The 288,358-nt window shown below is 43.4% G+C and overlaps 3 protein-coding genes across 14 annotated transcripts in view; 1 reads left to right on the forward strand and 2 right to left on the reverse strand.

Annotated features, from left to right (window-relative positions):
• Positions 1–39,862: 39,862 nt before the first annotated feature.
• Positions 39,863–74,373, forward strand: LOC110502570 (reticulon-4). Of its 6 annotated transcripts, none has more exons than XM_021580706.2 (9): positions 39,863–40,609; positions 47,746–47,796; positions 48,567–50,354; positions 63,296–63,503; positions 66,334–66,472; positions 67,973–68,042; positions 70,264–70,310; positions 70,484–70,542; positions 73,456–74,373. In XM_021580706.2, exons 1-9 carry the CDS (start codon positions 40,141–40,143, stop codon positions 73,499–73,501), a joined length of 2,877 nt encoding a protein of 958 aa, XP_021436381.2. In that variant the 5' UTR covers positions 39,863–40,140; the 3' UTR covers positions 73,502–74,373. The 6 variants fall into 6 exon arrangements, with proteins under 6 accessions (XP_021436381.2, XP_021436382.2, XP_021436383.2 ...); XM_021580707.2 differs by having other exon boundaries at positions 49,017–50,354; XM_021580708.2 differs by lacking the exon at positions 48,567–50,354.
• LOC110502569 (echinoderm microtubule-associated protein-like 6) lies at positions 73,871–175,586 on the reverse strand. 5 transcript variants are annotated; one of them, XM_021580700.2, is made up of 44 exons: positions 174,275–175,586; positions 135,857–136,016; positions 133,829–133,927; positions 133,593–133,661; positions 132,375–132,560; positions 131,858–131,993; positions 122,538–122,739; positions 121,451–121,588; positions 117,133–117,389; positions 115,371–115,583; positions 115,020–115,190; positions 114,628–114,734; positions 113,226–113,344; positions 109,531–109,717; positions 109,266–109,371; positions 108,969–109,062; positions 108,442–108,542; positions 107,951–108,153; positions 103,932–104,043; positions 103,472–103,599; positions 99,940–100,081; positions 99,606–99,758; positions 99,263–99,394; positions 99,068–99,156; positions 98,746–98,922; positions 98,396–98,600; positions 98,121–98,247; positions 95,478–95,492; positions 94,302–94,310; positions 91,542–91,620; positions 91,249–91,378; positions 91,026–91,124; positions 90,651–90,671; positions 90,199–90,372; positions 89,806–90,014; positions 89,487–89,644; positions 87,792–87,906; positions 86,931–87,119; positions 86,583–86,755; positions 84,156–84,318; positions 82,072–82,175; positions 80,799–80,952; positions 78,950–79,050; positions 73,871–77,203 (listed from the first exon to the last, which is right to left on the reverse strand). In XM_021580700.2, exons 1-44 carry the CDS (start codon positions 174,469–174,471, stop codon positions 77,179–77,181), a joined length of 5,928 nt encoding a protein of 1,975 aa, XP_021436375.2. In that variant the 5' UTR covers positions 174,472–175,586; the 3' UTR covers positions 73,871–77,178. The 5 variants fall into 5 exon arrangements, with proteins under 5 accessions (XP_021436375.2, XP_021436376.2, XP_021436377.2 ...); XM_021580701.2 differs by lacking the exon at positions 94,302–94,310; XM_021580702.2 differs by lacking the exon at positions 90,651–90,671.
• A 5,006-nt stretch (positions 175,587–180,592) lies between these two features.
• Positions 180,593–288,358, reverse strand: part of LOC110502571 (spectrin beta chain, non-erythrocytic 1) — a 124,993-nt gene continuing 17,227 nt past the window's right edge. The window contains exons 2-36 of one of the 3 annotated variants that reach the window (XM_036960165.1): positions 271,136–271,393; positions 259,983–260,065; positions 240,073–240,224; positions 232,907–233,080; positions 218,706–218,797; positions 212,321–212,517; positions 211,360–211,472; positions 210,978–211,165; positions 210,456–210,573; positions 209,892–210,050; positions 209,255–209,557; positions 208,892–209,045; positions 207,773–208,643; positions 206,779–206,916; positions 205,875–206,631; positions 203,090–203,292; positions 202,673–202,763; positions 202,253–202,399; positions 201,585–201,848; positions 195,368–195,592; positions 194,560–194,649; positions 194,087–194,371; positions 192,706–192,836; positions 191,871–192,075; positions 191,399–191,773; positions 190,981–191,225; positions 189,699–189,837; positions 189,419–189,503; positions 189,064–189,260; positions 188,314–188,414; positions 187,954–188,008; positions 183,614–183,816; positions 182,351–182,524; positions 182,190–182,232; positions 181,544–182,002 (exon numbers count right to left, since the gene is read on the reverse strand). In XM_036960165.1, the coding sequence (XP_036816060.1) occupies positions 181,799–182,002; positions 182,190–182,232; positions 182,351–182,524; positions 183,614–183,816; positions 187,954–188,008; positions 188,314–188,414; positions 189,064–189,260; positions 189,419–189,503; positions 189,699–189,837; positions 190,981–191,225; positions 191,399–191,773; positions 191,871–192,075; positions 192,706–192,836; positions 194,087–194,371; positions 194,560–194,649; positions 195,368–195,592; positions 201,585–201,848; positions 202,253–202,399; positions 202,673–202,763; positions 203,090–203,292; positions 205,875–206,631; positions 206,779–206,916; positions 207,773–208,643; positions 208,892–209,045; positions 209,255–209,557; positions 209,892–210,050; positions 210,456–210,573; positions 210,978–211,165; positions 211,360–211,472; positions 212,321–212,517; positions 218,706–218,797; positions 232,907–233,080; positions 240,073–240,224; positions 259,983–260,065; positions 271,136–271,341 (7,167 nt within the window). In that variant the 5' untranslated portion in view covers positions 271,342–271,393 and the 3' untranslated portion in view covers positions 181,544–181,798. Of the gene's footprint in view, positions 182,003–182,189; positions 182,233–182,350; positions 182,525–183,613; positions 183,817–187,953; positions 188,009–188,313; positions 188,415–189,063; positions 189,261–189,418; positions 189,504–189,698; positions 189,838–190,980; positions 191,226–191,398; positions 191,774–191,870; positions 192,076–192,705; positions 192,837–194,086; positions 194,372–194,559; positions 194,650–195,367; positions 195,593–201,584; positions 201,849–202,252; positions 202,400–202,672; positions 202,764–203,089; positions 203,293–205,874; positions 206,632–206,778; positions 206,917–207,772; positions 208,644–208,891; positions 209,046–209,254; positions 209,558–209,891; positions 210,051–210,455; positions 210,574–210,977; positions 211,166–211,359; positions 211,473–212,320; positions 212,518–218,705; positions 218,798–232,906; positions 233,081–240,072; positions 240,225–259,982; positions 260,559–271,135; positions 271,394–288,358 lie in introns of those variants that run through there. The other 2 variants (XM_036960164.1, XM_036960162.1) reach the window with 2 other exon arrangements.

Raw genomic sequence — 288,358 nt, forward strand, 5'->3', positions numbered from 1 at the left:
CACAAAATACCCTTATGTCCATAGCAATCTTCCGGTTTACCGTTTGGACACATTGGACAGACATCTCAGCAACATGTCTGGTGTTGGATTATTGAAACCATTTCCAAGAGAGGAGTGAAAAACAAGAAAATTATGTTTGGAGCTGGAAACTTCGATCACTCAACAAAATAATATGGAAGAAGAACCTTGCCAAATTTGCCAGTGACAATAACTTCCTTGAATCTCTTGGTGAATACAGATGAGGGACTGATGAGCAACGTTACATAATTTACAGTTCTGCATTTGGTATCAAAATAAAGAACCATACCCTTTCGCCTTGTTTTCAGCATCAACACTCAAGCATTTTTGTAGGCCTATGCACCTTAGAATGCCTGGGCTTGTTGTATAACTAGCTGTGCCTTTCTCTTGCTTGTTTGATTTTCACCAGGTAATTGAATATGCAACTGCAACAAAAAAAAACAGTTCTCACCGTCTTCAAGAAAGAGTATGATGAGCTCATCTGTGCCATAAAGAAGAGTGACTGTGATGGCAAGCTGTCGCATGGGAAACTGAAGGTCATGGTGGCCCAGCTCACCTCCCTTATGACTGTCAAAGAAGAGCTGTCCAGCTTCAGGAAAGGCAAGTGAGTCACTTCAGTGTTCCGGGTAGCCTCTGAGAGGAACATTGACGAATACACTGATACGGTGACTAAGTTTATCAGGAAGTGTATAGGAGATGTTGTACCCACTGTGACTATTAAAACCTACCCACATCAGAAACCGTGGATAGATGGCAGCATTCGCGCAAAACTGAAAGCGCAAACCATCACATTTAACCATGGCAAGGTGACTAAGAATATGGCCGAATACAAACAGTGTAGTTATTCCCTTCATAAGGTAATCAAACAGGTAAAACGTCAGTATTGAGACAAAGTAAAGTTGCAATTCAACGGCTCAGACACAAGACGTATGTTTTTTTAAATGTTTTTATTTTACCTTTAACTAGGCAAGGCAGTTAAGAACAAATTATTTTTTTCAATGACGGCCTAGGAACAGTGGGTTAACTGCCTTGTTTAGGGGCAGAAAGACAGATTTTTACCTTGTCAGCTCGGGGATTCAATTTTGCAACCTTTCGGTTACTAGTCCAACGCTCTATCCACTAAGCTACCTGCCGTATGTGGCAGGATATACAGACAATCACGGACTTGAAAGGGAAAACCAGCCACGTCATGGACACTAACGTCTTGCTTCCGGACAAGCTAAACACCTTCTTCACCCGCTTTGAGGATAACAGTGCAACCGACGCGGCCCGCTACCAAGGAGTGTGGGCCCTCCTTCTCCGTGGCCGACGTGAGTAAGACATTTAAGTGTGTTAACCCTCACAAGGCTGCCGGCCCAGACAGCATCCCTAGCCGTGTCCTCAGAGCATGCGCAGACCAGCTGCCTGGAGTGTTTACGGACATATTCAATCTCTCCCTATTCCAGTCTGCTGCCCCACATGCTTCAAGATGTCCACCATTGATTTCTTGGGTAAAGGAACAAAGGTAACTGAACTAAATGACTATCATCCAGTAGCACTCACGTCTGTCATCATGAAGTGCTTTGAAAGACTAGTCAAGAATCATATCACCTCTACCCTACTGTTACCCTAGACGCACTCCAATTTGCTCACCACCCCAATAGATCCACAGACGATACAATCGCCATCGCACTGCCCTATCCCATCTGGACAAGAGGAATACCAATGTAAGAAAGCTCAGCATTCAACACCATAGTACCCTCCAAGCTCATCATTAAGCTCAGGGCCCTGGGTCTGAACCCCACCCTGTGTAACTGGGTTCTGGACTTCATGACTCTACGCCCCCAGGTGGTGAAGGTAGGAAACAGCACCTCCACTTTGCTGATCCTCAACACAGGGGCCCCACAAGGGTGCGTGCTCAGCCCCCTCCTGTACTCCCTGTTCACCCATGACTGCGTGGACACGCACGCCTCCAACTCAATCATCAAGTTTGCAGATGACACAACAGTAGTAGGCCCGATTACCAACAATGACAAGACAGCCTACAGGGAGGAGGTCAGGGCCCTGGGAGAGTGGTGCCAGGAAAATAACCTCTGACTCAACATCAACAAAACAAAGGAGCTGATCGTGGACTTCAGGAAACAGCAGAGGGAGCATCCCCATATCCACATCGAACTTCTCCACTGCGGTCTCGTTGTCTTGAGACAATGGAAAGGTTAAAAGGTGGATCTCTTTGTTGTCTTAAACAGAGGTCATATAGTGTTGTGGTCCCTATACACACATAATGTTGGTTATTGTGAAGTCTCAACCATGAAGTAACTCTGCATCTTGTACAGGCACACGCCTGTATGAACTGTTTTCAGCCTATGCCATCTCTGTTTCCCCTACAGAGGTCACAGTGTGCCAGGGGGAGCTGCCCCCTCTGCTCCTTTTCTTCCAGGTCTTCATGATATCAGTGCATGCTGGGAAACATCTGGCTGGGGAGACCCTAGGGGGTCCGGTGTGCCATACAGCACAACTTTGTAGAGCTGGTCACGCACTGGGTCACCCAGAAGATGTTAGCATATAATTGTGTATAATATGAGTGTTAGGGGTTATCAGTCTTTTTGGTGTAGGGTTTGAATGTTATAGCTGGGCATGGTTGTAGCAAATATAGAATAATAGTAATAACTACAGTATTAGTAAACTCCTAGAAAAAATATGCTATCTAGAACCTAAAAGGGTTCTCCGACTGTACCCATAGGACAGAGATCATCAACTACATTCAGCCACGGGTTGATTTTTTTTCTTGAGCGGCTGGTCGGGGAGCCAGAACATAATTACAAATCATTTGTAGACTGCAAACTAACCGCAAGAAGCCCAAACAGATATGTTTGACTAAAAAATAATCATTTAAAACCTTGCTTATATTTGTATACCATCTCTATTATGCATGGGAATACTTGGGAACAGCTTTCTTAAATAAAAATCACTTCCTGGTGTTTTTATAGTCTTGTGTCCACCAAGGAAAATTCAGCAACACATAATCAACAATACACAGTACCAGTCAGAAGTTTGGACTCACCTACTCATGTCATCACGCATGGCTCTGGCCGACATCGTCTACAAAGCCTGCATTGTGCTCAGGAAGGCCACACTGAGCATGTGCAAGAGAGGCATGACCATCGATGCTATGGAGTTAATCTATTGAAGCAAAGGCTTTACTGCAGGTGGGGAACACACTCTCACTCATTTACTGATACTATTCACACACATCCTATGTAGTGTATGTGTGAGTGACTCAGTGTGTGTATTTAAGTAAATGTGTATAGTTCTCTGTATGTTTGTGTGCAGATGACTGTCTGTTTGGCTGTCCCAGTTTGTCTCTGCTCCAGGCATTGACTAAGGAGTATCAGGGTCAGCATTCAGTGATTTCTCTGGGCTTTGCTTGCCATGCTCTGCTCAACTCTGATCTGGAGGACCTGGCACTGCAGATGGTGGAGAAAATGCATTCAAGTGGGCAAGATAGGTGATTGGCTGAGAGAAATTGATGATCAAAAGGTTGTGGGTGCTGTTTTCTTAGACTTCAGTGTGGCTTTTGACATTATTGATCATTGTCTGTTCCTGGAAAAACTTTTATTATGGCTTTACACCCTCTGTGTCACGTTCTGACCTTTAGTTCCTTAGTTTTGTCTTTGTTTTAGTATGGTCAGGGCGTGAGTTGGGGTGGGCAGTCTGTTTGTTTTTCTATGTTGGTTTCTGTGTTCGGCCTAGTATGGTTCTCAATCAGAGGCAGGTGTCATTAGTTGTCTCTGATTGAGAATCATAGCCTTTTTCCACCTGTGTTTCGTGGGTGTTTATGTTCTGTCTTTGTGTATGTCGCCAGACAGGACTGTTTCGGTTTTCGTTCGTTTGTTCGTTCACTTTATTGTTTTTTGTATTTCAGTGTTCAGTTTGATTCATTAAATATTACATCATGAACACTTACCACGCTGCAAATTGGTTCTCCGATTCTTCTCGCTACTCCTCCTCAGAAGAGGAGGACGAGATCCGTTACACCCTGCTATTTTGTGGATAAAGAGTTACCCGTCTAACAGAACACAGAGGGTGTTCTTTAATGGAAGCCTCTCCAACAAAATCCAGGTAGAATCAGGTATTCCCCAGGACAGCTGTCTAGGCTCTTACTTTTTTCAGTCTTTACTAACGACATGCCACTGGCTTTGAGTAAAGTCAGTGTGTCTATGTATGCGGATGACTGTTTTTAAAATGTATTACTGCCTTAATTTTGCTGGATCCCAGGAAGAGTAGCTGCTGTCTTGGCCAGTGTATCTATGTATGCGGATGACTCAACACTATACATGTCAGCTACCTCAGCAACTGAAATGACAGCAACACAAAGAGCTGCAGTTTCAGAGTAGGTGGCAAGGAAGTTATTCCTAAATATTTCAAAAACTAAAAGCACTGTATTTGGGACAAATTCACTAAACCCTAAACCTCAACTAATTCTTGTAATGAATAATGTGGAAATTGAGCAAGTTGAGGAGACTAAATTGCTTGGAGTAACCCTGGATTGTAAACTGTCATGGTTGAAACATAAAACAATAGCTAGGATGGGGAGTCTGTCTATTATAAAGCTCTGCATTCTTATTATTTTTTTATCCCTTTTTCTCCCCAATTTTGTGGTATCCAATTGTTTTAGTAGCTACTATCTTGTTTCATTGCTACAACTCCCGTACGGGCTCGGGAGAGACGAAGGTTGAAAGTCATGCGTCCTCCGATACACAACCCAACCAAGCCGCACTGCTTCTTAACACAGCGCGCATCCAACCCAGAAGCCAGCCGCACCAATGTGTCGGAGGAAACACTGTGCACCTGGCAACCTTGGTTAGCGTGCACTGCGCCCGACCCGCCACAGGGGTCGCTGGTGCGCGATGAGACAAGGATATCCCTACCGGCCAAGCCCTTCCTAACTCGGACGACGCTAGGCCAATTGTGCGTCGTCCCACGGACCTCCCGGTCGCGGCAGGTTGCGACAGAGCCTGGGCGCGAATCCAGGGTCTCTGGTGGCACAGCTGGCGCTGCAGTACAGCACCCTTGACCACTGCGCCACCCGGGAGACCCAAGCTCTGCATTCTTAAAAGCACTATCAACAAGGCAGGTCCTACAGGCCCTAGTTTTATCGCACCTGGACTACTGTTGAGTTGTGTGGCCAGGTCCCACAATGAGGGACTTAGGAAAATTGCAATTGGCTCAATCAGGGCAGCACGGCTGGCACTAGGATGTACAGAGAGCTAACATTAATAATATGCATGTCAATCTCTCCTGGCTCAAAGAGGAGGAGAGATTGACTTCCTCACTACTTTATTTGTGAGAGATATTGACATCTTGAATGCACCGGACACCCATGCATACCCCACAAGACATGCCACCAGAGGTCTCTTCCCAGTCCCAAAGTCCAGAACAGACTATGGGAGGCACACTACTATATAGAGCCGTGACTACATGGAACTCTATTCCACATCAAGTAACTCATGCCAGCAGTAAAATTAGATTAAAAAAACAGATAAAAACACACCTTATGGAACAGCGGGGACTGTGAAGCAACACATGCATACAAACAAACGATAACATACGCACTATACACACATGTACACATGGATTTTGTGTTATCGATATGTGGTAATAGAGTAGAGGCCCAAGGGCACACACTTAATGTTGTGAAATGTGTTATGAATGTATTGTAATGTTTTTCAAATGTATAACTGCCTTAATTTTGCTGGACCCCAGGAAGGGTACCTGCTGCCAATGGGGAGCCATAGTATATACAAATAGGTATGCTATAAGCACCAATCATCAGGGCAAGCAGACATGGTCGCACACACGCGCACTAGTTGAGCTGACCTGTGCTGCTGTGATTTCCAGGTACTATGGAGAAGGTTATTCTGAATGATACTGGGTGTTCTGCAGTGAACTGAGGTGCGATAGCAGGTTGCTGTTGCCAGAACAAAGGGACCCTGCTGGCCCATGAGATCCTCTTCATCCTGCTGTCTCAGTCAGGGGCCATGTACCTTTCCCCTGGCATAGAGAGCTCCAGGATGATGGAGCACATGTTCATGTTGGGAGAGAGCCACCAGAGGGTGCCCATGTGACTGATCTGTACCAATCAAAGAGGCCTCACAGCAAAGCAACTCCATTATTAACTCACTGTGTCATCTTGCTCAGTGCAAACAGAGAGTTGCACAGTCATCCACACAGGTCCTCAAGTCATTTGAATATAATTTCACTTGGATTATGATCATAAGCAATCATTTAGCATGTAAATTTTTGGGGGGCAAACACTTTTTTTTCAAATATATGCCAGCAAAGCCACCACACACATTTTTAAAGAAGCCACTACACAATACAACACATCACTTAACAATACATGAATTGCACTATAACGGTGTCAAACGGTGCCCACAAACTGTTAGGGCCTACATAAAGCTGTCCCAACAGCAGTCCCAACACCTTACCACTGATACACCTGGCTATCAGCAGAGCCTCGTCTGGCAGCGAAACAGTTAATTCAGCCTCATTTACTGCCTTTAAAAAAAACACAGCTGATATGGCTGACTTGCTTAAACAAATGTGGTTCCCACCACCACAGAAAGCACTGAGCTAGGCTGAAACACCTGCATTTTGGAGCTGCCTTAATCAAGAAAGTAAAAAAGAGACCAAGTTTGTATGTGGCTTGATTAACTCTATTTTATTTCATTTTTTACATTGTTTGTAAACTGATGTGACACGTATTAATGCCAAAATCAGGCAACCCCCCCCCAAATGTATATATTTAAATATATTGTACCAGTCCAAAGTCTGGACACACCTACTCAATCAAAGGTTTTTCCTTATTTGTACTATTTTCTACATTGTAGAATACTAGTGAAGATGTCAAAAGTATGAAATAACATGTAGTAACCAAAAAAGTGTTAAATCTAAATATTTTATATATGTGATTCTTCAAAGTAGCCACCCTTTGCCTCGATGACAGCTTTGCACACTTTTGGCATTCTCTCAACCAGCTTTTTATTTTCTTATTTTATTTAACCTTTAATTTAACGAGGCAAGTCAGTTAAGAACAAATTCTTATTTACAATAACGGCCTACCCCGGCCAAACTTGGACGATGCTGGGCCAATTGGGCGCAGCTCTATGGGACTCCCAATCACGGCAGCCTGGATGAGCTTCATGAGGTAGTCACCAGGAATGCATTTCAATTAACAGGTGTGCCTTGTTTAAAGTTAATTTGTGGAATTTCTTTCCTTAATGCATTTGAGTCAATCAGTTGTGTTGTGACAAAGTAGGGGTGGTATACAGAAGATAGCCCTATTTGGTGAAGTCCATATTATGGCAAGAACAACACAAATAAGCAAAGAGAAACGAGAGTCCATCATTACTTTAATCCAGAAAATGAAAAGAACTTTGAAAGTTTCTTCAAGTGCAGTCGCAAAAACCATCATGCACTATGATGAAATTGGCTCTCATGAGGACTGCCACAGGAAAGGAAGATCCAGAGTTACCTCTGCTGCAGAGGATAAGTTCATTAGAGTTACCAGCCTCAGAAATTGCAGCCCAAATAAAGTATTCACATAGTTTAAGTAACAGACACATCAATTTCAACTGTTCAGAGGAGACTGCGTGAATCCGGCCTTCGTGGTCGAATTGCTGCAAAGAAACCACTGCTAAAGGACACCAATAAGAAGAAGAGACTTGCTTGGGCCAAGAAACACAAGCAATGGACATTACACCAGTGGAAATGTGTCCTTTGGTCTGATGAGTCCAAATGTGAGAGTTTTGGTTCGAGCCGCCGTGTCTTTGTGAGATGCAGAGTATGTAATCGGATGATCTCCGCATGTGTGGTTCCCACCACGAAGCATGGACGTGGTGGTGTGATGGTGAGGGGGTGCTTTGCTGGTGACACTGTTGGAATTTATTTAGAATTCAAGGCACGCTTAACTAGCATGGCTGCCGCAGCATTCTGCAGCGATACGCCACCTCATCTGGTTTGCGCTTAGTGGGACCGTTATTTGTTTTTGAACAGGACAATGACCCAACACACCTCCAGGCTGTGTAAGGACTATTTGACCAAGGAGAGTGATGGAGTGCTGCATCAGATGACCTGGCTTCCACAATTACCCGACCTCAACCCAATTGCCTTCACTATTATTCTACAATGTAGAAAACAGTCAAAATTAAGAAAAACTCTTGAATGAGTAGGTGTGTCCAAAACTTTTGACTGGTACTGTATATATAGTGTCTTCAGAAAGTATTCAGACCCCTTGACTTTTTCCAAATTTTGTTAGGTTACCAGCCTTATTCTAAAATGTATTAAATTGTTTTTTTCCCCTCATCAATCCACACACAATACTGTCACGCGGAATGATGCTGTTGAGACGAAGCAGGTATGGGGAGTAAAACATTGAATTATAATGGACAGAGACGAGACAGGAACAGCGTCAGAAACAAATTCAAAAGACAAAAACAATACAATGCAGCAGCGGGGAACAGAGCAAGCGAACAGACAAATATAGGGGAGGAAAAGAATATGTGATAAGTGAGTCCAGGTGAGTCCAATAATGCTGATGCGAGTGACGAGGGAGGGCAGGTGTGAGTGATGGATGGCAGGAGCGTGTGATGCAGGGTAATCTGGTGCCCTCAAGCGGCAGGGGAAGGGAAGAGTGGGAGCAGACGTGACAAATACCTCATAATGAAAAAGCAAAAACATGTTTTTAGTCATTTTTTCTAAAAAAAAACACAAAAAAACAGAAGTATACATTTACATAAGTATTCAGACCCTTTACTCAGTACTTTGTTAAAGCACCTTTGGCAGCGATTACAGCCTTGAGTCTTCTTGGATATGACGCTATAAGCTTGGCACACCTGTATTTGGGAAATTTCTCCCATTCTTCTCTGCAGATTCTCTCAAGCTCTGTCAGGTTGGATGGGGAGCTCCGCTGCACAGCTATTTTCAGGTCTCTCTAGCGATGTTCGATCGGGTTCAAGTCCGGGTTCTGGCTGTGCCACTCAAGGACAATCAGAGACTTGTCCCAAAGCCTGTTGGAGGATGAACCACGGCCCCAGTCTGAGATCCTGAACATTCTGGAGCATGTTTTCATCAAGGATCTCTCTGTACTTTGCTCCGTTCATCTTTGCCTCGATCCTGACTTGTCTCCCAGTCCCTGCCACTGAAAAAAATCCCCACAGCATGATGTTGCCACCACTATGCTTCATCCATATGGATGGTGCCAGGTTTTCACCAGACTTGTCATTCAGGCCAAAGAGTTTAATCTTGGTTTCATCAGACCAGAGAATGTTGTTTCTCATGGTCTGAGAGTCTTTCGTTTCCTTTTGGCAAACTCTAAGCAGGCTATCATGTGCCTTTTCCAAAGAGTGGCTTCCGTCTGGCCACTCTACCATAAAGGCTTGATTGGTGGAGTGCCGCTGAGATGTTTGTCCTTCTGCAAGGTTCTCCCATCTCCACAGATGAACTCAGGAGCTTCGTCAGAGTGACCATCGGGATCTTGGTCACCTCCCATAACAAGGCCCTTCTCCCCTGATTGCTCAATTTGGCCAGGCAGCCAGCCCTGGAAAGAATATTTTTGGTTCCAAAACTATTCCATTTAAGAATGATGGAGGCCACTGTGTTCTTGGGGACCCTCAATACTGCAGATCTGTGCTTCGACACAATCCTGTCTCGGAGCTCTACAGACAATTCCTTCGACCTCATGGCTTGGTTTTTGCTCTGACATGCACTGTTAACTGTTGGGCCTTATATAGACAGGTGTGTGCCTTTCCAAAGCATACCCAATCAATTGAATTTACCACAGGTGGACTCCAGTCGAGTTGTAGAAACATCAAGGATGATCAATGGAAACAGGATGCACCTGAGCTCAATTTCAAGTCCCATAGCAAAGGGTCTGAATACTTATGTAAATAAGGTCTGTTTTTTTTGTTTTGATAAATAAAATAAAAAATCTAAAACCTGTTTTCGCTTTGTCATTACGGGGTATTGTGTGTAGATGGCTGAGGAATGTTTTGATGTAATCCATTTTAGATTATTAAGGCTGTAACATAACAAAATGTGGAAAAAGTCAAGGGGTCTGAATAATTTCCTGAAGGCACTGCATATTAGAGGTCGACCGATTATGATTTTTCAACGCCGATACCGATTAAATACTGAATTAACACTTTTATTTTAACTTAATATAATACATAAATTCTATTTTGTATCAAATAAATAATGAAACTGTCACGATCTTCAAAATGAGCGGACCAAGGTGCAGTGTGTATTGAGTTCCACATCTTTTTAATACAAATTGAAACTAGAAACAAAACAACAACACTTATAAAGAACGTGAAGTCGTAGTGCCCAAACATACTAACAAAAACAATATCCCACAAAGCAGGCTTCCTAAATATGATACCCAATTAGAGGCAATGATTACCAGCTGCCTCTAATTGGGAACCATTCAAAACCACCAACATAGAAATACACATTCTAGAACACCACCTCAGTCACACCCTGACCAAAACCACTATAGAGAATCCAAGGGCTCTCTATGGTCAGGGCGTGACAGAAACATGCTCAATTTGGTTTAAATAATGCAAAAACACAGTGTTGGAGAAGAAAGTAAAAGTGCAATATGTGCCAGGTAAAAAAGCTAGCGTTTAAGTTCCTTGCTCAGAACATATGAAAGCTGGTGGTTCAATATTCCCAGTTCATCAATATTCCCAGTTAAGAAGTTTTAGAATGTAGTTATTATAGGAATTATGACGCGTCGACTATTTCTCTCTATACCATTTGTATTTCATATACCTTTGACTATTGGATGTTCTAATAGGCACTTTAGTATTGCCAGCCTAATCTCAGGAGTCGATAGGCTTGAAGTCATAAACAACGCTGTGCTTCAAGCATTGCTAAGAGCTGCTGGCAAACACAGTAAAGTTTGAATAGCTTGGAACATTTGAAAATGGATTTTAAAGAACTGATTTGAGCAATTAAAGACTCCAAAAAACGGCCAATAATTTCAGGTCCAGTACCATCGTTGGGCCGCAGGTGTGAACGATTCAGCAGACTGCTGGCATTACACATCTGGCTAAAAGACTACTGTAGCTCTGCTGGAGACACTTTTATTGCTAAGTTTGACACCTTCTGGAAACAGAAGATACTCTACAGGAATGACAGAGTCCATCCAAATCATCTTGGCTCCTGGACTTTGTCCACGCATTTCAAGGCTGCGTTGAAACAATGAATGGTAAGTGATCCAAGACCAGCTCAGTACATCCCTACCATTGTGACAATGAGTAGTCATAATGCTGCATCAAAAGTACATGATCTTAGAGTTATTTAATGTATGTACCCCTAATTGCACCGAATACATCTGTTTATCCTACAGCTATTCTAAACAGTAATCATGAGCCTAAAAACCAGAGTTACACTGTTAGCACTAAGGTGGTGTGCAATAGTAGGAAGAACACATTATGCACCTCACCCTGCATAAAGTGCAGCTCACATCTGCTCCAATGTAAATAACATGAGTAAGTCTATCTCTGATAAGCTTCCCAGTATAAAGCATTAAAAACAATCAAGCAACAAAGAAAAGTGCTAAAAATAGCACATATTAACATATGTAGCCTAAGAAACAAGGTCCATGAAGTCAATAACTTGCTTGTAACAGATGACATTCATATTCTGACTATTTCTGAAACTCACTTAGATTATACATTTGATGATACAGTGGTAGCAATACATGGTTATAACATCTACCGAAAAGACAATGCCAATGGAGACGGAGTTGCGGTCTATATTCAGAACCACATTCCTGTAAAGCTTAGAGACGATCTAATGCTAAATACTGTTGAAATAATATGATTACAGGTTCATCTGCCTCACCTAAAGCCCATTCTTGTGGGAAGCTGCTATAGACCACCAAGTGCTAACAGTCAGTATCTGGATAATGTGTGTGAAATGCTTGATAATGTATGTGATATCAACAGAGAGTATATTTTCTGCGTGATTTAAATATTGACTGGCTATCATCAACTTCAAACTGTAACCAGTGCCTGCAACCTGGTTCAGGTTGTCAGTCAACCTACCAGGGTAGTTACAAACAGCACAGGGATTAAATCATCATGTATTGATCACATCTTTACTAATGCTGCAGATATTTGCTTTAAAGCAGTATCCAAATCCATAGGATATAGTGATCACAATATAATAGCCATATGTAGGAAAACCAAAGTTCTAAAGGCTGGGCCTAATATAGTGTAGAAGAGTTCATACAATAAGTTTTGTAGTGATTCATATGTTGATGATGTAAAGAATATTTGCTGGTCTGTGGTGTGTAATGAGGAGCAACCAGACGATGCACTTGACACATTTATACTTATTACTTATTACTTATTCCAGTTACTAATAAGCACGAACCCATTAAGAAAATTACTGTAAAAACTGTTAAATCCCCTTGGATTAAATTAGGAATTTAAAAATTGTATGGCTGAGACGGATGAGGCAAAAGGTATGGCAATTAAGTCTGGCAGCTCAACTGATTGGCAAACGTACTGCAAATTAAGAAATCATGTGACTAAACTAAATAAAAATAGACTACACTATGAAACAAAAATACATTTTGGGGAAAAAAGCCAACTCGGCTCCTTCATTCATTGAATCAGATGGCTCATTCATCACAAAGCCCACTGATATTGCAAACTACTTTAATGACTTTTTCATTGGCAAGAAAAGCAAACTTAGGGATGACATGCCAGCAACAAACGCTGACACTACACATCCAAGTATATCGGACCAAATTATGAAAAGACAAGAATTGTACTTTTGAATTCCGTGAAGTCAGTGTGAAAGAGGTGAAAAAATTGTTGTTGTCTATCAACAATGACAAGCCACTGGGGTCTGACAATCTGGATGGAAAATTACTGATAATAGCAGATGATATTGCCACTCCTATTTGCCACAACTTCAATTTAAGCCTACTGGAGAGCGTGAGCCCCCAGGCCTGGATGGAAGCTAAAGTCATTCCGTTACCCAAGAATAGTATAGCCCCCTTTACTGGCTCAAATAGCCAACCAATCAGCCTGTTACCAACTAACTTTCCAGAAGTTAGCAAACTTCTGGAAAAAATAGTGTTTGACCAGATACAATGCTATTTCACAGTAAACAAATTGATAACAGAATTTCAGCATGCTTATAGGGAAGGACACTCAACAAGCACAGCACTTGCACAAATGACTGATGATTGCCTGAGAGAAATTGATGCAGCTTTTGACATTATCGATCATAGTCTGCTGCTGGAAAAACTTGTGTTATGGCTTAACACCCCCTGCTATAATGTGGATAAAGAGTTACTTGTCTAACAGAACACAGAGGGTGTTCTTTAATGGAAGCCTCTCAAATATAATCAAGTTAGAATCAGGAATTCCCCAGGGTAGCTGTTTAGGCCCCTTGCTTTTTATTTATTTTTACTAACGACATGCCACTGACTTTGAGTGAAGCCAGAGTGTCTATGTATGCGGATGACTCAACACTATACACGTCAGCTACCTCAGCGACTGAAATGACTGTAACACTCAACAAAGAGATGCAGTTTGTTTCAGAGTGGGTGGCAAGGAATAAGTTAGCCCTAAATATTTCTAAAACTAAAAGCATTGTATTTGGAGCAAAACACTCACTAAACCCTAAACCTCAACTAAATCTTGGAATAAATCATGTGGAAATTGAGCAAGTTGTGATGACTAAACTGCTTGGAGTAACCCTAGATTGTAAACTGTCATGGTCAAAACATATTGATGCAGTAATAGCTAAAATGGGGAGAAGTCTGTCTATAATAAAGTGATGCGCTACCTCCTTAACAACACTATCAACAAGGCAGGTCCTACAGGCCCTAGTTTTGTCGCACCTTGACTACTGTTCAGTCTTTTGGTCAGGTGCCACAAAAAAGGACTTAGGAAAATTGCAATTGGCACAGAACAAGGCAGCATGGCTGGCCCTTGGATGTACACAGAGAGCTAATATTAATAATATGCATGTCAATCTCTTCTGGCTGAAAGTGGAGGAGAGATTGACTTCATCACTACTTTTATTTTTGAGAGGTATTGACATGTTGAATGCATCGAGCTGTCTGTTTAAACTACTGGCACACAGCTCGGACACCCAATCACCAAGTACAGAACAGACTATGGGAGGCACACAGTACAACTTAGAGCCATGACTACATGGAACTATATTCCACAACAAGTAACTGACCCAAGCAGTAAAATAAAAAATAAATAAAAAACATTTTAAAAAACACCTTATTATGGAACAGGAGGGACTGTGAAGAAACACAAACATTGGCACAGACACGTGCATACACAAGCACACGCACAATATATATACATGGTTTTAGTACTGTAGACTAGTGGTTGAGTTGGGGCCTGAAGGCGCACAGTGTGCTGCTGCTTTGGCAGCAATGGGGATCCATAATAAATACAAATACAAACAGACTGTTCTCTCTGCTACCGCACGGCAAGCAGTACCAGAGTGCCAAGTCTAGGTCCAAGAGGCTTCTAAACAGCTTCTACCCCCAAGCCATAAGACTCCTGAACATCTAATCAAATGGCTACCCAAACTATTTGCATTGCCCCTCCACTCCCCACCCCTCTTTTACGCTGCAGCTTCTCTCTAATTATCTATGCATAGTCACTTCAATAACTCTACCTACATGTACATATTACCTCAACTAACCGCTGACCCCGCACATTGACTCTGTACCAGTACCCCTGTATATAGCCTTGCTATTGTTATTTTACTGCTGCTCTTTAATTATTTGCTGCTTTTATTTCTTATTCCTATTTTTTGTAAGTATTTTTTATGTAAATTGTTGTTTAAGGGCTTGTAAGTAAGCATTTCACTGTAAGGTCTGTATTCGGCACGTGTGACAAATTCTATTTGATTTGATTAGTCATTATCCCCACAGAGATGAGAAATAATGGCCACTCCCTGAGTGGCGCACAATTATGTCAACAGAAATATGAAGAGGACACAATGGCAGATAGCAGCCATCTCAGTGGCCTCCCCCTCACACAGTGGACCTATTGTCCTAGTGCAGAGCCAGTCTCAGTCACCCAGCCATATTAGAGTGAGTGAACCTTCCACACAGCACAAACAACGCCCACCATCAATAAACACAGTGTCCAGTTTTCTTTGCCGCCGCCTTAGAGTCATGAAGCTACACTGAGCTGTGTGTCTATGATCCCCACAGTCAATCAATTCTGCTCATGTCTTTTGGCGCATTGCTGTGTATATCTGTTTGATCCGTTAATGGGTTAGTAAACGGACGTGTGTAGTTGATGGGCTTGTAGGTCATACCAATTTAAACCCAGAGCGGATCAACTATGATATGGAAAACAGGGCTCTTATAGAGACTTTTATTCGTATTTGGCACAAATATCACCCATGAAACATTTCCTGTTGTGATTATTAATTGATGCTGGTTGCTCTTCAGGCACCAATGCAGTTTAGCCCCCACAATCTGTAGTGTTAGAACAATGACACTAGCACACTGTGTTGTCAGACTGCAGATTGTGGGGGCAGCTGGTATCCAAGGGAGACATTTTGCTGGCGAGATGGAGAGAGGAGAAAAGAGTGGGTTGATAATATGTGAGGCAAAGATGGAGAGAGAGTAAGATTAAGATGCTGATATAGCATTTATATTACAGAGAGTAAGGAGCAAAGAGACAGTGTGCAATGAAAAAGAGAAACAAAGAGCGAGCGAAGGAGACTGTGAAAGGCAGAAATGGTAGCAGGGCAGTGAGAGACTATGCTGAATCAGAGCATCATGGCTCCACCCCTCCTGCAGTTATTGATCTCCTGCAGTAAGAGGAGCTGGAGCTGGCCGGCTGATGGCCCCAACGCAGCTCCCCAGAGGCTCTACCTCCCTGCCCCCTTACTCCACAGCTCACAGAGCAGCCCAGTGTCCTGCCCTGAGGACTACCTCAGCCCTGGGTGTCAAAGGGTGCTGTATAACCTTGTGTCTTTGTGTTCATAAAGGGTAAAGGGTGAAAATGGTGTTGAGTTCTGTCTTCTCTCACATCTTTCGTTTCCTATGCTAAAACTATTATCAACAAGAAAAAGCATTGCAATCCATCTTCCCAGAGCGATGCAATCAATAGTTGTGTTTTGCAAACTGCCTATTAGTCAGGATGCCATTTATAACAGGATGCATGTAGTGTCCTTGGATAGCACTTTTAGAATGTTAAAATATTGATGGTAGTTTTACAAGTACAGAAAAAAACACCAGTGTAGTATCATACTGTATTTAATGGCCCTTTAAAGGAGGTATTTCCCTGCTCCAGCCTGTCTGTCAGAACCTGTTTAACAGCTCAGGGTTTTCCCACTGTATTCCAGCTCCAGTGTGTTTCTCGTCTCCCAGAGTGTGACACAGATATTGGCCCTCTTCTCAGTCCGGCAGTGTTATGTAAACTGACAGCCGTGTCTAGCACACACAGCCTCTGGTCTAGATAGAGCTAAGTGCAGCAGACCAACATAGAAAGAGAGCGAGAGGGGTGTTGGCCCTAACGTCTCACATGCTTTCGTCCAGGCAATGTCCACAGAGTTTTGACTCACTTCCAGGCTTTTGTTTGATAGAGCGTTTGACCCTGCTTTAATGCTATCACATGTGGGATGTGGCTACGGTTTTGGAAGGAATGTGGTCCGTAATAAATACCTTTGTCAAGCCTTCTATTTCTGAGCTGTGACAGGAGATTTATTCACATTTGTACTGGAGTGGGAAGGGGAATCTCTGGATTACACAGCACATCTCATTGCACTTTGTATTGATGTCTCCTGGTTTGATAGTATATTTATTCACTGTGGTTGTGTCCTGTCCATTTTGTTGAGATTTCCATGGATTAAAGCAGTGCCACATTAGATTTGCAATGGGAATGGAAAATAGTTAATTGATTTCCAGCATGGCAGATGGGTAGTGGGAGTGCTTTGTTGTGCAGCTGTCATTATTATATTGGCAGCAAATACAGTTTAAGTCGGAAGTTACACACACCTTAGCCAAATACATTTCAACTCAGTTTTTCACAATTCCTGACATTTAATCCTAGTGAAAATTACCTGTCTTAGGTCAGTTACGATCACCACTTTATTTTAAGAATGTGAAGTGTCAGAATAATAGTAGAAAAAATGATTTATTTCAGCTTTTATTTCTTTCATCACATTCCCAGTGGGTCAGATGTTTACATACACTCAATTAGTATTTTGGTAACATTGCCTTTAAATTGTTTAACTTTGGTCAAACGTTTCGGGTAGCCTTCCACAAGCTTCCCACAATAAGTTGGGTGAATTTTGGCCTATTCCTCCTGACAGAGCTGGTGTAACTGAGTCAGGTCTGTAGGCCTCCTTTCTCACACATGCTTTTTCAGTTCTGCCCACAAACGTTCTATAGGATTGAGGTCAAGGCTTTGTGATGGCCACTCCAATACCTTGACTTTGTGGTCCTTCAGTCATTTTGCCACAACTTTGGAAGTATGCTTGGGGTCATTGTCCATTTGGAAGACCCATTTGTGACAAAGCATTAACTTCCTGACTGATGTCTTGTGATGTTGCTTCAATATATCCACATCATTTTCCTTCCTATTCTATTTTGTGAAGTGCACCAGTCCCTCCTGCAGCAAAGAACTCCCACAACATGATGCTTCCAATCCGGTTCTTCACGGTTGGGATGGGGTTCTTCGACTTGCAAGCTTCCCCATTTGTCCTCCAAACATAACGATGGTCATCATGGCCAAACAGTTCTATTTTTGTTTCATCAGACCAGAGGACATTTCTCCAAAAAGTACGATCTTTGTCCCCATGTGCAGTTGCAAATTGTAGTCTGGCTTTTTATGGTGGTTTTGGAGCAGTGGCTTCTTCATTGCTGAGTGGCCTTTCAGGTTATGTCGATATAGGACTCGTTTTACTGTGGATATAGATATTTTTGTACTAGTTTCCTCCAGCATCTTCACAAGGTCCTTTGCTGTTGTTCTGGGAATGATTTGCTCTTTTCGCACCAAAGTACGTTAATCTCTAGCAGACAGAATGCATCTTCTTCCTGAGCGGTATGACGGCTGCTTGGTCCCATGGTGTTTATACTTGCGTACTATTGTTTGTACAGATGAACGTGGTACCTTCAGGCGTTTGGAAAGTGCTCCCAATAATGAACCAGACACATTTTTTTCTGAGGTCTTGGCTGAAACTCAGAGGCACTGAGTTTGAAGGTAGGCCTTGAAATACATCCACAGGTACACCTCCAATTGACTAAAATTATGTCAATTAGCTTATCAGAAGCTTCTAAAGCCATGATGTAATTTTCTGGAATTTTCCAAGCTGTTTAAAGGCACAGCCAACTTAGTGTATGTAACCTCTGACCCAATGGTATTGTGATACAGTGAATTATAAGTGAAATATTCTGTCTGTAAACAATTGTTGGAAAAATTACTTGTGTCATGCACAAAGTAGATGTCCTAACCGACTTGCCAAAACCATAGTTTGTTAACAAGAAATTTGTGCAGTGGTTGAAAAACGAGTTTTACTTACTCCAACCTAAGTGTATGAGGCGGCAGGGTAGCCTAGTGGTTCGAGCTTTGGACTAGTAAACGGAAGGTTGCAAGATCAAACCCCAGAGCTGACAAGGTACAAATCTCTCATTCTGCCTCTGAACAGGACGTTAACCCACTGTTCCTAGGCCATCATTGAAAATAAGAATTTGTTCTTAACTGACTTGCCTGGTAAAATAAATAAATGTAAACTTCTGACTTGAACTGTATCTCCTCTCCAGGGTTAGCTTATGTGACACACAGTAAACAGACTGGTATCGGAGAGTGGTCATTCACATAAAATAAAAACACTGTTTGGTATAGGATCAGGAGGGAACATCTCATTTTGCCATATCACTGATGAGACTCTCTTGGATTGTTAAAATGTTGTCCGCTGCCAGCTCTGGAACATTCTGTTCTCTGATCCTCCTCTTAACGTCAGCTCCTTCTCCCAGTCTGTTTAGCAGCTGAAACATCTATTTTCTCCAACATCAGAGTGAGGCTGGGTTTCTGTGTTTAGAGAGAACAGAGAGCTATCTGCCTTGTAATTACATTCTGGGTTTAATCTCAGGGGAATGACAGCCAACTATTCTGTGCTAGAGAATTAAAATGGCCCCAAGGCTTCAAATACAATATTCAATTAATCCTCACTTTTTGTGTGGAGAGGGCTTTGTCAGGTATAGCACACCAAAAATGTTTTATAACAAAGATGTGAGGATTTGGCATCTCCCAATTAAACACGCAGTGGCCTCTGTAGCCTTTGTTTATGTCCCAGAAGAGGCAGTTTCTTTTTTGGGGGAACATATAAGTGTTTCCTCTTTTAATTAACGTTGCTGGAAGCTCCAGTGGTCTACTCCAGTCAAAACAAGAACAGGATGCTTTTAGGACAGTATATCGATGCAGATCCTCCTGTAAACAGCCATTTGGGGTTCCACCCTGGGAGGGGACTGCTGGTTTTCATTGGGGCTGATTAGTCATGCTATACTATAAACATATTTAGGGTGTTGTATGCGAGTTCCGTTTGCCTTGGTTGGTCAGTATAATGATGCTCGTCAACACAATCTTTGCGTTTTTAAGAATGTATTACCCAGCAAGCACATATGGTTCCTTGGAAGTTGTGGGAACGTATGTTTTTGATTTTACATTGGTTGTAGAAACAAAGCTTCCTGACAGGTAATACTTAATGTGTTTTAATGTTTTGAGAACAGCTGTTCTGCAAATGTTTATTTTTAGGTTGCAGGGACCTTCTGAGAACGTTTACTCTGGTTCCTTGATAGTTTTCCTGGGAGCTTTTATGAAAGCTCTGAAAACTGAAATTATGGGTTATTTGGAGGTTTTGAATAACTTCCTTAGACCTTTAACTGAATGTTTCAATAACACACTGCTAGTTTAATTTGGGGAAACTTTATTGAACTCTAAGCACAAATAGGACACATGGGAATTCATTTCCTTAGCAATTACTCATGCAAACACATTTATTTATTATGACACACCATCAGTGAGATTCAAACCCTTAATCTTCTGTTCCCTATCCATGGAATAAGTCCACTACGCCACCAGGATGAAGCTAGAACACAAAGCTGTTCATTTGACTCTATTCACACACACCCCATTTCTAAGGAAACAAGCACTCCTTATGAACAGGTGTGGTTAAAGTAGAAGAAAGAGAGAATTTTGAGGTTGAGTTGTTTTTAAATAACATTCTTAAAATATTACAAAGGTTTAATTGTTTTTTATGGAAAGTTTTCTTAACGTTCTCTGAACAATTTGAGAACATGATTAAATTGAACCATGAGGAAACCTGTTGGAAATGTTATGCTGAAGTACTGAAATTCCCACAGAAGAACATTGTTTCTTAACGTTCTCTGAACAATTTGAGAACATGATTAAATTGAACCATGAGGAAACCTGTTGGAAATGTTATGCTGAAGTACTGAAATTCCCACAGAAGAACATTGTTTCTTAACGTTCTCTGAACTATTTGAGAACATTCCCAATGTCAAACCAGTTGGAGAACGTTCCTAGAACACTTTTAGGAAACGTTATGTTAAAGTAATGAAATACCAAGCAAGTTCCTTAAATGTTCTGAGACAGTTCCAAAGCCAAGCAACTATCCTGCACCATTCCCAGAAAGTTGTGGGTAGGTTATTGGCAAAATAACCATAGGACAACCACGCTCTCACTAAACTCTAAGAAACATATGATTCTCAAAAAATGGTGCTCTCTGGGTATTCTCTATAGGGATTTAAGATAATCAATTAATAATGTAGAAAATAGGTTCTACCACCTGGTCATACAGGTGGTTATACTGGTCATTTTGATGTATAATCACCGGTCTGTACGGGGTCTGCCTGTTGGTGCCACAGATGGATGGAAGACTATTTATTGCATCCATCGCAGGTTTCACTTGGCCAGCAGCCTACTCAATGCAGCAGCCAGAGTTCATGGAATTAGGGGTATTCTGCATTTTACTTGGAGAGACAAGGTGTAGGCCAAGAAACATCTGAATTATTGATGAGGCAATTCAAGGCATTCACCACTGACCTTCAGTCTCTTGTTCACACAATCGTCAGCCACTTCCTCTGTCATGAACATAGTGTTCTGTCATATTTGCTGTCTGATGCGATCAGCCGTTATTTCACACTTCTAGAGGATTAATACCACAAACCTGCATGATGAGGCTGTAGAGTCGGTCTCATTGCTGAGAACAGAAATGGAAAACTGTCTAACATGAACTGCAACAGAAAACAGGGTCAATTTCATCAAAGAAAATATTCTTGAGTGAAACGTTATTCAAGCAAAGCGTTTGCTTTGAATCATATAATCATACCACATATTGACAAACGCAAAATAAAATCCCTTTGACTTTTCAAAAAGACAACACAGACTATTCGAATGTATCAGATGCCATTGAAGCAGCTATAATATAATGTTCCTGGCATTTCTGATGCCATACCAGTGTATTGTAACTGTGTCAGAGTTATTGTGAGAGTAGAACAGTTGGAGTTATTCCTGGTTCTGAACCAAGGAGCCTGACAATGTGGCGAATCCTGTTCTCCCTCCTGTAGTGAAGCCATGTGATAAGACATTGAGCTATTCTAAATCAGGCCTGTTATGTGAGCCACTTCAGCCGACTCATCAATAAAACAACATGGTGGTGTTACTATAGCGCTCCAGCTGGAGAAGAGACCGACAACAACACCGTCTGTGCCATGATCCTGTACCAGTCCAAAACAACAGTGAAAGTGCTGCACAGTGCCATTCATTAATCTACTCTATAACACTACTTTCATGAGTATACATTATGTATTATATTGAGCTGGTGTCTAATCCCTTACAAAAAGATTGCATAGTTATACTGCACTCTGACTACAATCATTTTTTTTTTGTAAATCTCCTCTCTTTCCAGTCTAACACATCCGATTGTGTTACTAATATACTTGTATTTATTCACCTTGAGCTGTTTAAATGCCATATTATTTCCTTTCTCTGTGCTTTATTTCTGTGATCTTCATGGTCAGGCTCCAAGATGGCTAGGAGGGAGGTATGACTAAGCTGTCTGAGTCTGCTGATGACTTCACCTCTAAAGCCGCTCCAGGCCATTGTTTATAACAATGGGGTAAAATACTGTAACAAAGACATTCACAAGAGATGGAGTCCCACCAGATAAAGGTATTTTGAAACCACAAACACATGTCCAACAAGCTAAGGGGTTACCAGGCAACACCACGAAGCAGAGCAACTGCCATCCCCCCTGGCAAGTCCAATGAGAATAACAACCAACCTTTCAGTGCCAGGGACTAACAACAACTGTGATACTGTGTTACCTTTTCTATTTACATTACTTGAATACAGCTATGGATTAAACAAACCTTTTAGTTGTAAATTCTCTCATTTTGAATGAAAGTTTGCCACCTTTGTCCTGCATATTCCCAGAGTTTGTTGGATGGAATAAGTTGCCACATGCCTGTCCCATTTAATAACAAGACTCAAGTCTAGCCATGCCAATGATGCTGGCACCCTTCTCTCTCACACCTGTTCTATTGAGGATCCATCCTCATGCTGCTATGCCAGGGCAATGTCCCTCTTCACCCACCATGCCTGTATACTTGTCCTGCTATGACTCTACACATTACTACTCTGGCAAATGGCCATATCACAGGGCAGGGTCCTATTCAAGAGTAAATTATTTACGTTTGCCCTGCCTTGAGGCATAGTTACATACTGTATTCCACATGCAGTGCCTCCAGAAAGTATTCACACCCCTTGACTGTTTCCACAGATTGAATTTTAAATGGATTACATTTAGATTTTGTGTCACTGGCCAACACACAATACCCCACAATGTCAAAGTGGAATTATGTTTGTAGATTTGTTTTATAAATTAATTAAACATGTTCAATATTCAAACCCTTTGTTATGGCAAGTTCAGGAGTTAAAATGTGCTTAACATGTCACATAATAAGTTGCATGCTCTCATTCTGTGTGCAATAATATTGTTTAACACATTTCAAACACAGATTCAACCACAAAGACCAGGGAGGTTTTCCAATGTCTCGCAAAGAATTAGTATTAGTAAATGGGTAAAACATATAAAACAAGCAGACATTGAATATCCCTTTGAGCATGGTGAAGTTATTAATTAGACTTTGGATGGTGCATTAATACACCCAGTCACTACAAAGATACAGACGTCCTTCCTAACTCAGTTGCCGGAGAGGAAGGAAACCACTCAGGGATTTCGCAATGAGACCAATGGTGACTAAAACAGTTGCAGAGTTTAATGGCTGCGATAGGAGAAAACTGAGTATGGATAAACAACATTTTAGTTACTCTGCAATAGTAACCTAAATGAAAAGAGTAAAAAGAAGGAAGCCTGTACAGAATAATAATATTCTAAAATATGTATCATGTTTGCAATAAAGCACTCAAGAACAATTGCTCAAAATGTAGCAAATAAATTAAATCTATATCCTGAATACAAAGAGTTATGTTTGGGGCAAATCCAACACATCACCAAGTACCACTCTTCATATTTTCAAGCAAGGTGGTGGGTGCATCATGTTCTGTGTGTTCTTGTCATCTGCAAGGACAAGGGAGTTTTTTTTATGACAAAAAGAAACGAGATAGAGCTAAGCACAGTCCTAGAGGAAAACCTGGTTCAGTCTGTTTTTCAATGACACTGGGAGACAAATGTACCTTTCAGCAGGACAATAACCTAAAACACAAGGCCAAATAGATACTGGAGTTGCTTACCATGATGACATTGAATTTTCCTGAGTGGGTTAGTTACAGTTTTGACTTAAATCGGCAAAGTCTTGAATTTTTTTGGCAAGATGTGATAATGGCTGTCTAACAACGATCAACAACCAAGTTGACTGAGCTCGAAGAATTGTAAAAAGAATAATGTGCAAATATTGTACAATCCACATGTGCAAAGCTCTTTGAGACTTACCCAGAAATACTCACAGCTACCAAAGGTGATTCTAACATGTATTGACTCAGGGATGTGAATACTTATGTAAATTAGATATTTCTGTATTTCATTCAAAACATTTTCAAAAATGTCTAAAAACATGTTTTCACTTTGTCATTATGGGGTATTGTGTGTAGATTGATGAGGAAAAACATAAATGTAATACATTTTAGAATAAGGCTGTAACATAACAAAATGTGTGAAAAGGAAAGGGGTCTGAATACTTTCTTAATGCACTGTATTTAATCCACTTTGAATTCGGGCTGTAACAGGACAACATGTGGAATAAGTTGAAGAGTATGAATACTTTCTGAAGGAACTGTACATGCCTGAGCCCTGGCATGGACCTCCACCTATTCACTCTCACCGCCATACAGGATCTGCCACCTATTCACTCTCGCCGCCATACAGGATCTGCCACCTATTCACTCTCACCGCCATACAGGATCTGCCACCTATTCACTCTCACCGCCATACAGGATCTGCCACCTATTCACTCTCACCGCCATACAGGATCTGCCACCTATTCAATCTCACCGCCATACAGGATCTGCCACCTATTCACTCTCACCGCCATACAGGATCTGCCACCTATTCACTCTCACCGCCATACAGGATCTGCCACCTATTCACTCTCACCGCCATACAGGATCTGCCACCTATTCACTCTCACCGCCATACAGGATCTGCCACCTATTCACTCTCACCGCCATACAGGATCTGCCACCTATTCACTCTCACCGCCATACAGGATCTGCCACCTATTCACTCTCACCGCCATACAGGATCTGCCACCTATTCAATCTCACCGCCATACAGGATCTGCCACCTATTCACTCTCACCACCATACAGGATCTGCCACCTATTCACTCTCACCGCCATACAGGATCTGCCACCTATTCACTCTCACCGCCATACAGGATCTGCCACCTATTCACTCTCACCGCCATACAGGATCTGCCACCTATTCAATCTCACTGCCATACAGGATCTGCCACCTATTCACTCTCACCGCCATACAGGATCTGCCACCTATTCCCTCTCACCGCCATACAGGATCTGCCACCTATTCACTCTCGCCGCCATACAGGATCTGCCACCTATTCACTCTCACCGCCATACAGGATCTGCCACCTATTCACTCTCGCCGCCATACAGGATCTGCCACCTATTCACTCTCACCGCCATACAGGATCTGCCACCTATTCACTCTCGCCGCCATACAGGATCTGCCACCTATTCACTCTCACCGCCATACAGGATCTGCCACCTATTCACTCTCGCCGCCAGACTGGAAAGAGAGAGGATTTATTCAGCCATTGTGTACCAAATGACCAATGTGACAGGCCATTACCACATTATTATTGCAGTTTGCTTCACAAGATTGTGGTTTATGTCTGTATTTTAGCACCTCTTGTTGTTTGATGCATTGTCTAATGAAGAAGCTACTTCATCACACATTATGACTGTGCACAATCTTGCTGGGAAGGTTTGTCGTTTTTGGGATCTGTCACACAATTAAAGAAAGGTCAAACTTTTTGAAGCCCAGGACTGTTGTAAATTAATAGGAAGTAGTGGGCAGGGTGGTTTAAAATATTGTAGCATGGGCTGTGTTACATGGAAGGTTTTTTATTTATTAATTTATTTTTACAAGTGGGAGTCACTAGCAACGGTCATTGAAATTGTTAAAAGGTTTTAAAATAAATTATAATAAATGCAAAGTTGGACAATGGATGAAGACACTCCAAACTTCTACAATTGTTATACTACATCAGATGTTGACTGAAGTATAGCATATAAAACATTTTACTGGCACGGACAAATAATGGAATTCAGGGGTTTTGGTGGGAATTCAGGCATTCAATGTCAAATTTCACTTTTTTTCTTAGAATGCACTCATATATAAATTTTCTTATCAGCGATTTGTTTATATTTTTTGTTTAAAATAAAGATAATTATATGTTTCTAATATGTAATACACATGGTATATTTATGTGATGCGTATTTATGCAAATTAGGCACATATACTTGTGTATTTGCAAATATGAATAAATTAACATAAAGGATTGGAATAGGGCTGCGCGATATGGCCAAAATGTCATATCACAAAATTTAAAAAAATTAATTGACGGTACGACGGTACTTTGTTTTTGAGTAATATAAATATTTTAAAAATGTGCTTTATGAGTAGTGTCACGACTGTCCTGTGAGGATCCAGATGGGTCAGATCAACTTTGGGATGAATTACTTCAGACAGACCCCCTCTCACCCGCAGAGGGGGAGAAGGGAGCTGATGGGGGGGTTGACAGCTCACACCCTGTTGTAAATCAAGGATTAGAACTTTCAGCTATCTCCCTCTCAAATTCATGCAGGAATGTGCTTTTTTTTCACAGACATTTTTCTGCCGAAACTCTAACACATTATAAAACGAATACTTGAACACTATTTATAACATAGAATGTGGGGAATGGTCAGAGGCGATCTAAAGAACAATGTAATTTCGGTTGTTATTTTGCGATGTCATTAAAAATGTTATAAAGGAAATAATGTATCTTGAAAAGTATATACACTACAGGTACGAAGTCTCCATCCTCTACGTTGTGTATGAAATGATGAAAGTGTTTTTGTTAAGAGAGGGATGTGATCTTAGAAACTATAAGAGGAAATTGTTTCTAGGACTTTGTACAAGTGAGTAGTCACCACCCCTTGAGTGAGATCAGAGAGCATGTCAGCCTCACGAACGGCCCCTTTTGAATGAACTGTATCAAACGGTGGGTTAAGAATTAACATATCGGACCAGAGAGAGGCGTGCCACTGCAGCTCACGTCCAAAGTGGTTTGAATTCTGAAATCTCAACACGAGGTAGCGACGATAACGTCACCTCCTGGACAGTCACTGGCACGGCTGATTACATGTCCTAAGTAAAGTATCTAGAAGAGCAAATTTAAGTGGGACCACTCAACTACTCTCCTCAAATCACTGTCTCATTACCCAATGGGAACCATCGACACGGCTGGCTACAAATAAGAGTGAGTGGAAGCAGAGTGAGTTCTGTAGTTCTGTTCAGGACTACATGACGGATCGCTGGATGCCGGGCGACGGCAGAGGAGAGCAACAGTAGAAGAGATGGGTGGGGACCACTTTTGACAATATGAGCCTTACAAGCATGCCGCGGAAAGGCCCAATACCCTTTCTAAGAAGGTTCCGACATATGCACGGCGAACAAAGGCATTTACACGTAAATACATTCATGATTTCTTACTCCAAACGGGCGGCAGTTCGTGTGCAAAGTATATGATTACTGTGAGAGTAGTTTCTAAATGTACCAAAGTATTATGTCTCTGTCCCCCTCTCTCTCGCCCTCTCCATCTCCTTTGTAACAAGCCACCATAGTGTCCTGTGACCTGTTTTAATGTATTAAGTGTGTATGTTTATCCTGTGTTACCATTTAGTTAGTTCATTTATTTACTAACTAACTAAGACCTTTAGAGTTTAATTCGGGAGATGGTAACTCTTTAAACAACCGCTCTTGTGGTGCCCAATTCCTAATGAGTTAAACTAATAATGTAATAATTAACCAGGTAACAATGAAACATTGTTATTTATCTAATCAACTAACTATCAGATTATTGCAAGTAAAGTCATGACATATTGGAGCCCCGTGCGAGGAATCTAAGACAGAATTAGACCTTATTGTTGGATTCAGTCTGCATTTATTTCGTAGCAAATTGCGCTATACACCAATTGAGCTGAAGGCAGGATTATCGTTGAGAATGTGTGTGTGTTTCATTTTGACCCAGATAGCAGGGAAAGATTGCCTCCAGTGTTGTATACCTGATAAAGGTTGAGTAGACTCGCCAATTATTACGTTTCCAGAGCTAGGACATAAGGGCCAACCGATTAAGGAAGTTTGGCCGAAGTGAAGTCTTATCCCTCTCTTTCCCGCTTCTAAAGCATGAGTAGTCACGGCGAGTATTTCTTTATGTTATCGCGTGTTCCGGTAACATTGCTAGCAAGAAACGTTGATTGGGTTAAACATGAGACGTCGTTCGTAAACCCTATTCCAGAATTGAAGGAAACCTTTTTGAGCTTGGAAGTTAACATTTTTGTATAAGAACGTCTAGTTTTGCATTAGATGCTAAGCTAACAAAATAGAGAAAAGCCTTTGTTTACAGCGAAATCCCATGCTTGGGCGACGGATGTCCAGCCTTTGCTGGAATCCTGTCTGATTTCAGCTTTCAGGGGTAAGTGACCCCTTGTGGTGAAGAATCTGCAGTATTCTTTTTTGAGGCGGGGGGGGGGGGGGGATTTCAATGTGAGGGCCAACGTCTTCTCACATTTGTAACAACTGGTTAAACACTTTAATAATATCCAGACAATCTCAAATGATTGGATATCGTTGTCTAAATTCGAAGTCAAATTGGCCAAAAAAGCTTTTTACTAGGTTGATCACTCGGATAAGGACAAAATTAATTTGTTCCAACCAATGAAACATTTTAAACTTGTCAATCTTAATACAGAGACGCTTTCAAGTTAATTAAAGTTTATATCCCCAGATTGTCACACCCTGATCTGTTTCACCTGTCTTGTGCTCGTCTACACTCCCCCACCAGCTGTCTCCCATTTTTTCCCGTTATTCCCTGTGTATTTATACCGGTGTCCTCTGTCTGTCTGTGGCCAGCTCGTCTTGTCAACAAGCATGTTTTTTTGTGTTCCTGTTTTTCCGAGTCTCCGTTTTTCTGACCCTTTGCCTGTCCTGACACTGTACCCGCCTGCCTGACCATCCAGCCTGCGCTGACCTCGAGCCTGCCTGCTGCCGTATACCTTCTGATCTCTGACCTGGTTTATGAACTTCTGCCTATCCTCGACCTACCTCTTGCCCGCCCCTTGTTTTTCAATAAATATCAGAGACTCAAATCATCTGCCTCCCTTGTCTGCACCTGGGTCTCCCCTTGTGTCGTTATAGTACGAACTGGCCATGACTGACCCAGCAGACTCGGACCAGCTCCGTCACGCTGTCTCACTGCAGGGAGCCACCATTAAAAAACATAAGGAGCTACTTCAGAACCTAATGGAAGGTCTCCATTCACTGGCGGAATGCCATGACCAGGGTTTCAAGACGTTACTGGAGCAATTCCGTGGACTATCTCACAGGCATCATGCTACAACCGAGACTTCCCAGACGCTCAGTAATCCCCCAACCAGTGGTGGGTTTGTACAGCCTACCCCGGCTTCCTGAGAACCCCGCTTACCTCTTCTGGAGTGTTATGCTGGGGATCCTGGAACCTGCTGGGCGTTTCTATACCAGCCCTCCCTCATTTTTGAGCTGCAGCCATCTTTGTTCCCTTCGGATCTGTAAAAGTTAGCATATCTGATTACGCTAATGTCTGGAAGGGCGCTCTCCTGGGCTACGGCAGTTTGGGAGCAACAATTCTCCATTTGCCTTCGTCTGGAAAATGTCATGGCGGAGGTGAGGAAGGTGTTAGATTTTCCGGTGAGAGAGAGGCAGCCCAAAAACTACGTCCTCCTATGGGTTTAGGTAAAGCCTCGGATTTCTCTGCCTTTCCCGCAGAGTACCAGGACCTTCTGGAGGTTTTCAGCAAGGCTCGTGCTGTCTCCTTTCCTCCGACACCGTCCCTACGACTGCGCTATTGACAACCTCCAAGGCACCACCCCGCCTAGAGGCCGGCTATATTCCCTGTCTGGCCCTGAGACCAAGGCGCAGGGTTCTTCTTTGTGGAAAAGAAGGACACGTATTGACTACCGGGGCCTCAATGACATCACTGTTAAGAATTGTTAACCCCTACCACTCCTCTCCTCGGCTTTCGAACCTCTCCAGGGGGCAACAATCTTTTCCAAGTTGGACCTTCGGAATGCCTACCACCTTGTTCGGATACGCGAAGGAGACGAGTGGAAGACGGCCTTCAACACTGCCAATGGACACTGAGTACATGGTCATGCCGTTTGGACTCACCAACGCTCCCGCTGTTTTCCAGGACATGGTCAACGATGTGCTCTGTGACATGTTGAATCGTTTTGTGTTTGTCTACCTCGATGACATCCTTGTTTTCTCCTGTTCTGCCCAAGAACACATCCTTCATGTCCGACAAGTCCTTCAGCACCTACTGGAGAACCAGTTGTTTGTGAAAGCAGAGAAGTATGAGTTTCACCGCTCTACTATCTCCTTTCTGGGATACGTCATCGCTGAGGGGAATGTTCAGATTGATCCCGAAAAGATGAGCGGTGGTGGATTGGCCCCAAACCCCGCCCAGGGTGCAGCTGCAACTTTTCCTGGGGTTTGCTCATTTCTACAGCCATTTCATTCGGAGCGACAGCTCAGTGGCGGCTCCTTTCTCTGCACACAATTTGCAATATCTCCGCACAGCCAAGTGCCTTAATTCTAGGCAGGCCTGTTGGGCTTCACCATCTCCTACCGCCCAGGGTCCATGAATGTGAAGCTGGACGCCTCACAAGTCCTCAACTGGCAGCTTCATTATATAGTACCCGCAAAACACCAGTCTCAACATCAACTGTTTAGAGGCGACTCTGGGATGCTGGCCTTCTGTATAAAAGCAACAGATACCATTAATAAGAAGGGGTTAAATAAAGGGCAAAGTTATTGATTATTATTATTATTATATCATTGTTTGTGCCCTGGTCCTATAAGAGCTTGTTGTCACTTCCCACAAGCCGGGTTGTGACAAAAACTCACACTCATTCTGATGTTTAATAAATGTATTGTATATGTAACCGAAATGGCTAGCCAGTTAGCGGTGGTGCGCGCTAATAGCGTTTCAATCAGTGACGTCACTTGCTCTGAGACCTTGAAATAGTTTTTCATTTGCTCTGCAAGGGCTGCAGCTTTTGTGGAGCACTGGGTAACGATGCTTTGAGGGTGGCTGTTGTCGATGAGTGCAGAGGGTCCCTGGTTTGAACCCAGGTAGGGACGAAGAGAGGGATGGAAGCTAAACTGTTACATTGATGCTGTTAACCCGGATCACTAGTTGCTGCGGAAAAGGAGGAGGTCAAAAGGGGGATGAGTGTAACCAATGTGATATGGCTAGCTAGTTAGTGATGGTTCGAGCTAATAGCGTTTCAATCGGTGACGTCACTTGCTCTGAGACCTTGAAGTAGTTGTTCCTGGTTGGGGCGAGGAGAGGGACGGAAGCTATACTGTTACATTTAGTGTGTGCGTGGAAGGCTTACAATGATGACAAAAAACAACATTTGAGAGAGTTCGCTGACCCTGGTGCTAGAGGGGGTACACAGCTGGAGATTAACTGGACTATAAAAAGTTTGGGAACAAATGTTCTACAGGAACAAAATTGTCTTCTATACAGGAACAACTTGATTTAGCCAAAAACAAATACGACAAAGTCCACTCCAAACTAGATAAATTCGATGAGTTATCTACAAACACGGTCGTGTAACTGGATAACATGCATTCAGTTTTGATGAACAACACTCAAAGCAATAATGTTCTAGTCAAAATGCTGCAGACCAAAGACGATCAGTTAATGAACACAATGACCAAGTTGGATGACAAAACAGCTCAGAACTCATTGAAGTCGCTGACTAAATTAATGATGAGAGAACCTAGGTGATGAATATGGACAAAATTATCTCTAAGCAAGCGGAGGAAATCTCATAACTGAATCTCTTGCTTTGCACTCAAGACCTTTACCTGCAAACCATGTAAGATAAGTATAAGTACTCTAAGCGCCCAAGTGGACTCTGCAGCAGAATACCACCCTTAGGTACCATCTGGAGGAACTCCAGAACAGTCACGAGCTACAGCGTGACTATGTAACCAAGCACGCAACCAGAGCTCGGTACACAAAGGAGTGAAGACAGAAGGTTTCAGACTTTACCTCTCTCAGGTGTCCCTCAGTCTTTTCCTCAAAATCTCATTCAGCCCAAAAACAGGATGAAGCCAACCCTCTCCGCACACTTGGCACGGAACACCTTGACAAAAATCGTCAAAAACTTCGGCACCTTTGACCCCGTTCCAGGGAAACCAAACGACACCGAGACATTCTTAGCAGACAGAGGACGCCTATGATAGCTACCAGAACGCTACGGGTACTGATAGGCTTTACCTGTTGAAGTGAACGTCGAATAGACACCTGACAAGATTCATCCGTCTACAACAGCAACACGTGCAAAACGATTACACGAAACTTGCCACGGCTTTCTAAATAGAATTCAGTGGTTCTTCGACTCACAAACATCTCGCTGGCTAACACTGTCAAACAAGCTCGGAATGAACAGCCACAAGAATACTATCATAGTCGTCGTTCAGCTGACTTTGGCCTACTCACTGAAACAGGAATAGAAGAGCTACTAACCATTCAAACAAATGTTTCCGTCAAACATGTATCCCCACTTCATTAACTACTTGGGCCCTTCAGCCCACGTTGGTTTGCCAATCTCAGAACTCCGAGAGCTTGCGAGCACAGCTTTTGAGGAATCAAAAGTGAGCCGCGCTAAGAGCCCTGACATCTCGGTTTTCAATAGCGAACAGGAACACTCACTCCAGTTAGAGGGTGCGTTATCAGGGATAGGAGCATTGGGAGATGACGAACAAAAATGGTATCTACGAAACCACGATACCAATAACCACTGCGGTCAAAATAACTACAAAGAACGTGGCCAACCACACAGGTATCGCTACAATCAACTTGATTGCTACGTTCCTAAACCCAACCCACACAAAGTGTAAAGGCACAAGGGTAACAAAGGCTTCAATTACAATCAAATTGTTGACCGATGTTCTCTAAAAGTTCAGCTAAGAGAAGTATAAAAGCTATAAAAAAAAATAGAGAAAGAGGAAAAAGATAAGTCATCTAGTCGTGGAATTGCCGGAGAACAGGTACGCCGAAATGAACTCCATTAGTGAGGACGTAAACAATCCAATTACTCCCGCTCTCACTCAAAACCCAATCCAGGGCCCACTTAATCAAGAAACAAGCCCCCAGGCTTTGACTATAGAGTCCAATACAAATGTTGCGACTGACAAGGTAAATAACATCGCAATAGCCGATTCCACTCAAACACCGATAAGTCAATCTGTTCCCACCATGAACAGAAATAACAAATCACTTTGTTACAAACAATCACTCTTCTCTGTGGGGAATAAGACCACAAAACGCACCTCTGAAAGTCGCTACCTGGAAACAGTGCTGGAGGACTGCTTAACCCGTGATGGCCTAATTGATTCAGGCTCAACAATATCGCTCATCTCTCAAATGTTTTTCAATAATCTCAAAAGGGCTGTGAACCCTGCTAAACACTGGTTAAAAACAGAACGATGCGACACTACACTGAGGTTTCACTCAGATTACCTCACCTCTCACTATGTGACGCATGCTGAAACCACACTTCCAAGACATTTCGCTTGTTCACCTTGTGTATGTGACCAGCCTCGAAACTGAACACCTGCTACTCGGAGCAGACTTGATGGATCGTTTGATCCCACTAATGGATTAGAAAAAAGTATGGTCACAAGTAACCGTGCCGTCTCCACTGACCACACTGCCAACCTAGTGTGTGACCCTAGGATGTCAACACGTACATTCTAAGTGATTTCAATGGGTCTTTCGCCATTCTGATTGTTAAAAATATATATATCATTTGAGATCATTTCCACACTGTCATATAGGGCTGCATGATGAGGGCTAACAATCTAGGCCTTATTGTTAATGTTGCAATTGCGGTTTGACTTGCAATTTAGAGCAACACACTTGGGTAAGCTGTTGGAATCATTGAAATAGAATGATTATTCAAATTCTACAGTTAGAATATAATAGTGGGCACTCGGAATACAGTGTTGTTTGACATGACAATGAATGAACCACCAAAAACAAACTCTGGGTGCGTTTGAGAGGTAGGCCGAAAGTAGCCAACTGTAGATGGCAGTCGAGGAGTAAAGTCCAAAAACGTATGTTTTTTTCATTGTATTATCTAAACCAGATCTATTGTGTTATATTCTCCTACATTCAATTCACATTTACACAAACTTCAGAGTGTTTTCTTTCAAATGAAATCAAGAATATGCATATCCTTGGTTCTGAGCCTGAGCTCCAGGCAGTTAGATTTGGGTATGTCTTCAGGCGGAAATTGAAAAAAGTAGGGGGGTAGCTCTAAGAGGTTATTAAACATAAATATCTTATCAACACACTATAACCATGTTTCCATCCAGTTTTTATATGAGTAAAGTATTTGTAAAAAATCTCGACAGCTATGACGGAAATAGGAAGTGTCGGTACAATTTTTTAAAATGTTGACAGATAATTGTTCGTTCGACATGGTGGGATATTTTTTGTGTCTGTAAAATTATTAATGCCTTGAAACGGTGGTGGAAATGCTTGATGTGCAAATATTGGTATAATAACCATAATATGAAATTAAACTTGGAGTCAGGTGATGATATGGGGTGTCCTCCCACTACAATTAATTAATTTATGATAAACTTAACAAGGTGGTGAAAGCTTGATGCTACTTTCCAATAAATATTGAGGGTCTTATTCTGCTGACATGATAATCGATGATTGACTGCTGTTTGACAAGTTAAAATATGAATCGTTCTTATCCATAATAATCTCATGTAGACTAGCCTACCTGCACTGTATCTTTTGTTGGCAAGAGCACATGTGCCGAGACCAGAGTAGGCACATTTACTATTAAACGCAACAGTTTTTGTGACAAAACTATCGGTAGAGTGGAAACACATTGAACTTTAGATCTTTATTCGGTACATAAAAAACTTAAACGAAATATTACTTTGTGTGCGCACTATGTCATCATGCATTGATTTTTATCCGCACCAAGTCCATTTGGTAGAAACATACCACTAGTGGGAAAATGTGCATTGTTTATTGATGCAGATTTAAGAATATTCACATGAAAATCTGCCGCCAATTGGATGGAAACCTAGCTATTGAGGGCACATTTTCAATCACTGCTGTGAGCAGCATAAGATGCTGAATTATGTTAAAGCTGCAATATGTACATATTTGGGCAACCAGACCATATTAACATAGAAAGGTGTTTTATAGATCTATAATTTTCATTGAAATCAAGTCTAAGAAGCGGTAGATCTATTTTATGTGCATATTTCTATGCTTCCTCTTACATTTAGTTTTTTTGTGTCTTTTACTTTGGGTTTTGTACACCAGCTTCAAACAGCAGAACATATAATATTTGTGGTTATGTAAAATATATTTCACAGCAGTTTAGATGGTACAATGGTTATCTACACTATAATTGCTTGTTTTGTCACAAACTCGGTTTCTATCCAATTTTCCACAGATTTCCATGCAAATATTTTAAAATCTGCATAAAACAATATGTGCATTGTAGCACCAGAGATGTTTCCATCAAACATACTTTTTTTGTGGATTAAAAGCTGTGCGTGATGACATAGTGCACATAAAAAAAGTTTTACTGTTCAATTCCCATGTACTGTCACGTTCTGACCTTTATTTTGTCTTTATTTAGTGTGGTCAGGGCGTGAGTTGTGGTGGGCAGTCTATGTTTTGTGTTTCTATGTTTAGGTTTCTGATTCGGCCTAGTATGGTTCTCAATCAGAGGCAGGTATCGTCAGTTGTTGACAATCATACTTAGGTAGCCTGGGTTTCACTGTTGGTTGGTGGGTGTTCGTTTCCATGTCTGTCACCACACGGGACTGTTTCGGTTTGGTTTTCGTTCATGTTCACATTTGTTGTTTTGTAGTTCTTAGTGTTCAGTTTATGTTTTATAATAAACTATATGGATACTTACCACGCTGCGCTTTGGTCCGATCCCTGCTACACCTCCTCTTCAGACGAAGAGGAGGAAATCTGCCGTTACAGACACACCCACCAACAGAGGACCAAGCGGCGTGGTAATGGGCAGCAGCAACAGTGGCCGAAGACACAGGACTCATGGACTTGGGAGGAAATCCTAGACTGGAAAGGACCCTGGGCACAACCAGGGGAATAACGCTGCCCCAAAGCAGAGCTGGAGGCAGCGAAGGCAGAGAGGCGCTGGTATGAGGAGGCAGCACGGCAGCGCGGTTGGAAGCCCGAGAGTCAGACCCAAAAATGTATTGGGGGGGGGCACACAGGGAGTGTGGCGAAGCAAGGTAGGAGACCTGCGCCAACTTCCTGTTCTTACCAGAGAGCGAGAGAGACCGGGCAGGCACCGTGCTATGCTGTGGAGCGCACGGTGTCCCCGGTGCGGGTGCATAGCCCGGTGTGGTACATTCCAGCTCCTGGTATTGGCCGGGCTAGAGTGGGCATCGAGCCAGGTACCATGAAGCTGGCTCTACGCATCTGGTCTCCAGTGCGTCTCCTTGGGCCGGTGTACATGGCACCAGCCTTACGCATGGTGTCCCCGGTTCGCCAGCACAACCCTACTAAAGGGCCCCACTGGACTGAGAGGCAGCTCTGGACTGAGGGGCAGCTCTGGACTGAGGGGCAGCTCTGGACTGAGGGGCAGCTCCTGGCTGGCTGGCGGCTCTGGCAGCTCCTGGCTGGCTGGCGGCTCTGGCTGGCTGGCGGCTCTGGCAGCTCCTGGCTGGCTGGCGGCTCTGGCTGGCTGGCGGCTCTGGCAGCTCCTGGCTGGCTGGCAGCACTGGCAGCTCCTGGCTGGCTGGCAGCTCTGGCCAGACGGGAGAATCTAGCAGCTCTGGCCAGACGGGAGACTCTAGCAGCTCTGGTTATTATAGCAATATTTCAACATAAAGGTGTTAGCGCGCCATTTTTTGCATAATTAATTTTAACCCAAAAATATCACACATGTCGAATTAACAAATTGTCTGTTGGCATTTATAAAATTGTACAAGCATTCCATGTAATCCATCAGGCCGATCGTGACTTTTTTCATACTTCAGGTAATTCATCCACAAACAGTTGGATGGAAACATGGTTAGTACATGAAATAAAGCAAACTATTAGAATTTCTGCAACCAGGAAAGGGCGAACCAATTTCTGCATAGTGCATTTTAAAACCACCATAACCTGCTAAACCATGGTTTACACTTTGAGAACACCGACAGCATCATTGCATTTTGGTACACCAGGATTACATTCAATACCAATGGAGGCAATTGCAGTGCGTTCGGTGTGGTGCATACGTTGGATGTATCTAAAGTATGCATCAAACTGTATGCTAAACAGAAATGGTAGCAGAAAGTGGCTGGACGGAAATGGTAGCAGAAAGTGGCTGGACGGAAATGGTAGCAGAAAGTGAATGTTGAGCTTTTGTTGCATACATATCCAGATGATGCTGCATACTATTTTGGGCAAAGACACTGTCGGTGTGTTCAAAGCGTTATTCTGTTCTTAATTATTCGAACACACTGAAGGCGTCGTTGCGCAAAATAGTATGCAGAATCATCTGGATATGTATGCATCAAAAGTTCAACATTCACCTTCTGCTACCATTTCTGGCAAGCCTTCTACGCATACAGTTTGACGACCCACACTGAACACACTGCAACTGCTTCTGCAACGTAATGCTGCAAGGCAAAAGCAGCATTTCATTGGAAATGAATGTAATTCTGGTGTACCAAAATGCAATGACGCTGTAAATAGTACACAGCATCATCTGGATATGTATGCAACAAAAGTTTAACATGCACTTTCTACTACCATTTCTCTTGATAACCTTTGCTATAAATGTTAAAAATCCAATCTACTGAAATTTATATCACTTTTGGCCTATCCCTCTGTACAGGTATGTCTCTACTACGCTCACCACTCCTCCCCCTTAATCCATCTTCCTCTACATTCTTCACTACCTCAGCATGTGACAACTTCTGAACTACTCTAACCCTGGAGAACCTCAACCTGCCGCTCTCACACGGGACATTTCTGCTCCCCAGCTCCATGGGCACCCCTACAATTAATACATTCCACTACTTTCCCCAATACTAGACATTCCTTTGTCTCATGCTGTTCTGCACATTTCTCACATCTTGGACCCTCCCTACTACACACTGTGTGGGAGCAAACGGAGCAATCCTCCTGATTCCTGCTTACAAGCAAAAATTAAAGCAGGAAGCACCAGTGACTCGGTCTGTAAAAAAGTGGACAGATGAAGCAGATACTAAACTACAGGACTGTTTTGCTATCACAGACTGGAACATGTTCCGGGATTTTTCCGATGGCATTGAGGAGTACACCACATCAGTCACTGGCTTTATCAATAAGTGCATTGAGGATGTCGTACCCACGGTGACTGTACGTACATACCCCAACCAGAAGCCATGGATTACAGGCAACATTCACACTGAGCTAAAGGGTAGGGCTGCCGCTCTCAAGGTGCGGGACTCTAACCCGGAAGCTTACAAGAAATCCTGCTATGCCCTGCAACGAACCATCAAACAGGCATAGCGTCAATACATGGCTAAGATTGAATCATTCTACACCGGCTCGGACGTTCGTCTTATGTGGCAGGGCTTGCAAACTATTACAGACTACAAAGGGAAGCACAGCCGTGAGCTGCCCAGTGACACGAGCCTACCAGACGAGCTAAATCACTTCAACGCTCGCTTCGAGGCAAGCAACACTGAGGCATGCATGAGAGGATCAGCTGTTCCAGACGACTGTAGCTGAAAAATTAGAAAAATTAATGTAATATCATGTGAGATGGAAATGGACAAACTAAAGGGTGTGCAATGTGTAGGCCCACTCAGTAGACATTCTGAACCTTGTTTGAAGTCCCTAGGTCACATGACCAAGGAGCTTTTGAAATTATACATTTTGAAAAATTCATGTAAAATCTTGTGAGATGAAAATGTACAAACTAAAGGGTGTGCAATATAGAAGGGTAATCAGTTGACATTCGGAACCTTGTTTGAAGTCCCTAGGTCACTTGACCAAGGAGCTATTGAAATGTTACATTTTGAAAAAATAATGTAAAATCTTGTGAAATGAAAATGGACAAACTAAAGGGTGTGCGACATAGAAGGGTTAAACATGGTCTTAACTTGCAATGCTCAACCCTCCTGCCAACCCCCACGTCACTCCGCCAACCACCAGGATGCCCGGCATCAGAACATTCCAGGCATTCCCGTGACTGGCCGATAGCAGGTTGATTGGCATGTCGGACCCCGCGAACACTAGGTATTGGTAAGTACAACACAACCACCTAATAGTATTACACACAGCTGTCTGTGCAGGTCGCTACAATACGTTCGATAAATCAACGTATGCACCACACAGAACGCACTGCAACTGGCTCTGCTACGCAATGCTGCAAGGCACACGCAGGGTTTCATTGGAAATTAATGTAATTCTGGTGTACCAAAATGCAATGACGCTGTCGGTGTGTTCAAAGCGTAAGAAGGGTGCTGCAGCGCCCCCTGAAAAATCAGGGAAAATATATACATGAATAATTTTTAAGTAGTTCGTAGTTAGTTCTAATTGTCATGAATTACTGTGGTTAGCCTACACAGGTGTTGTAAGATCTGTCATGTGTAAGCAATAAGCATAGGAAAGGGCCCCCGGGCTCATTGCAGAAAATAAACGTTGCCTTGCAAAATAGTAGGCAAGGCAACAATCTCTTAAGTGCTTCACCTCTTTTTGTTTTCGCTGTGGGCTTTAAATGGGGTCCTGGCTCACGCCTGGGAGGCGGCCCAGTTCCAGAACGAATGCGAACACTTTTCACCCAGTATAAACTCCTCACACACATAACCCGGGCCAGATAATCGAATCCCCTCACTGTGCCAGGTTTGTGAAAGGGGTGTTAACATCTGCAGCGATTCCCCAACACCTTATTGGTCACAGGTGGCATCGCTCAGAGTTATTCGGTAGTTATTGGTCACTCAACTCTTGCTTATCTATTTCAACATTCTGGTGAAGGGGCTAGCTGTAAATAGGCGACTCACACGAGCTATTCGGTTGTTCCGTGGCAGTGGTCGAATCGTTCTTCTGTAACAGTAGTTTATTCGGACCCAAACGGCTTGAGGGAATTCAACGAGCGTATTTTGTTTGTTGGCGGTTTTTTTTTGAGTGTTCGTAGTTATTCATTGAACGTGCCCTGCAAAGTACAAACTTTATCCGCAGACAACCGGTAGTTAACGTTAGATGGACGACGGTGAGCAAGTCGTATCATCCACAACCGAAGACGAAATGAGTAGATACAGTCAATACGGTAATCATTATGGCAACAACGAGGCCACAGCTACATTTGGCGATGATGATGATATTGTAGACTTAGTTGGCGGAGCACATGATGCTATTGAGAGACACAAGGCTTCGTACCCCGAGGATATAATCAAATTTACGAAGGACGAGGAAGCGCTACTGACCACCACCACAGAGCGTGCCACGGGACAACAGACACACGACGAGGTGATTCCAGATTCCACCCCATCAGAGGAAGAGTTGGCAGAAATAATTCCAGCACCAGTGATTCGCAATTGTTTGGATGCAGACGCTTTGCCAGAACTCATCAGACCATATCCCCCGGCAAAAGCAGCTCCAGAAGAAGCACGTCCACTACTAGAAGCAGCTCCAGAGAAGGAAGCGATTGCTGCTCCTCCAGCACCATCCCGTGAGTCGTCAATATTTTAAGTATCATCTGGTTTTTAAATATGTCTCTTGTTAAAGCGTCATTAAAATAGACGTTTCAGTACTTGCTTGCTAACTTAATTGGCAATAATGTTACAGTTGACTGGCTGGCTAACTCATGTTTGGTAACGTTAGCTAGCTTATGTGATTGTGGAATTAATGCGGCAACATTCATAAACCATTTATTTTTTAAAATATGAAATTGTTGCGCACGGTTCGAGACTGCATTGGTAGCTTGATATAGTCAGATACTCCACACAGGCAGGTAGTGGCAGGCTAGCTAACTAACCATTCCGATGTCTCCCCCCTAAAAAAAAGGATGGTTAACTAGATAGCTGGCTTTGTAAAGATGATGCAGACCACCTACTTGACACATCAGCAAGAAGCTAGTTAATATAGTGAACTGGAAGAATTGTACCACCTATTTCGACTATTTATTTAAACGGGTGCATCGGTGCTGATTATTACATACCATGTAATGCCATGGTATTTTTTTTAAATCCAAGAAACTAACTAATTGGCTCATACTACAATAATCCTGACAGTAATTTTCCGACCTGGTTTGTGGTTGCGCAAACCAAGCTAGCAAACTCTGTTCTGACTCAGTCAAGATGGCTTGGATTCGTCACAACAAAGGAATCTCATTTAAATTCGTCTACTCCCCTATTTTAGTTGTTTATCCCAAAATACCTTAAGTGAACGGTAGCTATCTACTGGAAGCAAGCCATTTTTTAATGATAGCTAACATTTTTCATCGTACGAGAAATTGAGTTTTCACCCCTCCAATCTCCCGATCTGTCAACCATTCACGCTTTTTGATAATGGGGTGTTTTTATCTCATTCGGGGGAAGTCAGACATTGTTCGGGGGCATTGTTATTGTGTAAATTGGTTAGCGAATTTAATAAAATATGTTCTCTTTCCTGTTAGAATAGCTAAACACTTTCCCAGACATACGAGGCCAGACGGGCAGGGCGGGGTTGGGAGACAATTACAAAGACCTGGTTGAGTGTCATTCCATTTAATCGCTTTAGGCCCGACTATTACCTAAGAACTAATATAAGCATACTTGTCATTTGGAAGGGCAGACATGCTTTATATTCTACTTCGGTTTTCTGCAATAATTTGGAATGCCTTCTTACTGCAGGATAAATGCTAAAAACGTAAAGGAAATGGTCCTACTGGCTCTGACGGGCCTTGTGGGTTTGCTCCCTCTGTTTTTGCTGTGATGTGTATTCTCGCTATCCTAGGAAGGGCTAGATGAGCATGCTTAAGCATGTATCAATACCATCACAGCTGGATTTAGCTGCTACTAGTGCACTGAATCACTTCTGACTTTGTGTTGATCTACTTTTTAAATTGGAATGTTAATAACACAGTGCTGTAATTGCTTCTTTAATGTTACACCTACAATACTGTACACCGCTCTAGTTAATAACTGCACAACTATAATGTCCTAGAATGACCCCTTCTCATATTTCATATTGACTTGTGACTAGAGTTAACATGGCGTTCATTGCAGTCTGTGCCATTCGCTTTCTTTGCCTCCTCTCAGACATATTACATTTCATGATGCAGCTCTTTCATGGGCAGGTGTTGGCCTACATTTTAGGTTCCACAAAAGTGTTCAAGCGAAGTCATTGACTACTAGCCTATGCAGAACAGGTGGACAGAATTCAAGCAACATGGATTTCATTATAGCTAATGTTAATTGTCTATGGTTCAATTTTAGATATACTTCAACTCAGGAACCTAGACTAGAGAAGTTACTGGTCTTTAAACTGGTCTAATCTGAATAATCATTACGGTAATAAAAGCAAAACAAAATATATTTGTAACGTGATATTTCCTGGCTTTTGATGGGTGGATGCTTGATCTTTTTTTTTTTTTGTATGATTGGACTATGGTATTCAGAACCATTGTACGTTGATGGCAACTTGTTTAAGAAAACATGCTTTGCTTCTGTCCTATTGAAATATTCCCTGACATCTTAATGTGGGGGGGGGGGGGGGGGGGGGGGGACTACTGTCTTCCACCTGATGGTGAAACTCGAGTCACACTGCATCTCCCTCATGCACAAATTCATGTTGGTCCCATGACCAGAGAAAGTGAAAAAATTATTTGATAGTAAAATAGATGCGACAAGCTACTAATAATAAAAACGCAGGGCTATCGATACACGTTGCTACTCATTCATTGCGGTGTGAGTGGAAAGTAGGGAGAAGCGCCTTTTGTAATAGTGTTGAATATAAACAGTGGCGGTGCTGAATAAAAACTTAGACATGAACGCCCTCCTAAAAACAGCATCTCTTTTCTGTATTCTTTGACAGTCTCACTCTGGTCAGGGTTTTAAAACTTTGCTGTGATAGTGGAAGCTGTAAGCACAACGATTTGAGCTATCCGATTGGCCAGCGCAGTAGGCACTTGATTAAGCCCCAAATATCAAATCAAAGTTTATTTGTCACGTGCGCCGAATACAACACCTTACAGTGAAATGCTTACTTACAGGCTCTAACCAATGGTGCGAAGGGAAAAAAAAGTGTGTAAGTAAAGAAATAAAACAGTAAAAAGACATTTGAAAAAAGATTAGCAAGGCTATATACAGACACCTGTTAGTCAGGCTTATTGAGGTAGTCTGTACATGTAGGTATCGTTAAAGTGACTATGCATATATGATGAACAGAGAGTAGCAGAAACGTAAAAAGAGGGGTTGGTGGGTGGTGGGACACAATGCAGATAGACCGGTTAGCCAATGTGCAGGAGCTCTGGTTGGTCTGGCCAATTTAGGTAATATGTACATGAATGTATAGTTAAAGTGACTATGCATATATGATAAACAGAGTAGCAGCAGCGTAAAAATATGGGTTGGGGAGGGGACACACAATGCAAATAGTCCGGGTAGCCATTTGATTACCTGTTCAGGAGTCTAATGGTTTGGGGTTAATAACTGTTGAGAAGCCTTTTAGTCCTAGACTTGGCACTCCGGTACCGCTTGCCATGCGGTAGTAGAGAGAACAGTCTATGACTGGGGTGGCTGGGATCTTTGACAATTTTTAGGGCCTTCCTCTGACACTGCCTGGTATAGAGGTCCTGGATGGCAGGCAGCTTTGCCCCAGTGATGTACTGGGCCGTACGCACTACCCTCTGTAGTGCCTTGCCGAGCAATTGCCGTACCAGGCAGTGATGTAACCAGTCAGGATGCTCTCGATGTTGCAGCTGTAGAACCTTTTGAGGATCTCAGGATCCATGCCAAATCTTTTTAGTTTCCTGAGGGGGAATAGGCTTTGTCGTGCCCTCTTCACGACTGTCTTGGTGTGTTTGTAGTTTGTTGTTGATGTGGACACCAAGGAATTTTAAGCTCTCAACCTGCTCCACTACAGCCCCGTCGATGAGAATGGGGGCGTGCTCGGTGCTCCTTTTCCTGAAGTCCACAATCATCTCCTTAGTCTTGGCTACGTTGAGGGATAGGTTGTTATTCTGGCCCCACCTGGCCAGGTCTCTGACCTCCTTCTTATAGGCTGTCTCGTCGTTGTCGGTTGTGTCGTCAGCAAACTTAATGATGGTTTTGGAGTCGTGCCTGGCCGTGCAGTCGTGGGTGAACAGGGAGTACAGGAGGGGACTGAGCATGCACCCCTGGGGAGCTCCAGTGTTGAGGATCAGCGTGGCAGATGTGTTGCTACCTACCCTCACCTCACCACCTGGGGAGGCCTGTCAGGAAGTCCAGGATCCAGTTGCAGAGGGAGGTGTTTAGTCCCAGGATCCTTAGCTTGGTGATGAGCTTTGAGGGTACTATGGTGTTGAACTCTTAGCCTTAGTCAATGAACAGCATTCTCACATAGGTGTTCCTTTTGTCCAGGTGGGAAAGGGCAGTGTGGAGTGCAATAGAGATTGTATCATCTGTGGATCTGTTTGGGTGGTATGCAAATTGGAGTGGGTCTAGGGTTTCTGGGATAATGGTGTTGATATGAGCCATTACGCAGCCTTTCAAAGCACTTCATGGCTACGAATGTGAGTGCTACGGGTCTGTAGTCATTTAGGCAGGTTGCCTTTGTGTTCTTGGGCACAGGGACTATGGTGGTCTGCTTGAAACATGTTGGTATTACAGACTCAACCAGGGACATGTTGAAAATGTCACTGAAGACACCTGCTAGTTGGTCAGCACATGCCCGGTGCACACGTCCTAGTAATTATTCTGGCCCTGCAGCCTTGTGTATGTTGACCTGTTTAAAGATCTTACTCATGTCTGCTACGGAGCGCGTGATCACAGTCGTCCGGAACAGCTGATGTTCTCATGCATGCCTCAGTGTTGCTTGCCTCGAAGCGAGCATAGAAGTGATTTAGCTCATCTGGTAGGCTCGTGTCACTGGGCAGCTCGCAGCTGTGCTTCCCTTTGTAGTCTGTAATAGTTTGCAAGCCCTGCCACATCCGACGAGCATTGGAGTCGGTGTAGTATGATTCAACCTTAGCCCTGTATTGACGCTTTGCCTGTTTGATGGTTCATCGCAGGGCATAGCAGGATTTCTTGTAAGCTTCCGGGTTAGTCCCGCACCTTGAGAGCGGCAGCTCTACCCTTTAACTCAGTGTGAATGTTGCCTGTAATCCATGGCTTCTGGTTGAGGTATGTACAGTCACTGTGGGGACGACGTCCTCGATGCACTTATTGATAAAGTCAGATGTGGTGTATTCCTCAATGTCATCGGAAGAATCCCAGAACATGTTCCAGTCTGTGATAGCAAAGCAGTCCTGTAGTTTAGCATCTGCTTCATCTGAACATTTTTTTACAGACCGAGTCACTGGTGCTTCCTGCTTTAATTTTTGCGTGTAAGCAGGAATCAGGAGGATAGAGTTGTGGTTGGATTTACCAAATGGAGGGTGAGGGAGAGCTTTGTAACGAGTCTCTGTGTGTGGAGTACAAGTGCTCTAGCATTTTTTTCCCCCTGGTTGTACATTTAACATGTTGATAGAGATTTGGTAGAACTGATTTAAGTTTCTCTGCATTAAAGTCTCCGGCCACTAGGAGCGCCACCTCTGGGTGAGTGGTTCCCTGTTTGCTTATTTCCGTATACAGCTGTCTTAGTGCCACCATCTCTGTCTGTGGTGGTAAATAAACAGTCACAAAGTATAGCTGAGAACTCTCTAGGCAAGTAGTGTGGCCTGCAGTTTATCACAATATACTCTTCAGGCAAACAAAATCTAGATACTTCTTTAGATTTCGTGTACCAGTTGTTGACGACTTTGGATCACTACTGGCTGTAAGCGAACTAGTGATTCGCATTTGGAGCAATACTGGCTGTATCCAAGGCTCAGCCAATCGTTCACATAACAGAAGCAGCACACGACTGAAGAGAGAAGAGACAGATAATTTACTAGTTACGACGTCAGCGCACGCTCTGGGAAGACGGCGGGAGAGTGGAGAGGCAGTTTGCGCTTCCCCTGAACGATAACGAAGAGGTAGGTGAGAAGCCTGACCACGGAGACGGGTGTGAGAAGGTGATGAAGTGTACTTCATGAGCTGTAACTGAAAAACAACTGGCTTTTGGAAAGTTTGAGATGAGGGTGGTGGAACAAGTATTCTTAAGGATCTTGCTGGCTGGCTCGAATTCTCCGTTAGCTAGCCAGAGAAATGTTGAGTCACATTAGCCAACTTATCTGATCAAATAATTTTGTTTACGGTGTGAAAAACAGATGTGCTAACATTAGTAACCTAACCAATTCGCTATTGTATTAACTGGTAATGTTAGATGACTATTTGCCGTTCCTCAAGTTATAACACGTCAGTTGCTTATTGGACCCTGGCAATCTGTGTGTGTAATGTTAACTCTAAGGAACTAACTACTATCTGTGAGCTAATGTTTTCCCTCTACAGTGTGTGGTTCATTTTCAGAATGAGAGAACTAGGTGAAAATAAGGCGTTGCTTGTTAAACAGTTAGGTGTTGCTGGGCCTGGCTTAAGCTGGATGCCACTATAGAGGTGAAAGGAACACCACACACTTTCCCTCTTTCTCACTTTTTCAATTCAGTTGATAAAAAGGGTTATGCTAGGTATTCTCTGCCTGAAAGAGATCAATTATGCCAACAAAGGGTATCATGCTATGCTGGTACATTGTATAACAGATGTCCACAGGCAGAAAGTGTATAATGTGCAGTGTAGCCCAAAGATATTGCTTTTGTTGTGTTGAACTTGACAGTAACACGTGAGTGAGGGGGGGGATTATTACATTTTTAGTCAGTGAATGTTAATTTTGCACATGTAGCCTTGTGCACATGTAGCCTTGTGCATAGTGGCCACGATAATAGGGTAAAAAATAGAATGCCTGTTTGTTTCATTCTATTTCTACAAAAGGGTCAATGCAGATAGGCTGGGTAGTGTAGTATTCCAGTATAGAGCTACTGTAGTGTTTTTCTACTGTAGAAATTGTTCAGGCTCCTGTTGGTTCAAGACTTGGTCCATCGGTACCGCTTGCCGTGCGGTAGCAGAGAGCAGTCTGACTTGGGGGGGCTGGAGTCAATTGACAGGTTTTGGGGCTTTCCTCAAATTGAAGAGGGCAGTCTAAGCGTAGACTAAGGGTTCTGTAGGGAGGAATGGTGTAAGATCATTCCCAATGTGTTCTCCAACTCATGAAGCATTTTAGAAAAAGGCTGCGATTGTCCCTGGAAGGTGAGGTATTGACAACAGGGTTGTGAATAATTTTACCCCTAATTTTTATTTTTTTATTTTATTTTTTAGGAAAAAAATGATTTGTTAAACACAACCTCTTTCTTTGTGTTAGTATACCAATATACTTTCCATTTTTAGCATACAATATAGCTCCGTATTTGAATTATTTATTGTAGTCATTTTTGTTCATCTTTGTCAAAGGTATCAATAGTTTCGGACCCCACTATGTGGTGTAGATCTTCCCCACACTATCTCCAGAGGTCGTGTGGCAGATCTCTTCAAGATATTTTGAATCTAGATCCATCTGTTTACACTACAGAAGTATCTCTCCTGGACATAGTTTGTTGTCAAAGTAGTGTAGAGGCCCCATGTTAGGGTCTGTTTCACACTGGTGTTAATTGTTTTCTGTTTTCTCAGCTGCTGGCATTGTCCACTTCACACTGTGCTACTGTCTCTTTTTCAGATGACAATTTTCTTCCTGCTGCGCTTCAACCTCTGATGCAATTCCCAAAAGGCAAGTTCTTTTTCCTGGCTGCCTTTCCTCCTGCATCTTCTCTTTTTAATTTCATGCCTTTTTATACCTTAATTACATTTTGACTGATATGCATGCAAAGTTTGTTAAAGGCCCAAATGCAGCTGTTTTTTTTAATAGTAATGTCACATTTCTTGGTAGCAGTTATGTACCTTACAGTAATAGTTTCCAATTGTAAAAAAATAAACCAATTGCCTTTTAGCTACAGTTACCACCTGGGGATGTCACCAGGCAAGCTGAAATTCCACCCATGATTAGAAGGTCCTGAGTTGCTGGTTGAAAATACAATTTTACAATCAGGAAATAACACTGATGAAATTTGTTCAAACTTTTAGTGTTGATTTTTATCAGCTATTGTACAATATGATATAAAACACAGGGTAACTGCACTTGGCCTTTAATAATATTTTACATTGTATTTGCATTTAAGTAATTTAAAAGAAAGACTAACATTGTTTGTATGATCCTATAATGTGAATCCCTGTGATAAGTCCACTTACAGTAGAGAAGATAGACACTAACTTTAAACGTTTAGGTGATGATTCCCCTCATTGATTGTTCCTATGTTAAAAACAAAATCTCCCATAACTGGTTTTGTATCTTTTGGCATGCCAGTTTATAACTCTGAGATCACTGATGGGAAACAACACCTCAACTCTGCAGACTGCTGGCAGGGCATGCCAGGCATGGCTTGCTAGCGCTGAAGGAATGGAGTGTGTCTTGATGTATTGCATTTTCCCTCTTTACTCAAGAACTTGGGCAGAAGGGTGATTCCCCTGCTCCCATCTCCCCTCTCTCTCGCCTTCACTCTCCTGACTCTCTGGAAGACCTCTCTTTGTCAGAGAGTCCAAATCCAACATCTGCTCCATTGGGCTTCTCTTCTTGGCCTTCTACTGAGCCCCCCAAAATACTGACCAAGGATATGCCTTGGAATGAAGAGGGTAACACCAGATTAGGATTTAGTAAGAGTGATGAGGATATTGTGACAGGGTTAGAAACTGCTACCTACATTCAAAGTAAACATAAAAAAAATTGCCCCGAGAGCGATGTAGGGTCCAAGTCTCTGTGTGGAGACAGTGGCGTGGTCTCTCCTGAAGAGCAGCTTTGTAGCCCAGTCAGGTCTACTACTCCTTCCCAGTCCCCCAATAATCCCCTGATGACTCCTGACTCTGACATTGCACCTGCCTCCTCTAACCCAACAGAGCACTGGGATTCTCCACTCTTAGCTTCTCAAGACAACCCCAGGGCCTCCATGGATACGTTTCCCAAAGACTCAGCATCCAGAGGCTCCTCTGGGTATGAGCCAGATATGCTTGGCCAATCAGATGATGACTTAATGTTTGAGGTGAAGAAGAATCCTTTCCAGGGCTTCTCCCCTGTAGCAGATGCTGGGTTCTCCCATCTTGGGGATATGACCTCTGACAGCCAGGCAGCTAAAATGTCTGAGAGTCCCACCCCAGACCTGGTCCAGTATGGCCGGGCTGAAGACTCACAAGATGGCAGCCCTCCATCATATTACGATGAAACAAAAACATATGAGTCTGTCAAGATGGCTGCGGACTCTCTCATGGAGCCACTCAATCAGTTCTCAACCACCCCAAAAGAGAGCGAGGACTCTACACTTACATCTCTTCCAGATATCTTAAAGCCCTTCCCTCTGAACCCTGACAAAGTGGACTCAGGCTCTTCTGAAGGAAGCACTGAGCCGAGCCCTGCTCCTATCCGGAAGATAGTTGAGTCACCCACTGTCCCTGTCCCTCTGTCAGCCACAAATCCCTTTGCTTTCGATTCCAAAGCTTTACTGCTGAAGGAGCTGACTGAGGAGACTGAAGCAAGACTAGCTGTGAAGACTGAAGATGAAGGCTTTAGTGCCTTTGACCTCGTAAAGGAGGCGGAGCCTACACCCCATAGCAAAGCACCTGTCCAGATAGAACAAAAAGATTGGATGTTGTCCAGTCAAGATTCACCTCAAATTGTGAACAAATTAGAGCCTCTTAATTTCCAGACAAAGACCCCTGAAGATTCTGATTCTGAGAGTCCGTCAGCAGACTCCCTGTCCCCTGTTCTGGAGGCAATGGCCAAGAATCCTGCAAGTTTCCAGGTGGAGTCTGAGAAGAATGACATGAAAGTGGAAGAGGCAGAGGCAGCAGAGGATATGTCTGAGCCGGAAGTGTCCTCTGAAGAGTTTGAGTTCATCGAGAGGCCCCTCAGGGGTGTAATCGATGAGTTTCTAGAAGCATTAGATAGCTCCAAGTTTGCTAAGGCAACAGAGTTTAGCATGGATGAAGATGACATGCGCTTTGGGCTGATGGATGTGGAGTCTGCAAATATAGTCCCAGAAGTTCAGGAAGAATCTCCTAGTCAGCGCTCTTACCTCCTAGTCACCCAGAAGGTCAAGTCAGACCTGGAGAAGGATGATACCAAAGGTCCCGCCTCAAAGGCCCCTCTCATCCACTCGCCTGTTCGCAAACCGGAGTTGCTCTCTAAGGACACAGAGGGCCCCGGAATGGATCAGATGCCCAACCTGAGTGCTGAAGCAGGTAATTTCCACATGGACGTTAACCACCAGTTATTTTTTTATTTTTTTTATTGGTGCATCATTTTACTCGGTTGTCATTTCCCTTTTTTCCCCCCATAAGTTTTCACCTTTTCATCACCTTTCACCTCTGCGTTGTCCCTTTTTTAGCATTTAAAAATAAATAAATTATCATTTACAATTGGGTGCATGTGTTGGCATGATTTTGTTTTCGTGATCTTGGTTTTCATGTTTTCTTTCATATTTGTTGTGTTTTTGAATCCATCCTCTTGATCTAGTAAGTAATGCATTTCTCGTGTGCAATGGGGGGGGGTGTGTTACAAAGAGATTGTTAAAATTACATTGACACCACACAATCCATTTTACAGGAAGTGACCTAGCAGTGTATACCTCATACCTCATTAAGATATACAGTGCCTTCAAAGTATTCACACGCCTTGACTTTTTCCACATTTTGTTACAGCCTGAATAAACAATTTATGAAATAGTTTTTTTTATCACTGACCTACACACAATGACCCATAATGTCAAAGTGGAATTATGCTTTTTAAAATGTATACTTATTAATAGAAAATTAGTCTGAAATATCTTGTGTTAGTAAGTATTCAACCTCTTTGTCAAGTCTAAAGTTCAGGACTATTATTTTGCTTAAATTTCGTGTTTAAGATTTTTTTTTTTTATGATTTCCTTCTATCTGTAGCCCATACATACAATTATCTGTAAGGCCCCTCTGCCGAGCAGGGAATTTCACACCGATTCAACCATAAAGACCAGGGAGGTTTTCACATACCTCGCAAAGAAGTTTACCTATTGGTAGATAGGTAAAAATAAAAAAGCAGACATTGAATGTCCCCTTGAGCATGGTGAAGTTATTAATTACACTTTGGATGGTGTCGCAATACACCCAGTCACTACAAAGATACAGGTATCCTTCTTAACTCCGGAGATGAACAAAAACACTCAGGGATTTCACCATGAGAACAGTGATGATGGATCAACAACCGTGTGTTTACTCCACAATACTAACCTAATTGACAGCGAAAAGAAGGAAGCCTGTGAAGAATATAAATATTAAAAAACATGCATCCTGTTTGCAACATGGTACTTAAGTAATGTTGCAAATAATGTGGCTCAACTATTCACTTTTTGTCGTGAATACAAAGTTATGTTTAGGGCAAATACAACTCATTACTGAGTACAACTCCATATTTTCAAGCATAGTGGAGGCTGCCTCATGTTATGGGTATGCTTGAAATCTTTAAGGACTGGAGTTTTTCAGGATAAAAAAGAGAATGAAGTTAATCAAAGTCTTAGAGTTAAACCTAGTTTTCCACCAGACACTTTCAGCAGGACAATAACCTAAAACACAAGGCCAAATCTACTCTGGAGTTGCTTACCAAGAAGACGGTGAATGTTGCCGAGTTAACGTTTTGACTTAAATCTACTTGAAATCTATTGCAAGACCTTAAAATGGTTCCCGCAATGATCAACAACCAATTTGACAGAGCTTGAAGAATTTAGAAAATAATAATGGACAAATGTTGCACAATCCAGGTGTGGAAAGCTCTTAGACTTACCCAGAAAGACACTCTGCTGTAATTTCTGCCAAAGGTGCTTCTATGAAGTATTGACACAGGGTTGTGTATGTAAATGAGATTTAGTTTTCAATACATCTGCTAAAATGTCTAAACATGTTTTCACTTTCTCATTATGGTATTGTGTGTAGATGGGTGAGGATCTATTTCATCCATTTTGAATTCCGGCTGTAATGCAACTAAATGTGGAGTAAGTCTTGGGGGTTTTGTGCTTACATTTCAGCCATCTAGTAATATTTAAATGCCTATCATTACATGCAGTATCTCTTATGAACACCCTTTTTTTCCATAATACTCCTGGTTAGAAAATGAGCTCATCTACAATTAAAATGTTTGAATGGTACCACAGGGCCTGGTAAAAACTGCCTCTCATGGGGACACTGTGGCAGTTAGCGGGCCTGACTGTCTTGCTTACACCCACAGTGATTTTAGTTTGCCCAGAGTTTTTCTCTATAGAATTAGATTCTCTGTAAACTGTGGATTGCTGATGCTGTGTGTTGGCCAATGAGAGGCTTTGAAGCCACCGGTCGGCCATATTGGCACTCCCCAGAAGAAACATTCCTCCATAGGAATTAATATAATTCTACAGTGTTTCAATTCAATGTCTCAAGGACAAAATTACATGTATTTAAGTGGGGACAGTAAATCAAATCGAATTTGTCACGTGCTAAATACAACAGGTGTAGAACTTGAGGGGGGGGGGGGGCATTTTATTAGATGTTCAAGAGTCATGTGGCTTGGGGGTAGAAGCTGTTTAGAAGCCTCTTGGAACCAGACTTGGTGCTCCGGTACTGCTTGCTGTGTGGTTGCAGAGAGAACAGTCTATGACTAGGGTGGCTGGAGTCTTTGACAATTGTTAGGGCCTTCCTCTGACACTGCCTGGTATAGAGGTCCTGGATAGCAGGAAGCTTGGCCCAGTGATGTACTGGGCCGTACGCTCTACCCTCTAGTGCCTTGCGGTCGGAGGCCGAGCAGTTGCCATACCAGGCAGTGATGCAACCAGTCAGCGTGCACCTGAATAACCTTTTGAGGATCTCGGGACCCATGCCAAACATTTAGATCTTTCAAAATTATACTTTAAGGAAAATGTTTTAATATACTATTAAAGTGTCTAATGGAGTGAATGTGGCAAAAACTGTGTGTGTGATATATAGCATATATATATATATATATATATATATATATATATATATATATATATATATATATATACATACATACATACATACATACATACATACATACATACATACATACATACATACATACATACATACATACATACATACATACATACATACATACATACATACATACATACATACATACATACATACATACATACATACATACAGTGCCATGCGAAAGTATTTGGGCCCCCTTGAACTTTGCGACCTTTTGCCACATTTCAGGCTTCAAACATAAAGATATAAAACTGCATTTTTTTGTGAAGAATCAACAACAAGTGGGACACAATCATGAAGTGGAACGACATTTATTGGATATTTCAAACTTTTTTAACAAATCAAAAACTGAAAAATTGGGCGTGCAAAATTATTCAGCCCCCTTAAGTTAATACTTTGTAGCGCCACCTTTTGCTGCGATTACAGCTGTAAGTCGCTTGGGGTATGTGTGTATCAGTTTTGCACATCGAGAGACTGAATTTTTTTCCCATTCCTCCTTGCAAAACAGCTCGAGCTCAGTGAGGTTGGATGGAGAGCATTTGTGAACAGCAGTTTTCAGTTCTTTCCACAGATTCTCGATTGGATTCAGGTCTGGACTTTGACTTGGCCATTCTAACACCTGGATATGTTCATTTTTGAACCATTCCATTGTAGATTTTGCTTTATGTTTTGGATCATTGTCTTGTTGGAAGACAAATCTCCGTCCCAGTCTCAGGTCTTTTGCAGACTCCATCAGGGTTTCTTCCAGAATGGTCCTGTATTTGGCTCCATCCATCTTCCCATCAATTTTAATTAATTTTATCTTCCCTGTCCCTGCTGAAGAAAAGCAGGCCCAAACCATGATGCTGCCACCACCATGTTTGACAGTGGGGATGGTGTGTTCAGGGTGATGAGCTGTGTTGCTTTTACGCCAAACATAAAGTCTTGCATTGTTGCCAAAAAGTTCAATTTTGGTTTCATCTGACCAGAGCACCTTCTTCCACATGTTTGGTGTGTCTCCCAGGTGGCTTGTGGCAAACTTTAAACAACACTTTTTATGGATATCTTTAAGAAATGGCTTTCTTCTTGCCACTCTTCCATAAAGGCCAGATTTGTGCAATATACGACTGATTGTTGTCCTATGGACAGAGTCTCCCACCTCAGCTGTTGATCTCTGCAGTTCATCCAGAGTGATCATGGGCCTCTTGGCTGCATCTCTGATCAGTCTTCTCTTTGTATGAGCTGAAAGTTTTTAGAGGGACGGCCAGGTCTTGGTAGATTTGCAGTGGTCTGATACTCCTTCCATTTCAATATTATCGCTTGCACAGTGCTCCTTGGGATGTTTAAAGCTTGGGAAATCTTTTTGTATCCAAATCCGGCTTTAAACTTCTTCACAACAGTATCTCGGACCTGCCTGGTGTGTTCCTTGTTCTTCATGATGCTCTCTGCGCTTTTAACGGACCTCTGAGACTATCACAGTGCAGGTGCATTTATACGGAGACTTGATTACACACAGGTGGATTGTATTTATCATCATTAGTCATTTAGGTCAACATTGGATCAGTCAGAGATCCTCACTGAACTTCTGGAGAGAGTTTGCTGCACTGAAAGTAAAGGGGCTGAATAATTTTGCATGCACAATTTTTCAGTTTTTGATTTGTTAAAAAAGTTTGAAATATCCAATAAATGTCATTCCACTTCATGATTGTGTCCCACTTGTTGTTGATTCTTCACAAAAAAATACAGTTTTATATCTTTGTTTGAAGCCTGAAATGTGGCAAAAGGTCGCAAAGTTCAAGGGGGCCAAATACTTTTGCAAGGTACTGTGTATATACTGCTCAAAAAAATAAAGGGAACACTAAATTAACATATCCTAGATCTGAATGAATGAAATATTTTTATTAAATACTTTTTTCTTTACATAGTTGAATGTGCTGGAGAAAAACAACAACAAAATCACACAAATTATCAATGGAAATCAAATTTATCAACCCATGGAGGTCTGGATTTGGAGTCACACTCAAAATTATTGGAAAACCACACTACAGGCTGATCGAACTTTGATGTAATGCCCTTAAAACAAGTCAAAATGAGGCTCAGTAGTGTGTGTGGCCTCCACGTGCCTGTATGACCTCCCTACAATGCCTGGGCATGCTCCTGATGAGGTGGCGGATGGTCTCCTGAGGGATCTCCTCCCAGACCTGGACTAAAGCATCCGCCAACTCCTGGACAGTCTGTGGTGCAACGTGGCATATGGTGGATGGAGCGAGACATGATGTCCCAGATGTGCTCAATTGTATTCAGGTCTGGGGAACGGGCGGGCCAGTCCATAGCATCAATGCCTTCCTCTTGCAGGTACTGCTGACACACTCCAGCCACATGAGGTCTAGCATTGTCTTGCATTAGGAGGAACCCAGTACCAACTGCACCAGAATGTGGTCTCACAAGGGGTCTGAGGATCTCATCTCGGTACCTAATGGGCCGTGCGGCTCCCCAAAGAAATGCCACCCCACACCATGACTGACCCACCGCCAAACCGGTCATGCTGGAGGATGTTGCAGGCAGCAGAACGTTCTCCACGGCGTCTCCAGACTGTCACGTCTGTCACGTGCTCAGTGTGAACCTGCTTTCATCTGTGAAGAGCACAGGGCGCCAGTGGCGAATTTGCAATCTTGGTGTTCTCTGGCAAATGCCAAACGTCCTGCACAGTGTTGGGCTGTAAGCACAACCCCCACCTGTGGACGTCGGGCCCTCATACCACCCTCATGGAGTCTGTTTCTGACCGTTTGAGCAGACACATGCACATTTGTGGCCTGCTGGGGGTCATTTTGCAAGCCTTTAGCAGTGCTCCTCCTGCTCCTCCTTGCACAAAGGCGGAGGTAGCGGTCCTGCTGCTGGGTTGTTGCCCTCCTACGGCCTCCTCCACGTCTCCTGATGTACTGGCCTGTCTCCTGGTAGCGCCTCCATGCTCTGGACACTACGCTGACAGACACAGCAAACCTTCTTGCCACAGCTCGCATTGATGTGCCATCCTGGATGAGCTGCACTACCTGAGCCGCTTGTGTGGGTTGTAGACTCCGTCTCATGCTACCACTAGAGTGAAAGCACCGCCAGCCAGCATTCAAAAGTGACCAAAACATCAGCCAGAAAGCATAGGAACTGAGAAGTAGTCTGTGGTCGCCACCTGCAGAACCACTCCTTTATTGGGGGTGTCTTGCTAATTGCCTATAATTTCCACCTGTTGTCTATTCCATTTGCACAACAGCATGTGAAATTTATTGTCAATCAGTGTTGCTTCCTAAGTGGACAGTTTGATTTCACAGAAGTGTGATTGACTTGGAGTTACATTGTGTTGTTTGTGTTCCCTTTATTTTTTTGAGCAGTGTATCAGAAAATCACATTGTAGGATTTTTAATGAATGTATTTGCAAATTATGGTGGAAAATAAGTATTTTGTCACCTACAAACAAGCAAAATTTCTGGCTCTCACAGACCTGTAACTTCTTCTTTAAGAGGCTCCTCTGTCCTCCACTCGTTACCTGTATTAATGGCACCTGTTTGAACTTGTTATCAGTATAAAAGACACCTGTCCACAACCTCAAACAGTCACACTCCAAACTCCACTATGGCCAAGACCAAAGAGCTGTCAAAGGACACCAGAAACAAAATTGTAGACCTGCACCAGGCTGGGGAACCTGAATCTGCAATAGGTAAGCAGCTTGGTTTGAAGAAATCAACTGTGGGAGCAATTATTAGGAAATGGAAGACATACCACTGATAATCTCCCTCGGTCTGGGGCTCCACGCAAGATCTCACCCCGTGGGGTCAAAATGATCACAAGAACGGTGAGCAAAAATCCCAGAACCACACGGGGGGACCTAGTGAATGACCTGCAGAGAGCTGGGACCAAAGTAACGAAGCCTACCATCGTTAACACACTACGCCGCCAGGGACTCAAATCCTGCAGTGCCAGACGTGTCCCCCTGCTTAAGCCAGTACATGTCCAGGCTCGTCTGAAGTTTGCTAGCGAGCATTTGGATGATCCAGAAGAAGATTGGGAGAATGTCATATGGTCAGATGAAACCAAAATATAACTTTTTGGTAAACTCAACTCGTCCTGTTTGGAGGACAAAGAATGTTGAGTTGCATCCAAAGAACACCATACCAACTGTGAATCATGGGGGTGGAAACATCATGCTTTAGGGCTGTTTTTCTGCAAAGGGAACAGGATGACTGATCCGTGTAAAGGAAAGAATGAATGGGGCCATGTATCGTGAGATTTTGAGTGAAAACCTCCTTCCATCAGCAAGGGCATTGAAGATGAAACGTGGCTGGGTCTTTCAGCATGACAATGATCCCAAACACACCGCCCGGGCAACGAAGGAGTGGCTTCGTAAGAAGCATTTCAAGGTCCTGGAGTGGCCTAGCCAGTCTCCAGATCTCAACCCCATAGAAAATCTTTGGAGGGAGTTGAAAGTCCGTGTTGCCGAGCAACAGCCCCAAAACATCACTGCTCTAGAGGAGATCTGCATGGAGGAATGGGCCAAAATACCAGCAACGGTGTGTGAAGACTTACAGAAAATGTTTGACCTCTGTCATTGCCAACAAAGGGTATATAACAAAGTATTAAGAAACTTTTGTTATTGACCAAATACTTATTTTCCACCATAATTTGCAAATAAATTCATAAAAAATCCTACAATGTGATTTTCTGGATTTTTTTTCTCTCATTTTGTCTGTCATAGTTGAAGTGTACCTATGATGAAAATTGCAGGCCTCATCTTTTTAAGTGGGAGAACTTGCACAATTGGTGGCTGACTAAATACTTTTTTGCCCCTGTATGTATGTAAGTAATAGTCTCACACACATCTTCCCCTCCCTGGGTCCATTTTGTTTTTGTTAAACAATAATAATAATCCTAGCACCACACAGCTGACTCAATTAACCAGCTCATCAAGCTTTTGATGATTTGAATCTCCTGTGTAGTGCTAGGGCAAAACAAAAACATGCACCCAGGAAGTTTGGGAAACCCTGATCGTGTGTCGTTGATATCACCGAACTCTGTCTGCAGTCTGGTTTTAGCCCTGGTTGAAAATAACAACCAGATATATGAAACTATACACCACCTTGTAGGCCCCATTTTGCCTTTTGAGCTCCCATGTCCAGATAAACCTTACCCAGCTCAGTGAAAAGGGCAGTGTTGTAGAAAAAAATGCCATATGTTTGGAAGGCTTACTGCTCTGGGGCAGTGGCCTTCTGATTTAGTGTTTTTTATTTTTGCATGACTGCTGTTAGGTTAAAGGCTATGCTTTCATCTTAAGTCGTTTTACAATGAATGGCTTAGTTTTACCTTGCTGGTTATTCACACCAGTGCAGATTTATTTATCTGATTGGGACATTGCTTTGAGCAAGGCTGGCGGATGCCCAGACTGTGTGAGGAATCGCCCAATAAAAAGGCTCTGCCTGCATTGCGACACCAGCCGACGAAGAATAGAGCTTGTCATCAAGTGTTCCCTTATTTGTTCGACTCGAAATGAAATACTATCAAACATCACCCCTGACCTATCTCATTCGCAAAACCCCCTTAGTGAGATTGCAGGTTGTTTTGAATCCACAGAACTGTAGTAACCGACCACTGTATAATGAATTAGTCACCCATAATCTTCAGTAGGACTACAACCATATGCTACAAAATGTACCTTGCACGGAACCTCCCATTTATCTAAATGACTCCAGCTGTAGTTCTGAGTGAATATACTTTTGTCAACTCTCTAAATAACTTGCTGAAAATACTAACGCAATATAAATTGACATAAGAATGAGGAAACCTAGGCAGACTACAGTGAAATTAGTGAGGTGCCCTCTAGTGGACTAATACAACAATCACCATTTTCTTATGTGATTTAAGACTGACTACTGATGTGTGTTGGTTTGGTGATGACCAAATCATAATTGTTTGGCTGATTTCGATATGGCACACCGTTTGTGAAGATGGACTTTTACTCTGATCAACAGAATAATATTACATTCATAATTTAAGCGCAGTAATGGTCCGATTGGATGTCTGATGCTTTCCAGAGCATGAGGTTAGATTTTAGGTTTTTGTTACTTACCAACGTTGAGGCAATTCAGAGGGCATTTAACATTTAAGTCACAGTACACACTAGTGTCATTTTAAAGGTAGTGGGATAGCCTGTACTTGTAGTCCCTACAGAGACCTTTGGGTGGAGTCACCTACTTGCTGCTTTGTCATCCATGTGGGGATGAGAGGGAGGGGAAAAGCACGTACATTTGCGCAAGGGGAGGGAGAGTATCAGACGGAGGTAGGGGGAGTGAGTTAGATGGGGAAGTTGCTGCGTCAGTGCGTTAGGCGTTCTAGGTGCCAGCAGACAGTCAGCTGACCTCAGTCCTACAGCCTGAGAGGAAGAGAAAAGTGGGAGGGAGGTAGAGAGAGCAGTAGTGCTGCAGTCATCTCACAGGAGGAAGGTTTGGTTGTCCCCCATCTTCCACCTCGGTCCCCGCACCCCACCCGCCTCCAGCCCAACACACCGCATGCTGTCTGGAATGCCCTGCTGATACCTTCACAGCGGCTCTATCATGGAAAACGGGAAAACAGAAAATGGAGACACCCAGCCTCCACCACAGTGGAAAGACAAGGGTATCCCTCTTTTATTTTACTGTTGCGGTAACCTTTCCTGAATACTATTATATATATATTTTTTTGTAGTTATTGCTGGGTTCTCTAGATGTATGTGAAATTAAAAGTAGTCCATTTGTTTTTAGAGGGTGGTTATTAAACCATGCACAGGTATTGTGGACATTTTGTAGTATGTAATTGGTAATCACTTTGGTAGTTGAGTGGGTTGTTTTTATATTGCTTGTCCCATCCAGCCATGCATGCCATTTGCTCTGAATGTGTAGCCATCTGTAAATAAATAAGATTGTTGGTAACCAGTGGAACTGTTATTGCCACACACAAAAATCTAAAAGTTTCTCTGGATTTCTAATGTGTAATACACTATCCTAGCAGAACCTTTTGGTAAGGGTAGCACTGACAGGAAGTCTGTCCAAAGGTGCATGGTGGGAGGAGGGGTGTTGGGCTGAAGTGACAAGTGTAATAGATGTCTAATGATTCCATGCTGCCTGGAGTTGACTCACGACTGCCTGGTCCGGTGCACCAGGGGTCTCTAACCCCTTTGACAAATGCTGCTGAATACAGGACCAGCCTTCAGCCCCACAGTCTGCTGACTAGGCTTTATAAAGGTGTTGAAGTCCATTGTTCAGCATGTGCAACAAACAAAAAGGTGTGTGCATAGTGGTTAAGAGCATTGGGCAAGTAACCGACAGGTCGCTGGTTTGTATCCCTGAGTTGACTAGGTGAAAAATCTCTGTGCCCTTTACTAAGGCACTTAACCCTAATTGCTCCTATAAGTCGCTCTGGATAAGCATGTCTGCGAAATTACAAATGTGTGTATTCACACTTAGCCTATATGGCAAGCACCAGAGGAGCCATGTGGCTTATGACAGAAGAGGTCTTCTGGTGTTTCCCAGGCCCAGTTGTAGCCATCTGCTTTCAGCTCAGAGGTGAGGCTCAGGCAACCAATGGCACTGTGCTCACGTCCTGCTGATTTTTGTTGTGTGCTACTGTGTTGCATCATTCTGGAATGCAGCATGGCAATTGGCACACATTGCAACAGAAAGGGCATTGTGCTCAAAGGGACCCTGTCAACTGTATTTGACTAAATGGTATGTCATCCATTTTAGCAACTACCATCTGGCTGAGTGCTCAGTTGAGCATGACCCGCACTTGGATAGGGTATGGGTGTAGTAGACTACCAGCCTGAGTCACTCCAGTGACTAAGCAGTATTGGGGCTGAGAGACTGTCTACATTAGTCTGTAACATTATGTATTAAAAAAGTACAGGATTAAAGCATGAGGGGCAGATGGCAGTGACAACACTAAAGGGGCCAAAGAAATTGTATAGCTGGGCATAAAGTAGGCTGTTTTCTGGTGTGCCCCATAATTAGTTTTAACGGGTAAGCAGATTATTTTAACTGGACATGATATGGGTGCGTGAATTTCCATCTGACATGTGTTCTGATGTAAGAGTTTGTAGAGGACTCTTTCTGGCTATCGCATTAAGGCTATGAACTCACTACCAGACAATTGTATTGGTTAAATATTGACCAACAGCTTCACATGGCTGTATGAAAGGCTTACAAAACATTGTAAATTGCCTGCGGTTGTCAGTTTTACATTTGTTGGAATTGGTATTTATAAAAATGTCTTTGTAATAAACTCCTGATTTTAGATTTGACCAGTTGTCGGTCATAATGATGCACTGTTATATTGATAAAGCTGGTCAACATTTGCAGTTATGACTAACATTTTCCCCACCCCTACTCCCCCATTTCCAATATTTTCATTCAGTAGTTTTGAAACCAAATGACTTACTACAAAGCTCTACCAGTGTTCCCACGAATAGTAGAAAAGCATATTTGCATTGGGCACGTATTGAAACTTCAACATAATTAGAAAGAGCTGAGGCGCTGCAGAGCTGCGCATAATGAGTGGATCTCAAATGTACCTAGCAGGAAGTGAACACCCTTTCGCGCAGCTGAGCTAGTTAAGTGCTGGATGCTAGGAGGCTCAAGATGGATGCCGAACGGGGTAAGTGCTGTCATTCTCGTGTGTACGATGCTGTCTTTACATATCACATTTATATTCGATTGTATCGCCGTTGAATTGACCAATTTGCCTTACCGACGCTACGGTGTGAGGCGAATGGGTAGGAATTGAGCTGTGCATGGCGCTTTGCAGAGGCCCAGCTAGGTCAAACTGGACATTTTATCGTGATGGGGGCTACGCTAAGAACTACATGGCGTCAGACTCATGTACGATTCAGTCATTTTCCTGTTTATCCATCTCCCCCCGTGGATATTAAAGTAGTGTTTACATGGAGATGTATACGGAAGGACATTATTAAATCATGGCATGTTATTAGCTAGCTATATGATGAGATTAGCGCAGTTGATATGCCTGGGCTATTTTTAGTTCCCCCAAATGCTAGTTCATGCTTACCATATGTACCGTAGATAGACAAAGGACTATCTATCCCCCCCCCCCCCCCCCCCCCCCCCTTCACGGTTGCACGTTAGCTATTATTGCTAGAAACATTCTAAACAAAGGGTCCTGGTGACGCAAATGCTTGAGCTAGCTACTAGTAACTGGCCAATGTTAGCGATCTAGCTATATTTAAACGAGCTGTAGCCGAGCTATCCAGTTAAGCTAGCAGCTAACATTGGCGTTTGGGAGAAATTAAAAGCTTAGCGTCACCGCCTAAAAAGACCCCACGAGCGTGGTCCATAAAGGGTCTGACATTATTCCTCACGAGAAGCATTCTTGTGATTTGACAGTGAAGTGTGTCCCTAGGCTGGCTAAAACTGCTGACGCTTCTTTTGATTCTGCTTCGGAGGTGCCTTTAGGTATTTGACTTGTTCGCTATGTGATCAATTCAATCACAATAATGCATCAGTCGTTGCTTTGGTATGAATCGCTTGATACGATTATCTATTTGGCAGAAACCTGTAAAATGTGGGTTTTCAACTATAAGCCCATTCATTACTTGTTAAGCAATTTGAAATCTGATAGCCTGCCAAGTCATTGCACATTGAAGATTCGAGCAATGCCCGCTTGCTGGCTGGCCTACGTTTTAAAATGCGTCTGCCAGTAGGAAATGGATGTCATTCATATCTAATACTGTACACTGACGTGCTAGGAATTGCTGGTGAAACACAAGCATGGGTCTGTCCTGCCCCTAGCTGACTGGGTGGGGGTTGGCTAACAATCTTAAAAATGAACAGGTTTTAGGCCTGTGCCATGGCTATGAATGAACCTGGACCTAGGTGCATTACCTGCAGTGGTATACTGGCGTTCCAACAGTAAACGAAACATGGCAGCTGTAGGGAACACCAGGGATTCCCGTTTAGTAAAGTAGTGTGGCTAGTAGCTAATTATCTGCAGACAAATAATTAAGCAAATTAAATCGGGTGTTAATTTTTTCATAGATTTACCCCTTCTCATTCCACCTCCAACATCACCACCATAATCTCTTATTTTAATGTGTTGAAAAGAAGCACACTTAGTTTGTGTCCTGCAGCTATCTGACCCTGTTCTCTCTCCTGCAGTGGTAGAGCTCCTGTACTGGCGTGATGTCAAGACTTCTGGCGTGGTGTTTGGCGCTGGCCTCTCTCTGCTGCTCTCCCTGACACTTTGCAGCATCGTCAGCGTCTCATCCTACATCACTCTGGTGCTCCTCTCCGTCACCATTTGCTTCAGGATATACAAGGGGATCCTGCAGGCCATCCAGAAGTCTGATGAAGGGCACCCATTCAAGTTAGTAACCCACTTTTTTTTTTTACATAAGTGGTGGGAAGAAGTACCCAATTGTCATACTTGAGTAAAAGTAAATATACAGTGGGGCAAAAAGTATTTAGTCAACCACCAATTGTGCAAGTTCTCCCACTTAAAAAGATGAGAGGCCTGTAATTTTCATCATAGGTACACTTCAACTATGACAGACAAAATGAGAGAAAAAAAATCCAGAAAATCACATTGTAGGATTTTTAATTTATTTGCAAATGATGGTGGAAAATAAGTATAAGTACTTTACTCCACTGCTCAACATACACCATGATGTAATGCAGAAAACATCCATATATTCTATTATATACATCATGCATGCATTAGCCTCAGCTGCTCTCTGGACTATCTCTTGTTCCAAAACCGCAGATTAAGATTCCTATACAGCAGAGTAACCTTGGCATCTCACATACATTTCAGTGATCACTGTTCCAAGGCAGTGTTCCTGAAGAGTGCATCTTTTTGTGGATTATTCCATTTAGTCACTTCAGGAATTGAATTGAAGTTAAATGACTGAATTGAAACTACACGTTTTATGAATCATGCAATTTGAACATGATTATCCAGCTACTGGCTTATTTATAGTTGGAGTAAAATATTGGTCTGATTAGATGATTGGGTTGCAGAAGTAGATGTATTCCCAGCCAAGGAGGGAGAAAGGGACATGTCTCTTATTTGAGAGTAAACATTCTGACTCTGTCGCACAGAGCTGCTAATCTGGTTATCCCCATTCCTGGCAGTGGCTTAAAGCCTTATGAATTCTCACCAACCACTCATTAACATTGAATTATCTTGGTTTAAGATTACAGGGATTGTGACTGGTGCTCAGAAAATCATAACTAAGCCGGTCAAGCGTGGTTCTTGGCTTTGCGTTCTAAGAAATCAATCTGATGTGTAAAAATGCCAACCACTCCTCGACAACCTGTAGGCTTCAGAGGGTTTTCTAGACCCCTCGCCCATGTTTTGTGAATAACCTCAACACTAAGAAACAATTTAATTGTATTTGTTGCGTACACATTTTGCAGATGTTGCAGGTTTGGCGTAACACTTATGTTCCTAGCTCTAACAGTGCAGTAATAAAAATACATGCAAATAAAAAGTATAAATATTAGAACAAGCAATGTCAGTCTGGAATGTATATGATGATGTGTAGAGATTATGGGACACTATATATGAATAGAAAAAAGGTGTACAGAGGGTTTAGTTTAGGATGAGCCTTGACTAGAATAGTGTCGTGACTTTACTTTCATTAATCTAATGACTTATCTAATCAACTGTTAAAGTGTTACCCAGTTAAATTAATCATGTAACAAACTCACTAGGATTTGGGGCCCCACGGGGGCTGTTCTTTAAAGAGTTACAATCTCCCGAATTAAACTCTAAAGGTCTTTACCTATCACATCCATAAACAGTTAACTTATTAATCATAACCTCGTATCATATCATCATTCTGAACAGTCGTAACCTTGCATCTGCAAAAACCCCAGCCTTACTTATGATTCAGTACTACACAAATGTATTTATTTTATTTGCTAACTAAATGGTAACACAGTATAAACATACACACTTAATACATTAGAAACAGGTCCCTAGCAGACTGACAACAGAATGGCTGCTTGTTACAAAAGACATGGAGGTCGAGAGAGGGACAGACCTTTTAACGTTGTTACGTTTAGAAACTACTCTCACTTATACTTTGCACACCGCCACCCGCTTGGAGTAGGAAATCATGAATGTATTTGTGAAAATCCTTGGTTTCTCTCAATAGACAAGGCCTTCTTGGAAAGGATGTTGGACCTCTTCGCTTGTGAGGCTCTGATTGTCCGAAAGGGGTCCCCACCAGTCTTCTACTGTTCTCCTCTGCAGTTGTCCGACATCCGGTGACTTGTCGTGTAGTCCTGAACAGAACTACAGATTTTATTCTACTTCCATTCGCTCTGGAAGATGTTTCTTTGAAGATGGCTCCAGTGGGGTGATGGGAGTAGTGTAATACGATGATTTGAACACAGTAATGGAATGGTCCCACTTAAATTTGCTTTTCTAGATACTTTACTGAGGACAGCTAATCAGCCGTACCAGTGATTGTCCGGGACGTGACTTTATCGTCTCTACCTTGTGTTGAGATTGAGTTCCAACCACTTTAAATGTGAGCTGCAGCGCCACTTCTCTCTGGTCTGATGTGTAAATTCTTAACCCATTTTATACAGTTCATTCAAAAGGCTTGGTCTGTCAGGCTGACACGTTCTCTGACCTCACTCGTGGGCGTGGCTAGTCACTGCAAAGTTGATGTAGAACTCTATGGCTCCTAAAAACACACACTTTTCATATTTCATGCACAACACAGGATGGACATATATACTTTTCAAGTTACAGTATTTCCTTTAACATTTTTAATGGCATCACAAAATAACCGAAACTTCACCAGTGTTCTCCAGATCACCCCTGACCATTCCCCACATTCTATGTTAGAAATATTGTTCCAGTATTTGCTTTAGAATGTGTTAGTTTCCTCGGGAAAAGGTCTGAAACGGGCTCATTCCTGTGGTGAAAATTGTAGAGGGAGATGCTGAAAGTTCTCCTTGATTTACAACAGGGTGTGAGGTGTTACCCCCCCCCCCCCCCCCCCCCCCCCTTATGTGGCTGAGAGGGGTCTGGTTGGACCTATTTGAATCCTCACAGGACAGTCATGACAGTTTATACATATGTGGGTTAACTCCATTGTTGAATGATAACACACCTTGTTTAGATTCAGGATTTGTCTTGCAATATACATAGGCCCAGCTCATGTTTTGTGGTGTTGCAGGCTGTACCTGGATCAGGATGTGGGTCTGTCAGAGGAAACCGTCCATAAGTACAGCGACTGTGCTCTGGCACGGTTCAACACAACAGTCATAGAGCTGCGTCGCCTCTTTCTTGTTGAAGACCTGGTGGATTCCCTCAAGGTAAGAATGCAAATGAAGATTTAAGCATGTAGGCTAACCTCCTGCACGGAAATATGGTGCTTGTTTAGGAATAGGCTACATATTTTGGTATTAATGATATATTTTTATTTTTACTCAGTCTAGGGGGAATTTGGCTGTTAACATGTGGGGAATGTTCAGGTTCAACCCCCTAATAGCTACGGAAAACATTTGCCCTTAATTCTATGGTTGCATTCACATGTAAAAATGAGCTTTTCCTTTCATTTTGTCCATGTACAGTCAGGTAGAAGTAGGGGACCCTCATTGTTTTAAGGGGGAAACAGCCTTGTAGAGAAGAGCACCTGTTGAGAGCTATGAAGTTTCTACATGTCTGTCAACACCTTCCAGTTCAACCCCTGCCCTGTCTACCACGAAGGCCACTCCAGACCCCTCCTCCCTGCATGCCCTGGCCCCTTTCTCTCCCCTCTGTGGTTCTAGCCTGGCCTCTTTTGTTAGAGGGTACAGTAAATTAGACTTCTGCCCATTCAAGAGCCATCAGCTACGTTGATTTAGGATTAGTAATATTCATCAAGAGTGTCATCTATTTAGTCTGTGCCCTGTGGGCAAAGTGAAATGGTGACCTGGTGAACTTCTGCCAAATGTCGTAAATATACCAAATGAGGCACCACCATTGCCTTATGTATACATTTAGGACAAGGCTATAAATGGTGGTTGATATTTTGATTCCAGGTCAGATTCTGTTTCTTTACTAATTGATAATTGTCTGTCCACCTTGGATATCACTGTATAAGGATGCATGTGATCCTGGATTACAACAGCGGAGTGCCTCACATGTTAACATACCTAAGCTCTGTAGGAAGGAATAAGCAACATTTTGAGTGAAATTGTCATAGAACGGCTTTGCTAATCAATATATGGAAAGATAGCCTCTTACATGCTCATGGTTGCACCTCTGTCACTTGGTCGCGTCATTGCCATAGTTCTCAATGTTCTACAGATGCCTCAGCATATTGATTTCTGACAGATGGTTAATGCCAAGTCTTTCAGAACAGTGGCTAATGACTTCGTCAAATCTACGCGAATGGCCTGTAAATACGTCGACATTGCTTAAGTAGACTATTTAGTAGAAAACAACTTTGCCATCATGATGTCGTTAAGTTTAAGATAGAGATGGCAATGTTGCCATGAGCTAGCAGAGTTCATCAGAAATGGCTAACAATGCCAACATTAGCTAGGTAGAATGTCGGCGCTCTCCCCTCAATCTTAGCTGAAGTTGTACTGCATCTAAAGTCTCTGGAGACATCACAATGATTACAAAAACTTACTTACTAATTTGCCTACATTTTGAAATGTCATCGTGTTTCCAAGCCACAGTAATGCACTTCAGATAATCTTAATCGGCACCAATTGAGACTGGAGTAGTATGGTCAGCTGGTCTTAAAACGAATGTTCAAAACAATATTGTGACAACATGCAGTGTTCTGAACAGACTGAAATAAAACCTATCCTTCTCCCATCCAGTTTGCTGTGCTGATGTGGATTCTCACCTATGTTGGTGCCTTGTTCAACGGACTCACACTCCTTATTCTAGGTAAGATACCTTTTGAAAAAGTTGATAATTGGAGACTTAAGCATAAAGGCTTTTTGTGACATTTTTGACACACTTCACTTCCACTCCTGCATGGCTGGGTGTTTTTTTGTTTTTGTAATGGGTACGCTTAGGTTTAGGCAATAACCCAATCAAAACGAAAAGCTCCTTGAATGTGGGAATATATGCCAGGCAGGCATATTGGGCTTAATCAATTATGGCCTATTGTATAGATAGTAGAACAAAAATGAACGTTTAAGATCAGACTTTTAGTTTATAAATACACTGCTCAAAAAAATAAAGGGAACACTAAAATAACACCTCCTAGATCTGAATGAATGAAATATTCTTATTAAATACTTTTTTCTTTACATAGCTGAATGTGCTGACAACAAAATCACACAAAAATGATCAATGGAAATCAAATTTATCAACCCATGGAGGTCTGGATTTGGAGTCACACTCAAAATTAGTGGAAAACCACACTACGGGCTGATCCAACTTTGATGTAATGTCCTTAAAACAAGTCAAAATGAGGCTCAGTAGTGTGTGTGGCCTCCACGTGCCTGTATGACCTCCCTACAATGCCTAGGCATGCTCCTGATGAGGTGGCAGAGGTCTCCTGAGGGATCTCCTCCCAGACCTGGACTAACGGGCCAGTCCATAGCATCAATGCCTTCCTCTTGCAGGAACTGCTGACACACTCCAGCCACATGTGGTCTTGCATTAGGATGAACCCAGGGCCAACCGCACCAGCATATAGTCTCACAAGGGGTCTGAGGATCTCATCTTGGTACCTAATGGCAGTCAGGCTACCTCTGGCGAGCACATGGAGGGCTGTGCAGCCCCCCAAAGAAATGCCACCCCACACCATGACTGACCCACTGCCAAACCTGTCATGCTGGAGGATGTTGCAGGCAGCAGAACGTTCTCCACGGTGTCTCCAGACTGTGTCACGTCTGTCATGTCCTCAGTGTGAACCTGCTTTCATCTGTGAAGCGCACAGGGCGCCAGTGGCGAATTTGCCAATCTTGGTGTTCTCTGGCAAATGCCAAACGTCCTGCACGGTGTTGGGCTGTATAAGCACAACCCCCACCTGTGGACGTCGGGACCTCATACCACCCTCATGGAGTCTGTTTCTGACCGTTTGAGCAAACACATGCACATTTGTGGCCTGCTGGAGGTCATTTTGCAGGGCTTTGGCAGTGCTTCTCCTACACCTCCTTGCACAAAGGCTGAGGTAGCGGTTCTGCTGCTGGGGTTGTTGCCCTCCTACGGCCTCCTCCACGTCTCCTGATGTACTGGCCTGTCTCCTGGTAGCGCCTCCATGCTCTGGACACTACGCTGACAGACACAGCAAACCTTCTTGCCACAGCTCGCATTGATGTGCCATCCTGGATGAGCTGCACTACCTGAGCCACTTGTGTGGGTTGTAGACTCCGTCTCATGCTACCACTAGAGTGAAAGCACCGCCAGCCAGCATTCAAAAGTGACCAAAACATCAGCCAGGAAGCATAGGAACTGAGAAGTGTTCTGTGGTCAACACCTGCAGAACCACTCCTTTATTGGGGGTGTCTTGCTAATTGCCTATAATTTCCACCTGTTGTCTATACCATTTGCACAATAGCATGTGAAATGTATTGTCAATCAGTGTTGCTTCCTAAGTGGACAGTTTGATTTCACAGAAGTGTGATTGACTTGGAGTTACATTGTGTTTAAGTGTTCCCTTTATTTTTTTGAGCAGTGTACTTTGCTACCGTGACACACACCGACCCACTTTGTTCCCTTTTAGCATGTGCACATAGTAAGTACACAATCATGTTTTTGGGATACGTGTCTTTCCATATTTCACAATTATTCTTTAGTTGAGGACACGACATCAGTGTCCTTATCATCTTGGTCTGTATCTTTGTAAGTCACCTTGATTTAGCACGTGTTCTATCAGTTTCTTTATTCAAATATTTAGCGTACTCCGACAGCAGGTAAAGCAAGGGGCTATAGCAGCACACAAGTAGACTACAAATGCATGCTGGGCCGGGTTACCCTGACCTCGTGATGTGAGCACTACTGGAGAGAAATTAGAGCGTGCGAGAAGGCAGACGCTCCAGCCTTTGGGAATTTAGCTCCAGTCAAATTGGGCGCTCTGCTCGCATACAATATTACATCTGTATACAGACATAGTGGCTTACTGACAGAGGTGTCAACCTTCTCCCCCTCTCTCCAGGTCTGGTTGGAATGTTCAGCTTCCCCATCATCTATGAGAAGTACAAGGTATAAGCTGTTATTTGCTGTTAAATGTATGAAAAATATGTTGATCTGACGAGGGAAGCATAGAACATTCGCACCTAAACTGAAATGTTGATTAATTGACTTCAAAGTCAAGTGGAAGTTTAATATTGTACCTAAGCTTTTCACTAGAATGATTTTTGTTTTGTGTATTTTAGGTACAGATTGACCATTATGTGGGGATGGCCAACAAGCAGGTCAAAGACATTATTGCAACGTAAGTAAATATTGGTTGACAAAATGTGAATATCTTGGCAGTGTTGTAATGCGAAGGAAAAATGTATAGGAAGTAGGTATCCAAAAAACTCTTTGAACAACCAGGTCAATTGAAGTCCTAAAAAGCTGTTGAAAAATAAATAGTGGTGGATCAAATAGGATTATCTTGGCAGTGATGTAATGAGAGATGCATCTTCCAAATATTCATGGGTGGCATGTAGCCTAGTGGTTAGAGCGTTGGACTAGTAACCAAAAGGTTGTGAGATCGAATCCCGAGCTGACAAGGTAAAAATCTGTTCTGCCCCTGAACAAGGCAAATTAAAAATAAATATTCAGACCCTTTGCTATGAGACTTGAAATTTAGCTCAGGCGCATCCTGTTTCCATTAGTCATCCTTGATGTTTTGACAACTTGATTGGAGTCCACCTTTGGTAGATTCAATTGATTGGGCATGATTTGGTAATGTGTGCACACACCTGTCTATATATGGTCCCACCGGTGACATTGCATGTCAGAGCAAAAACTAAGTCATGAGGTCGTCCGTAAGAGCTTCGAGACAGCATTGTGTTGAGGCAGAAATCTGGGGAAGGGTACCAAAAAGCGAGGTATGGACCTCGGGAGCCCGAACCATGAAAAACAGCCCCAGACCATTATCCCTCCTCCTGACAGCCAAATCCACTAATCTGAAGGGTTGTCCACAACTTTTGTATACATGGTGCATGTGTTTGGCATGAACTGTAAAGTTCCAATGTCTCTCAGGCCATCAGAAAAATACAGAAATGAAAATGCTTATTTTACATATCCACCTAGTTTTCAAATTTGACAGTATTTTATGTTTTGGAATAATCGGTTATGAATTTGCTTTGAATAGTTCATGACCCTAGGGTGGCAACGCATACATTCTAAGTGATTTCAACGGGTCTTTCACCATTCAGATTTTGTATACGTTTCAATTCAACGTCACCCCGATACTATGTCAAAAAAAGGCATATTGGCCAAAGTCACAATGGTACTTGATCCAGACAGGCCTTTTTAAAGTTCAATAGCTTTTTTACCAAAGCCAAATTGAGTGTATAATGGATTAATTAATGCATACATTAAAATCAATCTATATAACACTAATTTATTTGAATGGTAAATCTCTGATAATCTGGGTAAATTAATGTAGCCTAGGCATATTCACAATACAGGTGAATGTATATTCAATAGGATGTGCATGCATTGAGGTATTTAGCTTGTTTTGGCTGATTTTCATGGGGTGACATGTTTCCCTTCCGTTTGACTCATTTTATTATACTCAACATTTGCGTAGAATAGCATTAGTCTTTTTATAAATGTGTACGCTGCCTCTTTTTCTAAGGCCCATGACATTTACACACACCGCTCAATAAAATATCTTGACTGGGAGAGATGAGGCGGGGTAGACTAAGTTAATTCATTTTTGGTGACGATCCGCTTGGAAATTGACAATATTTTGCATTATCATTTCAAGCAAGCTACTACCGGTATCTTATTGTATTGTAAGGTGGTCTAAGGCACTGCATTGCAGTGCTAGCTGTGCTGCCAGAGATTCTGGGTTCGAGCCCAGGCTCTGTCGCAGCCGGCCGCGACCGGGAGGCCCATGGGGCGACGCACAATTGGCCCAGCGTCGTCCGGGTTAGGCCGGTAGGGATATCCTTGTCTCATAGCGCACTCGCAACTCCTGTGGCGGGCCGGGTGCAGTGCACGCTGACCAGGTCGCCAGGTGTACAGTGTTTCCTCCCACACATTGGTGTGCCTGGCTTCCGGGTTGGATGTACATTGCGTCAAGAAGCAGTGCGGTCGGGTTGTGTTTCGGAGAACGCATGGCTCTTGACCTTCGCCTCGCCCGAGTCTGTACGGGAGTTGCAGTCATGAGACATGACTGTAACTACTACCACTTGGATACCACGAAATTGGGGGGAGGATAAAAAGGGGTGTTAACACACACATATATATATATTTTTTTTTTTAACTTCTGTGCAGCATAAGTGGTGACGCAGCCCAGACTCCCAGTGAGTGCAGTGGTTTCTCAGGACAGGCTAGAGCTAGCAATGAGTAAGTGGTGCAGGCACAGGGAACGTTCGGGGCATGGCTAGAATGGAAACAGGATGCACTTAAGCTCAATTTCAAGTCTCATGGCAAAGGGTCTGAATACTTATGTAAAGGTGTTACATTTTTTAAAGTAAAGCTACATTAGCTACATTTCAAACTGTTTTTGCTTTGTCATTATGGGGTGTATTGTGTAGATTAAGGAAACATTAATGTAATCAATTTTAGACTGTAACGATGTGGGGAAGGGGTCTCAATACTGCCGAATGCACTGTATAGCAGTCTAATCCGAATTGATTGTTTAAAATCCTGTACCAACAAAGCAAGGAAATGATCTAATAGTTTTGAAAAAATGTGAATCTCCAATTGATAACAAATTTAATGAAATCCTTCTTATACCACTGATTTTAACAATTTATTCACATTTATCAGACACATATTGCATCATTTTACCATTTAAAAGGTTCTGCAAGAATTCAATTGTATTATAAATAATTTACACAACATGCAAACAGCAAGAACCCACCCCTTGTATTCAGAATGAATTTTCATTCAGAACCAGAATTGGATTACCCAAAAACGTAGCCACTTTATATTTATGTACTTTGTAATATCTGCTAGGAACCTTTGGCTGGATTTATATTACGTTTTTTAAACTATTGGTGTTGTGTGTTATTTTTTACATGTCTGCACTCCTGCCTATATAATTGACCCTTGTATGATAAAGTAGGCCCTATGTTGAATTTAGGTATTTGTAGAAGGGTGTTTTACTCAGAATGAGCGCTTTCATTTTAAGCATATCAACATCTTTTAACTAAAGCTTTTTGCTTCTTTCCACTTTCAGGGTCCAGGCCAAAGTCCCTGGACTGAAGCGTGTGAAGGCTGACTGAAGAAAGAAATGCCGGTCAGTCCCTGAAGTCCTTTGAGAGGGTGGGTGGCACTGGGTGAGGGTGGTGTGTAAGGTGGTATGCAGCACTGTTATTTTCACAATCTCTTCATTTCAGAATTCCTTGTGTTCCCTGAAACACCCTGGATTATCAGTATTCTATAGCTCAAGTATTGCCACCTTTTGATTAACTAATTTGACCATACCATGCTATCTGGCTCAAAAAGCTAGTTGGAATATGTAAAATATATATATTTTAATCTTGCACTTGGACATGACCAGTGATGGATGTTGAAAGGAAATTGTGTTCCATGGGCTGGTTCATTTGTTCTTTGACGCAGTGTTCAGACAATTGGAATTGCTTTGTCTCTTCTTTTTTTTTTTGTAAGAGGGAGAACTTTGGAAACCTGAGTTTTTTTGGTATGATTAAGTTGGTGGTGGTTGTGATTTTACTGTTTTATTGATTGACTGTAGTTTCAAAGCTTCTAGCTCTCTTCAGTGACTCTTGAGTGTGCTTGACATGTGTGTCATTGTGCTTGGCGATGGTCTAATACCAGCAGGGCGCTATTCCATAGCACTTCATGCTTCTGAGTATTTCTAGTTAGAAACATTTAGAACTTTAAAAAAGTTAAAGCATTTAATGATCATTTCACCTCATGCAGCTGCCTAGTTAAACTCTAACACGTTTACCTACAACTTAAGACGAAAAAAATGAAACACTGTCTGTGGACCCTATCTAAAGCTGCAAAATTATGTTACTTGGTAACTTCAAGCATTGTTTATGCAAGTAATTGTGAATGTTACTTCATACAATTGTAATGAACTCTTCTGTTTGTGGAATGCATTGTGAAATATAAACAATTACAATAAAGCTTCTAGATGAATTACTGTGTTTATTTCTCAGTAGGTAATGGAGGGTATAGAAAAGTTAAAAAGCAAACACTTGCAGAAACTATAGCTCTGCCAGAACAACCCCTTGCTTCTATCCAGGGCATGTTTTAAATGCTTGGATGTCACTTCACCTTTTTTGTTGAATAGGAATTTACAGTATACTCAATGCTTTTCTAACTAGCATGTAGGAATGCTAGTACATTGTAAATACTAACAGTACAAGAATTGCCATTGTCTCAACCTAGTCTGAAGTTACATTTTGTACATTTGAGTGATTTTAGCGGATGGTCTAATTCAGTGACTTAGTCCGTGCATTCATCTTAAGGTAAAAGCGAAATGACGAAGTCTGAACCACCACCGAAAGTTCAACTGGGGGCAGAGAAGCTCAATATGCCTTTTGAGTGATACCACTGTCTAACAATTCAACTTTCATTGGACAAATGATTACGATTTTTGTATACATTTTCATTTAATCTTTCCATATACGTAACATTTGTACACCTATGTTGGCACACACTTACAATAAATTGGTATAAAACAACCATGATTGTCATTCATACAATAATTTTGCCTCACTCTACAAAGATGTAATTTTGATTAAAAAATAAATTCATGCATTTGAGCATATTTGAGTAATTTACAATATGATACAAATAATATGAAACAATATCTAGACAATCAGTCTTGTACAAAAACGAAATGACTTAACTGGGAACATGAATTCATACTTATAAAGAATGCACATAGTAACAATATTGAGATATTGCTGCCACAATAGCTAAACGTTACAGTGAGATTGACTGACTAAATACAGCAAGGTGAGGCAAAGAGTTCAACAGCAGACGAACACAGAAGAATGGAAAGATGACCAGGGCTTGAGTAAGACTGCATAGTCGGCTTTGGTGTGACAGGTCACTCATAGACTGTCTAATTTCACTTCACCTTAAAGCCACCCCTTGAAGTACCACTGAAATCCCTTACTGGAAGTGAATCTTGATTAAAACAGTATTCTTCAGTGTATTAGATCTGAACATTCTTTTCACTATGGTTACATGGAAAAACATTTCACCAAGATATTCCACAAAGTGTAAGTAACATTGACAAAACAAGAATGCTCACTGCCATTTCTGTGACGTTCACAAGCTGAACATTGAACATCAGATCACTGAGTAACGTTTAAATATTTTCATTAGCTATTAACATACTATATTACATGTCATCATACTTTGGATGTTTATGCATTAACTTAAAACAGCAGCAAAGCAATGCCCTTTTCTGCATATTGAATGAGTAAAAGTTTACAATCTAATAGCACCAGACATGTACAAAATTATTTCAACTGAAATTGCAAAAAAATATAAGACCTGTAGAAATATTCATAAAGGCACTTAAGTTTGATAATGTTCAACAATGGAAAAGGCTCTTTCAAATAAGTTATGGGAAAACAACTTTTTTTGCTCTACATTGGCTGGGATTCAATTCTTGAAGCGCTGTTGACAATGCAAAATGTAACCCTTAGCCTACAATTTCTGCGCCCTGTGGAAATCTTACTAACATAAAAAAATCCCCATCAAAATCCGTCTGTTTAAACTAGATGTTTTTTTTTGCATTCGTTGCGTCTCAATCCACTGCACCCGCCCTTCCCTATCTGCGGTGAAAGGTCGCAGAGCTAGAGCGGGGTTTTGTCAGACCATGAGACATCCCGAAAATCATTCTTCTCACAAAACGAAAATGTCTAGCGTCCGAACGGTTTGGCCTACAAACTATTATGACCACTATTGAAGGATGAGACTCACAGGATGGTATTCTCCGTTTTGCTTTAGGATGCTCACAAGACTCGTCTGAAGGACCCCGGTACCAGTTACAAAGATGAATAGAAGTACATATGAAGATATTTTAGGCACTAAACTAAGGGGGATAAATACATGTACATTTAAAAAAATAATATCGTTTCCTGATCTTTCTTATCTCTCAGAATTTGGGCAGACATTTCAAAGCAATCTTCCTTTAGATTTTTTTGGGACTATTTGTTGTTCCATGTAGTGAATCTGTTATTAAATGTGTTTCTATTGGCAAATAGCAGTAATGCCAAAGTCAATGTTTCATCCAATTTTTATATATATTGTTTTGATACCTTAATGGGTCTTAAAATTACAAATCTAATAGCTAAATAATCATTGGTATTACCATATTAAAAAATGCCATATGTTATCTCTCCCCCCGGCTTAGACAGGGTTTAGACTTGAGGTTTTAAAGGTAATTTCAGATTGAGCTGACATTTGCAGCGTTTACTGTGAATGAAATCTCCGCAAAAGCGCGGGAACATTGCCTTTAAGAGCCCCCTTGTCGACAATACACAATCGGATTGAATCCCAGCCATTATCAATGGTTTAAATATAAATCAATAGCTGGCGTGGCAACCTATTTTCATGTGTCCTTCATTACAAGCAGATGAGAATGTAAACACAAATGGTCATTTCTTGTTTAGACAGAAAATCCACCATTTTCTAGTGGCAAAAAATCTGCTTCAAAGTAATTTCCTGTTAGAAAAAGAGCTACCTGCTCTGCCTAATGCTTAGACTTGAATTAATACTACAGTGATTAGCGTATTGCACCCCATTCTCCCCCACAGGTGGATGGGGAGACATAGTTGCAGCATGTCAGGCAAAATTTTGACCGTAGCCAGACACTTGAGGCGTTGGGATCCTGGCTGCATTCTTGTCAGAATCCAAGACTTACTGTGTTAGGCTAAGGAGTTTGAATGCATGGTTGTGGAGAAAAGACTCGGGTTTATAGGCATTTCCACACAAAGACACTGAAAAAGAGGAAGACAATACAGCAATCAGTAACAAAAAAAAAATCATAACTCTGAATCAGACCTGTCTGAAATCACTTTTTAATGCTACTACTCATTGTAGAATATCTACATTTGATGTCGGAAGTTTACATACACCTTAGCCAAATACATTTAAACTCAGTTTTTCACAATTCCTGACATTTAATCCTAGTAAAAATTCCCTGTTTTAGGTCAGTTAGGATCACCACTTTATTTTAAGAATGTGAAATGTCAGAATAATAGTAGAGAGAATGATTTATTTATTTCATCACATTCCCAGTGGGTCAGAAGTTTACATACACTCAATTAGTATTTGGTAGCATTGCCTTTAAATTGTTTTTACTTGGGTCAAACGTTTTGGGTAGCCTTCCACAAGCTTCCCACAATAAGTTGGGTGAATTTTGGCCCATTCCTCCTGACAGAGCTGGTGTAACCGAGTCAGGTTTGTAGGCCTTGTTGCTCGCACACGCTTTTTCAGTTCTGCCCACAAATGTTCTATAAGATTGAGGTCAGGGCTTTGTGATGGCCACTCCAATACATTGACTTTGTTGTCCTTAAGTAATTTTGCCACAACTTTGGAAGTATGCTTGGGGTCATTGTCCATTTGGAAGACCCATTTGCGACCAAGCTTTAACTTCCTGACTGATGTCTTGAGATGTTGCTTCAATATATCCACATACTTTTACCTCCCTCATGATGCCATCTATTTTGTGAAGTGCACCAGTCCCTCCTGCAGCAAAGCACCCCCACAACATGATGCTGCCACCCCGTGCTTCACGGTTTGGATGGTGTTGTTTGGCTTGCAAGCCTCCCCCTTTTTCCTCCAAAAATAACAATGGTCATTATGGCCAAGCAGTTCTATTTTTGTTTCATCCGAAAAGTACGATCTTTGTCCCAATGTGCAGTTGCAAACCGTAGTCTGCCTTTTTCATGGCAGTTTTGGAATGGTGGCTTCTTCCTTGCTGAGTGGCCTTTCAGCTTACGTCGATATAGGACTAGTTTTACTGTGGATATAGATACGTTTGTACCTGTTGCTTCTTCCAGCATATTCACAAGGTCCTTTGCTGTTGTTCTGGGATTGATTTGCACTTTTCACACCAAAGTACATTCATCTCTAGGAGACAGAACGCATCTTCTTCCTGAGTGGTATGATGGCTGCGTGGTCCCATGGTGTTTATACTTGTGTTGTTTGTACAGATGAACGTGGTACCTTCAGGCATTTGGAAATTGCTCCCAAGGATGAACCAGACTTGTGGAGGTCTACAATTGTTTTTCTGAGGTCTTGGCTGATGTCTTTTGATTTTCCCATGATGTCAAGCAAAGAGGCACTGAGTTTGAAGGTAGGCCTTGAAAGACATCCACAGGTACACCTCCAATTGACTCAAATGATGTAAATTAGCCTATCAGAAGTTTCTAAAGCCATGACATTTTCTGGAATTTTCCAAGCTGTTTAAAGGCATAGTCAACTTAGTGTATGTAAACTTCTGATCCACTGGAATTGTGATACAGTGAATTAATTATAAGTGAAATAATCTGTCTGTAAACAATTGTTGAAAAAATTACTTGTGTCATGCACAAAGTTGGTGTCCTAACCAACTTGTCAAAACTATAGTTTGTTAACAAGACATTTGTGGAGTGGTTTTAAACTATGTAAACTTCCGACTTCCAACTGTATAACGTAATTCATCTAACATATGGTTAAGCCTTAACACAAGCTCTGCATACCTGGAGTCATGTCCTCCAGTGCTGATCACATATTTATCATCATAGGAGAAGCGAATGTTGGTCACGTGTGCCGAGTGCCCAAAGTATCGCTTGTGTTTGGCCTGCAGAGGATCAAAATAAGTATTAAACATTTGGAGCAGCCACAGCCAACAATGTCTGCTCTATGGATTCAGTAACTACAGTGGGGCAAAAAAGTATTTAGTCAGCCACCAATTGTGCAAGTTCTCCCACTTAAAAAGATGAGAGAGGCCTGTAATTTTCATCATAGGTACACTTCAACTATGACAGACAAAATGAGAGAAAAAAAATCCAGAAAATCACATTGTAGGATTTTTTATGAATTTATTTGCAAATTATGGTGGAAAATAAGTATTTGGTCAATAACAAAAGTTTATCTCAATACTTTGTTATATACCCTTTGTTGGCAATGACAGAGGTCAAACGTTTTCTGTAAGTCTTCACAAGATTTTCACACACGGTTGCTGGTATTTTGGCCCATTCCTCCAAGCAGATCTCCTCTAGAGCAGTGATGTTTTGGGGCTGTTGCTGGGCAACACGGACTTTCAACTCCCTCCAAAGATTTTCTATGGGGTTGAGATCTGGAGACTGGCTAGGCCACTCCAGGACCTTGAAATGCTTCTTATGAAGCGACTCCTTTGTTGCCCGGGCAGTGTGTTTGGGATCATTGTCATGCCGGAAGATCCACCCAGTCATCTTCAATGCCCTTGCTGATGGAAGGAGGTTTTCACTCAAAATCTCACGATACATGGCCCCATTCATTCTTTCCTTTACACGGATCAGTCGTCCTGGTCCCTTTGCAGAAAAACAGCCCCAAAGCATGATGTTTCCACCCCCATGCTTCACAGTAGGTATGGTGTTCTTTGGATGCAACTCAGCATTCTTTGTCCTCCAAACAGGACGAGTTGAGTTTTTACCAAAAAGTTATATTTTGGTTTCATCTGACCATATGACATTCTCCCAATCTTCTTCTGGATCATCCAAATGCTCTCTAGCAAAATTCAGACGGGCCTGGACATGTACTGGCTTAAGCAGGGGGACACATCTGGCACTGCAGGATTTGAGTCCCTGGCGACGTAGTGTGTTACTGATGGTAGGCTTTGTTACTTTGGTCCCAGCTCTCTGCAGGTCATTCACTAGGTCCCCCCGTGTGGTTCTGGGATTTTTGCTCACCATTCTTGTGATCATTTTGACCCCACGGGGTGAGATCTTGCCTGGAGCCCCAGATCGAGGGAGATTATCAGTGGTCTTGTATGTCTTCCATTTCCTAATAATTGCTCCCACAGTTGATTTCTTCAAACCAAGCTGCTTACCTATTGCAGATTCAGTCTTCCCAGCCTGGTGCAGGTTACAATTTTGTTTCTGGTGTCCTTTGACAGCTCTTTGGTCTTGGCCATAGTGGAGTTTGGTAGTGGAGTTTGGAGTGTGACTGTTTGAGGTTGTGGACAGGTGTCTTTTATACTGATAACAAGTTCAAACAGGTGCCATTAATACAGATAACGAGTGGAGGACAGAGGAGCCTCTTAAAGAAGAAGTTACAGGTCTGTGAGTGCCAGAAATCTTGCTTGTTTGTAGGTGACCAAATACTTATTTTCCACCATAATTTGCAAATAAATTCATAAAAAATCCTACAATGTGATTTTCTGGATTTTTTTCTATCATTTTGTCTGTCATAGTTGAAGTGTACCTATGATGAAAATTACAGGCCTCTCATATTTTTAAGTGGGAGAACTTGCACAATTGGTGGCTGACTAAATACTTTTTTGCCCCACTGTACATAGCTTAAAAAATATATCACAGTGACGTTGTTGAGATGAAGTGAAGCACTCACAAATTTCTCAGTGCATGGGAAGTCAAAGAGCTTGACCAGCCCAAAGTCATCCCCGGTGACCACGTTGAGTCCGGTGTGGGAGACACAGGCACAGTTGACGTCAGCCTTATCAGCATTCCGTGGCCAGATACCCAGCACCTCATCTCCCAGGATACTGAGAAGAAATGAGGGAGAGGAGCCATGCTCAGGCTGCAGAATATGCTGCACAAAACCACAGGCCTGCCAGTAAAATACTGAGATGACATTGTTCCACCACAGAATAGCCATTTTTGAGTTTCATCCGTCAATGGAAATACTATACTAAATTTCTCTCCTCAGTAGTAAAACATATGTATACTATGGAAAGAAAAAAAAGGATTCCTGCATACTACTAAAGATCTTAACCAGACATTAGTTTGTTTCCCATTACAACGTAGTCTCAGGGCAATTCATATTATTATGTACGTAAAGCGGTGAGACTTATTATGATATATTACGTTACGTTATGGCGGTTAGGGGAACTAATGACAAAGGTTAGTATAACTTCCATAAAATTTTAGAATTTACGTAGCAGGTTAGGTGAATTGGGTTAAGTTCAGAATAAGGATTAGGGGAAGGGTTAGCTAAATTGCTACTGCTGTCCCCGATGCGACTCGGAACGAATAGCCTTTGGATTGCTAGACGGTCGCGGATTACGCTCATCCATCCTCTCCAACCAACGTCCCTACTTTTGTTTCTGTCTAAAGTAACTATACTATTATATACGTCTTGGAAGTGCTCAGAAATACGTAAAGTATTTTTCGTATGGCTCTGAGACCAGGCTGCCTAATAATAACTGCTTATATGCAGAATCTATTTTTAACCCATTATCCTTGGGAAGACTGATGAGGGAGTTTGGGGTCTATTCATGAGAAGTGAACAGTGACAGCTGTGCTGCAGACAGTATTGATTGACCTCTATTATTCCATTGATCAATAACAGACACCCAAACACAACTACAAAACAACATGTCTGGGTGTGCCCCACTAAACATCCGTACAAAAACGTGCCCAGATGGCTTCAACGAGCCTAAAGCTCAAACAAGTTGAACCAGCAATGTATTTGTATTGCTTTGGCTTGCCATATTGCAATGTCCCTACCAGAGTGAGTTGTTAGGTGTAGCTCCCATTGTTGACGCAATATCTCAGTGTTACCGTGCAGTGCTTGCGTTCTTTACTGAATATGGATCTCAGTTTTGATTTTAGAGAGTATGTGGGTTTGATTGAATTCCAGTGACTACAACTAATCTTTCTACCTGGTCCAGGTGGCCCAGGTGATCCTGTCAATCACAGTCTGTTCTGTCACAATTTTCCCAGAAGGCATCTCATGCACCTGGCGCTTATAGTTTCCTGTGGACACCTGTGGACACACAGCCAGTGACACGTCAGAACACACACTCATGCATATGCACACATATGCAGATGTCGTCGTATTATATCACTCTAAATTCCATCAGTCATCTATCTACCAGCACTGTCTGCACAGCTAGGAAGGAAAAAAAATGAAAATTTTTCATATACAAATTTGTTCAAGATATAGAAGCCTCATTACTATTTCATGCTTTAGATCAACCAAAACATGGATTCAGGCTGGGATTCAATCAGACCATTTGTTGTCGACAATGTGGCTTTTAAAGGCAATTAACGATTGAGCCGACAGATGCAGGGTTTACTGTAAAATCTCTGCGAACGCGGGGACATTGCCGCATTGTCGAACACCCACAGTCGGATTGAATCCCGGCCAAACAATGAAATCGTAATGAGCTTAGTCCATTATATAACTTCAAATGGACTGGGAGGACCTTGGCCAACTATACTGGACCCTCCCCTTCTGTGTCCTCCCTCTGTCCCTTCAAGCCACAGACACATTTGTACTTGTAATTGTACGCCGAGGTCAGGTTAAATTTAGCAGGCCAAGTCACCATCTTACCCTGTTTCTGACCATGTGCCAGTCACATCAACATTTCAGAAAAGGTGCAAGGGTCTCCATAACAGCAAGGAATTAGTCTATAGAAATACCTCAGATAGGGTTACTTTGTAGCATACTGATGCGTGAGGTTACTCTAGAACAGCTCCAGACTGCTGTTAAAGGTGCTACTCACAGGTTTGAGTCTTTTTTTGTTGCATTGTTTTTCAGAAAATGTCCATAATATATCTGCAGTAATAGTGGAATGAGTGTGTTTCACAGTATTACTTACCCACCAGTGTTGTGATTGGCTGTGATATTCGCCACTTGATTTCTCCCGGCAGAGCGGCATCTGTTGTCAAACTGGGAAAGCAGTTCTGACTTTATGGCTGTGTTATTTAGTGGAAATCACTGTCAATTCCTGGTTAATAAAATTAGCTCAATTTTAGTTTAAATGAAAAAACAAGCATTGGATTGTTTAGGGAATCATCGTACCATCTAAATCGCTGTGAAATATATTTTCTATAGCAAAAAAATATTGTTTTAAAGCTATTTGAACCTGGTGGACCAAAACAAAAGATACTTCCGGTTTTGGTCCACCAGCCTCAAACAGCAGTTTTGGTCCACCAGCCTCAAACAGCAGTTTTGGTCCACCAGCCTCAAACAGCAGTTTTGGTCCATCAGCTTCAAACAGCTGTAAAAACGAAAATATATTTCACAGCGATTTAGATACAATGATTTCCTACACTATTCAAGTTAAAAAAAACTGTAGAATTTTTGCAAACAGGAACGATTTCCACTAGATAACATAGCCAAAGTCAGAATAGGTATCCCAGTTTGACAACAGATGCCGTTCCGGCGGGAGAAATCCATAGGTGAATATGACAGCCAATCACAACACTGGCAGGTAAGTAATATCATGAAAACACTGTCATTCCACTATTTAGGGCAGATATATTATTGACATTTTCAAAAATTTAAATGTAACACTTAAAAAAAAATCCTATGTGTAGTACCTTTAACCAGAAGGGCACTTGGCTATAAACGATTATGACCTGCCTGCCATACATGTGTGTGTCTAAATATAGGTTTTTCCACATTCAGTATGCTTTGAAATGGATATATGAGTGTCCATCATGTTGAGAACACACTGTGCAACATGATCAAATGGTCAAGAGTGCCCTATTAAACACAACATAGGTTGTAGATTTAGCTCAATTGGTTTCCACAATAATCAAATCATATTTCGATTTTTTTTTACCATTCAAACATAATGACCTTGACAGCAAAATAACATTTAACTCATTCCACTATCTATTTTGTGTGGCTTTAGGACATATGTAGTGTCTATCGTTTATTTAACAACAACAGCTTTCAAGTGAATTATCTTATTCCGCCTGTTTTTTTTAAACCATCACGGTCAGTGTAGCATACCTCAATGAACATGCTGTCTGCAGAGAAGTCCATCTGGATAACAAAGCTGGAGATGTCCTTACAGTAGCCCACGCGGTTTAGCGAGGGGCCCAAGGTAAGGTCGTAGAGGTCAACCGTACTCTCCACTGAGCCCACTGCCAGGAGGTGTTTGTCTGGACTGAACCTGAGAGGGTCACACAATAGACATAATATATATGGTTTGAGTTATGCCAAGATTAAGCTTAGGGTTATGCCAAATCAGGGTTGTGGCTGAGGCAAGGGTTAAGGTTAAACCTAGGAGAGGGGGTGACCTCGACAATTTATTGTTAAAACATGAGGCTGCCTGGATCTTTAATTTAAAGACCCTTGCTCCCCTCGGTCTCAACGTTTACAGACACCTGTGTGTGTCCTTTGACACTATATAAACTAGTGATCTGCAGTGTTTGTCATTATACCCTGATGAAGACAGCGTGTCTGTCGAAACGTTAGATATTAGGCTATTCAATTATTTCATCTGAGCTCCAAGAGTGTGCGGCTCTCCTATTATTTCTCAAGTGAACAGGGATGTGGACATGAAGATAGGGTTCATTAAGGTAGTGGTTGAGGCTAGGGTTCAACTGAGATCTGTACATTAAGCATGGTCAGGGTTGTGGTTGAGGTTTGAACATGGATGTGGACATGTTAGAGTTAGGGTTAGAGTTGTGTTTGATGCTAGGGTTAGGGTTACAGCCAGGATGTGGACATGAAGCTAGGGATAGGTACAGTGGGGCAAAAAAGTATTTAGTCAGCCACCAATTGTGCAAGTTCTCCCACTTAAAAAGATGAGAGAGGCCTGTAATTTTCATCATAGGCACACTTCAACTATGACAGACAAAATGAGGGGGAAAAAAATCCAGAAAATTACATTGTAGGATTTTTAATGAATTTATTTGCAAATTATGGTGGAAAATAAGTATTTGGTCAATAACAAAAGTTTATCTCAATACTTTGTTATATACCCTTTGTTGGCAATGACAGAGGTCAAACGTTTTCTGTAAGTCTTCACACACTGTTGCTGGTATTTTGGCCCATTCCTCCATGCAGATCTCCTCTAGAGCAGTGATGTTTTGGGGCTGTTGCTGGGCAACACGGACTTTCAACTCCCTCCAAAGATTTTCTATGGGGTTGAGATCTGGAGACTGGCTAGGCCACTCCAGGACCTTGAAATGCTTCTTACGAAGCCACTCCTTCGTTGCCCGGGCGGTGTGTTTGGGATCATTGTCATGCTGAAAGACCCAGCCACGTTTCATCTTCAATGCCCTTGCTGATGGAAGGAGGTTTTCACTCAAAATCTCACGATACATGGCCCCATTCATTCTTTCCTTTACACGGATCAGTCGTCCTGGTCCCTTTGCAGAAAAACAGCCCCAAAGCATGATGTTTCCACCCCCATGCTTCACAGTAGGTATGGTGTTCTTTGGATGCAACTCAGCATTCTTTGTCCTCCAAACAGGACGAGCTGAGTTTTTACCAAAAAGTTATATTTTGGTTTCATCTGACCATATGACATTCTCCCAATCTTCTTCTGGATCATCCAAATGCTCTCTAGCAAAATTCAGAAGGGCCTGGACATGTACTGGCTTAAGCAGGGGGACACATCTGGCACTGCAGGATTTTAGTCCCTGGCGGCGTAGTGTGTTACTGATGGTAGGCTTTGTTACTTTGGTCCCAGCTCTCTGCAGGTCATTCACTAGGTCCCCCCGTGTGGTTCTGGGATTTTTGCTCACCGTTCTTGTGATCATTTTGACCCCACGGGGTGAGATCTTGCGTGGAGCCCCAGACCGAGGGAGATTATCAGTGGTCTTGTATGTCTTCCATTTCCTAATAATTGCTCCCACAGTTGATTTCTTCAAACCAAGCTGCTTACCTATTGCAGATTCAGTCTTCCCAGCCTGGTGCAGGTCTACAATTTTGTTTCTGATGTCCTTGGCACAGCTCTTTGGTCTTGGCCATAGTTGAGTTTGGAGTGTGACTGTTTGAGGTTGTGGACAGGTGTCTTTTATACTGATAACAAGTTCAAACAGGTGCCATTAATACAGATAACGAGTGGAGGACAGAGGAGCCTCTTAAAGAAGAAGTTACAGGTCTGTGAGAGCCAGAAATCTTGCTTGTTTGTAGGTGACCAAATACTTATTTTCCACCATAATTTGCAAATAAATAAATAAAAAATCCTACAATGTGATCTTTTTTTCTCATTTTGTCTGTCATAGTTGAAGTGTACCTATGATGAAAATTACAGGCCTCTCATCTTTTTAAGTGGGAGAACTTGCACAATTGGTGGCTGACTAAATACTTTTTTGCCCCACTGTATCTGGTTAAGGGTTAGGGTTGAGCCAGGAAGTAGACAATGGTCTAGTCAAAGTACAAGAGCCCAGCTCCAGGTGGCTCCTATCTCTCCTCAGTTCTTGCCTGATGTCCTGTATGGCAGCACTGCGGTCTCGTTTCTTGGCCCACATCTTAAGTGAGTTGGTGAGGAGGATGATGAACTCCCCATTCTTCATGCCCACAGACACCATCTCCCCATCAGGACTGTAGCTGGCACACTTGGCTGGGTGGCCCAGGCTCACTTTGTTCAGCAGTTTCTATCAAGGAAACAGACAGCAGGGTTTTGAGATAACAAAACATGATACGTAGCCTTAGAATGGCCACATACCGTCCTAACTATACAGGTGCTAAGGAACCCAAGAACACAAATAAACTGTCATTTGAGATGAAAAAAGTAGTGTTAGTGTTTCTCTGTGTTTCTCTGTGCTGTACCTTGTCGGCCAGGTCCCATATGCGGATGGTTCCGTCGTCACTGGCGGAGATGAACAGGTCTTTAGAGGGGTGGGTTGCCAGGCCCCAGATCTCGCCCTGCATGTGACTGTTGATCAGGATGTTGGATGCAGCGTTCTTCTCCCCCACCTCAATGATCTCACCATCCTTTGTGCCTACCAATATCTTACCCTGGTAGACAGGCACACAAGAAGGTTACTGTTTTTGACCCTTCAAAAACCCTAGTTGAAGCTACAGACGTAAAATAAACTTAACTTGACAGACTAGTTCAAATAACATGTCACATCTCCCATACTACTACTGTAAAGGTGGCTAAAGCTGCTGGGTAGGCTATGAGCTTCCGAAGGTTGCCACAGTATGGGAAGAAAGCCAGCAAAGCCATTTCCAAACAAATGACTCAGCTATCTTTTTTCGATTGAAAGAATAAGTGATTTTATTCGCTGCATTAATACCTTCTCTGATCTTGAATATCCCAACTCTGTAACAAAATGTATGTTCTGTTGCAGTGTAATAAACAAGTGTGTATGAAAGAGCACCAAATAGATTGTGCAGTTATAAAGGCCCCAAAATTCTGACTCAAAACCAAGTCTTATCTAATGTCTAATCATCAGTCTATCCAATTAGAAGATATTTGTAACTGCAGATGAGAAGGTACCTACATTTTATTTTATGATATCAAATAAAAAGACAATGAATTCTGTTTTTTAAATAATATGGCTAGCTAGTGTACTGTATATTTATTTCCAAAGGGAACTTCAGGGAGTTATTTTCAGGTTTAACATTTGCTGTACGCTTGCTTATAGTCTTTCCCGCTGGGGTGTGTGCTGGCTGTGCTGAACTCACCTTGCCTCGACAAACGGACCTCACACACTCAACAGTCTGTCCCGTCTCAAGCTGGAACGCTCGGCAACGTTTCATCTCCTGGTCCCACAGTTTCACTGCACCGCCCTCCTTTGTACTGAGAAAGCATGTGCCGTGCACACACACACACATTTTACTAACCTTGTGGAGGGACACAATTGATTTCTGTTCAAAATCCTATTTTCCCTAACCCTAAACTGGGTCTGTGCCACAACTTGGCCACCCCATTCAAAATGTTCTGGACACGCCACTGAATATACAGTTGAAGTCAGAAGTTTACATACACTTAGGTTTAAGTCCTTAAAACTAGTTTTTCAACCACTCCACAAATGTCTTGTTAACAATCTATAGTTTTGACAAGTCGGTTAGGACCTCTACTTTGTGCATGACACAAGTCATTTTTCCAACAATTGTTTGCAGACATATTATTTCACTTATAATTCACTGTATCACAATTCCAGTGGGTCAGAAGTTTACATACACTAAGTTGACTGTGCTTTTAAACAGCTTGGACAATTCCAGAAAATGATGTGTGGACCTGTGGATGTATTTCAAGGCCTACCTTCAAACTCAGTGCCTCTTTGCTTGACATCATGGGAAAATCAAAAGAAGTCAGCCATGACCTCAGAAAAAAATAGTAGAACTCCACAAGTCTGGTTCATCCTTGGGAGCAATTTCCAAACGCCTGAAGGTACCACGTTCATCTGTACAAACACTAGTACGCAAGTATAAACACCATGGGACCACGCAGCCGTCATACCGCTCAGGAAGGAGACGCATTCTGTCTCCTAGAGATGAACGTACCTTGGTGTGAAAAGTGCAAATCAATCCCAGAACAGCAGCAAAGGACCTTGTGAAGATGCTGGAGGAAACAGTAAAACGAGTCCTATATCGACATAACCTGAAAGGCCGCTCAGCAAAGAAGCCTTTGTTGCAGGAGGGACTGGTGCACTTCACAAAATAGATGGCGTCATGAAGAGGGAAAATTATGTGGTTATATTGAAGCAACATCTCAAGACATCAGTCAGTAAGTTAAAGCTTGGTAGCATTTGGGTCTTCCAAATGGACAATGACCCCAAGCATACTTCTAAAGTTGTGGCAAAATGGCTTAAGGACAACAAAGTCAATGCATTGGAGTGGCCATCACAAAGCCTTGACCTCAATCCTATAGAAAATCTCTGGGCAGAACTGAAAAAGCGTGTGTGAGCAAGGAGGCCTACAAACCGGACTCAGTTACACTAGCTCTGTCAGGAGGAATGGGCCAAAATTCACCCAACTTATTGTGGGAAGCTTAAACAATTGAAAGGCAATGCTACCAAATAGTGATGAAATAAATAAAATATGAAATAAATCATTCTCTCTACTATTATTCTGACATTTCACATTCTTAAAATAAAGTGGTGATCCTAACTGACCTAAGACAGGGGATTTTTACTAGGATTAAATGTTAGGAATTGTGAAAAACTGAGTTTAAATGTATTTGGCTAAGGTGTATGTACATTTCCAACTTCAACTGTATCATCATCATCATGGACACAAGAGGAGAGTGTTAGCCAGTGGAATTCCAGATGTGATTTTGGTGCTATTGTGTGTTGTTGTTTTGGTTTGATAAGGAATGGTGTTATAAGAGGATCATTGAGTGGATCATCAGTGGCCATGCAGCAGTGCGTTACTCACGGCCTCTCCTTGCCCCCTGTGACGATGAGGCCGTCTCTCAGTGTGGTGTACATGGTGAACACTGGCCCGGTGTGGGCTTTAGCCACGACACGAAGCAGGAAGTGATCTCTCCACACGTACACATCCCCGTTTATGGCACCTGTGAATGTTAGGTTATTCTGGAGGAAGAGAAACCACACAGGTAGGATCACAAAACTTAACATTTATCTCAAATGAATCACAGAAAACATGGTTGATTATATTAGCCTATTAGTCTAGGGTAAATCAAATCCATTAGGGCAGATTAAAGAGTTTAGTAAAAAATGCTGTCAATACTCACAGCACCGAAGGCCACAGACAACATGGTCTGCATCCTGCCGTCCTCCACTGAGCCCACCACTCCCTTTTTATACATGAGAGAGCCTCCAGCTAGTGTCCAGAACTTGATGTGTTTGATGCCAACAGACACAAACTGAGAATCAGAGTCTGGCCGGAACTCCACTACGAAGATCCTGTCTGGATGGCCTCCTTTACTGGTCACTTTAGCACCTGGACAGGGGAACACACACACAAGCACAAACACACTTCTAAGACCTGCTATTTACAGTTTACTGAATGATATCTAACAACATTGTTATGATTAATTAATCACAAAAATTCACTTATCACAGACCAATCTAAGCTGTAGCCTACCACCATCTCAGTGTATATTACCAGGGTCAGAATGGCTCACCTTCCTGCCAGCGCCACACAGTGATGGTGTGTTCAGGCTCCACCCCCACAGAGAGCAGCAGCTTGCCTGTGGCGCTGAAGTTGACGTAGCCCACCCCCTTAGTGTGAGAGCAGCGCAGGATGGACAGTGTCTGTTTACTCATTGCGTCCCACACGTGGATGGAGGGGGTGGTGCCTGCAGTACAGAGAAAAAGATCATACTCTGATCAAGTATATAGGGATGCAGCATGGAGCAATAAAGGCCAAATAATTGTCTGTAGTAGATAGAATGTCTCGGCAGAGTCTAGGTTGAATCAATGGAACAATACAGAGGGATAATTACTGGACAAACTAAGGATAGAAAACAGAGGACAGCCCACTGGGAAAACTGTAGGAGAACAGCAAGGAAAGGGTAAACCTATAGGGTAAAACTAGAACACATCAGTACAAGGGGCAATCTGTAAGGTGTTTTACCTGGTAGGTCTGTCACTTCACCTATGGTGTGTGAGCGATGGGAAATTAGGCAGCAAAATAACAATTGAAATCTAAAGTGAGTGCTTTTTCAGATGCTGCTGAGGACATTATGATATAAAGCACCAATATGACTAATTCTAGCACCAAACAAAATGAAAATGTGCCAATGCAGACTGAACCGGTCACCAAAAATGGCCCACAAAAATGAAAAGACGATAAGGCATTCAATATCTAACTCTTTCTCTCATGTGCACACAGTCAGCCCACACACGAATGCTACCAATAAGTACATACAAGTACATGCAAAGTACATATAAACACAACCGCAATCAAAATAAAATGAAACACGCTCATTCACAGCAGTACAGGACATACCAATCTGTCCTGTAGCGATGACATTTTTGTATTTTGGATGTTGATTGACGGTCAAACAGAGGATATCATCTGTATGTTCCAAGTAGAAACTCTGAGTCCCTGAGGAGAAATGGCATTGAACACAGAGTTCATCTTCATCTTATCATGTACATTCCTATTGATATCACAAGCCCTGAAGTTAATGTTGAGTAGGTTATCCAAAAGTGTGGCCATGTAGCTGTACCGGTGGTGAGGCTGTGCACCATAGCCGTGGCTGCTGTGTGGAAGACAATGTCGGCGCCGTCGTTGAGGTAGTGAAGGTTGTTGCGACAATCAAAGCCCCTGAACCCAAACACGTGGTCCAGCACCAGGTCCTGAAAGTGCACACATCACCGACCAATCACATCCCGCTGTGCACCAAACTGGCCCAACACTGGTTCATAACAAACAGTGAAAATGTAACATGAACATGTAAAATAGGATGGGTACGACATCAGAGTCATTCCGAGTTCACTTTAACACCACTGTGAGACAAACCTCAACAAGCTTCTTCTTTTTGGTGATATTGTTCTTCTGTAGCTTCTCTGGTTGGGGAGCAGCTCGGCTAACAGGAGGCCTGCAGAGAGTAAACAGGTAGAACTGCCTCACACAGCTGATGTATTGGACAAATATATTAACATGTCTACCACAGAAATTCAAAAGAAAAAAACCCAAGTCATGTTTTCTCAGAACAATTTCATTATAGGACACAGCAATGGCACATGAAGGACAGATTAGGCCAAGTTCTAAAGGGGCTGTCTGGTCTGACATGAGGCAGATAGAAACAAAGAGAGGAAGAAATATAAAAGAGGGCACGTGAGAAAGAATAGACCTATGGAGTAAACTGCAGCTTGAGCAACTCAGAGAGAACAAAACAGCTGCAATCAGTCATATCACTCTGAATAGAAACATTGTTAAGCATTGCTACTGTACATCATTGCTTGTTCATCACTCATAATAGGCCTTACTGTTTATAAATACAAACATTCAGTGTGCCCCATGACACTATAGATACTACACAATGTCTACAGACAGATTCAGTGCTACATATTATGGAATAAATTGCATACATCAAATGAAATTGTCCCATTACATTTTCCACATTTATGAATTTTGGCCAGCCGCTGCACACACACATATCACCAAGGTGACACATCACATTCACAACATCAACAAGCGTCAACTTTCACATAAGGATTCCACCAATAATGACACATCACACCAGCTGGCTGAGGTTACATTTAACATGTATGGCAATGAGCCACAGAATGAAATTCCACTCAGTCAGTCTAGGAGCTCTGCACTGCCGCCTGCTGCACACGTACATCTGCCTCTCGGTGAGGCTTCCCTGTATTTCCCTCTCTCTCTCTCTCTCTCTCTCTCTCTCCGTCTCCCCCTTACTGTGATTGTTTTCAATAAATGTTTTATAAAAGAAACAAAATCGCTTCATAAGAAAAACCAATTTCTCAAGTAAGAATTTAGCTAGGACTGTCTGGGAGTGGTCCGAGTGGGGAGGGGAAAACTGAAAAATAGCTGTTATTGGCAGAGAGGTTTGGAACTCTTTCTTATTGGTCTATTAACTAATTTACCAACTGGTGATGTCACCTGGCAGGCCAAAACTCCATCCCAACTCAACAGGCTTAAACATTCAGGTGGTTTTTCAAACAGCTCTTACACTGAAAGGGCATTAACATCATTTTCACAATTTCACAGTATTATTCCAGTCTCATAGTGTGGAAATACATTATATAGAAAACAGGAAAATCACTTGGTTGACTGCACTGGTGGAATTCCACCTTCATTAAAAATTAAGTTATGGGATGTGTTGTAAAATTAGATTTCCTAGATGGTGTTGGTTACCACAGTGATGTGGCCTTGCTGAGACCTGAGGTCCATGGTCACACTTAGGGTTTAACAGACTGATCTTGTTAAACATCTGAATTATATTGGGGTGGCACGTAGCCTAGTGGTTAGAGAGTTGGACTAGTAATCGAAAGGTTGGAAGATCGAATCCGTGAGCTGACAAGGTAAAAATGAGTTGTTCTACCCCTGAACTAGGCATTTAACCCACTGTTCCTAGGCCATCATTGAAAATAAGAATCTGTTCTTAACTGACTTGCTTAGTTAAATAAATATCAATACTATTGTTATCTGACACAAAAACACAGGGCCATTTGAGGAAGAATAGAAGTTATTGCTCCTAAACATAGGCTGTCAAAGGTTCACAGAAATCTGTACATGCTTCCGTGCGCACAGACAGACAGAGAGAGTCTACAAATTAACAGAGAAACACACATTAAAGTAGACGTTGAGGTTAAAATCCCACAGGAGGTTGAACAGTGCAATGACGATGCAGAACGATTGGTTATACAGCGCCACCACTGTGTGCATTTATTTGATTCATGTATTAAGGATCCACATTAACTGCTGCCAAGAGGTATTGATATGTTTAAACCACGAGCTGTCTATTTAAATGACTAGCACACAGCTCAGACACCCATGCGTACCCCACAAGACATGCCACCAGGGGTCTCTTCACGCAGTTGCCTTGTATAACTACAACCATGTCAAACGGTTGCACAAGACAAGGTTCCAGGTCACTGATAAAGCACTATAGCCCAAAGGTGATAGCTGTGATCACATACATACATAGTTTACACTCCTTACAGCTGACAGACACTACCGCTCTTCTCTGTTTGTCCGAACAGCACTTTACAAGCATTGTCTGGATGATCTTGCATGACAGGGAGTTAATATTTCCAATCTTTTCATTTCTCCTGTTTCATTCTGAAATCAGACTCCCTCTTCCCCATATGTTTTAACCATTTTTTTGGTGATGATGTCTACGTGCTCTGAAATGAGTTCAATCAGCATATCAGAGTGTAGCGTTGCCACACACAACACCACAGATTGAATATCTGCACAAGTGTAGTAACTAACTCCTGCGGACTGATTGCAACATTTTTCATGCTGAGCCAGGATTGTCACACAGTGACATGAACTGGGAGTCTGGGACGTTGTCTAATTCCATGTCTCTATCTGAACAGAAAAAAAGAAGATGAAAAGAAGAATCCGCCCCCTGGGTGTGAAACTCTGCAGTCTGGATGCAAAGATGCAGTTGTGATCAGATGGGAACGAGATGAACCATGCAGGACAAACATACAGAACAACAGAACATCACAGAGAAACAGAGACACACTTGGACCTGGAGCCACAGTTTTTACACACAGTGTGATCGACACAAGTAGCTCACTTTACCTGGATCCCCTTGAGAGCAGTGGACAGAACCAAGTGAGAGGTTTAGAGGACACAGGTCAGAGCCCGAGGGGACTCACTATACTACAGTATAGCTATAAGGCTCATGCAACAAGCAACCTGGAGAGCTTTTTGCCCATCATTTTTGCCTGCTGCAAACCATGCTCTGACTGTTAGCATACTGTCAGCATGCCAGAAAGAGAGAGAGACTGCTCAGAGGAGAGGTGTGGAATGAGAGTGTCCCAGTCTAAAGAGCAATAAGGGGAGGGGGTCATACACTGGGGTCCCTGTGCAAACTGTGCAATAGCACTCCTATGAGAGGGGGGAGGAGGAGGGGCACAGGGAGAGAGAAATGCGTCAGTGCCTCCATCTCATCACCCAAGGGGTTATGGGAAAACAAGGTCCTGCGATGTCTGGGGCCCCACAAGAGGGAGTGAGGAAGAGAGAGGGGGAGAGACAGAAACAGAAAGGTCTCCTCCAGCACCACTTGGTAGATCATTACTGTACTCTTAGTGCTCTCTACACCCAAAAACAAAATATATTGTTGTGATACAAATTACACAAAAGTGAGAATCTGAAATAAAATGTGTTACTCATGCAATTCCCATGGCTTTCATGTTACTCAGAATTTGAGGAGTTTGAGCAAGCTGAGTGATATTAGGACCCATAGGCTATGGGAGGTTATGCCCATAGTCCAAATAAATAGATGACTACAAAATGTTTCAGACCTGGCTCCTGTAGTACCATTATAGGACATAAATGAATAAACAAACACTTTTAAAATTACAGGTACATAGGTTAAAAAGGAATAAACACAGATCTGTTTTTCTTCCATTCTGTTGAAATAACAACACCATACTCTATTGAATGTTAGATATTCTAGCTTCTGCCCACTCTACTTCTATCCTTGTCCTGCACATCTAAAGCCCTGTTTATAAACCTGGTTCTAATATGTTTCCTTCGTCCTACTCTTGTCCGTTTACACTTTACAATCAGATCACAATGTGCCTTTTAATCATCTACACCAGTCTAACAATGTGGGCACAATCAGAATGTGGACAAGATCAGGACAAAGGACGCATGTTAGCACCAGGTATAAATGGGACTTAATGTATGGGAATACCACCCACATCCACATCCCATAGCTAGCACAGAATGTATGCATTAGGTCATACTTACTTGACAATGCCCTGCCTCCAAAGGAATGCAAGTTAAAACACAATAGAGATATTAGGTGTTTCTGCAGACAGAAGTGTGCCCCAGAGTCATGGGGATCACAGATAGTAAGGTTGAGGGGACAAATCAGCATGTTACCATGGAGCTGACTAACCCCAGAGAATACAGTCTGTTATACATTCATCAAGGACTAGGAGCGCACTACTGAACACTCAACTCTAATGGTGTAGTAGACAATGGAGGTCATAGGGCAACAATTGACCCTATTAGCTATAATATCAGGGTTTGTAGTAACTGCATATCATTATATGCAATCACTGTTTATTGGTGCCTATAGAGAGGATATCTAGCTACAGTACTGCTTAATGGGGTTAGTACTGTGCAAACATACAAATTGCTGAATTAAGTGTACACAAATTATAAAGGCATGGATAAAATAATCAGACAATTTTATTGTAAATCATGCAAAGTGTATACTGCATTGGATTTTTCACAACAATACTTCTACTTATTGTACATACCACACACACACACACTCACTAGAGTATATACTCTATACAGTCTCATAGCAACTGAGCTCATACCAATGATACTGTTATGTGTAGACCACATATCGGTATCATAGCAACATATATCACACAGAAGCGCCAGAGAGCACACCTGCTATACATGCACATAACATTATGCAATACATTGACTAGATTCCTACACAAGCCACAAATACATGCTCATGCAATCTCATACATCTACCACATAGATTATGACCCAAACACGTACATCCAACAATCCACAAATAGATGGACAACATATAAAACATGCACACAGCATACAATATCAACGGGCTACACCCACAATACATGCCAAGGACAATCCATCGTATCATAGCAACAGAGCTGACTAATATAGAGAGAGTATTGGAGAGAGAGTACACACATACAGTGCAGAAGGACATTACACGGAAATGGTGATAACTATCTTTATATGTGCATAGAATAATGTCTCTTTTTGTAAAAACAAATGAGTTAAGTGGTACAGATTGGTAAAATAGACATTATAGACTAATCTACCTATCAAATGATTAAATCAGGCATCATACTCCATTTGAAATAGCCTAACATGAAAAAACACCCCAAGCAGCCTTCCCTTACTCTGCAAATGATGTCAGCTCAGCACTAAAAAGTCAACTCACTCTGTATCATAAAAGCAAGACCAAAATCTATATCCGTGCCAATCCTACAATGACCACCTCTGAGGCTTTACAAAAGGATACATACAGTAGATGTCAGTTATACTCAAACAACACCATGATGTATATTGATAGGTAGGAGGTAACTAAAGTTGTATCAAATAACAAAAAAAGACAGGTGCAGTTTCTGTTTCTGACACCAGAGGGCTCTATAAGCATTCCTTTAAGCAATAAGGCCAGAGAAGGTGTGGTATGTGGCCAACATACCACTGCTAAGGGCTGTTCTTTAAGCACGACACAACGAGGAGTGCCTGGACACAACACTTAGCCGTGGTATATTGGCTATATACAACAAACCCCCCGATGTGCCTTATTGTTATTATATTATTTTAGGGCTCCCGAGTGGCGCAGGGGTCTAAGGCATTACATCTCAGTGCTAGAGGTGTCACTACAGACCCTGGTTTGATTCCAGGCTGTATCACAACCGGTTGTGATTTGGAGTCCTATAGGGCGGCACACAATTGGCCCAGCATCATCTGGGTTAGGCCGGGGTAGGCCATCATTGTAAATAAGAATTTGTTCTTAACCGACTTGCCTAGTGAAATAAATAAAAATATATAAACTGGTCACCAACATAATAAGAGCAGTAAAAATAAATGTTTTGTCATACCCATGGTATATGGTCTGATATATCACAGCTGTCAGCCAATCAGCATTCAGGGCTTGAACCACCCGGTTTCTAATTAGAGATAATCATGGTGTTGGCTGCTGATGGCAGTCTGATTAGGATCAAGATGTTAATACAGTCTTTTGAGGCCTAAAACAACAGCTAAAACTTGACAGTTTTTTAAATTTTTAGGAGGGAGACTTTTATCTCCCTCACCAACTTCAAACATCTGCTATCTGAGCAGCTAACCGATCGCTGCAGCTGTACATAGTCTATTGGTAAATAGCCCACCCATTTTCACCTACCTCATCCCCATACTGTTTTTATTTATTTATTTTTCTGCTCTTTTGCACACCAATATCTCTATCTCTACCTTTACATAACCATCTGATCATTTATCACTCCAGTGTTAATCTGCATAATTGTAATTATTTGCATACCTTCTCATGCCTTTTGCACACAATGTATATATAGACTCCCCTTTTTTCTACTGTGTTATTGACTTGTTAATTGTTTACTCCATGTGTAACTTTGTGTTGTCTGTTCACACTGCTATGCCTTATCTTGGCCAGGTCGCAGTTGCAAATGAGAACTTGTTCTCAACTAGCCTACCTGGTTAAATAAAGGTGAAATAAAAAATAAAAAAATTGTCACTGCTTCAGACTTTTTAAATTGTTTTAAATCTACACACTCAACACAACAGTCAGGAGTCAAGACACACTCTAATGTTTAAGCTCTATCACTTTGAATGACAACAACCAGTCCAAACACAGAAGCTGGCATGGGGGTGTACCTTTCCTCTGCCGACACCTCCTTCAATTGCTGGTGGGGTTTGATGCCACACATGTCCCGGATGCTGACAGCATAGATCTTAGTGGTGTAGTCAATGCTCTTCTCCCTCGCCACATCACTGTCATACCCTACAGACACGCCCACAGGAATAGACTCAACCAATTAGAGCAGTTTGTGAAAAGTAGGATTTGATCAAGATCGCTTTGTATGTGTTTGTTGAGAATGTTGTATTAGAGTTGTACTGTATGAATCAGTAGTCTAAAGGCTGGCGTTTACCTCCGTCCTCCTCAATGTCATCGTCTGACTCCTCACTGTCCACAGGGTTCTCCCTGTGACCCTCTCCGGTTCTCTCCAGGGCCCAGATCATCAGCGCTGTGTCAGCTCCGCCGAGCGTCAGTAGCATGGCATCATCTTGTCCCCATCGAACATTGGTTACATGGGCACTGTGACCCATGTACTTCTTGAAGCGGGCATACTGACCCTGAGGAGGGAGCAGACAGAGCACACGAAAAAACAAGAGACAACATTGGACTTGAATTAACAACAGAGTCATGTACCAGCGTTGGGGTCAATTCCATTTCAGTTCAAGAGAGTAAAATTGAATTGACATCTAGTGCCTGTCTCACCCTGGCTGGATAGCTGAAGAGCTTGAGGAAGCCAAAGTCATCTCCCGTAGCAAGCAGCTTCTTGTCTTTGGTGAGCGAGGCAGCGTTGACGTCTGTGATGTCACTGTGGGTGGGCCAGATCCCCTCACAGGTGGGGCCCAGAACACACGTCCAGGTAGCCCACTCCATCTTCTCTATCTGACAGGCGGAAACATGAATGCACACACACACACACACACACCGTGTTTAACACTGCCTCATGCTTTTATGGGGTGTCCATTAATATTTGATGTCTAGCTGGGAAAAATTACAAGAAAATTGCAATCTCAGTTGGGTCTCTTACCTCAGCATTTCGTATGGTTTGTCTCTTCCCTCTTGGGGCTTCAAAGAATAATTGCTCTTTGGCACCTGAATTTACTTGCAGCAATTTACCTATAGAAAAAATAACAATCTCAGAATCAAAAGACAAAATAGAACTTGTATCGACAGAGTACTAATAGGAATCCATGCTCTGCTCCCAATTACACCATAAACTCACCACGAGAGTCCCAGTCTATATGAGTGATATAGCTGGAAGCTCCTTTGCAGATTCCCACCCTCTTGCTGGACAGCACATTGTAAATATCCACAAAGTTATCATGAGAGGCCACAGCGAGGTATTTACCAGCATCTAAGGAGGAAGCCATAGAACAAATAATTAATACCTCAGCCAGGTGGGCGAAAATGCTAATCTGTGAAACCTCACTTCATATTTTAGGAAAGGTTTAACTCAAATGAACATTACTAAAAAAATACCTATGCATATTAGCAGTGTTATGAAATACAGACAACAATGAATGGACATTTTAATGATAAGTCAGTTGTCAAAGGTCAAAGGTTACCTTGTGAAAACCTGACGTCAGAGATGGACTCCTTCCTGTGATGGAAGGACACCAGGTCCTCCAGGGTGTCAGAGTTCACCACCAGAAAACTACCATCATTGAGGCCCACCGCTAAGGCTTTCCCATCAGGGGAGAAGGCACAGCATCTTCCACCTGATACACACACACACAACGCACACACACTTATACACTTCCAAAATGGAGATACAGACATAGACTGACAGACACAGAAACAGAAGGTGACACTGGAGTGCCTTATGTTTGTTGATGATCATGGGAATTAATGACTCGCTTAATGACTCATTAGTTGATGAAGATAAACATTCAGCAGTACCTTTTTTAAGTTTGCGAACGGCCACCATGCGGTGGTTGGTGGAGAGCTCCCATATCCTCAGGGTTTTGTCGTCACTCACTGTGGCACATATGGGGAGCAGGGGGTGAGCAGCAAGACCCCACACCTCGCCTTCCATGTGACCCTGTAACCATAGCAACAGACAGACACACACACACAGCTGTCAGTCAGTCAGTTGACACGCCCTGACCTACACCTAATCTATTTGACACACCTGTCACCCACAAAATCCCTTGCCATTTTTCTCAGGACAATACATTGTGCTCATATTGAAGTGGGGTTTGAGTGTGAGACGGTACTTTTGAGACAAAACAAAAGCCCAATCGATCGCATCTCAGATAGCTGCAGTCATTCTACCCAACAACACATCCATACTGATCCTTCAAAACCCATCCCTATCAGCTCTGTTCACCATGGCAACAGAGCACAGGTACCTGACCGCTAGGGAGTCTGGAAGGCTCTGACTCTGAGCTTTAAGAGTTGGGCCACACCCATAGGAGGGAACTACCACAGAGATACACTGACAGTCAGAAACACACACACACACACACACACACACACACACACACACACACACACACACACACACACACACACACACACACACACACACACACACACACACACACACACACACACACACACACACACACTACAGTAACTGTCATCTACAATGCAGCACTACAGAGCAGGGATGGGAAGTTCAGCTCTTTTCGTCTTGTTCAGTCAAAAGAACAAATCTTTTGACTCATTTTGTTAATTTGAGTCAGTAATGCCCAGAGCACGCAGGACCCCCTACCTGCAAATTATGAGCTGAAAACTCGAAAGAGTCATGGTTCTACAAGCTGTCATTTGTGATTGAGACTTGTAAAAGTGTGCTTTAAACAATGTACATGTGTTGATTGCTAGGCATACAAACAAAATCATTTCTTGAAACATTTGAAACGAGGTCTAGTTGTGGCCGCTACTGGACTAGACTGTGAACGAGATCTTGGCAGAATGCATTGCTTGACTGCCGTGAGGGTGATAAGCAGAATATCGTTTGCGAACTGCAGCACCCAAGCTGTCCCCAGGCAGCACCCCAAATGATTTGTTCTTGAGTTGGAGTTTGTTGAGCAGATGCTGTATGTATGTTTTGGATCTATGAAACTGTGTCCATCATAACATTTAATAATCAATTGATTGCATTCATTATAACACAATGTGATCAATTAACAGTTCTAAACTTGTCTTTTTCTCAAATCTTATTGGTCACATGCTTCGTAAACAGGTGTAGACTAATAGTGAAATGCTTACTTACAGGCCCTTCACAACAATGCAGACAGACAGAAAATAGAGAAACAATTGAAAAGTAAAACACGTCATAATAAAAGCGCCAGCATTGGTTTGAGGTGGGGAATAGACAGCTATGAAAAATACAGATGAAAACTCTATTGGTAAATAGTGTGGCCTACAACTTACCATGAGCAGAACCTCAAGACGTCCTTAATAATGAGAGATTGTGCACCAGCTGTCGTTAACCGACCCCCCCCCCCCCCAACCTTACCCAACGCTAAAGTCATGACGATGCATAGAAAAACCAGCTAGATGTATATTACCCATGTTCTTATTATCCATGTTCAGCCACAAAACATAGGATATTACTTTTCTTCAGGTCCCGTTGATAGGCTTGTCTTGAACGGAGCTCGTCCAGTTTGTTCACCAGTGATTGTACGTTCGCCAATAGAACGAAGGTGTCACGCCCTGATCTGTTTCACCTGTTCTTGTGATTGTCTCCAACCCCTCCAAGTGTCGCTTATTTTCCCCAGTGTATTTATCTCTGTGTTTCCTGTCTCTCTGTGCCAGTTCGTCTTGTATGTTTTCAAGTCAACCAGAGTGTTTTCCCGTGCTCCTGTTTTCTATTCTCTTTTTCTAGTCTTCCCGGTTTTGACCCTTGCCTGTTTTTCTGGACTCCGTACCGGCATCCCTGACCCTTCTGCCTGCCCTGACATCGAGCCTGTCTGCCACTCTTTACCTCTTGGACTCAGAATCTGGTTTTGACCTTTTGCCTGTCCACAACCATTCTCTTGCCTACTCCTTTTGGATATTAATAAACAGCAAAGACTCTAAACATCTGCCTCTTGTGTCTGCATCTGGGTCTCTTATCTTATGTGCCCTTATAGTACGAACTGGCCATGACAGACCCAGCAGACTTGGACCAGCTCCGCCACGCTGTCTCCCTGCAGGGAGACACCATTGGGAGACATGAGAAGCTGTTACAGGACCTTCTGGAAGGGCTCTGTTCCTTGACGGAACGCCACGACCAAGGGTTTAAGGATATTATGGAGCAAATCAGGGAGTTAGCTCAGAGGCTGCCTGCCACCTCTAAGAAATCCCAACCACCCAGTATTTTTTTCCCCTATTAGTGGTGAGCTTGTACAGCCTACCCCGGCTCCCCGAGAACCCCGCCTGCCTGACCCTTCTGCCTGCCCTGACATCGAGCCTGTCTGCCACTCTTTACCTCTTTGACTCAGAATCTGGTTTTGACCTTTTGCCTGTCCACGACCATTGTCTTGCCTACTCCTTTTAGATATTAATAAACAAAGACTCTAACCATCTGTCTCTTTTGTCTGCACCTGTGTCTGGCCTTGTGCCCTTATAGGAGGGTAGAGGCAGATATTTATTCGCCTCTCTTACACCGTCTTTTCCGTTTCCGAGTCTCTGGGATTAGGGCCTGGTCCAAAGTTAGTGATCACTGCTCTGATGTCCAGAAGTGTTTTTCGGTCATAGGAAACAATAGCGGAAACATTATGCACAAAACAATGTAAGATCAGTGCAAAAAACACAAATGGTCAGGAGCCAGTAAAACAGCAGGTATCCATTGCAGCACCATTCTTGGGTTGTTGGTTGGAGCAGGTCTCCTGAGCCACTGAGCCGGAGGACTGCGTATTAACCCTGCTGTAGAATTAATTGCGGCCAGCAAGTCAAACGAACGACTAAAACGAATGAGTCCCTCAGAAAAACGAATCATGACTCTCAAGTCAGTAAAACTAATTGTTCGCAAACTGCACATTACTACTACAGAGGCCATACACAAGCCTTGTGCACACAGGCGAGGAAAGAAACGTGACAGGTTTGACAATAATAAGGAAGAAGGTATTGAGATATTAAGCTATGAACTATTCCTCAACTGGGCTGGATAATCCAGAGGGGGAACACAGAGCTTTTCGGAACCAGCCAAGCGGCAAACTGTTAAAGCCTGCCTCAGATATGCAAAGATATATTTCCGACTGCATTCCCTGAGTGGTGAACACAGGAAATAGGGAAGAAGCCAACAAATCCAGAAGCCTGAGTAGGTGGAGAACAGACAACACTTGAGGGCTGCTGTTTTACTGCAGGATGCTGCTGTAAAATGTCTCTAACCCGAATTGGGAAAACCAAGTAGAATAAGTAAAACACACCACCCTAGGTGTTTCAGCTGTACGCACACACGCAGTCACAGGCACACAGACACACACACAAACAAACCCACTACCTGGACCAGCAAGGTCATGGGTCCACTCTTGTCGATTTCAAGTATTTCTCCGTTCTTGGTTCCCACCAGGATGTGTCCGTGTCCCAGAGTTATGGCACGGATGGAGGGGTTGTCCTCCAGGAGTAGCCCTGGGGGACACACACAAATAGCACTGTAAAGACTTACAGTGCTAAATCCTCCCAGATCGATAGCAGCAGATCCATGTGAAATATAACTGCAATTCCACATGAGGCCAAGAGATGGCAACACTAAATGTAGGAGGCAAAAGTGGTCAATGATGGTTACAGTATCTATTGAATGTTTATGGTCAAATTTCAAACACATTATGCTTCCTGATAGAGATATGTGCTTTACATGGTCAGTGTGAGCTTCAAGAGAGAACTACAGCACTTCTCAGACAGTGTTTCTGAATCTGTCATAGACTCTTTCAGTTACTGTAGGGCAGAGAGTGTTATCCTACCTTTAGATCCCGGGGAGAGAGCTGCTCTCTTGATGGCGTAGGTCTTTAGGCACCTCTCAAACATGTCGTCCCACAACTCCACCACTCCGTCCTTCCCACCTGTCACAAAGCCCTGGAGGGAACAACAGCAGAGGGACGTCACCCAGTGTACTCCAACTCTGACAATCACACTGAGGAAAACTTTCAGTGATGAAGGCCGGATGAGATAGGGGCTCTGACCTACACTAATCTTCTGCCTGACATCTTCTCAAGAGGTCTGTCTGAAATGCTGAAGTATGCTAGGGGGTCAGCTTGTCTTGAAACTGAGAATGTAGTGTTGGATGATGAAGTGCATGAGGAAAGTATGGATGGAAGACAAATGAAAAATACTGTCTTTCGCTGACATCTTTCCCAACACACAGAATCAGCAGGGAATTACAATTACTATTCTATTAGCAGGCAGGGCCTGTCAAGGATTTGAAGCAGCAGCAACAACAACAACACATCAGGAATTCAGTGGAGGTCTCTACCAGGAATGGCCTCCCACATCCTCCTTAAGGCTACTTCTCTGATGAAAGTTTTCGGGGAAAGCATCACATATATAGTACCAGTCAAAGGTTTGGACACACCTACTCATTCAAGGGCTTTTCTTTATTTTTACAATTTTCTTCATTGTAGAATAATAGTGAAGACATCAAAACTATGCAATAACACATATGGAATCAAGTAGTAACCAAAAAAGTGTTAAACAAATCAAAACATATTTTATATGGTATATTCTTCAAATTAGCCACCATTTGCCTTGATGACAGCTTTGCACACTCTTGGTATTCTCTCAACCAGCTTCACAAGGAATGCTTTTCCTACAGTCTTGAAGAAGTTTCAACATATGCTGAGCACTTGTTGGCTGGAAAAGCAGCCAACAAAAAAATGTGCCAAGGGAAGCCAGCTTGGATTTTGGCATCACTCCTATAACTAAATCCCATTGGGAGAATACATCATTGACAGAAAAAATTGAATTGTTGCATATCTTTGTGTTGTTGTCCTCCGGTGCCTTGCTAGCTAAAATCATCCCTTTCCTAAATTAGATGGAGATAGAGATTTGGACTTGTGATTTTACTTAATTCTCCATACTGGTCAATGATTATAACAGCGATTCTGATCCAACCATTAATTCATACATTGTTGTGCCTCTGGCCTGAGAGGATGGAAGTTCAATATGTAGCTAGATGTAGAAGACTGACGTTAACTAGCTAACACTGACCATGAATGGAAGTTAGGCTAGCGAGCAAGCATTTTAGCCAGGTAGCCTTGGACAACAAAAAATAACTGTACTGTATGACAGAGTGATAAACTGTTTCGTCAACATGAAAGAGAGGAGGATGGCATTGGCGTTTCTCTACAAGTAGGGTGAGTCAACATGTTTTTCTACATGCATGAACGAGCGTGCACACACACATACACACAGAAATTAGAACCATGGACAGCCACATGATATTTAGCTTACGTTGGTTGGACTAAATTGTTTTTTGTATCTTTAAGTTGTCCCTGTATTAGACTAAGCAGAGGTGATTTGATGATGTTGAAATGTTGAAGTTGAAATGGTGCTGGCATAGTGAAGGCAGCTTCTGTTGTCTTTGTGATCAATCAGCCTTTGATATTATTGACCATTACCTGTTGTTGAAAAAACACATGTGTTATGGCTTTTCAACCTCTGCCACATCGTGGATTCAGAGCTATCTATCTAATAGAACTCAAAGGGTTTTCTTTAATGGAAGCTTCTCTAATATCAAACATGTAAAGTGTGGTGTACCGCAGGGCAGCTCTCTAGGCATTCTACTTTTTTCTATTTTTACCAATGACCTGCCACTGGCCTTAAACAAAGCATGTGTGTTCATGTTTGCTGATGATTCAACCATATACGCATCAGCAACCTCAACTAATGAAGTCACTGAAACCCTTAACAAAGAGTTTAGGTCTGTTTTGGAATGGGTGGCCAGTAATAAACTGGTCCTGAACATCTCTAAAACTAAGAGCTTTGTATTTGGTACAAATAATTCCCTAAGTTCTAGACCTCAGCTGAATCTGGTAATGAATGGTGTGGCTGTTGAACAAGTTGAGAAGACTAAATTACTTGGCGTTACCTTAGATTGTAAACTGTCATGGTCAAAACATATAGATTCAATGGTTGTAAAGACGGGGAGAGGTCTGTCCGTCATAAAGAGATGCTATGCTTTTTTGACACCACACTCCAAAAAAACAGGTTAAGCTGTGGCTGGCCCAAACAGAGCAGCACGTCTTGCTCTTCATTGTAGTCAGAGGGCTGAGGTAAATACTATAAATACTATGCAGGCCAGTCTCTCTTGGTCAAACAGATGGTTTGCAGGAGTTTAATGCCATTCCATTTTCTCCATTCCGGTCACTATTATGAGCCTTTCTCCCCTCAGCAGCCTCCACTGAGGCCCCTCCACCACTGTTACAGTTTGAAAGGACTCAATATTTGGACAAAAATTTGACCAATTTAACTAAGGCTGAGAATGTCAATACAATAAAACTAGCAAGGGCAATGATCACAAGTCAGTCATGCTCATAACGTTGCTAATAGGTCAGTGTATCTATTTATGTAGCTATTTCTTTAGCAAGCTAAAAGCACAGAGCCTACCGTTAGCTAGCTAGCTGCTGGGAGGATGTCAAGTCATTGGAGGAGTGGGTGAGTGATCAACTTTTACCCTCACTGTTTTTCGGTGGCTACAGCTAGAGATGCAGGTGTCATTTGGTTAGCTAGCAAGGAATGAGAATCGTTTTGCTAGCTAAATAGCTATACTGAACTGTCTGTCTCTATGACATTTACAATATTGTATCAATATTCAAATTCGATCTCCAGCTGTCCCATAGTAATGAACTATGTGTGGTAGTCGGGATGAGACAGACGGGCAGGCAGTTTTTTCCAGCCAGTCGAAATCATGAATCTGCATAATTTTTATGGATATATACAAAGAACTATCAATAGAAAACAGGTAAAACGGAACAAAGTGCAGCTGGTTTGCAGTCTTTTCAGCTTCAGTTTGAAGGGATTGTGTTAGTTGTGTTGTTGGCTAGCTCCTCTGAATAACAGTGTCCTGACGAGAGAGCACATTTTCTACACCAGGCGAAATTGCACATTATTAGCTCAATGTAGTGGATCTATCCAAATAAATGTCACTAGAAAACAGCAAATGCAAATGCTGACTTGACTGTAAGTTGGCCATAGTTGGCTCACTAGCAAGCAAGGGATAAGAACATTACCAGCCAGTATGGCTATGGAACATTTAGAACGAACGACTGGCTGGCGTCCATAGATATAGAACAAAAAGACTGAACGACTGGGTTGCATCTCTGTCAACCGAACCGATTGAACGAACGACCAGCCGGCTTTGCTAGCAACCCTAGATTTGTGTCGGGACTGTATCTTGTAGAAGGATGAAATAGTATATATAAATTCATCAAAATAAAGTTTTTAATGAAAATATGTCAATCATTATTTGAATATGTTGGTAACTTATATTTAAGTGATAATGCCCTTGAAGCCAGTGTCTGGAGGATATATTGGCATGTTAGGCCAGAGGGCCGGCAAACCCGTGCCAATATATCCTCAAAACACCGGCTTCGAGGGCATTATCACTATTATTGAAATGTGAGATAATGTCTAGCTGCTTTTTATAGTGGAGATCAAGTTTATAAATTGCCTGGCTGGGCTGATGAGACAGTGGATTGCGCAGTCAGATAGGAACAGAGTAAATAGGCATTTTAACGTCATAGATTTAGCCGGTGGTAACTTGTGGAATAGGCACCGGCTGAAATATTTACACTAAGTGGGTGTTGGGAAGCCACTGAGTACAATATAGAGCCATTCCCAATTGTCATTGGTCAAAATAACCATGCATTAAGATGATGATCTTATTATTATATTATGATTATTGAGATCATGATTATAAGATGAGCGGAAACTAGTTGACCAACAGTTCGTTGATAGCAGACAGGGCTGATATCCAGTACAGAACCTTGTCCAGGGAGTACATGGCGAACACAGGTCCGTCGTGGGCCTTGATGGTCTTCAGCAGCATGGGTTCCTTCCAGACATATATGTCCCCTGTGGCGGCTCCAGAGAATACCAGCTCGTCTGTCCGACCATAACACACGGACATCATCGTCTCCAGCTTCCCCAGGCTCCCAAAGATGCCTCGCTTGAACATAAGGCCCCCACCTTCAGAGACAGCACACCGTTAGAAACTCAGGCATACATTAATTGATTTCAATAAACATACCATGCCTGACAAGCTAAATAGTTGTTCATAAGAAGAATTACAGGGCGGATCACTATCCTGTGTAAAAACACCTATGGAACTATATTTTTCTTAAGGGTAGCTTTAGTGTAGCTGATTTTTTTCTAGTGTGAAGTAATTGGTAGCTTGGTAAACTATATTTTCAGAGTAGCTTCCCCAACACTGCTGATGGTATGAGAGAGACAGCCAGGAAGAACAGGAGGGCACACCTGTATGCTGCCAGAACTTGATGTGTTTGATTCCCACTGTGACCAGCTTGTCCATGAGGATAGGATTACACTTCACCACAAACAGCTTGTCTTTGTGTCCCCTGGGAATAACAGAGCCATAATATCCACTTCACATTCTGTCAGCTCAAATACATGGAGCTCTAAGTTTTTCCTGGAGATGTAATGTGGTCAGGAAAAAACTCCTAACTGATTCTACAAATGTGTTAGCATTAAGACAACAAACCTGAGTCCAAGTAGAATTTGATTTCTTTCAAATACTTTGAGCACTTGATTGAGCCTGCCTGGATTGTCAGACTTTTAGGACTATACCATAAGTTCCATTGTGCCAGGTAAGCTCAATTCAAGCGCAGCTAAAGTATTTGAAAGAAAAAATTACAATTTGAACCCAGCTTAGCTGAACTATTCTATAAAACCCTGTTTTTGTAATAACTCTAAATGTCTAAATGCACACCCCCACTGATCACACAATTAGTAGCAATCAGCCGGTGTGAAAAAGCTTTTAGTACCTTGCGGTGGCCAGCTTCTCCCCCTTCCTCCAATCCCACACGATGATAGAGTGGTGTTCATCAATGCCCACTGAGACCAGGCTCTTCCCATCCACTGCACAGAAACAACAAGCTACTCTTAGTTTGACATCTTAACAGACATAGGGACAGAACACCCATGGACAACACATTTACAAAATATGAAAAATTATGAAAAATTAAGAAGCATTATGGGCTTTGATCATTCAATAGGCTGGTATTGATATTACATTCTGATAATGACATAAGTTACATGCCCAGGAAAATACATAGCCATACCAGAGAAATCAAGGGCACAAACGCCTTTCTGGTGAAAGCCCTTGAGCAGGGAGAAGCACTTCAGGGTTTGGATGTCCCACACATGGATGGCTGGGTCCCTGCCAACCTGGATTCATTCACGAAGAGGTGATTAAGATCAGTGTGTGTGTGTGTGTGTGTGTGTGTGTGTGTGTGTGTGTGTGTGTGTGTGTGTGTGTGTGTGTGTGTGTGAGTGAGTGAGTGAGTGAGAGAGAGAGAGAGAGAGAGAGAGATTTTACATGTGTACCTGTCCAGTGGCTGCATAGTCTTTGAGTGGGTGTACAGTCAGGCTGATGATGTCATCATCGTGGCCCAGGTAAAACCTCTGACTGTGTTGCTCTCTGTTGTAGACCACGCCCACCGCTGCCACATGGTACACCACCTCCCCCGCCTGGGTGTAGAACAGGTTGTTCCTGCAGTCGTAGCCGCGGTACCTACACACACACACACACACACACACACACACACACACACACACACACAAATAGGTCACACCAATAAACATAATTCTACTATATTAAGGGGAGTGAAAGCCACTTACAGTGCATTCGGAAAAGTATTTAGAACCCTTCCCCTTTACCACCTTTCTTACGTTACAGCCTTATTCTAAAATGTATTAAATAAATGTTTTTCCTCATCAATCTACACACAAAACCCCATAATGACAAACTGAAAACAGATTTTTTAAAATAAAAAATGACAAACTGAAATACCTTATTCACATAAATATTCAGACTATGATATGAGACTCGAAATTGAGCTCAGGTGCATCCTGTTTCCATTGATCATCTTTGAGATGTTTCTGAAACTTGATTGGAGTCCACCTGTGGTAAATTCAATTGGTATGACATGATTTGGAAAGTCACACACCTGTCTATATAAGGTCTTACAGCTAACAGTGCAACAACCAAGCTACTGTTTTAGTTCGAAAGGAATTGTCCGTAGACCTCTGAGACAGGATTGTGTCGAGGCACAGATCTGGGGAAGGGTACCAAAACATTTCTGCAGCATTGAAGGTACCCAAGAACACAGTGGCCTCCATCATTCTTAAATGGAAGACGTTTGTAACCACCAAGACTAGAGTTGGCCGCAGGGCCAAACTGAGCAATCAGGGGAGAAGGGCCTTGGTCAGGGAGGTGACCAAGAACCCGATGGTCACTCTCACAGAGCTCCAGAGTTCCTCTGTGGAGATGGGAGAACCTTCCAGAAGGACAACCATCTCTGCAGCACTCCAGCAATCAGGCCTTTATAGTAGAGTGGCCAGACAGAAGCCACTCCTCAGTAAATGTCACATGACAGCCCGCTTAGTGTTTGCCAAAAGGCACCTAAAGGACTCTCAGACCATGAGAAACAAGATTCTCTGGTCTGATGAAACCAAAATTTAACTCTTTGGCCTGAATGCCAAGCGTCACGTCTGGAGGAAACATGACACCAACCCTACGGTGAAGCATGGTGTTGGCAGCATCATGCTGTGGGGATGTTTTTCAGCAGCAGAGACTGGAAAACTAGTCAGGATAGAGGAAAAGATGAACGGAGCAAAGTACAGAGAGATACTTGATGAAAACGTGCTCCAGAGCGCTCCGCACCTCAGACTGGGGCAAAAGTTCACCTTCCAACAGCACATCCCTAGCCGCGTCCTCAGATCATGCACAGACCAGCTGGCTGGTGTGTTTATGGACATATTCAATCTCTCCCTATCCCAGTCTGCTGTCCCCACATGCTTCAAGATGGCCACCATTGTTCCTGTACCCAAGAAGGCAAAGGTAACTGAACTGAATGACTATCGCCCAGTAGCACTCACTTCTGTCATCATGAAGTGCTACCCTAGCCCCACTGCAATTTGCATACCGCCCCAATAGGTCCACAGACGATGCAATCGCCATCCCACTGCACACTGCCCTAACCCATCTGGACAAGAGGAATATCTATGTAAGCATGCTGTTCATTCACTACAGCTCAGCATTCATTTAAGCTTGAGGCCCTGGGTCTCAACCCCGCCCCGTGCGATTGGGTCCTGGACTTCCTGACGGGCCGCCCCCAGGTGGTGAAGGTAGGATAAAACATCTACACTTCGCTGATCCTCAAAATAGGGCCCCGCCTGTACTCCCTGTTCACCCATGACTGCGTGGCCATGCATGCCTCCAACTCGATCAACAAGTTTGCAGACAACACAACAGTAGTAGGCTTGATCACCATCAACGACAAGACAGCCTATAGGCAGGAGGTGAGGGCACTCAGAGTGTGGTGTCAGGAAAACAACCTCTCACTCGCCAAAAAGATCATCAAGGACAACATCCACCCGAGCCACTGCCTGTTCATCCTGCTACCATACAGAAGGCGAGGTCAGTGCATCAAAACTGGTACAGAGAGACTGAAAAATAGCTTCTATCTCAAAGCCATCAAACTGTTAAACAGCCATCACTAACACAGTGAGGCTGCTGCCTACATATAGACTTGAAATCATTGGCCACTCTAACAAATGTACTTTATTTATGCCACTTTAATAATGATGTAATAAGATATGTATATCTTGCACTACCCTTCACAGATGTATATACTGTATTTTATATTTATATGTACATATTCTTATTCCATCCCTTTACTTAGATTTGTGTGTATTAGGTATTTGTTGTGGAATTGTTTGATTACTTGTTAGATATTTCTACACTGTCGGAACTAGAAGCACAAGCATTTCGCTACACTCGCAATAACATCTGCTAACCATGTGTATGTGACCATTACAATTTGATTGGATTTGATTTGAAGCACACAGCCAAGACAATGTAGGAATGGCTTCGGGACAACTCTTTGAATGTCCTTAAGTGGCCCAGCCAGAGCCCAGATCTGAACCTGATCGAAGATCTCTGAAGACCTGAAAATAGTGGTGCAGCAACGCTCCCCATCCAACCTGACAGAGTTTGAGAGGATCTGCAGAGAAGAATGGGACAGACTCTCCGAATAAAGGTGTGCCAAGTTTGTAGCGTCATACCTAAGAAGACTTAAGGCTGTAATCACTACCAAAGGTGCTTCAACAAAGTACTGAGTAGAGGGTCTGAATACTTTTGTAAATGTGATATTTCAGTTTTTTTTTATAGATTTGCAAAAATGTCTAAAAACATGTTTTTGCTTTGTCATTATGTGGTATTGTGTGTAGACGTAGTCCATTTTAGAATAAGGCTGTAACGTTACAAAATGTGGAAAAAGTCAAGGGGTCTGAATACTTTCCGGAATGCACTGTATACTGAAACAAAAATGTCAATTAATTCCTTGACTGAGTTGCCAGGGTGTTTCTGTAAAGCTGACTAGGGAAAATTACATATTAAGATAAGACGGCTATTTTTCTGAAACTGGGAAGGTAGGATCCTTATCTAAAAGGTACTCTAAATAAAAACATAAAAGTTCATATGCTGTCTCAGCCCCTACATGGCCTATATAAGAGTGTCTAATAAACCCGGCATGGGGAATTTTAATCAAATGTGTGGCATTTATTTCATCGCTCAAACACTGAAAGACTTCTGCCTCCCCCACTGTGAGGTCTTTAAGTTTTACAAAAAGGAAAGGACACTGAGGGAGTATTAGAGCTGCTACAGGGAGGTATTTAATGGCTGCTCGTGCTGAATCAGTAATGTTAACTGCTTCACACATGATTGAAATACTACAGCTTTGAAAAGGGATTTGCATATTCCAACAGCTGACACAGACAGGCCAATTTTAGAGAGAGAGAGAGAGATTGTTTCATCGCGATGGAAACACACGATTTCCTCTCAATTCAATGCAAGACATCTGTCCTTATCACGCCATTCCAAATGGTGGAGTGTCATCTCAACCAATTTGACATTGAAAAGATGACACCTAAAACACACGTGTGAGTATTTTTTCTGATGAACACTCAGTAACACAGTCAAAATGAGACCCATAAGACCTGTCATAAGAACCCATTACCCGTGGACAAACTTCAGACGAAGAGCTTCATCTGGCCCTCTCTGGCGTTTCAGGGAGCCGACCTGCTGCTTCTTCTCTCTGCTCTGCTGCCTCAGCTGGGGAAGGTCCTCCTTATACACCTGAAACAACCACACACAGTCGTCCTTCTACACCTGCAACAACAACAGTCCCTCATATTGTACATCATGTCAACCCGCTATCATCCACTTTCCCCACAATCACAAGCAGCTAAGGTTGACTAAATTACTTGTTGACTTCATGCTCCTACAACACATCATATGCTTTACCGAACCATGATATGAAATAGTACAAATAACAAACAATGAACAAAATGAAAAGTGTTGCATGAGGACAAAAATGAAGTCTTAAGAGATGCAGGGACAATAATATTTTTACCCCACACTTTAAACTTTAAACAGGCAACTCATTGATCTGTCATGAAGCAGTGTTGGCACAGCCGGCCATGTATCTCCAGAGCACACATGGCAGCGCTCCGTGTGGCACCAACCCGCATTGTCACGGCAACAAATGCAGATCCAGCTGCCAGTGGAGATAAGGCATGTGATGGATGCCATGGCAACCCAGGCGTTTTCCGACAAATAAAGTCTCAGTCAGCACTGATCCCATACAAAGCTGCTGATAGGAGCACTCTGCTATTTGAATATATTATCTCCCCTTCCGTCCGCCTCGCAGCCTCTCTCTGCTAACATCAATCAATATCAGAATATCTCCACTCGGCACCTTCACTGACTTTCAGGATGCCTCAGGATCCTCATACAGTATATGGCTGGAGGCATTCTGACTAACAACGGGCCATTCCAATTCAGATTACACTGACTAATGTGGGTTGTTCTAACAATTTATTCTCTCTCTGCCTCATCTACTGTAGGGTATTTAAACAGGGTATTGTTTAAGCCTTGAGTAGTGTGTTCTCTTGGCTCTCATGTTTTTTTTTCAGACACCAGTTTAAATGGGGCATATTCTCCTCTCATTTCATTCAACTGTCATTCTCATATATGAATATAGCATCTTCATTTGATTACCCTGTTGTCGCAGATCATTTCCCTGTGCCGCAGGAAATTCAAATGAGCTAAAAACCCACAGTTCTCTTTTTCTCACTAGATCTCACAACTAAACTATAGTCTATCAAAACAAATTTCCGATAAGAAATGCTAACTTTTTAAATGATTTTATTATTTTATTACTTCAAACAAACTGGTCAAATTAAGATCCCACAACTGTACTGACACTCGTTCTTTCTCTGCATCATGTAAGACACTCTCCCCATATGGAACTTTCTCAATGTCCCTCATATCATGTATCATCTTCAACCTGATTTCACCCACTTTCTGTCTGACCCATATAGGACTCCCTCCAGTGTCTGTAAGCTCCACACACCCACCTGTCGGTCGTAGTTTATCTGTGTCTCCTGCTCAATATCAGAGTCCAGCTCCGGGACATCAGACACGTCAGAGTCAGACTCCTCACTGTTCGAGTCCGCATGGCCATCTAGAGGGAACCGATACCAGGAGACAGTGGCAGCAAGCAAACTGATTTCACTGCTGCAACAATCACTCACATAGTCATTACATTGGCTTTTGACAACAGCATGGATATTGTGTACTGTAGTCACTCTAAGGTAGATTAATCATATGAAATAATATTTCATGCACAAATCTACCCAAGAACACTTCAGCACCAGCTCAACATGACAATATGGGATCTCTCATTAGAACCATACAATACATTCTTAAATCAAACCCCCAGGTTCCTCTGGCTAAATACTGTACGTACCTTGTGGTATATTGGTCTCCAGTCCTCCGTTCATGACGCCCTCAGGCAGGAACTTCCACTGGAACACAGAGTGGTCAGCCCCTCCGGTGGTCAACACCCACTGCAGGTCGTGAGACCAGTGTACGTTGGTCACATGGGCAGAGTGGCCAATGTACTTCTTGAATTTTGCCCCTGTTCACAACATCAGGGAAAGAAAAACTAGTCAAAATGAAATGAGAGAAGGGGAGTGTGTTCAACATAATTCCCTATCTCATCATTCTATATTTGCATGGGTACACATGTATTTTTTATTGTAATGACTCCAAAGTAAAAATGGCATGTTGAATATTTAGAACAAAGACATTTACTGACCTTTCTTTAGGCAGGGGAAGCGGAACAGTTTGACCAGACCACAGTCGTCTCCAGTAACCAGCACAGCACTGCTGTAGTTGGCGTCCACAGAGTTGACCTCACTGATGTTGGTGTACTTGGGCCAGATCCCACTCACCTCTGGACCAATCACACTTGTCCACGAGCTCCAGTGGATCCCTTTTACCTCCTCCTTAGTGCTCAGGTGCTTCCCAACTTCAGGGGAGAAAAGCAGGATGGATGACAAACGTTGGCAGAATGCATGTATCTTGTAAAACCAGCTTGTTGTGCGTAAATAATATTACCTTTAAATAATGTTGACTCTGTTACAACTCTACTAACCTAGCTGCTAAGGTTCTTAGCAGGAACTAAAAGGCAATACGTTTACTCAACAAGTAGGTAAAGGTTACATAAACATGAGACTGAAGGTGTTAACAAACAAACACCCTGTTCCTGTGTTAATGAGGGGTTTAATTGGTGCAAGAAATAAACCAAATAGCAACGTAAACAAAGCCTCGAGCCGGGAGCCCTTTTCTGTCCGAAGCTTGCATCACTTGTGGAGCTCCTTTTTTAATTAGGGTCCTCAGCATGAATATTTGTGTATGTGCGTGCGTGTGTGTGTGTCTCTGCATGTGCATGCGCGTGGTTTGTTAGTCTAACCCCCAGGGAAGAGGGAGCTATCTAGAATCCCTATGGGACAAGTGAAATGAGAAAATCTACCATGCTTCAACACATGATTGACGACATTCTATTATCGTAATTAATTGACTTTCTAAGAGAATATTCCCTTGGCTTTTATAATTGCAAAATAATGCAATGTTAAAAAGACAGATAAGTGAAGCAGGAAACACAAATGAACAAACACATTAAAGTAATATGTTTGAGGTAAATGTAAGAAATTACCCATTGATGTCAAATATTTTCCCTAATAAATAATAGGAAAATGTAGCAACCAAACAATTTTTCCCCTCTCTCCTGTCTTCTCTGCAGCATAACCTGTTGCCCTCCTGACTGTCAGTCTAGACAGTCTGCCTGCTGACACTAAACACCCTGGAGCAACGCTGAGTCACTCACTCTGACAGGGCTTTTCACACAGCTCTCCAAAAACAGTGTAGTGTAGTTTGAGAGAGAGAGAGGTGTGTGTGTTTGTGTGTGTGCGTGTGTGTGTGTGTGTGTGTGTGTGTGTGTGCAGACAGTGGTTATGTAGTGGCTGGGAGGCTTGTGCAGCTGACTAGAGTTTTAGACAGTGCCACCTAGAAAGCAGCCTTGCCTGGGAAGAGCCTTGCCTGTGTGACAGACAGAAGAGACAAATAAGTAGAAAACACATCGATGTTAAAGCCGGATGTGATGTGATGATTGCTGCTGCTGGTGTGTGTGTAACAAGGGCTTGTTTGGCGTGGCGCTAAGCTAGCTGTGATCCACATTCGATTCATGGACCAAATTACTGTTTACTGTCAAGCTGATTGCTGTGTGATCTGTTTACGTGCCTTCTCCCAACAAGGAAACAAGAAACCGCTACATCAGATTCAATCACGGATAGTGTTCCCAGTAAGCTGAGATAATAGGAGTTATACCATGGTTATCATGGCCTAGTTCAGAGAGACACAGGGACAATTTTGTCATTATGAAGCGTTGCTTTTCTGCAAAGTGAGTCACTCTCAAAGTGACAGCAGAATCTGTCAAAAGCAAAGCCAAGCTGCCAAAGCACAACATTGTCACAACGTTGCCAAAACGTGGTGGCGGCTGGTGGCGGTGATTCACTCACTTGGCATCCTGTAGAAGAGGCGTTCACCCGCACCGTCGTTGCTCTGGAGGAACTTGCTGTCGATGGACCAGTCCAGGTGGGTGATGAAGCTGGAGGACTTGTTGCACTCGCCCACCTTCTTGTAGCGCTGTGCCACGGCGTACACATCCACCAGGCCGTCATTGGAGCCCACGGCCAGGTAGCTGCCATCCGGAGAGAACTTCATCTCATGGATCACCTCCTTCCTGTCTTTAATGTGCACCACCTCCGTCATGTCCCTGGAAGGGAGGGAGGGAGGGAGGGAGGGAAAAGAAGAGTGAATCCCTTGGCTCTAGGCAGGAGGCTGGCTGGCTAGCTCATCTATCTAACCAACAGTGAGCAGCAGCAGATGGACTGGGCCCATTCATTGTCATAATGACTCTGAGGCCAGCTGAAACACTGAGAGGGAGCCTCGCCACTAAACTCATCTTCCTGCTGTCTCTCTCTGAGGAGGACGCATTACAATGAACCACCACAGTCTTATCACACCTGCTGCGCCCACCCAAAAGCAATTCCGCGGGCCCAGACTTGATTAACTCATATTTCAAGGGTCATTTTAGATGGGGACATAATTATGTTTTTCTGTCTAAATTGCTCTCTGGTAATGTTAATGTTGGTACGATCACAAAAGGTGGAAGGAAGTATGTAATCACAGGACGTATAGACAAGTGTGGCTTCGTATTCTTATAATGTGCTGTAATTGTGAATCATAGTGCCAGTGATGTTTGTCCCTTATCCTGACAAATTCCTAACGATTAGATATGGTGAACAGTAATCATAGGGAATAACCTATCGGGAATATCAATGTATACAGTGCAGTGTGTCTCAAACAGCTATATTCAACGATGAGGTCGATAAAAAGTCAAAGTAACAAGTCAAACCCTTTTAAACGCACCAGCTCTCAGTCAAAATCATACAGCACAACACAACACAGCCCCAGGCAACATAAATTCATCCAATCATAAAAAGCTGCTCCTAATGCTGTAAACCCGTTCTTTTCCGATAGACTAAATGCAAATCAGGAGCACTGTTCACTTCAAAGTGCAGCGTGAGGATTAGCCACTTCAAAACGTATTGATTAACAGCACTGCGGACCAATTTACTATAACCTAATGGAAAGTGCCAGCATACCAACTGAATCTGCTGGGGAGTAAATTAAACTGGGGCCTTCAGTCAGGCTTTAAGTGATGAATTCAGCATCTCATTTGAAGGCTGTTAAAACCAGAGGTTTTGGCCCATGGCGGCACTGTAGGCTAGGTTGCATAACTTTATGGCCCTTCTTTACGAGATGTATCTGAAGAGTTTGATGTTGGAAATACTTTTGCCAGCTTTGCTATAATGCAAGTACTTATGAAAGCTAACTAACCAAAGTCAAAAAAAATGCAAGTACTTATGAAAGCTAACTAACCAAAGTAAAAACGTTCCTTAATTTCCTAAATTAAATTATTTTCCTAAATGGCCATTCGACTACTGTGAGCTTCCACTGGGGAAAAAGCACTTAAGGTAAATACACACGCTAGTGTTGCACTTTTTTTGTCACAAAATGGGCGGCTCCTTGTAATACGCTCCGGGACTTACAAGCTTGTGTATTACCTGAAAATTGAGATGCCCGGTATCATTCCTTCCGCAGCCGTGGGGGCAATGTAGTCGCTTGGTTCCTTGATCTGATCTATAGGCTATATAGGCTATTCATCAAAGTAGCCTATTTTGCATTGATAACCAAATGTAAATAATCTCAGCGACTGTTCAAACAGTAAACCAAAACAACACAAATCCACCCAAAAGGGTATTTTGTTTATAGGTAATAACAAGTGATTCCAGGCTATTGTGAAATGATAGAAACTGCTGTAGCCAACTAGCTAGCCATGTGCTTTTTCTCCATGACCAAAACATGATGTTCTATTTTTAGCTGATATCATAATGAATACAACAGCAGCATATCAAACTGGGATACTGTTTTAGGTTACACCAGCAAGTATAAGAATATACACCACCGGTCAAAAGTTTTAGGACACCTACTCATTCAAGGGTTTTTCTTTATTTTTTTTACTAGTTTCTACATTGTAGAATAATAGTGAAGACATCAAAACTATGAAATAACACATATGGAATCATGTAGTAACCAAAAAAGTGTTAAACAAATCAAAATATATTTTATATTTCAGATTCTTCAAAGTAGCCACCCTTTGCCTTAATGTCATCTTTGCATGCTCTTGGCATCCTCTCAACCAGCTTCATGCGGTAGTCACCTGGAATGAATTTCAATTAACAGGTGTGCCTTCTTAAAATGTAATTTGTGGAATTTCTTTCTTTCTTAATGCGTTTGAGCATTAAGGTAGGGGGGTATACATATGATAGCACTATTTTGTAAAAGACCAAGTCCATATTATGGCAAGAACAGCTCAAATAAGCAAAGATAAACTATCATTACTTTAAGACTTGAAGGTCAGTCAACACGGAAAATGTCAAGAACTTTGAAAGCTTCTTCAAGTGCAGTTGCAAAAACCATCAAGTGCTATGATGAAACTGGTTCTTATGAGGACCAGAGTATTGAAAGACCAAGAGTTACCTTCTGCTGTAGAGGATAAGTTCATTAAGAGTTATCAGCCTCAGAAATTGCAGCCTAAATAAATGCTCCACAGAGTTCAAATAACAGACACATCTCAACATCAACTGTTCAGAGGAGACAGTGTGAATCAGGCCTTCATGGTCCAATTGCTGCAAAGAAACCACTATTAAAGGATACCACTATTAAAGGATACCAATAAGAAGAAGAGACTTGCTTGGGCCAAGAAACACGAGCAATGGACATTAGACCGGTGGAAATTTGTCCTTTGGTCTGGAGTCCAAATTTGAGATTTATGGTTCCAACCGCCGTGTCTTTGTGAGACGCGGTGAGGGTGTTCGGATGATCTCTGCATGTGTATTTCCCATCGTAAATCATGGAGGAGGACGTATTATGGTGTGGGGGTGCTTTGCTGGTGACATTGTCTGTGATTTACTTAGAATTCAAGGCACACTTAACCAGCATGACTACCATAGCATTCTGCAGCGATACACCATCCCATCTGGTTTGGGCTTAGTGGGACTATCATTTGTTTTTAAACAGGACAATGACCCAACACACCTCCAGGCTGTATAAGGGCTATTTTACCAAGAAGGAGCGTGGTGGAGTGCTGCATCAGATGACCTGGCCTCCACAATCCTCCAACCTCAGCCAAATTGAGATAGTTTGGGATGAGTCGGAGCGCAGGTTGAAGGAAAAGCAGCCAAAATGTGCTCTACATATGTGGGAAATCCCTTCAAGACTGTTGGAGAGAACGCCAAGAGTGTGCAAAGCTGTCATCGCGGCAAAGGGTGGCAACTTTGAAAAATCTGAAATATAAAATATACTTTGATTTGTTTAACACTTTTTTGGTTACTACATGATTCCATATGTGTTATTTCATAGTTTTGATGTCTTCACATTTATTCTACAATGTAGAAAATAGTAACACAATTAAGAAAGACCCTTGAATGAGTAGGTGTTCTAAAACTTTTGACCGGTAGTGTATATACATATATTTTTTTATTATAACTCAGATTATTTCACATGCAGATGTGGGAGGCTAAAAAACGTAGCTAGCTTGCTATGTTTTTAGACAGGTTAAAGCCTGCTAGCCAGGCTGCCAGCTAGCTAATACTAGCAAGGGAAGATGACTTTTCCTTGCTATCACAAAATTAAAAAAAGTTAAATATGTAAATAATATGCTATCACCTATCACCCCCTTGTGATTGGGAGTGGGACTGGTGAGGATATTATGTTACCAAAAGGTGTCCGCTGCTCCAAAAATCCCACTCCTCCCACGCGCACCCACACACTAGATCACCGGAGGGAAGCTTGTAGTAACCTTTAAGGTGGGTAATAGGAGATGTGTGAATTTGTAGCAGTAAAGGCGGGAGGTGATGGTCCTATACCCGATAGGAGAGTCTGTACTGAACACTGAGCTCTAAAGCAGATTATGAAAGGAGTGCTTGTTGTACTAAAGATTAGTCTAGGGACTACAGGTGTGGTAAGTGGTGCCTGTATTTGGGAACTAAATGTGCAAGACAGTGCGTCCTGTACTGCACTTGCCTCTAGGGACTAAAGGAGGTAGTGATATGGAAGGTGGGAGTTTGTTGTACCTGACACTCGGACCTAAAAGTGTTTGTTTGTGGATGTTTTCTGTAACTGTGAGCTACACGTGTGTGAGTGAGTGGGTGTTAGTTTAACTGACTCTAGGGACTAAAGGTAGGTAGTGAAGGTACATTTTAGCAGTACCTGACTCGGAGCACGGTGAAGGAGCCGTCCTTCATGCCCAGAGCGAGCTGAGAGCCATCGTTGCTGAAGGCCACACTGCGGACTGCCTCCTCCATGTTACAGCGAGCTATCAGGGCATGGTCAGCCAGACTCCACAACCTGAGAACACCACACATGCAGGCATGTACGCACGCACGCAGCCACGCATGCGCGTGCACACACACACACGCGCGCGTGCGCACGCACAAACACACACACACACACGCACAAACACACACACAGTCATAACCAATCAGCACAGTTTCAGCTATGAACATGGCTTCTGTAGCCACACCCATTAGAAAGTATTAAGTGAAGAAGATATCAGTAGCAGCTAAGTGTCTAAGACAGATGTTTTAATGAGCTAGTTACTGCTGCAGGGTGAGGGCTTGAATTAAGGGTTACACTTTATTTTAACAGTCCGTAATAAACCATTTACAAAAATATTGCATAATGGTTACGGTTGGGTTAGGTTATGTTATGTTAAGGGTTAGGGTTAGATAGCGCTCACTTTAGATTAGGGACTGCAAAAATACTTTACTTATGATTAATAGATGGTTTATAAATGTGGGCATAATGATTAATGTATGGTTTATTAGGGACCGTTAAAATAAAGTGTTACCAGGCCCACAGAGAACTCTGTCTCTCCTGGTAGAAAGGGGTTGTGTGTGGCTTCATTATCAAGTGTCTGTCCTCTGCACAGGCTGGCACTGTGACTTTTCTATAGCTAGCGCTGAACTCTGGGCTAGAACTGTCCCGGTTAGAAATGTGTAGAACAGTGTCTGACAAACTAAGGGCTCTCTGAAGGAGTGGAGAACCAGTGAACCAAGAAGGACGAGTAGTACTACTGGTCAGGGTTCACTGAGTGTATGTAATTAAGATGAAAAGTCTGGATGAAGTGGTACATTAAAATATAATGAACAGGGATGGTGGCCTGGGTAAACTGAGAAAGGATAAATTAGGGAAGAAAGCTCTGATGATAACTACTGTGTCTATAAAGATGCTAGTGAAAAGATGCTTCTGAGGGAGCTGATGTACGAGCTAAATTACTGCTGGAGTTAAGACTGACCGTACAGATCGGTCATCACTGCCGGTCACAGCAAGCGGTTTCTTGGGGTGGACGTCCAGAGCCCAGAGCTCTCCCTCACAGTGACCCTGCATGATGAGCAGAGGCTTGTCTCTGTCCCGAACCATCACCTCAAAGATCTCACTGTCCTGCGTCCCCGCCAGGATACGGTCTGCCCTCCAACACACACTACGGATAGACAGCCCTGAGATGGAGGAGGGAGGGGGAGGGATGGATGGAGGGAGGGGGAGGGATGGATGGAGGGAGGGAGAGAAAAAAAGAAAGAGGGATGGAGAGAGACAGAGGATGAGAAACACACCGCAAATAATGAATGCTCTGTCGTGTAAAACCAAAGAAGGGGATTGAATACAATCACACCCATTCTTCAGCAGGTGATGAAGGGTAGCATCTAATCCATTTCATTGTGTATTACACTTCAATCCAGAGATAGAAACTATTACGTTCAGACAACTTTCAGGTGGCAAGTTTTTCACAGAGTGATGTGTGATTAATACAGGTAGACTTTCATTTCAGGAGAGAGAAATGAAGTAGACAACTCTAGAGGGAGGAACAGATTGAGCTGCTACAGTGAAGGCACTTCAAGCAACAAGACATCAGCAAGACATCACCCAATGCAAGACATCACCCAATGCCCCTCATTAATACTAAATAGTATTTAACTCAGTCAGGAAAAGCACAGCTACAAATCCTCAGGCTCTTCCTAAAACAACACCTCACTAACATCACACAATATGAAAAATATATATAAAAATACATGGCAACCAGAAACCAGCTACAGCCAATATGTAGGATCTTAATTTTAGCCAGTTTGCTACAGCAGAAAAATAATCCTGTAGCAACAGGAAATGTGAATTATAATTAATGTACATTTTTGTAGGGGTTGATGAATGTTTTGTTAGGGCAAATCAAGTCTGAAATTTCAAAATGGCAATTACACATTTTAGAAGCCTTTTAAACACTCAAATACACTACAAAAGTGATCAAATTAAGATCCTACATCTGTATAGGCTAACAGAATACCTGGCAACCGAAACCAGTCTCATAATCTGTGTGTATGGACAGAATCCCTGGCAACTGGATTAACATGAACTAGAGTTAATTGGCTGCACAATACACTTCAGCTTTGACACCCTGGGGGGAAACCATTTCTAAAAAGTAATTAATGTGGATTCTTATCTCAGATTTCCTCTCACTAAAACTGATCCATAGTTAGGAATCAAACCTTCACTGGGACTCAAACTTTCAAGAACAGAAGTAGGAAATCCCTTAATACGGAGGATACAAAAATCATTGGGAGCACGTTCTAATCTAGAGCCACAAACTGTTACGAAGGTTTTTGGCATTTCTACTGATTTCTCAGATTTGGTCCTTCTGTACATACCGACACGTACACTACGGTCACAAGACGCAGGCCTTCTTATTGTCCCTAGAATATCTAAGCAAACAGCTGGAGGCAGGGCTTTCTCCTATAGAGCTCCATTTTTATGGAATTATCTACTCAGAATTATCTATACTCAGCCTTGTCTCAGGGTAGTAAATTGGTGGTCTGTTGATATCCCTCTAGTGGTGTGGGGGCTGTGCTTTGGCAAAGTGGGTGGGGTTATATCCTGCCTGGTTTGCCCTGTCCGGGGGTATCGTCGGATGGGGCCACAGTGTCCCCCGACCCACCTCTGTCTCAGTTTCTATGCTGCAATAGTCTATGTGCCGGGGGGCTAAGGTCAGTCTGTTACATCTGGTGTAATTCTCCTGTCTTATCAGGTGTCCTGTGTGAATTGAATTCTCTCTCTCTCCCTCTCTCCCTCCCCTCCCGGAGGACCTGAGCCCTAGGATCATGCCTCAGGACTAGCTGACCTGATGACTCCTGGCTTTCCCCAGTCCACCTGGTCGTGCTGCTGCTCCAGTTTCAACTGTTCTGACTGCGGCTAGGAAACCCTGACCTGTTCACCGGACGTGCTTCCGTGTCCCGGACATGCTGCTTTGACTCTCTCTCTTTACCGCATCTGCTGTCTTGACCTCTGAATGCTTGGCAATGAAAAGCCAACAGACATTTACACCTGAGGTACTGACCTTGCTGGTCATCTATGAACGTTTGAACATCTTGAAGAACAATCTGGCCTTAAATGGCCATGTACTCTTATACTTTCTACCCGGCACAGCCAGAAGAGGAATGGCCACCCCTCAGAGCCTGGTTCCTCTCTAGGTTTCTTACTAGGTTCTTGCCTTTCTAGGGAGTTTTTCCTAGCCACTGTGCTTCTACATTTGCATTGCTTTGGGGTTTTAGGCTGGGTTTCTGTGTAGCACTGTAAAAAGGGCATTATAAAGAAATTTGATTGACTTGTGTTTGGAAAAGATGGGTTGCCTGTTTTGCATGTTATTTTGACATTAATACGGGTCACATATCACTTTGCAAACAATGTAAATAAATAAATAATAATAATAGAGTTAATAAAGCTGCGTACAAACTTGGTATTTTTTGCTTCTTGAGTAAGGCAGCTCCAAATTGCAGGTGTTTCAGCCTAGCTCAGTGATTTCTGTGGTGGGGGGGGGGGGGGGGGGGGGGGGCAGCCAGCGGAAAATACGGAGCATAGCGGTTGGTAATGTTCTCTAGTTGCGCCGTGACTGGCTCAGTGTTCTGTCACTCATGGGGACACTATGTCCCCGGCAAATCTAAGGGTAGAGCTCGAAAATTCCAGCCCCTTGGGTGCTACCATAGAGTTATATTAGAAGTGCCCATCCAAGAAGTCTCAAGGTCATTGGCCACAGATAAAATGATGTCAAACAATGTTATATCTACAGCAGCTTCGATTGGACTGTTCATATCAACATCATACTTTCAAAAGTCATGAATCAAGTAGACAATCTACTGGCAAATGCTTTTTAATCCTTGTCATATGAAGAGAAATAATGAAGAGTAATCTATCGGTGCCCATTGGCCATTGGACATAAACACTACACAATAAGTTGGAAATCGCAAATTCAACAGTGAGTAATTTAGAAGGAATCAGTTGCTAACTGCAAGCATCACAAAGCAATCGCTGGTCTGCTATTCAGTGGAGCAGGTGTGTGGTCCCAAGTCTGAAAAAGCTTAAAAACATTCAACATTGGCCATGCTGTCAATCCAGCATGACTTCTGCCACGCTCAAAACAACAAAAACTCAGAAATGAGAAATCTGACTTCAGTGAGTTCCAGAAAACTGGGAACTCTGAAAATAGGTTTTGAAAGTTCATCCAACTCGGAATTGCAAGTCGGGAACTCAGGCCTCTTTCTAGAGCTCTGACCTGAAGATCACTGATGATGAATCATGATTCAACTTTGTTTTTTTCCCTGAGTTCCCAGTTGTCTTGAAAGCTCCATAAATCCAGAGAATGCCAGACTTTGATGACAAAGTTTGATGACAAAATTTGCCCCATGAAGGACAGCCGTGCCACCTTCCTGTTCAAGTGAGTACAGCACAACAAGGTGAGTCCAAAAATGTCTTGTATGCTGTTGCATAAATTATGTTATATCCCAGGGAGATATGTATACTCTAGCTAAGAAAGTAATACTACGTGTATGTTGTGTAGTAAGTTGTTAGTAGCCCATGTGCCTCACCCTAATAATTTGGTCCCTTTCCCCTCTTATCTATACTCAGCCTTGTCTCAGGGTAGTAAATTGGTGGTCTGTTGATATCCCTCTAGTAGCCTATAGCCTGTTTTAGAGAAATGTAATCATTGAATATTGTAATCATCATTGTCTGCTTATATGCCCCCTTTATTTATCCTACGGTTCTGACTTGATGTACAGAGAGAACAATGTAAGAACGGCCATTGTTCTGAATTCTGTCGCTGTACATTTCAAAAGTGCTGATCAAATAGAGCGGCACGTTTTGCTCTTAATTGTAATCAGAGGGTTCATATAAATACTATGCATGCCAGTCTCTCTTCGCTAAGAGTTGAGGAGAGACAGACTGCATCACTTCTTCTTTTTATAAGAAACATTAATGTGTCAAAAATCCCAAATTGTTTGCATAGTCAAGCTACACACAGCTCTGACACACACACTTATCCCACCAGACATGCCACCAGGGGTCTTTTCACAGTCCCCAAATCCAGAACAAATTCAAGAAAGCGTACAGTATTATGTAGAGCCCTAATTGCATGGGAACTTCCTTCTATCTCATATTGCTCAAATGAACAGCAAACCTGGTTTAAAAAAACAGATAAAGCAACACCTCACGGCACAACGCCTCTCCCCTATGTGACCTAGATAGTTTGTGTGTATGTATTGATATGTAGGCTACATGTGCCTTTAATTTTTTTTTTATGTAGTTCTGTCCTTGAGCTGTTCTTGTCTATTGATGTTCTGTATTACTCATTCTGTATTATGTTTCATGTTTTGTATGGACCCCAGAAAGAGTAGCTGCTGCTTTTGCAACAGCTAATGGGGATCCTAATAAAATACCAAATACCAAATTGTTGCATTGACTACGTCTGTCCTAGCACTCCCATTAATGTCTTAATCCAAATGACGTATTGCCTCTTATCCGCTCGTCGTCCCCTTCTGTCATAGTTGGTACATCTCAATTTTCAGTAGAAACCACATTTAAAGGCAGTAAATGAGGCTGAATGAATTATTTTACTACAAGACAAGGCTCCGCTGATAGCCAGGTTTAGCAGTGGTAAGATGTTGGGACTCTGCTGTTAGGACAGCTTTATGTAGGCCCTAACAGTTTGTGGGCACCGATATAGTGAAATTAATCAAATCAAATCAAAGTTTATTTGTCACGTGCGCCAAATACACCTTACAGCGAAATGCTTACTTACAGGCTCTAACCAGTAGTGAAAAAAAGGTATGAGGTCAAATCAAATCAAATGTATTTGTCACATACACATGGTTAGCAGATGTTAATGCGAGTGTAGCGAAATGCTTGTGCTTCTAGTTCCGACAATGCAGTAATAACCAATGAGTAATCTAACCTAACAATTCCAAAACTACTACCTTATACACACAAGTGTAAAGGGATAAAGAATATGTACATAAAGATAAAGATAGATGAACAATAGGTTAGTAAAGAAATAAAACAACAGTAAAAAGACAGGCTATATACAGTAGCGAGGCTATAAAAGTAGCGAGGCTACATACAGACACCGGTTAGTCAGGCTGATTGAGGTAGTATGTACATGACTATGCTTATATGATGAACAGAGAGTAGTGTATTGTTTAGTGTTGTGTAGTGTTGTGGCTTTAAAAAAAATGTTTTGCTCCACCAACATTTACATGTTAAAATTGCCACTGGTTACAATACTTTGACTGGCCAACAAACACCCAACAATGCCATTATCTAATCCCAGGGTGTACCCGGTGTCTGTGGGGCTTTCAGATATTAGTATTCCCCACCCCTGGGGCTGGCTGGGGACACAGAGCTTTTCTCTGCTTTAACCACAGACAGCCAGGCAGCCACTGCTCAGAACAGAGGAGGCGAACAGAGGAGCAGAGGAAGGGAAGAGAGAAGACCCTCATTGATAATACATGAGTGCCACTGATGGTTTCCTCAATTTAGCAGGAGGCATAAAGCAACAGGAATCCACATGAAAATGCTATGAAAAAGGGGAGTTTACTAAATGTCATCTGTCAAAGGTTTCGATTTTCTTTTGTTATCTTAACTTCTCTATTCTGTTTTATCCATACCTCACAGTCAAACTCTCTCAGGCCCCTAGAATATAACCATATTTTGTTTCTCTGTCTGATTGAACTAACATGGCCTGCTCTGGCTCAGACGAATGGAAATGGATGAGTGGCATATTTGAACTTAGCGGTCTCTCTCTCTGTCGGTCTCTCTCTCTGTCCTCTGTATCTGTTCCCAGTCAACAGATGTCAATGATACATCCACAGGGACAGGCTAATAAATCATCATGGTAGGGCTCTCAATGAGCTAAACACACATCGGCCTCTATTAGGCAGCACAAACACACTGACTGAAGTGACCTACACATGATCCCTGGTTACAGTATTTTACCCCCTGTACAAATACATCAGTGTCTGGATCGACCTACTCACACACCTCTGCCACAGAAGCGTGGACTCTGACCCTTAAATCCATAGACAGCACAGTGCACACACAACCCTGTGTGCTTAGATGGATCTCCTCATAAGGACGTGCCTCTTATCCTCTGTCTCTCCATCACCCAGCTACCCTAATTACCCATCATACCCCAGGGACAAGCACAAACATGCAGACTATGACATGGTTTGATCAGCTGTGGGCCCTGACGTCCCCCACAAGCCTATGAAGGGTCTGCCTGCAAATGCACACAGCTTAGACTGTGATGTTTAATTGATGAGAGGGCTAACACTCACCAGCCATTTAGCCCCATGCTACCTTCACACCTGCTCCTGTCTGTATCAATTCAAGTATTGAATACAGAATAGGGCTGGAAATTGCCAGGGACCTCACGATACGATATTATCACGATACATAGCTGCCGATACGATACAGTGCCTTGCGAAAGTATTCGGCCCCCTTGAACTTTGCGACCTTTTGCCACATTTCAGGCTTCAAACATAAAGATATAAAACTGTATTTTTTTGTGAATAATCAACAACAAGTGGGACACAATCATGAAGTGGAACAACATTTATTGGATATATCAAACTTTTTTAACAAATCAAAAACTGAAAAATTGGGCGTGCAAAATTATTCAGCCCCTTTACCCTCAGTGCAGGAAACTCTCTCCAGAAGTTCAGTGAGGATCTCTGAATGATCCAATGTTAACGTAAATGACTAATGATGATAAATACAGTCCACCTGTGTGTAATCAAGTCTCCGTATAAATGCACCTGCACTGTGATAGTCTCAGAGGTCCGTTAAAAGCGCAGAGAGCATCATGAAGAACAAGGAACACACCAGGCAGGTCCGAGATACTGTTGTGAAGAAGTTTAAAGCCGGATTTGGATACAAAAAGATTTCCCAAGCTTTAAACATCCCAAGGAGCACTGTGCAAGCGATAATATTGAAATGGAAGGAGTATCAGACCACTGCAAATCTACCAAGACCTGGCCGTCCCTCTAAACTTTCAGCTCATACAAGGAGAAGACTGGTCAGAGATGCAGCCAAGAGGCCCATGATCACTCTGGATGAACTGCAGAGATCTACAGCTGAGGTGGGAGACTCTGTCCATAGGACAACAATCAGTCGTATTTTGCAAAAATCTGGCCTTTATGGAAGAGTGGCAAGAAGAAAGCCATTTCTTAAAGATATCCATAAAAAGTGTCGTTTAAAGTTTGCCACAAGCCACCTGGGAGACACACCAAACATGTGGAAGAAGGTGCTCTGGTCAGATGAAACCAAAATTGAACTTTTTGGCAACAATGCAAAACGTTATGTTTGGCGTAAAAGCAACACAGCTCATCACCCTGAACACACCATCCCCACTGTCAAACATGGTGGTGGCAGCATCATGGTTTGGGCCTGCTTTTCTTCAGCAGGGACAGGGAAGATGGTTAAAATTGATGGGAAGATGGATGGAGCCAAATACAGGACCATTCTGGAAGAAAACCTGATGGAGTCTGCAAAAGACCTGAGACTGGGACGGAGATTTGTCTTCCAACAAGACAATGATCCAAAACATAAAGCAAAATCTACAATGGAATGGTTCAAAAGTAAACATATCCAGGTGTTAGAATGGCCAAGTCAAAGTCCAGACCTGAATCCAATCGAGAATCTGTGGAAAGAACTGAAAACTGCTGTTCACAAATGCTCTCCATCCAACCTCACTGAGCTCGAGCTGTTTTGCAAGGAGGAATGGGAAAAAATGTCAGTCTCTCGATGTGCAAAACTGATAGAGACATACCCCAAGCGACTTACAGCTGTAATCGCAGCAAAAGGTGGCGCTACAAAGTATTAACTTAAGGGGGCTGAATAATTTTGCACGCCCAATTTTTCAGTTTTTGATTTGTTAAAAAAGTTTGAAATATCCAATAAATGTCGTTCTACTTCATGATTGTGTCCCAATTGTCGTTGATTCTTCACAAAAAATACAGTTTTATATCTTTATGTTTGAAGCCTGAAATGTGGCAAAAGGTCGCAAAGTTCAAGGGGGCCGAATACTTTCGCAAGGCACTGTATGTATTGCGATTTTTCCGATTCTATAATTGTGTTCATTGTCCTTAGCTTATACCTGCCCATACCATAACCCCAGAACTATGACAACAGTAAACCGCTCACCCATACAACTCCATACACGCTGCCTGCCATCACCCTGGTACAGTTGAAACCGGGATTCATCCGCAAAGAGCATACTTCTCCAGCGTGCCAGTGGCCATTGAAGGTGAGAACGATGAGACACGCAGATGAGCTTCCCTTAGATGGTTTCTGATAGTTTGTGCAAAAAGTATTTGGTTGTATAAACCCACAGTTTCATCAGATTTCTGAGTGGCTGGTCTCAGACCATCCCGCAGATGAAGATGGCTGATGTGGAGGTCCTGGGATGGCATGGTTACACATGGTTTTGCGGTTGTGAGGCCGGTTGGATGTACTGCCAAATTCTCTAAAACGAAGTTGGAGGCAGCTTATGGTAAATAAATGAACATTCAATTTTCTGGCAACATCTCTAGTGGACATTCCTGCAGTCAGCATGCAATTGCACGCTCGCTCAAAACTTGAGACATCTGTGGCATTGTGTTGTGTGACAAAACTGCACATTTTAGAGTGGCCTTTTATTGTCCCCAACACAAGTGACACATGTGTAATGATCATGCTGTTTAATCAGCTTCTTGACATGCCACACCTATCAGGTGGATGGATGATCTTGGCAAAGTAGAAATGCTCACTATCAGGGATGGAAACAAATTTGTGCACAACATTTGAGAGAAATAAACTATTTGTGCGTTTGGAAAATTTCTGGGATCTTTTATTTCAACTCATGAAACACATGTTGTGTTTATATTTTTGTTCAGTATAATATCGTCCAAAATGATATTGCGATATGTTACTGTATGATCATACATCACAGGTAGAGCCAACCAACATGGACATATCACATTTCATCTGTATGCAGTCGGGGTTACAAACTGCATAACCACATTTTGACAAGAATGCAAAGAAAGAGGTGAATACCAGAAAGAAATACCCCAAATAAATTGCAACTTTTCATGAGGCCATTGACTTTAAAGCCTCGTTGTTTGGGATGATCAGAAGTGTGACTTGGGGATATAAGTCTTGCACTAACTTTAGCATCATTAGCTTATCCAATTGGCTTTTTAATTAGAACCATTATATATTATCACCAAGAGCTGGTAGTTAAACCAGGTTCCTGAGGCCTACCTTTATACCCCTGCTCAGCCTCCCGAAGGTCGATCTTGGTGATAGGCTTGAAGTCCAGATCCCAAAGCCTGACACAACCGTCACGTCCCCCCGTGGCGAAGCCCTCCTCACAGGCATACATGCTGAAGATCCCAGCCTACACACAGTGCAGTCAACTTTAGTCATAGGCAGGGGGATTATCAAACGATTCTGTGCATAGAAAAAGGTACTTGGAAAGGAATATGATTTCAATAGGAATGTGGGTCAAAAGTCTATTTCCGTATTGGAGACACACAAAGGGGGCAAAATCATTATTTTCAATGCTTGTAAAGGCCTTAGAGATTTACAAAGAAGGTTTCAGGGTAGGGATGCAGAGGGAGGGAAGGAGAAATGAGTAAGGGGGATTGAGTTGCTTCAGTGTAAGGGTGTAAGTGATTATAGGCATGAGAGGGATGGAGTTTAGCTGGAGCGGGTGTTTGGATGTCTGGAAGTGTACAATCAATGGGTCTTGAGAATTAGAGTGACGTATTTCACTCACTCCATGAGCGGCTTGCACCGTGCGTAAAAGATTCAGTCCTTTCCACACGTAGATATCCCCATTCAACGCCCCAGAGTATGTGACATCATCTTTAGCCGATGCCACACACAAAATGGTCTGTAGATCCCCCGTCTTCCCGAATATCCCCCGTTTGGGCGTCAACGCATTGCCACAGAGAGCCCAGAACTAGAGACATGGAGAGGGGGAAGCGAGTGAAAGGAGGAGAGATGAGACAGGAAATGAGAGAGATGTGCAAGTAGGCATAGGTAGGGGAAGGAAAGGCGAAGCAAGATAATTAGAGAAGTGAAGAGAAAGGTGGATAAAAAAGGGAGGAAAGAAAAAAGAACATAAGGTGGATGATGACAGGAAAGGATAGAGGGTAGAGAGAGAGAGAACATGAGCTCAGAGATCAGCTGCTGTCACAGTGCGTTTGGAGAACCGTTGCTCTAAATCACGACTGCTCATTTGCCAGCCTGATCACCTCAGGGTAGATAGCATGGGGCTTATTTCTAATAAAGCTCACAGCGGTCAGTTAAGAAGATTCCCTGTCCATGAAAGCTGTTTTATGGCCAAAAGGCACAATAGGCTCAACTATTTAGTTCTCGTACCATAACTGGATATGCATAAATATATTGATATATATACAAACAAAACAACAAGAAAACTGATTGCCCATTGCTACTGTGTGTGAGGCATATGTATTTACATATTTATTGTAAACTGAGGGCTCTTCTGTAAGTTCAGTGTTGTGTGTTTTTTTTGTGCGCGTGTGTGTGTGTGTTTGTGTGCTTGTGTGTACAGTAGGAGACAGCCCTTCCGGAGGGGAATGACAGAACAGATTACTGCTTTTGACTGAATAGAAACTGGCGTCCTCCAACTGCTCTTCACGCGTACCCATTGAAAACAATATGCCCCAGTCCCCCTAACACCACTTTCTCATTCTACTGCTAGAATATCTGATAGCGCCCTACTTACTCCTCCACTGACCACATGTCATATTGTTTATGAGGTTGTTCCAAAGGCAGCTTTTAACAACAACCGTATAAACGTGTGACATGTTCAATAACTTGAATAGACTGATGCCCGGCTGCACTGAGTGAGGGTAACCCATCTCAACATTGATAGCTTCTCATATGTTATTTTTGAACTTGGCTCAAAGGTAATGTATGGACTGACTGGACAGCACAGAGCCTACCGTGTTGTTATTGTGAAGCTCACCTTTATGTGTTTTACCCCACAGCTCACCAGCCGGTTCTGCTGAAAGGGATCCCAGGATATATCGAAGATCTGAAAGACAGCCCAGCCATTAACACACATGCATTTCCTGTCCTTCACACAGAACGCCATGTCGCACACACACTGTGTACTCACATGTGTACTCACTACAACTGAATCAATACACAACGCACACACACTCAAATGCCAACGTGCGCACAGCACACACAACAGCTTACCCTGTCTGAATGTCCTGTCGCAGTGGCCAGAACCTTTCCTTTCTTCCAGTCCCAAACAGACACTGTATTTTTGGCATCCAGCCCCACAGAAGCCAGCCGCTGAAAATGAGAAAAGGGGGAAACCATGAATTAATCTGCGAATAAAGGAGAGAGACTGTTTCTATTCAATGGAAGATGAATACATCTTAATGAATGTACTGTAAACGGAGGCAAATAGTCATATTTTCATAATCAATTTATTTCTATGACGGGACATATGACAGAATAGTTCTATGTGACAGCTGCAGAGACACACACAGGCAGTGCAGACATGTGCAGATAATACAGTAGGACCTTAAACAGCACTATTCAAAAAGCCTTCTTTATTTTATCACACCGGCTGTAGAAAGGAATGCAATGCAAATTGTTTCCAATTAGTCTGGCGTCAATTACCATTCAGCGAGTTAATTGTTAATTACCCATTTTATGACTTAGACAAAAGAGCTTGGCCTTTAGGAACGTTTGGACAACTGTCTCCGGGTGAATATTGGGGTGACAATGAAACATTAGATAGAAAATAAATTAGACCTAAATGTAGGGATATTTCAGATTTGATGCTACAATATAAAATAAGTATGGGTCATTCTAATGACTACAAAAGAGAGGAGATGAATGCCAAATGTTAATTGACCTGATGTGCTGTTGACTTTACACTGAAACGGTAATATGTGTTTCCATTAATCAATACATTTTAGTGATAGAGAATACATTCTCTTTTCAGCAGGAAAACAAGTTTTGTCATATTTGTGGTTTGCCACAACCAGTCATGCACAAACTCATTTAAATCCCAACCAAACAAGACATCCATCTGTGTTATATGACATCACCCAGAGTTGTTTACCTGCTCTGCCCACAGGGGTTTCCAAGAAATCCGCCATTTAATGCATTTCAGAATGGAGCTAATAAAATGATAAGGCCTAAATGTCTTTATGATTGACTAAGGGTCTGAGGTAAACCTTGTTTACTGCCCCTCCCTGGTTGGTCTCCATTACAGTGTAGCAGTAATGTGGACTGGTGGCCAGTGGCAGGAGGTGATAAGACTTGTTGCATTAGCCCTGGTAGCATTAGCCATGGCTCTATTCACCCACCCTTCCTCTTTCTCCCCCTCCCTCTCCATCCCAGACACATTCTTCACCAGCCGCAGCCTCCTCTGACATGACATTGCATTTGTCAACTCCAAAACCACAATGAAGGCAAGGACAACAGCAGCCATCCTTCCTTCCTTCCTTCCTTCCTTCCTTCCTTCCTTCCTTCCTTCCTTCCTGCCCTTCCTTCCTGCCCTTCCTTCCTGCCCTTCCCTCCCTCCCGCCATCCCCTCCCTTTCCCCTTCAATCTTTCCTGTGTGTAGCCTACTGGTCTTGTATGGGGGACGTCAACAGGCTGCTGCTGCTGTAGGAGACTCTCATGGAGCCCCATACATCAAGCTAAAGGTCATAGGAGACTGGTGCTGTCCCAGCATTCCCCCCAATAAACATGGGCCATCATGATTCATGGCAGAGTCGTATATCATCCCCAGCCTGCACAGTTACCCAGCAGGCTTCACTTCTCAGCAACCCACCACCACAATACCATTCCCATGGCTATAGGCTATGTGAGACATAAGGCACATTTACATATGATATAATTGGGAGAAATCTATGAATTATGACCCTTCAATGATGGAGCATTCACATTGCTGTGTGTCAGAGTATTGTTGATTTTCAGTCAGACTCAGATCATCAAACAGATTTGCCTTAGTAACAGGGTGATAGTACAGGAACCCATCCACTCAGAGAAAAGGTGGATGAGAGGTGTGCATGTGTGCCTGGATGCGTGAGGTGAAGTGTGTGTGTGAAGTGGTGCGTGCTTGGCTGTGTGTGTGTGTGTGTGTGTGTGTGTGTGTGTGTGTGTGTGTGTGTGTGTGTGTGTGTGTGTGTGTGTGTGTGTGTGTGTGTGTGTGTACGTCGGCTTGTGTGCATGCTTGCTGGCATGAGGTGGTGTGTGTCTCACCTGTCCATCTGCGCTGAAAGCCAGGCAGGCCACCCCATGGGAGTGTCCGTCCTTGAGGATAGAGATGGTCTGTGCACTGAAGGTGTCCCACACACAGATGTAGGGCTCCTTCCCCACCTGACCTGTTGCCACCAGTGACCTCTCAGGATGAAGGGCAAGGCTGGAGAAACAGGAGAGGAGACATAACAGGAAATACCAGCGCAATACATTTGGATTAAACATGTATATAACCTGTTGCTCTTTCTGGTTAAACCATTGTTGACATTAATAATCATGTCAGTATACACAGTGTTTGATACTTTGTCAATAACCATTTTCAGCCTGATGTGTACAATCTGAAACTCATAGGTTACAGACGCCACAGTGGGTCCTTGGTAGCTCCAGGCACCAACCTGCCTCCCTCGTTCCCTTTCTCCATCTTTCTCTCTATCCTTCCCTCTCTCCACATGTTCCTCATTATCTCTCTATCTCCCCTCTCTCTTTCCCCTTTTCTCTCTCTGCCACCCCTCTATTTTTATATCTGTATCTCTCTTTCTCTCTCTAGGGAGAGAAGAGTCCTGCTGAAGAGTACCCACAGGTCATTGTGCTCCTTTATGAAAGGTGCACCGGTGTTCTATAAATACATGAGGTTAATGGCATCATTACTGGGGCCTGCCCGAGCGTCAGACATTAGTGTGTTAGTTGCATCAGCCACACAGGGTCAGGGATCATCACACCACCAATGGACTGGGGAGAATCCCGTGCTCAGTTCCGCTCAACACGGTGAGCCCTCTGTGACCTTGACCATGGACACCGTACAGAGGACAAGCGGTAGCCTACCAAACTGAGCCTTGGCATTGAAAATAGTCCAATCGTAAAAATGGGTGGAAAATTACAATTTCTATCAAGAGAAATAACCTGACACTACAAAGCAGACATGGTAGTACACACTACAAAGCAGACATGGTAGTACACACTACAAAGCAGACATGGTAGTACACACTACAAAGCAGACATGGTAGTACACACTGCAAAGCACATTTTCATGTCTTGCTCTTCCTTTCTCTTTCAACGCTTTCTCAGTCTGTGAATATCTTTCTCTCTCTGTGTGCTCCGTCTGACTGTCTCAGACTCTTTCATCTCAAAGCCTCTTTCTGCATGAAGCTCATGGCTGTAAATCTGGGCTTGGAGCTCTGCCTGGAGCTGAGGCTCAGCAGAGGAGAGAATGAGGAAGTAGAGAGGGAGGAAGAAGGGATAAATAAAAGCTGTGAGAAAAGGAATGGAGGTAGGGGGAGAAATGGAGAAACCCTCATGCAATTTGAGTGAGAGAAAGACAGAATGGGAGAGAGAGCTCAACTCTACTCAGCTGACTGTTCGGGAGGTTTCCCACACAGTATGGAAGCATGCATTCCCAGACAGTCAACATCCCAGCTGGCCCTAATATAGCACATGGGGATGAGCAGAAGTGCAAAGCTAGCTGATGGAGATGGAGAGACTACGACATGAGGGCAGATTTGCTGGCTCATGTGTTTCAATGGGCTGTTGGGTTGCCAGGGTCAGGAGCAGGAGCAGAGGGAATGCACGTGAAGAGATGCATCAGAAGACGCTCCATTCATGCAGTGTGTGATGGCAGCCCAGCCAGCCTGAGAGGAACTCACTGTACTGTGACTGATGGATGAACCTTCTGATTTATTGACAGCTACAATCATGATAAATGTGTTCGGGGTATTTAATGTTATGTATACAGTACTGTGCAGCTTTCAATACATTCTTTGATAAGTATGTACACTATGCCTTTACCAGTGGTTAGATTACATAAACAACATGAGCCAGAAAGAAAGATGTGTATTTTAAAGAGAAACCAACTTGTCTTTTTTTCACTCCATAAAAGAACATATGTAAAATCATTATGGATACAAATGATATAATTGATGAGATCATTTATTGTACTAATGCATTATTCATAGACAAAATGCTAGTGAAGGACACAGAGTCAGTCCCAGTGGGACCGGTCTGCAGTATCGGACTCCCGTCACACAAACAAACAGTAATGTGACATTCCTCTCCTCTGCAGAGTGGCACAGGGAATTCCAAGAGGGGAAGGAAATCAGAGCCACAATAAAGTGATATTTTAAAAAATGAGGCAAAGCAATGAACTTTTTGTCCTGAATACAAAGTGTTATGTTTGGCCATTGTGGTGGCTAAGCACAGGCAAAATCCTAGAGGAAAACCTGCTTCAGTCGGCTTTCCACCAGACACTGGGAGACGAATTTACCTTTCAGCAGGGCCGTGTCCTAAAACACAAGGCCAAATCTACACTGGAGTTGCAAACCAAGAAGACAGTGACTGTTCCTGAGATGCAGAGTTACAGTTTGGACTTAATTCTACTTGAAAATCTACGGCAAGACCTTAAAATGGTTGTCTAGCAATGATCAACAACCAATTCGACAGAGCTTGAAGAATTTTTGAAATGAATAATGGGAAAATACTGCACAATCCAGATGTGGAAAGCTCTGAGAAACGTACCCAGAAAGGGGTGTAAATGGTTGTAGTGCATTCGGAAAGTATTCAGACCCCTTGACTTTTTCCACATTTTGTTACGTTACAGTCTTACTCTAAAATTGATTAAATCGTTTTCCCCCCTCATTAATCTAAACACAACACCCCATAACGACAAAGCAAAAATCGTTTTTAGAAATTTTAGCAAATGTATTAAAAATAAAAAAACAGAAATATCTAATTTACATATTTCAGACCCTTTCCTCAATACTTTGTTGAAGCACCTTTGGTAGCGATTACAGCCTCAAGTCTTCTTGGGTATGACACTACAAGCTTGGCACACCTGTCTATGGAGAGTTTCTCCAATTATTCTCTGCAGATCCTCTCAAGCTCAGTCAGGTTAGATGGGGAGTGTCGCTGCACAGCTATTTTCAGGTCTCTCCAGAGATATTCGATCGGGTTCAAGTCTGGGCTCTGACTGGGCCACTCAAGGACATTCAGAGACTTGTCCTGAAGTCACTCCTGCGTTGTCTTGGCTGTGTGCTTAGGGTCGTTGTCCTGTTGGAATGTGAACCTTCGCCCAAGTCTGAGGTCCTGAATGCTCTGGAGCAGGTTTTCATCAAGGATCTCTCTGCACGTTGCTCCATTAATATTTCCCTTGATCTTGACTAGTCTCCAAGTCCCTGCAGCTGAAACATATTCCCACAGAATGATGCTGCTACCACCATGCTTCACTGTATGGATGGAGCTAGGTTTCCTCCATACGTAACGCTTGGCATTCAGGCCAAAGAGTTCGATCTTGGTTTCATCAGACATAGAATCTTGTTTCTCATGGTGCCTTTTGACAAACTCCAAGCGGGCTATCATGTGCCTTTTACTGAGGAGTGGCTTCCGTCTGGCCACTCTACCATAAAAAGGCCTGATTGGTGGAGTGCTGCAGAGATGGCTGTCATTCTGGAAGGTTCTTCCATCTGCACAGAGGAACTCTGGAGCTCTGTCGGAGTGGCCATCAGGTTCTTTGTCACCTCCCTGACCAAGGTCCTTCTCCCCCAATTTCGCAGTTTGGGTGGGCGGCCAGCTCTAGGAAGAGTCTTGGTGGTTCGAAAGTTCTTCAATTTAAGAATGATGGCAGCCACTATGTTCTTGGAGACCTTCAATGTTGTAGACATTTTTTGGTTCCCTTCCCCAGATCTGTGTCTAGACACAATCCTGTCTGGGAACTCTACGGACAATTCCTTCGACCTCATGACTTGGTTTCTGCTCTGACATGCACTGTCAACTGTGGGACCTTATATAGATACATGTAGGTGTGTGACTTTTCGAAAACCATGTCCAATCAATTCAACTTACTCTAATCAAGTTGCAGAAACATCTCAAGGATGATCAATGGAAACAGGAGCTCAATTTCGAATTGCATAGCAAAGGGTCTGAATACTTATGTAAATAAGGTATTTCTGGGCTGTTGTTTTGTTATAAATTTGCAAAAAAATGTATAAACCTGTTTTTGCTTTGTTGTTATGGTATGTAGATTGATGAGGGAAAAAAATATTGAATCAATTTTAGAATAAGGCTGTAACAAAATATGGAAAAAGTCAAGGGGTCTGAATACTTTCGTAATGCAATGTATGTAAATGTCATATTTTTGTATTTAATTTTCAACAAAAAAAAGTCCACTGCCCGCCGGCGCCATATGTGAACAGTATGAGCTAATGTGAGCCAATATGTCTGATCTAACACACAATTCACTAACAACAACCAACCTGCTGACAGCATGGTTGCCTTGACAACTGGACAGCCAAGGACACAGGAATCAAGATTAAGAATGAAAGTCTAACTAGAGGTGAAATATCAGCAGACGTGCACAACAAACCTCACCTACACATGAGCAAACCATCCTCAAGCAACAAAATGTCCTACAAAATATATCCTTATGTATCATACTGTTTTCTGTTAAGAACACAATATTGTGATAAATTGAAGGGTAGAGTGCCTTCAGAAGGTATTCATACCCCTTCACTTATTCCACATTTTGTTGCATTACACCCTGAATTCAAAATGGATTACATTGTTTTCCCACCTATCTACACACAATACCTCATAATGACGAAGTGAGAACATGTTTTTAGAAATTTGTGCAAATGTATTGAAAATGAAATTCAAAAATATCTCATGAATCTCAATACTTTGTAGAAGCACCTTTTGCTGTGACTACAGCTTTGAATCATCTTGGGTTTGTCTGTATCAGTTTTGGACATCTGCATTTGGCATTTTCTTCCTTGCAGATTTTATCAAGCTCTGTTAAGTTAGATGGGAGAGTGGCGGTGAACAAATCCTTCAAGTCTTTTCACAGATTTTCAATGGGATTCAAATCTGGGCTTTGGCTGGGCCACTCGAGGACTTTCCAGCGTTGCTTTGGCTGTATGCTTGGGGTCATTGTCCTGTTGGAACGTAAATCTTTGCCCCAGGTCTGAGGTTGTTTGCAATCTGAAGCAGGTTCTCAAAGATGTGCATTTATTTGGCTCCATTCATTGTTCTCTCTATCCTTACCAGTCTCCCAGTCCCTTCTGCTGAAAAGCATCCCCATAACATGATGCTGCCCCCACCATGCTTTTATGGTAGTGATGGTGCTAGACAGGTGAGCTGTGCCTGGTTTTCTCCAGAAAACGTTTAGCTCAGGTAACTGTCATCATGAAGTGCTTTGAGAGACGAGTCAAGGACCATATCACCTCCACCCTACCTGACACCCTAGACCCACTCCAATTTGCTTACCGCCCAAATAGGTCCACAGACGACGCAATCTCAACCACACTGCACACTGCCCTAACCCATCTGGACAAGAGGAATACCTATATAATACGACTAATACGACTACAGCTCGGCATTTAACACCATAGTACCCTCCAAACTCGTCATCAAGCTCGAGACCCTGGGTCTCGACCCCGCCCTGTGCAACTGGCTACTGGACTTCCTGACGGGCCGCCCCCAGGTGGTGAGGGTAGGTAACAACATCTCCACCCCTCTGATCCTCAACACAGGGGCCCCACAAGGGTGCGTGCTGAGCCCTCTCATGTACTCCCTGTTCACCCACGACTGTGTGGCCATGCACGCCTCCAACTCAATCATCAAGTTTGCGGACGACACTACAGTGGTAGGCTTGATTACTCATAACGACGAGACAGCCTACAGGGAGAGGTGAGGGCCCTCGGAATGTGGTGTCAGGAAAATAACCTCACACTCAACGTCAACAAAACAAAGGAGATGATTGTGAACTTCAGGAAACAGCAGAGGGAGCACCCCCCTATTCACATCGATGGGACAGTAGAGAGAGAGGGTAGTAAGTTTTAAGTTCCTCGGCGTACACATCACGGACAAACTGAATTGGTCCACCCACGCAGACAGTGTCGTGAAGAAGGCGCAGAAGCGCCTCTTCAACCTCAGGAGGCTGAAGAAATTTGGCTTGTCACCAAAAGCACTCACAAACTACTACAGATGCACAATCGAGAGCATCCTGTCGGGCTGTATCACCGCCTGGTACGGCAACTGCTCCGCCCACAACCGTAAGGCTCTCCAGAGGGTAGTGAGGTCTGCACAACGCATCACCGGGGGCAAACTGCCTGCCCTCCAGGACACCTACACCACCCGATGTCACAGGAAGGCCATAAAGATCATCAAGGACAACAACCACCCGAGCCACTGCCTGTTCACCCCGTTATCATCCAGAAGGCGAGGTCAGTACAGGTGCATCAAAGCAGGGACCGAGAGACTGAAAAACTGTTTCTATCCCAAGGCCATCAGACTGTTAAACAGCCACCACTAACATTGAGTGGCTGCTGCCAACACACCGACTCAACTCCAGCCACTTTAATAATGGGAAATGATGGAAATTGATGTAAAAAATGTATCACTAGCCACTTTAAACAATGCTACTTAATATAATGTTTACATACCCTACATTACTCATCTCAAATGTATATGCATATACTGTACTCTATATCATCTACTGCATATTTATGTAATACATGTATCACTAGCCACTTTAAACTATGCCACTTTGTTTACATACCCTATATTACTCATCTCATATGTATATACTGTACTCGATACCATCTACTGCATCTTGCCTATGCCCTTCTGTACCATCACTCATTCATATATCTTTATGTACATATTCTTTATCCCTCTACACTTGTGTGTATAAGGTAGTAGTTTTGGAATTGTTAGGTTAGATTACTCGTTGGTTATTACTGTATTGTCGGAACTAGAAGCACAAGCACTTGCTACACTCGCATTAACATCTGCTAACCATGTGTATGTGACAAATCAATTTGATTTGATTTGCATTCAGGCCAAAGTGTTAAATTTTTGTCTCATCAGACCACAGAATCTTTTGCCTTATGATCTCAGAGTTTTTCATGTGTCCTTTTGCAAACACCAGGTGTGCTATCATGTGCCTTTTTCTCAGGAGTGGCTTCCATCTGGCCACTCTCCCATAAAGCCAGATTGTTGAAGTGCTGTAGTCGACGGTTGTTCTTCTGGCAGGTTCTCCCATCTCAGCGAAGGAAGTCTGTAGTTCTGTCAGAGTGGCCCATCGGTTCTTGGTCAACTCCCTGACCAAGGTCCTTCTTGCCCAGTTGCTCAGTTTGGTCGGATGGCCAGCTCTAGGCAGTCACATATTTTTTCAATTTCCCAGTGAGACCACCATGCTCTTGGAAACACTCTAGAAATTGTTTTATTCCCTTCCCCAGATATATGCCTCATCACAATTCTATCTAGGAGACCTACAGACAGTTCCTTGGACTTCATTGTGTAGTTTCTGCTCTGACATGCACTGTCAACTGTGGGGCCTTATATAGACAGGTATGTTTCTTTCTAAATCATGTCCAAACAATTGGATTGGCCACACGTAGACTCCAATAAAGTTGTAGCGACATCTCAAGGATGATCAAAGGAAATTGGATGCACTTGAGCTCAACTTGAAGTGTCATAGCAAATGGGTGGGATTACTTATGTAAATGAGATATTTATGTATTTTATTTTCAAAATATTTGAAATTTTTTTTGAATAATGTGCTCACTTTGTCATTATGGGGTATTTTTATTTATTTCACATGTATTTAACCAGGTAGGCAAGCTGAGAACAGGTTCTCATTTACAACTGCGACCTGGCCAAGAAAAAGCAAAGCAGTTCGACACATACAACAACACAGAGTTACACATGGAATAAACAAACATACAATAATACAGTAGGGAAAAAAGTCATATATACAGTGTGAGCAAATGAGGTAAGGGAGGTAAGGTAGTTGGATGGGCTATTTACAGATGGGCTATGCACAGGTGCAATGATCTGTGAGCTGCTCTGACAGCTGTTGCTTGAAGTTAGTGAGGGAGATAAGAGTCTCCAGCTCAGCAACTTTTGCAGTTCGTTCCAGTCATTGGCAGCAGAGACCTTGAAGGAAAGGTGACCAAAAGAGGAATTGGCTTTGGGGGTGACCAGTGAAATATACCTGCTGGAGCGCGTGCTGCAGGTGGGTGCTGCTATGGTGACCAGTGGACTGAGATAAGGTGGGGCTTTACTTAGCAAAGACTTGTAGATGACCTGGAGCCAGTGGGTTTGGCGATGAGTATGAAGCGAGGGCCAGCCAAGGAGAGCGTAGAGGTCGCAGTGGTGGGTAGTATATGGGGCTTTGGTGACAAAATGGATGGCACTGTGATAGACTGCATCCAATTTGTTGAGTAGAGTGTTGGAGGCTATTTTGTAAATGACATTGTCGAAGTCAAGGCTCGGTAGGATAGTCAGTTTTACGAGAGTATGTTTGGCAGCATGAGTGAAGGATGCTTTGTTGCGAAATAGGTGATTCTAGATTTAATTTTGGATTGGAGATGCTTAATGTGGGTCTGGAAGGACAGTTTACAGTCTAACCAGACACCTATGTATTTGCAGTTGTCCACATATTCTAGGTCAGAACCTTCCAGAGTAGTGATGCAGGTGCGGGCAGTGATCGGATGAAGAGCATCCATTTAGTTTTATTTGCGTTTAAGATCAGTTGGAGGCCATGGAAGGAGAGTTATATGGCATTGAAGTTTATCTGGAGGTTAGTTAGCACAGTGTTCAAAGAAGGGCCAGAAGTATACAGAATGGTGTCGTCTGCGTAGAGGTGGATCAGAGAATCACCAGCAGCAAGAACGACATCATTGATGTATACAGAGAAGAGAGTCGGTCCGAGAATTGAACCCTGTGGCAACCCCAATAGAGACTGCCAGAGGTCCGGACAACAGGCCCTCCGATTTGACACACTGAACTCTATCAGAGAAGTAGTTGGTGAACCAGGTGATGCCGTTATTTGAGAAACCAAGGCTGTTTAGTCTGCCGATAAGAATGTGGTCGAAAGCCTTGGCCAGGTCGAAGAATACGGCTGCACAGTATTGTCTCTTATCGATGGCAGTTATGATATCGTTTAGGACCTTGAGCGTGGCTGAGGTGCACCCATGACCAGCTCGGAAGCCAGATTGCATAGCGGAGAAGGTACGGTGGGATTCGAAATGGTTGTTGATAATCAATCCTCAAGGTGTTTTTCAAATATCTATTCGATAATATATCAACCGGGACAGATGGCTTCTTAGTAGGAAAGAGAGAAACAATGGCCGCATTTGTCCTTTATGCACAAAACACTCTGAGAGACTTCAGCTGACCACTGACGCAATGTTGACGTTCAGGCTCATTTTTCAAAATAAAAGCCTGAAACTATTTATTGTGACACTAGACACATTAGGGAAGCCATAGAAAAATGAATCTGGTTGATATCTCATTCACTGCTCAATAGAGACGCATAGGAACGCAGAGGTTTCTAAATAAGAGTCACTTCCTGATTGGATTTTTCTCAGGCTTTCGCCTGCAATATCAGTTCTGTTATACTCACAGACAATATTTTTACAGTTTTGGAAACTTTAGAGTGTTTTCTATCCTAAGCTGTCAATTATATGCATATTCTAGCATCTTGTCCTGACAAAATAGCCCGTTTACTTAGGGAACGTTATTTTTCCAAAAATGAAAATAGTGCCCCCTAGATTCAAGAGGTTTTAACTAGTGTTGCATTTTTCAGTCTAACATTTCTAGTGTTGATTCGAGAGTTAAATTAACACTCAGTGGTGTAAAAGAGATTACACATCACTTTGCAAGCCAGCATAATGTGACTTGCAGGCCTGAAAACTATGAGTTTCAGGTCACCGTATTAGGGTAAAACTAGGCCGCATCAAAAGAAGACCTTATGAAATATGTATTGTATTGTCTTAAATAATGTAATTCTAATGACAATATATTCACTCAGGATCTTGAAGGCAACAGGACCAAAAATGAATTTATGGAACAACCATGTCTCTGTCACTAGCAAACACAGTCATGGGTGGTACTGGTAACTCTAAAATCCCCTCAAAAGGCACCCTGGAAAATATGCAAATAAGGCATAAAACCCTACAGCAGGGCTATTCAATTCCGGTCCTGGAGGGCCTAAACATTTCCGGTTTAGAATTTTTGTATGGTTCTTCAAAGAACCATCCCATTTATGGTTCTTCAGACACCCTAAAACGGTTCCCCTATAGCATTGCTCTCAAGAAACTTATTTGGTTCCTACTTGCATCTTTATTTGATTGTACCACACCACAGATCCAACTAGTTCTAACAGAGAAATATAAATACAACAATTTGAAGAGTTTCATTCAAAAACGAGATAACGAGATAAACATTTTCAGAAATGTTGGTGGATTGACGTAAAAAAAAAAAAATGATATTGTGAAAGAGATAGAGCTATTATTTTTTTTACCATGACATGTGCTAGTGAAAAGACAGACATAATCTTGTTAGAAATATATTGCAAGATCATTTCATTTATCATTTTATTTTAGAATCGTGTTTGCCCACTTCAAACAACAGAAGTCCAATATAAAAAGTATCCCATTTTGGTTTTAAACAGTTACATGTAATAAAGTATCGATACATAAATAATTATACAAATATTCAATTTGATCAACATTATTGTGCAAATATCACATAGCCAATGTATTGTAGCAGAGGGTGAGCAGTGTATAAAATGTTAAGCCATTTTTGGAACAATGTTATGGGGGGGGTTACAGGTTGTTTGTTAGGATAAATCAAGGGAAGCTTTGAGTTTGATTATATACATTTTAGGCAATGTTTTAAGGATTGATAAGGATATTGAAAGTCTGTCAGAATAATTTGCCGGTAAAGGATGGATCTATTCCTATTGTTGGAGTGACACAGCCCACTGTATGTTTGCAGCCGGTAGGCTATTAGCCTAGGTTGTTTCCCTTCACCTGAGAGTCGCTGGATCTCTCCTTGTTTAGAATTGTTCATCTTTAGTCCAACAGGAACAGATATCACAGGCTCCAGTAAACTGTCAAAAGGATCCATGCTCAAAAGGTCCACGACACACAAGCGCACAAAACCTAACATGATGCTAGCTAGCCAGCGCAAACAGCTGAGAGTGGCAGCTGTCAATCAACACATCCGTCTGACTAAGCCAGGGGCGTGGAAAAAATATTTAGAGAAACTTACAATTGCACAGCCATAGAATGTTGCAGCGTCATGTAAATGTATCATAATGCAGAAACCTCAATAGCCCAACTCTCTAAATACATTTCTCTGGATATAGTGCATTTTAGTATGAAACAAGTGTCAGATATCATTTTTGCAACAAAAACACACACATTTTACATCTAAAGTCAAATGTTTTAAAAGTATGAGAACAGCCATGATTCATACACATAGAAAGGTACCAATGAGCATTCATTTCAGATGAAAAAATGCAAATGTAAAAAAAAATCACTTGTGAAAAATTTAATTTTCACTGATGTGATAACCTACAATCTCTTAATGACCTAAACAATAACCCTACATCTCACTGCACCCGGTCAGGCACCTAGGTCTACTTAGCATTCACCTTAACACTCATCCAACCTACACTGCTAATGCATTACCCATCCACTCCACAACTCCTTCTTTCCTCTGACCCTTCCCTGACCCCCCACTCTGCTCGGGATGTCAGTCTGACTCTCCTGTAATCTTGCCCTCTCATAATTAGTGTGAGTTCCTCTCCTGGAAGCCTGTGTCCTCGGGACAACCACCATCTGCTCCACTAAAACAATAGCAATATCACCCCGGCTATTCATAGCTGCCACAAAATCAACTCAGGCTAAAAACAGCAGAAAGGGACTCCGCCAAGAGGCTGGTTTTCACGGTAAAAAGCAATAACCCCATTTATAAATGACCCAATAGGGTTTGGAGGGCAGAGGGGAGATAAACAGAAGAACATTAAATGATGCTTTGTTTGTGTTGCCTCAGAAGATTCAATACATCCCTCTGCTCCTGAGGAAGATGTTTGCCTTACAGCGATAGCTCAGTAAAGAGACAAAAAGACTCAAGAAACATAGCTAGACAAACTCATAGTGAAAAGGTATTCATTGAGCGTCATTCGTTGAGCACTGTACTAATGGCTACATAATAAAGAATGCTGCTGCACGGGTACTGACCAAGACCAGACGGAGAGCACACATTACACCGGTTTTAAGGTCTTTGCACTGGCTGCCTGTGAGTTTCTATTGCTTTTTAAATCAATCCACGATTGTGCATCCTAATACATGTCTGACATTGCTTTTAAGTTATGTACCCAGTAGGTCCCTTAGGTCCTCTGGCACTGGCCTTTTAAGTATCCCAAAGCCTAGGACTAAGAGTCATGAAGAGGCATGCTTTAGTTACAGTATTATGGCCCCAGCCTCTGGAATAGCCTGCCGGGGGGACATTAAAACACACCTTTTTAGCGTTGCTTTTTCCTTAGGATGTTTTTTGTCGTTTTGTTTTTGTCACTATTTTGTTTATTATCTTATGTTTGTTGTGTAGTAAGTATTTCAGCTTTTATTATCATTTTTTAATTATTATTTTTTCTTTCTGTGAAGCACATTGAGTTGCATTCCATGTCTTGAAATGTGCTGTAAAAATAAAGCTTGATTTGATTTGATACAGCATATTTTATACGAGGAGCAGGAAATATAACCGATTATCAATGGAAATTCTGCAATAATGGGCATAATCTAAAACATTCATAGTCTCAGTTAATCTATAATGAGCGCAATTCCTCCTTCGAACATTTTAAATCACTTAATGAATAATAGAACAATAAGTGTCTGCCACCAGACAGTGTTGGAAGGAGTACTGTAATTACACTGATATTATAGAGCTGTCAAGTTAGACAGAGCAAAGGAAAACAGAGGATCAGTCATTCTAACAAGACTCTCAGAAAACATTCATCTCAATACTGTATGTGATTACGGTATCTATGGAAAAAAGCCTGGGCTGTTATGACTGGCATGTTACAGACATTTATAATGAATGGATCACACCACCTGCAAAGTGGATAGGATTCCCTATTAGATGCCACACCTAAGGTATCCAGTGAATATTCTAGTACTAGTGGAACATTCCTGATGGAAATACAGTCCTGTATAGCCTATTATTCTGTGCAATTTCAGCACAGCACAGCAAGATAAGCATCTCTGTCAGAGTGCTCAGGGAGGAACAGACACGTTAGGATTTTCATGATCAAAGACCTACTTAGATGGTCTGTACTGTAGTTTGCTGGGAATGTCAACGTCAAGATTTGCCATGTACAAACCAACTGGAACCCAAGCTACTCCTCAGACACTCAGGTATATTCACCTACTGTCTGGAATTCCCCTTTTATGCACTTTCTCTCTCTACCCATATTCTGACCTTGAATTTAAGCATGAGGTTAGCATGCTATTCACCCACTACTCGTTTGGTGTGGAGATCAAATAAATGCAGGTGTGGCAGAGTTGTGTCTACAGATACGCCATATTCTGACCTTAACTTCATTTCCTCTGGTGTCATTATCCTGTGACAGGTAATCACAAGGCTGATCAGACTACATGCTTGCATAGGGCTTTTGACATCCTGTTACAGTACTTAATGAAATCCTACATACTTCAACACTATTACAAAAAGACGACTATCTCCATGGCTTGACCTCAGAGGCACTTAAGTTAATCAAAAGTTCAGTTTCCTCAACATCCTACAGCTTTTAACGAGTGACGATGGCTCCTTCTCTCAACCGTGAACACGCATCTTACACACGTGAATGCCTTTAAATAAGCCAGAGCTTCTATACACAGTACTTCATTATCTCAGCATGGTCCTTTCTCATGGTGTGAGAAAACTGAAGTGCTAGTAGGATGGTCACTAGTATGCCCCCTGACAGACCACTCACTGTCTAACAACCATCCAAGGCCTACTGTTCTAATATCTAGGGCCTAGAGGGATATTCCTGACCTTGTGACCTGCCCAGGACAAATTGTAATTAGGGCCCTGAGATTTTCCTGGGTCATGTGGTCAGGAAGAATTTCCTTCATATTGTCAAGAAAAATAAATAAAATAAAATAAATACAAATAAATGTTTTCCACCACCTCTCAATACCCCATAATAAAAGTGAAAACATGTTTCACAAAGGTATTCACACCCCTGAGTCAATGCCTTGTAGAAGCACCTTTTGCAGCCATTTTTTAATTTATTTAACTAGGCAAGTCAGTTAAGAATAAATTCTTATTTACAATGACGGCCTACCCCGGCCAAACCCTAACCACACTGCGCCAATTGTGCGCCGCCCTATGTGACTCCCAATCACAGCCAGTTGGGATACAGCCTAGAATTGAACCAGGGTCTGTAGTGACACCTCTAGCACTGAGATGCAGTGCCATAGACCACTACGCCACTTGGGAGGCCATCACAGCTGTGATTCTTTCTGGGTAAGTCTCTAAGAGCTGTGATTCTTTCTGGGTAAGTCTCTAAGAGCTGTGATTCTTTCTGGGTAAGTCTCTAAGAGCTGTGATTCTTTCTGGGTAAGTCTCTAAGAGCTGTGATTCTTTCTGGGTAAGTCTCTAAGAGCTGTGATTCTTTCTGGGTAAGTCTCTAAGAGCTGTGATTCTTTCTGGGTAAGTCTCTAAGAGCTGTGAGTCTTTCTGGGTAAGTCTCTAAGAGCTGTGAGTCTTTCTGGGTAAGTCTCTAAGAGCTGTGAGTCTTTCTGGGTAAGTCTCTAAGAGCTGTGAGTCTTTCTGGGTAAGTCTCTAAGAGCTGTGAGTCTTTCTGGGTAAGTCTCTAAGAGCTGTGAGTCTTTCTGGGTAAGTCTCTAAGAGCTGTGAGGCTTTCTGGGTAAGTCTCTAAGAGCTGTGAGTCTTTCTGGGTAAGTCTCTAAGAGCTGTGAGTCTTTCTGGGTAAGTCTCTAAGAGCATCCCACACCTGGATGGTGCATCATTTGCTGTTATTCTTTTCAAAATTATTCAAGTTCTGTGAAATTGGTTGTTTGATCATTGCTAGACAACCATTTTCAGGTCTTGCCATAGATTTTCAAGTAGGTTTAAGTCAAAGCTGTAACTCTCCCACTCAGGAACATTCACTGTCTTCTTGGTAAGCAACTCCAGGTTTAGATTTGGCCTTGTGTTTTTGGTTATTGTTCTACTGAAAGGTGAATTCATCTCCCAATGTCTGGTGGAAAGCAGAATTTCCCAGGTTTTCCTTTAGGATTTTGCCTGTGCTTAGCTCCATTTGATTTATTATTTTTAATCTTGAAACTCCCCAGTTCTTATGATTACAAGCATATTGATAACATGACGCAGCCACCACTATGCTTGAAAATATGGAGAGTGGTAATCAGTCATTTGTTTTATTGGATTTGCCCCAAACATAAGATGTTGAATTTAGGACTAACAGTTAATTGCTTTGCCACATTTTTTGCCATATCACTTTAGTGCCTGGTTGCAAACAGGATGCATGTTTTGGAATATTTTTATTCTGCAAGTTTCCTTCTTTTCACTCTGTCAGTTAGGTTAGTATTGTGGAGTAACTACAATGGTGTTGATCCATCCTCAGTTTACTCCTATCATAGACATTCATGTTGAAATCCCTTAGCGGTTTCCTTCCTTTCCAGAAACTGTGTGAGGTACAGAGATGAGGTAGTCATTCAAAACATTGCACACAGAGTGAGTCCATGCAACTTATTATGTGACTTGTTAAGCAAATGTTTACTCAATTTATTTAGGCATGCCATAACAAGTGGGTTGAATGCTTATTGACTCAATACATTTCAGCTTTTCATTTTTTATTCATTTGTAAAAATATTGAAAAACATAATTCCACTTTGACATTATGGGGTATTGTGTGTAGGCCAGTGACCAAAAAAAGTAACGGGGTGTGAATACTTTCTGAAGGCACTGCGGTGACGATCTACAGTAAGCCTGTCTGAGATGGTGTATGAGCATGCATGAGTTGCAAATTAAGAGTTTCATTCCAAAATGCTATATATCCATTTTCAGAAATGTTGGTAAATTGATTTGTTTAAAGAAATGAAAGAGATTGGTGTGTTATTTCACTATCTAATCATTTCTAGTCATTCTAAATCGCCGTGACCCTAAACCAACCTCTCCACTCACTGGACCCTTTTGATCACTCGACTAAGCATGCCTCTCCTTAATGTCAATATGTCTTGTCCATTGCTGTTCTGGTTAGTGTTTATTGGCTTATTTCACTGTAGAGCCTCTAGTCCTGCTCACTATACCTTATCCAACCTATTAGTTCCACCACCCACACATGCAATGACATCTCCTGGTTTCAATGATGTTTCTAGAGACAATATCTCTCTCTTCATCACTCAATACCTAGGTTTACCTCCACTGTATTCACATCCTACCTTACCTTTGTCTGTACATTATACCTTGATGCTATTTTATCGCCCCCAGAAACCTCCTTTTACTCTCTGTTCCAGACGTTCTAGACGACCAATTCTTATTGCTTTTAGTCGCACCCTTATTCTACTCCTCCTATGTTCCTCTGGCGATGTAGAGGTGAATCCAGGCCCTGCAGTGCCTAGCTCCACTCCTATTCCCCAGGCGCTCTCTTTTGACGACTTCTGTAACCGTAATAGCCTTGGTTTCATGCATGTTAACATTAGAAGCCTCCTCCCTAAGTTTGTTCTATTCACTGCTTTAGCACACTCTGCCAACCCGGATGTTCTAGCTGTGTCTGAATCCTGGCTTAGGAAGACCACCAAAAATTCAGACATTTTAATTCCAAACTACAACATTTTCAGACAAGATAGAACTGCCAAAGGGGGCGGTGTTGCAATTTACTGCAAAGATAGCCTGCAGAGTTCTGTCCTACTATCCAGGTCTGTACCCAAACAATTTGAACTTCTACTTTTAAAAATCCACCTTTCTAAAAACAAGTCTCTCACCGTTGCCGCCTGCTATAGACCACCCTCTGCCCCCAGCTGTGCTCTGGACACCATATGTGAACTGATTGCCCCCCATCTATCTTCAGAGCTCGTGCTGCTAGGCGACCTAAACTGGAACATGCTTAACACCCCAGCCATCCTACAATCTAAACTTGATGCCCTCAATCTCACACAAATTATCAATGAACCTACCAGGTACCTCCCCAAAGCCTTAAACACGGGCACCCTCATAGATATCATCCTAACCAACTTCCCCTCTAAATACACCTCTGCTGTCTTCAACCAAGATCTCAGCGATCACTGCCTCATTGCCTGCATCCGTAATGGGTCAGCGGTCAAACGACCTCCTCTCATCACTGTAAAACGCTCCCTGAAACACTTCAGCGAGCAGGCCTTTCTAATCGACCTGGCCGGGGTATCCTGGAAGGATATTGACCTCATCCCGTCAGTAGAGGATGCCTGGATATTTTTTAAAAATGCCTTCCTAACCATCTTAAATAAACATGCCCCATTCAAGAAATTTAGAACCAGGAACAGATATAGCCCTTGGTTCTCCCCAGACCTGACTGCCCTTAATCAACACAAAAACGTCCTATGGCGTTCTGCATTAGCATCGAACAGCCCCCGTGATATGCAGCTGTTCAGGGAAGCTAGAAACCATTATACACAGGCAGTTAGAAAAGCCAAGGCTAGCTTTTTCAAGCAGAAATTTGCTTCTTGCAACACTAACTCAAAAAAGTTCTGGGACACTGTAAAGTCCATGGAGAATAAGAACACCTCCTCCCAGCTGCCCACTGCACTGAAGATAGGAAACACTGTCACCACTGATAAATCCACCATAATTGAAAATTTCAATAAGCATTTTTCTACTGCTGGCCATGCTTTCCACCTGGCTACTCCTACCCCTGTCAACAGCACTGCACCCCCAACAGCAACTCGCCCAAGCCTTCCCCATTTCTCCTTCTCCCAAATCCATTCAGCTGATGTTCTGAAAGAGCTGCAAAATCTGGACCTACAAAAGACCCCTACAAATCAGCCGGGCTAGACAATCTGGACCCTTTCTTTCTAAAATTATCTGCCGAAATTGTTGCCACCCCTATTACTAGCCTGTTCAACCTCTCTTTCGTGTCGTCTGAGATTCCCAAAGATTGGAAAGCAGCTGCGGTCATCCCCCTCTTCAAAGGGGGGGACACTCTTGACCCAAACTGCTACAGACCTATATCTATCCTACCATGCCTTTCTAAGGTCTTCGAAAGCCAAGTCAACAAACAGATTACCGACCATTTTGAATCTCACCATACCTTCTCTGCTATGCAATCTGGTTTCAGAGCTGGTCATGGGTGCACCTCAGCCACGCTCAAGGTCCTAAACGATATCTTAACCGCCATCGATAAGAAACATTACTGTGCAGCCGTATTCATTGATCTGGCCAAGGCTTTCGACTCTGTCAATCACCACATCCTCATCGGCAGACTCAACAGCCTTGGTTTCTCAAATGATTGCCTCGCCTGGTTCACCAACTACTTCTCTGATAGAGTTCAGTGTGTCAAATCTGAGGGTCTGTTGTCCGGACCTCTGGCAGTCTCTATGGGGGTGCCACAGGGTTCAATTCTTGGACCGACTCTCTTCTCTGTATACATCAATGAGGTCGCTCTTGCTGCTGGTGAGTCTCTGATCCACCTCTACGCAGACGACACCATTCTGTATACTTCCGGCCCTTCTTTGGACACTGTGTTAACAACCCTCCAGGCAAGCTTCAATGCCATACAACTCTCCTTCCGTGGCCTCCAACTGCTCTTAAATACAAGTAAAACTAAATGCATGCTCTTCAACCGATCACTACCTGCACCTACCCGCCTGTCCAACATCACTACTCTGGACGGCTCTGACTTAGAATACGTGGACAACTACAAATACTTAGGTGTCTGGTTAGACTGTAAACTCTCCTTCCAGACCCATATCAAACATCTCCAATCCAAAGTTAAATCTAGAATTGGCTTCCTATTTCGCAACAAAGCATCCTTCACTCATGCTGCCAAACATACCCTTGTAAAACTGACCATCCTACCAATCCTCGACTTTGGCGATGTAATTTACAAAATAGCCTCCAATACCCTACTCAACAAACTGGATGCAGTCTATCACAGTGCAATCCGTTTTGTCACCAAAGCCCCATACACTACCCACCATTGCGACCTGTACGCTCTCGTTGGCTGGCCCTCGCTTCATACTCGTCGCCAAACCCACTGGCTCCATGTCATCTACAAGACCCTGCTAGGTAAAGTCCCCCCTTATCTCAGCTCGCTGGTCACCATAGCATCTCCCACCTGTAGCACACGCTCCAGCAGGTATATCTCTCTAGTCACCCCCAAAACCAATTCTTTCTTTGGCCGCCTCTCTTTCCAGTTCTCTGCTGCCAATGACTGGAACGAACTACAAAAATCTCTGAAACTGGAAACACTTATCTCCCTCACTAGCTTTAAGCACCAACTGTCAGAGCAGCTCACAGATTACTGCACCTGTACATAGCCCACATATAATTTAGCCCTATCAACTACCTCTTTCCCAACTGTATTTAATTTATTTATTTATTTTGCTCCTTTGCACCCCATTATTTTTATTTCTACTTTGCACATTCTTCCATTGCAAAACTACCATTCCAGTGTTTTACTTGCTATATTGTATTTACCTTGCCACCAAGGCCTTTTTTTGCCTTTACCTCCCTTCTCACCTCATTTGCTCACATTGTATATAGACTTGTTTATACTTTATTATTGACTGTATGTTTGTTTTACTCCATGTGTAACTCTGTGTTGTTGTATCTGTCGAACTGCTTTGCTTTATCTTGGCCAGGTCGCAATTGTAAATGAGAACTTGTTCTCAACTTGCCTACCTGGTTAAATAAAGGTAAAATAAAAAAAATAAAATAAAATAAATAAATAAAATTTCAAAGGGTTGTTCAATGAAAGACATGTATTTGTTGAAATATATCACTTCAGGGATATTAGCATTTAGCAAAAAAACACATTTTGTAAAACCCATCAATTACAAATCTGAGAACAGTAATATTTTACATACATGAAGGTACCCATAAGCAATAATTTCTGATGAAAAAACACAAATGTGAAAAATTGGTGGATATAGCGTTTTGCTAATAAACTCTTCAAATATTGAACAGGATATTTGTATTTATTATGGATGTGTATGTATAGTGTGTGTGTGGTCATGTGTATGTACTGTGCGCCTCCCATAGTCTGTTCTGGACTTGGGGACTGTGAAGAGACCTCTGTTGGCATGTCTTGTGGGATATGCATGGGTGTCTGAGCTGTTTGCTAGTCATTTAAACAGACAGCTCGGTGCTTTCGAACATGCCATTACTTCTCACAAATACAAGTAGTGATGAAGTAAATCTCTCCTCCACTTTCAGCCAGGAAAGATTGACATGCATATTATTAATGTTTGCTCTCTGTCTACATCCAAAGGCCAGCCGTGCTGCCTTGTTCTGAGACAATTGTGATTTTCCTGTCACTCTTTGTGGCACCTGACCACACGACTGAACGGTAGTCCAGGTGCGACAAAACTAGAGCCTGTAGGACCTGCCTTGTTGATAGTGCTGTTAAGGTAGCACATCGCTTTATTATGGACAGACTTCTCCCCATCTTAGCTACTGTTTTATCAATATTTTTGGACCATGACAGTTTAGAATCCAGGGTTACTCCAAGCAGTATATTCACCTCAACTTGCTCAATTTCCACATTATTTATTACACGATTTAGTTGAGGGTTAGGGTTTAGTGAATGATTTGTCCCAAATACAATGCTTTTAGTTTTGAAATATTTAGGACTAACTTATTCCTTGCCACCCACTCTGAAATAAACTGCAGCTCTGTGTTAAGTGTTGCAGTCATTTCAGTTGCTGTAGTAGCTGACGTGTATAGTGTTGAGTCATCCGCATACATAGGCACACTGGCTTTACTCAAAGCCAGTGGCATGTCATTAGTAAAAATTGAAAAAAGTAAGGGACCTAGACAGCTGCCCTGGAGAATTCCTGATTCTACCTGGATTATGTTGGAGAGGCTTCCATTAAAGAACACCCTCTGTTCTGTTAGACAGGTAACTGTATCCACAATATAGCAGTGGGTGTAAAGCCATAACACATATGTTTTTCCAGCAGCAGACTATGATTGATAATTTCAAAAGTCGCACTGAAGTCTAACAAAACCGCCCCCAAAATATTTTTAGCATCAGCCAATTATCAGTCATTTGTGTAAGTGCTATGCTTGTTGAATGTCCTTCCCTATAAGCATGCTTGTCACGCTGGTATAAAGGTTTTGGAGACGGGTGCAGGAATACATCATCTGGGTTTTTAATACACCCAAAACAAACGTATACAAAATACGTATACCTCATAGAAAAAAACGTATACCTCATAGAACGACACAAGACCCGTAATACACAAAGCACGCAGCACAGGCTGAGACAACATATAGGTACTCACATGACCAACAGACATGGGAACAATAATCGACAGCCCAATGGGGAATGGGGAAACACAATGGGGAAACACATTTATACAATTACAATCAGTGAGGAATTGGAACCAGGTGTGTGTAATGACACAGTTCAGTGCAGCCAAGAAGGCAGATGACGTCGACCTCCGGTACTGGTGAACCGAATGAGCAACAGTACCGGGGGGATATGTGACAGCCCTGAAAGTCTGTTGTCAATTTGTTTACTGTAAAATAGCATTGTATCTGATCAACCACACTTTTTTCCAAAACTTTACTAAGGGTTGGTAACAGGCTGATTGGTCGGCTATTTGAGCAAGTAAAGGGGGCGTTACTATTCTTAGGTAGCGGAATGACTTTTGCTTCCATCCAGGCCTGAGAGCACACACTTTCTAGAAGGCTTAAATTGAAGATATGGCAAATAGGAGTGGCAATATCGTCCGTCCAAGTTGTCAGACCCCGGTGGCTTGTCATTGTTGATAGACAACAACAATCTTCCACACTCACATTACGGAATTCATAATCACAATTATTGTCTTTCATAATTTGGTCAGATATACTTGGATGTGTTGTGTCAGCGTTTGCTGATGGCATGTCATACCTAAGTTTGATAAACTTGCCAATGAAAAAATCATTAAAGTAGTTGGCAACATCAGTCGGTTTTGTCATGAATGAGCCATCTGATTCATTGATTGATGGAGCTGAGTTTGCCTTTTTTCCCCAAAATTGAATTGAAGGTGCTCCAAAGCTTTTTACTATCATTCTTTATGTGATTATCTTTGTTTCATAGTGTAGTTTCTTCTTCTTTTTATTCAGTTTAGTCACATGATTTCTCAACTTGCAGTACATTTGCCAATCGGTTGTGCAGCCAGACTTATTTGTCATTCCTTTTGCCTCAACCATCTCAACCATAAAATTTTTTCAATTCCTCATCAATTCATGGGAATTTAACAGTTTTTACAGTCATTATCTTAATGGGTGCATGTTTATTAGTAACTGGGATAAGCTATTTGTAAATATGTCAAGTGCTCCTCCTCCTTTTTGCTCCTCATTACACACCACAGACCAACAAATATTATTCACTACAAAACCTATTGTATGACCTCTTATACACTATATTAGGCCCAGCTTTTAAAACTTTGGTTTTCCTAGATATGGCTATTATATTGTGATCACTATATCCTATGGATTATATCCTATGGACTGCTTTAAAGCAAATATCTTCAGCATTAGTAAAGATGTGATCAATACATGTTGATGATTTCATTCCTGTGCTGTTTGTAACTACCCTGGTAGGTTGACTGATAACCTGAACCAGGTTGCAGGCACTGGTTACAGTTTGACACTTTTTCTTTAGTGAGCAGCTTGATGAAAGCTAGTCAATATTTAAATCATCCAGAAAATATACCTCTATGTTGATATCACATACATTTTCAAACATATCACACGTTATCCAGATTCTGACTGCTAGCACTTGGTGGTCTATAGCAGAGTCCCACAAGAATGGGAATTAGGTGAGGCAGATGAACCTGTAGCCATATGATATGAATGTGTGTCTTGGCGGAGCAATCTGTCAACAAGACAAGCTGTGTGTCAACAAAGTATATAATCGATGTGTCATCAACGTAATCAATATGTAGTCATAACCACCCACGCAGTTACAATGTGTTTTTGTGAGACAGCTGGGCCTTAGCTACACAGACAACCAATGGAATATCCCAGCACCTTTTATTAAATCATGTTTAATATACTGTAACATTACCAATCATTATCAAGTCCAATTAACATTAAAAAAAAACATGCATTACCACTGAGAGAAAATTCTTGGACTCCACATTTTCTTTCCCTATCCACCCATCTATTTTTCAAAGGACTCCATATTCTAGAGAAGGAGAGAGATGAGCCAGTAAAGGTCAGCGGCTCATTTGAAGTCTTCAGCTCCGTGAAATCAGGAGCACTTAGAGCCCAGCCTGGTGTTAATGGAGCATCATGGGAGCAGCTATCCGTCCGCCTCTGATCCAGTCATTAACCCTGATTAATGACCCCCCCCCCCCCCCAACCACAGACACACACAAAGACACACACCATCGGAAATCCATGCCCATCTCCTAGTCTCAGCATGCTCTTTCTAATAAAGCTGATATTGTGGTGTCCCAGTCAGCCTCAGTAATGTATGCAAAGGTCATGAGGAGGAGACAGGATGGGGCAGTGGTGGGGAGAGGTTGATGGGGTCTTTGTATTTTTCAATACTAGCCTTTTCAATCAGTGATACTACATAAAACAAATATAATCAACCATGTCATTGCACTAGCGTAATTGAATGACGTCCTGGTGTAAGATTCCAGCTGGTTGATAAGTTGGAAAATAGTTGTAATAGCTTGTGACTAGGCTATATAAAGATTTTGCCAAAAGAAATTAAAATAAATGTCAATAATGATTGTCACATACCAGAGATAGATGCAATGAAATGTGTTGTTTTACAGGTTCAGCCATAGTAGTACAGCACACCTGTAGCAAATTAGGGTTAAGTGCCAAAATCGGCAGATTTTTCACATGTCGGCTCAGATAGTTGAACCAGCAACCCTTCGGTTACTGGCCCAACACTCTAACTGCTAGGCTACCAGCCACCCTTCAAGACTAGACTGTGGAGTGTATGAATGTGACAGTAGACTGTAAAGGTCTAGTTTAAAGACTTGCTTGTCTGAGCATGAAAGGGCTGTATGAAAGTGTGGTTGTGACCCGGTTCTTCCTACTTCTGTCTGGCTGGCAGTGACAGATGCATCCGGAGCCGGGTTCTGCCCTGCAGCACTGACGGAAATGGGACAGCAGAGGGAGGATAGAGAACCAGAGCATGAGAGGAAGCAGTGGCACAGCCCGTCCGCGGCCAGGCAGGGGACGCCAGCCAAGGGTAAGACACTGTGAAACACACCAGCCGGGGCCACAAGCACCAGTCACTTCCAGACAGAAAGACACATAAGAATAACTCACAACTGAACCTGAGTTTAGCAAGAGCTTTTTTTCTTCCCTTTTTTGATTGCCCTTTTGTATCTGCCAAGGGCATGCATGTCTGTATGTAGCCTCGCTACTTTTATTGCCTCGCTACTGTATATAGCCTGTCTTTTTACTGTTGTTTTATTTATTTACCTACCTATTGTTCACCTAATACATGTTTTGCACTGTTGGTTAGAGCCTGTAAGTAAGCATTTCACTGTAATTCACTGTTGTATTTGGCCACGTGACAAATAAACTTTGATTTGATCTCCATACGTTGGTATTACCTTAAGGATACAGCTGTTTAGATGGAGAGCATTCAAGAACCCGTTGACCTTAAAACCACTGTAATTATACATCATTTTGTACTGTGCCCATCACTGACTCCAACACTGGGTGTCTCTGTGTCACATCATACACAGTACCACAGCATTAGGGTAAAGGTAATCTCGGTTAACCCAGAACTAAAATCTGGCGTAATTTGGTCAGATGTGTTTACGTAGTCTGTCCACGAGAGATTTGGATAAAGGCATCTACAATGGTGACTATTTTGTTGCAAGGGTACATGGAGAAAAGGAGATAAGGTCTGAAATAGTACTGAAAGTGGCTGGGTAATTCTAAAGCCTCTCATAGAGAACACTGGAGTGTGTCCTCTTGAAAATAAGAGTCCTGAGGTAGGGGTTAACTTGAGACCACGTAGCCAATCACAGTGTGAGGACCAGACTTCAATTCAACTTCAATTAGAGTAGGCAGCAGACAGACAGCAGCACATCCCTACACCAAGAAATAATAACGTTGAGCTCAAATTGGAAAAAGGAAACGACCTTAAGGTGCTGTGTGTATGTACTGTGATAATGAGAATGCATGTGACGTGTACAAGCCATGGAGCAGGGGCTACATTATTGGTATTCCTATAATGACTCCCTAACCATCCCTCTGCAAAAACATATCTGCCTGCATGGACACACAGAAATGCACAGATGTGGAAACACAGGCAGGAGTATAGACACCATCTGCATGCACACACATAGACAATGACACAGGGACACACATACATGAACCTCATCACCCCCCACCCACAAGCCATCTTTTCAACAGCATGATACATTTCACTTTCAGATGCAATGCAGACTGGTCAATCAATAAATCCAATCTATTTTATGTCCTTTTTATATCAGCAGTTGTCACAAAGTGCTTTACCGATACCCAGCCTCAGACCCCAAAGAACAAACAATGCAGATGTAGAAGCACAGTGGTTTGGAAAAACTCCTTAGAAGGTAGGAACCTAGGAAGAAACCTAGAGAGGAACCAGGCACAGAGGGGTGGCCAGTCCTCTTCTGTCTGTATTGGGTGGAGATTTAAGAGGCCATTAAGGCCTGTTTTAAGATGATGGTCCCACAGGATAATAACACTCATTTACCAGTACATGTCAATCATATAAGCTCAATGCTTTCTCCTCCTCTTCATATTCATAGTTGAAAGCAATCAAAGTCAGTGGGGAGACTTCTGCCTCTGTTGAGATGATGCCAGAGGGTCCTTCTAAAATAACTGCACCCTGTGTGAGATCAAGATAGTCAAACTACGGAAACTTGTGACTGTGTAAACCCCTTCAGCCTTCATGGAGCTGTGGCACAAAGTAGGTCTGATTTAATGACATCTTAACTCACTCTGGGTCCTCATTCCATGATACTAAAGAGGATGTTGAGGATGTCTTAGCAAAGTAACACCAAGGACAACATGAAATGTTTCTTTACCTAACTGTAAAGAAGGTGTAGAGCAGGTATTCCCAAACCCCCTGGGTGATTCACGCGATTCACATTTCCTCAGCCACAGTGTGTTATGTGTGCAAACGTAATATCTCACAACTCGATGAAACCTTCACTCGTGCGCAGACATTTAGAAACAAAACATGCCAACATAAAAAATAAGTCACTGGAGTTTTTTGAGCAAGAATTATGATGACTTTCGAGTAGTAAGACATGTATAAAAGCAACAGATAATGTACCATTAATAAGAAGGGGCTAGAAGCGTCTTATATGGTGAGCTAACGAGTGGCTAGGACAGGCAAGCTCCATACTATTGTGGAAGACTTAATTCTTCCTGCTGCTGCGGATATGGCTGGGACAATGCTGGGGGGAAAAGGCCAAAAAAACTATACAGACAATACCTTCATCAAACAACACTGTTTTACGACGCATCAGTGACATGGCAGGAGATGTTTTGAAACAATTAATGGCGCAAAAGCCATGACAGGGAGACATAGTGGAGTGGTAACGTGCGTGCAAGCAGTTGCTCCCGACACCACTTGGTTACACTGCAGCATCCACCGAGAGGCTCTTGCTGCCAAGGAAATGCCTGACAGCTTGAAAGAGGTTGTGGACACTACAGTGAAAATGGTTAACTTTGTTAAAGCAAGGCCCCTGAACTCTTGTGTATTTTCTGCACTATGCAATGAGATGGGCAGTGACCATGTAACACTTTTACAACATACAGAAGTGCACTTGTTATCAAGGGACAAAGTATTGACACGTTTTGTTTAATTGAGAGACGAGCTTAAAGTTTTCTTTACTGACCATCATTTTCACTTGTCTGACCGCTTGCATGATGACGAGTTTCTCACACGACTGGCCCATCTGAGTGATGTTTTTTCTCACCTGAATGATCAGAATCTAGGATTTCAGGGACTCTCCGCAACTATATTCAATGTGCTGGACAAAATTGAGGCTATGACTAAGAAGTTGGAGCTCTTCTCTGTCTGCATTAACAAGGACAAAACACGGGTCTTTCCATCATTGTATGATTTCTTTGCGTGCAAATGAACTCAAGCTTACGGACAATGTCAAATGTGATATAGCGAAGCACTTGAGTGAATTGGGTGCACAATTACGCAGGTACATTCCTGAAACAGATGACACAAACAACTGGATTCACTATCTCTTTCATGCCCTGCCTCCAGTTGTCACGATCGTCTAATGAATTAATGGACCAAGGCGCAGCGTACGTAGAGTTCCACATTTTTATTAAATGAAACTCACAAAAACATTAAAGAGCAACGAAATGTGACGTTCTGTAGAGCTCACAGGCATCAACATGAAAACAAGATCCCACAAAAACCAGTGGGAAAATGGCTGCCTAAATATGATCCCCAATCAGAGACAACGATAAACAGCTGCCTCTAATTGGGAACCATACCAGGCCAACATAGAAATAAATGCACTAGATCACCCACCCTAGTCACACGCCGACCTAACCAAAATAGAGAATAAAAAGGCTCTCTATGGTCAGGGCGTGACAGTACCCCCCCAAAGGTGCAAAACCTGACTCTATAGGGGAGGGTCCGGGTGGGCGTCTAGCGTCGGTGGCGGCTCTGGTGTGGGACGAAGTACCCACTCTGCTCGTGGATTCGCCAGCATCGGTGGCGGCTCTGGTGCGGGACTTTGCCCTCGCCAAGCCCACGGGTCCGACCATGGAGCCAGATAGAACGCTGTGCCCGGACTGGGCATCAGCGCAGAGCAGGGCACCGGCCATGGAGTTGGGTTGTATGCCACACTGGGCACCGGCGCAGAGGAAGGCTCCTGCCAAGAAGTGGGACTGGACGCCGTGCCTGGACTGGACATCGGCGCAGAGGAAGGCTCCGGCCTTGGAGAGGAACTGGACGCTGTGCCTGGACATTGGCGCAGAGGAAGGCTCCTGCCATGGAGCGGGACTGGACGCCGTGCCTGGATTGGACATCGGCACAGAGGAAGGCTCCTGCCATGGAGCAGGACCGGACGCCGTGCCTGGACTGGGCACCGGCACAGAGGAAGGCTCCGGCCTTGGAGCGGGACTGGACACCATGTCTGGACTACACATCAGTGCAGAGGATGGCTCCTGCCATGGAGCGTGACTGGACGCCGTGCCTGGACTGGGCATCGGTGCAGAGAAGGGTTCCTGCCATGGAGCTGGACTGGATGCCGCGCTCGGACTGGGCATCGGCGCAGAGGAATGCTCCTGCCCTGGAGCTGGAGGTTCTGGACCGTGGACCGTCGCAGGAGGTTCCGGACCGTGGACCGTCTCAGGAGGTTCAGGACTGTGGACCGTCTCAGGAGGTTCTGGACTGTGAAACATGGCGGGAAGCTCTGGACTGTGAACCGTCGCCGGAAGCTCTGGACTGGGACTCGTTGCCGGAAGCTCTGGACTGGAACTCGTCGCCTGAAGCTCTGGACTGGGGACCGTTGCCTGAAGCTCTGGACTGGGGAACGTCGCCTGAAGCTCTGGACTGGGGAACGTCGCAAGAAGCTCTGGACTGGGGACCGTCGCCTGAAGCCCTGGACTGGGGAGGCGCACTGGAGGCATAATGCGTGGGGCCGGCACAGGTGGCACCGGACTGGTGACACGCACTTCAGGGCGAGTGCGGGGAGCAGGCACAGGACGTACCTGAATGGAAAGGCGCATTTGAGGGAGAGTGCGAGGAGCAGGCAAAGTACGTACCGGACTGGGGACACGCACTTCAGGGAGAGTGTGAGGAGCAGGCACAGGACGTACCGCACTGGGGACACGCACTTCAGGGAAAGTGTGAGGAGGAGGCACAGGATGTACTGGGCTGTGGAGGCGCACTGAAGACATGGTGCGTAGAGCTGGCACAGATGGTGCCGGAACGATGACACACTCCGCACGGTGAGTGCGTGGAGCTAACACAGGACGTACTGGGCTGTGAGGGCGCACTGGAGACCTGGTGCGTACCTGAATGGAAAGGCGCATTTGAGGGAGAGTGCGAGGAGCAGGCACAGTACGTACCGGACTGGGGACACGCACTTCAGGGAGAGTGTGAGGAGCTGGCACAGGACGTACTGGGCTGTGTATGCGCACAGGACGTACTAGGCTGTGTATGCGCACTGGAGACCTGGTACGTAGAACCGGCACAAATTGTACCGGAACGGTGACACACACATCAGGGCGAGTGCATGGAGGAGACACAGGACGTACCGGACTGGGGAGGCGCACTGGAGGCCAGATGCATGAAACTGGTGCAGATGACACCGGGCTGGTGTCACGCTCGTCAGCACACCAGCTCTGCAGCACTCTCATCGCTACCACCTCTCTCCAGAATCTTTCGTCGAGTTCCTCCTTCGAATCCCTGACGGTCTCTGGCTCAATCCTCAGCTCCGCCGACCACCCCGTGCGCCCCCCCCAAAATGTCCCTGTCTTTTGGGCTTTCTACCAGGCCGCGAACCCCGGCGTCGTCGCTGTCCTCCCTTCTCTCCTGTCGTCTGTTTCCACGGCAGGCTTTCGTATCTTGCCAAGACTTCCTCCCAAGTCCAAGATATTCTTTCCTCAATCTCCTCCCAAGTCCAGGATGCCATCTTCACCTGGGCACGCTGCTTGGTTCTGGTGTGGTGGGATCTTCTGTCACGATCGTCTAAAGAATTAACTGACCAAGGGGCAGCGTACATAGAGTTCCACATTTTTATTGAATGAAACTCACAAAAACATTAAAGTGCAACGAAACGTGACGTTCTGTAGAGCTCACCGGCATCAACATGAAAACAAGATCCCACAAAAACCAGTGGGGAAATAGCTGCCTAAATATGATCCTCAATCAGAGACAACGATAAACAGCTGCCTCTGATTGGGAACCATACCAGGCCAACATAGAAATAAATGCACTAGATCACCCACCCTAGTCACACCCCGACCTAACCAAAATAGAGACTAAAAAGACTCTCTATGGTCAGGGCGTGACACCAGTCCACTTACCGATATCTGAACAAGAGAGCCTCATTGAAATTGCAATAAGCTATTCTGTGAAAATTGAATTTAATCAGAAGCGACTGCCAGATTTATGGATTGGGCTGCGCTCAGAGTATCCTGCCATGGCAAATCGCGCTGTTAAGACACTTGATGCCCTTTGCAACCACATACCTATGTGAGAGTGGATTCTCGGGCCATCACTAGGCATGAAAAATAAATACAGGCACAGACTGTTATGGTGAGTGAATGAGGACCCAAAAGCGAACTAACTTAAACAGAGCTTCTTTAATAACCAAACATAGGTAGGCTCAGATAGACCGGCAGATTCCGACAGGACAGGACAAGGTTACAGCAAACATGACGATAGTCTGGCTCAGGCATGAAACACAACAAACAAGAATCCGACAAGGACAGGAACAGAAACAGAGAGAGATATAGGGACCTAATCAGAGGGAAAAAGGGAACAGGTGGGAAACGGGGTGAATGGGTAGTTAGAGGAGACAAGGAACAGCTGGGGGAAAGCGGGGGAGAAAAGGTAACCTAACAACGACCAGCAGAGGGAGACAGGGTGAAGGGAAAGGACAGAGACAAGACACAACATGACATTACATGACAGTACCCCCCCACTCACCGAGCGCCTCCTGGCGCACTCGAGGAGGAAACCTGGCGGCAACGGAGGAAATCCTCGATCAGCGCACGGTCCAGCACGTCCCGAGAGGGAACCCAACTCCTCTCCTCAGGACCGTACCCCTCCCAATCTACGAGGTACTGGTGACCACGGCCCCGAGGACGCATGTCCAAAATTCTACGGACCCTGTAGATGGGTGCGCCCTCGACAAGGATGGGGGGGGGGGGGGGGAAGACGAGCGGGGGCGCGAAGGACGGGCTTGATGCAGGAGACATGGAAGACCGGGTGGACGCGACGAAGGTATCGCGGAAGAAGAAGTCGAACTGCGACAGGATTAATGACCCGAGAAATACGGAACGGACCAATGAACCGCGGGGTCAACTTGCGAGAAGCCGTCTTAAGGGGAAGGTTCTGAGTGGAGAGCCAAACTCTCTGACCGCGACAATATCTAGGACTCTTAGTTCTACGCTTATTAGCAGCCCTCACAGTCTGCGTCCTATAACGGCAAAGTGCAGACCTGACCCTCTTCCAGGTGCGCTCGCAACGTTGGACAAAAGCCTGAGCGGAGGGGACGCTGGACTCGGCGAACTGAGATGAGAACAGCGGAGGCTGGTACCCGAGGCTACTCTGAAAAGGAGATAGCCCGGTCGCAGACGAAGGAAGCGAGTTGTGGGCGTATTCTGCCCAGGGGAGCTGTTCTGACCAAGACGCAGGGTTACGAAAAGAAAGACTGCGTAAGATGCGACCAATAGTCTGATTGGCCCGTTCTGCTTGACCGTTAGACTGGGGGTGAAAGCCGGAAGAGAGACTGACGGAAGCCCCAATCAAACGGCAAAACTCCCTCCAAAATTGAGACGTGAATTGCGGACCTCTGTCCGAAACGACGTCTGACGGAAGGCCATGAATTCTGAAAACATTCTCGATGATGATTTGTGCCGTCTCTTTAGCAGAAGGAAGCTTAGCAAGGGGAATGAAATGAGCCGCCTTAGAGAACCTATCGACAACCGTAAGAATAACAGTCTTCCCCGCTGACGAAGGCAGTCCGGTGACAAAATCTAAGGCGATGTGAGACCACGGTCGAGAGGGAATAGGAAGCGGCCTGAGACGGCCGGCAAGAGGAGAGTTACCGGACTTAGTCTGCGCGCAGACCGAACAAGCAGCCACGAAACGACGCGTGTCATGCTCCCGGGTGGGCCACCAAAAACGCTGGCGAATGGAAGCAAGCGTACCCCGAACGCCAGGGTGGCCGGCTAACTTGGCAGAGTGAGCCCACTGAAGAACGGCCAGACGAGTAGGAACGGGAACGAAAAGAAGGTTCCTAGGACAAGCGCGCGGCGACGGAGTGTGAGTGAGCGCTTGTTTTACCTGCCTCTCAATTCCCCAGACAGTCAACCCGACAACACGCCCCTCAGGGAGAATCCCCTCGGGGTCAGTGGAGGCTACTGAAGAACTGAAGAGACGAGACAAAGCATCAGGCTTGGTGTTCTTAGAGCCCGGACGATAAGAAATCACGAACTCGAAACGAGCGAAAAACAGCGCCCAACGCGCGAACGGATGTACTCAAGGTTCCTATGGTCAGTCCAAACGACAAAAGGAACGGTCGCCCCCTCCAACCACTGTCGCCATTCGCCTAGGGCTAACCGGATGGCGAGCAGTTCGCGGTTACCCACATCATAGTTACGTTCCGACGGCGACAGGCGATGAGAAAAATACGCGCATGGGTGGACCTTGTCGTCAGAGAGGGAGCGCTGAGAAAGGATGGCTCCCACGCCCACCTCTGACGCGTCAACCTCGACAACGAACTGTCTAGAGACGTCAGGTGTAACAAGGATAGGAGCGGATGTAAAACGATTCTTGAGGAGATCAAAAGCTCCCTGGGCGGAAACGGACCACTTAAAGCACGTCTTGACAGAAGTAAGGGCTGTGAGAGGAGCTGCCACCTGACCGAAATTACGGATGAAACGACGATAGAAGTTCGCGAAGCCGAGAAAGCGCTGCAGCTCGACGCGTGACTTAGGGACGGGCCAATCAATGACAGCTTGGACCTTAGCGGGATCCATCTTAATGCCTTCAGCGGAAATAACAGAACCGAGAAATGTGACGGAGGAGGCATGAAAAGTGCACTTCTCAGCCTTCACAAAAAGACAATTCTCTAAAAGGCGCTGGAGGACACGTCGAACGTGCTGAACATGAATCTGGAGTGACGGTGAAAAAATCAGGATATCGTCAAGGTAAACGAAAACAAAGATGTTCAGCATGTCTCTCAGGACATCATTGACTAATGCCTGAAAGACAGCTGGAGCGTTAGCGAGGCCGAAAGGAAGAACCCGGTATTCAAAGTGCCCTAACGGAGTGTTAAACGCCGTCTTCCACTCGTCCCCCTCCCTGATGCGCACGAGATGGTAAGCGTTACGAAGGTCCAACTTAGTGAAAAACCTGGCCTCCTGCAGGATCTCGAAGGCTGAAGACATAAGAGGAAGCGGATAACGATTCTTCACTGTTATGTCATTCAGCCCTCGATAATCTATGCAGGGGCGCAGAGACCCGTCCTTCTTCTTGACAAAAAAAAACCCCGCTCCGGCGGGAGAGGAGGAGGGGACTATGGTACCGGCGTCAAGAGCTACAGACAAATAATCTTCGAGAGCCTTACGTTCGGGAGCCGACAGAGAGTATAGTCTACCCCGGGGGGGGGGGTGGTTCCCGGAAGGAGATCAATACTACAATCATACGACCGGTGTGGAGGAAGAGAGGTGGCCCTGGACCGACTGAACACCGTGCGCAGATCGTGATATTCCTCCGGCACCCCTGTCAAATCACCAGGCTCCTCCTGTGAAGAAGAGACAGAGGAAACAGGAGGGATAGCAGACATTAAACATTTCACATGACAAGAGACGTTCCAGGAGAGGATAGAATTACTAGACCAATTAATGGAAGGATTATGACAAACTAGCCAGGGATGGCCCAAAACAACAGGTGTAAAAGGTGAACGAAAAATTAAAAAAGAAATGGTTTCACTATGATTACCAGAAACAGTGAGGGTTAAAGGTAGCGTCTCACGCTGAATCCTGGGGAGAGGACTACCATCCAGGGCGAACAAGGCCGTGGGCTCCTTTAACTGTCTGAGAGGAATGTCATGTTCCCGAGCCCAGGTCTCGTCCATAAAACAGCCCTCCGCCCCAGAGTCTATTAAGGCACTGCAGGAAGCTGACGAACCGGTCCAGCGTAGATGGACCGACAAGGTAGTGCAGGATCTTGAAGGAGAGACAGGAGTAGTAGCGCTCACCAGTAGCCCTCCGCTTACTGACGAGCTCTGGCCTTTTACTGGACATGAAGTGACAAAATGACCAGTGGAACCGCAATAGAGACAGAGGCGGTTGGTGATTCTCCGTTCCCTCTCCTTAGTCGAGATGCGGATACCTCCCAGCTGCATGGGCTCAGCACCCGAGCCGGCAGAGGAAGATGGTAGTGATGCGGAGAGGGAGGCGACGGAGAGCGCGAGCTCCTTTCCACGAGCTCGGTGACGAAGATCAACCCGTCGCTCAATGCGAATAGCGAGTTCAATCAAGGAATCCACGCTGGAAGGAACCTCCCGGGAGAGAATCTCATCCTTTACCTCTGCGCGGAAACCCTCCAGAAGACGAGCGAGCAAGGCCGGCTCGTTCCAGCCACTGGAGACAGCAAGAGTGCGAAACTCAATAGAGTAGTCTGTTATGGATCGATTGCCTTGACATAGGGAAGACAGGGCCCTGGAAGCCTCCTCCCCAAAAACAGATCGATCAAAAACCCGTATCATCTCCTCCTTAAAGTCTTGATACTGGTTAGTACACTCAGCCCTTGCCTCCCAGATTGCCGTGCCCCACTCACGAGCCCGTCCAATAAGGAGAGACATGACGTAGGCGACACGAGCAGTGCTCCTGGAGTAAGTGTTGGGCTGGAGAGAAAACACAATATCACACTGGGTGAGGAACGAGCGGCATTCAGTGGGCTCCCCAGAGTAACACGGCGGGTTATTGATTCTGGGCTCCGGAGATTCGAAAGCCCTGGAAGTGGCCGGTGGATCGAGGCGGAGATGGTGAACCTGTTCTGTGAGGTTGGAGACTTGGGTGGCCAGGGTCTCAACGGCATGTCGAGCAGCAGACACTTCCTGCTCGTGTCTGCCTAGCATCGCTCCCTGGATCCCGACGGCTGAGTGGAGAGGATCCGAAGTCGCTGGGTCCATTCTTGGTCGGATTCTTCTGTTATGGTGAGTGAATGAGGACCCAAAAGCGAACTAACTTAAACAGAGCTTCTTTAATAACCAAACATAGGTAGGCTCAGATAGACCGGCAGATTCCGACAGGACAGGACAAGGTTACAGCAAACATGACGATAGTCTGGCTCAGGCATGAAACACAACAAACAAGAATCCGACAAGGACAGGAACAGAAACAGAGAGAGATATAGGGACCTAATCAGAGGGAAAAAGGGAACAGGTGGGAAACGGGGTGAATGGGTAGTTAGAGGAGACAAGGAACAGCTGGGGGAAAGCGGGGGAGAAAAGGTAACCTAACAACGACCAGCAGAGGGAGACAGGGTGAAGGGAAAGGACAGAGACAAGACACAACATGACATTACATGACACAGACTGTGTGTGGAAAATGATTTAAGACTGAGACTCTCTCCAATACAACCCAACTATGCAGAGTTATGTGCATCCTTTCAAGCACACCCTTCTCATTAATCTGTGGTGAGTTATTCACAATTTTCGATGAACAAATTAGGTTTTATATGTAAGATGGTTAAATAAAGAGCAAAATTATTGATTATTATTATATTACTATTTGTGCCTTGCTCCTATAAAAGCTCTTTGTCACTTCCCACAAGCCGGGTTGTGACAAAAACACACACTCATTCTTATGTTTAATAAATGTATCATATAGTGTGTGTGTGGCAGGCTTACAATTATGGCAAAAAAACTACATTTGAGAGTGCGCTGACCCTGGTGCTAGAGGGGGCATGCAGCTGGAGGTTGAATGTTTGAAGGGGTAAGGGAATATAAGACGTTTGGGAACCACTGGTCTAGAGCACAGAAAATCCATGTAGTAAAAGACCAGAAAATGGCCAATGACACACCACAGGGAAAGCTCTGATAGGCCCTTGTGACAAAGCCAAGCCAGTCCAGAGTAGATAACGCAATATGCTATAAGGTTACATGCTGTAATCACATTACAACTACATACTGCAATTTATTGACGCATGGCAACATTGGGTAAATGGGTAGCCCAACTTATGGATGCTAGGTGCTAATTGTGTTCTTTTTTTCCTGTTTAAACATTTTCGGGGTATTTTACTCACTTTTTCTCCCCAATTTCATGATATCCAATTACGATCTTGTCTCATCACCTCAACTCCCCAACGGGCTCGGGAGAGGCAAAGGTCAAGTCAAGCGTCCTCCGAAACATGACCCGCCAAACCGCACTTCTTTACACCCGCCCGCTTAACCCAGAATCCAGCCGCAGCAATGTGCCAGAGGAAACACCGTTCAACTGACGACTGAAGTTAGCCTGCAGGCGCCCGGCCCACCGCAAGGGGTCGGTAGTGATGCCTCATGCCTCAAGCAGTGCCTTAGACCGCTGAGCCACTCGTGAGGCCCCGTTTGGAGAAATCCGCAATACTTGTATATCACTCACAGATTTTGCGATAAAACTTAAAGTATTTTAGGCTACATGGAAATAACATGAAGTAACATATTTAACATGGTACATTGAAGCTGATCTGTATAGTGGACGTTATCATTCATCACATCCATTGAATATGCAATGGGGTCTCTCCGAGTTCAGCTTCTGGCTGTTTCAATGGTTCCCAGAGCATCTGGGTCCAGTGCTCCAGCTACCCTCAATATTGAGTGACAAATCCACTATATCTAGATCTATATATTTCTGAAGAGGAGTAGGCCCAAATGTGTTACAAATCACTGTGTTGTTGTTCAGTCCTGGCCATGGAGACATGTAATAACTGTTCAACAGCGGGGAGTGTCCACTGAAAAGGCCTTTATTCAGAAATTATAGGCCCAACATGGATTTAATTCATCAATATGACTGGCGCAATCACAGACCTAATCCATCAATACAACGACTGTGATAAAGTGTCTGCAGTAGAATGATTCCCTGACAGAGTGGATAGAAATAACAGTGGACTATTTAAAACCTTTTCAACAAGGCTGGTAGCCTAGCGGTTAGGAGCGTTGGGCCAGTAACCGAAATGTCGCTATTTAGAATCCATGAGCCGACTAGGTGAAAAATATATCGATGTGCCCTTGAGCAAGGCACTTAACCCTGATTGCTCCTGTAAGTCGCCCTGGATAAGAGTGTCTGCTAAATGACTAAAATGTTATTGTAACCAAAGTAGATGGGGATGGATTGGTGTTACAATCTCACCAGCACTGTAGGCATCAACCAGTTTGATTGTGCTCTGTGACCTGACGAGGACTTTGCATTGACTAGCTATGAACAGCGGCTTTGCAGTGAGCCTTGTAGTTTCAAGCATGAGGACAACTACAGACCAGGGCTTATCATGTTTGTGTTTGGGTTGTTACTGTGGTTTGCTGGCACCAGCTTGGCTTGCTATCGCTGAGCCACAACAAAGACCATCTGCACTGCCAGCTCAAGCTCTCAAAAAAATACTATATTTGCATACAGCACCAAGAACTATACATTTCACACATCTCCCAGCCTCAACCACTCTCCAGTGTGTGCTTTTACAGGGGGCACTGCTGCTGTAGTTGCAGGCATCCAAAGGAGACAAGAGCTTTTAAGGGCCTTTTTGGCTCTTGAATAACTATTGGGGTGAGGAACTGTTGGCCAGCTCCATGCTTTCAAATCATCATGGTTGCTGACTCAAAAAGCAAGGAGCTGTCCACCAACTGGTGGCACTGAAATGGCTGTTTTGACATAGGTAGACGTGATGAGAGATCTAAGGAAAGTCATAGTACAAATAGTATGATCTCTGTGAATAGAATTCTTGCAATGACTCCCTTGGGATATAGGCTCTCTGGACAGGCGAGGCTACACATTACTTCTGCACAGTGACGGCTCACATGGCCACTGGACAGAGCAACACTGGAGTGATGCCATGGGTCAATTTATTGCTTTAATTAAGCAATTCATTAAGATCCACAGATTCAATAAAATGTGGATGTGATTTTGATAACTGGCTAAGAGAGGGACCGAGGAAATGTTATGTTTTAAAGTTGATCGGCTATGTGAACCGTAGTCACTTAGCAACCACCAGGTGCTCTACCTTGCACCTTAGAGACTGCTGCCCTATGTACATAGTCAATGAACACTGGTCATTTTAATAATGTTTACATGCTGTTTTACACCACATTATATGTATATACTGTATTCTAGTCATGGATCCTCCTATATAACTACTGCTGTACACACCTTTTCTATTCTTATAATGTCCATACAGTCTTTACACACCATTATATATATAGGACTATATTTTTACTCTGAACACTGACATTGTTCATTCTGATATTTCTTAATTTCTTTCTTTTTACTTTTTGTTTTATGTGTGTATTGTTTTGTATTGCTATGCATTACTGCACTGTTGAAGCTAGAAGCATTTAGCTGCACCTGCGATAACATCTGCAAATCTGTGTATGCGACAAAGAAACTTTGATTTGAAATTATACATATTTTACACTTGTGCGCATTTTGTACGCATTTTACGACATACTTGTTGGTGTTCATTGACTGTAGGTAAAGCGATACATTCCAAGTAACACTCACCTTATAATGTCATCGTTGTGACCCAGGTAAAACTTCTGAGTGTGTTCTCTGGTATTGTAAACCACGCCGACTCCAGCCACGAAATAGACCACTTCCTTCCCAGCGGTGTAGTACAGGTTGTTTCGGCATTGATGCCCTCTGTACCCGTAGATCCATTCTAATCTCAATTGGCAACGCGGAGCAGTCCGATCCGCCATTATATTTGACAACTTGTTTGCTTTGTGAATTATTCCACTCTAAAGTAGGCTACACGACAACAGGGACCGCAGACATGCATATGCAAAGTTTATGGAAAACTCACTGATAAAATTAGAAAAATCCTAACAGATGACATTTTCCTGTAGTCTAGGCTATCGATTTTAACATTCATTCCCGCATTCTACAGCAGATGTGCACATTGCGTTTTGAAAAAACACCAGCAAGGACACGACACCACACACCTCAGGTCTATTCATAATTGTTGCTTTTAAAACTGTGTTGCCTGAATGGTTACTATGTTAGGCTACTCTTAGAGACTTTGAATTTAATGCATTATTTTCATCATAAAAAATATTTTTTCACTCTTACCATTATGTCTTACTAAAGTTAATTTACTCCACATTAAATGCTATTTTATATGTATTTAAAATGGGTTCCTTTTCAAATGACAACGAAAACAGAAGAACTGGCCAAATAAACAAACAGCAAATGAACACAATTGCTAGAGGATTCGGCTGCTGCTGAAATATAATCCGGACACTAATCCTCAACTGTAACACCAGCCATAGTTACTACGGTTTTATACAATTCCCAAGACAATAACTAACAACTAAACATTTCAATCAAACAAACACGTAGAAAATAGGGCGAACATGCAATCTGTCTGTCGTCAATTGACAAATCTGGTTTAAATAAATCCAAGAGTCGAAGTATTGTGAGGAATTACGGATTTTCACTGCAAATCACTCCGACAGAGTGCAAACTGTCTGACAGCCACAGCTGGTTCGCCGCTGTCAGAGTGAAGGCGCCCCAAAATGCAAATTATATGATAACTTCCGTGCAGAGGCAAACAATCTATGGGTTTCAAAACACAGTCGCTCACCGCGCGACTCCGTCGCATCTCCCGCATCTCAAATGGATTGATGAAAATAGGGATTCCGGGCGGCAAGCGACAGAAGCCTATTACTCATAAGGGCGAATGACAGGCGATGCCTATGATAAACCGGGGTGGAAAACTGAGCAGAGGTCTAGTACTGTGTTATTCATTGCGTATTAATATTAATGTAGTAACGTAATGGAGACTTTCCCCATCAAGTATTTAGCGTAATATTTTTCAGAACAGCCTCTCTCTATTTTCGAAATGCTATTACCACGTCGCTCTGCGAGCCACCCCTGCCCTGCCGCCGACGTTAAGGGGCCAGCTGCACAGGTTTATGGGTATTGATGTATTTATGTCTGTGGCATCCCCTCTCTCATTGGTCCAAAACAATGAAAACTACAACTACCAGTCAGCAGTGCTAAAGCGCTATCCAAGGTCCTGAAGACCTAAAGATACAACAAAACATCGGTTAGCTATGAAAACAGAATGGCAGCTTCTGCGATCAGCAATAATTGAGTAAATTCATATGATAGAAATGTACTTTGATGTAATCATCATTTTAGGCCCTAATTAAAATAAAGACATTACACTGAATAGGAACTGACTGAATCGAATAGCAACTGATAAATGTGTTTTGTAACAAGTTGGATAGTGAATGATATTGGAGTTCAATCGCGAATAGGAAACTAAATTGGATGTAATAATTTAGCCGGAATAATATTAAAATCAGGATTTATCAAATTGGAGAGAGTTGAACCAAAGGGAGTCCTCAACATACATGTGATACTTTAGATCATACACACATGCATTCTAGAACGGAATATCTCTTGGATCCATGGCTCTCAAAACTGAACACCAGTAGCCTATGCTACATTTTCTGTAAAAGGTTTAACAACCATAACCCCTTACTTATTATTCATATGACACTCTTTGACTGGGGCGGTAGGTAGCCTTGTGGTTACAGTGTTGGGCCAGTAACAGAAAGGTTGCTGGATTGAATCCCCAAGCTGACAAGGTAACAACCTGTCATTCTGCCCCTAAACAAGGCAGTAGGCCGTCATTGTAAATACGAATTTGTTCTTAACTGACTTGCCTAGTTAAATTAAGGTTTTTAAAAAATCCCTTACATGTTTATATATGGAACAAGAGGTCTTTCTAGATGGAAGCTGGACTGTTGGAATGGATGTTATGTAGATTGTTCTCAAATGCTAAGTAGAGCATGCCATTGCCAGCCCCTTAGACAGCCCCTTAGAAAACGGTGACAGACTTTACTGGAGAGCCAGTGCAATCTACCGTGCCATTCTTAGGGCCTCATATAGGGCTCTCTGTGAATATGTTGCGAGTGAGAGGAATTGGCTGAATTAATATTCTTCTTGCACACTAACAGTCATGTTCACAAAGACCTTGACTGACAACTCCCACGGGACTCTAGCGGCTTACCGATTCCTCAACATAGCAACTGCTCGAGGTTTGTATTACTGCTCCACCCAACCCAAGATCTGCTTGTGCTTAGCCAACTCCTCTGACATTTGTTGCCATGCACGCCATCAAGCATGGATGGTATGAGAATTATTGATAGAGGCATTGGATAAAGCACAAAAGGAACTGGCTATAACCTATATACAATAAGGTCCATTATTGGCACCCTTGATAAAGATGAGCAAAATATACTATAAAATAATTACAATACAAATACGGAGCTATATTGTATGCTAAAAAAGGTACAATTATATTATTTTATACTAATACAATTGCTATTATTCATTTTATACAGTCTTTTTTTCTCGGCTTTATCAAGGGTGCCAATAATCTGATCTGACTGTATACCATACTATGCCCCAACCAGCCTGACCTTAGCATCAGAATAAGCTTCTATATCACTGCGAAGCCTAATCTAACGATGACAACTGTTCCTGTTGTCATGCTAATGGGAGGGAGACAAAGCACGTGTTATACTTCCTTATGGTTTATAATTTGGTTGATGGCCTAATGTTACTTTGTTATAATACATAATCCCCTCCCTCATTCCTCTAACCAGGGCATGCTGGGTGAGTCTGTAAGAATAAGAGATGTTCTGTTTTTGTGGTTTATTTCATGCACTATTGGTGTGCAATCAAGCATCTAATTAAGTATTAGACAAGACTACTGTCTTGAATCCTGCCTCATATTCCTTGTGACTAGTAAAATAAAAAAATAGTACAGATGCACAAAGTAATTGCATGTCACTGTTTGAATTGATGCAGTGGATAACTCGTTTCAAAGTGTATTGATTTGTTGAGCACATGAATCCAAATGGGTATTCTTGGGTCTCGACCCCGCCCTGTGCAACTGGCTACTGGACTTCCTGACGAGCTGCCCCCAGGTGGTGAGGGTAGGTAACAACATCTCCACCCCGCAGATCCTCAACGCTGGGGTCCCACAAGGGTGCGTTCTGAGCCCTCTCCTGTACTCCCTGTTCACCCACGACTGCATGGCCATGCACGCATCCAACTCAATCATCAAGTTTACGGACGACACCACAGCGGTAGGCTTGATTACCAACAACGACGAGACGGCCTACAGGGAGGAGGTGAGGGCCCTCGGAGTGTGGTGTCAGGAAAATAACCTCACACTCAACGTCAACAAAACAAAGGAGATGATTGTGGACTTCTGGAAACAGCAGAGGGAGCACCCCCCTATCCACATCGATGGGACAATAGTGGAGAGGGTAGTAAGTTTTAAGTTCCTCGGCATACACATCACGGACAAACTGAATTGGTCCACCCACACAGACAGCGTTGTGAAGAAGGCGCAGCAGCGCCTCTTCAACCTCAGGAGGCTGAAGAAATTTGGCTTGTCACCCAAAGCACTCACAAACTTCTACAGATGCACAATCGAGAGCATCCAGGCTGTATGTGGTACGGCAACTACTCCGCCCACAACCGTAAGGCTCTCCAGAGGGTAGTGAGGTCTGCACAACGCATCACCGGGGGCAAACTACCTGCCCTCCAGGACACCTACACCACCCGATGTCACAGGAAGGCCATAAAGATCATCAAGGACAACAACCACCCGAGCCACTGCCTGTTCACCCCGCTATCATCCAGAAGGCGAGGTCAGTACAGGTGCATCAAAGCAGGGACCGAGAGACTGAAAAACAGCTTCTATCTCAAGGCCATCAGACTGTTAAACAGCCACCACTAACATTGAGTGGCTGCTGCCAACACACTGACTCAACTCCAGCCACTTTAATAATGGGAATTGATGGAAATTGATGTAAAATATATCACTAGCCACTTTAAACAATGCTACTTAATGTGTTTACATACCCTATATTACTCATCTCATATGTATATGCATATACTGTACTCTATCATCTACTGCATCTTTATGTAATACATGTATCACTAGCCACTTTAAACTATGCCACTTTGTTTACATACCCTACATTACTCATCTCATATGTATATACTGTACTCGATACCATCTACTGCATTTTGCCTATGCCGTTCTGTACCATCACTTATTCATATATCTTTATGTACATATTGGGGTTAGCAGATCTGCTAACGATGTGTATGTGACAAATACATTTGATTTGATTGCAGTGCAAGATTTTTGATTGACAGGAGATACCTGGTTGTCAGGGTTGATAGAGCAGACCTATCTACACAGTGTACAAAACATTAGGAACACCTCCATAATATTGAGTTGCACCCCATTTTGCCCTCAGAACAGCCTCAATTCATCGGGCATGGACTTTACAAGGTGTTGAAAGCATTCCACAGGGATGCTGGCCCATGATGACTCCATTGCGTCCCACAGTTGTGTCAAATTGGCTGGAAGTCCTTTAGGTGGTGGACCACTCTCGATACACACAGGAAACTGTTGACCGGTGCGCCTGGCACCTACTACAATACCATGTTCAAAGCCACTTCAATCTTTTGTCTTGCCCATTCACCCTCTGAATGGCATACATACACAATCCACGTCTCAATTGTCTCAAAGCGTAAAACTTATTCTTTAACCGGTCTCCCCTTTCTCTACACTGTTTGAAGTGGATTTAACAGGTGACATTAATAAAGGATCTTAGCTTTCACTTTGATTCACCAGGCCAGTCTGTCGTGGAAAGAGCAGTTCCTAATATTTTGTACACTCAGTGTATAACGTCCTTGTGTGAAGGGCAGTCTGAGTTCTCAGTTTACTGGTACTCTTGCGCCCTCTTGTGATAGAAGTGATGACGGAACGTCTCTGCTCTCTCCCAATACGAGAGATACGGGAGCATAGTTAATCTGATCATCTAAAAAACAAACAAATATATCTATATATATCCCATACTCCTGTCCCCTCAGGTTGGCTGTTAGATTACTCAGAGGTGATAGAAAACTCTGCCAACGGGGTTACTTTGATGTTTAGTAGCCAAATTATAATCTGTCAACACTGAGTCTTCTTTGTGGTCTCCTTTCATTCATGGTCATTGCTAAGAAAGGATTTCTAAATTAAAGCAAAATGGTTAAGAACTATGGTCCGATTCTTTCACGCTCAGTTTTCATCATAGAGGATTCTCAAGCCTTACCCTAGATAGTCCTGCAAGATCAAATTTGTTATTCTCACATTCGTTTAGAGGCAAACTTCACCCATATCCCCCAAAACGGACCAACCTAAATCCTGATGTTTCTAGAGGGGATAGAAGTGGTCAATTTAACAGGCCACCTGTAATCTCAATAATCTATGCCATTTTGAGTTTTAACATACCCGAAAATCAAACTCAGCACGCTAAGCCATTTTACCAAACTGTTGCCCATAGTGTTCTTTCGTCTCATATTAGAACAAATTAAAATGGCGTATTTGTATTTTTCCAGTGATATATTGTTTAGTTTTCTGCTAGCCTCTTACCCAGGCCTAAGGTGTCTGGGAACGAGATCTGCGTTCTGCAGAAATGTTCAACACTGGCTGCAAAATCTCCATAACGCCACTAGATGGTGCACACATTTAGGGGCAGTCAAAAATCTGTGTTTCCTAAATGAAGTCAGAGGAGACAGGATTTATTCTGCCATTAATTTCATTGTTACATCGTAATAGCTCTGTAATTGCTTGGTAGTAGTGTTTTTTTGTTGTTGTAATGAATGAGAACATAGTGCTTGCACTGAACGAGGCATGATTTCATGAAAATGTATTCAATCGTATAGAAGCAGTAATGAGATGAGGAATTGTTGCTGATTTGGTGTGACGCTGTAGCACTGAAAACACAGAGACAGACATCATCTTAAAAGCAATTTAATGGATTTGCACATATTTAACAGAGAGGGCAAAAGTCTACGGGTGCAGTTCCATCTACCTGTGACAATGGTCCATATTAAACTACATACCTAGAGGCGTCGCTATGGCAAACAAGCTTTCTCCCATCGTGGCATTGTTGATTGTGCAATATGAAGAAATATTTCATTACAATAGTTACAGTGACAGAGAAATGCACACTATTTATCAAATAGCTAGAGAATGTAGCAAAATGATAATATGCGGTGCTATAGCCAACAAGCAAGCAACCTTATTCCAGTATTTGCCTTAGAATCGACTTTTCTACTTAACAACAATGCTTAAAGTGTTTATTGTTTTGTACATCTAATTTTTATACTTTGTACTAAATATATTTTAAACATACATTATAATGCAACTCAAATACATAGGAAAACAATGTTTAATAATGTTTTGAAAAATGACAGAAATAAACCTTAATCTGTGTTGTAGTTCTTCATGGATATCCAACATTCTGACTGGTTTTAGTAATCACTTGAGCCCGAGTAGGTATAGGATTACATTTTACAATATTATGATCTTTTCATTCAAATGAATGTCATACTACGTTTTTGGAAAAAAAAAGTGAGACTATATTGAAGCTTATAATGCTGTAGGGCTTGTTATTAGTAAGTGAAATGAAACGTTTTTTTAATAGTTTGTTATACACAAGTTATACACACAGTTCAAAGCACCGCTGACTTTGCTTTTCAACCGCAGAAGAATGAAAGTCATCTTTCAATGATAGCCTCACAAAACTGAGGACAGACCCTAGAAACTACATAGAATTACAAAAAGAACTGGGAAAAAACAACAAAAGCAACAAGTGAAAAGCAGAGATGAAAGCAGGAAAAGAGAGAAAATACAAAGAAATCTTAACTAGAAACCCTATCCTGTGTTTCAGCGGCGACTTCTGGATGGTTTACAATGGCAGCTGCCCAAAGCATCAAATCTACCTTAACATAATTGTTTGTCTTTTTTTGTGTTCCTTATCTTAAAAAAAGAAAACACCAATACTGTGGTTGACCTCTGAGCCCGGCTGTTGGATTGTTAGGCACAGAGTGTGGAGTTTTGGCTCTGAGCTTGCATGCTGGAGTCTCGCTTTAAGAGGAACAGGAGCAGGGGAGAGAAGAGAGAAGAGGAATGGCATTGAAGGGGCTGGGGAGGAGGATCTACTTCTTTTTGCTGAAAAGGCTGAAGCGTTTTTCTTTGTCTTTCTCGCGCTTGCCTGGGCTGGATTCGGTTGCCAGGGCAACAGAGGCGGGCAAGGTCTGGGCTCGGCTGGAGGCGGGGGTGCTATGGCTGCTGGGGGTCATCTCGGTCTTATCAGAGGACGCAGCGCTGGAGATGGCCTCCATCCACGAGTTCATCTCCTCCTGCGGCCCAGATGAGGATTTATCAGGACACACAACACAGATCACATCAATACAGCAACACTCAGACACCCACGTGATCCTCGTAAGAGACAGGGACTAAAGACAGCAAAGGATACACAACATTCACAGGAGGAAGATAGTCTGTCATTCATGCACAATGTACAAATTAAAAGCGAATCAAGCTTACGTCATCTTTGGCTTGGAAGAGATACTCATTCCCATCTGTAGCTCTGTAAAAGGAAAATAAAAACTTGAGTAACAAGTCAAGCTAACTACTGTACTGTATGCAAGATCTCATCTTCTGATAATACAAGACACATAGGGAGCTATACAGCAAATAGTGCTCACTTCAGTTTGAACACATGCTTCTTCTTCTTGTAATCGAGGGCGATCTCACACGCAGCGTCCTTCAGGCTGATGGGGATCTCGCTGTGATAGGGGATGCCCTGGCTGGCACTCTTAATGTCTTTGTAGAAGCCCATTTCCCAGTTGTTGATCACACAATACACATTGTGCCAGGATCTGAAACCATAGGAAACACAGTTATCAGAGTCTGTTCAGCTAAATAAAATGTTGGCATTATTGTAAGGGGAAAGTATTTGGCATGAATGAATATGTCCAGTAGGCATACATGTTAACTCCCCTATGTTTTTATTTGGACAGTGTAGCTAAAACTGTTAATTTGGCTCTATACTCCAGCGTTTTGGATTTGAGATAAAAAAAATTATGAGGCGACAGTACACAATGTCACCTTTTATGTAAGGGAGTTTTCATATCCGTTTAGAAATTAAAGCGCTTTATGTATCTAGTTCCCTCATTTGAAGGTGCATAAGTATTTGGACAAATGCACTTAGAATTTATTCCCATATTCCTAGCAGACAATGACATCAAGCTCGTGACTCTACAAACTTGTTGGATGCATTTGCAGTTTGTTTTGGTTGTGTTTACGATTATGTCGTGCCCAATAGAAATGAATGGTAAATAATGTATTACAAATGTTATTGTAAATAAGAAAATAATTTGTTTCTGAACACTTCTACATTAATGTGGATGCTACAATGGATTATGGATAATCATGAATGATTTGTGAATAATGATGAGTGAGAAAGTTAGATGCAAAGATCATGCCCCCATGGTAGCATCCACATTAATGTAGAAGTGCTCAGAATCATATTCTATTCTTATTTACAATAAGCAACTCAAAAATGACATAATACATTATTTACCATTCATTTATATTGGGCAAAACAGCCGAAACATAACCAAAACAAACTGCAAATGCATCCAACAAGTTTGTAGAGTCACGAGCTCAATGTGTGCTAGGAATATGGGACGAAATACTAAACTTTTGACTACATTTAATACACTATAAGTGAATTTGACTATGTATTACCTTCAAATGGGGGGGGGGGGGGGGGGGGGGACTAGATACATAAAGTGCTTTCATTTCTAAACCGTGAAACAGATATGAAAATACCCTCAAAAAAAAGGTGGCATTCTGTATTGTCGCCTATCAAACTAAAATGCTGGAGTTGAGGCAAATTAAAAGATTCAGCTTCGCTGTCCAAATAAATACTAAGGGGAGTGTATGTGAATTGTGTGTGTGTGTACCTGCTGGATGCCTTCTTGTTGTGACCCTCCCACTCATGTTTGCGGTGCAGGAGGCCTTCCATCTGGTTGGCTGGGGTTGAGTCCAGGGACTTGGCTGGGAGTGTGGCAGCCTGGCTGGGCTTGCCCTTGTGTGCTGCACTGGGCGACCCGCCTGGGCTGGGCTCCGCCACCCCATTTACAATGTCACTTCCCTCCCCATTGTCCTGAGGTAGACAGAAACTGGTATTAGAGAAAGCTGGGGCTTGGTAGACAAAACACACAGTGGGGCTGGAAATCAGAGAGTTGGCTTCATGCATAGCAGGATCAGAGGCTGTGTAGAAACATTCAGTACTTTCCCTTTGATTGCTATATTATATCACAATGGCTTTAAGACAAGTAAAGTTAAGTAGAAAGGGGTATTCTATATGACTAGGCCTACTCTACTGTAAATTATACAAAATAAAATATTTTCATCACAATATGTTTCCTAATTTCCATTTGATGAGTAAAATAGCCTCTGGGTAGGTATTTGTATAAATCAAAACAATGCCATTACACCAGCCTTAAATTTTAATCGTGCCTCAATTTCACAATTATAGCCCAGCTTCATCATAAGATGAACGGCAGACACTGAACCCCAGAACTGAGTGTTTGTGCTATTCTTACATCATGTCTCATTCTCTGTGTCACCCACAGTGTCTCAGGTCTTAAGGTTCAGTGCCTGGAGTGAAACTTATCAAGTGTTTAACTCCATCTCAGTCTCTTTCTGACTCCTATATCTAACCCTCTCACTCCATCTCTCCAACATTGAGTGCCATCTACTTGGGACAGTTGATTTTTACACATTTTCTACACTAACTTGACTCTGATCAAACGACTCAATCCGACTGATTCATCATGAACCTCTCTGACTCCATCCGAATCTTGAGACGAACAGCCTCTAAAATGACTCACTTACACTAACTCACAGTCCGATTCACTCTCACTTATACTAACTCACTGTTTGACTAACTCAGATTCCGACCCATCTAAGCACGGTTAGGCAGAGACATTGCAGATGCAGTAAAAATCAATTTATATAGATTCTGAGAAAAACTGGGACCTACAGAAGAGCTTTGGTTTATGGGATTGGTTAAAATGGGACCGGAGTCCAGCCGAGACAGCGAGAGAGATCATTTCAAAGACATGCACAGATCAGGGGTTAAGACATGCACACCACATTGCCACACCCACACAAAATATTGTTGGAGAGAAAGAGAAAGCCAGCGAAAGGGAGAGAAAGTCCAAAATAAAATCCCAAACAATTAACACAATTGCTTGAACTCATTATTCATTTTACGGTATCATTATTGTAAAGTGAAGGGGAATGCAAAATTGGCCAGTTAAAAGATTTTATCACAACACACCCACTCCAATTTGTCACTTATTACCCATTACTGAGCTCTTCAAGGCTGGACCAATCGTGGACACTTTTACTGAGAGCTTGCCAGGCGATGGACAAATCCTGGATGCTTATACAGAGATCCTGCCATCGGCTGGACCACCAATACTGGACACGAAGGACTGCATCGCTGCCAGGTTTTGCACCGTTCGATTGGTGCAACATGGGACTGATATTTCTCACCACCTCTTTGTTAAATGTTCAGGGTAAAAGCTAAAATAGTTTTTGCTTGGGCTAACACTCATATAGGTAATCATATTATCAATGGTCACATCTGCACCCACATTCTATCTCAAATATACTCTCCAAGCTTATAATATGAACCCAGTTACCTCCACATAAATACGGAAAGAAGTCTGATCATCTCAAAGTTTGATTACTGTGAAGGAGGATCACTTTGATAGCAGTAACTGTAGTTACTAAAAACACTAAACTTAGAATTGCTCAAACATTGATCTCTCAGTTTTGATGGGTACCTTTTTACACTAAAGCAAAATACTGGAGATTTATTGTCAGAAGTCTACTGGATAAATGATATCTACAAGACAATTCAATTTAAAAAAGGGTATGAAAAATCAATTACACTTTACTTGACACCCAGTGTCATAACATGTTATGACATGGTCATAACCATAACCACAGCTGACATAACTTGTCATAACCTGTCATAATATGGTCATAACACTTATGACAAGTTATGTCAGCTGTTATGACATATTATGACATGATTATGACTGCGTGTTATGACGCTGGGTGTCAAGTAAAGTGTTACCAAAAAAATCTTTGAAAAAGTATTGTACATCAATGTGTGTAAAACCACCCCAGGATGAAAACATAGAAAATACACACAGAGAAAAACACAAAAACAGTGGGCACTGAAAGTGAAAGGTGATTACCAACATGTTAATGACATGCAAAACAATATACCCAACATAAGACATGAGGACAAAAACAGTGTTATTTTGTAGGCGGCACAAGGACAACAAAAATCGGACATACATGGGGAGTGATGGACTCTAACAATGTTTTATTGGGGAATGTGCGTTAGTGGGTTGAGGATGCTGAAATGATTCAACGTGCAACATGACCAGGAATAAAATGAAGATCTGATGCACAGAGCTAACATGAAGAATGATATGAGAACAAGAAGGTAGGTATCATATAACTACTGAAACCCAATGACCGGAATAAATTGGAATGTGCTTACACCCCTCTACACACACACACACACGCACACACCACGACCTGAACAACCCTACAAACAGAATTACGACGGTGAAGCATAGTGAAATGAATCATACATAGTGAAATGGTATTTGAGATGGTACTGTCTGACAGTGGTATAACGTGTGGTATGGATGTGCAGGTCATGTAAATGGATGGATATCTGGGGCAGATAGCTACTTACTACTTTTGATTTCCTATTCTCTTGAATTTTATTTAACCTTTATTTATTCAGGCAAGTAATTGAGATAAAATCTAGTTTGCAAGAGACCTGGTTGATTTGATCTGGGGCAACTTGAAACCTGAGACTAAAGAAGACGATTTAACTGCATTACTGAGGCAACGATTAAGCCATGTATTTTGTCTGTCAGTTATTCAGGTTCCACATGGTAAGTTTGTAAATAATAACGTAGACAAAGAGTAATATCATCAGGGATGGAGATAGGAGGAGAGGAGTGTTGGGCTGAGAGGCGGAAGAGAAGAAAAACAGGGATAGAAGAGAGAAGGGAGAGAGGAAAAATAGGGAATAAAGACTAAAACCTGACGGTAGAGGGGGAAAAAAAGTTGTATATAAAGAAAAGATACGAGTGGAGTGTTCTTCTTTGTTCCAACGGACACACACGCATATACACACCCACACGCTGTGCTCATTCTCATTCTAGACTACGTAGTGCTGTAGTGCTTCTGTGTCCCATTATGCCTTTCTCTGGGGTCAATAGGTCAATAGATCATGTCAATCTACAGTGAATACAATTAAATACATTATTTTTTGGACCTTTTGCTCAAATCTCAAAATGTTCAATTAGGAAATGTTGTACTGCTTTTGAAATAGGGTTGCCTAACTCAAAAACGGTTTAATCTTCTTTCTACTTTCTCATTTGATCTCGGCCCAGCTTACATCTAATCAGTAAATACTACAGTATTTAGCTGCAGCAGTGGAGGCTGCTGAGGGGAGAACGGCTCATAATAACGGCCAGAACGGAGCAAATGGAATGTCATCAAACACCTGGAAACTATATGTTTGATGTATTTGATACCATTCCACTGATTCCGCTCCAGTCATTACCATGATCCCGTTCTCCCAAATGAAGGTGCCACCAGCCTCCTGTGAGCTGCAGCTAGCGTTTATCAGCCGTCCTCAGCGGAGTGTTCGATCAGTATCAATAAAGGTACCAGTCGGTTTGAAGGAATATGAAGATAAAAAGATGAAAGCATAAATAACTATACGGTTGGCCCCCCCCCAAAAAAAAATCTAGTACCCTGCTACTGTTCATCTATGTTCAGTCCTGCAACATCCATGTGATAAAATAAGACTTGGTGAATAAAAACGACAATAAATGAAACTGCAATCAGCAAAGCTAATTTCCATTAAAATGCATTATGCAAATAAAAAATAAAAAGGAATAATCAAGGTAGAATTAGTATAGTCTCCTGTAATGTAATTAGGATACGGCTAAATGGTAAATGAGGAATAAGTGTGACTAACTAACTGTCAGAACCGGAGGGAGGGGGGGGGGTGGGGGGGTCAGGGGTAGAGGGGTGTACAGTCCTCTCCCTGTGGTGGGGGCAGGGGGTTCAAAGGGCAAGGGAGGCATTGGGGGGTCACGGTCCAGCCCGCCCGCCTTTCTCGCCCAGTCCCAGTCCTGCGGGTTTGAAAGCTGGAGTACTTTTGGTAGGCTGGGGAGCGGTAACTAACCCGAGGGGAGTCCTGGTCCGATGGCAGTCCATTCAGAGACACTTGCTCACCCTCCCTGTAGGGACAACACACAGAGACACAACAGTAAGTCTCAAACATGGTGCAGGATAAACACACTGGGACAGTCATAGCGTACAGTATAGAGACAACAGTCAGTCTCCAACGCTGTACTGCAGTATCTATAAACACACACAGAAAACTGTCAGCCTCAAACACCGTACTTAAGTCTTTATAAACACACTGGTATAGTCATAACACCAGAATACAGCATGCCTGCTCAGTCTAAACATAGACACAGAGCAGACACACAAACAGACCAAACACATTATTTCAGTATGGTGCTCCGGGCTCATATCGTACTTCTGCTGTGGCGATGCAGTGTCCGTCTGGGTCTCTGCAGGTGGGGGATTTCTCCTCCTCTCCTCCTCCTCTTGCTGTCTTCTCACTTCCAGTAATTCCATCTGCATTACGAACAGACACACATCATTAGTGACCAACAGAATTTGTTCAATTGAAATTTAAACATAAGTAATTTCATTAAAGGTGCAGTCAAAAACATGATTATTTCTGTGTTTTATATATATTTCCGCACTATGAGGTTGGAATTATACTGTGAAATTGTGAAAATGATGGTAATTCCCTTTTAGTGTAAGAGCTGTTTGAAAAGGTCGTCTGAAATTTCAGCTTGTTTGGCTGGGTGGATTTTTTTAATTGCCTGGTGACATCACCAGCAGTATACATTCGTATAACAAAGAGAGTTTGCCCTCCTCTCTGACAAACAGCTAGTTCAGGTTACACATCCTTCTCATTCGGCTCCTCTCTCAGAACACTCCCAGACAGTCCTAGCAAAATTCTTGCTTGAGAAATTGCATTTAGCTAAGAAGCTATTTTAAAAAAAAGTTTTTTTTTTAAACAATTTTAATTGAAAACAATCACAGCAAGGTACTTCGTTGCATTGGACCTTCACGTCACGATTTGACTGACAGACAAATGTGATGAGAGCATTGCAGATGGATGTCTAATCTATTTAAAAACAAAATTGATTAAGTTATTGGATGAATGGTTTAACTGACAGCCCAGTGAGTTGTGAACACCCCCCCGTCCTCTCACCGTAGTCAGCCGTTCCAGCGCAGAGAACCGCTCTTCCCAGGTGGCAGCTGACTTCTCAAAGGCCTCGTGTCTCTTGATGAGTTTCTCCACTTCATCCACGTTCTGACCCATCTCCCTGCTGGACAGGTACGGCTCCTGTCCCAGCAGCCACGACTCGGCCACACCCGCGTCCCTTCCAAACTGGTGCACCTCCAGAACTGGGCAGAAACACCGCTGGTCACACACCACGGCAGTAAAAAGTAACGGTGATACCTCTAGAAATACCAAGGGACTGTGGGATAATGCTCGGTGAGCCCCAAGGCACTACTCTTAGCTAATACTGTGCAACGGACTGAAAACGATTTGATAGAATTACCCAATCTAAGCCACTCCCATCTGTCCTCCCACTTGTCAATCATGTCTTTCCTCTTGTCCGTCAACTGTAGTAACTTCTCTTTGATCTGAAAATGGAAGGAAATTAAGTTAAACGAGTCTAAAAACACCATACATTTAATGACGCAACACAAAACCAGAGGGAGCCACATTTCCATCCGGAGAATGAAAGAAGGAGAATGGGGGTGAAGAAAGAAACAGAGAGCGGAGGAGAGAAGGAGGTACGAATCTGTGAGGGTGTTATGAAATTGTTGGCCTCTCACCTCCTCTAATGCGTAGTGTTTTCGTGCCAACAGGGACTTGCCCAGCTCGATGCAGTTGGTAAAGCTGTCGTTACGGGCGTCGATCTCAGCCTTGATGCCCTGGTGGTTGTTCATCAGGAGCTCCACAGACGACACGTCCCTTGAAGACACAACAATAAGCCAGTTACACACACTGAACACACCAAGGTTCTAATGTCCTTTGGTTAGGTTACCTGGGGTTTAAATTACCCAAGAAATGCTGCTTACGTTGCTACTTACGATGCTAGCATATGTTTTCTAAAACCACATGTACATACAGTCCAGACAGGATGCTGACACCCAGCGTATTTCAGTGGACTACAGCCTTCAACATAATGATGTTCCAGGGTGAGTACCTGGGACCATGCTGTTATCAAACTAAACACTAGTCTACTCTAGTCAGGATAGGGTGCCATTCTCTCGGATAGTGGAAACAGAGCAATGCAATTGCTGACACAATCCAAGTCTCTCTCTCAATTCCCCTCGCCCACCCGCTTTTTTCCTCCTTCACCCCATTAGCCATCCATCTTTCTTCCCCCCTTTCTTTTCCTCCAGTATCTTTTTCCCACTTCCCCTTTCATCATCATTAGCCCCTTATGTCTGTCTGTCTGTCTCTTATCTTTTCTATTTCTGTCTCCTCCTATCTCTCTCCCCCTCCCTCTTCCTCTCTCCCTCTTCATCCGTCTCCATGGTAAGCTGCTGGCTGAGATTCAGCTGAGAGGCGCAGATAATGAAGGCCTTGTCGACCCTGGTGATTATCACAATTACAGCTGAAACCAGAGCCAGATAAGGGCTTGGTGTGCTGCTGTCTCCCTGAGAGGAGAAGACATCCTGGGACATTAATTGAGTATTGATACATTGAGTATTCACCATTTTCTGCAGCTGCATCTTCAGTGGTTATAAAAAGAACCATCCGTGGGTGGCAATACATTCAGCTGAGGCTTCAGTTGAAAACCTGGGCTACACTACAGTGCCAGAGCTACAGCATTCATACAGAGGGTTGTTTGGGGTGAGCTAGTGAGGATAACTTGGTAAATAACAACAATCAGAACATTGAGGATTAGATACATAAATCCAGACCTGAGAAAGTGTGATTACAGCGTAAGCTGCAGACCAAAAGCTGCTTACAGAAAACTACAGAGATTACTGACACCTTCTTTTCTGGCTTTTGTCGGTAGGAGAAAACAAATGTGTACTGCAATAATGCCAAACTATTAAAAGAACCAGCCTGAGGCAAAACTGTTTCCCATCAGGTTCACGGTACCTGGGCTTCTCCTGAGCCTCGATGAGGCGGATGACGTCCTCCATCCAGAGCATGAGGTCTCGGACCATGCTGAAGAAACGGAACTTGTCGCCGGTGTCGAGCAGTCTGACCCTGCGGCCGTCACAGGCCTCCAGCAGTGTTCTCCAGGCCTCCAAAACCTCACCCTCTCTCTTTTGGATGTCATCAGCCTTGTCTCCGGCATAGGCAGACTGCAGGCGCACAGCATCCTCCTGCAACATCCTCACCTGGGGAGGAAAAGGGAGAAATATGGGTAGGCAGATACCAAATGTTGAGAAGTCTTGTCTATGATCTGTGAGAGATTCACCTTATAGCTGCACATTTAGTTAAGGCTGTAGTCCAACCTCTGTTTTAGGCATTTTGGCTTTCTGGCTACGTCTCTCTGGTGTCATTGTCATACCTGTATCCCCAGGGCTTGGATGTCGTGTTCGAAGGTGGTGTGCATCCTCTGCAGGGTCTCCACTGTGTTCTGGTCCCGGCCCAGCTCCTCAGGCAGCTTCTTGTGTTTGTCCAGGATGCGGTTGAGGATCTCCTTGGCGTCGTGGTAGAACTTGTGCAGCTCGAAGGACGCCGCCAGGATCTGCGTGCGTGTGTCAATCAGCTCCAGCAGGTCGGCCCACGCCTCATTCAGCCCGTCCTTCCACTCGGCGATGGTAGCCGCGTCGGCGTGGCCCGAGTTGATGAGTTCGTCCGCCAGCTGGTTGACAGTGTCCACACGCTCTTGACCAATGTTGCCTGTGTCGCGAGCAAACTCACGGAAACGCTCCTGAAGCATCTGTAGAGGGAGATTATCACAGCAAAGTCTGAATGGACATATTCCACAAGATACTCTGGCAACAGGGGAACATGGGTGGCAGGCTGGCACTACATACCGTGACATGTTCATAGTCCTGTCCCAGCTCATGTGACCCAGCCACCACCTCCCTTTCAGCGATCCACTGCTCCAGATCATCCACCTCCCTGTTGAGCTGAAAAAGACGGAACCTCTCGTCCAACTTCCCCCTCCTCTCCTCCGACAGGTCCTTGAGCCCCGCGTACAGCTTATCCACCTGGGACTGACGCATGCCGATCCGTTCACTACACAGCAGGAGGAGGGAGGAGGAGGCAGAGAGAGAGGGGGTTAGGATATAGGAACTACATTATCCTATCCTCGCTATCTTCGGGGATGCTGCACTGTCAAGTGTTAAACCTCTGCATGGTTAAATCCTACTTCAACTCAGCAGGAGTGGAGCTTAACCTTACACTGATCTAAATGTTAGTTGTCTGGTACTGACTGACCACTCTGGGTTTAAGCCCTTAAGGGGATAGTTAGGAATTCTGGCAATGCAGCCCTTTATCTACTTCCCTAGAGTCAGATGAACTCGTGGGTACCATTTTTGTGTCTCAGTGCACAGTTTGAAGGACGTTGCCAATTAACGTTAACGCAATTGCTAACTAGCATCAGCGCAATGACTGGAAGTCAATGGGAACAGCTCCTGTAAATTTTCAGTCATTGCACTAAAGCAAGTTAGGATTGGCTAGCAAAACCACCTCTAACTTCCTTCACATTGGACATAAAAATGGCATTCACAAGTTCATTGCCAAAATCATGAACTATCCCTTTAACGTTCTTTAGTCTGAAATTGGTGAATAGGACCATGGATTCAACTTCCAATTTTCACTGGAGGGGATTGTTAACCCTGAGGATAAGCCCCTGAGACCCCTCACCTTTCTGGGTGTCCGGCGGCCGTCAGGCCCCTGCTGGTCTTGGAGAGCTGGTGGACAGTCTCAGCATAGTCCTCCACAGCCTGCTCCAGGATCTGGTGCTTCTTCAGCATGGCCACGGAGCTCTGCTCATCCTACACAGAGAGAGTGACAGAGTCAAGGTACAGACAGTGAGTATGAACAGGCACATACAATCAGTGTAGAGGGCACAGTATTGACTAGAAATAGACTAGTCTCACAGAGATCCAGTCCTGTAGAAGGAGACTGTTGAGGAGTCAAGGACAAATGGAATGATGGCCTGGAAGACTTCTCTCTGTCTACTCACCTTTCACATCCAATACCACACAGCCCTCGCTGAATCTCAAATCATCCCCTCGCCCTTAACCAACTCGCTCAGACGTCCCTCCATTGTCACGTGTTGCTAACAAAACTCCAGAGAGTGGCGAAGTGATCAATTAACCCATCAACTTCGGGACACACTCCTGACTTGGATGATGCAATTTTTGGTATTTTTTTTTTTTACCTTTATTTAACTAGGCAAGTCAGTTCAGAACAAATTCTTATTTTCAATGACGGCCTAGTACAGATTTGTACCTAGTCAGCTCGGGGATTTGAACTTGCAACCTTCCGGTTACTAGTCCAACGCTCTAACCACTAGGCTACCCTGCCGCCCCGTGTTCCACTTTTAAATAACAAAACAAGCATGAAATTCAAATGAACAAATCCCTCAGTAACAGTTGAACATTTAATTTGGGAGGTATTTTGTTTGTTTTATGTGTCAAGTCTTGTAATCAGACACAAACAAACGCATGTGTCATATAATTAGGTACGCCTCTCAACTACTTTGTATTTTATTGGGACAGCTCTGGAGCCGGCAACCTTGCGGGCTTGGTTGAAAAAGCTATCGCAGGTCTTAATTAGCTCCTGTACCCTCTAGGGGAAGAATTGTGATTCAGCCTGTTAGACCAAGTCACTGCCCTTGTCTTTCACCCTCTACTGACTTCCTAATTTCTCCTTGTGACAATGACCCACTTCTGCCTGGTAAACCAACAACTTACTGGGCAATGGTCATAGATCTAACTCTACCAAGTGCAGCAATACCCCTGGTACAGTATCAACCAGCCCTCCTATCCAGCAACTTTGCCCCGTTACAAAAAAGCAGCTTGCCCTGTAACCAAACCCAATTTCCTTTACCCCTACTAATGATCCATCACAACAAAATACTGGAGTGCAACCCACCAGTCCTAACCAAAAGCCACTTTGTATCTCTAACGGCTTGCTACTCATCCTATCAGGTCCAATCACCATCCTACTTCACATTCAACCCCCATTCTGATTGCTTATGAATAGCAATTTTGGCTTTCAGACACACTGCACCCCTCACCTTGGCTTTCTCCTCTGACATCATATAGAGCTCCTGCTCGCTCATCCAGGCCTCAGCCTCGGCAGCATCAAAGTAGTACTGCTGGGCCTTGTGGGCCTCCTCCAGGCGTCCATGGCGTTTGGCTGTCTCCTCCAGGATCTGGGCCCAAAGGCGCCGCAGGTCGGCCAGCCGCTGGCGGATCCCCTCGCCGCTGGGGCTGTTGTCGTCATCCTTCAGCACCTGCTGACTCCGCTCAAAGATGTCGTCACAGCGCGGCTGGTGGCCCTGGATCTCCTTTTGCAGGGTCTGGTGGGGGAGAGGTCAAAGGGCAGCAGGTCAGAATGATGTCAGCTGCTTTAAAAGTACAGTGGTTATCTGGTACAGAAATAGATCTGTCACTGGATTCTAATGGTAGTACTGTAAATGCTAAGAGCTAATATTCTATGGATGGAAATATTGTTCAAGGTTGAAACTGATGGGAGTTTGTTTCTTACCTGGTTTTTCTTGATGAGTAACTGGACTGTTTGCAGGTTGTTTCCGTGGTCTGTAGATGTTGCCAGTGGCATTCTCTCTTCAACCCAGAGCTAAGAGGAAAACACAGAAATAGGCAGGAATAATGTTCGGAAGACTGATACATTGATGTAGCAAATGCAATGACAGGAATTAAACTTAACAGCTAACCACTTGAAAAGCATGATTTGGGCAAAGCGTTTTTTTTGGTAAGCATTTTAAATGCAGTTGATGACATACACAGATGAGACACATTAGTTCCATTCAGAGACCCAACCCATTCATTTCAAAACACGAGGCCTGCTCCTTCTTGCCTGTATGAAAGGAGTCAATACAGTCATTACAATAATAAACAAACCCTCACAGCTATGAAAGCATGCACCTGCTGCTACTCTTAGTGGGTGTCTTCCCTCAAAAGAGGAGGAAAAAACACAAAATAGTGATTTTTATCACTTAAATCACTTCAGACACAAGGGAACTGCTCTGCTGTTCAGCTTCTGCTGCTATTCCACACTACCATAGGGCAGGGATTTCACACAAGCACAAACATACTGTAGCATTTGCACAAGTAGGCATACAGTACGTCATCTCTTTTACTCGTTCTCTGAAACACACATGCGCACGCCCACACTGAGACAGACAGACAGACACACAGGCAGACAGACAGGCAGACACACATACAGACAGACACAGGCAGACAGACACACACACGACAGAAATGGATCACAGCATCAGACAGACAGAAACAGACAGACACACGACTAGGCTAGATTAAAGGTTTAATGTACTTACGATCTCGTCCTCAACGTCTCTGTTGAACTGGTGGATCTCGCGGGAGGCCATGAGGTTTCCCTTCCTCTTCTTCAGTGGGTCTAGCAGCTGCTGGAACTTCTTCTCCACGATGCGGCGCTGGCCGTCCACCTCATCTGTGTCCTTCCCCTCCTGGCTGAGGACCTGGGCCTGGCTCTGCAGCTCCTCCACCTCCTTCTGACGCACCTCCACCTGGCTCTCCAGCATCTAGGGACACCACACCAGGAGGAGTAGAGAGGAGAGAGACAGTCATAGCATGCTCTCTCTAGCTCCCTCTCTGGTCAACCCCCTAGCATGTGTTCCAGAGTTCTCCGTCTCGTTTGTGCTCTAGGAGTTTCCGGTCTCTCTCTCTCGCAGATCGAACAAACAGTGGAAATGCATTCCCTCTCTCACATGCACACATTTTAGTTCTGGGTTACACAAAGGATACCATGGGTACACAATCTTTAATTACACAGTTAACCAATAAGGCACAGGGGGTGTGGGATATGGCCAATATACTACGCCTAAGGGCTGTTTTTGGGCACGACGCATCGCGCAGTGACTGGACACAGCCCTTATCTGTGGTATATTGGCCATATACCACAAAACCCAGAGGTGCCTTATTGCTATTACAAACTGGTTACCATCGTAATTAGAGCAGTAAAAATAAATGTTTTGACATACCCGTGGTATACGGTTTGATATACCACGGCTGTCAGCCAATCAGCATTCAGGGCTCAAACCACCCCGTTTATAATTGCTAATATACAATCAGTATTCTCTACTGTATTTCTACCAAGTGCTCTCTGTTCCGCTTCATTTCTCTCTCTGTTTTACTCTGTCTCGCTCACACACTACGCATCTCACAGACACAGAACTGGCTCCTCCACACATCATGGCGAGGGAGAGATAACATAATGGGGGGGTGTATGTGAGAAGCATGGGCTGTTACATAACGTGGTTTGTCTGCTCGCTACAGCGCCACTCGCTAGTATGAATAAACTATCTGCATAATAAACCTTGAGCCAACACGGCATATGTGTGCGGTGTAGCTTATGCTGCAATTTTCCTAATTAAAGGAAAAGAGAAAACCTAATATCAGGCTTAACATTTCGCTCATAGTTTGGCTATGCAAGTGAACTTATCCTCAGGTTAATTACTGACATTGTACTTTTACCTAATATGAAACCATGATGTAAAATTATACAGAAATGTACCATTTACCTACACAACAATCAAAGGGAGAGGAAAAGAGTCGTATATGGTGACATAACATACCCGTGGGAGACATACAATATGTCAAGCTCCAGCAGTACCAAGCTGTACAGAGGGTGCTCTAGCCAACAAACAGCAGAGACCTGAGGACACCATTCCAACCTGGAACTGAGCTCCCAGGCTTGAAAGGACAGACCAGATACAAATTCAATTAGCACTAATTGTGTGACGTAAAAGGGCTTTTGGCCCAACAAGCCCCCTCCTGCTGTTCAAAGACCATTCACTGGCATGTTCTACAAGAAATCTGCCTCCAGAAATAAAAGCTTCTCCCAAGGTGGTGTGACACCTACTCCTGTTACCTGCTGCACTGTTGCTTGGATTCCACCTGGCGATCTGTTCACCGTCTGGCCTGGCCTGTCTCCCTCTCTCTGGTACAGGTACCTCCACCACACTCACCCCTCTCTGTTCACCGTCTGCCCTGGCCTGTCTCCCTCTGTCTGGTACAGGTACCTCCACCACACTCACCCCTCTCTGTTCACCGTCTGGCCTGGCCTGTCTCCCCCTGTCTGGTACAGGTACCTCCACCACACTCAACCCTCTCTGTTCACCGTCTGCCCTGGCCTGTCTCCCTCTCTCTGGTACAGGTACCTCCACCACACTCAACCCTCTCTGTTCACCGTCTGCCCTGGCCTGTCTCCCTCGGTCTGGTACAGGTACCTCCACCACACTCACCCCTCTCTGTTCACCGTCTGCCCTGGCCTGTCTCCCCTTGTCTGGTACCTCCACCACACTCAACCCCTCTCTGTTCACCATCTGCCCTGGCCTGTCTCCCCCTGTCTGGTACAGGTACCTCCACCACACTCACCCCTCTCTGTTCACCATCTGCCCTGGCCTGTCTCCCTCGGTCTGGTACAGGTACCTCCACCACACTCACCCCTCTCTGTTCACTGTCTGCCCTGGCCTGTCTCCCCCTGTCTGGTACAGGTACCTCCACCACACTCAACCCCTCTCTGTTCACCATCTGCCCTGGCCTGTCTCCCCCTGTCTGGTACAGGTACGTCCACCACACTCAACCCTCTCTACCGAGCTTTCGCTCGCCTCCAGCACACACGCACTGTTGGGGCGAGTGACTCTGAACTTAAAATGGCTAGCCCCAAGTCGTTATATATTTTATTTTTTTATTGTGCATTTTTCTATTTGCCTCATGACTCCTGCATACTTTGTTGACTACAAACTTTCTTTACCCAACCACAGACTATGTTTGTTTCCACACTCGGGACTCTGACTCTCTATTGGTTACACAGACTTTTGGCCTCCCATCCTAGTCTAACCACCTCTCACCAGATTTGTATTCATGTTACCTGATGAAATTGCTGAACAATATGATCTTGTTGCCATCTGATGCACATTCAGATGTCATAAATCAGCACTGCAGAGCTCTCTCTGTCCTATGAGCTCTCCCTGTCCTATGAGCTCTCCCTGTCCTATGCTGTGCCTTGATTGTATTACTGTTGATGATATCTGGAAATGTGTATGAACACCCTGGCCCATCTACTGTTGCTAGCCCCAATTCTGACTTGTGCTCCGATATCTGCTTCACTGATTTCTGCTCTCGTAAAAGCCTGGGTTTTCTGCATGTTAACACTAGAAGCTTGGATCAATTGAAAGTGTGGGTTCACAGCTCCAATCCAGATGTGTTGGTCATTACTGAGACGTGGTTAAGGAAGAGTGTTTTGAATACTGATGTTAACCTTTCTGATTATAACCTTTTTCGGCAAGACAGATCTTCCAAAGGTGGGGGAGTGGCAATCTTTACCAAGGATCACCTTCAGTGCTCGGTTGTCTCCACAAAGTCTGTCCCCAAACAATTTGATTTGCTGGTTTTAAGCATTAAACTTTCAAATAGCTCTTTGTTGACTGTTGCTGGGTGCTATCGTCCTCCATCAGCACCGGCATGTACCCTACCTGCCCTAAACTCTCTCCTAGCCCCTTACACTAAGTCTGAATTTGTCCTGCTAGGTGACCTAAACTGGGAAATGCTTAAACCACCTGACCAAGTCCTAAAGCAAAGGGACTCCCTAAATCTTTCTCAGATTATTACCAGTCCCACAAGGTATGACTCCAAACACCCAGAAAAGGCTACTCTCCTCGATGTTATCCTCACAAATAACCCTGATAGTGATCAGTTGGGTGTTTTATGTAATGACCTTAGTGATCACTGTTTTACAGGCTGTGTTCGTAATGGCTGCTCAGTGAAATGACCTGTCCAGATCTGTCATAGACGCTTGGTAAACAAGCCTTCCTTCATGAACTGGCCTCTGTAAAATGGTAAAGAATCAGCTTGATCCCCTCTGTCGAAGACGCTTGGACCTTCGTTTTTATGTTTTCAGTGGTATTGTTAACAAACAAGCCCCCATAAAGAAAATGAGAATAAAAAACAGGTTCAGTCCCTGGTTCGACCGTGATCTTGCAGAGTTACTCCACCACAAGAATTGCATTTGGTGAAAGGCTCGGCATATGCATACTCAGACTGACTGGCTCTTGTTCAGGCAAATGAAAAATAAGTGCACTCAGGCTATCCGGAAGGCCAAAGTTAGTTACTTTAAGGAGCAGTTCTCTCTCTGTGGGTCTAACCCCAAGAAGTGCTGGAAAACGGTTAAAGACATGGAGAATAAACCCTCCTCCTCACAGCTGCCCATGTCGCTTAAAGTTGATGATGTGGTTGTTACTGACAAGAAGCACACGGCTGAGCTCTTTTTTATTTATTTTATTTTTTACCTTTATTTAACTAGGCAAGTCAGTTAAGAACAAATTCTTATTTTCAATGACGGCCTAGGAACAGTGGGTGACCTGTTCAGGGGCAGAACGACAGATTTGTACCTTGTCAGCTCGGGGATTTGCACTTGCAACCTTTCGGTTACTAGTCCAACGCTCTAACCACTAGGCTACCCTGCCGCCCCTTTAATCCCCACTTCCTTAAATCAGGATTCCTATTTGACTCAGCCATGCCTCCTTGCCCGTCCAACATTTCATCATCTCCCACCCCTTCTAATGCGACTATCCCTGATGCGTCTTCCTCTTTTTCCCGTGCCCCGCTACAAAGTTTCTCCCTGCAGGCAGTCACTGAGTCCCAAGTCCTAAAGGAGCTCCTTAAACTTGACCCCAACAAACCATCTGGGCCAGATGGTTTAGACCCTTTCTTCTTTAAGGTTGCTGCCCCTATCATCGTAAAGCCTATCGCCAACCTTGGTCTCTCCTTTCTAGGGAGGTTCCCATTAATTGGAAGGCAGCCACAGTACGTCCTTTATTTAAAGGGGGAGCTCAAGCGATCCTAACTGTTATAGGCCTATTTCTATGTTGCCCTGTTTATCAAAAGTGTTGGAAAAACTTGTCACTAATCAACTGACTGGCTTTCTTGATTGTCTATTGTATTCTCTCGGCAATGCAATCTGGTTTCCGCTCAAGTTATGCAACCTTTATGGTCTTCAATGATGTCACCATTGCCCTTGATTCTTAGCAATATTGTGCTGCTATTTTTATTGACTTGGCCAAAGCTTCTGATACGGTAGACCATTCCATTCTTGTGGGCTGGCTAAGGAGTATTGGTGTCTCTGAGTGGTCTTTGGCCTGGTTTGCTAACTACCTCAAAAAGTACAGTGTATAAAGTCAGAAAATCTGCTGTCTCAGTCACTGCCTGTCACCAAGGGAGTACCCCAAGGCTCAAACCTAGGCCCCACGCTCTTCTCAATGTACATCAATAACAAGCTCTCTCATCCATTTATATGAAGATGATACAGTTTTATACTCAGCTGACCTCTCCCCGGATTTTGTGTTAAATGCTCGACAACAAAGCTTTCTTAGAGTCCAACAAGCTTTCTCTACCCTTAACCTTGTTCTGAACACCTCCAAAACAAAGGTCATGTGGTTTGGTAAGAAGAATGCCCCTCTTCCCACAGGTGTATTACAACCTCTGAGGGTTTAGAGCTTGAAGTAGTCACCTCATACATGTACTTGGGAGTATAGCTAGACAGTGCACTGTCCTTCTCTCAGCACATATCAAAGCTGCAGGCTAAAGTTAAATCTAGACTTGGTTTCCTCTATCGTAACCACTCCTCTTTCACCCCAGCTGCCAAACTAACCCTGATTCAGATGACTATCCAACCCATGCTAGATTACGGAGACATCATTTATAGATCGGCAGGTAAGGGTGCTCTCGAGCGGCTAGATGTTCTTTACCATTCGGCCATCAGATCTGCCACCAATATCCCTTATAGGACACATCACTGAACTCTATACTCCCATGTAAACTGATCATATCTGTATACCAGTCTCAAGACCAACTGGTTGATGCTTATTTATAAAAACCCTCTTAGGCCTCACTCCTCCCCATCTGAGATATCTACTACAGCCCTCATTCTCCACATACAACACCTGTTCTGCCAGTCACATTCTGTTAAAGGTCCCCAAAACACACACATCCCTGGGTCGCTCCTGTTTTCAGTTCGCTGCAGCTAGCGACTGGAACGAGCTACAACAAACACTCAAACTGGACAGTTTTATTTCAATATCTTCATTCAAAGACTCAATCATGGATGCTTTTACTGACAGTTGTGGCTGCTTTGTATGAGTTATTGTTGTCTCTACCTTCTTGACCTTTGTGCTGTTGACTTTGCCCAATAATGTTTGTACCATGTTTTTGTGCTGCTACCATGTTGTGTTGCTACCATGTAGTTGTCATGTTGTGTTGCTCCCATGCTGTGTTGTCATGTTTTGCTGCCTTGTTATGCTGTTGTCTTAAGTCTCTCTTTATGTAGTGTTGTGTCTCTCTCGTTGTGATGTGTGTTTTGTCCTATATTTATATTGCATTTATTTTTTTAATCCCAGGCCCCCATCCCCGCAGGAGGCCTTTTGCCTTTTGGTAGGCCGTCACTGTATGTAATAATTTGCTCTTAACCGACTTGCCTAGTTAAAAACTGTTACCTAAAAAATAAAAATACAATACCTGTTGTTTCTTGAGCAGGATGTTGACGCTGGTCAGATCTTTGCCGTAGTCATCTGATTGGATTTGTCCATCCACTCCCACCAGCCACTTGTCCAGGTCGGCACAACTCTGGGTGAACAGCTCAGCCTTGTTGGCGTCAAACAGACACTTGGCCTTAGTCTGGGTGGTGGACTCAAGGTCATCCCACATCTTATGGAGCGCTGCCAGCTTTTCCTTCACCATGGCCTCGGTCTCCGGCTTCTCAGCTATCAGCTGCATCCCGTCCTGGGATTGGGTGGGAGAAAACCATGTTAGGACATTATGGAGATAAATAGATCGACACTAATATCATTCAGAAAGGAAGACACTGGAAATTCTTCCAATCTGACCTGAGCAATGTGACTCTGCCCACAATCACTCATGTATACAAGCATCAATACTGAACTTTCAAACTACTAGTTCTATTCTGCAGAGCTATTGCGCTGATTCTGTTGAAAGCTTGTTTTGAAATGAATTCCACTGAACACGAATATAATAATAGCCAACGTGGTTGTTATGACTTAATCTCTCTGCATTTAGTACTAAAATATCCACAGCAGAGGGCCACGCACACTCACGAAACATAAACAGGGAGAAGGCATACAACGAAACTGTCAAAAAGATCAGACACCCATCATTTAGTCACTGACCTTCTCGATCTCGTCCATCCACTCCTTGTTGGACTGAAGCTCGGCCATGAAGGCCTGGTGTTTGAGCCATTTGCTGTGGAGGTTCCTGGCTTCGTCGTACGACATGTCCTGAGCCGTGAGCATCTTCTCATTGATCCACAGGGACAGCTGCACACACCAGAGAGCCAATCAGTGAGACAGACGGACACACAGACTCATCCACACAACCACAGCTTGGCACCATCCACAATTACTTAGAAATTCCACCTACAGTACTGTACTCTATAGAGCTGGTGGGAGGAATCAGTGGGTTTCCTTGTGTGGGAATGAAGTGCGGGGGTAGCCCTAGCTGGCAGATATGGGTGTTGTGCAGTGGGGGGCTGGGGGGAGTAAGTGAGGGGTGTGTTGTAAGGGTTTGGTAGGGGGCAGGTGGCAGCTCACCTCTTGGCAGTTCTGAAGGAACTTCTGCAGGTCTCTGTTATCCTTCAGCTTACAGAGAAGCTCACTGGCCGCCAAGCGGTTCTTCTGATGTCTACACAAACAGAAGGACAGGGGTTAACACGTGATGGATTTAGCACAGAGAGGTTACGGCTCGGAAACATATTTTTTGTGTATTGGTTTAATTAATTAGACTCCTAGATGATGTTATGCAAACCTGACAAGTGCTATACATACATTGTATTATATGCATGTAAATCTTCATTTTATGCATGTAATTCAGTTTAATCTAAGCACATAACATCGCTGCCATAATTATCACTGGAGTCAAACACATTCACAAGATGGCTACCACAAAATCAGCCCCAGTTCTCTAAATACAGAATATTTGTATAGCGCTTTTTACAAAGCATTCAATACCTCTCATCGATAGAGTCCACTTTCTCCTGGATGCGGTCAGCATTGATGTTTTTGTCACTGACCAGTCTGCGTCCGGTGTCCACCACGGCATTGATCTTCTCCTCGTTGGCGTCCATGGTGGTCATGAAGTCCTCCTGCTTCTTAATGGCTCCCTCTGCCCCCTCCAGAGTTGTGGGCATCTCAGTATGGGCCAGCACGTACTCCTGCGAGAGAGAGAGGAGGGCGAGAGGGAGGGTGGGAGAGAAGGAGAGGGTAGTAGAGGTGTTAGTGAGTGTGCCATTCGACACTTGATCAAGAACAAGCAGGTGACTCTCGTATACTGTAGCCTACTTGTAGCATAGTAACAGCTGACATGGTGTTTCTCTCAGAAATATTTCTAGAGGACTGAGCCCACAGAGGGTGTGTGCGTCTGATTGGCTCTGATGTGAGTGGCGGTGCTGAACAGGGCAGTGATGTCCAGTCAGACAATGATCTGACTAATACAGCCTCTGTTAGCATCGCACTAATAATGAGAGCGGGGTTCAATCCCTCAGCTAGACCACACAGGAACGCACACACACCCTGACACATGCACACACACACACTTTCTTTTTTAACCATTTGCATGAGAAGGATGACATTATTTCACCAAAGTTGAGTAGACTCCAACAGTGTGATGCATGTGACGCAATCGCTAGTCGTAGTATAAATCAAATCAAATGCTATTGGTCACATAAACGTATTCAGCAAATGTTATTGCGGGTGTAGCGAAATGCTTGTGTTCCTACCTCCAACAGTGTAGTAGTATCTAACAACAATACACAAAGTTAAAAGTAAAATAATGGAATGAAGAAATATATAAATATTAGGACATGCAATGACGGAGTGGCATTGACTAAAATACAGTATAAACATATATGTGATAAGTAAAGCAGTACGTAAACATTATTAAAATGACAAGTGTTCCATGTCTATGTACAGTATATAGGGCAGCAGCCTCTATGGTTCAGGGTTGAGTAGCCGGGTGATAGCCGGCTAGTGATGGCTATTTATTAACAGTCTGGTGGCCGTGTGATAGAAGCTGTTTTTCAGTCTCTCGGTCCCAGCTTTGACGCACATGTACTGACCTCGTCTTCTGGATGATAGAGAGGTGAACAGGCCGTGGCTCGGGTGGTTGATAGCCTTGATGACCTTTTTGGCCTTCCTGTGACATCGGGTGCTGTAGGTGGCCTGGAGGGCAGGCAGGCGGTGTGCACCCGGTGATGCGTTAGGCAGACCCTACCACCCTCTGGAGAGCCCTGCGGTTGCGTGCGGTGCAGTTGCCGTACCAGGCGGTGGGTAATACAGCCCGCCAGAATGCTCTCAATTGTACATCTGTAAAAGTTTCTGAGGGTCTTAGGTGCCAAGCCAAATTTCTTCAGCCTCCTGAGGTTGAAGAGGCGCTGTTGCGCCTTCTTCACCACACGGTCTGTGTGGGTGGACTATTTCAGATCGTCAGTGATGTGTACGCAGAGGATCTTGAGGCTTTCTACCTTCTCTACTTCGGTCCCGTTAATGTGGATAGGGGCGTTTTGTTGACGTTGACGGAGAAGTTAATTTCCTGCAACCACTCCGCCAGGGCCCTCACCTCCTCCCTGTAGGCTGGCTCGTCTTTGTTGGTAATCAGGTCTACTATAGTTGTGTCGTCTGCAAACTTGATGATTGAGTTGGAGGCGTGCCTGGCCACGCAGTCATGGCTGAACAGGGAGTACAGGAGGGGGCTGAGCCTGCACCCTTATGGGGCCCCTGAGTGGAGGACGGAGGTGTTGTTTCCTACCTTCACCACCTTTAGGCAGCCCATTAGGAAGTCCAGGACCCAGTTGCACAGGGTGGGTTTCAGACCCAGGGCCTCGAGCTTAATGATAAGCTTGGAGGGTACTATAGTGTTGAAGGCTGAGCTATAGTCAATGAACAGCATTCTGACCTAGGTATTCCTCCTGTCCAGATGGGATAGGGCAGTTTTCAGTGCGATGGTGATTGCATCATCTGTGGATCTATTGGGGCGGTAAGCAAATTGAAGTGGGTCTAGGGTGTCAGGTAAGGTGATTTGATCCTTGACTAGCCTCTCAAAGCACTTCATGATGACAGAAGTGAGTGCTACGGGGCGACAGTCATTTAGTTCAGTTACCTTTGCTGTCTTGCGTACAGGAACAATGGTGGACATCGTGAACAAGTGGGGACAGCAGACTGGGATAGGGAAAGATTGAATATGTCTGTAAACCCTTTAGCCAGCTGGTCTGTGCATGCTCTGAGGACGCGGCTAGGAATGCCGTCTGGGCCGGCAGCTTTGCGAGGGTTAAAACGCTTAAATGTCTTACGACGGCCACGGAGAACGAGAGCCCACAGTCCGTGGGAGCGGGCCGCATCGGTGGCACTATGTTATCCTCAAAACGGGTGAAGGTGTTTAGCTTGTCTGGAAGCAAGACGTCGGTGTTCGTGACGTGGCTGGTTTTCCCTTTGTAGTCCGTGATTGTCTGTAGATCCTGCCACATACATCTCGTATCTGAGCCGTTGAATTGCAACTTCACTTTGTCTTTATACTGACATTTTGTCTGTTTGATTGCCTTACGGAGTGAATAACTACACTGTTTGTATTCAACCATACTCCCAGTCACCTTGCCAGGGTTAAATGCGGTGGTACGTGCTTTCAGAAGTCTCCTTGGACACTGTGCCACCCAGTCTATCCAATATATTATTTTGCTTAGTTCTCACTAACATTGTTGTGAGCCAAATGGAGTCTGTACTGTGTAATGTAATGTGATGTTACCTGGTTGTTGAGGAAGGCTTCAGCCTGCTTGGTATCCCTGAGGAACAGCTGGTGGGCATGGGACTGGGACAACAGGTTCTGACGGTTCTCCCACATCTTGTGCAGCTCGTTCCAGCCTGTGTCCAGGGCCTGCAGCCTCTGCCTCAGGAACATGTACTGGGCGTCCGTCTGGCCCTGGGTCACCATTTCCCCCATGTCCCTCATCTTCTGGTAGTCCACTTCATAGTTGCGGATCTCGTTCTTGATGCCCTCATGCTGCGCCAGCAGCTTTTCGGCCTCCGTCAGTGTGTTGGGCATGTCTTCTGAAGCGATGGCCGTCTGGGTCTTGGAAAGCCATGACTGGAAGTCATCCAGCTCCCGGAGGAACTGCTGCAGCTTGCTGGCCTCGCCCAGGGACTCCTCGCGGTTCTTCAGGGTGCCCTTCATCTCGTCCCACACTCCTGTGATCTCCCCCAGGCGACCCATGATGCCCTGGGCCTGGTCAGGGTGCTCGGCTGCAAGGTGCTCCCCCTCCTTCCCCAGTTCTCCTAGCTTGTCCTCGATGGCGGTCAGGTCACGCTCCATGCCGGTGAGCTTGCGCTGCAGGGCCATGACCCCGGCCAGGTCATTACCCAGCTCCTGGGTGGACTCGATCACCTTGGTCTTCTCGCGGATCCACGACTTGGTCTCGTTACACTCCAGGTGGTAGTTCTGTACACCCAGAGCTGAGTTGAGGGAGTCTTTCTTCAGGTCAACTAGGTCACGGAACTGACTCCATCTAGAGAGATGTAGAAACACACACACAGTCAGGGAACACTACTTTCCCACTAGAGGTTATTAACTGAGGTTAAGTGTAGTTGGTGTTGAGGTTGCTGTAGGGTGTTACTATACCTGGTGTTGAGGTTGATGTAGGGTGTTACTATACCTGGTGTTGAGTTTGTCCTGTTGGGCTTTGATCTCCTTTTCACTGGGGTGACCACTGTGGATGAGTTGCCTAGCAATCTGGTTCACCACGGCAACGCGTGAGGCTTGGTTGTTCATCTCTGGCTCCAGACTTTCAAACCTGCGAGGGAAGAGGGGGTAGAAAAGGGGAAGGAAGATGAGGGGGAGGAATAGAGGGAGTGGGAGGATGATGGTGTAGAGAGGGGGAGTTAGAGAGGGAGAGGTAGAGGAGTAGAGGTAGAAACGGTAGAGGTGGTAGAGGGAATGAGTGTACTGTACATAAACATATGGAAACAATGTAATCTTAATGTAAATTCCGTTAACATGCTTTGTTTCCAGCTGAACTATAATGTCATGTTCCAGTTGCCAGTATATCACACAGAAGCTAAGCCAATGAAACAGGAGTCTGGGAATGATTCCATGCGGTGCACTGTGAGTAAACAGTGTGGAGGGGGAGAGATCATTTCAGACCAAAGACACACATTGGAGTAAACAAGCCATTGAACCGCTGTCCAAAACACTTAGCAAACTGAGGACAAGTGCCTGTTTCTTCTCAGTGTGGGAAGACTTTAGAATGATTGGCTTTAAAACATTGTGGGCTCTGTTGTTAAGTGGAAAGTGAATTATAGGAGTCTAGTTCCCACACGTTACACTAGCGGCCCACCCGTGCTTGCATAAAAAGTGTTAGTTTCACACATCCCTTTCACTGTGCTACATTCCAATGGCCAATCAAACCGCCGGGAGAACATTCATTTCATTCTAGCTGTCACAAACATACAAAGTTACTGCAAACATGATGGGAAATATTCTTACAACTCATTTTCTTTGCAAAGTGGTTTCACTGAGGGAGTTATATGTCTACACAGTCTGCCTCAAGAGAATGGGTTTTCCTGAAATGAAAACAGCAAATCTCCAAATATATCAACTGACATAATGCATCTGGACTGAACAAGCATGGTTAGGCTGGTTGTCTTTACCTGTGCTGAACGACTTCCAGATCCTCCAGTTTCTCTGGTATCTCCATACTGTTGAGCCACTGCTCCTTCTCATCGATCCACACCTCACAGGCATCCGCCTCGCTGAACATCTTGTAGAGGGCCAGGGCATCCTGTAGGGCCTGCTTCCTCAGCCGGGTCAGCTCAGCCACCTCCTTATAGCGCTCCTCGATGCCCGACAGGCGCCCCTGCACCTCCTCTGAGCCAGTCTGTTCCCCGGGCAGGGTTTTGGACTGCTCGTGCAGGGCGTCGATGACAGGTCGGTAGCTGGCAATCTCCTCGGCCACATCCTTGTGCTTCTTGACCAGGGCCTGGGTGGAGAACTCGTCGTGGCCCACGTCGGCACTGGACACAATGCGGAGAACATCCAGCATCCAGGCGTCGATGTCGTCGGCATCAGCCTGGAACTGGTGCAGGTTGCAGGCCTCCTCCAGCCGGGCCTTCCTAACGGCAGATAGCCTCTCCAAGGCCGCCCACTGCTCCTGGATGTCTTGGATGCGCTCACGGATCTTGTCGGCTCCGAAGTGGTCGGCGGCCACCAGCGCCTCTCCCTGCTTGATGGTCTGTTGCAGGTGGCCGGCGCGGCCGATCATCTCATCCTCGAAGGCGCGGTGCTGGCTCAGCAGACGCACGGTGCCCGTCAGATCCTTACCACAGTCCTCCGAGGACAGGATCTGCTCTTTCTCACGGATCCAGCCCTCCTCCTCGGCCATCTCCCAGAAGAACTTCCAAAGGCGGCGGGACTCCTCCAGGCGGGCGCAGCGATCGGCGGCCAGCTGGCTCAGCTCTGCGTAACAGAACTCCATGTGGGCCACTCGGTCCCGGATCACCTGGGGGTCACAGGGCTTGTAGCCTAAAGAGGGGACAGGAACACATCACAATTATTAGCGCACTTGTATCATTTAAACTGAGAATACAGGCTTTAACTGACAAAGATCAAGGAATTATTTTGCTGACAGGTGGCAGCATTGGCTTGGATTTTATAACAGGCTTTCAGGATACAATTAATCTCACATCTCTTAGCCTACAGGTATCACCCACAGAGAGAGTATAATCACATACCACCCAAAACCGACTGTAATCCCAGAACATGTTACTCACCCTCTGCATCAATGGCGAACTTCTGAGCGTTGTTGTTGACGGCTTTGACGCGGTCGGCCTGGATGGCAATATCAGCCTCCACCAGAGTGTGCTTCTGCAGCAGGTCCTCCACTCCCAGCAGGTGTTTCCCATAGTCCTGAGACAGCAGCAGCATCTGAAGATACAGGACACATCTACAGGGTCAGGAATGCCACAGGTCACTGGGGTCAATAGTGGCTAATGTAACTAAGAAATAGGCAATAGCTCTTACATCACAAATATGTGACTGTGTAAGCTACTGTATCAAGACAATTCTTATCCCACCATCCAACCAAAGTCCCCAATCTATCCCTCCATCAACATCACCAACATCATCTTCCTCACCTTCATCTCATCCATCCAGTCCATGATGTAAAGCATCTCCTGGAAGACCCTCTGCAGGCCCAGGTTCATCTCCAGCCGGATGCGCCGGGCCTTCAGCAGCTCCAACAGGTACTCCCACAGACGCAGCACGTTGTCCTTCCTCGCTGTCACGCGCTTGATGTCATGGTAGTTCTCTGCCTCCAGCTCCTTGGCCACGGAGAGCACTGCTTGCACACGCTCCTCGTAGGCGCCGATGTCCGTCTCGATGGCCTCGTGCTTCTTGGTGGCGGCCTCCACCGCCTGCAGGTCGAAGCCAAAGTTGTCCTAAGGGAGGGCGGAAGAGGGGGAGAGAAAGAAGGAGTGAGGAGAGTTACAGGTTTGTATCTAACTGCTAAGCAGTGACATAATCTCCATCCAGTAGTTTATGTTTTTAGAACTAGCAGGGATATTAATTGGGTCAAGATCATGAGGATAAATCAGGGGAGGGAAATGACTTCATTGTACATTACTCTGTATGACCACAAGGGAATGCTATGAACCAATAGAGTTAATGTAGACAATACAGTAGGAGTGGCGTCATCGTTAGTGTGTACCAATAGTGTGTGTATCAATGAGCGTGCAGCATTAGTGTTTTCATGAGTGTATGTGTGTGTGTTACCTGTGAGACGAGCCGTTGGTTCTCACTCAGCCAGGTCTCTCTCATGGCGGCTTTGCGGTCAAAGCGGCGGGCCAGCTGCTCCAGTTTCTCCTGACGAATCAGCTCAGTCCTTAGAGCCAGCTCCCTCTCATGCTCTGACTTCTCCAGCCTCTCCCAGGCCTGACACACACACACACACACACACGATCGAGTAACAGTCACACAGGTGCCTGGTACAGAACTCTATGGACCTAATACATCTACTGTATTAAACCTGTTTTAACTTGTCAAACAACTAAACCCACCTAGCAACTGCACCAACTCAATCCACCGAGCAACTAAATCCACCTAGCAACTAAATCCACCTAGCACAAAGCAAAGTAAAGCTTCCTGTCATCAACTATACCAAACTTACAGAAACCATGTCTATCTTTTAAATCTATTTTAACCCACTGTCGATCAGCTTACCGCCCTTAAACTGTCTGTCAATCACCTTAATCCATTCTAATTGAGGAACCGCATATTGGGTTTCTGAGTGTATGTTTCGAGATAAGAGCCTGTTCTTTAAAGAGCAATAGGTCTCACCTTGTTGATGTCTGAGATGAGTTTTCCGTCCCGCGGGATGTAGACCTTCTGATTGTTGGCCCTCATCTTGCTCTGGATGGTGAAGAGGAGAACCTCCAGGTTGCCTTTCTCAGTGAACCTGACAGAAACAGAAACAATTTTAATTTTGAGCGTAAACCTTACCGAGGAGAGACTGAGTGGAATTTGGCTAATCTCCCTAATGGCTGGTGGCCTTTTGACTTTTGCGTTGAGCCATCCAGCTCCATCTGTCAACATAAAGACCAGCATTATTTTTTCTGCCCATAGTCCAAGGACCGTAGTCCACAGAGGGAGAGGTATTTTGTCGGCAGTAGGGGTGACATTGTTGCCTCTGTGGAAATGGTGTCAGAGTCCATTTCAACAGGCTGAAACATCTGTCTAAGCGAGCTTTACTTTTAGCCACTTTTTAATTCCGCCATGTAAGTGTGTGTGTGTATGTGTATGTGTATGTGTATGTGTATGTGTATGTGTGTGTGTGTGTGTGTGTGTGTGTGTGTGACTCACTTGGGTGGCTTTTCGACGGTACGGTAGGTGTTGAAGGCCTGGAGCTGTTGCTGCACCCCCACTAGGGAGTTGGCAAACCTGCGGTTGTTGAGGATGATGATGGTCTGTTCAATCCATTCCAGGAGGTCAGAGGCCAGACTCTCATATTTCTGAATCATGTTATCGGTCTCAATGGCATTGTCCAGCACCTGGGAGATGAATGTGGTGAATCAGTATAACAGTACATACATTATATACTGATTACAGCTACATCGGTGAGAAAGTTCAAATATAAGGCCTTGTCATAAAGTAAAGGGAATGATTGTGCTTGGAGAAGTACAGGACAAGATACTTTGTTCTCTTGTGATCCAGGTTGTGGAAGATGCGAACTCTGACCCCTCACCTTCCCAATCCGTTTGCCCTCCACCTTCAGGGCCTTCATCTTGGAGAAGTAGTGGTAGTAGGTCACAACATAGGTGATGATGGACTTCTCATCAGGGTGGTCCACGCTGATATCTGTAGAGGTAACGAACACGCACAATAAGACTCAGACATAAATGGCTTTGACAGCCCCATGTTTCCCTAATCTACAGACATCAACAGAGGGCTTGGCTTCCGCTCTGCTCTGCTGAGAAAAATTTAATTTATTTGAGGGAAAATTGATTTAGTAGCTATGTTTAGACGGAGGCGGTCGGGGTAGAGGGGCTGCTATGCTCGGAAGCGTTCTCATGCCTGCGTCTCTTTGTTCCCCATACTGCAGACCTCTGAGAAAGCATGCTGAGATCTCAGAACCACCACTTACTAAATATTTAACACAGCCATTACTCTGCCACGCTTAAAAAGAAAGAGCTCCAGCGGTGAACATTGCCTTTCTGTTTGTACCCGTCACCCTCCAATAATGGGTCTGTCAGCCACCCGATAAAGACGCGACCCAGAAGTAGTGGCCTGTCAAACTACACATGATGTGGTTTCTGTAAGTGTTGTACAGTAGTAACAGTTGTCAGGTTTCCATGTATTCATACCGGGATAATATGCATTCTTTAAGGGCATAACTGGGTGTCAGGTGAAAATGTCTGGGTATAAATGTACTATCATAATGGCATAAAGCACTGGCAGATGCACGAGAGGCAGGACTAGAGTACAGTATGCTTCAGCAGTGTAAGCACCTCCTCCAGCCTCCTACTGTGCTGTACACTGTATGTGTTGTTTTCACCAGACTATGGAATTCCAGGACTATGTAAAACAGTACAGAGTCATGCGCCGATGAGTATATTCAGAGTATGTAATGCATAATGAAGTATGTACGTGTTCACATTTCCATGTGTGTGTGCTTGTGTGTTTGCATGTGTGTACTCTGTACTAACCCTCTACGTCCAGTAGCTTGTGGAGGCCCAGGTGTTGCTCTGCCAGGTTGAAGGCATTCTGCAGGTTGTGGTGGGCATTTGACTTTTTCAGCTTGTCAAAGTCTATCAGGTCAGGTCTGTGTTTGTGGAGGATGGCGTTGAAAGCCATGCCATCCCTCCAGCTGGTGCTGAAGTTGTGAATGTTTACGTTGGGATATCTGGAAAACAGACAGAACACATAGGTTAGGGAAATAGAGCTCGTAAGCTTGAAGTCCTAAGAAACCTAAATGAGTTACCTCTGGTTGGTTCAGCCATTCCTATGGGGGGAAAGAATAGAGTTTTGGGATAAACGCCGAAAAATAAGGTCTGAGGTTAACACAGATTTAGGAGATCTTATACGTTTTGTTCTAGGAGATAATATCAGCCAGTTAACATGACCTTATGAATTATGAGGACTTAGAAGAAAACATATACACTGAACAAAAACATAAATGCAACATGTAAAGTGTCGGTCCCGTGCTTTATGAGCTGAAATAAAAGATCCCAGAAATTGTCCATACGCACAAAAATATTATTTGTCTAAAATGTTTAGCACAAATTTGTTTACATCCCTGTTAGTGAGCATTTCTCTTTTGCCAAGATAATCCATCCACCTGACAAGTGTGATATATCATGAAGTTAATTAAACAGCATGATCATTACACAGGTGCACCTTGGGGTAGAGACAATAAAAGGCCACTCTAAAATGTGCAGTTTGTCACAACACCACAGATGTCTCAAGTTGAGGGAGCATGCAATTGGCATGCTTACTGCAGGAATGTCCACCAAAGCTGTTGCCAAAGAATTGAATGTTTATTTCTCTACAATAAGTCACCTCCAAAGTAATTTTAAAGAATTTGGCAGTATGTTCTACTGGCTTCACAACCACGTGTAACCACGCCAGCCCAGGACCTCCACATCCAGCTTCTTCACATGTGGGATCATCTGATGGGGTGCTGAGGAGTATTTCTGTCTGTAATAAAGATGATTTCAGAGTCGTTCCATGTCATTTGAGCAAGCCATGACACCCACCATCTCAGATTGTTCTGAAATGGTTTCTATAGTTAGACTGACATTCCTGAAACATTATTTTGTTCTCTGAGAAATTAAGCTAATTTATTGCACCCAAATAGGCCATTTTAATTTATAGGATTCAGATAATATTCAATAGTTATCCCAGTCTATAAGACATGAGGAATCCCCCAAAATTGTCAAAAGCTACCTACGGACCCACACACACCCCATGCCAATCCCACCCCAGCAACCAATATACTGTATCGGTTCTCTATGTTTGACAAGTAGTATGAAGCTTCAGCTTGGAGTATTGCTTCTCCATACTATATAATGTATTACCTGTGAATCTGGTGATGTTTTTTCCCCCTGTTCAGAGAAATTAGTTATTGAAGTCACTTGCATTATTTACCTTAAAATAGTGAGAAAGTACCAGGGTTTGACCACTAGATGCTGCTGTTCTGGATATACCGCCACAATCTTTTATACATTTTCCTGCTTTCTTGTGTGGCACAACATTTCCTTTGCAATTTTTGGTAGAAAACCAATAGATTCGACTCATGATGAAAATACATTGTGTGGTCATCCTAACAATTCAGTCATTGTCTAGTCCTCTATGAAAGCAAATCAGTTTGTCAGGAAATGGCCCCGTTGCGTGTGGTTTATTCCCTTCAAAAAAGTTATATTAGTTACTATTGGACCATTCATGGTGAACAAGCAAACTACAAGGCTACATCAAGTTCTAATGGTTCCAATATTATGTTCTCTAATGGTCTTCAATGGTAAAAACCAGAGGTGTTGACTTGAGTCACGTGACAGATTTTGTGACTTGAGACATGACTTGGCTAAAAGAAAAAACACTTGCCACTTGACTTTGTCTTCAGCATCCATAACTCATGAATTATCTTGGACTTGAACTGCATAACCCGAGACTTGATTTGTCATCTTGTGCACTATGTAAGCATTTCTGTCCTTTATATACGAGTGCTGTAGGTTCTGTGCGTTCTGTTCTGTGTCGTGACCAATCAGATTCACGGAAATCACAGGTCTAGGAAAGCTTGCGCTGCTCCACTGACCTCCGGTATTTATTTAGCAAAGGTGATAACACATCATTCCCGACATACACAAGCAAGAACTCTTCACAGAAATGTTGCAGCTGCGAAGAAAACAAGTCGATTTCTCAGTCTGATCAACTAGGCTACTGAGAACTACTGCAGCTGCATAGGCTACAGCCAATGCGCCCTGTAACATCTTGCCCTCTGGCCAGGGTAAACAAAATGGTAATGTTATGTAGCCAATTTATAGGCCATTTATTTGTGTTAGGAGAAAATGTGATCAAATTTGGTTTTGGCTATATTCAATCTAGGGCTGGCTGGCTAGGCTGACCTTTATAATCCAAAAGTATTAACTGAAAGTAATCAAACACAATACTGATTATATAAACACACTGAGTTACTTTTGAATTGCAGTTGCATAGGCCTATATGATGCAAACCTGCATAAAGAAAGCTCAGCCCTGTGAGTTCTATTGTCCAATTGCAGTGGTTGTGTCTGTGAAAAGGAAAAGTGTCGTTTTAAAATATAATTCCTATTAACATGTACAAGGCTGCTGCAGTTTGACAGGGTTTTCATCCTCCCTAGGTCCAGGAGTTTTTCCAGAATTTCTTTAAAACCACGTGACCTGTTTAGAACATATCTGTATACCTAGGCAACAGGTAGCCTAGTAGTTAAGAGCGTTGGGCCATTAACTGAAAGGTCAATGGTTGAATCCCCGAACTGACTAGGTGAAAATATCTGCAGATGTGCCCTTGAGCAAGGCACTTAACCTGAATTGCTCTGGATAAGAGCATCTGCTAAATGACTCAAATGTCAATCTGGTCCCACTCCCATCATTGCCCTTATAAATACCTTTTTACAACTACAAATTAATCACTGTCAGAACATATAGGGTCCTGATTTATACTTGGTTAGGTTTTCAGATTAGGAAAGGCTCCGGACACCAGGGAAAACACATTTTCCCCACCACTTTGGGACCTGTGGTGCCACCTCTGCATCAGGGCATCATCGGTCCTAAAAATCGTTACATTCCTTTTTCAAAGACTATGTGGGGGGGTCCAAAATCACTGCTGCATTGACATTGCTACAGAATTGTCATAAAACACTTGTGGAACATGGGACTTTACTTGATAGTTGCCCATTAATACTTGTGACTTGAGACTCGAGCCTCGAAACTCAAAAGACCTGAGACTTGTTTAGTTTTTTTTTATATATATACTTTGTCCCATATGTGGTAAATAACACACACTGCATAGTATTTTACAATTGATATTGAGTTGTGTTGGGTTTAATAGTAAACGTCACTAACCACAATACATATAGAGCAGTTTCCTGAAACGTTTATTTAAACAAATAAGACTGCCATGCAATTATTTTATCAGAGTTGTCACAAAATTTTAATCCCTAGAGATGGTCCCTAGAGATAGCCCTTTTAGAAAGCGGCCTATTTTAGAAAGCACACTATTTATTTTCATAAACAGCCAAATCTAATGAGCCAAATCAATCTATTTAATAAACACAAGAGACCAGCAGAATTGATAAAACAGTGTGAGAGTAGCAGAATGGATAAAACAGTGTGAGAGTAGCAGAATGGATAAAACAGTGTGAGAGTAGCAGAATGGATAAAACAGTGTGAGAGTAGCAGAATGGATAAAACAGTGTGAGAGTGGCAGAATGGATAAAACAGTGTGAGAGTAGCAGTTTGGATAAAACAGTGTGAGAGTAGCAGTTTGGATAAAACAGTGTGAGAGTAGCAGAATGGATAAAACAGTGTGAGAGTGGCAGAATGGATAAAACAGTGTGAGAGTAGCAGAATGGATAAAACAGTGTGAGAGTGGCAGAATGGATAAAACAGTGTGAGAGTAGCAGAATGGATAAAACAGTGTGAGAGTGGCAGAATGGATAAAACAGTGTGAGAGTAGCAGAATGGATAAAACAGTGTGAGAGTGGCAGAATGGATAAAACAGTGTGAGAGTAGCAGAATGGATAAAACAGTGTGAGAGTAGCAGAATGGATAAAACAGTGTGAGAGTAGCAGAATGGATAAAACAGTGTGAGAGTAGCAGGAACAGCAGCATCTAGTGGTCAGAACCTGGTACTTTCACACTATGTTATGGTAAATAATGCAAGCGACAACAATTGCATATTTTTCTGAACAGGGGGGGAACAGTCACAAGATTCACAGGCAATACATTTCATAGTATGGGGAGAAGCAATACTCCAAGCCACAGCTTCATACTACTTGTCAAACACTGATAATGTATATTGGTTGTTGGGGTGGGATTGGCATGGGGTGTGGGAGGTCCGTGGTTGGCTTTTGACCATTATTGGGGGGATTCCTCATGTCTTACTCATTGGTAGGAACAAGTTTGGTCCAAATCGGAGGTTGGTTACTATTTATATATATTTATTGAATATCTGAATCCTATGAATTAAAATGGCCAATTTGGGTGCAATCAATTAGCTTAATTTCTCAGAGATCAAATTATATTTCAACAAAAGAGTGTTTCACAGGCCTCCCGGGTGGCGCAGTGGTTAAGGGCGCTGTACTGCAGCGCCAGCTGTGCCATCAGAGTCCCTGTCTGGGTTCGCGCCCAGACCGGGAGGTCCGTGGGGCGATGCACAATTGGCCTAGCGTCGTCCGGGTTAGGGAGGGCTTGGTCGGTAGGGATGTCCTTGTCTCATCGCGCACCAGCGACTCCTGTGGCAGGCCGGGCGCAGTGCGCGCTAGCCAAGGTTGCCAGGTGCATGGTGTAGCCTCCGACACAGCAGTGCGGCTGGTTGGGTTGTGTATCGGAGGACGCATGACATTCAACCTTCGTCTCTCCTGAGCCCGTACGGGAGTTGTAGCGATGAGACAAGATAGTAGCTACTACAACAATTGGATACCACGAAATTGGGGAGAAAAAGGGGTAAAAAAAAGTGTTTCACAAATGCTAAATTGTATCTGTTACTAACTACAGAAACATTTTCAAAACAATCTCAGATAGTGGGTGTTGAAATCCTCTTTCTTGTGTTTTTTTTAGGCTCCTCTACAGATTCTCTTTAGTTTCAATTAATGAAACAGCATTGATCGTGAAATTTCTTAGATGCTTTTCTTTCAAGGCCATGTGATGCCTGAGACTGCTGTGACTCACCCATAAATACTGGGATAGGCCAAACTGTTCTATATACACACACGACATGAGCAAAAGTATGTGGACATCTCATTCCACAATCATGGGCATAAATATGAAGTTGGTCTCCCTTTGATGTTATAACAGCCTCCAGTCTTCTGGGAAGGGTTTCCACTAGATGTTGGAACATTGCTACGGGGACGTGCTTCCATTCAGCCCCGAGCATTAGTGAGGTCGGGGACTAATGTTGGGCGATTAGGCCTGGCTCACAGTTGGCGTTCCAATTCATCCCAAAGGTGTTTGATGGGGTTGAGGTCAGGGCTCTGTGGAGGCCAGTCAAGTTCTTCCACACCGATCTCAACAAAACATTTCTGTATGGACCTCGCTTTGTGCAAGGGGGTATGTCATGCTGAAACAGGAAAGGGCCTTCCCCAAACTGATGCCACAAAGTTGGAACCCTTGATGATGTTGATATTTTCTATCACAAACTGAGGACCATAATCTGTTGACCAGACGGATGTTCCAGAAAAACGGATTATTGAGTTTGCTCAAATTCTGATATGACAGATCTGGCTAACTCAGAATTTACAGTTCCAGAAAGAGAGCTTGACGTTGAGACACCATGGCAATGATCAGACACCAGACACCTGATCAGACACCATGGCAATGAATGCTCTGAAGCAAACTTGTTACCTCCTAGGTTAACTTGATTTTAGCCTGTCCTGGTGGATAAAGACAGGGATTCTCCGCTAATCAGATTCTTGTCCAACACCATGACTGGTCCCTTTACGGAAAATCTAAAATTGTTTGCTGTGCATTACAAATGGAACGAATTACTGGACCTCGAATAGATCCTTTAGATCATTCTGAAGATATTATTTGGGAACGTTATATTTTTATTTATTTTTTTACAATCAATCATGTATCTGGTCAACTTAACCTGTAGCAATGTAACCCAACACAGTTTCCCTTTGACCGCTATACAAATGCTGTGTATTGCTTTGTGATCTTTTGCAACTGGAAGAAATCCCAGACTCACTATTCTGGTTAAGAGACGCCGGATATGTTCAGGGAATCCTGAATTTGTTAAACCATCTTTCTGGAAACCCCCCCAGGAAGTTTCTGCAAACTTTGTGCTATAGTAGAATACAGTAGGCCTCAGGCTGGTGGTGGTGTAGACACTAACCCTGCGGTCTTCATCTGGCACCAGAGCAGCAGAGCATCTTTAGCCGACTTCTTCTCCTTGTTATCCTCCGTCTCCACTCTGATGTCCTGGATCTGTGAAGCACATATCAAAGAAAACGGTCACAACGCCAGCCATCAGCAGGACCCAAAGACTGATACAACCACTATTCACACACACGATAGCACACTCACATGCACAGAACAAATACGAGCACAAACACACACGATAGCACACTCACGTGCACAGAACAAATACAAGCACACACACACAAACAGGAATGCACCCACCTGCATTGAGTGACACAGACATAAACACCACTTAGCACTTTCTTGATATACAAATGTAACCCTCTGGTTACTTTTAAATTTTTTAACCGGGACTAACAGGTATTATTTACTGTGTGCTGACATTGTTGCATGTTGGTCATATTTGGGAGACTGAGCGGTTGCTAGGCAACAGTGTGAAAAGTGCGAGAGAGAAGACTCATGAAAACTACAAGCTATCAACATTTGCTAAATAGTTGTTTCAAACAGTTTATAGTTGTGTAACTCGCTCATCAGTGCAAATGAATTTAGTATACAGTTGAAGTCAGAAGTTTACATACACCTTAGCCAAATACATTTAAACTCAGTTTTTCACAATTTCTGACATTTAATCCTAGTAAAAATTCCCTGTCTTAGGTCAGTTAGGATCACCACTTTATTTTAAGAATGTGAAATGTCAGAATAATAGTAGAGAGAATGATTTATTTCAGCTTTTATTTCTTTCATCACATTCCAAGTGGGTCAGAAGTTTACATACACTCAATTAGTATTTGGTAGCATTGCCTTTAAAATTGTTTAACTTGGGTCAAACGTTTTGGTTAGCCTTCCACAAGCTTCCCACAATAAGTTGGGTGAATTTTGGCCCATTCCTGCTGACAGAGCTGGTGTAACTGAGTCAGGTTTGTAGGCCTCCTTGCTCGCACACGCTTTTTCAGTTCTGCCCACAAATGTTCTATAGGATTGAGGTCAGGTCTTTGTGCAGGCCACTCCAATACCTTGACTTTTTGTCCTTACGCCATTTGCCACAACTTTGGGAGTATGCTTGGGGTCATTGTCCATTTGGAAGACCCATTTGCGACCAAGCTTTAACGTCCTGACTGATGTCTTGAGATGTTGCTTCAATATATCCACATAATTTTCCTTCCTCATGGAGCCATCTATTTTGTGAAGTGCACCAGTCCCTCCTACAGCAAAGCACATCCACAACATGATGGTTGCCACCCCTGTGCTTCACGGTTGGGATGGTGTTCTTCTGCTTGCAAACATCCCCCTTTTTCCTCCAAACATAAGGATGGTCATTATGGCCAAACAGTTCTATTTTTGTTTCATCAGACCAGAGGACATTTCTCCTAAAAGTACAATCTTTGTCCCCATGTGCAGTTGCAAATTGTTCTCTGGCATTTTTAAAGCGGTTTTGGAGAAGTGGCTTCTTCCTTGCTGAGCGGCCTTTCAGGTTGTCGACATAGGACTCGTTTTACTGTGGATGTAGATACTTTTGTACCGGTTTCCTCCAGCATCTTCACATCTTTGCTGTTGTTCTGGAATTGATTTGCACTTTTCGCACCAAAGTACCTTCATCTCTAGGAGACAGAAGGTGTCTCCTTCCTGAGCGGTATGACGGCTGTGTGGTCCCATGATGTTTATACTTGCGTTGTTTGTACAGATGAAAGTGGTACCTTCAGCCGTTTGGAAATTGCTCCCTATGATGAACCAAAGTTGTGGAGGTCTACAATTTTTTTTCTGAGGTCTTGGCTGATTTCTATTGATTTTCCCATGATGTCAAGCAAAGAGGCACCGAGTTTGAAGGTAGGCCTTGAAATACATCCACAGGCACACCTCCAATTGACTCAAATTATATAAAGTAGCCCATCAGAAGCTTCTAAAGCCATGACGTAATTTTCTGGAATTTTCCAAGCTGTTTAAAGTTACAGTCAACTTAGTATATGTGAATTATAAGTGAAATAACCTGTCTGTAAACAATTGTTGGAAACATTACTTGTGTCACGCACAAATTAGATGTCCTAACCGACTTGCCAAAACTATAGTTTGTTCGCAAGACATTTGTGGAGTGGTTGAAAAACGGGTTTTAATGACTCTAACCTAAGTGTATGTAAACGTCTGACTTCAACAGTATATGATGAATATTTAGGTTGAGCATCCCCGATCACAGTGAGGATAGCGAGGGATTTATTGCTTGTACTTGTGGAAAGCCTCTCGCTAAATAGTAGAAAGCAGATTATTCAGTCGACGTTCCTATCGGACCTAGACTACATCATCTATATGAACAGCTGCCACTTCATTAAAGCCATCAGATGCAGTTTAACATAGCGCACTGCGCTTTATTACAGGTGACCATTTTTGTACTCGTCACTGCATTCTCTACCAGAAAGTTGTTTGACTCTCTTTGATGTCACACAGGTTGATACATAGCTATGTTTCCATTTAAAAAGCTATTTTACAAAAAAGTCCCACCATTATTACTAAACTTTAGACATATGAGTTCCCACGCCCGGTCTCAGGGATGGCTAACTCTGTAAATTCCTTTGATCTCTACGGAGTTAGGTAAATCAGCTTTTAGTTTTCTTGCACCTTATTTGTGGAACAATATCCATAACATGATGCAGCAACCACCATGTTTGAAAATATGTAGAGTAATAACTACGTTATGTGTTGTGCTGGATTTGCCCCAAACATAATGCTTTGTATTCAGAACATAAAGTGAATTTATTTTGCAGTTTTACTTTAGTGCCTTATTGCAAACAGGATGCATGTTTTGGAATATTTTATTTTGTACAGGCTTCCTTCTTTTCACCATGTCATTTAGGTTAGTACTGTGGAGTAATTACAATGCTGTTGATCCATCTTCAGCTTTCTCCTACCACAGCCATTAAACTATAAACTGTTTTTAAAGTCACCATTGTCACCAGCCTTCCTCTTCGGCAACTAAGTTAGTAAGGACGTCTGTATCTTTGTAGTAAGGGGGTGTATTGATACACCATCCAAAGTCTAAATGAATAACTTCACCATGCTCAAATGGATATTCAATGTCTGCTTTTGTTTTACCCATCTACCAATAGGTGCCCTTCTTTGTGAGGCATTGGAAAACCTCCCTGGACTTTGTGGTTAAATCTGTTTTTGAAATTCACTGCTCGACTGAGGGACCTTACACATAATTGTATGTCTGTGGTACAGAGATGAGGTAGTCCTTCAAAAATCCTGTTAAACACTATTATTGCACAACTTGTTTAGGCGTGCCATAACAAAGAGGTTGAATACTTATTGACTCAAGACATTTAAGATTTTTATTTTGTATTAATTTGTAAAGAAATCTAAAAACATAATTCCACTTTGACATTATGGGGTATTGTGTGTTGGCCAGTGTCACAAAATCTAAATGTAATCCATTTTAAATTCAGGCTGTAGCACAACAATATGTGGAAAAAGTCAAGGGATGTGGATACTTTCTGAAGGCACTGTATTATATTTCCTACTGGGTAAACTATATATCCTTCAGGGTTTATTACCTACTAGGTGGAAGCACTGGACCATTTTATTTATGGTTAGGCCCACCCAGTCCACACACTCATTTTCACATGCTGCCTGCTTACAGACCACATCATTTATTATTGCAACACACCTACAGTGGGGCAAAAAAGCATTTAGTTAGCCACCAATTGTGCAAGTTCTCCCACTTAAAAAGAGGAGAGAGGCCTGTAATTTTCATCATAGGTACACTTCAACTATGACAGACAAAATGAGAAAAAAAATACAGAAAATCACATTGTAGGATTTTTTATTTATTTGCAAATGATGGTGGAAAATAAGTATTTGGTCATCTACAAACAAGCAAGATTTCTGGCTCTCACAGACCTGTAACTTCTTCTTTAAGAGGCTCCTCTGTCCTCCACTCGTTACCTGTATTAATGGCACCTGTTTGAACTTGTCATCAGTATAAAAGACACCTGTCCACAACCTCAAACAGTCACACTCCAAACTCCAAAAATCCCAGAACCACACGGGGGGACCTAGTGAATGACCTGCAGAGAGCTGGGACCAAAGTAACAAAGCCTACCATCAGTAACACACTACGCCGCCAGGGACTCAAATCCTGCAGTGCCAGACGTGTCCCCCTGCTTAAGCCAGTACATGTCCAGGCCCGTCTGAAGTTTGCTAGAGAGCATTTGGATGACACAGAAGAAGATTGGGAGAATTTCATATGGTCAGATGAAACCAAAATATAACTTTTTGGTAAAAACTCAACTTGTTGTGTTTGGAGGACAAAGAATGCTGAGTTGCATCCAAAGAACACCATACCTACTGTGAAGCATGGGGGTGGAAACATCATGCTTTGGGGCTGTTTTTCTGCAAAGGGACCAGGACGACTGATCCGTGTAAAGGAAAGAATGAATGGGGCCATGTATCGTGAGATTTTGAGTGAAAACCTCCTTCCATCAGCAAGGGCATTGAAGATGAAACATGGCTGGGTCTTTCAGCATGACAATGATCACAAACACACCGCCCATGCAACGAAGGAGTGGCTTCGTAAGAAGCATTTCAAGGTCCTGGAGTGGCCTAGCCAGTCTCCAGATCTCAACCCCATAGAAAATCTTTGGAGGGAGTTGAAAGTCCGTGTTGCCCAGCAACAGCCCCAAAACATCACTGCTCTAGAGGAGATCTGCATGGAGGAATGGGCCAAAATACCAGCAACAGTGTGTGAAAACCTTTTGAAAACATTTGATCTCTGTCATTGCCAACAAAGGGTATATAACAAAGTATTGAGATAAACTTTTGCTATTGACCAAATACTTATTTTCCACCATAATTTGCAAATAAATTCATAAAAAATCCTACAATGTCATTTTCTGGATTTTCTTTTCTCATTTTGTCTGACATAGTTGAAGTGTACCTATGATGAAAATTACAGGCCTCTCTCATCTTTTTAAGTGGGAGAACTTGCACAATTGGTGGCTGACTGCAGATACTACTGTAGGTCCAAACTGACATGAACTCCAGTAACTCAGAAGAGAGGGCTACAAATGGAGGCACTGCTGAGATGGTTAACAGGAGATCCTGAGATAATGGATGAGCAACGATTAAACAACAGGACTGTACATGAAGGCAGTGCAGTGAACATTGAATATAAAACATTGAAAAGACTATGGAGATTAATATGGAAAAGCTGAAACAATGATCCTATCAGGGAATTAATGGTTATGGGAGTGGAGAAGGAGCATCAGATATTGAAGGGGCTTTGGATGCCTTCGAGTTGTTTGGGTTGCTTAAACTGAAACTGTATGCAACATCCTCAAACCAAGTGGGCCAGTGTTTTAGTTAAGACGTTTGTGGACCTCACTGCATAGTGTGTGCCAACTCTGGTTGAAGATGAAGAAAAGGGCATCGACTGGCAGTTGATCTGTCTAGGAAATGTAGCTCCTCCCTCTCCTGAGCAAGTACACACCACCAAGTTCCCCCCATGTCAGCACCCCGTAGTAAAAACAAACTACAGGCCTTCATGGTGAGAAAGTGGATCTCAGATAGCAAGCTGAAGAACCTTGTCAAACCCCAAGCCACAGCCTCAAGACCTGAATACATCATTGAAGTCATGGGGAAGGTTCTGAAGGAAGCTATGACATCTCACTACGAGGCCAGTCCGTACAGAGGACTGCAGACTTTCAATGGCACGGTGTAAATGCCCTTTGGGGAAGAGGACATGGATGGAACAAGTAAACCAGATGTTGCCTGAGTGGCAATACTCCAACCAGGAGAAGAGAAAGAGACTCATCAAGAGTTTCAAGGCCCCTGCTCTGAGTGTGGCTACAGCGCTAAGAGCTAACCACAAAGATGCATTGGTAGAGGACTAATTGAACATACTGGAGCTCACATACCGCACAGCAAAGTCAGGGGAGCACCTCTACAACAAGTTTGAGGGCCTGCGACAGAAACCTAGAGAGAAGATCTCTGATTTCCTCCTTTGACTAGAGAAGTCGTCACAGAAGGTCAGAGTGAAAAGAGGCATTGATGAGTCCAGGGTCGACGTCGCACAAGTTAACCAGATCATTAAGGGAGTGATGTACAACACTGATATCCTGGTGCATCTTCGACAGAGAGAGAAGAGAGAGGCCTCCTACATTTCCAGTTCGACTGCAAAAGCTGAGGGAAGAAGAGAAGCACTCTCATAGAATCCCAGTATCCCAAGTCCAACCTCAGAAAGAGACAACATTAACTTCTGGGACCGAAATCAAAGCTCTCTGCAGACAGGTGGAAGAACTGAAGTCTGTCATAGCAGTAATGAAGGTGACCCTGGCTGAAGGCAACATCGAGGTTGCCAGCTTCTGTCCTAATAACCAGCAGTGTGGTTACTGTTCCTGCTGAAGATGGCAGCAGCATCTCCCCTCTAAGAGTGAAGAATGAAAACACTGAGGCAGTCACACTACAACCCAATCTCAAGTTGGCCGAACTGCATCCAGTAGCTCACATAACCCACACAGAAGTCACCAGTAAAGAAGAAACCCTCAACCCTGACCTCCTTGACTTCGGCAACTCTCCCGTTCCCCCACAATGGAAAGAACGGTTGCAAAGGAGACTGAAGGAATGGGCCAAAGTGTTTTCTTTAAACGAATAGGAGGTGGGTTGTGCAAGTGGAGTGGAACACATGCTCAGACTCACCAATGAATGACCATTGAGCGAGAGGTTCAGAAGTATGGCGCCCACGGATGTAGATGATGTTTGGAAACACTTGAGAGCTGACGGACTATCTGTCTGTCTGTCAGGGATCAAGTAGTTCTCCATCCTCGATCATTGCAGTGGCTATTACCAGATCCCCATGCACAAGGCCAACAAGGAGAAGACCGTGTTTATCTGCCCGCTTGGTTTCTACCAATTAGAGAGGATGCCTCAAGGAGTCACTGGAGCCCCAGCTACTTTCCAACTATTAATGGAGAAGGCTGTCGGCTACATGAACCTCCTTGTGTGCTGGTCTACCTGGACAACCTCGTCGTGTTTGGGAAAACCTTGGAGGAACATAAGGAAAGGCTGATGAAGGTCCTGGACCAGAAAAACTCAAGGCCCTCCAGTCATTTCTGGGTTCTGCGGATACTACTGGAGGTCCGTGAAAGGATACGCTGTCCAGATGTTATGCCCCCAAGACAAAAAATGGCAAGCCCATCACTCCCCCTGGAGTAAACTACCTAAAGGAGAAGGAGCTGTTTAGAGAACTATGGATAGCAGAGTGTGAGAGAGCCTTCCAGAACATCATTGAATGCCTCACCAGCTCACCTATGCTCGCATTTGCTGACCCCGAGAAGCCCTACATCTTGCACAATCAACACCAGTCTGAGTGGACTGGATGGAGTGCTGTACCAGGAGTACCCTGAGGGATAGAGACCAGTGGATTATGCAAGCCGGTGCTTGCCCAGGACAGACAATAAATATTCAGCGCACAAGCTTGAGTTCCTGGGATTAAAGTGGGCCATGTCGGACAAGTTTCATGATTATCTGTACGGAGCAAAGCTCTTGGTGCGCATGGACAATAACCACCTCACCTACGTGCAAACCACCACCAAGCTGAATGCCACAGGCCAGAGGTGGATGACCACTCTCACCAACTACGAGTTCAAGTTGCAGTACAGGCCAGGGCGAGTGAACACTGATGCCGACTCCCAGTCAGGACACTCATACATCAGTGCTGAAGAGGATGGAGACTGCGTTGAAATCCCCTCATCAAGGGAGTCAGAGCCATTTGCCGAGTAATGACTGCCAAAGTCTCTTCAGGCAGTATCTCTGAGAGGGCAACTGTGAACATAGGAGCCCCGCCCGGGGCTGTCCCTGAAGCCTTTGTGAAATTCACTGCTCTGAAGATGGATGGACTATCCTGCCTGAGTCCTGAGGATCTGTGATGCTCACAGCTCTGGGACCCAGTGATAAACACTGTCAGCCAGGCCCTGGGGTTAAGAAAGGAACCCTTCCTAAGCAGAAACACAAACCCAGAAGAAGCCTTTCTCGTGAGGTCATGAAACATGCTGTACAAGGAAAGGATGTTTAAGTCCAAGGTCCCCAATTACAAACAGGTGTCAAATAAAGGGAAACAAGGCCGACAGAACAGGAAGGTTTGATGACACGTCCTTCTGAGAAACTGGGTGAGTTTGGATGTTTTGGAGGGGTGATGGCTTGGATGGTGATGGCTTGAATAATCAGTCATCTGAGCCAATGGCAGAGCCATAGATTTAATCCCAGTGACATTTAACAGACTGCACCAGGTCATACGAGGACAGGACTTACTTCCTGCTCTCAGAGCTCAGCGGAGCAAAACTAAGGTGATTTTAGAGGGAGGATGTTACACAGCTAAGATGGAGCTCATACATTAGTGAAGAGGAGTCTGAACAGATTCAATGTAAAGTCAGTGAGCTAAGAATCGATAAAGAAACCGCAGTGGGAGAAAATAAATGTTTTTTGGAAGCTAAAGATAAAAAGCTGTAAGAAACAAATTAAGTAGCATAGACCTCTGGGAATAAGATGAAAGCGAAAAACTCTACAGAACTGGGCGGGCAGAGCGAGGCGGGTGGAAAGGACAGGACAGGCAGAGCAGTGACTGTATGCTAGCAGGATAGTCCATATCTCCAAACATCTTCCATAAGTGGATTAATTGGTATAATTTATGGTAAAGCCTCAACCATCAGCTACCTCTTCCAATACAAATGAGCTTGAAAGTGAATTATGACCACATTTTTATTGTTTTGTGTGAGTACAGCCCCTGCAATAAAACGCCCAGTGAAATCCACCATCAGCCAGGCCCTGGGGTTAAGAAAGCAGCCATTCCTAAGCAGAAACACAAAGCCAGAAGAAGCCATTCTCCTGAGATGGAGTGCTGTACAGGAACCCCAAGAACTCCCGTTCAGTTTGAAAGAGACAGCTGGTCCTGCCCCAAGAGTACCACCATGCTGTTATGAAGTCACCGCATGATGATATGGGACTGGCCCAAGCAAGTTTTTACTGGCCTCGCATGTCTCGCGACATTGAGCAACACTGCATGAACTGTGCAAGGTGTATCCATTGGAAGACACTACCCCCATTGGCCGCTGAGCTTGTCAACATCACCCATGGAGCTGGTCTGCATCGACTTCCTGACAGTGGAGAATGACAGCAGAAACATCATTACAGACCACTTCACCCACTATGCCCAGGCATACCCTACAAAGGACCAGCTTGTAAGCACAGTGGCCAAAGACGTGGGAGAAGTTCTTTGTACACTATAAACAAGAGTCCACTACAGTCAAGGAAGATACTTCGAGAGCCGACTGATCCACCAAATGCTAACCCTTGTGGGGGTAAAGAAGTCAATAACATCTCCCTATCATCCTCAAGGGAACGCAAAGGTGGAATGCTTCAACCCTATGCTGCTGAACATGCTTGGCACTCTGGGTCCAAGCAGAAGTCCACCTGGGGCCAGCATATAGCTCACCTTGTGCACGCCTACAACTGCACAAAGAACGACTCCATTGGTTTCTCACCATACCACCTCATGTTTGTTTGGGAGAGAGTTAAGACTACCAGTCCACCTGTGTTTCGGAGTGAGCCCTGATGGAAGCCCTTCAAGTGACTAACTGCAGTACACAGTCAAGCTCAAAGACCAGCTACATTCATACAACCTTGCATGAAGTGCTGCTGGGTGGAAAAATGCTGCAAAGAAGGCTCATGGGGACAAGAAGGTGAAACATTAAGACCTCCAGCCTGGAGTCCTCCTCCAAAACGTTGGCGTGCCCGGAAAGCACAACATAGCCAACTGATGTAAGACTGAGCCATACCTCATCTCAAAGAAGCTCCCAGGCCTACCCACCTACCAGGTAAAGCCGGAAAATGGCCCTGGACCAGTGAAAACCCTGCAAAGGAAGCACCTGCTGCCCATTTGCCAGATAGTGGAGCACACTGATCAAGAGGAAACTCTGCCAGCCAGGCCAGTCAAAACACTAAGTCACAGGAGGAGGATGACCGAACAGCCCACAGGGAGCGTTGCTATCCAGTCCCCATCCCCTTGCTGTCGGATGGATTTGAGGCAGAGGAAAGCAATTCAGAGGATGACCTTACCAGGCAGTTTCTAAATCCAGAGGCTACAGTTTTTGTCCCAAAACCTAAAGGAGCCACAGGAGATGAACTGGAAAGTGATCCTGAAGGAGGAAACTGTCCTGCCCTCCAGGTCAACAGTGGACACTCGGGCCATCCCAAAACTGCCAGTAGTTAAGTGGTCTTGTGATGAGTTAGGTACACCTCACAACACTACTGTAGTACACTGAGGTACATGGGTATTTTGCAGCATCTTTGGTATGAAAAGGGTAACAAAGGTATAAGTACTGCTGATGTTTTGAGAAGCATTCCTTTTGGAGTTATTTTATTTTTCTTGGATGAAACATGGTCTATGTTTACATGTGTATCTGTGTACTTTTACAATGTAAAGCTCTGACATGCTGACAATTCTGTGTAAATATTAACCTATTTCATACTTGAGGTCAAAGGTGTAGGGACCTGTTGGGAAGTTTATTTTGTATGGGGTGTAACCCCCTGGTTACCTTGTTGTTTTTTAGCCCGGACTGTATTATTTACTGTGTGCTGACATTGTTGCATGTGGGACACATTTGTGAGATGGACCGATTGCTAGCCAACAGTGCGATGCGCTTGAGAGAAAACTCACAAAAACTACAAGCAAACAATATTTGCTAACTAGTTGCTTCAAGGAGTTACAGTTGTGTAACTCGCTCACCAGTGCAAATACATGTAGTATATAAAAGTACACCAGTATGTGGACACCCATTCAAATTTGTGGATTCTGCAATTTAGCCACACCCGTTGCTAACAGGTGTATAAAAATCAAGCATACAGCCCTGCCATCTCCATAGACAAACACTGGCAGTAGAATGGCTTATACTTAAGAGCTCAGTAACTTTTAATGTGGCACGGTCATAGGATGCCACCTTTCCAACAAGTCAGTTTGTAAAATGTCTGCCCTGCTAGAGCTGCCCTGATCATCTGTAAGTGCTGTTATTGTGAAGTGGAAAATGGCTAGGCACAACAACGGCTCAGCCGCGAAGTGGTCGGTCAGTGGTCGGTCACACAAGCTCAAAGAATGGGATTGACGAGTGCTGAAGCCCGTAAAAACTGTCTGTTCTCGGTTGCAACACTCACTACCGAGTTCCAAACTGCCTCTGGAAGCAACATCAGCACAAGAACTGTTCATCAGAAACTTCATGAAATGGGTTTCCATATCCGAGCAGCCGCACACAAGCCTAAGATCACCATGTGCAACGCCAAGCGTGGGCTGGAGTGGTGTAAAGCTCGCCTCCATTGGACTGGAGAAGTGGAAACACGTTCTCTGGAGGGATGAATCACGCTTCACCGTCTGGCAGTCAGACGGACAAATCTGGGTTTGGCAGATGCCAGAAGAAGGCACTATACATTCGGGCATGTAGCGAACTGTAAAGTTTGGTGGATGAAGAATAATGATCTGGGCTGTTTTTCATGGTTCAGGCTCCTTAGTTCCAGTGAAGGGAAATCTTAACGCTACAGCATACAATGACATTCTAGACAATTCTGTGTTTCCAAATTTTTGGCAACCGTTTGGGGAAGGCCCTTTCCTGATTCAACATGACCATGCCCTCAAGCGAGGTCCACACAGAAATGGTTTGTTGAGATCGGTGTGGAAGAACTTGACTGGCCTCAACCCCATCAAACACCTTTGGGATGAATTGAAACGGCAACTGTGAGCCAGGCCTTATCGCCCAACATTAGTCGCCAACCTCACTAATGCTCGTGGCTGAATGGAAGCAAGTCCCCATAGCTATGTTCCAACATCTAGTGGAAAACCTCCCCAGGAGAGTGGAGGCTGTTATAGCAGCAAAGGGTGGACCAATTCCATATTTATGCCCATGATTGTGGAATGAGATGTTCGACTAGCAGGTGTCCACATACTTCTTTCATTTGAGTTGTCCCATTGTAACTGAAGAGGACCGTTTTGTTTTTTGTGGTTTTCATAAAAAGGAACTGTGTCAAGCCGTATCAGTGTGTTTCATTGGGACAGCCATAGGTCCATTGACTAGTGGTTTCCATTTGCACGCTGCATAATCCGGGTAGCCATTTGATTAGCTGTTCAGGAGTCTTATGGCTTGGGGGTAAAAGCTGGTGAGAAGCCTTTTATTCCTAGACTTGGCACTCCGGTACCGCTTGCCATGCGGTAGCAGAGAGAACAGTCTATGACTGGGGTGGCTGGAGTCTATGACAATTTTTAGGGTCTTCCTCTGACACCGCCTGGTATAGAGGTCCTGGATGGCAGGCAGCTTAGCCCCAGTGATATACTGGGCCGTATGCACTACCCTCTGTAGTGCCTTGCGGTCGGAGGTTGAGCAGTTGCCGTACCAGGCAGTGATGCAACCAGTCAGGATGCTCTCGATGTTGCAGCTGTAGAACCTTTTGAGGATCTGAGCATCCATGCCAAATCTGAGGGGGAATAGGCTGTGTCGTGCCCTCTTCAATACTTTATTGGTGTGTTTGGACCATGTTAGTTTGTTGGTGATGTGGACATCAACAAACTTGAAGCTCTCAACCTGCTCCGCTACTGCTCCGTCGATGAGAATGGGGGCGTGCTCGGTCCTCCTTTTCCTGTAGTCCACAATCATCTCCTTTGTCTTGATTACATTAAGGGATAGGTTTTTATTCTGGCACCACCCTGCCAGGTCTCTGACCTCCTCCCTATAGACTGTCTTGTCATTGTCAGTGATCAGGCCTACCACTGTTGTGTCATCTGCAAACTTAATGATGGTGTTGGAGTCGTGCCTGGTCATGCAGTTGTGGGTGAACAGGGAGAACAGGGGACTGAGCATTCACCCCTAAGGGGCTCCAGTGTTGAGGATCAGCGTGGCAGATGTGTTGTCACCTACCCTTACCACCTGGGGGCGGCCAGTCAGGAAGTCCAGGATCCAGTTGCAGAGGGAGTTGTTTAGTCCCACGATCCTTAGCTTAATGATGAGCTTTGAGGGCACTATGGTGTTGAATTATTTTATAGAATAGCATGTCATATCACTTAATCCGGCATAGCCAAAGACACGACACCAGTGACTGATGTGGTGTACTCCTCAATGCCATCAGAGGAATCCAGGAACATATTCCAGTCTGTGCAAAACAGTCCTGTAGCTTAGTATCTGCGTCAACTGACCACTTCTTTATTAACCGAGTCACTGGTGCTTCCTGCTTTAGTCCTTGCTTGTAGGCAGGAATTAGGAGGATGGAATTATGGTCAGATTTGCCAAATTGGCGGGGGGGGGGGGGTGCGTTTCTGTGTGTGGTGTAAAGGTCGTCTAGAGTTGTTTTCCCTCTGGTTGCACAGTTAACATGCTGATAGAAATTAGGTAAGACTGATTTCAGTTTTCCTGCATTATAGTCCCCGGCCATGAGGAGTGCCGCCTCTGGGTGGGAGTTTCCTGTTTTCATGGTATTTTGCCAATATATCATGGCCAAGGGCTGTTCTTATGCATGCATGCAACATAGAGTGCCTGGACATAGCCCTTAGCAGGGGTATATTTTGGCCATATACTGTACTACAAACCCCTGGGGTGCCTTATTGCTTTTATAAACTGGCTACCAATGTAATTAGAGCTGTAAAAATAAATGTATTGTCATACCCATGGTATACGGTCTGATACCACAGCTGTCAGCAAATCGTCATTCAGGGCTTGAACCACCCAGTTTCTAAGACCTACTAGGTGAAGGCACTGCACTATTTTATTCAAGGTTAGGCCCGCCCAGTCCGCAGTCCTTTTCACACAAATTCACACCCACCCACATTCCTTGCCATCTACTGTACATTTTCACACACATCGGTGGATTTAAGTAGACACATTTTTTTTAATCCACACAGTTTATAAAATTAAATCCCTTTACCAACTTTGCACTCTCACATTATACAGTTTTTTTTTTCAAATAACCATTCAAATGCTCAAATAAAATACTTGTTGAAAAAAAGTGTTTTAAATACCAGATACCCAAATACACATGTATTTAAACCCAGGTCTGATTAGCACATGCAAAATACGTTATTGAAAGAGAGAGAGAGAGAGAGCGAGAGAGAGAGAGAAAGTGTGCGAGAAATGAGAGAGGAGTACTGGGTGGTCAGCTGACCTGGAATCGGAGGATGATGGTCCAGATGAGGCCAAGGGTGAGGCGGTGGTTGCCATCAACGATGTCATGAGAGCCCATGTTTTCTAGGTGGACCCTCTGCTCCTTGAGGAACTGCAGGGCCTTGTCCACGTTCTCCAGGCAGTGGATACGCATGCGCCCCTTAGTGGGCTTGGGCTGCAGAGGGGAAAGAAAGAGTGGGATAGGTGGTATTAACACAGGCAAATTACATTAGTGTCACTCAAACTCTTCATGTAACTGATATTCTACTGCCAACAATCTAAACTGGTTTTGTGTATTGTAACTTGAGGCAGGACTCCCTTGGCTGATGACCTACTTAGCAGACTTCTTTAATCCTTGAGGTAGGCAGATTTAGGATTTTCTTGTGTCTATTACACAACAACAATAAAAAATAATGTACATTATACACAGGGACATATCTATGGTACATCAGTGAATGGTGTGGCTGTTGAGGAGACTAAATTACTTGGTGATACCTTAGATTGTAAACTGTCATGGTGTAAACATTTAGATTCTATGGTTGTAAAGATGGGGAGAAGTCTGTCCATAGTAAAGAGATGCTCTGCTTTTATGACACCACACTCCAAAAAGCAAGGCTCTAGTTTGATCTTATCTTGATTATTGTCCAAAGAAAAACCTAGTTAAGCTGCAGCTGGCCCAAAACAGAGCGGCACATCTTACTCTTCATCATAATCAGAGGGCTAACATGAATACTAAGCATGCCAGTCTCTCTTGGCTAAGAGTTGAGGAAAGACTGATGGAATCACTTCTTGTTTTTATAAGAAACAATGTGTTGGAAAATCCAAAAATGTTTGGATAGTCAACTTACACAGCACTGACACAAACACTTTCCCCACCAGCCATGCCACCAGGGGTCTTTTCACAGTCCCTGGGGCCAACAAATTAAAGGAAACGTACAGTATTATTCAAAGCCATGAGTGCGCGGAACTCCCTTCCATATCATATAGGGCAAGTGAACAGCAAACCTGGTTTCAAAAAACAAATAAAACACTTCCCAGCACAACGCCTCTCCCCCATGTGACCTACTTGTTGTGTGTATGTACTGACATATGTGTAACTGATCGATGTACACACGCACACTACATGTAAATGTTTTTAAATTTATGTAAATTGTAAAGTATTTAATCTGTAATGTATTTTTCATTATGTGTCGGACCCCAGTAAGACTGGCTGTCGTCATTGGCGTCAGTTAATGGGGATCCTGATATATCAAATACCCCATAACGTAAAAGTGGAATTATGTTTTTCAGAATTTGTACAAATTAATTCAAAATGAAAAGCTGAAATGTCTTCAGTCAAGTATTCACCCCCTTTGTTATGGCAATCCTAAATAAGTTCAGGAGTAAAATGTGCTTTTAAGTCACACAATAAGTTGCATGGACTCTGTGTGCAATAATTGTGTTTAACATCATTTTTTAATGACTACCTCATCTCTGTACCCCACATATACAATTATCGTAAAGGTCCCCCAGTCGAGTAGTGAATTTCAAAGACAGATATAACCACAAAGTCCAGGGAGGTTTTCCAATGCCTTGCAAAGGAGGGAACCTATTGATAGATTGTGTTTTTTTTCAGGTTTTTTTTTTACCGGACATTGAATATCCTTTTGAGCATGGTGAAGATATTCATTACACTTTGGATGATGTATCAATACACCCAGTCTCAACAAAGATACAGGGCTACTCATTTTCTTCATGCTTTCAAATAGGCAAATTTTTCTCTTCTCTCCCCTGCAACTCTTTCCCAGGTCCTTGGTGTACAAGATAAAGTAGTGCTGTTTTCCATCAATATACCTGGTAAAATAATGGTTAATAAACAACTCTAAGGGGGTCCTATAAAATATGTGATTTTCCCCGCCAAAATTGTGTTTTGTATTTTCGCAAACTATGTTCTCGGTTACATCTTTCCTGCTTTTATATATTTTTTGTTTTCACTCTCAAAATTAAAATTGTTCATTTTTTGGGGGTCTGGAAGAAAACGAAACATTTTATATTTAAATGTAATTCACCTTTAATTGTGCATCTGGCCCTTTAATTGCACATCTAGCAAGAGAGGAATGTGCTAACATGCCGGTCTAGCAATGGTTCTGTACTGTTGCTGCTCATTTCATGGCAAAGTTTGCAAATAACAAATACAAATGATATACTTACTCATGATATACGCTAATCTGCCAGGTTAGCCTACTTTGCAGGTAACATTTAATTGAGAAGGTTTTGGGGAAAGTATTTCTGTCAACCCACAAGACAGTTACCACATCAACTTGCTACACATGGGGTGATTGACAAAACGCACCCACCACAGACAGACAGATGGGCAATATTGCTGGATATTAATTGGCAGATATTGTGTTAGGTTTGGCTTTTTAAGCCAATAATGGCTAACCAGGGGTGGGATAATGTCAATGTGGCGTTGATTAGATAGTAGCTGAGAGCTTGCGCTGTCTGATACCTGTGAGATGTGTTTATGACAGTTTGCAATGGAACATCTGAAAATTGCTTGTACTTTCAGAATTGTTTGGTGAGCTACTCATAGGTGGGCTGCGAGCTACTGGTAGCTTGTGATCAATCTGTTGGAGACCCCTGCATTAATGAGCACCACTCTCCATATTTTCAAGCATAGCGGCGGCTGCATCATGTTATGGGTATGCTTGTAATCTTAAAGGACTGGGGAGCATTTCAGGATGAGAAAGAAATGGAATGGAGCTAAGCACAGGCAAAATCCTAGAGAAAAAAAAAACTGGTTCAGTCTGCTTTCCACCAGAAACTGGGAGATAAATTCACCTTTCAGCAGGACAAACTAAAACACAAGGCCAAATCTACACTGGAGTTGCTCACCATGAAGACAGTGAATGTTCCCGAGTGGCCGAGTTACAGTTTTGACTTACAGTAAATCTGCTTGAAAATGGCAAGACTTGAAAATGGTTGTCAAGCGAAGATCACAACCAATTTGACAGAGCTTTAAGTCTTTTGAAAAGAATGAATGGGCAAATATTATACAATCCAGGTATTCAAAGCTCTTAGATACTTACCCAGAACAGCTCACAGCTGTAATCACTGCCAAAGGTGATTCTAACAGGGGTGTGAATACTTATGTAAATGAGATATTTCTGTATTTAATTTCCAATAATTGTGCAATGTTTTCTAAAAACACATTTTCACTTTGGTCATTATGGGTTATTGTGTGTAGATGGGTGAGAAAAATGTTTTTTAATCCATTTCGAATTCAGGCTGTAACACAACAAAATGTAGAATAGGTCAAGGGGTATGAATACTTTCTGAAGGCATTGTATGTCCAGAAATGTCATCTAAAGCTTTCCCAGGGTTAGAGCCCATTCTCTATGGGTCATGACCTAGGAAGTACCCAGGGACTGAACTTGTTGGGACAGCTGGAGAATACCAGTGGATATCTCCTCTGCCCAACATAAATAACACCAAACCAGAGAGATACCCATCTGGCACTTTAATGTAGTGTTTTGTGGAGTGAACTCTAACATGGAATTCCTACTCTTCATGAAACAGTTGGGAAATGGCGGCTGGCTTGAATTCACTCGTCTGACTTGAGATCACTTAGCAGGATGTTGTTCACTTCCCCACTGTTTCGCTCTCAAAGATCTCATTGATCATATCTGCCTTCCTTTCCTCCATCATAGAAAATCAACTGACATTTTTCCGTTTTGTTGTAGTTTTTTTTGCCTTACTTCCTCGAAACAGCCAAAAGAGAGGGAAGGACAAAGGACTCATATTTTGAAGGGACCACAGTAGACTGCATTCACTGGGAGTGAGTTGAAGCTGTGGTCAGATCTTTCTCACAGCGAAGCCCTGTGAGCTCCATCAATGGAGGATCTTGGCACGTTCCACTGGAAATCACGAGGCAGAGGGTGATGGGGGGATTAAAGTGGTAGGGGCTGTAATCGGCCTTAATTGAGTTTTGATTCCAGAGCTGTCTGGACGAGTCCATCAGAGAGCTGCCTTTCAAAAGCCTCTGATGGTGAAGGGAGGGGTGAGGAGGGGAGGGGTGCATGAGCTAAATTGAGACATAGTTAATCAAACCTATCAGCGCTAACTTTGCTAAACCTCTCTTTTAGCGGCAATCCTGCCATGATAATTACTTCTCTCCCCTCCTTCAGCACAGCTGCTTAGATGGAAAAGTTCAGTATGAAGTTTGCTCTCTAACGTCACATGCGTAGTACTACTACTACTACTACTACTATAGTCAGTAATTATGTTTTGGTTTTGCCTTAATCTCTTTGACGCCAGTCTGGGCATAAGGTCGAACCTAGCTTGGCCTCTAGCATTCTGTAAGCACTCGGCCTGTCTTTGTGTAACCACATGCTATACTGCAACTTGCTCGGTGCATTGACTGTATAATTGGATCTGCATTAGTGTGTTTGTGGTACATGTAGGTTTTTTAAATGTGTGTTTCTGTGTTTGTCAGATGCCTAGGTGGATCGCTCAGTGTACATTTGTGAGTGTGTCTGGTAGTGTATATTTCCATGATGTTTCCATGCGAGACAACAGGATCCATGTAACCTAATATATGTGACCCAGTCTGAAACTCTAGCAGAGCATAAACCAATAGGACACGCTACTACTATCCACATCACCCTTATATTTTTCTCTGCTCTATCCTCAACCGAACTGCTCATAACCTCTCCATAGTATACAGGTAAAGACCATGACTTTACCAGGGCTTCATTAGAATACATTATGTCCCAGAGGTGCAGAGTAGTTAAGGTGTGTCTGGTTTTATAAATGTTGACTCTGTAAGATATGACAAGGGAGTTATCTGTATATAACATGTAACATAGCTCTATATACATCAGAGTGGGTGAGAGTTGAGTGAGATAGACGGGTTTGTGGTTAGCAACAAGACCGACGAGTGGGCAACTGTGGGGCAAAACAGACTGGGCTGGCTTCGACTGTTGATAACATGTAAGCTATATTTCATCTTCAAATGTTTAATGAAAATAAATACATTTGCACAATGAGCAGTTGTCTCTAAAATACATTGTTACAGTTAACTTGCTAGATAATTTTAGCCATATTAGCATAGCCATGATATCAGTCAAAACAACTCAAAACAAGACATGGTATCAACAACAAGATAAAACAAGCTGAAAAGAGCTAATTCTGATTCCCCACAAGGCAGCTTCTTGTCATTGATGCTAGCCATCTGACCTTTCAGAATCATAACAATACACACCTTTCGGACACATTGAACAGCACGCATCATTTTCATGAAGTTGTCAGCCAACCCGTCTATACTGCTGAACCACAAACGTAGCACAGATTAGACCCGACATTCCTATGCTGTCCATTAAATGACATAGCCACGTTAATTTGTATTGACGAAAACCTATACAACTAGTAATTAAACAGACTTCAAAAACACAGGTCTCTGTTTGGCTTTCATACTTTGTTCGCTCATCACCTGAAGCACAAGACGGATATACATGCAGGCGAAGTCTTGCAGCCGAAGTCTTGCAGGTGTTTACAAGGTTTTGCGCATGTGCCAGGTGATAAAAATCTCAACACTAGTACGAGCCCAAGAACGTACTTTTTTAGTCCGTGTACCTTACATGTTATGTTCAGAGGCGAATTGGCTCTGGCAGCCAAAACAACTAAATACAGATAAATGGGAATGGATTCTCATTTGCCGTACTGTTCTAGAAACAAAGTCCTCTACTTTCATATCACATAAAATAATTTCACAAATGCTAAATATACAATTACTGTATCTGTTTTAACCGGTTTTAACTTCACAGTTGCAGCCGACAGTATCTTTCAGTTACAACACTGTGGCGTTCTTCTTCCGTTACACACAGTTGGTCGGAGAAACAGATGGCTTATAAGTACTCCTGTGGATACTTTTTCTCAAATTCCTACTCACAAAAGGACAAACCGAACAGACAATTGGTAGAGTAAATTGAAATTAAATTATATTCAACATTCTTGTTTGTGAGAGGAAGATTTACAGTCTAAGTTCAACTAGTAATTAAACTTCATTTCGCAGAAGCTTTGTGGTAGTTGAACTAAATAAAAATCTAGGTAGTGTTTTCAGTAGTTAAATACTTTTTTGCCATGTAGCGTGTAGCTAACTCCTAGAACTACACCCTACTTTTTTACGCTAATATAAAACAAAATATTGGTGAAGTAGGCAAGAATTATATATTTTTTCATCTTTAGTTAAGTAAACTATATTTTTCTTAAGGGTAGCTTAACTTCTTTCGTGGTTATGTAGTTGATAGTTCGGTAAACTATGACTTCAGGATATCTTCCCCAACACTGCTGATATCATGCAAAGCACAAATAAGAGTGTAGTAAGAGAAACAACTATGACTACAAATAAATACTCTTTCAAGTTGAAAAATACAAGTAACTGACAAAATAATGGAAACACTTGAGAAAATTAGGGATAAAAAGTATATTGAAAGCAGGTGCTTCCACACAGGTGTGGTACCGGAGTTAATTAAGCAATTAACATCCTATCATGCTTAGAGTCATGTACAAAAATGCTCGGCAGGCCATTATTTTTGTAATTATTTTGGCGACCATGGCTATGTCAACATAGGATGACAATGCTCCCATCCATAGGGCACGAGTGGTCACAACGGTTTAATGAACATGAAAACAATGCAAACCATATGCCATGCCAGTCTCAATCACCAGATCTCAACCCAATTGAACACCTATGGGAGATTCTGGAGCGACGCCTGAGACAGAGTTTTCCACCACCAATAAAACACCAAAATCTGGAATTTCTCGGGGAAGAATGGTGTCACACCCCTCCGATAGAGTTCCAAACACTTGTAGAATCTATGCCAAGGTGCATTGAAGCCGTTCTGGCTCATAGTGTCCCAACGCCCAATTAAGACACTATGTTGGTGTTTCCTATATTTTGGAAGTTACCTGTATGTGTGCCCTGTAAAATCAGTGAAGAAAATGAGCTATGCATGGGCCTAATGTATAAATAGTTACATATACTGTAGGTTTAGAACCCGAGGGAACAGCATTTTAACCTTTGAAGTTTGTTTAAGGTGAATATTTACTCTATATGTGACCTGGAAATCCAAGTGAAACATATGCAGCACGTGCCATGTAAACCAGTCTGACAGTCTGCCTACGTACCAGTTTCTCCCCAGAGAGAACCTCCAGTAGTTTGATGAGCATGCGTCCATCTCTCAGGTCCATATAGAGGTCAGTGATCCTGCAGGACACTCTGGCTAGGTGGGAGTTGACCCACTTGGTGAAGGTCTTCTTCTGCACCGCTTCACGCTCATCTACAGGGAGGAGCAGAGAGAGAGATCAGGGGTTAATTTTTACTTCTGCATTCTATAATGGTAACATATTCACCAGGTTATCATCTGGGGGTAGAAGATGTGTAACGTATTTTACAGTTCCACTAACGTGTGCTCTTCTTTAGAGACTGACATACACAACATCCTGCTATGATTAAGTTCTGGGCACTCAGAAAAACAGCGGCACAATATAGGCTACAAAGCTAACACTCCAGCTGTGCAGCTAACAGAGTAGAACGTGAGGGTTTGCAGGCTTCATCAGAAACGGCACATTCCACTCATCCTTCCTGTTTATGCCAGGTGTCCCTCGCTTTCCTGGGCGGGGGGTTGTTGGCCTTTGTTACTGTTCGTCTTCTGTTGAAAACATACACCAAGGCCGTCATTGTTCTTGGAAGAACTGTGTAGGGTGTAGCTTCCTCTGTCTAAGAAGTACAATGTAGCTACTGTAGCTAGCTAGCTAGCTGACTTCTCTTTCACAGCAACAGAGTACTGTAAATATCAACATTTCACAGGCCAGGCGGGTTCTTAGTAAACATACTTGAATGCCCAATATGTTTATTACAATTGTTGTCTGAAACAGCCTTATTCGTATACACCATCTTTAAATAGCCAGTCTTGTTTGCACAAGCTAAATGTTGTTAGCATAGCTGGAGTTATTCTCACAGAACAACTATATTCCTAACATAATGGTCTTGCTGCCAGATAGTCTTCTGCACATACTGTAAGCCAAGTGATATTTGTTGCGCTGGTCTCCAGTCTACTGTACATGCTATTCATGCGAGCTAGCTGCTGCTAGTGTTAGCTGGTCATATTCTCACAGGGTTGTTCTAATGTAGTGTTTCCATGCACCCTTACAAAAAAAGATTGGCATTTTGAAACTGCAGTAAAAGTGCAGTAACTGCAGTCGAGTGTGGTATTTTGGATGCAGTAATTGCAGAAAACTGCAGTGTACTGTATAGTTGAACTGAAGTTATACTGCACTCTAACTTTAGTTACACTGACAAATTACTGCAGTCGAGTGTGGCATTTTGGATGCAGTATTTTCAGCATACTGCAGTTATACTGCACTCTGACTACAATCTTTTTTCGTAAGGGCAAGGCAGGTGGTCTGGCCCAGGCTTCTCATCCTACTGCAGACCCAATAAACATCAGTCACAACGTAGTACAGGAGCCAGGTCCAAGAGAACCAGCTGCCCCTCTGCTGCATTAGCCATGAACATCATCATGACACACACAGTCTTTTACTAACCTTGTGGGGACACACAATTGATTCCCATTCAAAATCCTATTTTCCCTAACCCCTAACCTAACCTTTAACCTCGAACCCTAAACCCCCTAGAAATATCCTTTTTCCCTTGTGGAGGCCGGCAAAATGTCCCCAGTTGGTCTAATTTTTTTGTATGTTAACTATTTTTGTGGGGACTTCTGGTATAGTTAAGCATGTCCAGACACACACACACGCACGCATGTGCACACACAAAAACAAAGTGTGCCAACTGACGTCTCCGCTTCACAAGGTATTCCTCATATGAACTCAAAGCCGGTTGCCATGGAAATCTGGCTTTGAGAGGAAGTTTCACAACCTCCCTCCATCAGGGTGGGTCTCTCTCTGTCTCGCTGACTGTGAGAGACGACACCCGTTAACAAAGTGCACCGATGCACTTTCCCTTCCAGCTCCAGCCCAGCCGTTAGCTCAGAGGACGTTGCGACATCACAGCGTGACCAGACTGCTAATAAAGCAGCAGCATGACTGTGTGATATCATGTAGGTACCAAACAGCACACTGTCCAACAGCCGGGTCCCAGAGATAGTAGATAGTGGCCTTTATGAGTCCCAGTGCCCAGGGCAGAGGCAGATGGAGGCGGCGAGACAGAGGGAGCTGTGTGCCCCACTGTGGGGGACCAGTCAGAGCAGAACAGAGACAATGAAGCCAGTGTTCTCTGCTCTCCATCATACCACGCAAAGCAGCATCAGACGGCATCAGGCCTTATCACTGACTAGACTAAGTAACATTCAGCTCCTTCACTGTGACACGGGCTGCATGGTTAGATCATGCCTGTGTGGCCTCAGGGGGGCTAGGTTAATCATGACTTTGGGAATCAGGAAAAAGGCTTTGGAAATCAGGGTGATGCTGGATATTCTTAGCAGCACATAAGATACCAAACAAAAGCAACAGAATGAAAGGTAGCTCCAAATACAAAACAGTAAAGTGAAATAGTCCATTCACAATATACATTTTGCTTTAAGACACGTGACCCTGTGTGCTGTTCAAGGTTCCAATGACTTGTTGACACAATCAGCTGCAGTTCAAAAGGGCATCAAATGTCTAAAATAAATGTGCGTTCTAAAGCTGAGATAGAGACGGATGGAGGATATGGGTGGAGCTGGACATGTCCTGAGTGTCTGTAAACAGGGTTTCCTGCAGGGGAGAGCATCTGGCCCTCACAGCAGAGCCCAGGAAAGGGAAACCCTCAGTCAACAGATATACACACGCTTGCACACACACACTTTATCTCAACCTGCAGCTCTCTGGCTCTGCAGAGTACAAACAGTAACCCCCTTGGACCACAATCCCAACAAGCAGTCACAGACCACAATCACAGACCACTGATCAAGACCCACAAACCACAAGTCTACCAAATGATCAGACCACTGACAAGACCACAATCTGTGGACAGCTGCTATGCTATGCATGATGTCCTGATCACTGAACTGTGTGCAATCAATGTCAACTCCTTACATCAAAAATACCTAAAAGTTAAATGCTATTAGTCTGCCAAGACCAGAGTTGTTTTACTATGTGAGACTGTTGAAAGGCAGTGTTAAGTTCAAAAGTCAAAAGCAGTAATACAGTAGTAATGTACACTGTATAAAAGTGTTAAAAATATTATGTAATAGCAATACAAAGCAACGTCAAACTATCATCAGGCCTGGTAGTACATGACTTGGCCTCTCAAGTAATAGAGTCAAGGAAAAGAAGGAACTAGGAAAGAGACAAAGTTTGACGGTGAGATAAAAGACAAAATGACAGAGATGAATGTTGTCACATCCTCTCTGGCTCCTCATTAGATGATTCTAGAATTAGAGGCAGCCAGTGCACTCACACAGACACCGAATGTAAAGGAGGCATGCTATTTTTCACAGGCGTCTGCAGGGCCTTAGGTGCGAATGTTGAGCATTTCTGTGAAACGGCTCCAAAATGGACTGAGGTAATTAACAAAAGAGTTGTGAGTTGGACAAGGAAAGGATGTTTAAGTCCAAGGTCCCCATTTCCAAACCGGTGTCAAATAAAGAGAGACAAAGCAGACAGAACCGTTTGATGACACGTCCTTCTGAGACACTGGATGAGCTTGGATATGTTTGGGAGGGGCGATGGCTTGGATGGTGATGGCTCGAATGACCAGTCATCTGAGCCAATGGCAGAGCCATAGATTTAATCCCAGTGACATTTAACAGACAGCACCCGGTCATACGAGGACAGGACTTACTTCCTGCTCTCAGAGCTCAGTGGAGCAAAACTAAGGTGATTTTAGACGAGGGAGGATGTTACACAGCTAAGATGGAGCTCATACATTAGTGAAGAGGAGTCTGAACAGATTCAATGTAAAGTCAGTGAGCTAAGAAGAGATAAAGTCACTGCAGTGGGAGAAAATATAAATGGTTTTTGGAAGCTAAAGATAAAAAGCTGTTATTGACAAATTAAAGAGCACAGACCTCTGGGAATGAGATGAAAGCGAAACACTCTACAGAAGCAGGCGGGCGGAGCAGGCAGAGAAAGGCGGGCAGAGCAGGCAGAGAAAGGCGGGTGGAAAGGACGGGACAGGCAGGGCAGTGACTGTATACTAGGAGGATAGGATCATCTTTGTTGATAGCGATGTTGTGTTTCCATAAGTGGATGAATTGGTCTAATTTATGGTAAAGCCTCAACCCTTAGCTACCCCTTCCAATTGAGCTCCAAAAAAAAGTTAATTATGACAACATTTTTATTGTTTTGTGTGACTACAGCGCCTGCAATAAAACGCAAACGTAGAGAAAAGTTCAAATTGAGCGAAGTGTCGAAGCGGATAATCAGCCCATCCGGCTTCGATTGGGTCATTATAATTCAAAACAATGCATTCTAAAATAAATGACACGCTTTGTGTATAAGCCTGTTTGTAGAGACAGTGATAGAACAGGCTAGCCCACTCTGCTGATTGGCTACAAATACTTTCATTCTGCTAGGTAGTCAAAACCCCCACGTCTCAATGTCAAGAGAGTCGTCTTAAATTACTCAGTGGCTTATCAATAATGCTGAACCAACAGCAGAGCTATTTCCAGAGTGGCTGTAACACACTGTCTCTCTGTGTGTGTGTGTGTGTGTGTGTGTAGGGGCAGCCCCATTTAAAGCAGCACATTGATATGCGGGGTCCTCTTTGGGTCAATACTAAAGCTCACAGACACAGTCATGCATATTAGAGGTCGACCTTGACCCCAGTGTGGGGAACAAAGGTTGCCTCCGGCTATACTGGCTGGGCTGGGGTGTGGCCACATGGCTGAAACAGAGACTTGGCCAGGATATCTATCTAGTAGCTAACCCCCTCCCCTCTCTGACTGTTCTGCCCACACAATAACTCTATACTGTACTATACACTCTACATGTGACTTGATGTACACTTCAAAGCCAACCTCTTCAACCTCAGGAGGCTGAAGAAATGTGGCTTGGCCCCTAAGACCCTCACACACACACGTGTACATATGCACAATTGTGAGCATCTTGTTGGGCTGTATCACCACCTGGTACGGCAACTGCACCGCCCGCATCCGCAGGACTACCCAGAGGGTGTTGCGGTCTGCCCAACGCATCACCGGGGGGGCACACTGCCTGCCCTCCAAAGCTGGGGCCAAGAGACTGAAAAACAGTTTCTATCTCAAGGCCATCAGTCTGTTAAATATACATCACTAGCCGGCTAACACCTGGTTACTCAACCCTGCACCTTAGAGGCTGCTGTCCTCTATACATGCTGTAGACATGGAACACAATGTTTACATACAGCTTTACTATTTTAATTTGTTTATACTGTATTTTAGTCAATGCCACTGCAACATTGCTCGTCCAATATTTATATATTTCTTAATTTCATTATTTAAATTTTAGGTTTGTGTATTGTTGTGTATTTTTAGATCCTAGCTCCAACAGTGCTGTAGTAACACAAGCATTTTGATACACCCGCAATAACATCTAAATATGTGTATGTGATCAATAAAATTGGATTTGATCAGTGCTGGGAGTACTGAACTACATGTAGTTCAACTAGTAATTTAACTACATTTTGCAGTAGCTTGGCGGTAAAATAAAAAATCTTGTTAACTACTGAAAACGCTAACTTTTTGCCATGCAGCATTGTAGCCAACTACTGGAACTACACAACTTGTTTAGCAAAAGTGTAATATTGGTGAAGTAGGCAAGAATTTCCTTTATTTTTCGGCATCACACCTTCCTCTTCCTAATTGTCACTTAAAAACATAATTTGTGTGTTAAATGGGCTAAATAACACATTCTGTTAATATTTGAGTCCAGAGTAATCTGTCTTGCAAGTATTAGAATGACATTTCAGATTTAGATATGATAATATACAGTTGAAGTCGGAAGTTACATACACTAAGGTTGGAGTCATTAAAACTCGTTTTTCAACCACTCCACAAATTTCTTGTCAACAAACTTTAGTTTTGGCATGTCGGTTAGGACATCTACGTTGTGCATGACAAGTAATTTTTCCAACAATTGTTTACAGACAGTTAATTATAAGTGAAGTAATCTATCACAATTCTAGTGGGTCAGAAGTTCACATACACTAAGTTGACGGTGCCTTTAAACAGCATGGAAAATTCCAGAAAATGATGTCATGACTTTAGAAGGTTCTGATAGGCTAATTGACATCATTTGAGCCATTTGGAGGTGTACCTGTGGATGCATTTCAAGACCTACCTTCAAACTCAGTGCCTCTTTGCTTGACATCATGGGAAAATCAGCCAAGACCTCAGAAAGAAAATTGTAGAACTGCACAAGTCTGGTTCATCCTTGGGAGCAATTTCCAAATGCCTGACGGTACCACATTCATCTGCACAAACAATAGTATTCAAGTATAAACACCATGGGACCACACAGCCGTCATACCGCTCAGGAAGTAGACACGTTCTGTCTCCTAGAGATGAATGTACTTTGGTGCGAAAAGTGCAAATCAATCCCAGAACAACAGCAAAGGACCTTGTGAAGATGTTGGAGGAAACCAGTATAAAAGTATCTATATCCACAGTAAAAACGAGCCCTATATCGACATAACCTGAAAGGCCGCTCAGCAAGGAAGAAGTCACTGCTCCAAATCCGCCTTAAAAAAGCCAGACTACGATTTGCAACTGCACATGGGGACAAAGATCATACTTTTTGGAGAAATGTCCCCTGGTCTGATAAAACAAAAATAGAACTGTTTGGCCATAATGACCATCCTTATGTTTGGAGGAAAAAGGGGGAGGCTTGCAAGCCGAAGAAACTGTGGGAGCAATTATTAGGAAATAGAAGACATACAAGACCACTGATAATCTCCCTCGATCTGGGGCTCCACGCAAGATCTCACCCCGTGGGGTCAAAATGATCACAAGAACGGTGAGCAAAAATCCCAGAACCACACGGGGGGACCTAGTGAATGACCTGCAGAGAACTGGGACCAAAGTAACAAAGCCTACCATCAGTAACACACTACGCCGCCAGGGACTCAAATCCTGCAGTGCCAGACGTGTCCCCCTGCTTAAGCCAGTACGTGTCCAGGCCCGTCTGAAGTTTGCTAGAGAGCATTTGGATGATCCAGAAGAAGATTGGGAGAATGTCATATGGTCAGATGAAACCAAAATATAACTTTTTTGGTAAAAACTCAACTCGTCGTGTTTGGAGGACAAAGAATGTTGAGTTGCATCCAAAGATCACCATACCTACTGTGAAGCATGGGGGTGGAAACATCATGCTTTGGGGCTGTTTTTCTGCAAAGGGACCAGGACGGCTGATCCGTGTAAAGGAAAGAATGAATGGGGCCATGTATCGTGAGATTTTGAGTGAAAACCTCCTTCCATCAGCAAGGGCATTGAAGATGAAACGTGGCTGGGTCTTTCAGCATGACAATGATCCCAAACACACAGCCCGGGCAACGAAGGAGTGGCTTCGTAAGAAGCATTTCAAGGCCCGGAGTGGCCTAGCCAGTCTCCAGATCTCAACCCCATAGAAAATCTTTGGAGGGAGTTGAAAGTCCGTGTTGCCAGGCAAGAGCCCCAAAACATCACTGCTCTAGAGGAGATCTGCATGGAGGAATGGGCCAAATTACCAGCAACAGTGTGTGAAAACCTTGTGAAGACTTACAGAAAACATTTGACCTCTGTCATTGACAACAAAGGGTATATAACAAAGTATTGAGATAAACTTTTGTTATTGACCAAATACTTATTTTCCACCATAATTTGTAAATACATTCATTTAAAAAAATCATACAATGTGATTTTCTGGATTTTTTTTCTAATTTTGTCGGTCATAGTTGAAGTGTACTTATGATGAAAATTACAGGCCTCTCATCTTTTTAAGTGGGAGAACTCTCACAATTGGTGGCTGACTAAATACTTTTTTGCCCCACTGTATAGTGAAGCAACATCTCAAGACATCAGTCAGGAAGTTAAGGCTTGGTCGCAAATGGGTCTTCCAAATGGACAATGACCCCAAGCATACTTTCAAAGTCAAGGACAACAAAGTCAAGATATTGGTGTGGCCATCACAAAGCCCTGACCTCAATCCTATAGAAAATTTGTGGGCAGAACTGAAAAAGCGTGTGCGAGCAAAGAGGCCTACAAACCTGACTCAGTTACACCAGCTCTGTCAGGAGGAGGAATGGGCCAACATTCACCAAACTTATTATGGAAAGCTTGTGGAAGGCTAACCAAAACGTTTGACCCAAGTTAAACCATTTTAAAAGGCAATGCTACCAAATACTAATTGAGTGTATGTAAACTTCTGGCCCACTGGGAATGTGATGAAATAAATAAAAGCTTAAATAAATCATTCTCTCTACTATTATTCTGACATTTCACATTCTTAAAATAAAGTGGTGATCCTAACTAATTTTTACTAGGATTAAATGTCAGGAATTATTCAAAACTGAGTTTAAATGTATTTGGCTAAGGTGTATGTAAACTTCCAACTACAACTGTATCATAAAGTAGTTTGGATGGAGTGAACTACTATTTCAAAGTAACTTTATTAACTAAACTATATTGTTCCTAAGGGTAGTTGTAGTGTAGCTTAATCTTTTCCAGTGTGAAGTAATTGGTAGCTTGGTAAAATATATTTTCTTCCACAATACTGCATGTGACACTTTCAACCTCAGATAAAAAAAAAAACAGAACGAATAAAATATTGCACAAGTTCCTGAGGCATTAACATAGGAATTCAAAAACAGAGTTAAGAGAGACAAAATTTCAGGAAGCCTGTCTGCCAGTCCGGCTCCCTCTTTCCAGAAACATACAGTACCAGGCAAAAGTTTGGACACAACTACTCATTCAGGGTTTTTCTTTATTTGAACTATTTTCTACATTGTAGAATAATAGTGAAGACATCAAAACTATGAAATAACACATATGGAATCATGTAGTAACCAAACAAGTGTTAAACAAATCAAAATATACTTTATATTTGAGATTCTTCAAAGTAGCCACCCTTTGACTTGATGACAGTTTTGCACACTCTTGGCATTCTCTCAACCAGCTTCATGAGGTAGTCACCTGGAATGCATTTCAATTAACATGTGTGCCTTGTTAAAAATTAATTTGCGGAATTTCTTTCCTTCTTAATGCGTTTGAGCCAACCAGTTGTGTTGTGACATGGTAGGGGTGGTATACAGAAGATAGCCCTATTTGGTAAAATAGGTACATATTATAGAAAGAACAGCTAAAATAAGCAAAGAGAAATGACAGTCCATCATTTATTTTGGACATGAAGGTCAGTCAATACAGAACATTTCAAGAACTTTTAAAGTTTCTTCAAGTGCAGTTTCAAAAACCATCAAGCGCTATGATGAAACTGGCTCTCATGAGGGCCGCCAGAGTAAAGGAAGACCCAGAGTTACCTCTGCTGCAGAGGATAAGTTCATTAGAGTTACCAACCTCAGAAATTGCAGCCCAAATAAAAACATACATCTCAACATCAACTGTTCAGGGGAGACTGCGTGAATCAGGTCTTCATGGTCAAATTGCTAAAAAGAAACCACTACTAAAGGAAACCAATAAGAAGAGACTTGATTGGGCCAAGAAACACAGGCAATGGACATTAGACTGGTAGAAATCTGTCCTTTGGTCTGAGTCAAAATTTGTGAGATGCAGAATAGGTGAACGGATGATCTCTGCATATGTGGTTCCCACCATGAAGCATGACGGAGGAGGTGTGATGGTGCTTTGCAGGGGACATATATTTAGAATTCAAGGCAAACTTAACCAGCATGGCTACCACAACATTCTGCAGTGATACGTTGTCCCATCTGGTTTTCACTTAGTGGGTTAACCATCTGTTTTTCAACAGGACAATGACCAAACACACCTCCAGGCTGTGTAAGGGCTATTTGACCAAGAAGGAGAGTGATGGAGTATTGCATCAGATGACCTGGCCTCCACAATCCCCCAACCTCAACCCAATTGAGATGGTTTAGGATTAGTTGGACCACAGAGTAAAGGAAAAGTAGCCAACAAGTGCTCAGCATATGTGGGAACTCCTTCAAGACTGTTGGTAAAGCATTCCAGGTGAAGCTGGTTGAGAGAATGCCAAGAGTGTGCAAAGCTGTCATCAAGGCAAAGGGTGACTACTTTGAAGAATCTAAAGAATATAAAATGTATTTACACTTATTTGATTACTACATGATTCCATATGTGTTACAGTGCCTTGCGAAAGTATTCGGCCCCCTTGAACTTTGCGACCTTTTGCCACATTTCAGGCTTCAAACATAAAGATATAAAACTGTATTTTTTTGTGAAGAATCAGCAACAAGTGGGACACAATCATGAAGTGGAACGACATTTATTGGATATTTCAAACTTTAACAAATCAAAAACTTAAAAATTGGGCGCGCAAAATTATTCAGCCCCTTTACTTTCAGTGCAGCAAACTCTCTCCAGAAGTTCAGTGAGGATCTCTGAATGATCCAATGTTGACCTAAATGACTAATGATGATAAATACAATCCACCTGTGTGTAATCAAGTCTCCGTATAAATGCACCTGCACTGTGATTGTCTCAGAGGTCCGTTAAAAGCGCAGAGAGCATCATGAAGAACAAGGAACACACCAGGCAGGTCCGAGATACTGTGGTGAAGAAGTTTAAAGCCGGATTTGGATACAAAAAGATTTCCCAAGCTTTAAACATCCCAAGGAGCACTGTGCAAGCGATAATATTGAAATGGAAGGAGTATCAGACCACTGCAAATCTACCAAGACCTGGCCGTCCCTCTAAACTTTCAGCTCATACAAGGAGAAGACTGATCAGAGATGCAGCCAAGAGGCCCATGATCACTCTGGATGAACTGCAGAGATCTACAGCTGAGGTGGGAGACTCTGTCCATAGGACAACAATCAGTCGTATATTGCACAAATCTGGCCTTTATGGAAGAGTGGCAAGAAGAAAGCCATTTCTTAAAGATAACCATAAAAGGTGTTGTTTAAAGTTTGCCACAAGCCACCTGGGAGACACACCAAACATGTGGAAGAAGGTGCTCTGGTCAGATGAAACCAAAATTGAACTTTTTGGCAACAATGCAAAGCGTTATGTTTGGCGTAAAAGCAACACAGCTGAACACACCATCCCCACTGTCAAACATGGTGGTGGCAGCATCATGGTTTGGGCCTGCTTTTCTTCAGCAGGGACAGGGAAGATGGTTAAAATTGATGGGAAGATGGATGGAGCCAAATACAGGACCATTCTGGAAGAAAACCTGATGGAGTCTGCAAAAGACCTGACACTGGGACGGAGATTTGTCTTCCAACAAGACAATGATCCAAAACATAAAGCAAAATCTACAATGGAATGGTTCAAAAATAAACATATCCAGGTGTTAGAATGGCCAAGTCAAAGTCCAGACCTGAATCCAATCGAGAATCTGTGGAAAGAACTGAAAACTGCTGTTCACAAATGCTCTCCATCCAACCTCACTGAGCTCGAGCTGTTTTGCAAGGAGGAATGGGAAAAAATTTCAGTCTCTCGATGTGCAAAACTGATAGAGACATACCCCAAGCGACTTAAAGCTGTAATCGCAGCAAAAGGTGGTGCTACAAAGTATTAACTTAAGGGGGCTGAATCATTTTGCACGCCCAATTTTTCAGTTTTTGATTTGTTAAAAAAGTTTGAAATATCCAATAAATGTCGTTCCACTTCATGATTGTGTCCCACTTGTTGTTGATTCTTCACAAAAAAATACAGTTTTATATCTTTATGTTTGAAGCCTGAAATGTGGCAAAAGGTCGCAAAGTTCAAGGGGGCCGAATACTTTCGCAAGGCACTGTATTTCATAGTTTTGATGTCTTCACTATTATTCTACAATGTAGAAAATAGTCCAAATAAAGAAAAAACGTCCAATGATACTGACGCCCAGGGCAGCTCTCTGCAGCTGTGTGTTTGGGGACAGCCAGGCCATCGGTGACCGCCGGCTAACCTAGTCACAGGAAAACACTGTCACATTGTGTCTTACTCACCAGAATACAGAGCTAATCAACACTGCATTGTTTCATATAACAGTCTGTAGGCTACTACAGCCCGATGTAATGTCCCTTTATGACCTTTTGTGAAAAATGATTCCAAAGCCTTTGAAATGAGCTGACAAAATCAGCATCTGTATCCTAGAATGAACTATTTCTCTAGGTGGGTTAACACCTTAATCCCGAGGCAAAAATAACTATAGCCTATTTGTGCCCCATTCAGCTGAGATCCAGAGTGAGAGAAAGATGGAGAGAGGGAAGGGTGAAAGGATGAAAAGAGGAATACAGAGCAGTGACGGTAAATCAGGCTAGCAGCAGCCTAACAACTTCACGCTGGTTGTGGCGCAGCACCCCAATGCCACATGTCCCAGATTGTTGTTAGAAAACTGCAGTTTAATTATGTCTACATCTGGTTGGGAGGAATTTGGACTTTTTCCTGGAGACAATTCATCAAAAAAACACAAATACCATGCCCCAAAATAAACATTACGATACGGTGAGACATTCAACAAAATGAAAATCTGGCTGAGGCCTTTGGTGGCTGATGTCATTCACAGTTGCCCCACCCTATGGTGGCTGGGGCGGTAATTGAAAGAGATGTGGGCTGCAGGTCATACAACTGTTCAGCTACCAACACAAAGTCTACATGTACTGTACAGTATGTGTGTGGAAAAACTGCATGTACAATTGGGAATTCTGTGTGGCACTGTCCTGTTGAAGATAGCTGTGCAAATTACACAAGATGGATGAAAGGCGTCAGATGTCTCCAGCTAAAGCATACACAGACAGATGATCTGTATGTATACACAACCCTGCTTGTCCAGGGAGCGCAGATTTACACATCGCTTCACTCTCCATCGCTCCACTCTTCACACAGCCCCTGCATCCAGACCAAGTATACAAGCACTCACCCCTGGGGTTGTCCTCCCAAATGTTTCCACCCTGCCTCCCTCTAATGTAGGCCACATTGTTTCACTTATAAATCTGTAATTTCTCAACTTCCTGCTCAGTGCAAGGTGCTCACCCAATACCCGCAAGAGAGGGAGAGAGCGGTTGAAGGACAAACAAGGAGGAAAATGGCTGCCCTTTCTTATGGGCCCACACATGACGGCTGGCACACTGGGTCGAACAGACAGGCACCTCAACAGTACCCTAATTTACTGAACAGGGACATAAAAACACCCACCAAAAAAATAAAAAGCCAGAAAACATTTTCCTATCGGGTTATGTCAAGGCTGGTCGAGCCGTATGTTTCCCTTCTTTGTATTAGTACAGAGCCAAGGGGAGTGTTACAGAGAGAGCGCTACAGCTGTGTGGCCTCACAAGGGAGATATCACTCATGTTAGTTTATTACTCAAGTCATACACTCGGAAACCCAGTTGAAAAATGAAACTGTATGATGTGTTTCCTGTATAATCTTCCATAACCACATCTGTGAATGTGAACTTTGTTCATCATTTTTGCAGCCTGTTTCTAGAGATGACTATTCACTCACTCATTCAGAGAAGAACCTACAGTTGCAGATATGACTCTCTGAGAGCACAAAGAGTGTACGATTTGCTTAAGTGCATACATTACTGTCCATTTTTGTATCTAAAGCTACAGGTAACTGCCAAAATAAAGGAAACACTTGAGTAAATGAGGTATACAAAGTATATTGAAAGCAGGTGCCTCCACACAGGTGTGGTTCTTGAGACAATTAAGTAATTAACATCCCATAAGAGGTGAGGTCATGTATAAAAATGCTCAGTTGCCCATTATTTTGGCTACCATAGCTAGAAGAGATCTCAGTGACTTTGAAAGAGGGGTCTAAGGAGTTTAGGGGGTCATAAGGAGGTGTGTTCATCTCATTCACCAGATCTCAACCCAATTGAACACTTATGGGAGATTCTAGACCGGCTCATGAGACCGTGTTTTCCACCACAATCAACAAAATACCAAATTATGTAATTTCTCGTGGAAGAATGGTGTCGCATCCCTCCAATAGAGTTCCAGACACGTGTAGAATCTATGCCAAGGCGCATTGAAGATGTTCTGGTGGCCCAACGCCCTATTAAGACACTTTATATTGGGGTTTCCCTTATTTTGGCAGTTACCTGTATGTGTTTGATCAAACACAGAAGACTGTATACTAGGTAGTCGCTAAGAATAAGACAAGCCTTCTGATGTAATAAATAAAATAAAAACATGACTCTGTTCACAGGGAATCCGGCGCAATCCTCAGTGTGTAAATATTACGTGCAATTAATTAATCAAACTTCAAGCGCAACAAGCTAATGTTCTGAACAGAACCAAAACATTTAGACTGCTACATAATAGCTCAGATATGTCAACGTTTCCCACTCTTGTGTTTTAAGAAGCTCTGAAATCCTCCAATCATGTGGAACATAAGCTGTTCAGGAGATATTGGAGCTGTTATTCTGTTTAACGAATCACCCTTGGTGTAGTGAGGAGATGGCAGGCAGAGTCAACCACAGCGGAGTCATGAAGTCATATGGAGAGTAGGAGGGAGAGGAGAGGTGCAGGGCACATGCTAGTCATTCTCTCTGTTGCTTTAGGCATAGAGAAGAAACTCCAAAGCAAACTAATTCACTGAGCGTTAAAGAGAAGCTTTCAGTCCTCATCTCAACCTCTTTAGGAAGGACCATGAGGCTTTTAAGACCTGATCTATATCACCTTTTACAGTAAAAAAAACCCAGTATATATATAGTTCAGTCTGCTGCTTTGGATATTACATTAAGACGATAGGTTTCCCATATTGGAACTGGAGCTCATTCTGACTTACAACCTAATGCTATGGACTTCCACTAAAAAGGTCCACTCCATGTCTTGGCAGTATTACTGATAATAAACATAACCCAGGTATGAAATGAAGTCTTACAAGAAACCATGTTTCCCCTTATTCAGAGGCCAAGGCTGTGACATAAGGGTTGGTGTGTGGGTGCTATTCTAGGAGGGGTAGAGCCCACAAGCCTGGAGATAGACAAGCTCATTATATCAAACATCTGTCTTTAATAAGAGAAGGGGGAGAAGAGATGGGGGAGAGAGAGAGGGGGGAAGGGTGGGGTAGATAGAGGGTGGAAGGTTGGTGGATGTGCTTCTAAAACTAGAAGCTTTCCGAGACCCTCTTATGTCAGACACACATGCAACTGACGCTCTCTCTCTTCCAGACACACCCTGTAGCGTATTGGGGAGACATGCGGACAGACAAAGACAGACCAGCCTGGTTGGCTTTAGCCTAACTCTGTTCACTCTCGCATGACTGTTATGAAGACTAACACAAACAGGGCTTTGGGCCATTTGACCTGGATCATATAACATATCTAAACTCACATTCCCAACACATCCGGACCCAAATCCCATGCTTCCGTGCCTTTCACCAGGGTGGAATGTGGGCTCACGCCCCAGTACTTACCATGACGTTCCCTGTACTGATAATGTGGATGCCTTGCCTACACATGTACCAAGACTCAACACTACAAAATTAGTTTATTTTCTTCACAACACTAACCCGCCAAGGTTCTTGACACAGAAGGTCATGTTAAGACAAACCTCTTCAATGGCTGTAACAAAGCTGCCTTTGCCTACCAGGGCTACTCAGCTGATCAGCCTGCCTCGCTCTGCTCTGTTGGAGTAGAGGTTTACCCTTGACTGGCCAACTGTTGCGATCTGAAAGAGGTGCCCTGCACATGTAGCAACATTTCAGTTGATTGGTGAAGCTGACCTTTGTTTTGAAGGAAGAAAATCAAACAGTCTGCTTGTTCTCTGACAGCCCTGTAAGAGAACAGGCAAGCCCAGTGTGTACCTACTATTAATCTCCTGGAAATGCTTTATCTTAACAAATGCTGACCACTTTCAGTGTTTTACTGTAAAATCTTCTTGTTAGCAGAATGAACAAGAAAATGTAACACACAATGTGCAGTTGCAAGTTCATTTACATTTCACAATGCCAAATTGAATGTAGTATTGGTGCAAACAACCAAAGAAACTCTAAGTTATGCAAAGACACAGAGTCAATCTGAAACCTCAGTGTGAGAATGTACACAGGCAACATCTGAAAACCAGCACACATAAACTGGGAACCGGGACACCCCACTGTCCATACCCATCCACTCCAAAACACACTCAGAGCCAAGCAGGCCTTTCACAACCAATTACATTTGACAATACTGATACTATCCCAATCTGGGCCATCCAATGAGCTTGGCTCCTTTTCTGCTGCCTGGGTCGTTTTCCCTCTTGATAGCTGGATGAAAGAGGCTGCCTGTCATCTCAGCATTCCCTGTCTCTGTCACTCCACTCCCATTCATAACAGTCTGGGCCACACTGCATTGGCCTGGAGTTGATAGGCTGATACAACCCCCTTTGTCAGAGAGATCCGGAGGCCCCTGATGGGTTTTAGGGGGTTCCATGCAGCATGGCTCAAAGGGTGTAAAGTCAGTTTCCTACAAGGCAGACATGGCCATTCACTCATTTCAACCAGTGTCTCACCCTGTGGACTTTCTCTAATCAGAGAGTTGGGAATTGGAGCTAAAAGCAGAACAGAGGCAATGTTTCCCCTATATGCATTTAGCTAAATTGTGGCCGCCACTGCAAAAAAAAAAAAATTAAAAAAATTGTGATGGTATAACATTTTCAGTGTAAACTTAAACCAATAAAACTAGATATAAAGGATGTCGAAAACATAATGGAGCAACAATCCCCAAATATAAAAACTGAGAATCTAAAATTCAAAAAATGACATGGCATGGGGCCCCCACTGATTTGTTATAATGTTTGAGTCACTCAGATAACATAAGAACATGGCAAAATGTGTAGAATTGCACAAAATTAGCTTTGAAACTGCAATTCTTATCTCGGCTTCATTACATTAAAAAAACAATTTTTTTTAGGAAACTAGCTTTAAAACTGTAAAATTCCCCCCCTCCCCATGTCAAAATGTGTAGAATTGCAGGACATTAGCTTTGAAACTGCAATTTGTTTCTCAGCCCCAAGACAAAATGTCTACAATGTGTGCAGGAAACTAGCTTTAAAATAGCTCAATTTTGTCTCTGCGGGCAAGAGGAGGGAGTGTAAAACTGCACCATTGGCCAACCAAAACCACACAGGTAGGCTACATTTATCTGATACCTATAGCTAAACATGTTGGCCTGTACTGTGTAGCTATGTCAACCTGAACATGTAGGCCTGCACACTGTAGCTACGCCAACCTGAACCTGATGGCCTGAACTGTGTAGCTATGCCTCCATCACACCTGTATGGTGACATTATGTTTGATATCCATACAGTCTACAGCCCTTTAGAGCATTTTATGTCTTTCTTCCCTCCCAGAAGACATCACTATCCACACTAACTTTGTCTGCTGCCAAGGTCTGTCATTTCCACCAGTGCCAGTACATTCATTGCCAGATAGACTTCTGAGGTCATATGATAGATAGAAAGATGAGGTAAGAATTCATTGCAGCAACATAGTGTTTTTCATTTTACCACATGTGATTTTCTTCTACCTCATGTTTGCTAACCAGGGCCTCCATCATCGCTGTAATGGTCGAGGTTATTTATGGATGTGCTGGTGGCCATTTTAAAATGAAGTTATAAGAGTGCCAAAGACCGGAGTCCTCCTATTCTCTGACAAATCAATCATTCTAAGGCCGGTGGGAGGGCAGACACAAGGACTGCCCATTTCATCAGGTTGGTATAGTCTCCCCCTCTCTCTCTCTAGCTCTTTCTCTGGCCCTCCTTAACCTTCAGCACAGCTCCAGGAAACGCAAGATTTACACTTTCCACCGAGCTCATGTTTCACCATCTCGAGTCCAGGGAGCATAAAGAACTGTGTCACTATGGCCTCCCAGACATTCCAACCCTACATATCCATCCAGATGGACATATAATGTAGTGTGAAGTCTGAAGACATACTACCACCTGTGAAAGATGTACTACCACCAGTTAAACACACGTCACTTGACAGATATTCTGTTTCTCATTATAGTATCATTGCGGCACAAATCGAAAACACATTCAGCCAGACTTGGAACCAAGAGCCTCCTCTTCCCTCTGCAACTATTCGATATACAGTACAATCAAATTAGCACAACAGGTATGGTTTTCCACTGAGTCATTGATTGAATTGCGCTGGGAATGCAGCAATGACTGGCCCTTTCATAAAGATGCCAACTTCCTTCCTCTTTCACCCTGTCTATTTTAGAAGAGTTGTTTATTCATTCATCATGGCCCCTACAGCACACAGGGGCAGTGCAGGAAGAGTCTGTCAGTGGTGTTACCAGGCTGATAACGGCCTTGCACCTTTCTCTGGCACCCTTCTCTGTACAGAGAAAGCTAATGCAGAAGACCAATCTGCCACGTTTCAACACTACATTATCTCAGCGATGCCACACTACTTGGGCGGTATCCCTCCCTGTCCCATGTCTCTGTGTGGAGTGAAAGCACTGTGCTGTCAGGGCTGCAGGGATTCATATTAAATCAGGGGAGACTCAGTCTCACAGTGACATTGGCTCGTAACAAATTATTCATCGCATGCTTCGTAAACAACAGGTGAACTGTTTATGGACCCTTCCCAACAATGCAGAGAGGAAAATAGAGAAATAATCGAAAAATAGTAAAATGAGGAATAAATACACAATGAGTAACGATAACAGAGACTCCTCTGGAGTCATGGGTTCCATAGGGTGTCTGAAGATGTTCAGAGGCCTCTCTGACACTAGCATGCTAATGAAACCAGAGGAGACTGCCAGGAAAACGTATCATCATTCACCAATACCTAATCTCAAAGATATTTCATTATGCAAGCTAATAAACTATCTCAATATCTCAATATCATAAGTCAACACACTCATTCATTCCTGGCGCCTGCGATAATGTACCCGTCTGTGTGTACACGTACTGTATAATGCTGTTTGCATGAGATTGTGTGCCCCCTGCTTCAACCCAGCCCTCGTGCTCCAGTTGTGACCTCCTTGTATTTCACAGCTCTGAGCACAAGACAACAACCAACCCCCACAGGATCCCAGTCAACAAACAGCATCTTGCCCACAGAAATAACAGATGTCAACAAATGATCGGAGGCTATACAAGGCTTTGTTTGTAACGTAGAGTGAGACATGACTTCAGTCTCAGCTAAGATGGGGAGTCGTGTTTGTTCTTTTGGTTTTGCCCATGAGAAAGGGAACGAGAGCAGCACTGACAGACCCAAACATACACACACTTCAATGAGCCGGCAGGGCTGTGGAATGCAGGTAGACTGCACGGGACAGAGAGGGGCTCAAATGCTCTTCCCGCTGTTCGGAGTATGCTCAGTGGAGCGTGCTCCCTCACAGCCCTCTTTCATCCTATAATGTGCTGCAAAACAAGACGTGAGGCTCCTCCTGTCTGGTTAACAACTCCACAACACACCGTCTAACAAGGAGCAATGCCAGGGCTCTCCTCCTCTAGCACCATGCTGCTTACAAAGCAACACAGGAGAACACCGCCCCTCCCACTTCTCTTCTCCTGCCATTGTCATCTTGGAACAGCCAGTCAGCTGCAGCCATGCTGTCTGGTCTGAAAGGCGATATTTTAAATGGCTCTTTCCTTTTACCCCATCGTCTCCCTAAAAAGGTGTCTCTCTACACGTGTAGCTGATATCCAGTCTTCCTCTTTTCCCACCCTGCACTACCTCATCAATATTTCATTAGGTGATGGATGGCGTCTGTCATTGCCTCATGATCCACCAGCCTTCTCCCTCGTAGGAATTAGAGGATGCTGCGACCCTCTCCTATCACTGACAGACAATGCAAAACAAAGACGGGAAAGACCTTACATCCCCAGGCATCCTGAGATTCACAACTGCTTCCCGACACCATGAAATCACATCTTTATGAACTGGATACTACAGACCCTCCCGTTTGTCAGCTATCATCCGCAACTTTAGCGTGCATAGCAACGCTGGTAAACAAAGCCCTGGGCTCTGCTCTGCCTTCCTCCCTACTTATCTTACCTTGCAGCTGCTTAAATCGGCCCTCGAGTTGGTTGTAGTTGAAGGCAGCCTGTTTAGCAGAGTAGCCCGGATCAGGGCCGGGGCTGGAGGCAAAAGAGGGGCCGGGCCCAGAGGAAGGGGACAGGGGCCCTGGGGAGTGGGACCCTGGAAAGACAGGCCCTGTGGACAAGGGGCCAGGCATGCTGGTTGCCCTCTGTAGCTCCATCAGTCCAGTAGAAAATAAAGGTTCTGGAGAGAAGAAGAGTTCGCTGGTCCCCCTCCTTCTAAAAAACAATGTCCAGTGGTGGTCCCTGTAAAAGGTTAGCTGGGAGAGTCCCTCTCTGGGTGATCGTGCAGCAGTTAGCCCCGAGGTGAAATGCTGGCTCAGCAGCACCACAGCATCATACTCGTCTCAGTCTTCTGTCCTCCCCTACTCTATCATCCCCCCCATCTTCACACAGCACAAGCAGCTTGCTGACACTAACATGCACAGTGAGAACGATAAAGTGCTCCGTTCCAATATGGTAAAAGCCACAGGGAGAGAGAGAGAGAGAGGGAAGCAGAGAAAGCACGCTGGACTCTGTACTCCTGCAATGAGCAAAGGGCTGCTCAAACACTGCACACCTTTTACAAACCTTAGGGAGGGGGGAGGAGCCAGCAACCTGGAATTCCTTCAGCAGCCACTCACAGTCCTTGTGTTCAGTGGTGATGTCACAGCCTCATTACCAAAAAGGGGAGTGGGAGGGAGGAGCAGAGGGGAGTGGTGGGCTGTACCAAATGGAAATGGAAAGGGGGAGGGGGAGACTTGGCCATGACCTTCCCCATTTCTAAGTACATTTGTTATTTTAAGAGACAAAACAGCCCCTAATATTTCACTGATGCGTAGACAGGCTCATGCACAAAAAAACAAACTTCCTGACTGTGTTTTACCAGCACGTCCTGTTAGAGTTCATTGCTAGCCCCCCCCACCCTCACCGTTTCACATTAGTGTGTGGGCCTTACAAAAATGCACTGGCTTTTGAATGGCCAGACAAAGCCAGAAGAATAAGGAGCTCTCATAGTGAGCTCTGTGTAATAATATCCTAGACAGTGAACTGGACCCAAAGTGCAGGCAGGTCTCCCCAGTCTTCTCTCCTTTCCTCTTCATTATTTAGCCATGTAGTCCGCCTGACCCACCGATTGAAGCGAGGGGTTATTATATAATCACAGAGCACAAAATAAGCCTTTTACTGATCAGAAAAACATTGAATCCTCATTTACTCAGTTTTTCCTGACAAGAAAGCACTGTTAAACATCTACAGTAGTTAGACTAGTCCAACAGCACAATATTCCCACCCATCTGAAAACCCTTTGCCGGAAAGCCCCCCTTTTACACCATTTCAAAGCTGGCCTTTCTTAAATTCTGGGCATTTTAATGGTATGGAATTTCTTCACTAGCTTTAAATGGAAAGCATGGCTTTTAGGGGATAAAAGGTTTCTACTTCCCAAACCTCATGTGAATTCAACCCCGCTGGTCCCATTACTCCTGGCAATGTATTTATACTGTAACATATCTTAACATTGATGTATGTATTCACAGGGCAGTCAGTCTAATGTGATTATACGCACTGAAAACCATTCCAGGTTTGGCCCGAGTAAGCCTGGCATAGCATGGCGGGGGAGGCGCTTCCAGATTAGGTTTTATATACAAACCCTTTGAAAGTTGGGTGAGTGGGGTATCTCTGTGCTGTAAATAATGAGTGTGGGAGGTAAATGCACGGTGATAGCTGAATGAGCAAGGTAAACATGAGCAGTGAAAGGGGGCTGTTTATAGTAGTCAATAGTGAAGTGAAAAAAGCTGAATGTCCGAGGGGAAAAGAGTATGGACCAAATGAAAAACTCCATATGAACTGCCTTAATTTCCTGTATGGTCAGAGCACAAATCACAAGGCCTCCTCGTGAATCGCCTCTGGAGCTCCTCTTCTGAATAGTGTGTTTGAGTGGAACATTCCGTTCAAAAAAGATCCCTCTCCACTGTTTTTTATTACCTTTATTTAACTAGGCAAGTCAGTTAAGAACAAATTCTTGTTTTCAATGACAGCCTAGGAACAGTGGGTTAACTGCCTGTTCAGGGGCAGAATGACAGATTTGTACCTTGTCAGCTCAGGGATTTGAACTTGCAACCTTCCGGTGACTAGTTCAACGCTCTAACCACTAGGCTACCCTGCCGCGCCTGTTTAACTAAATACTCCCTCACTTAAATAGCAGAACCCTCATCTGAAACAGTTTCTATATTATCTAATTAACGCATGCAAGAGCAAAAACTCACTACAATGTCCCGTGAGGATGTTGCAAATGCTTTTCACAAAGAAGGTCCTGGGGGGGGGGGGGGGGGGACGACAACCATGTGATCTTAATCATACCCCGCCAACCAAGAGAGTGAAGCAGTGAAATATCACTCGACAGCCACTCTCTTTGGCATGTGCTACACGACAGACATGCCTCTACAGCCATTGTACTGTAATCCACAAGGACAAAATGGGAAACAACGGAGCACCAGCGGCGACAAAAGAAACTCATTATAGATGCCACAAAGTCAATCAACCAACGTGTTACTCATTAAGCGCCTTCCTTTTGCTTCTCTGTTAACTAAATGCTTCCATAAAGATGGTACACCAGAGACCTGCTAAGGCACAGACTCAAACACACAGGCACTCTACATAGCCCATACATAATCTAGATTAGAAGCTACATGGGGACAGCTATGACAGGTGGAGGTGGTACAAAGCCAGTGGGTTGCTAAGAAACCTGGCCCTGCTGGCACAGCCTTCACTGGGCTCCACAGTGATGCGTTAAGGACACAAACTTGTAAAGCCATCGTGGAGAATTTCACAAGAGCACTCTGCTTCATCCCTGTCGAATGTAAATAATATTCTTATGAGTTCAGCTCCTGCCAGAGAGATTGATGAACATCTTTACTGAGCCAGAGTCAGAGTCCACTCCACACACATTCTCGTCTTTCTCTTATATTTGGGACATGATACACCTCCCCCAGACCTGGGGAGTCTGTCTGAGTCGGGGGCTTCCTGTTTTAATGTGTACATTTTGGAATGCAGAGAATGTTAGGAGCAGGGGGGCTTGGGGTGGGTGCTCAGCAGCATAAAGACTCTTTAAGATGGGAGGAGGGGAGGCTGCCATGGCTAGTTTTATTTATTTACACGTCTTGGCTTGGCTTGGCTGATTGTTTTTAAGAGCTCCTCTCCTCAACTCCACAGCCATTCCTGTGACCTCCGCACGGGTTATTCCTGGACCTTCCAGGGTCAAGCAGAGCGAAGTTTACCAGAAACACAGCAGGGATACTGCCAAGGTTACAAACAGGTCAATACACAACATGAAAGGGTGTAAAAAACAAACCACAAACACTATTACTGGAAACCAGCATCCCGCAGTGCAGACTGTCTTAGCAAATGCAGGGGGTTCTTCATGGCATTATTTACCATCACAGACAGACATTCACACACCAACCTCTTGGCTGTTGGGCGTATTCTCATACTGTACACTACTGTACATATCATACCCTAATTTGGGATTAGCTCCAAACTGAATATGTACTGTTAGCCATACATACACACTCCCTCGCTCCTTCCTTCAGTGTAAGGAGATACAGATCTGTTTCTAAAGAGATCAGTGCAGTTAGCCCCAAGTGGTTTCAGATTTGCCTACCTATCATATGCACACTGTGGAGGTGAAACACACCAGGCCATACGCACTGTTCATGAGAAAACTAGCCTGTGCCTCAGGAAGGGGCATCAGTTTACACCATAGATTTGATAAGTTTACACAGACATTAGTTAGTTTGATCAAACACAAGACCTGGCACCTCCTAAGTCATTCTGTATCCTTGAACAGCATGGTTTAGTGTGTTGGCGGGGTGCATTATGTAATGTATTTATTTATTTTTATTTAACTAGGCAAGTCAGTTAAGAACAAATTCTTATTTTACAATGACAGCCTACCCCGGCCAAACACTCCCCTTACCTGGACGACGCTGGGCCAATTGTGCCCTGCCCTACACTGTACAGCTAACCTTGACTGCAACTGCTAGACAACATTTTGAGAGGGGATTCTGAATTGAAGATTTTACTTAAATACAGTATGGATAGTTACAATTAACCTAAATAATGCCCATAAATACATGTTTCACAACTAACATTGTGAGAAAATGGCAATATCCCATATTAAACTGCTGACATAGGCAGAACCACACGGGCTGCATAACTGATGATGAACGCCTCTGAAAAAAGGGGCAGGCATGTGTGAGTGATGTAAGCGCAGTCACCTCCATTAAGTGACGAGCAAGGAGCAGAATGCCACCGCCACTGCAACGTTAAACTCACATCTGGCCAGCAAATGCTAAGAGGGAGCGGGGGAGAGGGAGTGAGAGAGAGTGAACGAAAGAGAGAAAAAAGCAAGGGTAGGGCGGAGAGAAAGGTTTTGTACTGCACAAACATCAGGTCAGTATAGAGACAGATTACATGAATGCATCAGTTATCAATTAAATCAGATCTGCTTCATTCGAAAACAGGGGAAAGTAATAATACCATGCAACATAATAACCGGTGATAAACAAACAATATAACTCAGACCTAACAATACAAATTATGCTATATACAGTATTTAAGCAATAAGGCCCCAGAGGGTGTGGTATATGGCCAATATACCACAGCTAAGGGCTGTTATTATGCACGACAGCCGTGCTATATAGGCCATATACCACAAACACGAGGTACCTTTTTGCTGTTATAAACTGGTTACCAACGTAATTAGAGCATTAAAAATAAATGTTTTGCCATACCCGTGGTATACCACGGCTGTCAGCCAATCAGCATTTCAGAGCTCGAACCACCCAGTTTATAATGGCCAATATACCATTTCTAAGGGCTGTTCTTATGCACGACCCAAAGTGGAGTGCCTGGATACAGCCTTTAGTCATGGCATAATGGCCATATACAACAAACCCCAGAGGTTCCTTATTGATATTATAAACTGGTTACTAGTGGGCACCAATATCGATAATTCTATATGATATCAATATCGTTTGATATCGATATGACTGAGGCATGTTGTGATATCGTTTAATACTTATTTTACCCCGCTTTCTACAACAACGCACCGGCAATTGCTGCCGCACTCGGCGGATAGCTAGCAAAGCAAAGACATAGCATGGGTTCACCAATGAGACCAGCTCACTAACTTTAATACAACTAAAAGGTTGTCAAAATAGGCAAGACAATAAATACTTTGGTCCACAATGCATTTCATGTTTCATATTCTGAACAAAAATATAGGCTCTATCCAGGCACTGCGCTTTGGGTCGTGCCTAAGAACAGCCCTTAGAAATTGTTTATTGGCCATTATAAACTGGGTGGTTCGAGCTCTGAAATGCTGATTGGCTGACAGTCGTGGTATACCACGGGTATGACAAAACATTTATTTTTAATGCTCTAATTATGGCAAAACATGTTATAAACTGGTTACTGAACAAAAATATAAACGCAACACGCGTTCACATAAGGAAATCAGTCAATTGAAATGAATTCATTAGTCCCTAATCTATTGATTTCACATGACTGGGCAGGGGCGCAGCCGTGGGTGGACCTGGGAGGGCATAGGACCAACCACTTGGGAGCCAGGCCCACCCACTGGGGAGCGAGGCCCAGCCAATCAGGGCTTTATTACAGAGAGAAAAACTTCTCCATTTTATCAGCTGTCCGGATGGCAGGTCTCAATTGATCCCGAAGGGGAAGCAGTCGGATGTGGAGGTTTTGGGCTGGCGTGGTTACATGTGGTCTGTGGTTGTGACGCCAGTTGGACGTGCTGACAAATTCTCGAAAATTACATTGGAGGTGGCTTATGGTAGAGAAATTTACATTTAATTATCTGGCAACAGCTCTGGTGGACATTTCTGTAGTCAGCATGTCAATTGCATGCTCCCTCAAAACCTGAGACATCTGTGGCATTGTGTTGTGTGACAAAACTGCAAATATTTTGGAAAAATGCTCCCTAACAGGGATGTAAACAAATTTGTGAACACAATTTCAGAGAAATACGCTTTTTGTGCATGTGGAACATTTTTGGGATATTTTATTTCAGCTCATGAAACATGGGACCAACATTTCACGTTTCGTTTATATTTTTGTTAAGTATACATACATTTATTTGCTCTCCATGAGTCAACCGCCCTCACCTGCTAGCTAACTAGACAGCTAGCCCACAAACAGTTATAGAACAAAATAGCAGGCAACAAACAACTGCTGGTGGGAAAATTATTCACGAGCTAGCTAGACAGCTGGAACATTGTAAGAAAGCAAATTTGTGCCATGTATGTATTCTTTACATTATTTCTGTTTATGCTTGTGCACACATCATATGGTTTTAACAAACATGTTTTTAGTTAGCCAACTTGCTTTTATTTTTTAATCTGCTTTAGCTAATGCTACCTAATCCCCTTCAGCTAGATGGTAGCTAACTAGCTAGCCAAGTAGCTAACGTTAGTGTCACGCCCTGGCCATAGAGAGGCTTTTTATTCTCTATTTTGGTTAGGCCAGGGTGTGACTAGGGTGGGCATTCTATGTCCTTTCTATGCCTTGGCCTGGTATGGTTCTCAATCAGGGACAGCTGTTTATCGTTGTCTCTGATTGAGAACCATACTTAGATACCCTTTTCCCCCTCCTGTTTTGTGGGAAGTTCATTTAGACTTTGTTCAGGGCACATAGCCCAAAGCTTCATGGTTTGGTTTTGTTCTTTCTTTTGTCGGCGTCATTTTTAAATAAAGAAAATGTACGCCTACCATGCTGCACCTTGGTCCAGTCCTTCAGCCAGCCGTGACAGTTAGTGACTAGCCCACAAATCAGTGGTGGAACCCACCTGACAAAATAGCCAGCTAGCTATTTTGTACCATACATATATTATTTGCATTATGTGTAGTTTAAAGTAACTGCCCAGTAAAAATCTCACTTTTAAAATATATTATTCTGTTAACTCATATCCAAAGAAATGTGTTGACTCGTTCTATACTGGTACGTGGCCAAAGTATTAATTGGAGAGAAATGATTTTTAAAAACAACTCAAACTTGTATCTCAAACAGAACATTAAAAAAATGTGTTCTATTTCCTCATAGAACATGATGTCATCTCGCTAAGGATGTCGACCTGGCCAACCAGCGGCCTAGAGAAGGCTGAGCTGGCCAAATCAGTGGTCTACTAGCTCAACTCTCTCCTACAGATCAGATTTTTTGCTAATCAGACAAAGACGGAATGGGCACAAAATGTATAGCTAGAAATTTAGCTCCAGATTTGGTATAGTGGTACAGCTAAATTAGTTTACTCCAATTTAGGTCTAGCTAGCTAGCCAGTCAGTTTGCTTGTTCAAACAACTATGGTGGCTCATCAGGAACTGAAACCACGTTATGATGTGATATAATTTTTTTTTTATATATTTGATATTGATAGGCTTGGGCGGAATACTGTATATTCCATAAACCGGGGTATTTTGAAATACCCACGGTATGATTTTCCACCCACCCATTTTTGTGAAATATTCACAAAAATGTAGTTGAGCCAGTCACAAATTCAATACTATTGTTTGACAGCTAAATATCTTATAACTAGAAGTTAAGTAAGACATGCCAAATACATTTTCTTCAGCTCAGGGCTCCAGCTATGCATTTGGTTTGCTAACTTGCTAGTTATAAGTGGCTAGCTTGCAAGATCAAGCTTCTTGGTTTCAGTAGAGACAAACAATCCCCTCCTAGATCAAGTGTGAGTAGCCCTTTAAGATATTTATGAGCTGGGTTGTCTGTCCTTGCAAATAGTTTATATTCGCTTGCGCAAGTTAGCATTTAGCTAGCATCCGCTATGGGAATTCACTACTACTTTGTTAGCATTTTCTTTTCAGGAAATAAATAGTGCCCTATGTGTTATCCCAGGTTATACCTTATACCCCGGCATGGTACAGGAACAGAATGAAAGTATGGAAATCTTGATACTGCCCAACCCTACAACTGATATCGATATGGAATTTCCACATATTAGTGCCCATCCCTACTGGTTACCAACATAAATACAACAGTAAAAAAAAGTGTTTTTGCGTCACACCCATGGTATATTGTCTTGTAGACATACGGCTTAAATGCTGTTTCAGCCAATCAGCATCCAGGACCCAAATTACCCAGATTATAATATTCTAGCTACAGTGCCTTCAGAACGTATTCGGACCTCTTGACCTTGTTGTTGTTTTTTTCCGTCAATCTACATACAATACCCCATAATGACAAAGCAAAAACAGGTTTTTAGAAATGTTTGCTAATTGATTCAAAATAAAAAATACATGAAATATCACTTCTTCTGGGTATGACCCAGAAGGAACACCTGTATTTGGGGAGTTTCTCTCATTCTTCTCTGCAGATCCTCTCAAGCTCTGTCAAGTTGGATGGGGAGCATTACTGCACAGCTATTTTCAGGTCTCTCCAGAGATGTTTGATCATGTCTGGACTCTGGTTGGGCCACTCAAGGACATTCAGAGACTTGTCCCAAAGCCACTCCTGCCCTGTCTTGGCTGTGTGCTTTTTTATTTTACCTTCATTTAAGCAGTCAGTTAAGAACAAATTCTTATTTTCAATGACAGCCTAGGAACAGTCAGTTAACTGCCTGTTCAGGGGCAGAACGACAGATTTGTACTTTGTCAGCTTGGGGATTTGAACTTGCAACCTTACAAGTCCGCCACTCTAACCGCTAGTCTACCCTGCCGCCCAGGGTCTTTACTTAGGGTCGTTGTCCTGTTGGAGGGTGAACCTTCGTCCCAGTCTGAGGTCCTGAGCACTCTGGAGCAGGCTTTCACGAAAGATCGCTCTGTACTTTGCTCCGTTAATCTTCTTTGCCTCGATCCTGACTAGTCTCCCAGGCCCTGCCGCTGAAAAACATCCCCACAGCATGATACTGCCATCACCATGCTTCATGGTAGGGGTGGTGCCAGGTTTCCTCCAGATGTGACGCTTGGCATTGAGGCCAAAGTGTTCAATCTTTGTTTCATCAAACCAGAAAATGTTGTTTCTCATGGTCTGAGAGTCTTTAGGTGCCTTTTGGCAAACACCAAGCGAGCGGTCATGTGCCTTTTACTGACGAGTGGCTTCCGTCTGGCCACTCTACCATAAAGGCATGATTGGTGGAGTGCTGCAGAGGTGGTTGTCCTTCTGGAAGGTTCTCCTATCTCCACAGACGAACTCTGGAGCTCTGTCAAAGTGACCACCGGGTTCTTGGTCACCTCCCTGACCAAGGCTCTTCTCCCCCCAATACTCAGTTTGGCCGGGCAGTCAGATCTAGGAAGAGTCTTGGAGGTTCCAAAAGACTTCCATTTAAGAATGATGGAGGCCACTGTGTTCCTGGGGATCTTCAATGCTGCAGTAATGTTTTGATACCCTTCCACAGATCTGTGCCTTGACACAAACCTGTCTCGGAGCACTACGGACAATTCCATTGACATCATGGCATGGTTTTTGCTCTGACATCTGTGGGACCTTATATAGACAGGTGTGTGTGCGCCTTTCCAAATCATGTCCAATCAACTGAATTTACCACATGTGGACTCCAATCAAGTTGTAGAAACATCTCAAGGATTATCCATGGAAACATGATGCACCTGAGCTCAATTTTGAGTCTCATAGCAAAGGGGCTGAATACTTGCAAAATTGTCTAAAAACCTGTTTTCGCTTTGACACTATGGGTATTGTGTGTAGATTGCCGCAGATTATTTTCTATTTAATCCATTTTAGAATAAGTCTGTAACGTAACAAAATCTGTCAAAAGTCAAGGGGTCTGAAAATTTTCTGAAGGCACTGTACATAGTCTACAAAAAAGCAACTCAGACAGTGACACAAGCTACACTATGGGGATAAGAGAAAAGCAGGATTTACAATACATATGGCCCAATAACAAGAATACAGACATTATCATGATTGAAAGACCAAATTTACTGAAAGTCAAAGAGCCGGAGAAGCCATGTTGTGGTGCTGTAGTCCCCAACAACTCCTGCATATTTAAGAGGCAGGTAAATTATTTAGTTAAGTGGAACACTAGCATATTAGCCTAGAAACCAGTGAACTATGGAGCCCAAAAACAGGCCTACAGCTACGATTACAGCACAAACACAGTGCCACCACTAATACTACTGGGGGTAAAAGAGGAACACCTCAGCAGGGACACATTCTGTACTATAGGGGGGTACATCAGGTGGTCTCTTTTCATTGTCTGAGTGAGCCCAAATACAGCATTGTATTAAGATGTAAGAAGGGCATTATGGAACAACAACAGTGCCACATTCTAGCTACAATGCTTCATCTTAAAAGGAGGCAGTGGCAGCCTGTGTGTGTATACTTTTTCTACAATAACACCGGGCTTTGGCCACTTACTGTACGTTAGTATATTTATTTTCTGTACAACATAGATTACCTGCCACCAGAGTTTATCCTCATTTTCCATAATGAATTATTCCTCGTTAACAGCTATTCTGCAACTCTGTGTCCACTAATCCCCTGTTAATCTTCACAGAAGTACCTTATGCGGTCCAGAGACAGTGGACACACTCACCACAATGACATTAAAGCCTAATGGATCCCAATTAACAAGCAATACAGCTTAATCCTCTGTAGCACAGAAACTTAATCTGATTAGATCAAGAGAGTAGCTGGAGAGTTCAATTGGTTCAAGAGTAGCCTGAATCCAGCCTGACCCCACACCCCATCACTGTGACATTTGTAACCCATTTATGCAATGGAAGAAGCTTGTGCTGTGTCAGTTGGGGCCCGTGTTTAGTTAGTCTATGACCAGGCAGTCAGGTTGGAGCAGGGGACAAAGTTGTTTGCGTATCTGTAGATTTATTTATTTAACTGGGCAAGTCAGGTAAGAACAAATTCTCATTTTCAATAACAGCCTAGGAACAGTGGGTTAACTGCCTGTTCAGGTGCAGAACGACAGACTTGTACCTTGACAGCTCAGGGGTTTGAACTTGCAACCTTCCGGTTACTAGTCCAACGCTCTAACCACTAGGCTACCCTGCCGCCACGTAGCTAACTTTGCTTGAACTGTGCTGGAAAGGACAATGTAAAACAGTATATCCATGTGTAAGACGGTCCTCAGACCCAGTAGTGTTGTAGTTCTGGTTCCTACCTGCCAAGGCCTTGATGCGGGAGCGTTCAAACAGCCTGGCCGAGCTGTTCTCGTTGTCCCACTCGTCAGCATCCCAGCGGTTGTTGACAATGTCGCTGCTGTACTGCTGCTGCTGCTGCTGCTGCTGCTGCTGCTGCTGGATCTCCATGTGGTCGTAATCGGCGGCTACAGATGTCATCCTGACCCTTCAACTGTCACACTGCCACACATCAGCCACTTCTCCTGAAGCCCTGTGGACACAGAGGAGATGATGTGTTTAGGGAAATGATCAGGCGTATGATGATTTTACATAATCAACCAAGGGTGTGTTAAATCAAGCAAATGTGCCTTGCTATTCCAACTACATCCTAACATTAGTCTTTAATCTCAATCCCTAATCTTCAATGATTATATTGTACTGGTTATAGAGATTCTGACCAATTCTGTCCAAATTAGAAGTAAGTTGTCTCCCCCTAATGTCTCAGACAGTTTGTGTGAATTTGTAAAGCTTGTTTACAGTACCACCTCCTGGTGATAAAATGTAACTACTCCAATACATAGAAGAAAGCTGAATTCTACATCTGTTGGCAATGGCAGCAACTGTGAGACTCCATTACATGCTGACTGCACCTTGCCACACGCGTGTCCGCATGCACCATCGCGTGCATGTTGATTTTGTCCATCCACACCAGGCTCCCAGTGTCCGGTCTGGAGCGTGAAGTCACAAACTATGTTGGTCGTCTACTGCGTAGCAACCTAGTGGTGCCAAAAGCCATGGTCTATCCTAAAAAGCCTATGTAAATTCTATCACCAGAGCGACCAAAAATAATAATAATTGATGGCTGTTTTGGGCTCTAAAATTAGTTTATTATGATCAAGTACAATCCCCATGGTCAATTATTTTAAAGTTAGCTACAAATCGAGACATTTAATTAAACAGTGATGCATTCTAACCACTTAGTGGATTCGGCTGTTTCAGCCACAGCCATCGCTGACAGGAGTATAAAATCAAGCACACTGCCATTCAATCTCCATAGACAAACATTGGCAGTAGTATGGCCTTACTGAAGAGCTGAGTGACTTTCAATGTGGCATAGTCATAGGATGCCACTTTTCCAACAAGTCAGTTCATAACCTTTCTGCCCTACTAGAGCTGCTCCGGTGAACTGTAAGTGCTGTTTGTGAGGTGAAAACATTTAGGATCAACAACGGCTCAGCCACGAAGTGGTAGGCCACACAAGCTCACAGAATGGGACCGCTAAGTGCTGAATCGCATAGTGAGTAAATATCATCTGTCCTCGGTTGCAACACTCACTACCAAGTTCCAAACTGCTTCCGGAAGCAATGTCAGCACAATAACTGTTCATCGGGAGCTTCATGAAATGGGTTTCCATGGCCGAACAGCTGGAGTGGTGTAAAGCTTGCCGCCATTGGACTCTGGAGCAGTGGAAACTGGAGTGATGAATCACGCCTCACCATCTGGCAGTCTGACGAACGAATCTGGGTTTTGCAGATACCAGGAGTACGCTACATGCCCCATTGAATAGTGCCAACTGTAAAGTTTGGTGGAGGAGGAATAATGGTCTGTGGCTGTTGTTCATTGTTCAGACTAAGCCCCTTAGTTCCAGTGAAGAGAAATCTTTACAATACAGCATACAATAACATTCTAGACGATTCTGTGCTTCCAACTTTGGTGCAACAGTTTGGGGAAGGCCCTTTTCTGTTTCAGCATGACAATGCCCCTGTGCACGAAGCAAGGTCCATGCAGAAATGGTTTGTCCAGATTCGTGTGGAAGAACTTGACTGGCCTGCACAGAGCCCTGACCTCAACCCCATCGAACACCTTTGGGATGAATTGGAACGCCAACTGCGAGCCAGGCCTAATCGCCCAACATCAGTGCCCAACCTCACAAATGTTTTTGTGGTTGAATGGAAGCAAGTCCCCGCAGCAATGTTCCAACATCTAGTGGAAAGCCTTCCCAGTAGAGATGAGGCAGTTATAGCAGCAAAGGGGGGACCAACTCCATAATAATTCCCATGATTTAGGTATGAGTGTCACACCCTGGTCAAAGTATTTTGTGTTTATCTTTATTTATTTGGTCAGGCCAGGGTGTGGCATGGGTTTTTGTATGTGGTGTGTATGTATGGGGATTGTAGCTAGTAGGGTGTTCTAGCTAAGTCTATGGCTGTCTGAAGTGGTTCTCAATCAGAGGCAGGTGTTTATCGTTGTCTCTGATTGGGAACCATATTTAGGCAGCCATATTCTTTGAGTTTGTCGTGGGTGATTGTCCTTAGTGTCCTGATGTCATTGTTTCTGTGTTAGGTTACACAAGTATAGGCTGTTTCGGTTTTCGTTAAGTTTATTGTTTTGGTAGTGTTTGTGTTTAGTGTGTTACTTCATTAAACATGGATTGCAATAGACACGCCGCATTTTGGTCCGACTCTCCTTCTCATCAAGAAAACCGTTACAGAATCACCCACCACAAAAGGACCAAGCAGCGTGTCAACAGGCAGGAGCAGCGCGAGGAGATGCGCAATAAGGATTTCTGGACATGGGAGGAAATCCTCGACGGGAGGACCCTGGGCTAAACCAGGGGAGTGTAGCCGCCCAAAGGTGCAGCGGGAGAGGAAACAACAGGAGCAGCCCAAAGAGGAGTACAGTATGGAGTATACGACTTGGGAGGAGATCGACAGGTGGGCGGCCGACCCAGGGAGAGTGCCGGAGCCCGCCTGGGATTCGATGGAGCAGTGCGCGGAAGGTTATCAGAGAATGGAGTTGGCGAAGCAGGCACGGCGGCGCGGAAGGAAGCCCGAGAGGCAGCCCCAAAAATTTCTTGGGGGGGGGGCTAACAGGGAGTATGGCTACGCCAGGTAGAAGACCTGCGCAAACTCCCTGTGCTTACCGGGGGGCTAGAGAGACCGGACAGGCACCGTGTTATGCAGTGGTGCGCACGGTGTCTCCAGTGCGGGTGCATAGCCCGGTGCGGTATATTCCAGCTCCGTGTGTCGGCCGGGCTAGATTGAGCGTCGAGCCTAATGCCATGAAGCCGGCTCTATGCAGCTGGTCCCCAGTGCGTCTCCTTGGGCCGGCTTACATGGCACCAGCCTTGCGCTCGGTGTCTCCGGTTCGCCTGCATAGCCCAGTGCGGGCTATTCCACCTCGCCGCACTGGCAGGGCGACCGTGAGCATTCAACCAGGTAAGATTGGGCAGGCTCGGTGCTCAAGAGCTCCAGTGCGCCTGCACGGTCCGGTCTACCCAGTACCACCTCCTCACCCCAGCCCTCCGGTAGCAGCTCCCCGCACCAGGCTTCCTGTGCGTGTCCTCGGCCCAGTACCACCAGTGCCAGCACCACGCATCAGGCCTACAGTGCGCCTCGCCTCTCCAGCGCTGTCGGAGCCCTCCTCCTCTCCAGCGCTGTCGGAGTCTCCCGCCTGTTTAGCGCTGTTAGAGCCTTCCTTCTCTACAGCGCTGCCGGAGTCTCCCGCCTGTTCAGAACTGCCAGTTAGCATAGAGCTGCCAGTTAGCATAGAGCTGCCAGTTAGCATAGAGCTGCCAGTTAGCATAGAGCTGCCAGTTAGCAAGGAGCTGCCAGTTAGCAAGGAGCTGCCAGTTAGCAAGGAGCTGCCAGTCTGCATAGAGCTGCCAGTCTGCAAGGAGCTGCCAGTCTGCAAGGAGCCGCCAGAGCTGCCTGTCTGCAGGATGCCGCCAAAGCTGCCAGTCTGCAAGGAGCCGCCAGAGCTGCCAGTCTGCAAGGAGCCGCCAGAGCTGCCAGTCTGCAAGGAGCTGCCAGTCTGCATGGAGCCGCCAGAGCTGCCAGTCAGCATGGAGCAGCCAGGGCCGCCAGTCAGCATGGAGCAGCCAGGGCCGCCAGTCAGCATGGAGCAGCCAGGGCCGCCAGTCAGCATGGAGCAGCCAGGGCCGCCAGTCAGCACGGAGCAGCAAGGGCCGCCAGTCAGCATGGAGCAGCCAGTCAGCATGGAGCAGCCAGTCAGCATGGAGCAGCCAGAGCTGCCAGTCAGCATGGAGCAGCCAGTCAGTATGGAGCAGCCAGAGCTGCCAGTCAGCATGGAGCAGCCAGTCAGCATGGAGCAGCCAGAGCTGCCAGTCATCATGGAGCAGCCAGTCAGCATGGAGCAGCCAGTCAGCATGGAGCAGCTAGAGCTGCCAGTCGACCAGACTCTCCCAGATCTGCCAGTCGACCAGACCCTCCCAGATCTGCCAGTCGACCAGACCCTTCCAGATCTGCCAGTCGACCAGACCCTTCCAGATCTGCCAGTCGACCAGACCCTTCCAGATCTGCCAGTCGACCAGACCCTTCCAGATCTGCCAGTCGACCAGACCCTTCCAGATCTGCCAGTCGACCAGACCCTTCCAGATCTGCCAGTCGACCAGACCCTTCCAGATCTGCCAGTCGACCAGACCCTTCCAGATCTGCCAGTCGACCAGACCCTTCCAGATCTGCCAGTCGACCAGACCCTTCCAGATCTGCCAGTCGACCAGACTCTTCCAGATCTGCCAGTCGACCAGACTCTTCCAGATCTGCCAGTCGACCAGGATCTGGTAGATTCATCAACCTGCCTGAGCTTCCTCTCACTCCTGAGCTTCCTCTCACTCCTGAGCTTCCCCTCAGTCCCGAGCTGCCTCAGTCCCGAGCTGCCTCAGTCCCGAGCTGTCCCTCAGTCCCGATCTGCTCCGGGTGAGGACTACTAGGCCATGGTCGGCGGCGAGGGTGGACTATCCAGGGACGCGAGGAGAAGGGACTAAGACATTGATTGAGTGGGGTCCACGTCCCGCGCCGGAGCCGCCACCATGGACAGACGCCCACCCGGACCCTCCCTATTGTTTTGAGGTGCGTTCGGGAGTCCGCACCTTAGGGGGGGGGGGTTCTGTCACACCCTGGTCAAAGTATTTTGTGTTTATCTTTATTTATTTGGTCAGGCCAGGGTGTGGCATGGGTTTTTGTATGTGGTGTGTATGTATGGGGATTGTAGCTAGTGGGGTGTTCTAGCTAAGTCTATGGCTGTCTGAAGTGGTTCTCAATCAGAGGCAGGTGTTTATCGTTGTCTCTGATTGGGAACCATATTTAGGCAGCCATATTCTTTGAGTTTGTCGTGGGTGATTGTCCTTAGTGTTCTTAGTGTTCTGATGTCATTGTTTCTGTGTTAGGTTACACAAGTATAGGCTGTTTCGGTTTTCGTTAAGTTTATTGTTTTGGTAGTGTTTGTGTTTAGTGTGTTACTTCATTAAACATGGATTGCAATAGACACGCCGCATTTTGGTCCGACTCTCCTTCTCAAGAAAACCGTTACAATGAGATGTTCGACAAGCAGGTGTCCACATACCTTTTGCAAAGCTTGCGTATGCAACGTAGCCGCAGAGGTTTGCATATTCAGCTCATTACACTCAAGTTGGCTTTCAGAGCACCAAAAAAACAATGTTAGACAAAAGTTTAACACAATCTGGCCAACAACACTATTGTAAGACACAGCACACACAGCATTTTCTAAACTATGCTGGTAAAGATGAAATATTCCTCAGCAACATTTCATACAGATAAAATCTGAGTATGACCCCCAAAGAAATCATTTTTGAAGGGATACCTTGCTACAGTCCAATGAAAAGTCCTGCTGCACCACAAAAAAATACAAATCTTGCAAATAGTATACACCACATCTAAAAGCCTATCCACTCTAGTACCCACCACCATCTTTAGTACGTTGCACCCAAAAACATGCTCATTGCAGCCTGTCCTGCTCTCCCTCTGCTAGCCCCTGTGTTCTGCTGCAGTCAGACAGTCCATTGGCCAGACTAAGTGAATCAGCTCAGCTCATTTCAAATGGGACAGGCCAGTGTTGGCCTGATGAACTCAGCAAATCATCTAGAGGAGAAGTCTATCTGAACACCAACAGTCAGCAAACATTGGACAATGGTGCCCTGGCTAGTGTAGACTGTTTGAGGGCCAACAGAGCAGCAATCATAGAGAAACACACATTCACCCGACGCATGGCAAAGACATGCATGATGCACACAGCAGAGACTTACATATTTACATTAAGGTTTGCATTATGTATGTTTTTACCTTTGTATTACTCAAGTTAACTATCACATCACATTACCTTCCTACATAGAGACATGACATTGGAAAAAGGTTTTTTCTCCCCTTTCCATTTTGCAGATGTGTATGTGCTGCAGGACAGCGTGAGAGGGTTGACTGAGTGTACGGTCTTTATGAAGGATGGAGAGAGAGCCGTTCCATCCGCCTCCACGCTACCAATCACAAACTAGAGCTTGTGTTGCTAGGCTAAAAATACGTTGCCTCTGGGACGGAGTGTTACTGCTGGCGTGGGTTAACACAGCCTGAGCACCCATAGAAGAGACAGCAATGTGCCTGTTTACACACACACACACACACACGTCTGAAAGTGTGTCAGGACATGGACTTAGGAGGGGAGGAGACTGCATGGTGGCGACCAGCAGTGGCAGTGGAAGAGATTAACACGAAGACTCAGACAGCACAGCAGAATGGTATGTAGTGGTGAAAGCAGCACACCGTAAATGATACTGAATACCAACTGCACCTGTCTTGTAGTACATAACCAGACCACCTGGGGAACCAACCACTATCGATGGTTGAGAGCTATCGAACCATGCCCGGGATCACTGGTGTGGAATAAGGGCTATGGATTTTACAAATCATTCTTCCATACAGTGAGCAATGTTGTTCTCCACATTTGCTAGATTGCATGAGAGCATCTGCAGTATGTAATGGGTTTGGCTCAGGGGTAGTATGTCTGGAAACTATAATTCTAAACCTGCTTTACCAAAGAGGCTCAGCCCCACCAACGCATCATCCTCACACCCCCACCGACATCCTCCCACCGACATCCTCCCATCCTGTCACTCTGATGATGCAGGGAGATGCAGTGTTCACCCACTGTGTGTTGGGTAAGACAGAGAGATGAAGAGAGAGGGTTGGTCTGCTGTGACTGTAGGCTATAAAGGGCCGGGATAAGATACAGAATATAGATGCTGATGTGTGTGTGTGTGTGTGTGCCCGCGCGCACATAAGGCAGTAGATGGATAACAGGTCGAACAGATATATTTTTAGCCTGTGTGGTAGAGGAAGGTGAGCACCTCACAAGAGACAGAAAGAGGGAGGAGAGGAGGAGAGGATAAAGGGAAGACGAGAATGCATTCAATTCGGGTCTATGGACGACCTTCAACAAATTGTACCTCGGCTTGTATCCATCCATCATCCTATTACAAACTACAAATATCACCCATCTGACAGGTCTACAGTGGATGCTTTCATTATCCATGACATTATCCATGACATTATCCATGACAGTGCACTGAACACAGACACACAACATACAGACATTGATGGTACTGACACTGACATGCAGAGATGACGTCATACACAAAAAACAAACATTCACAAAAAAACAACAGAGCAACATTCCATCCTTTAAATCAGGGCTAATCCATACCAACTGCTGACTCATTTCACTTTCAAAGCCTCTCTTCTTGAGGAGGGTAATTTCATCATTCTCTCCTACCCTAAGAGCGACACACATTGTGCCTTCTCTGAGCACAGGCTCAACACAAGCACATCAGGGGTCAAATAAACTGATCTGTAGACTGGCACATCGATATACTGTATAAAAAAAAAGAAATTAAAAAAAGAGGTCAACGTTGGGTCAATATGAGCTTAGAAAGCAGAACGCTGGCATGGGGATGATTGCATCATCAGAATATGCTTAGCATTTTGCATTGTTTACATTGACCCCAATGATACTTAAGAACAGGGTAAAAAAGGGTCCACTTTCTCAATATTTTTCTTAAAGCTACATGTGTGGCCAAACACAGATCAGTAATAATTTGCAATAACTTATTGCCATTTAGTTACAGCTGTATTGGATCCACTCCGGCTCTTGTTTTCAATTTTGTGCTGCCTTTCTCTAAATGATTTGTTTGATTTCTCCTTCACCCTTTCATGTTTTCTCTTTTGATCCAGCTCTTTACATACATTTTTGTTTTGCGCCATTTCTCTCTCCAGTCTCCTACATAGAAACATTTCAGTGACTGTATTGAAAAGGGCCTTTATCAAGATCGAACTAAAGATCTCCATGGAAACCAAACAGACAAAAGCCTTTGTTGCAAACTGAAAATGGTACAGTGTTCCATCTCAGCCTGCTCCACAAGGCTGCCAAGCATAACACAAAGGCAAGTCCAAGACAATCTTATTTTACAATTGACTTGATCAAGAGATAGGAAAAGAAAAACAGTGATAGTTCACATAGGAATTGAAAACCAAGGGTTAAAAACAAATATTTTCAGTTAAAGGGTTTTGTGAAACAGCAGACGATGTGTAGTTTTATAGTATACTCTAGACTAGAGCACCTATATAAACTTAGTTTGCTATTCATTTGTAAATATATCATCGTCACAGCCTGAACCTCTGAAAACAGGGATCGGATCTACAGTGCCTTCGGAAAGTATTCAGATCCATTATGCTAAAATGTATTATTTATTTTTTTACCTCAATATACACACAATACCCCATAATGACAAAACGAAAACAGGTTTCAGAATTTTTGCTAATTAAAAGAAATGCGCATAAGTATTCAGCCCCTTTGCTATGAGACTCGAAATTGAGCTCAGGTGCATCCTGTTTCCATTGATCATCCTTTCTACAATTTGATTGGTGGTAAATTCAATTGATTGGACATGATTTGGAATGGCACACAACTGTCTATATAAGGACCCACAGTTGACAGTGCATGTCAGAACAAAACCAAGGCATGAGGTCAAAGTAATTATCCGTAGAGCTCCGAGACAGGATTGTGTCGAGGCACAGATCTAGGGAAGTGTAACACAACATTCCTGCAGCATTGAAGGTCCCCAAGAACACAGTGCCCCCCCTTAAATGGAAGATGTTTGGAACCACCAAGACTCTTCCTAGAGCTGGCCGCCCAGCCAAACTGAGCAATCGGAGGAGAAGGGCCTTGGTCAGGGAGGTGACCAAGAACCCGATGGTCACTCTGTCAGAGCTCCAGAGTTACTCTGTGGAGATGGAAGAACCTTCCAGAAAGAGAACCATCTCTGTAGCACTCCACCAATCACGCCTTTATGGCAGTGGCCAGACAGAAGCCATTCCTCAGTAAAAGGCAGCCAGCTGGGAGCCAGCTGGGAGTTTGCCAAAAGGCACCTAAAGACTCTCAGACCATGAGAAACAAGATACTCTGGTCTGATGAAACCAAGATTGAACTCTTTGGCCTCAATGCCAATTGTCAAGTTTGAGGAAACCTGTCACCAGCCCTACGGTGAAGCATGGTGGTGGCAGCATCATGCTGTGGGGATGTTTTTCAGTGGCAGGGACTGGGAGACTAGTCAGGATCGAGGCAAAGATGAACAGAGTAAAGTACAGAGAGAGAGATCCTTCATGAAAACCTGCTCCAGAGCGCTCAGGACCTCAGACTGGGGACGAAGGTTCACCTTCCAACAGGACAACAACCCTAAGCACACAGCCAAGACAATGCAGGAGGGGCCTCAGGACAAGCCTCTGAATTTCCTTGAGTGGCCCAACTAGAGCCCAGACTTGAACCCGACCGAACAACTCTGGAGAGACCTGAAAATAACTGTGCAGCCACGCTCCCCATTCAGCACTGTATACTTTGAAGAGACACTGGTTGCAGTTTCCGGAATTTCTCCAGTTTCCTTCTCTGTCAAACCCAATAGCAGGCTCAGAAAGCTCTCTCACTGCAACCTCCTTGACATCATCCACACTAACCAGGTTTCCATTCAACCATTTCATCGGGATTAATTACCTAAAGCATCAAAAAAGTCACGACCAGGCTGATGGAAACAGGAAATGCTGGTACATATTTATAAATGCCGACAGACATTGTTTGTTCGACATGGAGTGATCTTTTTGTGTCTCTAAAATTAATTAGGTGGCGGTGGAAAATATTGCTAATAACAATAATTTTTTTGTCAATTTGTACTCACGTGTAGTGAGTGTTGTGTAGTCCTCCCACTACGTCTCGGGAAAGCATGCAGTTTATTAGGCTACAGATGAAATTAATTATTAACTTCACAGGGTGGTGAAAGTGCACACACACAAAGGAGTTTGACGCTCCTTTCCAATAAATATCGAGGGTCTTATTCTGGTGACATGATGATAGATGATTGGCTGCCGTTTGACAACTAAAAATAATCTCACTTATCCATCTCATCATGTAGGTAGCCTACCCACACTGTATCTGCCAGCTGTTGGCAAGAGCGCAGGTGCCAAGACCAGAGTGGGCACATTTGTGACAAAACCATCACTAGAGTTGAAAATGCGATGGAAACCCATTTAACTTGTATTTTTTATTCAGTACATGGGAATTTAACCGCAAAGTTATTTGTATGTGCACTACATAATCACGCACAGACTTTAATCTGCAATACATTTGATGGTGTAAAAATGTCACCATTTGGATGGAAACCTAGCTACAGTCAGCCTCACTTAAAGCTTGAGTATTCCTGATGCTTTAGAAAAGCCAGGCACAGGATAGTATTCTGCACCCACACAATCTATCTTAACATTACCATACATTATTACCTGCCCTGAGGGACACAGCTGGATGGATCATTCACTAAGCCCACTCAAACATCCTCACTGTGCACCTGATTTTACTTTATAGATTATGACAGCTCTACTTAGTCACATTTTCACATTCACGCACATAGGATTTTGCTTTTGGGTTATTTCATCATTTTTACTCCCATTCCTAGAGGAGACACCCACACGTACTGTATATGTGTAAAGGCTGAAGGCGCATCATTAGAAGCGTAAGCAAATTCACTAGCACATATCGCCCACACAAACACATCCAGTAATTGTACACTCCTTCAAGCTTTAGATCATACAACAAATTTTACCTCACTTCCTCTCTCTACATAGCTACTACAGGGGATTTCCATGTAAAAAGCTCCATGAGCACTAACATGTAAAGAAGTTCATAAGAGCACATCAAATTTGGGGTCAAATGAAAGCTAAGACTCTATATTTTTGAGAAGTGCAGCTATATACTGTAGGCTATATAGTTATACAGTGCCTTAATAAAGTATTCATACCCCTTGACTTATTCATAATTTTGTTGTGTTACAGCCTGAATTCAAAATGTATTAAAACATATTTGTTTCACTCATTTACACACAATACCCATACTAACAAAGAGAAAACATGTTTTTAGAAAATGTTACAAATGAAATGAAATACAGAAATATCAAATTTACATAAGTATTCACACTCCTGAGTCAATACGTGTTAGAATCACCTTTGGCAGCAATTACAGCTGTGAGTCTTTCTCTTCTTCTTCTTTCTTTTCCAAATTCTTCAAGCTCTGTAAAGTTGGTTGTTGATCATTGCTAGACAGCCATTTTTAAGTCTTGTCATAGATTTTAAAGGCAATTTAAGTCAAAATTGTAACTAGGCCACTCAGGAACATTCAATGTCGTCTTGGTAAGCAACTCCAATGTGTATATTTGGCCTTGTGTTTTAGGTTATTGTCCTGCTGAAAGCTACATTTGTCTCCCAGTGTCTGTCTAGGATTTTGCTTGTGCTGAGCTCTATTCCGTTTCTTTTTATCCCCCTCAAAAAAAAACTCCCTGGTCCTCTCCAATGAAAGCATACCCATAACATGATGCAGACACCACCATGCTTGAAAATATGTATAGGGGTAACTCATTGATGTGTTGTGTTGGATTTGCCCCAAACATAATGCTTTGTATTCAGAACATGAAGTTAATTTATTCGTCAAATTTATTTCAGTTTTACTTTAGCGCCTTATTGGAAACAAGATGAATTGAAATATTTAAATTCTGTACAGGCTTCCTTCTTTTCACTCTGTCATTTAGCTTTGTATTGTGGAGAAACTGGGCCGTCATTGTAAGTAGGGCGTCATTGTAAATAAGAATTTGTTCTTAACCGACTTGCCTAGTTAAATAAATGTTCAATAAAAAATAATACATCTACAATGTTTTTGATCCATCCTCAGTTTTCTCCTATCACAGCCATTAAACTCTGTAACTGTTTTAAAGTCACCATTGATCTCATGGTGAAATCCCTGAGCAGCTTCCTTCCTCTCCGGCAACTGAGTTTGTTAAGGATACCTGTATCTTTGTAGTGACTGGGTATATTGATAATCCCTCCAAAATGTAATTAATAACTTCACCATGCTCAAAGGGTTATTCAATGTCTGCTTTTTTTTACCCATCTACCAATAGGTGCCCTTATTTGCAAGGCACTGGAAAACCTGCCTGGTTTTTGTGGTTGAATATGTGTTTGAAATTCACTGCTCAACCGAGGGACCTTAATTGTATGTGTGGGGTACAGAGATGAAGCAATCATTAAAAAATAATGTTAAACACTATTAGTGCAACTTCTTATATTACTTGTTAAGACAGTTTTTGCTCCTGAACTTATTTAGGCTTGCCATAACAAAGGATTTGAATACTTACTGACTCAAGACATTTCAGCTTAACATTTTTTATTAATTTGTAAATATTTCTAAAAACATAATTATTCTCCCTCCCTCAGCCCGCTCACCCACTGAGCACCGGACTTACAAAAGCAGTTGAAATTTGGTCCAAATCTGAACCAATCAAAGACGTCTGTTTCACAAGTTTGAACAGCACAGTAAAGTAGAGATCAGTACAAAACAGTACAGTAGAGTTTAGCACAGTAAAGGACAGTAGAGTATAAGTCAGTACAATACAGTAATGTAGAGTAGAGTTTAGTAGAGTACACTAAAGTAGAGTACAGTATAATTTACTGAACTCTACTCTACCATGCCGTACTGTACTCTACTGTGCTGCACTGTGATGTCTAAACTTGTGAAACAGAGACATCTATGATTAGTACCAAATTTGGTCTTGTTTGAGGGTTGGAGCTCATTAGAATAATAGCCAGTTGTCTTTGTGTACCTATTCAGCATACATCACCATGAAGAGAATGACTTTCATAATTCTGCATTTCTGTATAGTACAGATTAGGGACCCATGATGTCATTCTGTTACTATCGTCCTGTTACCAGGTGTTAATCCACTTCACTTATTATATAACCAAAAGAGATGTCATATCATAGCTGACACCCCATTCTTTCTGCAGACATCTTTAAATCTTAATTCAGAGTAGATATTTAACAGTTTTTTTGTAAAACGTGGTCAAATAAACTGTGGAACATTTTACCGTCCTTTTGTCGCCAAAATTTACTTGTGCACTGTTCTTCGGGTAAATGTGTTTTTGAAAATGTAACTTTGCAATCAAGGCTTTTTGTTTGTCATACTTTTAAAGTGAAAATGTGAGTCTCAGCGTCATTTTGTTACCGTGGAATTGCCCTACAGTAAAACACTGACTAAATAAGTGGGTCATGCTTGTCACCTGCTTTGGCACGATCAAGTCAAATGAGACTTTCCCATTCATTCTGACAGAAGAGGAAAACTGTCCAGAACTTTTCTGAATGATTCAGTGAGTGGTTCTATCTACAACATCTGGGCTATGTTAGACAGCTGTTGAGTTTCATCGAGATTGCTTGGAGAAAGACAGTCCAAGGTCGCCAAGGTACACAAACAGCACTTTGAAGTGACAGAGTCTCTGGAACAGAATGTCAACATTCTTAGCGCAGCACGCTAACCCTTCACTTCATAGTATGACAAAATGAAGACTATGTTACCCTTGGCTCCTGAGAGACAGGGAATTTCTCAAGTCAGTTGTGGACACATCATTCAGGCTTGTGGGGCTATTCTATCCAAGCTATAAGCCACTCCTGTAATATTTTTCAAGGTGAAGCCTACCCCACACCAGTGCCCAGATAAGGGAGGTTAACTTCAGGACATTAACTATTCTGTTCAAGTTCCAGGATCCACTGTGGAATGCCTCCAGTCGATTTACTAAAAATCTATCCAGACCATAATATGCATTCTTTGATAATAATTTATACCATATAAAAGGGAGGACAGGTCCAAACTGGTGACCCTAAGGTCACAATAGCATCTGGGATATAGGACTATAGTGTGGAGGAGAATTACACCAGACGGTCAGACACTGAAGAGAATAACATAATGACACCAATAAAATACCAAAACCTCGGTCCCAAGATATTTTGCGGTTTTTCCATGTCAAACATTCCAGCCTGGTTATTAGGTTATCCAATAAATGGACAGCTAATGTCTTAAGCAGTTGCTATGTATTTTGTGATGAAGTCTAAAATACATGTCCGTTTCTGTCTGAGAGCTGAATGTCTTCTCTGAGGCTTATGTAGGCACAATAACAGAATTCACCAAGGAATAGCAGTCACTTATAGATAACTATAAGCAAGATGGAGATAGATGTCCTTTTCTTAACTCCTATCGAAACACGTTGACATAGAATGTTCATGTGTCATACAGTGCCTTCGGAAAGTATACAGACCCCTTGACTTTTTCCACATTTTGTTAGGTTACATCAGTCTACACACAATGCCCCATAATGATAAGTAAAAACCGTTTTTTTTATGTTATCAAATATCACATTTACATAAGTATTCAGACCCTTTACTCAGTACTTTGTTGAAGCGCCTTTGGCAGCGATTACAGCCTTGAGTCTTCTTGGGTATGACGCTACAAGCTTGGCACACCTGTATTTGGGGAGTTTCTCCCATTCTTCTCTGCAGCTATTTTCAGGTCTCTCCAGAGATGTTCGATCGGGTTCAAGTCTGGGCTCTGGCAAGGACATTCAGAGACATGTCCTGAAGCCACTCCTGCGTTGTCTTGGCTGGTTGCTTAGAGTCGTTGTCCTGTTAGAAGGTGAACCTTCGCCCCAGTCTGAGGTCCTGAGCGCTCTGGAGCAGGTTTTCATCAAGGATCTTTCTGTAGCCTGCAGAAATGTTTTGGTACCCAGATCTATGCCTCGACACAATCCAGTCTCTGAGCTCTACGGACAATGGCTTGGTTCTTGCTCTGACATGCACTGTCAACTGTGGGACCTTATATAGACAGGTGTGTCTTTCCAAATCTTTCCAAATCATGTCCAATCAATTGAATATATCACAGGTGGACTCAAATCAAGTTGTAGAAACATCTCAAGGATGATCAATGGAAACATGATGCACCTGAGCTCAATTTCGAAACTCATAGCAAAGGGTCTGAATACTTATGTAAATAAGGTATATTTTTTAAATTTTATTTAATACATTTACAAAAATGTCTAAAAACCTGTTTACGCTTTGTCATTTTGGGGTATTCTGTGCAGATTGCTGAGGATGTTTTATTTGATTTAATCCATTATAGAATAAGGTGGTAATGTAACAAAATGTGGAAAAAGTCAAGGCGTCTTTATACTTTCTGAAGAAAATCTGAAAGCGGGATAATGTTTAAACTGTTTTTATTTACGAGCCAATAATTGTGTCAAACTACACTCATACTCATGATTCTTAACAGGCATCATCTCAAACACTAAGAGTGATTAGGAATTGTGTCTGGGCGACTGGGCGGGCAGTCCTTCAGTGACCTAGTATGCCTCTGCATGGTGATTATTCCCTCTCCACAGCTCCCATGGTGATCCCATAGTGCTGGCGTCAGGGGACCGATAACAACCTCCCTTTGTGGCCCTGCAGAGTCAAACCAGAGCCTGGCTGGAATCAAGTCAGTCATTCACTGGCTTCCGGACACCTCTGCAATGTCATGTGCCGTAAAAGAATGTCAGACACACCGCACTGACTGTCCCTGCTGAGAGGGGAGAAGGGAGGGGGTGTGTGCCCATGCCTTTGGAAACGGAGGTAATCCTAAGTACATCCAACAGCCAATAAAAGAAAGTGCACACTTCTCAATAGTTCCAGAGGCCAATCATTGGAAGTGATTGCAGTGCAGTATTGTCACTCTGAAAATGACATCATTGACCAGACAAACTCTGCTGCAGTATTTGCCTTTGGTGATAAAATTACAAAGTCTTTCTGGACAATATAAACATCAAATTGCACAACACCCTCATTGAATACATTGATTCATTCATTCCCTCTGCTAATAAACTGAAATATGGAGACTGATTTTCCACTCCCCCCCCTCCTCCCTTCTTCATATGAGGATTCCAAGAGATGAGAACATGTGGCAGTGAGACAGTGAGAGTGCAGCGAGGGCCACAGTGGGACCAGTGGAGTGGAATCGAGGGGGCCACACGTCATCACCTCATTAGACTGAGGGCCCTGAGGAGCCTACAGGGCCGTGTCTAATGATCCAGTGAATATGGGATGCGTGTTGGAGCCGTGATAAACCTACTCAAGGGAGTTCTCTGGCATGCCAAATATGACGAGTGGGTCTGTTTTTTAAAATAGCTGGGTATATACATACGTACTTCAATGGATGGTGCCCAGATTATTATAATATCTTCAGTCTAGCCAGCCCAACTGTGACAGTCAGCCTGGAGAAGCCTCTTAACCAACCAAGGCTACGGTCTTACCGACCTAAGTAGAGGGAGATTCTCACCTGACGAGGGCTCAGCCAATCATATGAACCCAAAGTGTGTTACCATTAATAAAATATGTTGATGTTAGTGTGTTTGTGCAAATCAGATGAATGCACAGAAAGTGTTCGGTTGTGCCGGTCTCCATCGTGTTCATTCGTGTTCAGTTCAGATAGCACTCATGTTGGTCAACAGCACTAGCAATATTACAGTAGTCTCCTGGTAAATACACTCCTGTTTTGTGGATGAATTATGAATAAAGGCCTGAGTGTATGTGGGGGTGGGGATGTGTGCGCCTCTCATGATCAATAGCAAGCGTGCACTGAGGAAAACCGCTCTCTGACCTCCCTTCGTCCGTAGTAACACAGTAGGCTTTATTCAGAGGAAGAGAGATGTCACACTATTGGGTCAGCCACAGCCTCTAGCCACAGCTTGCTGGGCTTCAATGTGGAGGTGATGGTAGAGGAAAACCCTTCTCATAAACAGCAATAGTGAAATAAATGAACTATTTTCCTTTTCCATGAATAAAATGTTTTTTTTTTCAATACTGACCTAAGGACAGCAAGTGACTATAACAGGCAGAAATACATTGGCATATAGATTTTATTTGTACAGCAGTATCAAACCAGTACTTTCCAAACCATAGCAGTTATTTTCAAGATCTGATGGGCATGTTGGTACCTCGTGTGCATGTTCATGAGGGCAGAAATAGTCTACCACATTTAAAT

This window comes from Oncorhynchus mykiss, chromosome 23 (assembly GCF_013265735.2).
Source record: "Oncorhynchus mykiss isolate Arlee chromosome 23, USDA_OmykA_1.1, whole genome shotgun sequence".
In the NCBI taxonomy this organism is placed as follows: Eukaryota; Metazoa; Chordata; class Actinopteri; order Salmoniformes; family Salmonidae; genus Oncorhynchus; species Oncorhynchus mykiss.

Bases quoted from the DNA above. Each gene is read 5' to 3' on its own strand.
- LOC110502570 (XM_021580706.2), top strand. From the start codon at position 40,141: ATGGACGACGGTGAGCAAGTCGTATCATCCACAACCGAAGACGAAATG. The intron at 40,610-47,745 runs GTGAGTCGTCAA...TCTCTTTTTCAG, and splicing joins TGCTCCTCCAGCACCATCCC to ATGACAATTTTCTTCCTGCT. The intron at 47,797-48,566 runs GCAAGTTCTTTT...TCTTTACTCAAG, and splicing joins TCTGATGCAATTCCCAAAAG to AACTTGGGCAGAAGGGTGAT.
- LOC110502569 (XM_021580700.2), bottom strand. From the start codon at position 174,471: ATGGCGGATCGGACTGCTCCGCGTTGCCAATTGAGATTAGAATGGATC. The intron at 136,017-174,274 runs GTGAGTGTTACT...CTGTTTCTCCAG, and splicing joins CACAACGATGACATTATAAG to CCTTGCCCTTCATCCTGAGA. The intron at 99,157-99,262 runs GTGAGTTTATGG...TTTTTTCTATAG, and splicing joins TATAGACTGGGACTCTCGTG to GTAAATTGCTGCAAGTAAAT.